This window comes from Simochromis diagramma, unplaced genomic scaffold (assembly GCF_900408965.1).
Source record: "Simochromis diagramma unplaced genomic scaffold, fSimDia1.1 OVJJ01000571.1, whole genome shotgun sequence".
In the NCBI taxonomy this organism is placed as follows: Eukaryota; Metazoa; Chordata; class Actinopteri; order Cichliformes; family Cichlidae; genus Simochromis; species Simochromis diagramma.
In genome coordinates, this window is record NW_024386885.1 from 73,299 (window position 1) to 350,500 (window position 277,202).

Sequence of the window (277,202 nt, forward strand, 5' to 3'; positions counted from 1 at the left end):
TCTGATCTAAACCGGCATGTAAGGCTGTATCAAGGCAGGGTGACTGTGCATTTGCATGCAGCGACACATTCAAAGAGTTACTGAACTTCCAGGATGGAAGGGGGAAGACTCGTAAAGGCACAGTGTCACCTCAGACATGCACAGCTGGTCTTTGTTGATTTGAATCCAAGAGTGACAAAGCAAAGAAGGACAAAAAACGTAGTTTTACTGAAACCGTCCTGTAGTAAAAAATGAGATTTATTTTTCGCTTCCTCAATGAGGAAGGTTTTTTTTTCTCTTTTCATTAGGTGTGAAAAAATGATGCTATTTTGTAGTTTAACAATCTATGCTCATACAGACATCTTCATTAGGCTGTAATGGCACAGTTGTGATTTTAAAAAGTTCATATTCATGTGAGGGAGGTTTCCACATAATATATTTGTTTACTCTGGAGAACGATGACTAGCTGCCATCACCCTTTCTGCAGAGTTCCTGTAAAACAGGGGTGGGGAACTCCAGGCCTTAAGGGCCGGTGTCCTGCAAGTTTTAGATCTCACCCTGGGTCAACACATCTGAATCAAACAGTTAGTTCATTACCAGGCCTCTGGAGAACTTCAAGACATGTTGAGGACTTAATTTAGCCATTTGAGTCAGCTGTGTTGGATCAAGGACACATCTAAAACCTGTAGGACACCAGCCCTTGAGGCCTGGAGTTCCCCCACCCCTGCTGTAAAACATGACAAGAATCCAGACATATATCAGGTTTATTGAATGTGAAATCGTTTCTGCTTCCACCACTGATGTGAGAATATGTGAAAGCAGTCTGAAAACACACCAGCATTTTTTTTTTACTAATTACTTGATACACTAAAACATATGGGACAGAACAAGCACTACTTTATGAAAGTACTGGGCACACATTAGCACACCAATGAAACCAAAGAGAGAGGGAAAAACAGCACACAGACAGAGGTTATATTTGTCTTCATGTTGAAGGACAGAGAGGATCCTGGTACTGCATCCATCAAGCTGGGTGCACAGCTGCCTTGGCTGCAGGTAGGTGGCAGACAGATACAGTTAGAGACAGAAAAGGAGAAGTGGATGGGAGATGATAAAGTTTTTGAGAAGGGTTGGGGGGGTAGTCAGTGAGGGGTAAAGGGGGGTGGTGGGGGGGTTAATAAGCCATAATGAGCATCTGGATGTGGCAGTGCCAACCCACACCCAAAACCATCCTCATGTGGGCCAAAGCTAAGGAGGGGTCTGCTCTGCCCCTAGATTCTGAGCACTACTAATTGGCTGCAGACAGAACCAGGGGGCCAAGTCGCCAATCAGGTAGCACTAGCGGCAGCTTCCCTCTCCTGTGTGTTGTGCCTAACCCCTCCCACCCCGTGAGCTTTAAAATCAGGGGAAGTCTGGCTGCAGATTCTAGACTTCCATCCTTCTGCGGTGGCCCTAGCCTCTCTTTGAACATCATCTCTGACTCACCTCTTTCTTCTCAGCTTCTTTTTTTCAAATAGATTTTTGTTTACTTTCATTTAAAAGAACTTTCGTTACATTTTCTGGTAGTCTCTCATTCCCTCAGCACTGTGGACTAGTGTCATCCTGGACTGAGTTTAACACCTGGTCTGTGAGAAACGCCTCTGTTCCCTCTTCATCACTATAACTGAGTCGTACTGTGCACTTCAGGTATGTATTCAGTCACTGAATATGCTCGCATGTGTATTTGTTTTTCTTTGTTGCCACCTTGTGTTACTTTCTAAAGACTTTTTGACATCCCCTAAAATTCCACATGTTATTGTGTCCGTGTCCAGTCCGCGTGCAGACTTTTTGTAAAGTTGTTCAAACTCAGTCAAGTTGGGACACACTTAGTGGAGTGCATGCCGGTGCCTAGAAATAGCACCGAGGACCTCCGCTGCAGAGCCAAATTGGCTCTCTGGTTTGTTTTGTGTGACTGATGAAGCATATCTCTAAGCTGCAATTTTCTCTTGTGTTTAATCGCGAAATAGAGAAGTGGCAGAAACTGGGACGATGCCGGGTTCTAGTGTAGTGTCAGAGTGTGATGACTTTGAATTAATTTTTAATGCTGATGTGGTGTTTCATAGAAGAAAGTGTTATGGGGATTTATACTGTAATAACGATGTGTGTGGGCTGCTTTAATAGGCAGTCCGCATTACGTGCAATTTTACTTATTTGGTCTTCCCTGTCTTCTCTTCCTCTAAGCCTTTAATCATCCAAGTTGTTCCTAATTAGTTCAGTCAAAGTTGTCCTCGCTGGATTGACTCTTGAGCCTCATGCCACGTCTGTGTTCTGATATTACTTTGCAGCTGCATACTAAGCGCTGTATCCGCTTTTAAGATAAATAATTTTACGCCGGTAATATCCGTAAGCACTCTCTCGCTCAGCATCACAAAGTCACACGGGGGTGGGGACGTAGGAGCGAAAGGCTGCAAACCCAGAGCGCGCTGGAGAGCCAGTGTGACGGAAAAGTACTGAGAGGCTGACAAATTAGATGCGTTTTATTGGTGTCTGCGATGGGGGCGGAAGGCGGAGGCATGCGAAAAATGCCACTGTGACAGGCGTCTGCACATGAGAATGTAAAACAATGTTGGACCAAAAAAAAAAAAAACCCAAACAAAACATAAAAACAGAAAGAAAAAAAAAGGCAGCAACAGGTCTGCTCTGTGTCAGCTGAACCCGCTGCATTTAGCTCACGGCAAAGCGCTGATGTATCGTGAGATGCCCGACCTGCAGTAAATCTGCTGTGAGTGTTAAATGTTTGTTGTTGTTGTTTTCTGCTGTGTGACAACTAAATTTAAAAAGTTGTGTCATTTTAATTTAGTTGAAATGAGACATAAAATAACGTTGAACGGAAATTTGTGTTTTTAAAACGCAACAGGTTTTTCAGGTTTGGTTGCTGTTTGCTTGGAAAGATGAGTGTCGACATATCAAACGGCTGTTCAGCAGCACAGCAGTTCATCTGTTTAACGCTTCTTTCTGTATTTCTGTAAGCTGACACTAATCAAATGGGAATTTTTGGTGACTTGTAAGTGGATTTCTTTTCTGCTTTTGGTTTGCACCATAAAGAAGAGAAAACACGACTACAAAGTATATCCAACTTTGAAGATGTGATTGTGTTGTATGTAAACTAATAACAGATTAATGTGTGTATAGATACACTGCACTGACAGCTACAGGCCCTAATAATAATAATAATAATAATAATAATAATAATAATAATACATTTTATTTATAGGCGCCTTTCAGACCCTCAAGGTCACCTTACAGTAACACTCATGTCTGCGTTGTATTCACACTTAGACCAGGTAGCAACAGTAATGGAAAATTACCAGTGATGAGTCGGCAGCCTGCTGACGTTACATTTATAGCAGAAGGGCTCGATGCCGATATAAAATGATGAATGCCGTTCATTGTGTGAAAAGGGTCATTAGAGTGGTTTCTCAATGAGGCATGAAAGTAATAGGCTTCTCTATAGACCTTGCCTTGAAAGTATTCAAGCCAATAATAAATGAATGTTTAGCCTATGTAATACGATAATAGTGACAGAGAGACCAGTTTGCAGTCTGAAGGATTTAATATCCATCCATCCATCCATCCATTCGCTTCTGCTTATCCTTTTCAGGGTGGCAGGGAGTGAGAGGCAGGGTGCACCCTGGACAGATCACCAGTCTGTCACATTAAAAAAAAACAACCATTCACACTCATGGGCAATTTAGTCCCCACTATGGGAGGAAACAGTAGTACCCGGAGAGTACCCACACAAACACGAGGAGAACATGCAAACTCCACACAGAAAGTCCCTGGCCTGATGGTGGAATTGAACTCAGGACCTTCTGGCTGTGGGGCAACAATGCTGATCCCCCCCAACCCCCTTTGTAGTCATACATATGAATTAGTTTAGCTTTAACAGCAAAGGCCAGTTTTAGCCTTGTATGGCTTTTAGCTCTATATATAGCAAACATCTGATGATAAAAGTTGATTATAGGTTGCTTTGGCGAGAGGACTCTCAAAATCTTAGTATAAATAAACTTACTTACAGCTGCCTAATAAATTTATTCTCATATCAAGACATCTTTTTTGAAACACACGGTTTTAACATTAAGTGTCATTTGTGTACCAAGAAAGGTCACACGCAACTTCACAAATATCAGATGGAAATCCTGTTGGCAGACCATTTGTTTAGCAAAAGGTTTCTTCATCTCAGGCCTCTAGCATGTTCTAACATGTTCCTCTAGTACTTTTCCTATAGTAATAATTTCCTGGTTCTAGTAATCGTTGGAGGTGGTACCGCTTTTTTTTTTCTTTATCTGCACCAGAGGATCTAAGGACCAATGTGGTTCCTAAAAGTTTTAGAGGTTTTTACTTTATCTTCTGCAGATTAGGTACTCTAAAGTCCAGGCTTTCGTGAGCTTGGACTTCAGTGCAAGGAAATGCAACAATTTCCTACAGCTTGTTTGAAGGGAATTGCTGTGGTTGGAATAGTTTTGCATTTCCAACTATTAGACAGCTATTACTTCACTCCAGAGCTCCTGGAAGATGTACAAATAGGAATAAGTAGTCCCTCTTTGCACCAAAAGTGGCGCATTGCACTTAAACCATGCTCCAAGTCCACTGCTTAAGCAAAGCGGACTGGGAACACATGTCAAGTTAATGTGAAGTTAAATTAAGCCAGCAAATGAATTGCAGACCAACAGTATCTATTGGTCCATGTATGGATACAGACCCTAAACATGCAAGTAGCATCCGACATATGGGCACTGGATGCTGCTCAGCAGCTATTATTAGAGCTTTAGTTACATATTATGACAGCAAAATGAAAGAAATGCATGTGACTGTGTGCTGCGTAAGCTGACCTGTCAGGAGTTATTAAAAGAAAGCCAGCTGGTTTTTTGTTGCCTCTTACTTAACAGAGTTTAGTTTCCTGGTTGGGAGTTGCCTACAGCACACATATCTTGGCATCCTTTCAGTTGGACATCATTTTAGTGTGATCCAGGATCAAATACGAGCTAAAGTCAGCTGGTGTTGTGTCCATGCTTTCAACAGTGAACAAAAAAAAGGAAACAGAGTGAATGATGTCAATGTGAAAAGTGTAAATATGTGAAATAATGAATTTTTGCTTTTGCATTTGGACCAGAGAGGTCTGTAACATGAGAGTGGCCGGTCTTGCTAAGAAAAGGCAGACGATCCACGTCACTGGCCAAGTCCGCAGGGGCACGATATTCAGAGGGCAACGAAAGTCTGTGTAGTAAGCAAGGCAGACATACTGGGATGCTTTTCAACTCTAAAGTAGGTCAGTAAACATATATTCGGAAAGAGGGACTCCAAACCTCTCACCGGTCTGTGAAATGTCTTGCATGCTCTGATTGAGAGGAAAAGAGCCGGTTGAGAAAATAGTCTGGTCAGTTAAAATTGGCTTTTTAAGGAAAAAGATTAACTAGTATAAATCTTCCCAAATTCCATTTCACCCAATATGAAAACAGTCATATAAAACCCCATACATGTCCAAGGACAGAATTCTAAGCAAACTGAGATGCTGCTCAGTACCTAAAAACAAACTTCACTAGTTATGGTGCAGATGTTTTAGGTTTATTGCATGCTGAATGTTAGTCATACAATATGAGGGGCCGTACAAGCCAAAATTCATTCTTTCACTCTCACACACATACATTCTTCATTCACACACATATACTTTCACTCTCACATAGTTTTATTTTAATTTTTATATTTAGATATTTTCATTCTCATGTTTACACATATTTAACACACACATTGCAATATTGTGCTCTCTTATACATGTATTTTAATGTACATGTTTACAAATTTGCACTCTAACATACATGCATTTTCATTTATGCATTCCTACATTTTGCTCTCATTTACATGCATTCAATATGCATTTAATCTCACAAATAATATATGTATGTAAGAAGAGAATGCATACATGTCTGAAGAAAATATATGTATGCAAGAGAATAATGTATGTGAATGAAAGAGTATAGTGGAAACAGAATGAGTTTAATGGAAACGGAAGGTTGCACGGTGGTTAGCACTGTTGCCGCACAGCAAGAAGGTCCTGAGTTCAATTCCACCATCAGGCCGGGGTCTTTCTGTGTGGAGTTTGCATGTTCTCCCCGTGTTTGCGTGGGTTCCCTCCGGGTACTCCGGCTTCCTCCCACCATCCAAAGACATGCAGCTTGTGGGGATAGGTTAATTGGATAATCCAAATTGCCACTAGGTGTGAATGTGCGAGTGAATGTGAATGGTTGTCTGTCCCTGTGTGTTGGCCCTGCGACAGACTGGCGACCTGTCCAGGGTGTACCCTGCCTCTCGCCCTATGACAGCTGGGATAGGCTCCAGCACCCCCCGCGACCCTGAAAAGGATAAGCGGAAGCAAATGGATGGAAGGCTGGGTGTCTGTACCACTGTGATTGGCTGAGAAGCACGCGCGGGTCACTTTCAAGTGTCTGACAGCATGGAGGGGAGAGAAGAAACTCGAGTTCTTCAGCAAGCTATCGGGGTGTTAAGAAATATTTTATCATCTCCTGAAACGGTCACATCGTTGTCCTCGTCACTTGATCGAGATGGGACGGACTCAACTGCACCCACTCTAACATACATGCACAGCATGGTGGAAAGTGAGATGAGGGAACTTTTTAGACCAGCTAACACCCGGGTAGCTTCAACGAGCCATGTAGCTACACGGAGTTCGACTGGAGTGGGGCAGTCTTTTATGGCGTTATTTTTGTGCCACTATTCTGAGCGCACATAAAAAAAAATATTTGCAGGTGCAAGTGTTGCATTTTGAGCAGAAATTTATATTGAGCGAAGAAAAGCTGAATTTGAGTGAACAAAATTCATTGCTGCGTGCAAAAAATGTATTTCAGTTTTTGCTATTATCCACACAGACACACACACACAATAGCAGCCCCTCTCGCTCAGTTTTTGTATTTGCGCTCTCAACATTCCTGCCCATGCGCGCTCAACTCTTTGTGTACACTTATCGGGAGTGAAAGTATATGTGTGTGAAAGAAGAATGTATGTGTGTGAGAGTGAAAGAATGAATTTTGGCTTGTACGGCCCCTCATAAGAACTCATGAGACATTTGTTATGCCAGAAAGAGTTGTATTTCTAGCCTGGTGTTCCTCACACAGTACAGAGGCACCGACTCAGATTATTCAGGGTTGTGTTTGCAGCCCTCTGTTCTCTTTAAACCTTTACAGCTTTGCATAGAAAATATGAGCACTTTAATGTAGCAATGATGAAGTTTGAACCCAGCTATGTTTGCTATGTATAGGCAATAACAGTGTGTACAAACGCGCACACTCGAACAACAGGAGGAATAAAACACATGGGCTGTGTCAGTGCGCTTTTGAGCCTTTAGTGGACTCTGGCAGCGAGCCAGTAGCCCGCACAGCCCGTCTCCACCTCGCTCATTCCTTCCATGCTTCCATGTAAACACATTTTCCTAAAAGAAATTATTTTTTTCAGCTTTAACTCGCACCAAAATTCTTTGTTTTTCCTCTTACATATTCTCTCATGTGTGTATGTAGGCTTCTTTCTTTTTTTTAAACCAATTATTTATGAATGAAAAACTTTTAACCAATGAACTGGCTGTGTTTAAAACAAAGGAGTTGGTTTATAATAAGAAACATTACTGCTTTACTGTGATGTGTTCAATAATAAAACTTTAGCGCGTCTATGAGTGAGAGTCAGTTTTTAATTTTTTTCAAAGAAGGCTTCGGTGCAATGCCCTCTCACAGTAACTGCACACACACACACACAGACACACACACACACACGTATTAATGTGGCTCTCAGATGTGTTCACTTCCCAATGTTTGGGGTTGAAATTCAGGCTACTCAACCACTGAAGACGGGGGACAACATCTGTCCACCATCTTCATCAGTGCTGCCGAGTGTTATGGTGAGACCCCTTTCACCTCTTTGACTCTTCATCCTTCATGCCCCTTGCCTCTTATTACCCCCCCCCCCCCCCCCCCCCTTTTGCACCAAGAGCCAGGCCCTCAGACGCTACTGCTCCTTTCTTATGTTTTTGTTTTGTTTGTTTTAAACTCTAACTTTTTTTTTTTTTTGGCTTTTTTAAAGAGGCACATAGTTTCTTTGCACTTTGCTCAGGTTTCATTAATACAAACATATCCTTCTGTTTTCTTTTCATTGTGCTTAATTTCTTCCTGCACATTATGAATGCACGTTTTTATCAGATTCTTCTCAGGTGACCTTTAAATGTATGCAAACGTGGCTCCTCCCCCATCTTCCTTGCGCTACAGTCCTGCAAATATTTATTTATACAAAAAAAGAGAATTAGATGTGATTTATTTGTATTTTACAATTAAAAGACCTGCAAGCAGCATCTGCATGTTTCCTTTTGAAGCAGTTGGCGACTCAGTTTTTCACCAGCCTCTGATGTCTCTCTACAGGACACAAAAGTAGTTCAAGATGGCTCTCAATATACCAGGCCTGGTGGTGATGGCGCTGTTTTACCTGCTCATCTTGGGCACGGGCATCTGGGCATCCTTGCGTTCCAAAAAGGAGGAGAAAAAATGCACAGGAGACGGCATGGAGATAACTCTACTGGCTGGACGCAATATCAACTTACTAGTTGGTATCTTCACACTTACTGGTAAGGCAGTCAGATGGTGTGAATATATATACACTGAGTCTTTTGTATAGTGCACTAAATTTTGATCTTTGAAAGTGGTACATGAATAAGACAAGTGAGTTGTTTTTCTTCGTCCGCAGCTACATGGGTTGGTGGAGGCTTCATCCTGGGTATAGCTGAAGCAACATACAACCCAACACTAGGCGCAGTTTGGGCACTCATGCCTGTGCCCTATGTCCTGACCTTCTTCTTAGGTGAGTGGAACCCACTTATGAAACAAGAACAAAGAGAGCCACAGCAGGACGTGTGCAATGCAAGTACAAAGCACTCAAAGCACGCTCTGGGTCGATTAGAATAGAAGCGTGTCCGTTTGGTCATGCAGGTATTTTTTACATGATTTTAGTTCAGGCTTCATTTGATTGGATGCAACTGTGCAGGTCGGATTGGTGCTTGTTATCCTCACATTCCAGGGGTGGACTTTTAAATAGAAACAAAAAGTTGATGTCAGCTTTAATGAGCCTAACAACACAGCTTAGCCCCCTCCAGTGTTTGGAAGAAGAAAGTTTAACATTTGTATGCTTCATTTTACACCCAGGAGGAGCTAATGAAGGTCCTGTGGTACAATGACCTTTGGGTACGAGAGGTGCTATTGTTAGAGGAAGTCAGTCTAAACTGAAATCTATGAGAGAACTATGGAAATATGATAGAGATGTGAGCAGCTATAGGTTTAGTATTTTAACCATAATCACCTTAAGTTATCCACAGTGTGTAAAATGCATTAATAAAATGAGTGTCTGTCTGCAGCAGAAGTGTTACTGACCGCCGTCCGTGCAACTCCCTTTCCCGCAGACCCCGTTTGACTGCACCAATAAAAGTGTTGCTCGTGTTAAAAATAGTACTGTAGTAAATCAGTTTAGTATTTTAACTGGAGGCAACAGGTGCAAACAGATGAGTTTACCCCTAAGCTTGGGTTGCCTTCTTGTGAATTCACCAAATTGACAAACTCAGCAGGGCATCCGGCATCCATACACATTTGTGACATGTTCAGTCATCGGCACTCGGGCACCTCTTTCACAATAGCCCACAGATCGTGAGAGTAATGTGAACTGGAGCCTCTTATCAGGAAATACAACATGCCTCATTGTTGGCCTTATGGTCCCATGGGTTTGTCTGAAGGTGTTTATTATGCTATCTGGAGGGAGAACTTGTTTTTTTCTATTGTTCAAAAGCGTTCATTCTTTCACTCGGCCACTAAATCGCTTCCTTTCTCTCTCGTTAATGAAAGATATATGTAAACGATGTATCCTAAACTTGACAACATTTTCAAGGAGGTAATCAGATGTGTTGCTAAATCCCTTTCCTCCTCCTGCAGGTGGCTTTTTCTTTGCCAAGCCAATGAGAGAGAACAAGTATGTGACAATGATGGATCCTTTCCAAAAGAAGTATGGGAATGTCCTTGCAAGTGCACTGATCTTTCCTGCACTGGTTGCAGACGTGCTGTGGGTGGCACGCACACTTGTCAGCCTGGGTAAGTTACTTCACACTTTATAAAAGGTCTGGCAACATAATGTGTACGCACATAATTGTGCAACCAATAGAGTACATGGTAAAAAAAAGAAAAAACAGCAGGATACTGATAGTGGATGCTTTTTTGGCAAACAGCTTGAATGCTGTAAATAATTCAGAGGAAGGAAGCAGGTGAAGAAAACAATGCTATAAGAAAACTGCAAACAAAAGTTATCAGTGAACAGCCGACTTTGTAAACAGTCGCTGGCTTGTAACTTCTTCACCAGGTGTTAACGTAGCTTAAAGAAGTTTAAAGAATGGGTGAAAAACACAAAAAACACACAACAAATAGAATTATAAGGTACGCTACTTTGGGTAGAGTAATCTTATCACTTTGTCCTGCTCTTGGTTCGATTTTGAGGTTCGCAATCGTTTTAAAGTTAACAGAAGACGATACGTTAGCATCTCAAAAGTCAAACAAGTAGATAAGCTTTACATTTTTAAAACAACTATGCCTTTTTTAGAAGGACCAGCTATTTATAACCTGCAATATCTGAACAGAACCTTTCTCAGTTTATTTATGCTACTTTAGCACCAGCATGCATGCTAGTTATAATCTAGTTAGCTATACAACTCAGTTTAAAGTCAGACTAACTCATTTAGCTTGAATAATTAGCTACAACAGGTATCTGCTAGCAACATTTGTAAACATCTTGATTGCTGGCTGTAAATAAAGCCTTGTCTAAAATGAAGGATTAATAGCCTAAAAAATGTAAACACCAGTGTTGCTAATAGTCCGTGTCAAAAAGACGAAAAAAACGAAACGATGTAGAGCGAACCAAGCACGCTGCTCTCGTGCACGGCTGTGAGGTCATCCTAGCGGCTCTGCAAAGACAAATGTTGTCCCTTATTATAGGAACAATGAGGATGAGTGACTAAAAATAATTGCAGCTCTGGGTTATTGTTGTTACATAGTGTTCACCTGACTTATTTGAAGATTAATGTGGATCTTTGTATTATCACTCATGTTTAGGTAACAATTCTATTTCTATCAGTCATATGATCTAAAATCTCACCACTCCTGCTGGTAGGGTCTCTTTGTTTGTTTGTTTGTTTTTTAAAGAGTAAAAGTTCACATACAAGGTTTGATGATGGATTGAATTTACTTTGAAATGTTCGTAAAGTAATGGGAATGGTGTGACTTATTTAACCTGCTTGTTTGGTAACATTGTTAATACTGTTTTGATGGTGTCGTGTGTATGTGTGTGTGGTACGTGCTGAGATGGTGAACGCAAGTGTGTATGTGCACGGGTGTTTGCGAAGAGGCAAAAGTGTGTGTGTGTTTGCGCGCTTTTGTGTGTGTATAATGTTTTCCTTTGTGTTTTTTAACGTTGTTTTCTTTTCCAGTGTTATTTGAAAAGGGGGTTAGACATCGAGCAGCCTTTTAATTGTGAAAGGTGATCAATTATTCCAATCAGACTGCTGTTTCATTAGAGACATTTTCCAAAGTTTGTGCCAGTTGTGACTAACGGGTAAATGTTACATGCTGAATTAAGGTTTAATGCCTGTGTGTAGTTTAAAGATTTAAAGAGAAGCAGTGAAATCTAATGAGATTTGTTTGAGTCACTTTAAGCTGTGCCAGTGCTCCATAAAAGGACTGGTGGGGAGGCGGGAATGCTCCTGGGACTTTTTATTTTTTTCTGTCCAAAGCTACAAACTGATATTGAATCAGGGGACACCCCTCCTTAACATGTCAGTGTAACAACGTCCACCAGTGTTTTTTTTGGAAATGTTATGCAAACCTCCCTGATGTGCACGCATCACATGTGCACGCATCACATGCGCACACACAAACACCTGATACTCCAGAGAGTGCTTGACCCACCGGGGCGATGTTGCTGAGTGACTGTATGTGTGTATGTATAGCATAAACCGAGCTGCTTTATGCTTGAGTGTGTGCCTCTGTGTGTGTGTGTGTGTGTGTGTGTGTGGGTGCTTAACTAAAAGAAAATGCTTTCGATGTGCTGTCACTTAGCAGTGGAGTATCAACGGCACTGTCACGGTGCAATTTCTGCCAAGAAGAAATGTGGAACAGGACAGTTTGGAAGGGGGGGTGCCTGTGTGTGTGTGTGTGTGTGTGCGTGCGTGCGTGTGTGCATGCACACATGTTTGAGGTTTGTAAGTGGGACAAGGATCTAATAACAACCTGGGGGGTGTTTGGGATGCTCTTTGCCCCTGTCCATCCCTGGTGCTGTTCATTAAGCCCCAGAGGCCCCTGGTTCTCATTCCACCTTTCCTATTCCTAAATTTAGCATTGAGGGGAAAGGCACAGTTCAGTACAGAACGCATAAGAGCTCTGATACTATATCTGGAAAACAGGCCATCCGGGAATTATTTACGATGCGGTGACTGTGCTGCATCATATCCCACCCATCGCAGAAGTGTCAGACAGTTTCAGAGTTAACGCCAAAACGTTAAATGAAGCCTAAGTGCAAAATAAAATGAACACCTGTATAACAAACCTTCCTTTGCAGGGCCACAAAGTCTTAGATAGCTGACACCTAGTCCAGTCGTTTACATTTTCCAATAAGAACCTGATAAAGTCAGAGAAATGGATCATATTACAAAAAAATACACAAACAGGGTTAAAGGTCAATCTAAAGCGTTCATGTCTCAGTTCATAATGATGCAAAGCTAGTGGGGAAGTTGAGACGGGGTGGTCAGGTAGCTGTAATGTGGGTGGGGTGAAAGGTCAGCGGGGTGGATGGTGCCGATCTGACACTTCTCTGTTTAAGGGCATTGTTGTGGTGTGGCTGCAGGCTGCGGCTGGGGGGACCCTGGCAATGTGGCAGAAGAGACGGTGAAGGTAGTGATGTTTTTGCTTGTCTTGTTTGAGTAACAAGATCTCTCTCTTTTTTTTTTTTACTCACCTATTTAAATGTAGTTGTTTCATTCTTTTTTTTACACTTGTTTCACACTAGAACACACTTCTCCACACCTCTGTCTTTAATGTTTTTCTTTTAAACATCAATATTACAAAGGGTGCTAACTCGCCCAAACAAGAGGGTGAACCTGAACATAGTGGAGTCACAATCAATAGGCTGCTTTCTTTTGTGTTCCTCTATGGTTTTTGTTAGTTTTGTCATCATCACTTTTATGTTGTAGCGTTGCTTAACATAAGGTTTAAACCAAAGTCACCCATGCTTAAGCCTAACTGAGTTAAACGGCTACACATGTAATGTTGCTCTTATGAGTAATGTGTTAATACTGCATCTCTATATGTGAACAGTATAACCAGACAATGTTTCTCATTAGAACTTAAAATAAGAGTGGATGTGGTGTGTGAGAGAGCGTATTTAAAGAGAGACTGAGAACCTAAAACCATCTAATTAAACAACGAAAGTGAGAAGCTGCATGTAAACATAGATACACTCGTCTGCACCCGAGTGTCCGTCAGTCCTCCGATGCTCATCGCTCTGCTCTGTTGTTCCAGGTGGAACCATGAGCGTGATCCTGGACCTGCCCTATGTCTACTCCATCATCATCTCCTCAGTGGTGGCCATAATCTACACACTGCTGGGGGGGCTCTACTCTGTGGCTTACACAGACGTCATCCAGCTGATCCTCATCTTCATCAGCCTGGTGCGTAACCGTCTACTGATATGGCAACGCAGGGGCTCCCGCTGAGAGACAAATATTATTCAAGCATGTATCCTATCAGGTTACTCGCTCTGCTGCATGAAAGAATATAGAAGGATAAGATTTCAGTATAGAGTCAACAGGTAGCTTATTAACAATGCAAACTGGTGCTATTAAACCAGGCTCTGGTTTCAGTAGCTTATTTGAAATTTCCATCACTCAGTTTTCAAAATGGCTGCCATCCAGATAAGCAAATAAGATTGTTGATGTTACAGCTGTCAACTGCTAAAAGGCTGCTATGTAGGCGCGTTCATGTACCACCGTTGGGAAGCCCCATGTTTGTCAAGGCTCTGTCTGCACGCTAAGACTCCACGTTACACCCCCAAAAGTTGTTATTCTCTACCTTTGCAATGGTAGATCTCCACATTTGTTCAACGGCAACTTAAGGACAACCGGCAGCCCTCGTGGCACCGGCATGCTAGTTGTTAGTCGAGCAATTCTACAGCTGTAAATGAGCAAAAAATGGACCTGAAACCTTTTCCCTAAATGCTGATTAAGCTTAAAAGTTTAGAAACTGATGAGTAGGCTTCCGTCACGAGCCATTTAATATCTGTTCTTTGATCTTAATATCACATAATCTTCTGCTGCCAGTGGTGTTTTCAGAGGTTACAGAATTTTCCATTCTACAAAGAACTGTGTTGACTTAGACGTTAAACCATTTAAGTCTGCAGACAGAGAAGATTTTATGTGATTAAGAATGTCCAGAACAGCAAATGAATTGACTGTTTTTAGTTGACTGCATTTCACTCAGAATAAAAAACCCCGGGGGAATAAAAAGTGTTGACGTCCTCAGTGTCTGATGAAAAATATCCCCTGCTGAGCTAATAATCAGATCATCTGTGTTCTTGCTTGTGTAAACAGTGGGTGTGCGTCCCTTTCATGATGACCAACCCTCACTCTGTGGACATCTCGCTGACTGCATACAACGCAACTTTCCAGGCTCCTTGGGTCGGCACCGTGGAGCTCGATGAGGCGGGCAAGTGGTTCGATGACTTCATGCTGCTGGTGAGTGTGAATGTTATAAAAGCCACACGTGGAAGTGGTACTCAACATTGTTTTTCAGCGAAGCAAACGAGTTAAATTAAACTTGGCCAAGAATAACAGCAGTGGCTTCACTGCAGGATTGATCTTGTCCTGTTTCACACTCCAAGCCGATTCCTGTCATCGTGTCTGACCTGTGTGTGTGTTTGTGCCAGGCTCTGGGCGGTTTGGCCTACCAGGCATTCTACCAAAGGATCCTGTCCTCCTCATCTTACACCCAGGCTCAAGTGACCTGCTTCGCCTCTTCGGCCTGCTGCCTGGTGCTCGGTATCCCCTCAGTCCTGATCGGGGCCGTGGCTGCATCTACAGGTAAAGCCTCTAAACTTGCACCTGTGGAAAATTCCTTCATCAGCTTTTCGCCTTAGCACAAATTTCTTACTGATATGATTGTGTCCATCCCCTTAATGTGGAAATTTGATCTCGCCTGCTTCCTGCTAGATTGGAACTCAACCTCTTATGGATTGCCCACCCCATACGAGCGCGACCAGGCAGGATCCATCCTCCCCATCGCTCTGCAGTACCTCACACCCCCCTACATCTCTGTCATTGGCATTGGGGCTGTAGCTGCCGCTGTCATGTCCTCCATGGACTCGGCCTTGCTATCCTCTGCCTCGTTGTTCTCCTCAAATATCTACAAGAACATCATCAGGAAGCAGGTGAGTGTTTTTAGCAGCACTAATCGGATTGTAAAAGCAGCAGTGTGTTCTGCTCTGTTGCATTGAGGCAGCATTATAATGTCTGTGCATCCTTTTCTTTTAACTACCTATCTTAACTCCAGGTCATTGCAAATGGAGCCATCGTAGCATCATATCAACCGTGGACGGTTTACCAAACAAGCATGTGGTTTTGTACTATGCAGGAAACCTCACCCTTGCACAGAGGTGGTGGGGATATTTAAACTTAGAACCTTCTTACTGTGAGACGACACCACAGCACCAGTTTGCAGTGTCCTGTTACTACTTGATCCTGGTCTGAAGGTCCATTGTGCTGCCACCTTCAGGTGTAATGCAATGCCATTTTTGTTTATGTGAAGGAAAAGTTCCATTAGGGATCAAATATGATCTTCCAGAAAAGGCGTGTCAGCGTCTGCTGCTCAAGAACACTTTGTTCCTAAATGAATCATCCCAGTGGTATGGACAACTGCGGTAATGCTGATGAATCATCCAATAAGGAGGCTTCATTAATTCAACTGACAATGCCATCTTGTTAGTCATAGATCAGCAGCTGTAGTGCTCACCATCTTTTGGTTTTGCTGAATTTGCTGACTTTAATTCAGCAAACTGTCTTCATTTATGCTTCTCAGATGTTAAAAACATCCCCCCATCTTGCACTGTCATCACCATAACGGTCAGCGTAGATAAAACACTGTTACTGGTTGACGTAAAACATTGTTTTTCATGTGCAAGTGGCAATTTCACTTCATAAGAGATTTAATTTTCTGGCATACTGTGGAGATACAAATGATGATTCACCAGGATTAACAGTGGCTTAGATATACAGCATCTCTTCACCTTGGAGGGCTCAACAAGCTGCATGTTTATGTAATGTATTATTTAACTCTGTTTGTCTGTCTTGTCATTTCCTCTGCTCCTTCAGGCTTCAGACTGTGAGATGCAGTGGGTCATCCGTATCTCCGTGGTGGTCGTGGGTCTGGCTGGCACCGGCCTCACCTTCCTGGACAGTAGCGTCCTGGTGTTCTGGCTTGTCGGCGTGGACATGTCCTACACCATAATGTTCCCTCAGCTGGTCTGCATCCTCTTCTTCAAGGTCTCCAACGGTTACGGCGCCATCGTGGGCTACATAATGGGGCTCGTCATGAGGATCCTGAGCGGCGAGCCCCTCATTGGCCTCCCACCAGCCATCCAGTTCCCCGGCTGCCGGCTGGACAAGGAGGGAAAGCTAACCCAGTACTTTCCCTTCCGTACCGCCATCATGCTCATCTCTCTAATGTCTATTCTCCTTGTTTCATTGTTGGCGTCCATCATTTTCAACAAGGGCCTGCTGCCGGAGAAGTGGGATGTGTTTAATGTCAAACGCAGGCAGAGAGCAACATCCAAGGTCGCACACGTTAAGAGGACCAACTCAGAAAAGGAAGGGGCTGCCGTGGCCAAGCAGCTGCTGGACACCACCAGCTGCTGAGAAGTCTCACGACGAGGGGGAGAAAGGGTGGGCGCCGGCTGGAGGCATGTTTGTCTGCCGGCTGGGCACGATTTCACAGAGGGGGAACAGCAGCAAAGGCTGGATGCTTTTTACAGTTTGTACAGCACTGCTGACACAACAGCAGCAGATATGAGCTGAGCTCTCTGGTACCCGACCTATGAGCTGTTGTCTTCTAAAGAAAATACAGTAAAAAAAAAATAGGCTTCCTGGCTAAAAGCCATAAGCCTGTGTCGTATAACTAGCCACAATAATAACATTCACACAGACCCAGAATAAAATGTTGCAGTTTGTGCTGCATTCTATTTAAATCATTAGTCATTACTTAAAATGGAAACAAATTACATACAGTTCATTAAAACCATTTCATTTTTTCTGTTTTTGCTACAAGCTTACAGTAGTTCACTTTCACAAGCACACTTTGACAGGTTGAGCTGCTGCCCAGACCTGAATTTTCCTTTCCTAACGACCACCAGCACTGTGGTAAAAAGACACTTGCACAAAAAAGAGACTTTGCACAAAAGGAATAATCAGTCCTCCAGAACGTTGACGATTATAACAACACACAAATAGTATGTTGTTATTTATTAACATTTCACATAGTCATATGATCTGCATCGCAGCGCTGTGCAGCGGGTGCCGCTACCTTTCCTCTGATTGTCAGCAGGACGCGGCTCTTTCACATAGAACAAAGAAGCGTCACCCTGAGAACAAAGAACGAGTGAACGTTTTGCACGGCTTCATATGAGAAAGATGTTTAGACAGTTCATTTCATCATCATCTCCTTCCTTTATTCACTAAGGCTGCCTCGAGTCCAATAATGCAGCAACAGCAACTCTCCTCATCTTGCTAGTTAGGTTAATTTTAAGTCAGCTGATAAGCTCGGCTGCAGTGCAATGCTGGAGGTGCTGAGAAATAATAAAACTCATGAAATGGCAACAGAAACACTGATGGAAGTGACACCGGCACTATCTCGTGCTTTTTAAACCTCCCATTTTTTCCTCCCCCCTCCTTGTCTGCTGAATGATGAGTTTTGCTGTAAAGAAAAACAGGGGGAGATGAAACTGTACACCCGCTTCGCTCAAATGCATTTCACAAAACAACTGAGTGTAGCAGTTTATTCCACGACTGCGCAGAGAGGTCGCCCAACATCTCCCTCGTTTTCCTCCTCGCTCATTCCTCTTTCTCACGTTTTTATTTTTTCTCCAAGAGTACGGGAGAAGTGCCTTTCCCATTTTTTGTTTTTAACGTACTGTCGTTTTTTTTGTAACTGTATGCAAAGCTGTAGTTTACTGTGGGATCATTTTTTTCTCTGAGGCAGTGCAAATGTTTGCAGCTAAGATTCAGAGAATTGAAAGTTTTACAGCAGTACAAATTCTACTCCCTTTTGTTGATGATTTGATTTTTAAGACTGTGTAATGTTTTTCGTTGTGTGTTTTATGTGCACTAGATGCCTGGTAGTAGCAGGAAGCCTTCCTCTGCCATGCTGTTGCCTTTGATGTCACTGGAAACCTGTTTTACTAAATTGTTGATTGTGTAATTCACAGACTAAAACTTTCATATACGCTAGTCACTGCTCTTATAGCTCATAGTGGTATTGTTGTTTTTCAAGTATACAAAACGTTACATTTTTTGGCTTCTATCCAACAGTGTGAATGTGAACGAGCCGTCAAAAAGAAGAAAAAAAGCAAAGACAGATAAGGACATGCAGGATATGATGCATGTGTCTTTTTATACGTGCGATTGTGATTCCTACTTGTATTATTACTCTTGTGCTGTAAATTCTGATCATAATTTGTATTTCTACACTTTCTATTTTTTATCAGCTGTTCGCTTATGTGCAGAGTAGAAAACTTTATCTCAAGTTAGCAAAATAATATATAAATTCACCTTTGATTTTGCAGAACGTGAATATAAATATAGAATTTCAACAGGTGTTGATGAACTTTCGAGAGCAGTGATTGTGAACACGTGTGGAGAAACTGTACGTGCCTACATGAGCACTCCTGTCCCGACAGCCTCAGATTACGTCCACATGACGTGATCTGAAAGGAAACTCAGCAGCCGTCCTCGGGAGGCTGTCTCCGGTCCAGTGAAGGGTGGCACAGCCTTACAAAAAGAACGTTTTAAAAATGCTGCGTACGTTTGTCGTGGCTTTCATTTCAGTTGCGTGTTGGTCAAACAGCTCTAAAAGTGCTGGACAGTGGTGTTTGTATTACAGTGTGAGTTCTATATTGTATTTTGTCCCCTAAACATGTATTTGGTTTTATACTATCATGCATGTCATTTACTGAGTTGTTTGTATACTGAACTTTTGTGAAGACTGTTCTCTTCTTGCCATTTGGCAAGGTCCTACTTTGTCATCAGTTAATGTAAATCCCCATGGGCTGGTGTTCTGTCAGAATAAAGGATGAAACCAAATTACTGTCTGAATCGTCTTTGTGCCAGAAGCAACACACACACACACACACACACACGCCGCTCTCCAACACATGTCCTGAACGGTTAAGCCCTCCCAGCAAGTAAATATCACTTAGATTTTGCAAACACTTAGACAACTGCACTGTTTAATGATGTGAAAGCACACAGGCGGTAAAATCAGAATACAACAGGTCCACAGTTAAAAGAAACATGAGTGCATGTGTGTAGATGTTCACTGTGACTCTTAATAAGAGTTTGTACACCATGAATTCTGTCCAACCATTCAGAGCCATTACACTGAATGTCTTCCCTGAACTGCTCGCACAGTTACAACCCAAACATGCAATGTTATCTCACAATTTCAGAAGTTATGCCTCAATATTAGAAAATGAACAGCTCTTATTTTTTTCAGTTGTTTTGTCAAAGAATTTCTGCGTCTGAGCTTTAGATTGAATTTGACTCCAGTCCTCTTTTCATACTTGACAATATAATCTGGATTGTTTGGAATGGGGGGCTCAGTTTTGTAGATTTCAGTTGCTTTTTTTTTTTTATTATTATAATGGATTTAAATTTCCCTTTTCTTATGCTTTATTTCATAATTGTTTTATGAACATAATAATATGGCTTAAACTGTGCCTTGTGGTGATCAAAGCAGCCTTGTTTCAGCAGCAGTGTCTAACATGCCATGTGTGATGCTATCGTGTAAATATGGACCAAAACCAGCAACTTGCTGAATCTCTGCCATGAAGATTTAAAGCAGTTCTGAAGGTGAAAAGGGATTCAACCCATTTTGCAACGTGTACTTAATATAGTGGCTAGTGAGTGTATATTAAATGACATCTGTTCCATTTATGTTGCAGTTTAAGTCAATGGTGTCTTCTATCCTTTCTCTTGTTTCCCAGACAGTTATTTATTTTCATCATTCTTCATTCATGCACTCTTTTATCCACTCATGCATTTTTACTGGATGCTGAACTTCCTGTCAGACAGACTGCAGTCAGCCAGAGTTAGAAACCAGACATCAAGAACCAGAACTGTCTGGCCTCTTCTGACTGTCTGACCTCCCAGACCAACACCAGCATTATAAAGTTTGCAGAGGATACTACAGAGATTGGGCTGATCACTGACAAACAGATGACACACAGAAGAGAACTGGCAGGACTGTGGCCTGGTTTCATGAAAATAATCTTTTCATAAATGTAGATAAGACCAGGAGATGATTATAATCCAAGAAAGAATCAACACCCAGCAGCTTCTATATGCATCAGTGAAGAAGAAATCACAGCAAAGACTTTCTTTTTCTTTGTATTATTGTAGGATCTTTACCTTACAACATAAAGCATCCCGAGGCAGCTGTTGTTGTGATTTCACGCTATACAGTGGTCCCTTGTTTATCGCGGGAGTTTTGCAGCAACAGTGACACTGACTGAAGAGAGGCCGAATGTTCTACAGCTGATATTTCCATTACTGGGCAACTTACAACAAATAATCTAGATGTATGAATAGCACCGCAGGCCAGAGGGGGAAAAAATTGCCGATAAGATTTTGAAGTAAATCATCTCTGTCGGTGGCAGGATTTGTCATCTTAAGGCTTTTGATACCTTTAGTTGTGCTCTGCTTCCTGGTAATAAAAGTCATTTTGTGGTGGAGTCCTGGACCACGATATCCAGCAACACCCTGGTGTATGTTTTGATAGAAGGAAAACGCAGGACTCTCAGAGAATCTCTGCACAAAACTGTGCAAACGCCACAAAAAAGGTCATTCATCCTCGTTGTTGCCAGTTATTGGGATCAAATCAAATCAAAGTGGTAAAGCACATCTAAGAAAAGAATAGCATCATTGTTTAAGATGCAAAAGTCTGCCCAGAAAGTTTGTTTCAGTGTTTTGATGTAGGAAAAATAAATTGCTTCAGCAGAGGAGTTTATTTAAGTTTCCAAAATCATCCTCTCAACCATCTGTGCTTCTCAGACTCAGCACCACACATACGTTTACATCTACTTATGTTGGTAAATTTACTGGTACTTATAAAGTGCTTTTCTACATAATTTTGAGCACTCAGAGTGACTTTTTGTACAAGCTCACCATGCAGTCACACGCACATCCATAGTGCTTTTGTCTATACCTTCACACACGCCCTCACACGTCCATCGATGCATCAGGGGCAACTCAGGGCCCAAGGATACTTTCGTTGGGTTTTGTTATTCGTACCTGTGTTGGAAGTAAGGAGGATCAAAAAGATAAGATTTGAATATAGATGATGGTTTGAAAATGTTTAGTTATGAGATGCTGGGTACACCAGGAAAATGGTGTTGATGGTGAAACTGCCAGCAGAGGGGGAAGAGGACAGAAAAAGTGGTTTAAAGATGAGGTAAGAGAGGATGTACAGGAGGCTAGCATGACAGAGGAAGATGAAGATGAAAATGATAGAAGGAGATGAAAACCACCCAAGAGGAGCAAGTTGAAAGAAGAGGTTATGACATGAATGTAAAATAATAATTTCGTTAAGGCCTCGGCACAGAGAGCTGTGATTATTGTTAGCTCAGTGGTTAGCATTAAACAGTCATTTGACAACACTGAGCGAATAGCTTTGAAAAAGATGAAATAGTAACAGAAAAGGGAAAGAAAGTTGAAACACACAAACAGTTTGTGCATTCCTCTTATACACAAACAGTGCATCAGCAGGATCAGGCACTAAGCCCTACAGCCTCTGGGGTCTTGTCTTAAAGCATGAAAAGCACAGGTACTTTTTTACCCAAAAAAGATGAAAAGGAACATTTTTTTTAAAGGTCGCTGCACAGACAAGTGCAACTTGTATGTGCATGCACTCGTGAAGACATGCACGTGTATGACACTTCCTGAAAAGGAGTTACAGGTGTGACGGGTAGCTGCAGCTGATTGACATCTGGGAGGCCTCACCTCTGCTAGTTCTAATCCCTGAACTGAGCCTCTCGGTCATGTCTGTGCTTTTTGGGGTTTTTTGATGCAATTATGTGAGAAGCAGCTTCTGTGTTTAATTTTTGCTGAGTGAACCTTGATTTTATTAGCACCAATTATCAGATCTGCACGTCTGCTTTGCATACGTTCAGTTTATGAATGCAGCTTACTAACCAAGCTAGCTTGTTACCTGCTAATATAATACTCCAGCCTCTCGTGCAAATATGGTTATGTTTGGCTCTGAAAACATACAGCCATGGCCAAATCCTAACGTTGAGGTTTTAAATACAGAGAGTCGTTTTTACTGAATGACTTTCTGTGTGTTGTTTAGAAAAATTCTCTTTAGTGTCAGTGTCAGAGGAATATTTGCTAATTTCTAGTTGTGTGAATACTTCTGTTAAATAAATAAACTTCAGTTTATTTTACCTTTTGTTTGGTAAAAGTCAGACCAGATGCCTTAAGGGAAGAACAGTAAAGGTCTTAAAGGACTGAAGCCTCATAAGCTTTACACGTCACACTGCCACCAACTGCCTGAAAGTGTCTGTTTGACTTGTTGTTATAAGATTGAATGATGAATTAGCTGGAAACATGGTCAGAGTTGTTGTTTCAAGAACCAATTATGGTTCAGTGAAACTGGTACTTTTAGGGCTTTAACCCAAGAGCCATGTAAATCTACTGGAGCAGACTGCTTGTTACATGGAAGTATGCCTCAGTCATACACACAGCTACTCTTATAGATCAATTCGAAAACATTAATAGCTCTTTTATGATAGCACATATTCTGTCTCCCCATGCCAGCATTAAATTGCCCTAGACCCCACATGTGAGAGTTATTCTGCATAGCTATGGCTGGTTAAACGTTCCTTTGAAATCCAAAAATGGATCCATTCAACAGTTCAAGTGGTAGTTTGGGGATTTCTATTAAATCCAGTAAATTCAGGCTATATTTAAAATAAACAGCTGTATATATGTAAACACACAGAAAGATCCTGATCATTTTGAACAAGACCCATCACGTTTGCACTGCTAGAAAACTGTCTATGTTGTAACTTCCCTGACACAAAGTCCTGCACTTTGACTTGTGGCCACCAGCACCCCAACCAGAACTATTAATACAGACTGCACAAGTGCAAACGCTCTCATGTGACCAAGTTTCATTTCATCGCTTCTGCTCCAACAGTTTGCCACTCAAACGCCATTTGAGCTTGCAGCTACACCACCAGCTATGATGAGTGACTTCCACACACATCGCCTTCATGACTTCTCTAAGGACTGGAAAGTTGAAGGGAGCTCTTTGATAGGCCGAGCGTCAAGTCTCAGATATCGCTTCCTCACTCATGCAGTGCCTGTGCCCAATCTAAACCCAGTTCCATTCATTTGAACCAAAAACAAATGAAGATAAGTGCCCTTGCCAAAAGCCTGGCAGCAGAATGACACCACGAAATTGCTGGAAGCATTATGGGATGGGGCTATACAAAGAAATCAGCAGTGACTGACGGACACTGCAGGCAAATTCTGCCCACCGTGATATTGTTGCTTAAAAGAGTGGAAGCTTCTGGCACAACGTCCATGCACGGAGAAATAAAGTGAGTGAAAGGTTCCAGCAGCACAACTTTGATAGTTTCACAGACACATTTTTGGCTTCTGTTCTTCATCCTTGTAGACACGATTGGAATAGAGTCTAAAAAAATAAAAAACAATCAACCATATACATTCACATATATATCTACCAAAGATGGGGCAAGATGGGGTTAAAACGAATCACTAAAGAGGGAGTGCCCATAAGAATACGTGGGTTGCATTATATTTAGTCCATATAAACAGGAGAAGGGGTGATGTTTGAGTTTAGCTCCACCCAGTGTCGCACAACTCCATTGATTTTTTTTTTTAAAAAGGCAAGTCAAAATGGATTACTAAGACGTGAAAGTTGTGCTTTATAGCAAAATCCTCTTTGCCACAGAAATAAGCTTCAGGTTCAGCTGAGGTCTTGGTTCAGTGTCACTCTCTATAACAGGTGGATGCAATCAACACACTCCTCTAATTAGGACAAAGGAGCTCAGGTTTCAGAGCAAAGGATGCTGTAGATGTTAATAATAGCTGTTTTCCTGCTAGCTGGGGAATCATTGCAGACAATTTTTCCTGGAAAAAATTATCTTCCTTCTAGGGACATGAAAGATTGAACATGAAACATCATAAAAATTAGACCTTTAACTTTAAAACCCAACAAAGTAAGACCTAGAACTGCAAGATCTAATGAAAGTTATTTATGCTGCTTTAGTGTCACAGCCTGCCAAAAGGCCCACTTCGTGTAGTTAGTAGTAGTTAGTCAGTGTCAAGTAGCTTTTCTGTGTTAACTGGTTTCTGCTTTTATCCAAATTTCATTACTTCAGAGTAAAGTTCTGGTCTTCAACAGTGGGTCTGAAAAATCTCCCACTGCAGCCATGCAAGAACTGGCACTCAGCTCCTGAAGCCAGTGTGAAAACATCTTCACAGATTACAGAGAAACACACTGATGCCATCTTCATGTTGGGGAGAAAATCCTTCTTGCAACAGCTCCAACAAAAAAAAATGTTTTAGCCTCGATGGATAGTTTTTCCCTTCATAACAACTCAGAGTAGTGTGAATTTTTTATAACTCGTCCACATGGACATATATATAAGAGCATGGCCTCTTTGATAAGAAGGTGTCTAAACACATGCCGTCTGGCAGGTCCCACCTCCACTGCTTCATGTCATTAAACTGCAGCACTTCACTGCATGTGGAGTTTGTGCTTCATTCCTCCCAAACTGGTTAAGTCTGATCCATGATGATCATCTCTGGAAAAAGGAAACTCCAGCTCTAAACAACATTTTTCTTTGAATGTGTTAAAATGACTCACTGGGAGTTTATATCAACAAGTTTTAATAGAAATTTTTAGATATGACTTTTTTTTTTTACCATGCAAACACACTGGTGTGTGAGCAGAGACTCATTTGCAAACTTGCAAAAAGGTGCTTCTAATTTGCATTTGTTTTAAAGTCAGTACAGCATTTCCCATCAGAAATGTTAATATCAACTAAGAGTAAAAGGTGCAGTGATGGTGAATAATATGTAAATTTGGTTTCCCCAGCTTTTGTTTTCAAGGCAGCAGCACTCAACAAATGTTATGCAAAACCTGATAACCCAGCACGAACTTCCCAAGAGCTACTTGTGATGACAGGAATGTTTGGCTAAACCAGTCTTCAAGTGCCCCCATAAATGGATTTGTTATGTGGCTGTGAAGGAAAGTAAATGACAGTCGGCCATTCTTGGTCCTCTCAGGTCTTCTTGGGAAGCTTTGAGATGTGTTTGGGCTCCTCATCATACTGTATGAATCCTTCTCCACAAAAAGATGAAAAAGACCAAATTTTCTGAAAAATCTTCAAAGTGGGTTCACCTTTAAATATGGTATGTCTCAGCTTACCCTGCATGAAGTCATTTAAAGGCACTACTCTACAAAAACACAGCTGAAGCATATGTGAAGGTGTTGGTGCCTGTACTCCAAGTGCACACAATCATTGGCAACCACCAATGGTCCCTCTAAGCTGCGCGCGTGCGCAATTGCGCACTCCTGGCACGGTCTCTGCGCACAGAAAATCTGCGTTTCGCACAAAAACAAATCTAACCTGAATTGAAATTAAAGTAAATACGTTAACAATTCAGTTTTGCAGTGTTAGTCAGTAAGTGACTGGCTGCTTCCCGTATGGGATTAGAACGATGTACTATGTGGACCAATCAAAAAATGATATGGCAACATGGCATTTATTGTTTAGGAAGGAAGGAAGTTTTAGGAGTGACGGCGGTGTTTTGAGATGTGAGAGATTTGCCACGTTTAGCGCAAATCTTGTGTAGTCAGTGTGTAGTGTAGTCAATAGTTCTGTTGTGTGTGTCAGAACAATGAGGCGACTGCTGAATGTTACAGGTGTTACAGCAGTGATACATCTCCTGTTGTCAGGCCTGCAGGTATCAGGCTGTTGTTCTCCTTTTGTTGTTCTCCTTTATCTCATAGTGGACATAAATTATTTTTTGGAGTGGCACAAACAATTTGTGTGGCATCAGATTTGATGCAAAACAGCTGATTGTTCTGTAAATAGTTTGAAATGTTTCTTTTAAAAAAAACGCCTTGGCTGCATTTTTAGGTAAACAGCTGCAAAAAACGTTGTTGTTTGCATAACTCAGTTACTTTTTTGAAGAAGTAACTATATAATTAATTGCCCAACATTGGTCATTATATACTGTATTTTGCAGACAGAGAGTTACAGGACTCTCTCCTAGACCTCAGACTCATAATACAAGTCAGAGCAAAAAATAATAATAAAAAAAATAAAGTTGTGTTTTCAAAATTGGAGTATTTTTACTTCCAATAGCGTTAACATACTACACAGGTCATGAACAAGATTTGTTTTTTAAAATTTTCATTGTAAGTGGGTTAAAGCAGTTAATTAAAAGTCATCTAACATAAATGTAAATGCTGTAATTTAATAAACCATGTAACTTGGATGGATTTGATGCTGGCGTGACCACAGTGCACACGCCTAATGTTGCTCACAGTGGTCCAAGTGTCCGCTCAGGGAGTTTGTGTGTTCGCTCAGACACATAAAAAATTAGCGGGAGCATTGGTTACCACCATCCCTACCTGCCATATTTGTCCCACCTGTAACTTTGTCTTGTTCCCCAACATGAAATTAAGTTCAAAAGTTTCAAAATTCTGGAAAAGTTCTTTAATGTAATGAAAGTTATCAGAACAGGACTTCCACAGATCCAGAAATGGAAGCTTCAGTGGAAGAGTTGCAGTATTGCCCAAGCTGACAACTTAAAATGGGAGCTTTATACTCCATATCGTTATGCTTAGAATAGCTTTGCATTATTCACAGTCCAAAATAATCCTTATTTACCCTACACTGGGTCTTGATGCAGCTCCACGTAGCGCCTCTACTTTTAAACAACTTTCTTCCTATTGGCTTGCCCTTGTAAACAGAATGACCAAACAGCAGGTAGGTGGGGCTTCTGCGCTCACGGCCAGAACTGTGTGCCTGCGATGGCCATACTTAGTATCTCTGCTCTCACTGACATCATGCAGAGCCAATAGCAGAAGAGTCAACTTTGCATCTTTTTTATGTATATTTAAAAAGCTGCAAAGAGAGTGAGCTCAGGTACACTTATCCCTGTGGTAAATCTAGCCAAGTTAAGAGACTTAACCTGTTCCAGCACTGTAACACAATATTGGCTATTAAATAATCTGGTGGAGTGTCTGCTATTGGAGTAATATAGACCCTGCTTGTGCACTGAGTGGTCACATTACGAGTTTGATTTAACACAGTATCCCTGTGTGTCACTGAATACACCCACTAGGCCACCTTGGCTTGTGTGTCAGACCACTGATGGCAGCGATGAGGGGTGGTGAGCATTCACAGTCATTGCTTTGTTCAGTACTTTTCCACTGACTGAGACACCAGGCCGTGCACGTGTATTTGTTTGTAAGCCTTGTGTGTCTGCCAGGGGAAAGAAAGACAGGAACCGTTGCTGTATCTTATCAGCCAACCAGAAGAAAAAAGACATAAAAAACTGAGTAGGCTTTAATGAAGAACTGAGGAAGAATGTAATTAGAGGATTACACAGTCATACAGGACTTTACCAGAGCAAATCTGACAGAGTTACATAGCAGTTAATCATGTGTTTCTGTTTGAGGAAATAACTTTGGAAACACAGACATCTGAAGTGAAAGCAGAGGTGTGGCTCTGCGATGGGTTTTAGATCCTTCATCACCATGTACTGGTGCACTAGGGAACAAGTCCCGAGCTGCTTCACAATCCTGACCTCTGATTCATCAAACTAGTACACAAAGGATGCTGCACAGGTGATCAAGCCGATATGGGTAAAAGCATGCAGACGCACAAGAAAAGAGAATTTGAGTCATGTGAGTATTTGCATCAGGTGCCAAGAGGCTTCCAGGAACAGCACGTCTGATTTACAGGGGCTTAAAAGACTTTTTTTTGTTTTTCTAGTGATTACATATCACTCCATCAGTAAGCAAACAGGATTGGTGACTTTGTTAAGATAAATACATACAGATACATCGTTATATAATCTTCTATGCACATGCGGAATTGATCAGACGTAACCTTAAAACTACCTGCCTAATGTTGATTAGGCGACCTTGCACAGCCAAAATTGCTCTGATTCCCAGAGCTTGGGTACCGGACCTCTGGGTGTGTCCGCTTTGACGTTTGTAACGGATCCTTTGTGGATCTTTTAGGTTACAAGCGTATTTAGGCTGTAGGCTGTATTTAAAAGGTGGACATAACTACTGCATTGTTGCCTTTTGAACTCCATATTCTGTGGTCTGAGAGCAACTATTTTGTTATATTGTTGTTTATGCCTTTGATGCCAGGTCGTTCGAAGCCGCTTACATAATCTTACCTCTCTGAAAATGTTGGCTGTGATCTATCCCAATTAGAAGCCCTAGGCACACAATGTACCAGTTACTCAAAGAGAAAAGAATCCCGCCCCACTAATTACATAATAAGTGGACTTGCCATATTTCGTTTTGTCAGATGTCAGCTGCAAGCTTCATAAATGTATTACATCATCTTTAAAAAGTAAATAAAATCATATTTTAGATTTAAACCTCACACCTCGCCAGTTATCCTTTTCTAGGATCTGTGCAATTTCCTTACTGATTTAAACTATGTATGTCCCATTGTTGTCTGTGCTTATTATCTGAGGTTTGCTGTTCATGTCTACTTTTTTTCATTGCACAAACAAATGTGTTATACCAGTTTCATATCTGTTTAATTCAGTTTTATGAGTGTTTTCATGAGCAGGATTTGCAGGAGGTTATGCAGTGAGGATTAGAAGAGCAGAGGAAGTGAAGATGGATGGATGGAAAAGTAAAAGGTAAGTTTGGCAAGATGGTAGTGAGACCTGCTATGATGTATGGATTGGAGACGATGGCACTGACAGTAGACAGGAAGTTGAGGTGTAGGTGAGGATGCTAAGTTTTTCATTGGGAGTGACCAGGAAGTGACAAGTAGAGGAGATGTAGAGGGCTAGTGTGACAGAGGAGGACAAGGTGAGATGGGGAGCAGATGACCTGTGGTGACCCCTAATGGGAGCAACTGGAAGCAGAAGAACAGGAGCATATGACGCTTTAAACGGTTTAAAGGTTTGATAATCTTTAATGAAGCAAATAACCAAAAATCTGTATTCAGTACAGTTAGAAACAGCATGTTAATGTTTTGTTAATGAGTTGCAGTCTCATTTAAATCCAGCTCAGTGTTTATAATCAAACCTTTTGACGTTTTGGAACAAATCCCCATCTGCAGCCTTTCCTCATTTTCTCTGCCGTTTCTTGGATGCTGCTGCCCCCTTCTGGTGAGACTTGGGGCCTGTATTTCTGAGAGCAATAAAAAATGAATTAAGAGCAACCACATCAATATGTGCGTAGCCCTTTGTCTGATGACTGTATTCATTTGAAAATAACAGCTTTGCTTACTTTGGTTTTTCTGACACCTCTGGGTTTAGTATGACCACCTCCTCCTCTTCAATGTCTGATATCTCAACCACATCTCCCAGTTCAAACCTGACTTTTACATTAAACTGTCCAAATAAATAAATAATGAACCACCTTCGCCCACGTCCATCTTTGTCACTTCTTCCACTTGCTCGTCACCACTGTTGTCATTTTTTTCCTCTTCATAGTCATCTTCATCATCATCCTCCAGTCCCCAGCTGTTCTGCAACCCCTGCCCCACCTGTCCAACACCAGGGACTGGCACCACGGGGGATGGCACCCTAGCATGTGTGGTTAAGGAGACTAAGAACAAGGACGTGAAACACATTTTCTTTGTTGCTATCAATTTTTTTCTCAGCATTAGCATAGCCTAGCCTAAAAATCAAACACAAGAACAAAATGCCTATAGCTTGCTTAGCTTCTGATTGGCTGCTCCTTGTAAACAAAAGATTTAAACAGAAGGTATTGAGGGATATCTTTCTAAATTTATATGGCATGGGAAGAAATCTAGACTAAAGATACAGATTTTACAACTGCCTACAGATGAGGGGGGCCAGGAACTTCCTAACCTTTTATATTATTACTGGGCTTGCCATGCACAAATAATCTCAGGGTGGTTACATTCCTTTCTATTCTTCTTGGAGGTTGAAAGAGGAGTTAATAAATAACTTCATTGTGTTCAGCTTTACCTCAAGGAGATAAATATGATCGTCTGTCTGCTGTGAAACATTTATATACAGTATACTGTCTTCTCTGCCCATTATAACAGTTGGTGCACAATTAAGAAGTGTTTAATATGTAAATGAGCGTTCAACTATTCCACTGTTAGTGTAACATGATATATGGATGTTGACAGAAAGCAGAAAGGCAGCTTGGCGTTCTGCAAGCTACCCTCTCATTATCCGACAATTAAAAGTTTGGAAGTGTCCGTCTCGTGAAAGTGAATCTCCAGACGGGCAAACAGTTGGTTATACAGGAACTACCACATCCCAGGCCCCCTGTACCCCGAGCTTTAGTTGGCTGTTGGCTCTTTAAATAATGTCTGAGCGAGACAGAAAAGGTCTCACTCAGACACATGGTGTCGTCTTCTTCTCCGGTCTCACTAATAGTTAGTCTAGAGACACAAACACCCACTTTCCATGATTACAGGCTTTCCCCGACCCTGACGTGGGTGTGTCTGAGAACCATTAGACCAGTGCTTCCAAAAGTGAAGGGCGCTTGGACAATACTCACAAGGCATCTAATTTTGTGTTGCTTTTCAATTGCCTTCATCATTTCAAATGTTGATAACTAAAAACAGTATTTTGGATTTTGTCTCACTGGTTCCCTTGGCCAGAGTTTATTCAATAAAGAAAGAAACTGCAAATTTTACATTAGTCTGAGTGATTCATATATTTGGCTGGTGAAGACTCACAACTTAGGAATGGACAAAATGCATACAGCCAGGAGTGGTCCTAGCCTGTTTGGTGCCCACACACTCCCTCTGTTGTCCCCTGCCCCCCTGCCCCCCGACACACACACACACACACACACACACACACACACACACACACACACACACACACACACAAAACATATTAAGGATTGTACATTGACATATTTTATTGTGAAAACTGTTGTCGAAACCATACTGGATTTAACCAGATAAATATTTTACATAGTGAGAGATAGAGAGTATCCAAATGGAATCTTTTCTCTTTTTTTCTAAACCGAGGACCTGATGGCTTTGACCTTTTCTTGTCCATCTTCCATCAGTAATTTTGCACTCCAGTATCAACACCCAACCCCACAACATAACCTAACAGACCTACACTTCAGTGCACAGATTAGGTTTGTAGAGGTTTTTTGTTTTTGTTTTTTTGAGATTTCACACAACTCAGGAAAAATAGTTAACACATAATGGGCTTGCACTGACAATATTATGAATGAAATGTGCACTATTTGGAAGCAGCATGCCCCCTCCCCTTTCGACAGGTTCAGTTTGAGCAGCAGCAGCAAGGGGGCGCACCGAGGGCCCTCGCGCTCACTTTTTGCATATATGTGTGTGATAAAATTTAGTGAGCAACTCTTATTTTTAACTGGAGAGTTAAGCAAGGTTTATTAGCTTTTACAAGAAAACTACAATGTTTTGGTGATTTGGTGAAAGGTTTTCTTATTTGTGTGTAGAGTTTTGCAAAAATAGCCAATAGTTACAAAAAATGTGCTTAAGCCATCAGAAAAAACTGTAAATGGTTTAAAGCTTTCAGCACATAACCAAAAATCTGTAGTCAGTACTCAACAGCCTACATTTAAGTGTGAACACCAGGGTGTAGGACCAAAAGTGATTTAAAAACTGATTTAAATGTGATTTCGCATTAGCGGTTTGAGTGGTGTTCTAACATCCGCCACAGAGGTGCTATGTAGCTGCCATTTGTTATGAAACGTGTGAGTTATTTAAGTATGACTGATGGGCAGGTTCAACGTGGCCGGTTAGCTCAGTTGGTTAGAGCGTGGTGCTAATAACGCCAAGGTCGCGGGTTCGATCCCCGTACGGGCCAACTTTATTTTCTTTTACGTTGTTTCAAGCAATTCGCTAATGCAAACATCTGGTCATCCGGCAGTTTTCTTCCATTTATCGAGGTTTTGTTCGCATGCTAGTCCATATCGGGGCTATCTCGTCACAAGTATGCTAACTAACTTCAGCTAACTTGCTTAATGAAGCAAGAATATTTTTCTTTTCTTTTTCAGAAAATCTGTATCGTTCTCAGTGAGGAAAAGTAGTTTTATAGACTTTAACGAAATGCCATCATGTTGTCTATATCGATCAAACCTTCTCATTGTGTCACAACGGTGGTTCCATGGTGTAATGGTTAGCACTCTGGACTCTGAATCCAGCGATCCGAGTTCAAATCTCGGTGGAACCTAAACTTTTACTTCTCTCCAGCTGCTACTCCTGATCATTATCATAATTGTAAATGTCTTCCATTGACAACACGTGCTTACTTTAATTAGTTTACACATTGAAACGATGTTAGGATATTTACAGATTCTCAGTTTGCATTTATCATTCATAAAACCCATTAGATGAAGCCAGAAACGCTGTTAGAAAAAAAGCTATTTAATTTTATTTGAAATCGACGTAGGAAATACATCCTTGCAAACAAACTGAAATATAAAAGTCTGGTGTGCACAGATGAACTATCTTTTAACATTTTCACTTTCTGTACATTTGTTTGAAACAGTTACAAACATCAAGTTAATGTTTTATTTCTGAGCTGCAGTCACTTCAGGTGGGACTCGTTGAAATCCAGCTCAGTGTTTATAATAAAACGTTTTGACGTTTTGGAACAAATCCCCATCTGCAGTCGTTCCTCATTTTTTCTGCCGTTTCTTGGATGCTGCTGCCCCCTTCTGGTGAGACTTGGAGCCTGTATTTCTGAGAGCAATAAAAAATGAATTAAGAACAACCACATCAATATAAAAATAATATTTATCTGTTAATTACATTCATTAGAAAAGAACAGCTGTGCTTACTTTAGTTTTTCTGGCACCTCAGGATTTAGTATGACCACATCCTCCTCTTCACTGTCTGATATCTCAACCACATCTCCTGTAAGACAACAAACTCTCAGTTCAAGCACATTTTTATTCTTTTCCTCTAATCAGCAAACCTGACTTTTACATCAAACTGTCCAAATAAATAAATAAATAATAAACCACCTTCGCCCACGTCCATCTTTGTCACTTCTTCCACTTGCTCGTCACCACTGTTGTCATTTTTTCCCTCTTCATAGTCATCTTCATCATCCTCCTCCAGTCCCCAGCTGTTCTGCAGCCCCTGCCCCACCTGTCCAACACCAGGGACTGGCACCACTGGGGATGGCACCCTAGCATGTGTAGTTAAGGAGACTAAGAACAAGGAAGTGAACACATTTTCTTTGTTGCTATCACAGACTGTATATAAAATCTGGATGCAGTCATTCAGTTATAAACCTTAAAAATAAACTTCATGTTGTTGACTTAAAACTGCCATTTAAGACCACTAACTCATTACAAAAGCATTTATAGACGTAACAAATCCAGTGAAAAGTGGCATCTGTTTTTGGCAATCGCCCCCTGCTGGCCATTTGAAAGAATGCCATGACACCGTGTCCCATTTTTCATATGCTTTATATCCAAGCTTGTAATTCGGTTCAGGATACGTCTGAGGTGCAGCTTCGCCCTTCTGGATGATGCCATTGGCTGTTTCTGTCACATCTGTCATCTCAACCGGAGTCTCGTCCTTTTTCAGAGCTGTGATTCGGTCCTGTGGCATGGACTCTGCAAATCCACACTTTCCACCGGCCTTCCTGTATTTAAAATACACATTTTAAATACAGGAACACAGGAAAATACACTGTTTTTAATTTAGCTTCGAAAATGATTCTAGTTTAAGACTGAAGTTTGGCAGTGAGACTAAGTCTCTGCTCACCTGGCTTTCCTGTCATTCAGCAGGGCTTCACTGATGAGCTCTGTGATCTCAGACACTTTGACACCAGCTATCTTACTGCACCTCATCACCTTCAACAAAACATAGAAAAAGATCTATTGCTCTGATAAAGAATTATTATACTGAACAGTTATTTCACCAACATATCAGCCAAGTATCTGTTAATTTTAGAGTAAGCAAAAAAAAAAAAATCATTCGGGCCTTGTAATATTTCACTGGCAGAGGGATGAACTGATTCAATTATATTCCAGCAGATTCTGGGAGCAGCCTGTTTCAAACAAAGCTGAAGATCAGACAACTGGACAAAGATCTTAATTAAACCTCATGAGGTTCTGCCATGATGTCTACAGACCTCTGTGGCCTAATCACAGAAAACCTGTGGACAGACCTCAGCGGGGAGTGTATGCAACAACATTTGCAGGACAAATAGTTGGAAAACTCCAAACAAGAAAGACTCTCTGCTGCTGCAGATACCTTCAGCACATGTCATATCTCCCATTCATAAGTCCTCATGAAACTTTGCATTTTGTGAAAAACAAAATAGAATTAATTTCTTAATTTATGCCTTTTGGAAATCAGCCCATTTTCACTCACTCACAGTAACAAAGAGCTTTTAAGGAGCTCACCTGCTCTTTAAGCAGCATAATGCCTCCGCTGGACTGGATGGAGCAGATCTCCCTGTGTTTGTTCATGGCGATTACCAACAGGCCATCCATCACTCGCTCCTCCCGCTCACACGGGTCCACCAGCAGGTAAGTGCTGCAGAGAAACAATGAGGAAGGTTAATGTTCAAACAAGTGGTCACCTGCAGGGACTCAGAAGGTCAGCAGAAAATAAGAGGACTGTTTTAAGAAAACAGCCCGAGATCAGTTAAGTTACTCTCCTGATCGCCTGCATGTTACTACAGTTAAATGCTGAGGCTGGATCAGGTGACCCTGAACTCGCACTCAGTTGTGCCGCTAAAGTCAAATTTATATTCACTCTCACTGGCAAATTTATTAGGTACACCTCGCCAGTACCTGAGTTTTATCATGTGTGCACTGATCATAAACATGTTGAGCAACAACCCTCAGGCAGGCTGTGGAGTTGAAACAATGCACATTTGTTCCTGAGGAACCCAGAGTTTCCCAAAAAAAGGTCCCTCATAATATCACACCATCACAGGCAGGGTGGATTCATGCTTTCACATCGTTTACCCCAAATTCAGTTGCTATCATGCTGTCAGACCAGGTGATGTTTTTGCATGTGGGAAAAGAAGATCAGCAGTTTCTGAAATACCCTGGCCCGTGTAACATCAGCAACCACGGCACTGTCTTCATGCCTCAATGCACTGAGCTTCCCCTCACTCCCCAGCTGGTCGTGGCAGGCTGATGAGGGCTGCCCCTCCACGAGTTTTGTTCTGGTGGAGGTCTGAAGTGACTCTCTATAAACACTACTGAATATACTGAGTTAACTAAAACCTGCTGCACCTGTAAACATGACATTAACATTTTGATACAGAGGAGAAGAAATCTTGTGAGAAGCAGTGTTTTACCCTTGTTGGAAGAAGGCGAAGCTGACGCTGATGGGCATGTGGTAGATACTCAGAGGAATGGGGTCTCTCTCCTCTGGACTGTACTGAAGACAGAAATTTAAAAAAAAAAAAAAAATACAGCTAACATAAAGCAGAATTCTCATAAAAACAATAACATCATCAATTTTCTCCCAGCAGGTGCAGGGAAGCTCAGACACCACCTGCTGTGGTGCTGCTGACTCACCACTGTGACTTCCTGTCCCTGGGTGCTGACGTCAGGGCGCCTGAAGTGGCACAGAGCGGTGATGGCGGCGATGCTGGCGGCATCCATCAGGTTTCCATCATTATTCAGTGTGTGAACATCCACCCTGATCTTCCACACCTAGAGACCCGCAAGCAGGCACCACCACCATCATCATCATCATCATCATCAATAGATAAAGCTTCTCTCTGTCTGTCGTGTCTGTCTTGTGTGTATGTGTTACCTTTTCTCCAGACACCACACACAGAGACTCCGTATCGATGCACTTGGAGTTCCTCAGGCATCTCTCCAGCTGTCTGTTTAGCTTCACTGACAGCTCAGACTGTCTGGAAACACAGAAAACCCCACAGATGATTTACACTCTCTGCACCAGCAGTCTGTCTAAATGAACCAGACAGCCCCAGGGGACGACCACTACTCGGAAACTTGTGATTAACAATAACTGCACAGGTCATCTATAATTCACCAGCTATCATTCTCCAAACACAGAGGTCCTCTTACATATTATTTCCATGTAAACCAGAATTGTTGGTAAGCTAAGGTAGCTACTGTAGATCAAGTCTTAATTACCTCACTTCGAAGCCAGGAGCAGGAGACACATAGATCAGATGCCCAAGCCACCTCAGCTAGTTCCTTACGCTATGAAGGAGTAGCAGCTGTACTCTATGCGCCTCCTGAAAGAACGAGCTCCACACCCTGGCTCTACGACTGAGCACAGACTGCCTTTGGAGGAGCTCATGTCTGTCGCTGGCATCCACAATCTCAGTCACTAACGTGGTGACATAGATGAACAGCTGTTGTTTCATGGTAACCTTTCTCCTCACCAAAACAAAAGTGCCACCAGTCCTTTTATCAGTCTCCCGCTGCATACATCCCCAACCCAATCGGTACTCCACCCTCATCCAACTGGGAACCACGGCCTCAGAACATGGAAGCTTATTATGGATGCTTTCCAGTCACCAGATCTAATTAAATTCAGGAACAATGTCCCTACACTCCATAGAAAAAAAAACCCCAAGCTTATTTCTTTATATTCCAGCGAACATAAATGAATGAGCTGAATTCAAAGAGTGAGGTTCGTCCTTACCTTCCCTGCTCAAATCCCGGTGAGGCCATCGGGGACAGCTCGATGTTGAAGAACATGATTCCTTCATTCGGTCGGTTTTCTTTAGGAGCCACCAGCTCGCACGACACCTGCGCCATGACCCTGCGGGGAGCCGTACAGTGAATACAGATGCTCAGTTTGGCACACGATTGCAAACATGTGGCTGCAGCTTCACCTGGTTTGTCCCAGATCCACAAAGCAGCACCCATAGTCAGTCCCAAAGCTGATCTTAATCTTCCTGTAGTCATAGGTCTGCCGTCCATCCAGGCGCTGAAGGAAGAGAACAGAAACAGGACACATGAGTGCGGATGAAAGCCTGTAGGTGTGCTATGGTAAGGCACTATAATACACATAAATCCTCTCTAAAACAGAGCAACGATGCCAGGATAGGACACTGATATATGTCCATCATGTTAAATCCTCAGGCTGCGCGCGCGCGCGCACACACACACATAACAGCGCGTGCTGATTATCGCACCCACCTTTTTCTCTTCGATGGCTTTAAGCAAGAAGTCCCGCTCGCAGTTGGACAGCGGTGTGTCCTTCATTCTGTTTTTGTTATAATATACTGATCTAATTCACCGTTCCAAAAAGCATGTGGCCGCCATCGATGTTTTTTTTAACTCTAACCCGGAAGTGCAGAAGACACGTGAACGTAAAAGCGGCTAGATGATATATTTTTTAAAAATAATTGGCGTATCTAAAATTATTAATATTAAGTATTTTATTAAACTCGTTTAAATTCATTTAGAATCTTTATTTGTGTCGTATTTCATTATTTTGATATGTTGGGCGTAGAATTTATTGATACGGGTCTTTTATTTTGAAATCCCAGCGCGGTGTGATGGTTTGATGCCTTTAGTGACATATTGAAAGCTTGTCCTTTATAGCTCTCAGTAGCTGCTTTTTATTGTTTTGGAGGAATTTGGAAATTTTGGAAAACACATCACAAAGCAATAAAAAAGATGGGCAAAATGTATTTAGTATGAGGATATTCCATTCTTTAAATGTTGTTTTATGTTATGCATGAAAAATAATAATAAATTCATGTTTTGTCACTCAGTTACACTGAAATATATTTGATAGAAATGTCTGTGAAGGTTCTCAGTCATCCAGGTGAGAGTCCTCTTTTCCTCATGCCTGGCAGCTCCATCTTCAATGCCCTCCTCTGCACAAGTCCAAACTATCCCAGCCTGCCCCTTTAGCTTTGTCTGTTAACTGCTCCAAAACTAACTTCTCCCTCTGATGTACTCATTTCTGATCTTGTCCATCCTAGAGGCTCACAATGAAAATTTTAGCATGTTTAACTCCACCTCCAGCTCAGCTTCCTGTCTTTTTATCAGGACCACCTTCACAGCAGGTGTCATACTATCATGAAAGCCTTCACTTTCATTCTTGCTACTGTCTTTCTACCACAAATCATCACTAACACGTGTCTAAATCCCCTCTACCTGCACTTTCTTCTTCATGTGTTGCTTTGGATGGTTGACTCCAGGAATCAAAATACTTTATTCATTCAAGAGGAAATTATGTTATATGTCATATTTAAAATAATCTACCTTCACTAGCTTTGGTTTCTTCTGTCTTCACCATTAGGTCTGCCTCCCTGTTCTAGTCTTGGTTTTTCCGATTTTCATTCTTCTTCACTCCAGAGAATACCTACACCCTTTCAGACTCTCTTCTAACTCCTCCCTACTCTCAGGTCACAGGTTAATCTGCAAATCATAGTTCATGGAGACTCCTCCTTCACATCATCTGTTAGCTTGACCTTTACCCTGACAGACAAGAAAGAGCTCTGAACTTGTTTATTTTACTTTTTTCTCTAAATTTTGTATTAATAAATGTATTATTTAGAGAAATGTATTTTTTCTCTAAATAATGTCATTGAGCTTTTTCATTTGTGTAATTTGTAAGCTATTTTTATTTATATATGTATTCATTTACTTTTTTTTTTTTAAATATTCAATATTCAAGATTTGTTTAGTTATGTGTTTAATGCTGAGTGTTCCTTTTCAGTCATTTCATACTTATGAATACCGCTATGCTCTTAATTTCTGCGGTGCCTGAATGCACCCTTTACGCTTCCAGCCACCCTGGTGCGCATGCTCAGTCGCAAAGGAACCTGTCCTCAGCGGCGCACCGTTATCCGGGCCGAGCTGTCATCCACGGTCCATCTCCTCCAGCAGATAACCGTGCTCTCCTCGACTGTATCCCAGTAGTATTCAGCGGGCTCACCCCACATAACTCTTCCCGTGTTTTTGCGTGGAGAAGCAGTTTTCATCGACGGAGTTTTATTTTTCTTTTCTCCGTGATATCCAAAAGGCGCAAAGGTTTGTTTGCGCTCATTCAATCTCTCTCCATCCTCCCTGTGCGACATCACTGCTAATGTAGCCAGCTAACCGTTGCTGTTCATTCATTTCTGCAACCGAAGAATGCGATATTCGGCGGCCTTTTGCTTTCAAATTAATCATTAGCATCTTTTAATTTAAACACCAGTGTGTGTTGAATTACCGGGCTCCTGGTACGAGCCCGTTAGTTTATTTCTGGCTGAGCTTATCTTGTGCTAACGTTTGCCGTTTGTGACTGGCGCGCTAACATCAGCTAGCCGAGCAGCTCCTGCAGCCAGAGCCGCTCTCTGAAAGAGCCTGGACGTTGCTGTGTTTGGTGGCAGCCATGTTAGCGCCTCTGACCTTTATTTTTTTAGTTTTTTTATTCCTATTGTGTAAACGTGTGTTATGACAATGGTTATAAATGGAAAAATGTCACATTGGCGCTGTTTAGAGTCAACCAGATGCTGATAAGGCATATAGCCCCTGCACACTTCAGCAGGAGGACTGAAGCGTGACTGTGGGGTAAAGATAATGACAGCTGTTGAGTACTAGATTATGTCCAGTAATAAATCTGTTTGCTAAAGGGGGAGTTACCTGCATAACTGATAGACTGACACCAGGTAAGATATGGTCGATGTGTCCTTGCAGAGTATTAGCATGACAGGCCAAGTTGAGACATCTGAAGCCTAAAACCCCAAACCATAGACAGAATAAAAGATGGGTGTAGCTCCTTGGTTTGAAAAGGGAAGCCAGTGGGGAAGTGGCTTACCTAGTGGTGCTCCAATCCAAATTTTTCCAGTTCCAAGATAAATAACTAGACCTCACATGTCTGCAGATAGGGTTTGATCTAATTGAGCGTTGATCTAATGCCAGTATTTGATTAAGCTGTATTTCTCATTGTGTGAAGGAAACTAGGAATCATTCTCTCGGTGCTAAGGCAACATCAAGCTCAACTTAACTCTGATATACTGACGTTTTAAAACAAACTTAGGCACATTCATACAAGATTTTATAATTTGCTAATAAAAGCTGATAATTTAGTTTAGAAATTGACTTTTTTTATTTCAATGAGAAGAATAATGCATGACATCAGGCGCAACACAAACAATATATATTTTTTAAAATGTATTGGTAGTTTTCCATTTCCTTTCTGTCTGAGACCTTTTACTGTTCAGCTGAAATTGTGCATCGAGTGTTTCACAACAAGTCACAACAGTGGAACCAGTGTCCTCCTAGCTTCTACCAAATATAATGTCTCTCTGAACAAATGTACAGAGGTATAGTAAACAAATGAGTCTTTGCTGAGCTTCTTGATCCTGGTACCACAGTTTCTAGTTGAATAAAAAAATATATTCAAACATGAAGAAAATCAGTTGATGTTGAAGGTGTGAAATACCTCCAGACTGCTGAACCTTTGCTGTTAACTTCCCCCAGTCTAAATTAGCTCTTCAGCATAAATACAGGACATAGAACTGGGCTGTTTATGGGCTGTTTGTTGCGGATATCCCATCCAGCTTTTTGAGTGAGGATCTGGGCCATATCTTTGGTGCATTCCTATTCAGTTTAATTATTTTTACCATAAGCCTGATCAGTTGCTCAGGCAGAATCAACGAATTTATTCTGCTATATTTTCAGTTTACTCGTTAACTCAACGTTCATTAAACATCACACCTTTAACCAGACTAGCGCACTTCAACCAGGCATTAGCATCTCCACATGGCTGTCACAACAGGGGAAGATGAAACCGTGATAAAACAGAATGGTTACACCCCATCAAACTTACCTGATTTTTAAATGTTGAGCTCTCTTTCAAACTGAGCTTCGCTTTCAGTCCAAAGATGCAGACACATGAGCAACAGCACAATGCCTTTAAAGATAAGACAGCTTTTTCATTATGCTGCTCTTTCATCATCTCTCCCTTATGTTCATCACAATCCTTTTGATCCTCCTGCACTCTGTTGTTAGCAAACAGAACAACACCAGTTTGGGAATTAAACTTAATTAGGAATTAAGGGAAAGCATGCCGCTGTGCTGTCTCCAGTGATGCTTTTCATTTCCTGCTGCTCGCAACAAGAGCGAGCGGGTGTGGGCTGATCAATGGGAGGTTATTGAAGCTGATGTTCAGCATGCTAAATCGCCACCGTTTAGATTTCAAATGCGTATTCATACTGTGCATGTGCTGCAAAAAATAAGAAAGATATTAAAAGATGTGTAGTGAAGTAGAGGTGTTGCTCCTAAGGCGTTTCTTCTGGTGGAAAAACGCAGCAGAAAATGTGCAGATTTTTTATTTTAAGAGTCATGATCTGAGGATACACGTCCCTGATCTTGTAGGATTGTGTCCTAATGTAACCTCCATGTCTGTAGTTTTTTTTTTTTTTCCCCTCTAACCCTCACCCACTTGTCTCTCCTCTATTTTTATCCCTGACACGACACACACACTCCCCGTTGTTCTCCATAAATAAAATCCATCTCACTCACACCTGCCTCTTCTTCCCATCCCCCTCCCGCGCCCTTTTTTACTCTGGCTCTAACACCATGCACATCCCTTATCTCACACTTCTGTAACCCTCCTGCTACAGATGAAACTGGAAAAAGGTTGGACGTGGCTCCTGCTGCTGCTTCTATCCGCCCTGGCTGTGGCAGCTGTGGCGGCCCACGAGAAGCAGTCGGAGGCCGATGTTTCAGATGTCGTCGTTGACGACGACGATGATGACATGGGCTTAGATGAGGAAGAGTTAAAGGTCCTGATGGCGGAGGATGAGAGCGAGCAGGTTAAAGAGACGCACAGCAAGAGCACAGCCAGCGAGAAGGACACTGACTCCAATGTCTCCTTCCAGGTCTGGAGCAGAGCAAAAAAATCAGGAAATCTAGTAAAATAAATTGAATCAGAAGATTATTTGATGGCTGCAAAGCCTCTTATTGTATCCTTTATTATATCACCAGGTAACATACAAGACTCCTGTTCCCACTGGAGATGTGTACTTTGCAGAGACATTTGATGATGGTTCACTGGACAGGTATTGTTTAACACACAAACTTCCAAAATACAGCCCAAACTTATTATATGGTCTCCCACAGAGATTTAGCGGATCAAAGAGTGTGTGTGTGTGTGTGTGTGTGTGTGTGTGTGTGTGTGTGTGTGTGTGTGTTTGATGATGTTGATCTCCACAGATGGCAGCTGTCAAAAACAGTGAAGGAGGACGCGGATGGTGACATCGCCAAATATGACGGTTTGTTGCTGTTCTCTTCCTCCTATTCAAGATGCGTGTGGGCGTTTTCTTCACATCACGTATTCCTCATGCATGATTCCATTGTTTGAAAGGTCTGAAAATCGTATTTTAAGTTGCATTAAATTCAAAGTAACGCAAGTGTATTGAAAGTACTAAACAAAACTATCAATTAAGCCTATAACAATCAAAGCAAACCATGCTTTAAGTCAGGCTCATTGTAACATATGTAAGCGCTCAAATTAGTACCTAAACCAGCCTTTTTTCTCATAGCCAACAGGGGGCGACTTCAGTGGTTCCAAAAGGAAATCAGACTCCTCTGGGTTCTGCGTTTAGTTCTACTTCGATCTTGTCATATCGGCAAAATGGCAAAAATGCTTGATTCTTCACAACAAATTTTCTAACCAATGGGACTGGTTGGCAGTTTTTAATAACTGACTGAAAATTCGCTCAGTCAGTTATTAAATGTAACTTCTTAAAACCTGCAGAAATTATGCTTTTAAATGATGATGATATTTATAATAGTTGGTCTAACTTGTATAGTATTGGCCACCTTTTCTTTTTGGTGCTAATTGTACTTCATTTGGCAACATAACTGCTGCAGCATGAGGTTACAATACCTGAGCCAGAAACTGGTCCTCTTAAAGCTGTCTGACACACAGTGAGCACCACCACACATCCCAAAAAGTAGGCTTTTATGAAAAACGTTACCATATAACCCACAGGACTAAAAGCTGTGGCAGTAAAAATAAAACTCAGACTTGTTCAAAAGAGAGAATCGTCCATAATAATAAGTGTTACTGTCCATTTACCGTGTCTGTGGCTGCAGGGAAGTGGGCTGTGGAGCAGCTGAAGGAGAACAAGGTTCCAGGAGACCAGGGCCTGGTGCTGAAGTCCCGGGCTAAACACCACGCCATTTCTGCAATGCTGGACAAACCCTTTGTGTTCAAGGATGAACCTCTGGTCATTCAGTGAGTTCACACTTTGTCCCTCGTTATGTAGAGAAGTCGCAACCTGGACCCATTAAACAGTTTTTGTTATGTGGCGTCGTAGGTATGAAGTGAATTTCCAAGATGGTATCGACTGTGGTGGAGCATACATCAAACTGCTTTCCGACACTGGCAGTCTCAACCTGGTTTGTATACATGTTTTATAATCCACCATAATTAGCAAAACCTCCAGATTTCTGTGCTGTAATCTGATATTTGTGGTAGAATTGGGTGAATTGCTCTAATCCACCAAATGCTTAAGTATTTTTTTTTTTCTGTTCTGCACTACAGGAGCAGTTCCATGACCGTACACCCTACACCATCATGTTTGGACCGGACAAATGTGGCGAGGACTACAAGCTGCACTTCATCTTCCGCCACAAGAATCCTCTGAACAGAGACATGGAGGAGAAGCACGCAAAGAGAGCCGACGTCGACCTCAAGAAATTCTACACTGACAAGAAGACTCACCTCTACACGCTGCGTATGTAGCTAATTTGAAGACATTTAGCACTCAGTGTTGTTTTGTAGTATGATCTCATTTTGGAGTAAGACTCAGATTTCATCAGATGACATTAAAATCCACTCTGCTCTTCTACTTTGGTCACTCCTGTCTGGCATCAGTCCTGAACCCGGACAACAGCTACGAGCTGTTCATCGATCAGTCGAGCGTGAGCCGTGGCAACCTGTTGGAGGACATGGTGCCTCCGGTCAACCCACCCAAAGAGATAGACGACCCAAATGACTCCAAGCCAGACGACTGGGACGAGAGGGCCAAGATTCCCGACCCAGAGGCTGTGAAGCCCGATGACTGGTGACTATAGTCTCCATACTAGTGTACAGAATGACACACAAGTTGAGGCTAGAACTGATGAGCGAAAATGTTCAGTTATTCTCAGTCTGGCTATCTGTCAGAACAACACCATCTACACTTGACAGGCAGAAAACTCTTCCTTGCTCTTATTTTGAAAGTTCAGTTCTGTCCATTTTGTTCATTGGTCTCTGTCTTTGCAGCTAAGCTTGGACAAATCCAGAAACTATTTTGTTGTTCTTTAAACCACATCTTTATTGATATATATTGTGAGTCAACATTAGGAGTACAGCGGAGGTCGTCAGATGGGGTCTTTATGGGTAAAAGAGCTGAAATGTAAAAGCATATTAGCAAATAACAAACCCTGCTGTATGTGTGTAACAAAGGGATGAGGATGCACCTGCAAAGATCGAAGACCCTGATGCACTGAAGCCTGAGGGCTGGTTGGATGATGAGTCGGAGTTTGTCCCTGACCCCAATGCAGAGAAACCAGAAGATTGGTAAACAAACTCTTTCACCGTGGTCTTACAGTCATGCTAACTGGAATGAGGAATGGTTCAGGGTGACAGCTTGTCGCTGTGTTTCCTTAGGGACGAGGAGATGGATGGAGAATGGGAGGCGCCGCAGATCCCTAACCCAGCCTGTGAGACGGCTCCTGGCTGCGGGGTGTGGAAGCGTCCCATGATCAACAATCCTCAGTACAAGGGCAAGTGGAAAGCCCCCCTGGTGGACAATCCTAACTATCAGGTAACTATTGTTCTGTGGTTTTATACACATAACTTAAATTTATGTCACAGTGTCCACCAAGTTGCCCCTGCACGGCTGGTACTTTACGATTTTCATAGTTTTTTTTAAATTAATTTATTATTTTTTATCTCTAGACAAAAGCTAAAACCGTGATGTTTGCTAATGTGTATTATTAGTACATCTTATCAGCAAAACAGCATTGGCCAGTATATTTGTATTTGTGGGTCCTTCTGACTGTATCCTCCATGCTTTGTGTTGTCTCCTAAGGGAGTGTGGAAGCCTCGTAAGATCCTTAACCCGGACTATTTTGAGGACCTGCAGCCGTTCAGGATGACACCATTCAAGGCTCTGGGACTGGAGCTGTGGTCCATGACCTCAGATATCTACTTTGACAACTTTATTATCACCTCTCACAAGGAGGTTGCTGACCGCTGGGCGTCTGACAGTTGGGGGCTGAAGAAACTGGTGGCCAGTGCTAACGAGGTCAGCAGCACGTGTGCGGGGTTGCTGTGTGCGTGTGACGTACCACAGAGCTGTCACGTTTCTGTGCAGAAGTTCTCACGGTTTACTCTTTGTCTCTCCCTCCATCTCAACAGCCAGGGATTTTCGCTCAGCTGATGATGGCAGCAGAGGAGCGGCCGTGGCTCTGGGTGATCTACATACTGACAGTAGGCCTGCCTGTGGGACTGCTCGTGCTCTTCTGCTGGCCAAAGGTACTAAGACCCTGCTAAACATTAATTTAGACTTCAGATCATAGGCGCAGCTTCCTGACTTTTGCTGTGATGTCTCGTATTTGCATCCCAGAAATCGGATGATGACTACGTGTACAAAAAGGTGGATCCGCCCAAGGCTGATGTGGAAGAGGAAGAAGAGGAGGAGGAGGAAGAGGAGGAAGACAAAGGAGCTGAAGCTACAGAAGCAGCACCAGCTGCAGGTGACACACATTCACCTATTGATACATTTATACTGCACTGTTCTGGATCATATTTTCTCCCCTTACTGTCCTCTTTGTTTTTTTTTCCCTAATGCAACAGAAGAAGCCGAGGAGGATGCAGAAGCAGGAGGGGACAATGTAGAGGGTGACGATGAAGAAGAAGAGGAGGAGGAGGAGGAAGAGGAGGAGGAGGAGGAGGAAGGAGAAGAGGAAAGCAAAGCTCCAGGGAGAACATTAGAAGATGAGGTTGGTGTCATCTGTTCAACAGGGGGAAATGATAAAAAATTAACAGCTGTGCAGTCAGGGAACTTCAAGTCTTTGACATATTTTCTTTCTATTTACCACCAGAAGAGGATAAAATGAAACTATCAAGATGTGACTTAAGTTTAGCTTTAATTTAAGGGGTTGAACAGAAACAGTTGCTTAAATTGTGGAGGTATTACAGCCATTAATGCAGTGACTGTTTGGATTTGTCTCACTGTGCTGCTAAAAGCCCAAACTCACTCTCTGTTTACAAGATGACTGAAATGAGATCAAAATATGTTTTTAGAGAAAGTAGATCCAACAGATTTTCCGTAGCTGAACTGGTGGAAGCTTGCCTCTGGATCACTCAGGGTCTCTCAGCCCGTCTCCACGTTTGTTATCGGCACACTCGAGTCTGCTGCTGTCTGGGGCTCTCTTTGCCCTTATAGATATCCTGCAGTAGAGGTGGGCCGGTAGTCCAAAGCATCCCTTAATGAGGGGCTAATGTCCTCGCTCAGAGCGGTGCAAGCAGCAGTAACCCTAAGGGGGCAAAATATGAAAATCCAAACAGCCTCAAACTCCAAACTTCACTTCAGCTGACAGCGATACATCTGACAGGTTTTTTATTTTTTAGCTACACAAAGAACAGAGATTTTGATACAGTACACATCACCTGTTTCTTCACCTTTTAACCAAATCTGGACCATAAAACTCGACATTGCTGCAGAATTGTAACACAGCCACTAGAATAAAACTTTAATCTTACAGGTCACTTGGGAACTGTCGTTTGCGTTTGCAAGACGGGCTTTATGGTCAAAACTGCCCAATAACTCTCAACCTGACATGTCCCCAACACCTCATAAAGCTTTTAACATTTTAATAACGTGTCAGCTGCACGAGTGCTGTGGTACAGCTCCATCATCAAAGCTGACGCTTCGCTTTCTGTCCCGCAGATGAAGGATGAAGGAGACGCTGCCGAAGAGAGCCACAAACAAGCAGTGAGAAAGAGGAGGGTACGGAAAGACTGAGGAGGCAAACGTCATGCCCGCTGTCTCCTTTCTGCCCCAACGGGGAAGAGGTGGAAGGGTCGTCTCTGCCGCCGCCGCTGCTCCCTCCTCCCTGAGCGGAGCAGCATGCATTTCCTTTAACTGGTAGCCTGCTCTCACCCCACCGGCTGCCCCATCCACTCCTCCTCCTCATCCACCCACCCCCACCACATCCTGTACCATCCCCTCGTCTTGTTTCTCCCTCTTCCCGTCTACTCAGATAAGCTCCCCAGAGAGTCTGTGCATTTAGCTGTTTACCCTCCTCCTCCTCCTCCTCCATCCACTTTTCTTCATCCTTCTCTCCTTCTATAAGCCATCGCTGTCGAAACGCCTGTCAGCCCTAAAACGAAAAAGGCCCCGCCCCTCCTCCACCACAGTTCCTGCTCACCGTGTTTCTTCTGCCATCATATCCTCTCCTCTCGGAGCAGCAGAGAGCGCCTGTGCGTTGTTCGTCCCATTTTTACCGCATATCGTAGGGGCTACTTCTCTCAAGTTAGACTCCATTCTCTCAGTGTCCTTTTTCTTTTTTTTAAGAACGTGTTCAAGGACACCGTTTGGCAGATTTTCTAAATGTTCGGGTTTCAAGAGCAGGAGAGGATGCCGGGCTGTGAGGAAGGCTGTGTGAGATGTTACTACAGCTTCAGGACAGACAAATTCTTCTCAGCTTAGGGTTAAAGATTACCTCTTCTAAAAAATAAAAAAAATGATATGTTTAGATTTCAGCTAGTTTGTAATGAGCATTAGTTCCTTTCATGTGTGTTTTATACTAAGTTATAGCATTTAAGAACTGAGGATTAGCACTGGTTACCATATTTATTGTTTTTGGTTGTAATTTCTTTTGCAGTACAGATAAATTTAATATTGCAGTGTTTTAAATGACTCGAGGCAGATTTCCTGAAACTAAATGCCTCTGACGTGCTTACTTTGAGCCAAGGTCTGAAATCAAAGTGAAACCGTCGGCGCTTTGAGCAAAAACAAGTACAGTTAAAGTCTCGGCCATCAGTTGGAAGACAGAACAAAAAGCCGTGAGGACGTGTCTCATTCAGCAGTGCTTTCCCAGAATCTATCCCGGCTAGCCGGAGGTCAGATCTAGTTTGCAGCCTGGGGAAGACGTTGACGCTCGTTTGTTTTCTATTACTGTCTCAAGCTTTTTGTAGTTCACCTTCTCGCCACACACTGGCAGATATCCCTGTTTACATTTGTTTGCAAATTGTACATTGCTCTTGAAAATAAACTTATTTAATAAGAAAACTTATTCTGGGATTTATTCAGACTGGACAAAGATGCACACACCCTCTGTAAACACTTTTATGATGACTTTATGGACTTCAACAGTTTAGAAATGAATGGTCCCCATTAAAGTCAAAAATAATGATAAAGCAGGGTATGCTTTAGAGGAGGCCTCACTCATCATCTCTGGTTTAAAGCTGTCAATGAATATTAGGAATTTGATTATACAATTTGCGTAAATAATTGATTATGGAGACAGAGGAGCACAGAATGCAAGGCTGGATTTTTCAGACGTGCTGTTGGGGTCGATGGAGTGCTGCGTATACAGTGTGTTAAAGTCAGAACAGCTGATGGGCGGGGGACTAGGTGAAGCTCTCAAAGCTCAAACAAATGCTGATGGTGGACACGCTCATTTTGTGGCTTTAATATCCCTGTGGTTCCCTTTTTTTTTTATCTAAATGGCAAACCAAAGAAAAATCATACCCCACCAGTTTTAATCGCTGGACAGGTTAGAATCCAGCTGGAGGCCTGTGGAAAATGTGGAGTGCAGAGATTTAGAACTTTTAACTGTATTCTTATAAACTTTATAAATTTCATAAACCTAATAGTTGTTCTTGTCTTTCTGTGAAATAACAAAAACATTGTTTTATAAATGCACAACAGTCGAACGAGTATCAGGGTCACTTCAGGAAAAACAATCATTTTGAGAATAAAGTTGAGATTAAAGCCTTCTATAAAATGCCTGTGTAGATGAGTCAGTGAAATTTTACTTCAGAATCTGTTTTAATTACAAGGAAACGATTTCTCTTTTAGAACGCGAACGCAATGCGGCGATAAGGACGTCGAAGAGATGGTGCAGAAAGCTGCATCTGCTCAGACGGGAAAGAGAAAACACAAACTTGGAGTCCCGTCAGTCTGAGCCATGAACTAAGTTGTTCCTTTTTCTTATATTAAGACGTCTCAGGGGTTAAATCTTTAGTTAAGTGTGTAGCTCATGATGTCAAATGATTTTTACATCCCTGCTCTACAGTCTGAGAAACACAGCACCAACCAACGGGGGATGCCACAGTGGGTATGTCCAGCTTTCATATACAGACTTCAGGTTGTACAGGTGACAAAATAACCAGCGAGAGGCTCGATCTCAGGATTTTATTAAAACAGAATTTAAAGGCAAAGGTGCAGAACGTCTACATACAGGATGACACGAGGACGTGTGCAGGCAGGGCACAGGCAGCATGCTGGAAACAAATTAAAATCCTACTGTACAACTGTACAAAATAACATCAATAAATTACACCATGTACAGCACTCACTGCCTCCCTTCGCCTTCCTAATTCCTTACTTTACAAAAAGCACATTACTGTTTGGGATAATTGGGAAAATTCATTTTAAAAGCGAATTAAATCCTTGCTCAAAGTAAATTTCACCTGGCCCCTCCCCTCCACGTCCCTTTTTATCTGAAGAAGACGACAATGTGCACACCCTCCCCCCTCCGAGTACATCAACTCATCTTACGATCAAACCCATCTTGCAGGCCTGGATTAATGGATCGATAACACTCCAGGCCTCTTTGCAGCTTTTTGCTCCTGCAGTTAAAGGGGAAGGCAGGGAACAGATGCAACTTTTAGAGTATTTATCCCGTGGCTTTTGGAATTATTTGGACCAAACACGCACTATTAAGTTCACAGGTCTGCAGAAACACAGAAAATCAGACTTGAGTGATGTTAATAAAGACAAAATCTGGTACAGAGTGCAAGTTTACAAGACTTTTAGTATCTGTGCTTTTATTTATATTGCTAACAAGCTTTCAAAGGTATCTGCACATCCTGGATCCACCTACTCTTGATTTAAAAAAAGTTCTTGGTAACTTTATACAGTCTGTTTTTCAGTGATTATTGATTTATTGACATCTCAGTAGATATGCTAATCGGCCAAACAAACAAACAAAAAAACATACATAAACAAATATCACTCAAACATGCCAAATACACTCTGCATAATACTGTTCAGCTTGCCAGCTTTTAAGTGGAGGAACACAGTCGTGCTTTACAGAGACAAGGTGACATCCAAGACCTGAACAGATCCAGCTGTTGTACAAAATACTTTACCAAAAATAAATAAATTAAACCGGTGCTGATAATGAGGTTCATGGTCAAAGAGGATCTGTAATATCTGTGGTTTGTTTTGGGGTCGCCTTTAAACAGAACACGTCAAAGGCGGGACATTCGCAGGAAATCAGAACCGGCCTCAAACAGAAACACAGCTTTGTTTTGTTTTGTTTTTTTACACATATCGGATTGACAGCGAGCATTAGGGACAAACTTGAGGTAAGAAGACCCTCAACCTCTTAATTTACTGTTATTGAGTTAAAGGGGTGACATCTACTTTGTCTGTAGTGTTTAGAGGAAGCTGATGAAAAACAGCCCTGGTCCAAATGAAATTATATACACATATTTCTTACATCTATAAGTCCGTTTATGGGGTTATTTGATATTTATTTTGTTAGTTTTGACTCGGGTAAGTGGTTAAAGAAACTCCCATATCTGCTGATATGGGAAACAAACCCCTCTCCACGTCTCCATGATGGGTTTCCTCTCCCAGCTGCTGGCCCAGGACTCCAGCTTTTTACTGTAGGAAGTAACTCACTTCCTCTTGCTCTTGGTGTCGGTGGTCTGGAAGACGCTCGAGGCCGACATGAGGTTCTCAATGTACTGACCGAGGACCTGGTTCTCAGACTTTAGCTTCAGGTTCTCCTCTTTGACTGCATCGACTCGTGCTGACAGGTCTGGGACAAAAAAGGAAACGGGCAGCTAAAAGGCATACTCTTCCCCATTAGGTCCCCTTTCTTAGCATTTACTGACCCCCTGTACAATTTTTGTCACACAAATTATCACTTAATTATTAGTATTTTGTAGATTCGCATTTATCCATCCATGTTGTAAATGGGCCTGGGTCACTCGGGAAGCTGTCTAAGCAGACATGCCCAGACCCATCTTAAAGCTTTAGATGTAGAAATTTACCAGAATACACACTGAAAGATCAACATGTGACTTATGTAAATTATTTCTGTATTTTTTCCTCTACGAGGATTTTTTTTTAAAAACCCAAACCAGTTTTTTACTTATCAAAATCTGAATTTAAAGCTTTACAGCTCATGCAGTAAGAAAGAATACGTAAAAGGAGAAAAGGCAGCTGCACAGAGAGAAACGTCCAGCGTGTTAAATCAGAAACATGTGATTTTTGGGGGTTTTATTGAATCTGTTTTAGGGAACAAATGCAGGATGTACATACAAAAAAAGGCCCTCGGATATCAGAGGAAGTTTCCAGATATAAAACCAGAAAATGTGCAGCGTGTTGTATCATTTTAGAGTCTTTCATCCATGAGGTCATTGTTCCCGGCTGGTAAAATTTAATTTGTGTGTTAAGAGGGTTTGTTTTTGTTTTTTTTACCTTCCAGTGTGTGCTGAAGTTCCAAAACCTGATTTATCAACCTCGTCTTCTCCTCAACCTCCACCTGATTCTCCATGTCTCCTGAAATAACAACAATACACGTCAGCATCATTATTATCATATTATTATTAGTAGTAGTAGTAGTAGTAGTATTTCTACACAAGCTAACCCTGAGGGAGACTGTTTCACCCACACGTACCATCTATGTCGCAGTTCATGGTGATAAGCTCGTTCTCCTGTTTGGTATACAGGGCTGCAGATCCACCATCCACTGTGAGACAAAGAAAAGCGCCGTTATAGCTGTGAGTTGTAACATGGAGTTTATATTTAAGAGGCACTGTACAATCTATCTCTCTTTTCATAAACAACAGTAAATATGGTGCCATCAGGTGTTTACATTTTCATGTCAGCAGAGTTGGTGTGTCAGGCAGGGTGGCCTACTTACATTACAGAACACGCGGACAAGATTCATATGGGGAGGATATAATGGAAAGTCTATATAAGACAGTGATTTTAATTATTAGCAGAATCACTGAACATTAAATTTTAGGTTGATTATTATATGCTCTACAGATGACACACTTCCAGCTGTAATGAGTCCCCCTTTTGTTTACTCTCAGTCTTACTGCTGGGCAATATGTCCAAAAACTTGAATTTCATATCAGTAGATATCAGTGATCATTACAATATAAGACAAATTCCCTTCAAGTTTAAAGTCACAGTGCTGAAGAATATTGAAACTGCTTCTGGGTAGTTTTCTATATTGTCATAAATATCATTATCATAAATTTTCTTGAATTACTGTGACATAACTTTGAAGCTCTACTGCTCAGCTCCCTGGCACTTTGTTAGTTCATGTCTCCTGACAACACGAGCTGAGGTATGAACCAGACCGAGACCTGTTCCATCCTGCAGTGTAAAGCCAGGTTTATTCCAATCCTAAAGCACTGAAACTGGGTTACCACAGTAGATCATCTGTCTCTATCTCTCCCTATCCCTTTGTTTTTGGCCAGTAGTAGCAGAGAATCCACCAGCACCCTGTTGTCCAACAACACAGGAAGCTGCGTTTGTTGATTTGGCCAAGATTTTACGCGGGATGTCCTTCCTGTCACAATCCTCCCCATTTATCCAGGCTTGAGACCAACACTAGGAGCACTGGCTTGTGACCGGGTTGTATTCTTGTCAAGATGCCTTTGTCTTAATAAACCTATTAATTTACTTATTACATAATTATAAAGAGCTCACTCATTTACTGATAGTCTGCAGAGATTAAGTGTCTTAACTGTTACAGTAATTCATGACTAATTCTAGACCAAACAGTGACACAAAAAGGATTTTTCTGAATAAGGATGACAGCATTTTTAACCTTCCTACACACTGAGTATGTACTCAGCTCATCCCTAAAATTATAATGAGTGCACCAGCAGCTGAAATAACAGTTACAGTTATTTTAATGCGGAGAATGCTTTATAAAGACTATCATAAGACATTTATTACTATTATTCTACTGTTATTATAAACTATAGAGAATTTGGGAAATTTTGATTCAAATTAAATGCACTGTATCAGTGATTTAACTGATCAACAAAGTAACTTTGATCGTTTGTGTGAATAGTGTAATTTTGTTTGGCTTGTTTGGATTTGGTAACCGTTACCGTGTCTGAGTGAGTGATGATAGCATGATGGGAGCACACACCGCACCCAGGCTGAGAGTGCTGTGGTCATACTGCATCAATAAAACGCGTGTTAGGAGCCAAATGCTGCTTTGGATAAAGGCGCTCATTAGTTCGCCGGTCTGCCGTCCAATAATCGAATCGATGCTGACACTGAAGCAACGATTAAGCAGCAATGAGCGCCAAAACATAGCATTTAGCTAAAAAACACATACAGATACACAAAGCTCCACCTCCTAGCACATCACGATTCCCACTCGAAGCCACGGCCGAAACATCGGACAAGGTGCTGGAGGCAGTTTTCCCCGACAACACAAGCCAAAACAGCACAAACGTGTCCGATAATGGGCGTAGATAGATTAGCTCCATAAGCTAACTAGCTCAGTGGCCAACCAAGCCAACGATTCTGAAACTTAATTTACTTTCAACACCAAAAACGTTTAAACGCGTCATAAGAAGAAACCAAACAAAACCACCTGGTCTGTCTGATATTTAAATTTTCGCTGACAAATAAAATTTACACCGTGGCACCGAGCGAAGAGCAGCTAACTGCTACAAGCAAATTGTTGGCTAGTTTTAAGTTCAGACAGAAATACGTCCCGAATTTTTATACTTCGAATTTAGGAACACAGCAGATGTAGGAGTATGAACTCACCTAAAGCAACAAAAAAAGTCTTCTCCGATTAGCGGAGTTACCCTTGCAAACAGACACACAGCTGTGATGATGATGACGAGGAGGAGGAGGAGGATGACGATGACGGCTACATCGCTGTGTGTTACCACACCAACCGACAGGGGGAGCAACATACCACATGCATTACGCACCACCGGAGACTTTCTCTAAACTTCCGGTTTCGTGATGTAACAGAAATGTTGGATTTCGTGGGTTTTTTATCATATTTTCATTTTTATTAAATATGTTGGAATTAGTTCTATTTTAGACTCGCAAAATACCTTTATGTGGGTTTGCCACAAGGCTACTAATCCACTTTACGGCACCTGCCATTTTGATTTCAGGCATGAAGCCAGCAGCAGCTGAGACTGTGCCCTTAACCAACCCAATCAGCATGCAGTCTAAGTATAATAAAATAAATTAATGAATAAAAAAGAAGACTCGCCCAACCAAAGTGTGGGGTTTTATATGTAGAACAAGATGTAATATATTTTAGCCGTTTAGCTCTATTCAATAAGTGTTATGTCACGTGAGTCCCCTGAATTATACCGTTTCTTAACAATGAGATATGTCAGCTCTGAACACACACACACAAACACACACAGCTTTCCTAACGGATGCTCGTGCTTTTCCGTCTGGTAGAAACCCCAGCGCGCACACACACACACACACACACACACACATCTATGCACATCTATAGTTTTCTATGTGAATGCATGAATGAAGTGTTATCTGACCTGTGTGAGCATTATTACATGCCTGCATGTCTGTCTGTCTGTGTGTGGCACCCCTGTGGCCTCAGCTCCATATGCTGCTGCTTGTTAGCCAAACCCAAACCCTGTGGGGGCACTGCTGCCTCAGCCAACAGTTGTCTGAGGCCAGTTTACCCTGTATCCATCCTCCTGTGCGTTCCTTTCTGCTCTGTGGAGTGTGTGTGGCTTCCAAGGTCTTTATGAGTAGCATTCTAGGATTATTAGGTAATAGGAAACTGAGTCTTTAGAGGGGATTTGTAAGAGGAAACACAACACAACTAAGGTTTCCAGTTTGCATAATTGAGGGTGTATCTGCTTTCACTGGCAAGTGGGTAAAGACCACACAGACCACAGATTAAATTTAGGAAGCCCTGAGATTCTTGGTGTTTCAGAACTGAATGTGAAAAGCAAGGGATGGATCTCACTGTGAAATTGCACACTCAGTGGCTAATGGCTTGTGATTACAAAATTTTCCATAACCAGAAGCTACAGACATCTTATATATTGTCTGTGATCTGACACAGGCAGCTGAGCAGCATCTAACAGGCTAAACTGTGTAACTGAACTGTAAGACAGCTGCTGATGTTGGTACCTTAATAGTAACACATATATTAACAAGACAATAACTGTTCAAATTAATTTAGTTTAATTAATGCATCAACTTCCACAATAAGTGTTCCGGGCATTTCAAAGTCCGGGCTTCATAGCAGGAATTCACAAACCTGTTGGTGATTCTGAAGGTGACTGCAGCCATCTTTATTTACAGTCTGTGGCGTCTACTCTTTTCTCTTTGCTTACATGCTGTTCTCCAGCTACTTACTTCAACTCTAAATAAAATATTATAGTTTGAGATTCATGTGTACATAGTGAAGATTAGTAACAATCGGAGAGTGTGAAATCCGAGAAGTAAAAAGGAGCCACACCCCAGCCAGTAATGCCACACACCCATATAAACACTGTGGTATTGTTTCTACCTTATTGCCCTTTGTGCAGTCACATGCTTGTAACATTAAAAACAACGGTCTCTGACCGTTTGCTCCAGGTAAAATAAATAAATAAATAACAATAATAATCAGAACATAACCTCAGCTGTAACCCAAAGAGCGCATGCTTTTGAACAATGAGCTGTTTTTTAAAGCAACTTTTTAGTTTTAAAACATAGAGCTGCACACTGGAATCAGTTTAATAGAGGGGGGTTAGCTCCTGTCTTAGTCTTGAGGCGACTATCTGTGTAAAACTGTGACTGACAGACCGACGTTTACAATCTGGTCGACTGGCTGCAGGCTAAAAGCTGTTTGTGCAAATAGAAATAAAGGACAGGTTAGGGCTAAATCTGAAGAAGTGGATTACCTGTATCGTCTGCCAGAGAGATGTTAGTGAACGTCCCATCATCCTCGTCCACTGTGGCCTCCATGGCCTGAGTTTGCTTTTCGTCCTCCACTTTTATTCCTTTCTTTCTTTGATTATCTCACAGAGTCGTGAATGTGTGTTGATCTTTCCGGGTTTTGTTAGTCTCCGTTTCTTCTTTCTGTTTGTCTGTTCTCCCCCTCTGGCTCTGCCTTCTCTCACACACACCTGCTGCCTTGAATTGCTTGCCACGGTTACCTGCTCTACCTGCCTGGCAGCTCCGGTTACGTGGCTGTCGTGGGAATGGGTCACCATGGCGACCACTTGACCAAAACACGAGACAGACTGCTCAAGCAATAAAGCTATCGGGGGTCAAAGTTTAAGCTCCTGTGAAATGGAGTAATGGCGAAGAGGCACATTTAAAGTATCTTCAAATTAGGATCGTGAGCCATGTGAGCACACTGCAGTCCCCAGCTCGGTGACTCGGGACAGTATGCTCCTCAGTTTTTATTTATTCATTCATTTATTTATTTATTTACATGAGGTTTGAATTTGAAGGCTTCAGCTGACTTAAAATGACCGGAGAAATCTTTAACGACAAAGAGCAGTTTCCTCAAATCTGCGGTGCATCCTGCACTCTGGTGGCTGAAGCTTTGCACTGCAGCTCACTATCCACTGTCTGTGGACTAGAACAGGGGGTCAAACTCATTTTAGTTCTTAGGAGACTTCCTGCGGGCCAGAGCCTGGATGAATTATCCTGTAGGCATTCAAGGCATGTTCCCAGGGGTCCATGTACAGTTAGAGGCCCATCCAGAAAACCGTGAAAAATAACTTGTCTTCTCTTAAATGTTAATCTTAAAACTATATCTTATCAAAACATAACTAAATATATTCTTGAAATGACAAAAGCGATATAACTGATAGCCTGTATTTTACCTGGCTCTTTCTCCCCAACACTGCTGAGGCTAGTAGTTTCTCAAAGTCCCCCAGCTAGTGGAAAGAGTACGTCTGAAATGAATGAATCAGAGAAACAAGAACGTCGATCTTTTATTAAAATGGCTATTTTTACTTCAGTTTAACATTCTAACATCTCTGCTCTGAGTAGCCCCTTGAAAACGTATTACCATATAACACTAAAGGGATGTTTTATAAAAACAAATGTTTTAAAAATGATCTGATACCCCCACAAAATATTGTCTCTTATTTAAACTTTTACATGGATGATATTTGAAATGATAAAGATCAAAATGCTTTCTTAAAGATGTCATTCGGATGGATAGCTGACGTTTGCAAATGTTGTAGGAATGCTCGCTGTTAGCTGGGTTATTTGGGTAACAGATTAAAAAGGGTTTGTCTTATGAAAGATTCCTACAGTGGTGTATGTCCTGAAAACATTTTTATTTTTTATCTCAATAATGATAAAGCCTGCTGTGTGGCACAGACCAGCCAAGACATTTGCAGTTCATTCTTAATGGCCAAGGTTCTAATATTTGATTCATCTGTTAGGAACCTTTAAACAGCCGGTTCCTGTGTTTGTGTTTTGCCCTTATACAACCAAGCTTGGTTGTGTGATCATTTCACCCTCTGCTTTGGCAGCGGCCAACGCTCTAATGGTCAGGCTTTACAATGCAGTCCCCAGAAATAATGTTTAATGTCACATCGGTGTCTTTTGTGTGCAATTTATGGTGCAGACACAGGGAACACCATTAATGCAGATACCCACTGCAGCTGCATTAATCCAGTATGAACAATGGTCAGAAACCTAAGGCTCCAGAGCTGCATGTAGTCTCCATCTCTGCTGGCTCCCTGTGGCTTTGAGAAAGAAAAAAAACCCACATGAATATGAATATTTTTTTTAACATTCCAGTTTTTATTTATGGTTTCTATAAGTGATTCTTTATGTTCTACAGTTGTATAAATGTGTATCATATGCACCAAATGAAAATAATAGTATGTGAACCAGAGCCAACATCTTTCACCTGGTGCCTTATTAAAGTGGCTGGCACACAAATGTCTAGTCCTGAGCTTTAGACTCCAAATCCCCCCTAAAAATGACAGGAAAACTGAGAATGCAACAGGACCTGGGCACATTTATTTGCCTTTTACTGTTGTGATGGCTGAAGTTACAGCCACACATATTGGGTAACATCTATCAAACATCACAGCGCTACAACAGACTTATACATAACACTACACATAGTTGTTTTTCCTTTAAATATAGGATGGAATTTGTTATGTTGGTTTGGTTTTAGTGAGTTGTACCCCTTTTTGTGTCCTTGTGGGCTGATCAGCTACTATTTAAGTTTTCCCTTTGTCTCATTTCGGTAGGTCCGATTGTTTGAGTTACTAGTATTGGGGCACGCTGGTTTTTGAGTTATGTTCTCTTACCTTGCCCTTATTTATGATTTAGATTTTTGTATAATTTAACCAAGTTTTTTTTTTTAACGGGGTAAATAAATAAGGTAACAAACCTTTTTCAGACTTTAACCTGTGCCTGACTTTCCTCAGTCCATCACTACTGTCAATGCTGCTGGCTTACTGATATACTTGATCTGCAGCTGGACTTTAATCAAACTCATATTGAAATTGTCAAGAGCTGTTAAGCTGCTATGTGTTTTAAATATTACCAGACTGGTGTATTTTAAATTTGATTCATATACACAAACACAGCTAGGACCTGCACAGCCTTGTAGATACACAGAGATGCTAAACATCCTGATATGAGTATGAATATGTTCTTTTACTTTTCGTTTGTTTGTTTGCTTCAAATGCAAAGTTATGGAGTCAAAGTTGAAAGTTAAAACTTCCATATTTTAGGCTTTTATTTAATCGAGTCTGTTTTTGTTTCTAAAAGCGTTTTCTGTGTGAATGTTCAGTTTGCACTAAAAAATGAAGTTTTTAAAAAAAAAGAACAAAAAAAGCGAAACACAACATCAAGGACCTGAAGACTTAAAACTTTCTGAAGTTTGCAATTAGCATTTTGAATAGGAATCACTGATTAACCTGACATTTGCCTCTTCGAACTGTGGTAAGAGGCTGGAGCCCACATTAAATGTAATTACTGAGGGCAGAGCACCATCTTGTGGTCAGATCACTCACAGTGCAGCTAAAACGATATTATACATCAGGTCTGTCCAACAGGAAGCCAGGATCTACTCCGGCTCACTGGATGGATTTCTAAATGTGAAAAGTGAGGTCATTAATTGTTCCAATTTTCATTGTAATGCTGGTGTGATAATACCATCTTAAATGTGGAAAGCATTTTTCTCAGTGAGTTGTCTGATTAATAAAGACTGAAATGCTGAGTTTGATTACCAAAACTCAACATGTGAAGCTCCTGTCCCTTTTTGGTGATCTGTAAATTGTGGTGTGCTCTAGTAAACTCAATGCATGTGGAAAAACTAAGAAATGTTGAAATCAGTAGCATGTTGAAATCTGGTGCTAACGAAGGGATTTGAACAGTTAAGCTCAAACAGACAATAATCTGTCTTCTTGACCAACTGAGGGCCGTGGGGTCCTGGAGCCTATTGCAGGATTAACACAGATGTGACAAATGTGTCCCATTTAGACCTCGGGACTCCCGGGCCGTACTAGGCACAGATGTTCTTGTATACTGTGCCGGCCACTTCGTTATGGCACTCGATGTTTGCCCTGCTTGCTGTTGGATTGTCTCAGGGTCATCTTTACACGTTTTGTCTGGTGTGGATCCAGCCTCTACAGATCTTGTGCTGAGAACTTGTTCCTGTGCTGCCATGATTAGTGCCTCTGTGCTGTCTTTCAGTCCACCAGTGTCCGGATTTCTGGATATCAGCTACTTCTTCTATCTGCCGATGGTGCATGCCGTGCAGGGGCCTGTCCTTCCATGATGGTTCCTCTCCTTGCTCCTCTTCGTTCTCAGATGTCTGTTGCTTGAGGAATTTACTGACCACACTATCAGTCTTCCTCACTACTGACTCACCATTTCTTGACCACCTTCATTGCACTTATATATAACATATATATTTAGATAGATAATAGAAAATGTTAGTATTATTAAGTAGAAATAAAACAGTGCGTAGCTTTAGAAAAAAATCAGCCATCCCTGGACCTTGACAGTTGTGTTAAAGGGAAACCTGGAGAGAGGAGCCAAATGCAGGATGATGAAACAGCAAAATGAACAGAAAGCAAAGTTTTTTCATGGTTGAGCAAAGAACCAAAAACTTCACAAAGTCAAGGACTTACACACAAAAGGAATCCACAGAAGAAGCACAAACGCATAAAACGCATGTTCAGTGCAGGTGAAAGGAAGGAAAAAACAAAAGCATGAAGTAAAACCAAAATAAGACACATGATCGTCCTGATCTTTAAAGTAAAACAGGAAATAATCAAAATACAGAATTACCATTACTGTTAAAGATGTGACAGCACTAAGCAAGAGACGGATTACTGAGAAAGCAAGAGAAACTAGATAACGAATGCAGCAGGGACCTTGACAAACACTGATCAGAGGATAAATGTGGGACAAATGAATGTAAATAAAACTGTGAAGTGCCTGAATCATCCACAGGGGATCATCGCTGCCCTGCAGACTCTGAAATGTTTCACCACTGATCGGGGAAACATTTCAGAGGCAGTGCCAGGTTTGGAGTTGAACTCCTGTTCTTGGTGTGCGCAGTTTTTAGTTGCCCCCACAAAGCTGCAAAGAAAGCGACATTTATATGAACATTTTCACAGGAAGGGGAGAGTCGTTAACAGGAAAAAGTTTGGTAATAATCCAAACTTGCCCTTCAGAGTGCTGCCTCATCAGCTCTCTCCGAGGGCTGCTTCTGCTGATTTCAGATCTGTTTTATTATCACTCACAGAGTATAAAGGACGACACTGCCAGCTAAACTTGGCTGGTGACAGTAAAGCTGCTGTTCCTCACAAAACCCTCGATGAATAGTAGAAGGCAGACGCAGCACGACATTTCAAAGTTTACAGGAGGGTGGTAGACGATGTCGAGTAGGATGGTAAGTGGCCGGTGATGGCTTCTAGCACCTGTAGCACAGCAGGCCCCAGATACAGTTTGACCCTTACGCAACCTGGAAGTATACGACTTCAAACACACACACACGCACACACACACACACACACACACACACACACACACACACACACACCACAGCTTGATTCTGGGAACAAATGAAGGCACTGAGGAACAAACCGTATTTGACATTTCTTTAGTCTTAAAATGTATTCACTGTGTTTCTTATCTTTTTCTCCTTTTGTGCACTTAATTATTGTAACGTAGTGCCTCCCAACAACCAGAGCAGTAGCTGTGGTGGGATCAGCGCCATTTACAACTTTAGCGAGAGAGTAAAGTGTGTGTTCTGTTCTCTCTCTTTCTCTTGTGATAGTCCACAGACCAGATGCCCACTTTGGCACCAACACCCAATCAGTGTTATACCAGGCATGGGTATACACACACACACACACACACACACACACACGTACACGCACTCTAACAGAAACACAAGAGGCAGTGAAAGAGCACTCATCCATCTGTCCATCTCCCAGCTGATGGTGCAGAGAACACATCAGCATGCTTGTGTCTGCTGCAGCCTCTTCAGCGTTATGTGTGAGCATGTCTGTGAATGAGCCTATAGCTGTTTTCACCTTTTTTGAGACTGTTAAACAGTCTTTAACCTGCCAGCTCTCAAGTACAAAGTCCATACAATGTTAGATTGCACTGATGTGCAAATAGCCCGGCCCGGTCTAAGGGCAAAATGTCAAATAGACATGAAAAAGCAATCAGTTTTTTCATTCACACAAGTTTTCTTCTTTTTTGCTGCAGTCAGCAGGACTTTGAATGTATTTCTACATGTTATGTGACCTCTCTGTGAGTGAGGTGGCTCATAGGTGTACATGGTAACGAAGCATTTTTGACTCTTTGTTTTGTCATCTGATCTGAGGATGTTTAGAAGGGAGGAGCAGGACTGTCAGATATTTCCGTTCAATTCAGTTCTATTTATACAGCGCCAAATCACAACAACAGTCGCCTCAAGGTGCTTTATATGGTAAGATAAAGACCGAACAAGAATACAGTGAAAACAGAGAAAACCCCAAGAATCAGATAACGCCCTGTGAGCAAGCACTATGGCAACAGGGGGAAGGAAAAACTCCCTTTTAACACGAAGAAACCATCGGCCGAACAATCCCAAGGAGGGCCAGCCATCTGCCGCGACTGGTTGGGGGGGGAGAGGAGGAAGACAGGAAGAATTGATCTGCCTGACAGATCTGGTGAAAGCAAACAGGTGGTGAGGATGAAGTAGGAACTCCTATTCAAGGCCTCTGCCAGTGGAGTCCTTAACAATTTCTCTTGCAAGATCAGGGAAGTTGGAGTCCAAATGGAAAATATTCACAGATACCATTGCAGAGCTGGCTGTGAGGAGCTGGACATGGCAGCAACAGAGGACCTGCTGGAGGACTCCAGCGGCGAAGGCTTTCTGGGCCTGGTTGGTCCAGGAGTCTTCTTTTTTTTATATGTTTATTTATAAGATTTTAAGGTCAAAATTACATAAAATCACACTACACAAAGGAAACAAAATTCAAAAACAATAACATCCAAACACAGAAAGAAAGAGAAAAAAGAGAAAAAAACAGAACAGAAAAACAAGAAAAGAAAAGAAAGAATAAACCAGTTAGTCAGTCCAAATCAAAAGTTCAAGAGAAATGCTAGTGTCCGAGGAAGATGATCTTCTGTGTGAGGTTAGACAGGGCAACAGAGAGTTCACCGAGTCAAGAAGATGTGGGGAACAAGTCCAGGAAGAAATTGGGGTCACGTAAACTCAAAGCGCAGTCACATGGGTTAAAGTTTATGTTGAATCCCCCTTAATATGATTGAGAAAAGGACCCCAGATTTTGACAAATTTAGTGTGAGCGTCAGCCAGACGATAACGAACCTCTTCAATATACAAACATGCAATCGTCTCACGTGGTCCAGGAGTCTTCTGAAGCAGCTCATGTCTATTGAAGGACCAGAGGCTGCAGCCAATGCAGCTGCAGAATACGAAGCTCAAGAGTGGGAGGAATTCGGGGAGGATGACTTACAGGTGGCATAGGGAACAAGTTGAAGTTTCACCAATTTATTCAGGCCATGTAGCAAATATATGAATATTTTGGCTCTTCGGCCTTATACATATATATATATATATATCTGTGTGTGTGTGTGTGTGTGTGTGTGTGTGTGTTTTCGATCATATGACACTAATCTCAAGTTTTTCATTCATCCACAAACTAGTAAAACTTCACTATCATATAATTCGTTATTGCAAAACCCCATCAGTACTTTATATTAATGCCCTTAGTGTTTGTCCATAGAATGGATTTCATTTTAGTTAGTTAAATAGTTTATTCAGTTAATTTTATTCAATTTTATATTATTAAAAAGAAATATATAAGATCAGGAATTGAGTTACCATGTGACTCTTAAGGCCAATCACCTGCTGCCATTTCCAGCTGCTCTTTTATGCACAATTCACCACAGCAGGTAGCTCCACATGTTTGATTCAGCACAAGTCAGGAAAATGAATCTGCCCAGTTAGGAAGTACCAAGTATTGTGAATCCAGTGTTTTAGTGTCAGAGAAGGTGACAACCCACAAAAAGGTAAATATGTATATATTTGCAGGTGGTAGCTGCAGACCATTTCTCTTCTTATCCATCCTGACTGATTTTTCTCTAGTTTTGTTCTTAGTTTTCTGACGTTATTTACATTAAGATGTAAGAAACGTCCCCTCTGCTGCAACCGCCTCGCACATTCATCCCATTATGTGTCCTTAGATTACCCACAGCTACAGAAAGGGTCAGCGGCCTCAGACTAATAAAAGATAATCAGCTGTGCTGTTCTGTGTGCAAATAAGTGTGTATGCACGAGCCATTATAGAAGAATAACAAATACCATCTGTGATGCTCAGTGTGTGTGTGTGTGTGTGTGTGTGTCCTTCTTTGGAGCTTTATCTGTGGAGTAATTTAATCACTCTAAAATATTTAAGAGCTTGTGGGCAAATGAGGCACTTGACTGAGGATCTACATTTTCCCTTATCTATCTATCTATGGTAAAAGTCCATTCCAGGATTTGCAGGCAGCCACAGGCTTCAGTGTTACTTTAAGGTCTTCAGCATTCATGTCCCCCACACTCACATTTCTCTATCCCCCCCTCTTCTCATTCACCCTACTCACTCTCATCCCACTCACACACACTCTGCAGGGGGAACACACACACACATATGCGCGCGAGCACACACACACTCCTGAAGGAGGACTTGAGGTAAGAGGGAAGTCGCCTGCACTGTGAACTGCCGTTTCTTTAAACCACTGGACAGGAGAACAGTGGAGGATTGTATCAGCAGTCTTCCCCACACTAGAATACAATGCACTTACACTGTGGCTGTAAACTAAAGCAGCGTTTAGTCGACACAGGCAGAGCGTTAATTAAACACACAGAGGCTGCTTGAATTAATTTGATTACCAATTAACAGCATATATACCGTTATATTGCATTAGTGACTGCTCCATCCATTCATCAGTTTTCTGCTTCTTATCTGTGTCTGAGCAGCAGCCTAAGCAGGAATGCCCAGACTTCTCCCTCTCTGCCCGGCCACCTTTTTTAGCTCGTCAGAGACATCTCAGGCCAGAGGAGAACAGCATAATCTCACTAGAGGCTGTACGGGCTTTGCTCCTGGCTGGACATCAGCCCACTGAGAAGGAGGCATCCTCGTCAGATGCAAATGACCACATGACTTGTTGATTTTAAATCTTCTTCTTCTGGTCATTAATCGCAGTTCGTGACCATAGGTGAGAGTAGGAATGTAGACTAACTGGTAAGACCTGTTTCACCTTTACCCTTATCTCTCTCTTTGCTACAACAAACCAGCACAGTGTCAACACAGTCTCAGGATGTTCCACAAATACCATACTTCTAACTCATGAAGACGTCTGTGAAGGTTCTCAGTCATCCAGGTCAGAGTAATCCAAGGAGCTTGGAAATAAAAGCGACTGGACTTCTTTATGTTGAGGACCCTGAGATATAAGCTCTAAACAGACTCAGTGGCAAAAGGCAGCTGCAGTCCAGTGAATGCTTATTGTTAGCATTGGAAACTAAACGCTTGCTGCAATGCTGGTCTCCACCAATAAAATTTACGGCTTAAAAACATCCCACATAAAATAAATTGCTCTTATACAGTCGTTACGAAGGTAGAAGTGAGCTATCGAGGTCAAAATTGCTCATTGCATCTCAACTTGTTTGGAGTTTTAACATGCGAGTCTGGGAGATTGATTCATTTTTTGAAAGCAAGCCTCAAGTGGCCAGTGGTGGAAGTGCAAGTGTATTCACTTTCTTTTTAGCTTCTTTTTAGCTTCTTTTTAGCGCTTGAGCCTCATTTTTGAGATACATAAAATCCAGCACAGTATTCTGTGAAAAAAAATACTACTTAAAGTATAAGTCAATAAGGAAAGTTTGATACCATCATCCTCTCAAACCACTCACTCACTCACAGTTTCTGATGTTAAACATTAATCTGATTTTGGTCATTTTCATAGAAGAATTTCATAAAAGAGCTCTCTTTTGGATCAAACTGATTTTTAATAACTCTTTGGCTCATTTAAGTCCCTCAGAAGCAAAGGATAAGCTTAATGAGACATGTTAGATGAGCTTTTAAAAAAGGCTACTTATCTCATTTCTTGAAAAGTTGGCATTTTGAAAGTACAAAGGTTTCTACCCCCAGTACTGAGACACAGATGCATTTAGGGCCCCCTGTGAGTTGGGGGCCTGGGGCTTAATCCACCCACCATCATCAGTTGCATGGTGTACAGTGACTTTAATTTTAAAAAGAAAAGTTTATCTCCTATAGCGTGACTGACTTTTAGGTAATGGAAGTTCAGTCCTCCAAACAAATATGTGCTCCGACATGCACACTCCAATAGACAGTGACATTTCCTGCATCTCTTCCAGAGCTTCGTCTCCCCAGAAACAATGGATGGGTCGTCTGGATGGCTGCTGGTATGAGATGTTGATGTATGGAAGACAAAGACAACCAGAAAGACACAACTATGTGTGTGAATGTGTCAAAGACAGAGATAACCCAAATTACCTCCAGAGATGGTCTGTTTTGCACGTCACGTAGAAGCAGAAATACTCACATCTATTTCCCTAAAACTAAATCAAACATGCAGCTGGATCAAATATACGCCAAAATAGTTTCTTAAAGAGGCAATCACAATCCATCCATTTTTTCCCACTTATCCATATCAGGGTCTCAGGGGAGCTGGAGCCTATCCCAGCTGTCATAGGCCGAGACAGGGGCGGTCGCCAATCTGTCTCAGGGCTAACAGAGAGACAGATAAACATTTGCACTCGCACTGATACTTACGGCCAATTTAGAATCACATATTAACCTAGCATGCATGCCTTTGGACTGTGGAGGGAAGGCCAAGTATCCAGAGAAAACCCACACAGGCCCACTTATTGCCAGCACTACAGTGAGAATAAGCAGATTTCTCCAGTTGGCCGCTAGATTCAAACACAGGATCTTCTTGCTGCGAGGCGACACTGCTAACCACTGTGCTGCCACCATACGCTGCAGCTATACAGTACAGAACAAAATAAATCCTGACATCTTGAGTGAACTTGATTAAACACCGTGGGTGGCTGAAGGAATATTTTCCCATTTCAGCATCAGAGAATAGTTTTAATGTCAAATCCAGTTAAAACGACTTCTAAAATTCCATTCAGTGGATTTAAAAACGATAAACTGAATTCTATTCAGTTTTATTTTTGTAGCGCCCAATCACAACAACAGTGTCCACAAGGTGCTTTACATTGTAAGGTAAAAATGCTACAATAATAGAGAGAAATCCCCAACAATTAAACAACCCCCTATGGGCAGCCACTTGGCAACTGTGGAAAGGAAAAACTCCCTTTTAACAGGAAGTAACCTCCAGGCAGAACCAGGAAGAGCATGCACTCTGGTGTTCAATAGTATCTTCTTTCTTTTTAGCTCTGTTTTGGTCTCCGCCATATCCTGTTAAGCGTTACCTTACATTCAGCAGCAGCTTCAGCCTGTCTGCTGTTTGTGGATGCGCAGTTAGACTGCAGCATGTCTTGAACTTCTTTCTTAAAACAGAGCAGAAGAAAACAATGCAATGAAGAGACACCAAGTAGGACTAAAAGGAGCTGACATCCGATCTACTGTCACTCCAAAATTACTGACCATAGCTGCTTTTTTGAGGAGTGAAATTTTTGCTGTGAAAATTTTGCTTTTAAATCAGAAATACTAAAAAAATTAAATTCTAGATAAAATTTAGGGATGGCGCTGCCTTTTTGTTTTTCTGTTTTTGCTCAGACGACAGTCAGATTTAATTGTTCTTTCTGCCTTGCGTCACCATGACATGACAAGAAAGTGTGAAATAACAGTGATTAGAGGATATTCAGTGAGTGTTTGGTGAGTCAGTGTGTGTGTGTGTGTGTGTGTGTGTGTGTGTGTGTGTGTGTGTGTGTGTGTGTGTGTGTGTGTGTGTGTGTGTGTGTGTGTGGTTATTGACATCGGCTGGTGCTTCTCCATCTCCCTCGTGCTGTTACGTCATGATGGTGTCATGAAGTCAAAAACATATATTATAGCTTAAATTTAGAAGTCTGTCACATTGTTATGTGTCAGCTGTTTGGAGGTGGTCATGGAGGATTTAAGCAGATTTTGTTTATTAAAATCATTTTCACTTGTCCTTTTTGTCTAAATTGATTTTATATTTTTTATGCTTTTCCTGTATTACACACATGTCATTACCACCTGAGCCATCCCCGACTCTGCCCTTTCCTCTAACAGCCTGCAGACTCATTTACATGTGAAGAACTTGGATTTTCCATTAAATTCAGTGGATAAAATATAAACTGAGATACTGTATTTAGTACTTGAAAGTGATGACATGGGAAGCCACACAGGTTTAGCCACTGAGCTGCTACAATTTAGCATTTTCCAAAATGTAAATCTGGACTCCTGACTTTTGGAAATTCACAGTTTTCTGCTCATTTGGTCAAACGGGAATGTGACTGAAAGCTGTGAGAGGTTTAGGGCTAACATCAGTTTATCTTTGCTTGGTTTGCTAGTTCTGGATAATGTTAGCTTTGTAATGTATGCACAGTACTGTGCAAAAGTCTTGAGCCACCCTTCATTTCTTTATATTTTGAAAAGAAAATATGAAACAGGTGCAGCAAATTAACTTAAACATGCAAACTAAATGTAAATACTCTATACAAGTATTTTCATACAAACAGAGATTATAATAATGGAATGATCTTGAAGGTCAATATTTGGTACAACCGCCTTTATTCTTCAACACAGCCTGAACTCTCTCTTTAAGTAGTGTTCAGGAATGGTTCTCCAGGCTTCCTGAAGGACATTCAAAGCTTTTCTTTGGATGTTGGCTGCCTCCCCCATGTTTTACAGATAGCTGTAAACCAGCGGTGTCAGACATAAGGCCTGGGGACCAGAATCAGCCTGGCAAAGACTCCAATCCGGCCCACTGGGTGGCTTTGGAAAATATGAAGGAGGTTGAAGTTATTCATTTTTGGACTTTTAACTGTATTTTTACAAGTTTTACAGCTTTTCCTGCTCATAAAGCTGAGTTGAGATTCTACTTTATTGCATATAAACATATGTCAGGTATTAAATGTGTAGTGAAACATCTTTACACTGTCAGAAAGTAGAGCTTCACTCGTCCGGCCCACTTTAGATCAAAGTGGGGTGAATGTAGCGCTCGATGTAAAATGAGTTCGACGTCCCTGCTGTAAACCTTCACTAACCTGACCTCCTCCACATTCAGCAATACAACAATATGAACCGAAAATTTCAAATTTTGCTCCATCACCATGAGAATTGTTGATGCTTTTTCACTCCAGTAGTTGAGAACTATTGCTCCATTTTCAGCTAACAGTATGAATTAAGCGTTGGTAGAATTATAAAGCTATGTCGCCTACGCTGTGAAATTAAGACTTTATTTATAATCTTGTTTGTGTGGTGGTCTAGTATTGCACACACTTGCTAATATGCTCACTCACCAGTTGTTCCATAAGAGTCCACCAACACCCTGTGGCTGGTTTCTCCTTCCTTGGCCCGCTGTTAGTAGATCCCCACTAAAACACATTTGCCCTTTTCCATTAATTTCCCTCTTCACATCTGCACATTTTCCCTCCACTGAACACATGAGAACTGCAGGTTAACGTCTTGTCTATGCCAGACCTTAACATGCAGCATTGTTACAACATAATCGACATGATTCGCTTCATCTCTGAGTCATCATTATGTCTCGTTCACAGACACGAGTGTGTGCACATGATTGTCTTCCATAAAATCCAGTGTCACAGTATTGTTTATGGCAGCCATGTAATCCCCATGGTTTCAATACGATCATCACTATATCATTCTCATATGTAAATAGAGCCTCGTGTCTGTGTGTTTATAACATTTATTTGTGAGGACAAACATAGAGCAAGTCCTCCTCCTGTTACTCATTAGATTTTACAGCGATGACTTGGTTTAAGGTGAGCATAAAGTTAGATTTAGGTCAGGAAAGCAGTGCTCATGTGGTAAATCTAAAGGAAATGAATGAAAGTCCATGTAATGTCCCCTGAAGTGATGGAAGTATGTGTATTTTTGTGTGTTTGAAGGCCTGTGTGTCTGTTTTTGTGTATGCATACAGGGTTAAGATGCACTCCACTATTAACCGCAGCGGTGTGTCAGTTATAATTGTGTGTGTGCGCCTCTGTGTGCGAGTCCTCGTACGACTCGGTAGCGTGTAGTGTACTTAAGAAATTAACATATTTTGAAAGGAAAGAAGATGTCGTTCCTTAATGAGAGAGGGCATGTGCATCTCATTACAGCATCATTAGCATAATTACCCAGCATCCTTTGTGATCATGACACGCACACGTGGGTGTGCTGCATGAGAGTGTGTGTGTGTGTGTTTGCATTGTTTACACCAAAGATTATTTTTCTCTGCCTTTTTATTGTCATTAACAGTCCACCCCCACATTCTCTTACCTTTGTCACTCTAATTTGTTTTATCCACTCATGCTCATTTATCTTTTTTTCCCTCCACCTCCTGAAAATCTAGTCCAGCAGCAGCAATAAGAAAAAAAAAAAGATCTCCGTCCCATATTTTTTAAAATAAGTCTTTCTTCAGTGGAAGTCTGGTTTCAAACCCATTTTTTCTCTTTAGCTTTTTAAACAGCTGATCCTGCAAAAAAACATGTGATTCTCCTCTGCAGCCTTCATGGCGAGTGCGGTCACTGCTTCTTGTTACCCAGCCAGAGGTTTTTAAGGCTGTCGCAGCGCTGTGCACAGAGAGTAAACACTGTGGTAATGTGTGTGCATGTGTGGGTAACAATAACATTCCTGTAAGAAAAGCAGCCGTTATTGCAGCACATCTGAGCCTTAGGACGGGCCACCACAGGGAGAGAATATTCACACACACACACACACACACACACACACACACACACACACACACACACACACACACACACACACACACACGCACACACACACACAGTCCATGTGCAACATGAAGTGAGGCATCAAACCTAAACAAAAAAAAGAAAGAAAGAAAAAAAGAAAGCTAAGCATAATCTTAGCAGTCTAGTCTGGATGGACAGCGTGCATCTATTCCACGCGATAGAGAACAGAGTAGATTGTTAACTAAACACTTTCTCTGGTGCAAAACATGAGCGATTACTGTCATAAAGAGGTGTGATAATGCTTCAAATCCAAAGTCCTTCATCACACCGCCGGTTTTTGTAAACTTTTCTGCAGCCTGACCTGATATCAGTCACATTCTCCTTTCAATCCTGCATTGCTCCATCCTTGGACCTGATCTCTGTCAAGACTTCTTGATGAGGTTGTGGGCTCAGTCATTAATTAAATAAACAATGGGTGACATCACGTGTTTTATACCACCTGTTGCTGTATTACACTCTCAGAAAAGGACTTTATTATGCCTTGATGATGGCTTGTCAGCTACTTATTTCTACTTTTGTGGTTAACACTTATAAAAAGAAAAAAAAAAATTTTTAGTAAATAGTAAATTTAGTAAATCCATCCATCTATTCTCTTCTTCTTATCCAGTTCAGGGTCACGTGGGGCTGGAGCCTAATCCAGCAATTCCCCCTTTTTAAATTTGCTTGGAAATGGACTGGCAGATGAAAATACCATAGTTTGCTTTGTTTTTTTAGTTACACTTGGAGTAAACTTACTGACCACTCTGAGTTTGATCTCCCTGACATCTGCTTCTAGCACAGGAACAGCACAGGCTCAAACCCAGAACTCCTTTGAAGGAATAATGTATGCTGCTGGTAAACAAGGCGGACTGAAAAGGAAACCTGTCAAAAGGTAATAAATGCTTCATTTATTACATTTATCATGCTTGTGATTTACTTACAGGAACCTTAAAGTATATGAGTAAAATGAATATTTTAACTGATTAATTTTTAATTAGACTGAATTCAGACTCTCTCATGTTACTGCAGCTTAAACTCTAGAGGAAGGAGTTCAAATCTGTACTTTTACTGCTTGGGAACTAATGTGTACATTTTCAACCCTCTAATCGGTATGCATGGCTATGTAGAAGTTCCCTTTTACTGCACCTCTGTTTGTGAGAATGAAGTTTACAGCACCAAAAGGTGTGTCTGCGGGGACATTCTGCCATGATTGCACACACAGACAATACCAGCTGCTGGTAAACATCTGGATGTGGACAGTGAACAAGCATCAGTGTGCTCTTAAGTAAGGTTGTCTTTCTATTTTTTCTGGCCATCCTTGTCCTTTTATTCCTCAGTTTCTCACCACCACCACCACCTCCTTCCTTCCATCCCCTCCTCTGCTCTCCCTGTGGCTCATCAATATATCAACCAGTGTGATTCTCTCTTTATCTCGCTCTTGGAGGCAGTGCCGCGTACATTAAATATTCAAAGGAAGACCGTCTAGTGCAACAACCCAGCAACCTCTGCACAAAGAGAGAGAGAGAGACAGAGGCTCGGTGTTCTCCATCTCTCTGCCACCCTGGGGATGGGAGTCTCCGGAAGAGCCCAAAGGGAAGGAGAACCCCTTTCTCCCTCTGGTTATCACTGAGCGCGTGCCGAGGGTCATCTCTGGGTGAACAGTGTGGCCTGAATGTCAAAAAGCTGCAGAAGCTGATGTGTGGAGCTCAGAGGAAAACAGAAAAGACCACAGCAGGAGGAGGAGGAGTTATGTGGTGTCAGTGTGGGAGGAAATGTTCAAATTAGGTTTAGCACATTTCCCTTTGTGGATGTTTGTGCTTGAATCCCTTTGATTGGTTTTTAATTTAACATAGAGAGCCACAACGATGCAGCAGATACACGGGCATCCCAGTTCGCCCTGCTGATTTTCACGACAGTTCTCAACCCTGAGTGAGTGTGTGTGGGTGTGCATGTGTGTGTTTGTGTGTCAATGTGTGTGCCTTTTGTGTAAACTCATTCTTTGCCACCCACACTTGAAGTCGTGAGCAGACAAACCGGCATGACAGTGAGAAGAGAAATACGTCTCTGCCTCGTTAAGGAGTGAACAACAAATGATCTTTTGTGCTTCTGTGTAAGTGGAAAAGTCAGAGGCAAATCCAGTGAAAACAGCTATTAACATGTCTTAATAATCACTTTAGCTCTGTCTCTCAAAAGCAACTGCCTCCTTTAATGGCAAAGCCTGGCTAACTGTGTGTGTGAAGCACCATCTCCAGCAGCATTATACCTTTACATGTTGAGGCATAAATGATCTGAATGCTGAGAGCTCGGGCCGGAGCTTTTTCCTTTTCTTTTTTTTTTCCTATGGTGAGAAACCCATATTTTAACTTAACAATGGCTGCCTCAGAGACCAAATGCAGCTGGACACTCCCCCGCTCAAAAATCCTGCAAACATCCACACACAACCACCCACTCCCACAGTGTCAGTGCTGACAACTGAAATGGATGGAAAATAAAATCGCCTCACTTTAAAAAAAAAAAAAAAAAAGGCCGTGAGTGTATGTACGCATGTGTGTGTGTGTGTGTGTCTTCCTATGTTTGTAACTGGTTCTGCTGCCCATTCTGGATGTCTTAGTCCTTCAGGAATGAATGGAATGTTATTTTACACACACACACACACAGACACACACACACACACACACACACAGCACTGACTGTCTTTATCAAACTGCTTGCTTCTAGTAGTAGTAGTCATGTGTTAGGTGCACAGGGGAATAAAGGAGGAAGTTACACTGATACGTCAGGCCAAGGTCAAATATTTGCAAGCCTTGTTTTGATTTGGTCTTAAATGATTTTGTTTTTTCCTGTTTTTGTTGCTGTTGTTGTTGTTGTTCGCTTTGTTTTTCCCTTTTTTTTTTTTATGCCAAAACTGTAAAAAGGAAGCAATGTCAGTCTATGGGACAATTTGTGATTGTTATTTGTGCTTCACAATAAAAATATTTAAAGAGATTTGGTCTTAAATGTGCGCTGAATTAAAAATGAAAACACTGCAATAAATCCTCAGAAATGAAGTTCAAGAAAAAGTCTTTGTTACATTTCCCAGAAAGTCCAGAGGATCTACACAAATATTCACTCTAAAGCTAAATACTACACCTCAAGATAACCTTTCAATGGACAAAAATGACATTTTTAAGTGTAAATTTTAAGTTTAACGATACAGTTCTACCAATGAAAAAAGCAAACTGGGTGAATTTTACTGAATTTTTACTCTTACATTTTATTTCACTCGTAGATTTTATAGTTTTATTTTATTTACAGTGTACCGTATCAGTTTCATTCAGTGCCAGTATGGCGCCTCACATGAAGAAAGTTCTGTTTTCAAACTAGGGATGTTCTTGGTGACTAATACACTAGTCATTTAAACGAGAGGAAAAAAACCTGTCTAGACTAAGAGGAGGAAAAGCGTTTCAAACTGAGTCGAAAGGCTCAGTCATGTGACACTAACCTCCTCACGACCAGATTAGATTAGATTAGATTAGATTACTCAAAGTAGCCGCCCTTTGCTTTGTTAATGTCAATGAGCTTCATGATGTAGTTACCTGAGATGGTTTTCACTTCACAGGTGTGCCTTGTCAGGGTTTATTTGTGGATTTTCTTGCCTTCTTAATGGGGTTGGGACCATCAGGTGTGTTGTGCAGAAGTCAGGTTGGTACACAGCTGACAGCCCTGTTTGACAACTGCTAGAATTCATATTATGGCAAGAACCAATCAGCTGAGTAACAACAGTCCATCATTACTTTAAGAACTGAAGGTCAGTCAGTCTGGAAAATTGCTAAAACTTTGAACATGTCCCCAAGTGCAGTCGCAAAAAACATCAAGCACTACAACAAAACTGGCTCACATAAGGACCGTCCCAGGAAAGGAAGCCCAAGAGTCACCTCTGCTGCTGAGGATAAATTTATCAGAGTCACCAGCCTCAGAAATCACAAGTTAACAGCACCTCAGATTAGAGCCCAGATAAATGCCACACAGAGTTGCAGTAGCAGACGCATCTCTACATCAACTGTTCAGAGGAGACTGTGCGAATCAGGCCACATTAGCACTGTGTATTCTCTCCGGGCACCCCAGCTTCCTCCCACAGACATGCCGTTAGCACGGTTAGGTTAGTTGGGTTAATCCACCAGAGTAGAAGCCTTCCACCTCTTGGCTCCACCTAGAAATTCTGTAAATAAAAATTATGAATAGAATCAGTGACAAAGGACAGCTGTGGTGAAATCCAACACCCAGCAAGTACGGTATATTGCCTGCATGGCAGACCAATGGCTTGTAGCAATGGGCCACACCACCCAGCTGATGGTAATCTGGTTACCCTGCAAACATGCAAGAATGCTTCTGCTGTTTATATTATGTTTATAGTGATTAAAATAAAGAAAAATATACAAAATTTTAAAGGTTTCTTAATTAAAAGAATGAGAAAGGACAGAAAAAAACCATTATGTGAAGTGTGACTGAAACCCACAACCAAAAAAAGGTAAAACTAATCTGTGTAGGTGGAGAAGAAGCTCTGCCGACATCTGTTCACGACCGTGTGCCAACCATAGTAGTTGTAGCTGTTTAAAAAAAACACAAAGATAAATGTCTTTAATTCTTTCTTTGCAATAATCTGATCTATATTTCTGAATTTGTAAGAGACAGTCGTGACCTCCTCTATGTGGAAACTTCAACATTCGTCCGTCTAGTTTTCTGCTGCTGTTTTCCTTCGTGAGACGATAGCCTTATTAAACACCGTATAAATATTGCACGAGCTATTTGAAACCACTAATCAGATTTCTCTATAGTCCACTATAATTTAAAAGTCACTGAAATGGGTGGATAAAACTCTTGATATCAGATTAGTTTGAGTGTGGCTAACCTTGTCAGTGCTGGCACCAGCACCCTTCCTTTGTTGCACATTGATGTCCACATGCCTGTGTGAAATGTGCCCACACCAATAAGCTGAAATTTATTTCTGCTCAATATTAATTTTTATCTCTTTAAAAGCTTATAGTGTGACTCCGTTTCTCTTGTGGCCCTGTTTGCTCGCTCAGTCCAAAAGCAGTACGGTCAGTAAGCCTAGAAAGATGCCGTAGATCTGCCAGTCACTTCCCCAGTGTTTGAATAGTAATCTAAGTTCATCTAATCTTAGCGTCAATTTTTTTTGCAGCTTTTTTAAATGGTCAGTGTTTGTAGCATCACATTAAGGTAGGAAACTGTTATTTGAGGTTCAAGATTTGTCTCTGAAACACACGAGTACAAATAAGTATCCCCTGTTAAGGGTACATTAGCAGACCTTAGAAGCTGTCATCCCATAGTCAGTGCACACTCAAAATTTAAATACTTTACTTTCTGAGCGTATAACTCATACAAGTTATAATGCTGGCTTTAAAGTCCAAACTGTAGAACACAACTCACATATTTTTGGTGTAATTCCCATGAGTTACACTTCCCAGCAATTACAGACAATAAATCCCATTATTTAATAAGACTGGAAGCTAATTTGGAAAACATGATGTTAGTTGGTGAAAAAATTAAGCCATGTTATTTTGTTTACTGGAGAATTGAATTATGTTCATTTGGCCAAAGCGATAAATAATAATTGCAATAAATCTTCACAAGCAATACAAACTATATGCCAACTAAAAGATGAAATATTCATGTTTAGCTGTTAGAGATGTCACTGTTACTCTGTTGGTTGGTTTTATCCCCACTTTGAATGAAAACACAGCTATTTAATATTTTGCTGTTAATTCTGGTACAGACATTCAAGTACCAAGGACTGAGTCGCATTAGCTTTGCTGATCTTCAAATTGAAATATATGTGGTGGTTTCTCTAGGTGTGGAGAACAATATAACATGAACATGTTGACTGAATAGGAGATTTTTTTTCTTTTTATCTGAACAGGTGTATGCCTGAATGAGAATTGTTGCTTTAAACAATGGTGGTAATAGTTGGGTTTATCAGCTAATAGGCTGTTGTGATTCAGGTGTATTAATGACTTCATCAAATTACTTATTTAATAAAGGCTCCTTTGTCTGGTCGAAGATTAAAAGCTGTAGTTCTGCAACCTGCGATTAGTCTGACTGCCAGAAACAGTTTAGACTTTAGGTCTTCCTTTTTTTATAAAAAAATGAACTATCCATAACTAAAGAGTTGACTTTTTTTTTTTTTAATTTAACCCCTTCTTTAATGTTACAGTTAAAAGCAACACAACAACTTTTGCTGAACTAGTCCAACACTCGTTCACCCAAAGTGATGCGCAAAGTTTTCACAGAGCTTGGGCCCCATCAGCTGTTGAAGAACACGCTCACATGTCAGTTCACATTTGCATTTACATAAGGAGTGTTGTGGTTATTGGTGAAATAGGAGCCCAAAGGAGACACGCGAGCAGGCAAGGATCAAAATAAATATGAACCTTTGTAGCAGTAGCCCAAAAGGCAACTAACTAACACGTCCATGGATGAGCAGAGGAAGCACTAGGGAAAATACCAGGAACTCGGGAACCACAGGGGATAGCAGAAAACCCACAGTAAACAGTATGACGTGACAACAAGCAGAAACAGACTGAGGGTAAAAATACACACAGAGACACTCAGGGAAGGTGAACACAGCTGAGGCAAACACTCAGGTGCAAGCAATCAGGGAAACGAGTCTGGGTAAAGTAAGCCTGAATACTAACACCCGAAAAAAGGGTTACCAAAATAAAACAGGAAATGGGGAACACCTAACGCAGACACGAAGGTACAAGGGCAAGCAGAGAACCGTAACTGTGAAAATATAAGACCAATCAGAGAGCAACGCAACTAATACCTATAATGGAAGGAGCATATTAAGGAAATACACAAAGTTGAAAAGCTAAACAGTGAGTTAAAAATCAAAATGAACACAGTAAATAATAAACAGAACTTAATATCATAAATACCCCCCAAAAACAATCATTTCTCATGATATTACTTCTAAAAGACTCAAACATTTGGAAATGAATTGCATTTCATGGCCCATAACATGTTGTTCAATCAGGAAACTGCAACACAACACTGCACATCCTGTTCAGATCGAATGTGCCGTACTCCCTTCTTTCCTCTATGTGCCTGCCAGTGTGTGAGCTAAGCTTCCCATTTTGTTCTCTTTAACTTTACTAAATTAGCAGCTTTATTCCATTCATTAGTTTTGACCACTGCTTGTTATTGTTTCCATTTTCCTTGAAGGTAACAATGATGTGTAACACCTGAGTGGAAATTCCTCAAAGTCAGTCAGCTGTTTAATGGCGATACTCTGTTCCTCGTACTTGGACTGGACTGTGAGTGCAAATAGTACTCAGCTTATTTAAAGTAGAGACATGCAATCTAAGTCTTCCTTCTTGACCTTTGCTCTTATGTATTTTATAAATTTATATTAAATGCTATCTGTCAGCGATTGTCTCTAAACTACAGACACGCAGCAGTTCGCTTCATAATGAGCACAAAACTGAGATTAATCACACTCCTGACACGTATACTACAAAATAGCTGTGTGGTGCAGTTGTTAGCAGTCACCGTTTCATTGCTTTGTGATCAAAAAACAATGTGTGCTAATTTAACTCTGGCAGCCACTCTTCATTGGCTCCCTGTTAAATCCAGTTTTAACTTAAAATCCTTGTCCTCACATGAAAACGCCCTGAAGGATCAGACCTCGTTATTCCTAAAGCCCTCACAGGGTGATATTTCCTAATAGAGCACTTTGCTCATACACTGCAGGCTTACCCGTGGTTCCTCGAGTTTCTAAAAGCATAACCAGAGGCAGAGCCTTCAGCTATCAGGCCCCTCTCCTGTGGAACCAGCTCCCAGTTTGAATTGAGGAGGCAGAAACCTCTCTGCTTTTAAGGTTAGGCTTCACTTTTCTTTTCGCTAAAGCTTGTAGTCAGGGCTGGATCAGGTGACCCTCAACCCTCCATTAGTTTCGCTGCTATAGGCTCAGGCTGCTGGGGGAACTTCCTATGATGCTGAGTATTTTTTCTCTTGTTTTCACTCCACATCTCTCACTTCTCTTTCCATTGTTTTCCCTTTTTTGACAAATTGTCATAGAAGGCGCCCGCTCTTCCCCGACCCCGTTTCTGTTGGAGGCCTCTTTGGCCTTAAAATGGAGTTCTTCCTCCCCGCTGTCACCAAGCGCTTGCTCGTAGGCAGTGGTGTTCTCCAGCCCTCCGTGATCCTGAATTGGAAAAGTTGTCAAGAAAATGGATGAATGAGTGAATTTAACATAGCACAATCTGTTATGTTTATGTCTACGCACTGTTCAGGTGTGCTGTCATTGTCAGTAGCTGTAGTAACAGTCTTCCCAGCATTTCTGTTTGTGCTCTGTTACCTCTCTGGTCTCTCGTTAAGTTTTAACATTCATCAAAATCTTTTTTTGCCTTTTTTATCTTTTATTTTGATGGTTAGTTTTTCATCAAATGACCTAAAGCTAATCTTTTGTTAGATATTTTTGCATCAATTCTGCATTTGGGGCCTCAAATGCTCAATGTGAAAAGGGCCTAGAGAGTGATCACAATAGAGCAGCAGGAATAACACAGGAGCATCCGTGGAAGAATAAATATGAGAACACAGCCCATCCATCGTGTGTGCTTTGCTTCCTGAATGATTAATTGAACATTTTTAGGTAGTCTAAGTAATTACCTCATCATTTTGGATGGATAGATGGCTGCCAGCTTGTTAATATCTGAGTTTAAATGAGCACCAGTTGGAGGATAATGATCCGTAGCCTAAATGTTCCAGGTAAACTTTTTATCTCTGTAAAAACCGAGTCCTCTATAATTTAGTCACAATGTTAGGTGCTATCAGTTTTTAAGATAGATACAGGAATGGACAGTGCGCAAGAGAGATGAAGAGGAGAGAGGGTGGAGCAGGTGGGCATGAGTGTCAGGGGTGATTTGTTAGCATAGCAGCAAGAGTGAAAGGAAAAAGGTTTACAAGATGGATGTGAGACCTGCTATGATGTATGGTAGCAATGACAACAAGACAGGAGGCCGAGCTGAGGGCGGCAGAGCTGAAGACGTTAAGATTTTTGTGACCAAGGTGGACAGGATTAGAAATGAGTATGCCAGAGGGACAGTTCATTTTCAGCAGTTTGGAGACAACTCTTTAGTTATTATTAATCTCTGTCTCTTCACCCCCAACTGGTCGCTGCAGATGGCCCCGCCCCTCCCTGAGCCTGGTTCTGCTGGAGATTTCTTCCGGTTAAAAGGGAGTTTTTCCTTCCCACTGTCGCCAAAGTGCTTGCTCATAGAAGACTATCTGATTGTTGGGGGATTCTCTGTTTTCTCTATATTATTGTGGGGTCTTCATCTTACAATATAAAGCAGCTTGAGGCAACTGCTGTTGTGGCTTTGTGCTATATATAAAAAAATAAAACTGAATTGAAAATAAGGTTAAAATGGTTGAGACTGTGGAAATGATGTTGAATTTGAGACTGCCGGGCAGAAGGCAGAGAGACGGTTGGTGTGACTTTTTTTACTCTCCCCGAGCACAACATGCCACATTCACCTAAGCACTTTTTTTTCTATGCTTTTAAGAGCTTTCTAACTGACATTCACATTCTGGTGGATACATCAGAGAGTAACTAGGGGTTAGTATCTTACCCAAGGATATTTCACATGCGGACTGGGGGAGCCAGGGATCGAACCACCAACCTCAGGAGGCTCAGGAGGCCGAGCAGGTCATCTGCTGATGACCTGCTCGGCCTCCTGAGCTACAGCCACCTGTGATGCTGAATGTATGAAAAGTAGGAGATATTTCAAGATCTTGACAAACTGTTTTGATAAAGAGTATCAAAGAGTATATAGAGATCCAAAAAGCTTACATGAAATCTGAATTATAAAGCGCATGCCAGAGGACATATTGTATGCTAATTTTTTATGGCAAAATTCATCTGCTTTGAAAGTGGTTCATTAAATGTGAATTTTGTATCTACTATGAAAGGCAGGCATTTTTGCAGTAAGTTTAACTGTCCAGTGGGCTTGAGATCAAATTGCGCTGCAGATATCTCATGAGCTAACATGAGTTTGGCACCGATGATATCAACAGATAAAATTTGCAACTGCACATCAAGATACTGTCACCGAGGAAAGTTCAGTCACTGGGGATGTGTGCTTATTTACACTGTGATGAATCCTTCTTTAGTTTCTTGGATTGATTTATCTCAGATTGACAGATATGAACATAGTTGTTCAGCTGATGAGGTGACTGTAATCCCACGTACTGGATTCCAGTGTTTACCATGAAGCCACTCATCCTACGAGCTTATATAGGATGAGTGCATAACCAGGGCTTTGATCCAGCTGCTATGCCAATTGAATGATATTTCATAGCCTTATAGACCAGAAGTACAACCAGAGGAAATGATGATTGATCTTACTTACTGATACAGTTTGGACCAAACATAACATTAATTATTCCAAGGGGGAAGGATCCACAGTAGAATTTCATATCCACAGACGCTGACTCGAATCTAAAAAGGAACTCTCTCAGTCGGGGGATCGCGCTCTTCTGAGGTGTAGAGCAGTATAAGCACGTAAAAAAGAGCACCGGATAAGTTATTTGAGCCAATATTTCGCCCAGGGCTAGTGGAGACATCTCCTTGCTCAACCCAGAACAACGAGGAGTGAACCAAAGCCTTTCGTCTGTCTACAAAGCAAAGCGAAAGCCAAGATGTTCCAAGAAAATCCTCGTGGCTTCGGGTCTAGCAGATCGGGGATGATGAAACACAGGGAAACAGTGTAGTAAGAATTTGCTTCTGCCACTATATTTCTTTCCATAACATTGGCATGTCAACGAAGATGTGGGGTCCCTGTTTTTACATTTCAGGGTTAGAGCTGCTGCTGTTTGACACCAAACTCCACGCAGATTACTCGGCCATTAAATGTTCTTTCAGGACTCTGAATATTTTTTCCTGTGTGACAGTCAGTTGATGCAGTTGAGTTCTCTGTCTGTCCATTTAGTTATAACTGCTCTTTTAACTAGTTCCTATTTTATTTAAAGTAATCACTGTTATTGGTGAGCCCTTCCTGTGGGCTGCAGGGCTTTCTCACAAAAACACAGCTTATTATTATTATTATTATTATTATTATTATTATTATGAGGGACTTCTTTACTGAAGATGCTGGTTGGCAACCTGGAGGCTCGTAAGACAATTTTGTTCCAGGTAGGAAACTGTATTACAGATAGAGAAATCATAACAGCTGTTCATAGATGATAAGAGATTGCACAGATAAGAAGCTAGTTTACCCAGCATGGCTTTGTAAATACAGATACACCAATGCTGTTGTCTCCTTTGGCATAATGAAAGCCAAGATAAATAGATTTGATATTAAATGTAAACAACAGTAATACACAGATTTCAGACACATTATCAGGATAATATGCAAGAAGGTCCTGAGTTTGACTCCATCGTCCGTCCGGGGATGTCAGTGTGGAGTTGGGTGGGTTCTTTCCGGATACTCCAGCTTCCTCGGATGATACTTTTTTAATTACATCCTCTCCCAAAGTACAGATGTCATCATTACTGTAACCACAACTGCTGTCGTTTCTTAACTCTGAAGCTAACCACCGCCACACCGCCGCGCGGTGTCATACGACGTGTGTCAAGTGTCATTACTAGTTCCGGAAGTGGTGTGCTCCAACACGTCACAAGCAAGACCATACGCAGCGCTCGGTGAAGAAATGTCATGACTTTCTCTTTAAAATTTGAATCTGACAATCTCCACAGCTTTTCATACGCTCTAGTTTTTGCTATGGTTTGGGAAAGATGGCTCACAGAGGTCAGAATATTTCTAAGCCTCAATAAACGGTTTCTCCTCATCTCTTACGCTCCGCACAAACGAGACACCAACAGCAGTAAGCCGCTAAAGCGGAGCTAAGAACGGAGCGAGTGGAGGAAAAAACTGTTTTCTCCTTCACTTTTTTCAGGAATGGTGTGTCTGTTGTCACATAGCAGCACGTCAACAATCACCAACACACTGAGGGTTGCATAGGAAAAATCACAGCACCAGCCATTTATAACAGATGGATGCAACAGCCATGACATCTCCCAGTGGTTTTGGTTTTGTCAGTATTTTGGCTGCACCATGTTGGGTTTTTGTGACCATATTTGTTGGACGGGCTGCACCACGTAGTGGAGTGAATTAGTTGTCATATTAATCAAAAAAACTCAGTTTCAGGACGTTTTTTCTACTCCTGGTTCTGTATGATGTCAGTAAGAGAACATATCACTAATGCTGATATCTCAGCAGCACTGCTTATCCCTGAGCCGCTGGCTGTGAACACAGAAGTCCTGACCAACTCATTTTGATTGCGATGGGCAGCCAATCAAAAGAAAGTTGGCTTAAAGGGGCGAGAGCTAAAATCTGGGGTCTGCACCAGCATTCAATGAAAGACAAATAAGGATTATTTTCACCTGTATATCGCGTAGCCTTCATCTCAGTCATCAGTTAAAATAGCATGTGCCTTTCTTTAGATTTTTGCTTAGTAGAAAAAAATGAATACACTCAGTCATGTACATCTAGGATCCACCAATGAAGCACCAGCAAGGATGGGCTGGGCTAAAGTTGTTCTTCATACTGCAAGTGTTGCTGCAGCATCATCCTCTTTAGACTTTTGCTCTTCTTTGTGCACACCGTGAGTCGGTGAGGATGTGCCCGAAACCTTTCTGAGTTTCTACAACTGTGAATCATGCAAAGCTACTCCAAAGTCCAAAATAAACACATGGAAATTTGCATATTAGGTCTTAAGATATTAGACATCTTTTGTCTTTCTTTTTTTTTTTCCTAACAAATCTTAACGCATTCTTTGCCTGAATCTAACAATATAAAATAGACAAATATTTTTCACCAGTTTTTGAAGTCACAGACATGCAATGTTTTTCTGCTAACTGGACTCTCAGATCAGAAAACACCTCTATGTTTAGCTCAAAAGCACAGCTGCAAAAACATATTGCGTCATTCAATTAAAATGAATTGCAACAAAAAAGGTTGGGAAACCGTGGTCTGTGGTATCGGTGTGGAAGAGTCCTCACGGAATAATCTTAACACAAATGACTTTTAGCTTCAAAACACTCCAAGAGGATGTTTTGAAACTAAGACCATCAAATATGGTGAACTTCCTGTAGACGAAGAGAAAGCTAAATCTGCCCTCTGCGAGCGAAGCAATCGTGATCACTGGTGCTCGTGCAGGAACCAAATAACCTTTTAACACTGAGACAGGAAACAGAAATGAATAACATGCAATGGAGTGGAAGCAGAGACACATGCTGCCCATGTTTAATTGCCAAGCAGAGAGTGCGATTGTGTGCGTGCGTATGTCTCTGTTGGTGTACAGTATGTGAGGGGGTGAAGGACTGTGCGTGTGAGTACATGCGTGTGTGTTGGTGGGATGGTTAGAAAGAGACAAGGGAGCACATATGGCCCGAACAGTCGGGGATGGAGCTCAGAACTCCCACATGACATGGCAGATAAAAATAAAAATGGGAGAGAGAAGTGCACAGACAGTGACGGAGAGAGAGATAACTGGGCTCTGCTGCGACGTAACAGAAAAAAACCACATGTGTTTGTCTGGGTAACATTCACATTGCTGTCCATTTGTGTGTGTGTGTGTATGTGTGTCCAAGTCTGTGGTGCTCTTTGGTGAAATGAGAAGAAGAACAGAGTGTGCAGACTGTATATAAAAGATGGATGTCACCCACTGGTTGGTCAAGTCCTGTTTGAAAGTCTTAATTTTAGCATTCTGGCTGCCAAAATGTTTTTTTTTCTGGTGCCAGATGTGACCATATTTGGACAAAAGGTTGGAGTGCCAAACTATTTAATTCAGTTTTATTTTTTATTCACAACAACAGTTGCCTCAAGGTGCTTTATATTGTGAGATAAAGACCCTACAACAATACAGCGAAAGCAGAGAATACCCCATCGATCACGTGACACCCTATGAGCAAGCGCTTTGGAGACGGTGGGAAGGAAAACCTCCTTTTTAACAGGAAGAAACCTTCAGCAGAACCAGGCTCAGGGAGGGACGGCCATCTGCCGTGACCGTTTGGGGTTAGGGGAGGAAGACACAACACAGACACGCTGTGGAAGAGAGCCACAGATTAACAGTAACTACCAGCTAATGTTAGCAGCTTGGTTAACAAGGTAAATCCACAGACCACATGGGTGCATCTCACAGACCCAGATACCGCTTCAATCATCATCCTCATCCGGTTTGTTCCAGTGCATACACACAGCTGATTCTCCAGCTGTTGTCACTGGAGCAACTGCAAGATCTACCCAAGGTTCTTCATGAGTGACGGCGTCAGTGTATCCGGTGCGTGGAGCACCACACAGTCGCTTCCATCCTGCAACACTTGCATCAGACTGTGGGCCTGCCTGGATCGGAGAAGTGCGAGGTAGCTGCTGAAGATGTGCAAGCCACCGCTCTTGCCACTGTGCAGGCAAAACAGGTGTGGGAGGTTTCTGTGTTGTCAGTCTGACCATAGCAGCTCCATATTATCTAATTCATCCCTTATCCCTCTTCTCCACATGTCCAAACCAGCTCAACCTTGCCTCTCCAAATGGTCTCCAAACAGCTCAACCTGAGCTGTCCATCTGATGACTAAAGTCCAGCTGTGGATCAAGCATACAGATGAAGCTACAAATAAGCTGCACGGACCCCCGGTTTAGCCAGTAAAACACTCTTAGGTTAGAAAAGCATCATGCAGGTCAAAATGTAGTCGCGAATGCAGAAAAGTGACAAAAAAGTGGGACACACACCAAAGGACATGCTGTGTGTCAAAACTGCACTAATTGAGGCTCCAGAGATGAAAATGTGCTGATAAATTGTTTTGATGAAGCAAATTAGCCTTGGAGCATAAACCTTTTCATATGTACAAGACTATGAATATGTTTAATTCTTTGTTATTTTTTTTTATTTATTTATTTTTTGGAGCCACCTTTAAGTGGCCATCATGGGACCTGTCGTTTTTTCAGTGTTGGGTTCATAATTTGGTGATTATAACTTGGATGGTCATGTGTCAGTGAAACATGCAAAATATCTGTGATTCATGACATGCACTGAGCATGAGAAGTCAGATACTGGAAAGTGATAAGAAGACATGAATTACATGGTCACCAGTTCAGTGGATCAGCACTTGTTATTAATACTAAAGGTCTTTAAATTTAATTGGATACACTTTCACTCTCATACTCTTTCTCATATTATAACATATTATAACATAAAGAACATCTGAATGTTTAAGAAGAAGCACACCAGCAAACATCTTAATGAAAGAGAGGCCTGAGAATAAAACGGCTATGTCATCATTATCACTTCCTGCTTAAATTCTTTCAGCGGTGATTCACCAGCCCCTGAAAAGATCTCACTTTGCACATTTAAAAGTCATTTTTTTACACCTTTTTAAATAAGTGCAGCCAGGATTTGTGATTAGTGCGTGTCATATTCAACAATAATGGCTTCCTGTAGTGGACATTAATACAAATATTTGCATTTAGTGTTTAAAAATTGGCGTTAAACCTTCCAAACTCCCATCTTCTGTTTTCAGCTAACAATCTGTATGTTGAACTCAATTTAAAAAATGTTCATTATAAAATAACATGTTCAGTCCTCTTCAAAAATGCTCCAGCGATGGATAATTACAAGTTATAGTCATGGACTTCAGTCTGAGGAGGAACTCATTTCCACCCGTTTACCTGGCACTCTATTTTTGTGTGAAATGGGTGTAACCTGCAGTGGGCCTGCAGAGCTCAACACACCACGACTTGAGTAAATAGGCAAAACAAGCAAATCAAGAAAACACCATCATCTGTTTGGCAACACAAGTGGAGCTTCTTCTTTCTGTTTTTTTAAAGGAAGCTGCAACTGCTGAGCCATCAATCAAAGAGGGGCCTTTGTGTAATCCATACATTTGGCTGCTGTCTCTGTTTTTGTTTGTTGTCTGTATGTGAAGAGTATTTCTGTACCTGCGCCTTGCTTCCATATCTTCTGGAGAGATTTCTGTATTTGTGAAAACTAAACTTAAACTGGTATGAAGTGTGTAAATATTTAAAAGGCCTTAACTATCTGCCGCAATAGAGGACAGATGCTACATTTAAACTTTTGCCCTCCAACGAGCTGCCTTGCTTTGTTGTGTTGTGCATTTATAGTTTGTTTTTTGTTGTCGTTTTTTGCACACTTTTCACTCATTTTTGCATTTTGTTGTTTTAAAGTTTGTATGTTTGAGCTCATTTTTTAAATTCTTGGATTGTTTTATGAAGTTTCAAAAAAACTGAGTAACTGCTTAATTTGGTATGATGCCATCTTATGCGCAAGAATCAAATGATAATAATTTATTTATAAATCTCCAAACAGTAAAGCCCAACCACCCCTGCAAGTTTAAACTATGGCTGACTTTAATGACATTTTGAAACTACCTCTTGTGTTTGGGCTTTTTTCCCTACTCGTTTCTGCTGAGTTTTAGTTTTTCAAAGACATTTAACATTTTGATTCTTCATCTATATTTGCGGCTCATTTTTAGTGTTGTATAGTCTTGCGCTTCTTTTTACCCCCTAAACGCAGTTTCTGTCTCTTTGCGTGCTTCTCCCTTGAGTTCCAATATGTTAACCTTTCTCTTAACCCTTTATTAACCCGTTAAAACAGCTCAGGACAGGTCACACGTCCCCTGGTGGATTCCACTCCGTGTTTTCCTGGTTTCCACCATCGGGCTCTTCGCACAGCCTTTAGCTGGTTTTTACTAAACTCCTGATATCACTCCGCTGGCATGGTGGAGAAGCGGACCTGATTATTGTGATGGTGGCAGGCAGTGACTAGAGACTTCCGCCACTGCTTCCCATATCCGCGTTTTGCGCCGTCTGTCCTACTATCTGGTTGCTTCACAATCGGACTACCGAAGGCGCTTGTGCGCTTTCCCCCCAACTCAACAACATCTTACCCGGGATTTCTTTCAAACCAAAACCAGATGAGATGCAAGTTCACTGGGAAACTCTGGAGCCCGTTCGGTTTAGGCAGCAAAACTTTTTCTCAGAGGACGGCACGGTGAACCGGAGAGTGGACTGTTGCTGTAGCCGCCGCTGCTCCTCTGCGGGACGGTTTGTGCGCATATGAGCGCTGGGTGCCCACTCGCACCGTCGCTGTACCGCTGTGTGTTTTTGCTCTTATCAGCGTGGCAGCGGCTTTATTGTTGAATTCAGTTTGGGGGCTTTGTGTTGTTTGTGTTCAGCACTTGGAAAGAAAAGAAGAGACGCTCAGCCGCATGACCGAGAGCCTCGCAGCCCTTTAAACCTTCCACTCCCGGTTGTTGCCCTCTTCTTCAGCGGCCGTATCTTCCGCCCGCTGCTCGGGACCTTTCGCCGGCGGAGGACGCGCAGAGAAAGCGGACTCTAGGTGGTGGAGTGGAGGTGGAGGTGGAAGGAGGAGGAGGTGGCGGCGGTGGCGCTGAGCTTAACTGGGAGAAAAGTTCTTCCAAAATAGCCGCCGCTCGGCCCCGTGATGGGGGACTTCGCCTCCCCCGCTGCCGGACCCAACGGCAGTATCTGCATCAACAACAGCATGAACCCGGCCGCCGCGAGCATGGGGCCCGCCGCGAGCGTGGTGGGAATACCTAAGCACAGCACGGTGGTGGAGAGGCTGAGGCAGCGGATAGAGGGCTGCAGGAAACACCACATAACCTGCGAGAACAGGTACCAGCAAGCCCACGCCGAGCAGATGGAGATAGACCGCAGGGACACGGTCAACCTGTACCAGCGGACTCTGGAGCAAAGGGCCAAAAAGTCCGCCAGCGGCAGCAGCACCAAGCAGCCCCAGAGCAAGCAGCTGGACCCGGACTCTGCGTCCTCCGCGGAGCAGAGGAATAACACGCTCATAGCGGTAAGGACGAGCTGACTGCGACGGCCACCTACAACTCACACACAAACACGACACACTTTCGCTCATTTCCCCTCCATCTCTGCTCCCCAGTCTCTCTCTCCCCCGCAACCCCAAGCAAGCTGCACAGCTTCTTCTTGTTCATCACTCAGAAAACTTGTTGAAAACATGCTCGCTAATCGCTGCTTTCTTTCTCAGCGCTCGCTTCACTTTCTTTCCTCCAAGTTCTTTTGTTTACAAAGAAGTCCGGCCCCTCGTTGGAGCCAACAGGCTGCAGTTTGGGGCTTGGATTGTGCTCTGTGTGGAAATTAGAAGCCTGGCAACTGATATGTGATCTTATTCTGCGAGATCAGTGTTTTTTGTTTTGTTTTTTGGGAGGGGGCACTTTCAGGTGTCAGGTTCTAAAACTAGTCAGTAACTTCTGGAGGATGGCTCGCGGTGTGTTTGCATCTAAAAAATAACTTCTGCTTTCTTGTTCTTGGGTGGAAATTGTTCTGCAACACAGGGGAGCATTAGCATTGCAACACTGCTTCCTTGCTCTCGGCAGCAGCAGCAGTTAATGCTCCAGCCTGCACTGTAACCTTTGTCACATACTCTCAAAATCTGCAGTCTGTCCCCAGTGTCACACACACACACACACACCCAATCAAAGCCACCCACGGACTTAAAGCAACCTGCCAGCTGACTTCAGATGAATGCCACAGTAGTTTGTGAACATTTGTTACACTGTCATTAACTCCTAGCTCTTCAGGTTCGCTCGTGAATGCAGCGATCGCATAACATGCCTCAATAGCTGCATGCCCTTGTGAAGATATTGCACTTGTCATTTGTCATTACAGTCAGAGTGGGTTTTATAGGAGTGCTAGGGTGTTTTCCTGTTGGTAGGGGGCAGTGGTAACATATGGAGGGCTGGTGAGTTGCTCGTGGCTGTCCAGGCTGTGAGAGATCTTCACTCCCGGTGTTTGGCTGTTTGTGTGAGAGAGGTTGTAGGCAGACACTGGCAAACTGTGTGCTGTCCCTGCCTGCTCCCCGTCTCCCGTGGGCTCTACTTTCCTTTAGAAAAGACCAAAGGATGCATGTGGGGAATGTCAACATTGTTATCCCTTTTGTTGCTGCAATGAGCCCAGTTCCCCCCCCTTTTGAAATGCAAAATACGGAGCGTCTTTTAATTTCTGAGGCAGCCTCGCTTGTTATTTAAGAGCAAACCAGAGCAGCTCCAGCATGAGACGAGCGGCAGGGATTTTAATAGTGCAGGAGCTCCCAGCGGCCCTTGTGGACATTAAACCGAACCGCCCATTAGATGGCCGGCAACAAATGCTCCGAGAATGGAAGGATTACTGCTTAAAGGCACAGTGGCATCCCTCTCCGTCTCTCTCTCTGCTCCTTTCCCATTCACTGATGGCGACAGCTTGTACGCAAACACAGCATTCAATAGCTGAAACACACAGAGCTGTGTGTTAGCACCCTCTTTATGTTACATTGTAAGTTCTTGGCAGTGTGCAGTCGCGGAGATTAAAAGGAAAGTCTCCCATCCCTCGCCGTTTTACCCCTCAGAAGAAGGGAGCTGCAGCTAGATGGCTGTATGTAGTCACTTCACAAGCAGGCATTCGAGGAAAGCCAAGTATTCCGATGATGGGATTATGCAGATGTGCATGCACAATTTCAACAGAGGCCGTAATGTGTAGCGTGTATGTTGCAGACCGTATGGGGAGGGTGTGCTGTGAACATAGTGTTGGCTGAAAAAGCACAATCATTTCACGATTTAGTTAAAAAGACGAAAAGCTGACATCATGAGACTAAATTCACACACACTTCAGCTGTGAAACGTTTGTGCTCTACTACAGGTTGGCTTTGAGTGCCAGTATAGTAATCACCACTTTGAAGAATGTCAGGAATGCCTACAGTGTGCAAAAAAAACCCAAACCCCAACATCAGCCAGTTTAAAGTGCAAAAGCAGCAATACAGTTAAATACCTTCAAATGCAAATAATGTCTTTCTGAACCAAATCCAAACTGTGTCAGTGTAATCTTTTATATTTGGTATTGTGATGCTCCTCTCAGCACACTGTGCTTTGGTCTAATGGTTCTCAGACACACCCACGTCAGGGTCGGGGAAAGCCTGTAATCATGGAAAGTGGGTGTTTGTGTCTCTAGACTAACTATTAGTGAGACCGGAGAAGAAGACGACACCATGTGTCTGAGTGAGACCTTTTCTGTCTCGCTCAGACATTATTTAAAGAGCCAACAGCCAACTAAAGCTCGGGGTACAGGGGGCCTGGGATGTGGTAGTTCCTGTATAACCAACTGTTTGCCCGCCTGGAGATTCACTTTCACGAGACGGACACTTCCAAACTTTTAATTGTCGGATAATGAGAGGGTAGCTTGCAGAACGCCAAGCTGCCTTTCTGCTTTCTGTCAACATCCATATATCATGTTACACTAACAGTGGAATAGTTGAACGCTCATTTACATATTAAACACTTCTTAATTGTGCACCAACTGTTATAATGGGCAGAGAAGACAGTATACTGTATATTAATGTTTCTCAGCAGACAGACGATCATATTTATCTCCTTGAGGTAAAGCTGAACACAATGAAGTTATTTATTAACTCCTCTTTCAACCTCCAAGAAGAATGAATAAAGTTTTGATTTTGTCACTTACCATGGCTATCAGTACAACATATTCATGCTTAGTTAATATTAAACTGGACCTGTTACACATTTCCTTGTTAATACAGGATACTTGCTTTAAACATGGTCAAGATTTCAAATAAAACCAGAATCTCAGGTTTAATACTGCTCTGAATACTTTTTTCTGCTTTTGGCTTTTGCATGATGTCGCTGAAGGCAGAGATCCCTAATATGGTCGTCTTTGGGATCAGATGACCATATGCCCCACCCACCTTCGGTTTAAATCTTTTGTTTACAAGGAGCAGCCAATCAGAAGCAAGAAGCAAGCTATAGGCATTTTTTCTTGTGTTTGATTTTTAGGCTAGGCTATGCTAATGCTGAGGAAAAAAGATGGCCCAATAATTTATGATAAAAATAAATGTTTATTAGCAAACAGAAGCTAAATTTACTGAGTGTCTGAGGAGGCGTTTTCACCCCTCCTGTGAGCATGTACGATCAGCGCTTTCAGCCCGCAAGCCATCATAGATAAAATCTGGACCGTCATAGCGTAAACACACATAAAGCTAAATTTGAGCTCTAACCGTGTCAAGTGGGATGCAAGTACAGCAGAAATACAGAGGCTAGTAGCAACATTGTTACTGTGGGTTACTAAGTAGGTGAGGCACAGTTCCATAAAATGTGCTGCTGTAGTTGTACGATCAACAAACAAGACCATTTTACAACAGAATGAGACCTGCTGCAAGGTCAGGTGCACACCTGTAAAGCTTTGGGACTGCATCCTGCACATGGTGACAAAATATGCCAAGAGAGATGGACAGATATGCAAATTGTGTTAGGTCAAAGGTCAAAGTTCAGCTCACACTTGCTGCACAATTAAGAATTTTGAATACGTTCTACAATTCTATAAGTGTTTTTTGGATTTTTTGACTAACTGCCCTACCTCCTACCCTACTACCACACACTCTCATGGCACTTCATGACATTGTCATCACCTCTAATCTACTTATTTGGGTTTTTGGAGCCAAATTTTCCAGCATTTTGTGTCACTGGACTCATCTTTATCAGTCTGCCTGGTCTTAAATGTGCAAATAGTCTCCGTATACAGATGTAATATTTTCTACTTTTAAAAAAACGACCACATTTGAAGGTAAATCATTTCACTGCTCACTCCAAAGCCTGCGCTTAAAGTTATACTCGTGGCAGATTTTTGTACTTCATGTGTCTGAAGCGCTTATCCAATTCAGGGTCACAGAGCCAGGCTGAACCCAACCCAGCTGTCGTAGGGTGAGAGACACGGTGCAACCTGGACAGGTCACGAGTCCATCACAGGGAGACACGAACCGTTCATCTTCACACCTACAGGTGATTTAGAATCAGCGGCTAACCACACCTGCATGTCTTTGGACTGCGGGAGGAGAAACTACACAAACTCCAAACAGAGAAACGCCAGGCAGCCGATCGAATTGCGCTGCGTTCCTTCGCCTCAGAAGTTGGATGATGACATCATACTCAAGTTGACCACATCTTAGTAGCAGTACTCTATTTAAGAAATCATTTGTTTTTCTCCCTGCCAAATTAGCACCCTCACAAGCAATACCACTTACTGATTTCTGCTGTTTAGGGCGAGTCATCGCTGTGTTGTTTTGACAACATATATGCTGCAGACACGAGATGTACTTCCTGTTGAAATACAGTTAAAAACATGAACATTTTTATCCATGAAACCAAACAAATACGCTTCTGAGATTTAAAATCTTTGCACCTGGTTGGTGATTTTGTTTCCGTATCCCGTTCAGCATGAAATAAAACTTGTGTTTGTGTTATGATTGTTTTAAATGATCTGCCTTTAGGCCGTTGAGCAAGGGGTCGAAAGTTTGTCACCGTGTACGCCCATTTCTTTGCTTTATTTTAATGAGATGGGGGTGTTTTTGATTAGGGTTTGGGCAGCTCTGCTCCTCCTTTAAGATTAAATAGTGTCAGAAACGTTAACACCGACAGCTCAGTCACTGGATAACAGATGAATTTTTTGTCAATATCCTTCCACTGCTGAATATTAAAGTCCATGATGTCAGTATGATCCCCTATATTTATCCATTTGATGCGTTCATCTTCCCAGAATGACATTTGACAGCCCACAGGGAGCAGGTGTGAAGCTGTTCATTACATCTGTTGGTGGGGAGAGAATTAGTGATGGCAGCTCGGGCCTTTGAGACCACAGTCAGGAGAGAAATTAGTGTGTAATCTCGCTTTTTTCCACCCCTTCTATGACAACTGAATTCGAAAGTCTAAAAGTGAAAATTGCATGTTGATAATGAGGGAGTGACACACAAATCTGATTCGGGTGTATCTAATGTCTTAACACGACGAGACGTTACCTCCAACAGAACACGTTCACGAGTGGCTGCCGTGTTTTAGCGTTTTTGCTGACGTCGTGATGGAAGCACGGGGGAGGAGGGGGAATGTTGCGAGGATCCAGCCCGTGACCTTTCAGTCAGAGGCACGTGTCTCTGATCCAATGGGCCGTGATGTTGCTTAAAAGCAGAATCGTGACCCGTACTTTTTTCTGACAAAACATCCAGTCAGATCTGATTACCTCGTCGCTAACAAGTTTGCAGCTGCGAGGCCGAGGTGCACAGCAAGGGGCTCGTTAGTTCCACTAAAACACAGTAGCTCAGGACAGTCTGTCTTCGGCTCTGCTCGCTCCTTGGCATTCACCTCGCAGAGGAATGTCTCTCTCTCTCTCACACACACACACACACACACACACACACACACACACACACACACACACACACACACACACACACACACACACTGTTGTCCTGCTCGACTCTTGGCAGCAGAGGCCTGAGTGTGGGCGGCTGAGTTTTCATGAATCTGAGGCCATCCCTCCCTTCCTCTCTCCCTCCCTCTGTTCAACACTTCTCTGGTTTCAGCGTTAGTAAAGCACTAATGTAGCGTACATGGTCCTGGTAGCTATAGCATTGTTAAAGTCAGCTGGGACCGTTGCCCATTTGCTATATTTAAACCAGCGTGCTGGCGAGGAGCTTACACTCACCAGTACGCGCAGGCACACACGCAGAGCGTGACGTCGGCGAACACCCGTGACATCACAGTCATGCTGTTTTCAACTCATTACACGCTAATTTGACTGACTCCCTCTGCTTTTTTTCTGACTGTTCCTTTTTAACTCCCTCTCTTCTGCTCTCACGTGCTCCGCGTTAACATTTTTGTCACTCTCCAAAAAGTTGATTCTGTTCATGTGGACGTAGCGTTTTGTGGGAGAAACGTTTCGTCACTCATCCAGGTGACTTCGTCAGTCTCAGCTGACTGCAGGTTTCAATCTTATAAACAGCACATTTGCATAATGACTGAAAGCAGCCCACTGAAGGAACAATGGGCTGGGAGGTCAGCTCCTTAATCTTAATTATGCAAATTCTCATGACCGTTGAGAAGCATCAAGACATTTTTGTCACTCTTTTTTTTTTCTTGCTCCTTCTCACCCTCGGCCCTGAGTCCCCGCACACACACACACATGCACACAGCTCTGGATGTTTTTGATTTGGGGCGGCTGCGACCACATTCCCTTCCTCCCACGCTTGTTCACATGTTCTACAGGAACACACACACAATCTGCAGAGACCCTTGAATATTCAGAGGACTCTTGGCTCTTTAGAAAGTTTTAACTAGCTGAAACAAAAAGGATTTCAAAATAAAATTTAAAGCTAATTCGAGGTAATAAATCGTTCTCGATGAGAGTTCTTCCTCTTTGATGCCCGTACAGGGATCCAGAGGGTCGTCACGTTCGCGTTTCAGGCCTCACAGGATTTACAACTTTGTGTTGTTTTCACCTGCTGAAAGAAATCATTTAAATTTCAAATTTATGACTTTTAGAAAACCTTCATCCCTTAATCGTCGATTCCATATCAAAGGCGTTCGCACGTGTTCACAGTCTGCAGCTGCCTTGTAAAGTCACTGTTTTCTACTCTGTGCACAGACTTCTCAGCTTGACTGTAGTTGATTTTTTAGGGCATTTTTGTTCCAGTTTTGGATGGATGACAGAAAGTGAGGTGACATGTGACAAGAGGCATTAAAACCCACACTGCTGTTTCCTCTTCAGTCGACCCACCTGCTTGTAGGTAGCTGCTGAAGGGAAAAAAAGCGAAGAGCTACAGGATTATCTCCCTGTTTTTACATTTTTTATTTGCTCTTTACCGTGTGTTAATATGCTGTATACACAGCAGAACATGTTTGAGAATCAAATCCAGGTGAATTAAATATTTTTTATTGTCATAATGAAGGCTTGGCGACTGTCTGCTGTAATTTTCAATTGTGGAAGACTTAAAATGGCCAAGCTTTGATTTTATAGCCTATAATTTTCTGCACTTACTGTATGAACCAGAAACCATCAGCTGACATATTATTTAATCACAGACAGGCAGGTAATTTGCAATTTTGATGATCACGTGTTCATTATAGGCACCGGTAGTACGTTTGTGAAATTTCTTCCCTCCTGGTTATAACAACTGTAAGTGGGATTATTACAAAGTGGGAGCGTTTAAGGACCACAGCAACTCATCCATGAAGTGGCAGACCACGTAAAGATACAGAGCGAGGTCTGAGGAGTGTAGTGTGCAGAAGTCACCAACTCTCTGCTGACTCAGGAACCGCAGAGCTGCAAACCTCCTCTGGCATTAACATCAGCACAAAACATGTGAGCTGGGAGCTTCATGACACGGGTTTCCATGTTAGGTGTCATGTGTAGGTGAGCCAGTACTTTTGTAGGGTTTTACCTTACCTTACAATAAATAAAATTGAATTGAATTAAATAGTCTTTTCCTATTTTAGTAACTTTCAGAGGGAAATATTGTAATTCTTTAGCTGAAGTCGTCACCTTACATATTATTAATTGGCATGAATGTCAACTGGATAGATGGGTAAATGTTAAAATATTAGTTCCCAATGTTTTTAGCTACCAACCCATTACATAAAAGAAGTGATATTTCTCTGATTTGTTTGCTATATAAGATATACAGAGCATAAAGATCAGCAAAAGCATAAGATCAGGTAAGATGTACTGTAATCATCCCAAAAGTTAAGAAATTGTTGTGTCAATGGGGCCAGAACATGAAAAATAATCCAGCTCCGTGAGATAAATACGACATCATGGAACAAAATAACTCAGAAAGTGTGGACCCGTCATGCAGTTTAGAATAAAAAGTGATGAAACTTTAACAGGTTTTGTGTTGGAGTGTTTGTGTAATCCTGCTAACAGACAGACAAATGTTGCTGTATTCACACTTAGTCTATATGACCAATAGCTCATGGTGTCTAAGGTTAGCCAAAGTTCAGTTCTGACCCCGCCGCAGTGTTCTCTGTAACATTAACTATTATCCTCTCACAGTAAAAATGGCGCAGTCTCACTAAGTAAACAGCAAACCTCTGGAAAGAGTCGAGTATCTGTTGTCTTATCTCTCTGGCCTATGCGCTGCCTTTTGTTTGGATTGTGCCAGAAGGCTGCTCGCTTTCTCCACTGTATTCACGTCAGTAAGTGTAGTATTAAAGGAGCAATACTCAGCGGCAGTTTAGATTTTGCATTATTGATAGCAGGATGGTGGGAAGCCATCTTTGTTGCTTTCACCCCTGGTGTACTCACACAAACGCTGAGTTGGTAAAATATGGATGAGGTGGTTATCGGAGATGCCCGGGTCCCCTCCGATCCTCTGCGAGTAAATGCGCTTTACTTAGAAACGTCAGAATGAAGGAATGGTGACGGCTACAACTCTCTCTGTGAAGACCGAAGGAACAATTTGCTGTTTTAACATGTAGCGTCTGACTTGGTAGTTTGATCTGTACACACCACACACACCAAATTAAAAACATTTTGGCTGTGGCTTTTTTTCCTCAAACACCAGCACTCTGCGAGGTAAGCATCATCCACACAGAAACCATTCTACAGCTAAACAGGGTTTCTAAAACAATGGCCTTAGTAAGGGAGTCCTGTCATAAAGATGTAATTCCCTCTGCCTATTAAACTGGGACACAGAACAGGAACATTGCCACATATGGATTCATACATGTGTGTGCACAGGAGAGGGTGCAGAGATACTGTGAGAGTTTGTTTTTAGGGAAATACTGTAACAACACACTTTGTCTGCAGCAGATGGGACCACATTTGTGTTTGCTAAAGGTTGCAGTCCAGTAGTAAGAAGAGGTAGAGTCGACTCCTCCACATAACCGTAGAAATTGCAACGAGGCCCGGGCAGCAGTTTAAAAATATTTTCTTATTACTAAGAAAGAAAAGAACCACTGTATTTGGGAATTTAATACCAAATGTGGCCACAATACAAACTCAACCAAAAACTCCTCAGTGTGCCTGGTTGTCAGTATTTCTTCCAACATTTTCCCCTAAATAGGCCCCACTCCTACTACAACTTCGAAGGGAAACGTACTGTGACAACCTTCTAACAAGATCTTGGTGTAATTGTTTTGTTCTCTTGCAGGGAAATTGGCAGAGTATTAAAATGACTTGTTATTTTTAAACCGAGTCTTGCCGGTGTTGATCTTTGGAATTGTTACGAACTCGCTTATCTGCCTCGTGCTTTGTGAATTCAAGTATTGTACTATGATTCCAGCATTTCTGCCGGAGCTGTTAGCCACCAGATAACGCCACATGACATTTTCATCATATGCAAATGCTGCTGTCTTTATAGCAGCAGTGGAAAAGAAAAAAAAACCTATTGTATTCAAAATTTGTCTTCATTAAGAGTGCAGAAGAATGTGTTATATTCTTATTAGATTTAAATATCCTGCTACATCTGCACGTATGCACCTTTTTTCTGTTGCTTATGGTGGAGACTTGAAAGTTAGTTTAGTCCACTGGTTCCCAATGAGCGGCGTAACCCTTCTGAAAGGTCACACGATAAATCTGTGGAGTCATGACATGATTAATGGGAGATGACAGAAGAAAACTTCATGCGTAACTCCACTGTTTACACGAGATCCCGATAATTTAACCTCCTTTGGCCCTAGCGTGGCTTACAGCATGCTGGTATGTTAACAGACCTTAAACTAGAACATTAACTAGACTCTTGCTCCTCCTGTGGGCTCTGTTTTAGGCTTTAGATAATCTAGTCAGATTAGACAGAACAGAAGACTTTGGCCAATCACACGTGTTTTCAGAGCACATCTGTGAAGGAAGACACAGACGACTGTCACCTGGGAGAGCGGGTATGGAATCTCATGTGAAACTAGTGTTGACTTCCTTATAGTTTGTGTCAATGTGACGTTTGTAAGGTGGGAGGAGCTTACAGCAGAGAAGAGACGTCTAAAAACACTGCAGCCAGATCTTCAAGTCTACGTGCTTAAATATAAACATGCAAAGTAACAAGTTTCAACATCTCGCCCTGAAATGTAAATGAAATAAACAACATAAGGTGTCAGAATGTAGAAATAATGTGAAATTATGTCGAGCTGACGTTGAAACACTTTTCTGTTCAAGGCTAAAGCTCTTATTTTTTTGGCATTTTTGAAGCTTATTTGAATGACACACATTAATTTCATGTTAGTCTGACTTGCTGTGCATTTACAGTGAAACACTTGAGGGTAGCTACAGAGGAAATATCACCTAATCTTTGACAACCAGTTTTCAGTTTCCTGTTGGTGGCGGGCGGCAACCCTCTGACCTTCCTCTTACTGATTTGTCAAACTCAGGGACAGTTTCCATCACTTTTTCACTCTCCCCGCCAAAAAACAAACAAAAAAGAAAAACAGTATCGTGGCACTTTTAAATCATTTGTTTGTCCTCCAGTTTTCCTCCTGTTACTCATTTGTGCCCATCGCACAGTGACTGCTTCTAATTCCCACGCAATTTGGTCCTTTGTTGATCGTCTCTCTCCTCCTACCTTCTTTTGACCTTTCTTTGTCGTTCTTACACTCTGTCCTCCCTTCTTTCCTTTCAGTCATTCAAATCCACCCTTTTCTTTTTTCCCCTCCACCTTGCCACCCCTCCCTCCATCCATCACTGCGCTCCATGCCTCCGGTGATCTCCGGTTCAGTCTCAGGTAGCAGGCTTAGCCCTCTAAAGCTTTCTCCACGTAGGCCGGTGTCAGGGAGAAATCCTGTGCTAAGAGGGAATTACCCACCACATGTGCTCCTGCAGCACACACAGGCACGTAGACACAGGATTTTACTGCACGCTGGACTTAACCCATCGGCTCTTCGTGCTAACGTTGTTCATATGAACATCATCTGCATTTTTCTGTGTTGCTGAATGTTAAAGCTGGTATCGTGTGCCGCTTACCTCCTTTGTTAGATGACATTTGTTGTTCTTTCCAGTGCCGGCCAGATCCCCCGCACCTTCCTATCGAGCCAGCGTCATGAATTTTTTATGAATGTTTGCGTGTGCAACTGTGTGCAGGGGGCCCTCAGCTGCATCAATAGCCATTAGTGGAGCAGCTGGGGTAATTGTGCCACAGTGGCTGCAGTGCAGGAGGAAAAACACACACACACACATTATCTGATAATACTGCAGAGGGCAATAAGGAGGAAGAGGGGGAGCGAGGCGCAGTGGGGAAGAGCGGGATGGTGTGAGCGAGGATATTAACTGTGTGGTGGAACAGTTAGCGGCGTGCTACGACGCTGACTGATAGCTGATTTTTACCTGGTGATTGCAGCCTGGAAGTCTTTAGAATGTGCAGCAGCGCGACCGACATGCTGCCTATGACAGTGATTGTCTGGAGACCGTCAGGGCTGCACAGAAGCACACACATCTGGCTGAAAACGAGGGCCCAGGGGCAGATGTTGTCAGTGCTGGCTGGTTTATTTCGCCTCACGCGGCACTGGAACAAATTTCACTGTTAAATTTCAGCAAATTATCGGCAGCTGGATTTTCCTGCATCTAAAGCCGTGTCTGACCTTTTTTTTTTTCCACACGTTACTTGTGCAAATAGTGTAAACTCACCAAATATTGCCCCACAGCAGCCAACGTGAGAAGGACGAGCCGATAGCTGGAATCAAGTTTCACAAATATATTTTCAGAACTTTCCAGGAAGTCCTGTGATTTTGTTCACTTTTCTTCTTTCCTTTTCTTTTTTTTTGGTTCTGTCTCTATATGAGAGAAAGTTCAATCACACCGCTACAGCTGCCCAAAACTAGCAAACAATAATCTTGTCCCCTATTTCTGATACCTCTATTCTCCCGGCACGGATCTTTGCAGATTTAATCAACAGCTTTGAGTTTATTTCACAGTGTAATCTAACCTCACAGCTTCTTACTTTAGAAAACGTTGCAGTTTCATGCTGTAGCTGAGAGGTTAGCACGGTGGCCTCACAGACAGAGGGACCTGGGTTTAAACTTGGTGTTTGCCTGTTTCCTGTGTGGGTTTTCTCGTCGTGGAGCTCCATTTCTCACGGTTTAGTTAATTAAAAAGGTTTCCTATTTTAAGGCAAATAAGCTACATGCTGTTTGTTTACCATAGTACTGTCCTTTTAATATTCCTGCTGTGTTCAGTACAAGTAAAAGATTATTATGAGCTTTTTTCTTTTATTACGCTGTAACTTTACTTATTATTGCTTCTCATTTGGGCAGCGGGAGCGCCGTGGTTAGCACTGTCTCCTCATCGAAAGAAGGTCCTCAGTTGAAGTCCCAGCTGAGGCCTTGCTGTGTAGAGTTTGCATGTTCTTCATCAGGCTTGCATGAGTACTCCAGCTTCCTCTCACAGCCTAAAGATGTGTGGGTTAGGTTAATTGGTGATTCATAATCGGCTGTACGTGTGAATAGTTGTGAACGCCTCTCTGTGTCAGCCTAGCAGCCTGTCCAGGGTGTCGGCCTGTGACAGCTGAGATAGGCTTCAGCTCCCCCGCGACGCTGGACAGGATAAGTGTAAGAAGATGGATGGATGGGTATCTCTTCTGAGCAGGATCTCAGCTTGCATGGCTTCACCTGTATGCCATGAATTTAATTTCTTGCAGCTGCATTCAACATTATAACACAGTGAAGATGATTATGACCAGATTATGGATCTTCCTGGTGAATCATTTCTTAGTACATTAAATGGTTTGAGACTAATTTGCGAGTCTCAAAGTTGAAAAACACTCAGGAGCACTGATGGTTGAGCAAAATCTGACAGAGCCACAGTTAAACATTGGCCACGAAAATATTGTGCGTGTGTTTAAGAGCTATTTTAAGCCGTTAATCACATTATTCAATGACTAAATCGCATTTTGAACGACTCTGAAATGCTTGACTCTTGCACTCTTGCACATCACGTCACATTAGTGTGCAGTGTGAGGCTAACGTTAGCATTGTTAGCACCAGCAGCCTCCTGCTACTAATGCTTAGCTGCGAAAATTTTAGGAACTAGAGTAAACTGGTACATGTGTATGAATAAAATATGAATAATTCGTCTAACCACCAAACATTTCTGGTACCGCCTGCAGGTTCACCAGCGCTTAATTGCTTGGTTTACTAATCAGACATATCCACAGGCCAGATGTGATTAATTTCTACTGCAGTCTCTGTCACGTGGCCTTTGTTAGTGAAACCTTATAACCTCATGCGTGGACTCGTACACACACTGACACACTGTAAAGAGAAAACAATACTTTAGTATGCTATAAAAACGCACAGCAGCTCACTGTTGTGCTTTTTCCCTCGAGGGATCAGCATTTACAGGAATTAACTTCAAAGAATGGTATTTTGGTATATTTTTATAGCAATTTGTTAAATTAATTGACTTGTGGGGATCCGTGAACTGCTATTTGAGACAAAAACGTCTTGTGGTTTGAGCAGCACAGCAGCTCTGAGAGTCATGTAGTCCATATTTGCCCTCAGATGCAGCTGAGAGCTTCGGAAAAGTAGACGTATTTATTTTTTTTGTTTCAATTAAGCTCTAAGAAAGGGTTTCCCAAGGTTATGGCATTTACACAAGCCTTCCTCGCAGATCCTTGTTCGTTTTTAGCCTTTTTTAGCAAAGAAAGCCAGTACAGCATGGAGGTCTTGAGCTGTGTACTTAAAGAGGATTTGGCTATCCCGAATCTGGGTAAAAATCTGTTGCGATCGTGCAAATTGTGGCTCCTTTAAGCCGTTTTCTAACTGAACTTGACTCATCCCTTTAATTTCCTCCAACGCTGAGAATGAACTACCCACCCCTGTGATAGTGAAGGGTAACAGGCATCAGTATCCAGTGGCTGAAACATGCTGTACGGTGCTACAAGACTTGTCAAATGCAATCTTAGAGAAATTGATTTTTACAAAATGTGTTGGAGAGAAAAGGTCAAGTCTGTCAAGATTTAATCCAGCAAGAGATAATACATCTGAACAGTCATGATGAAACTGGATCAAATGCACCGCGTAGCACACTGGTGCTACAGCGCCTAACGCATTTCCCAGAAGTAAATGAAACAGTAGATATATACACAGAAAGATCCAGATGTGCTGCTCCCTCCTCGTTATTCCGCCCTCTTTTTCTCTGCTACGTTCACTTGTGCTTGTTTTGGTTCGCGATGAGTTGAGCGTTGTTTGGTTGAGCTGAATTACTCCGTCAGCAGCCTGTCTCTAGATCACTTCCTGGATGGTTCCTAAAATAGAAGCAACAACGATCACAACCAAGGAAACATGCCAGCTGCTCTTTTCAAAAGCACTCTCACTTTCTGCCCCCTCTCTCTCTCACCGTGTGGTATTAACTGTATTCATCAAATACAGTTGTCAGAATCACAAACTGTCAGCCAAGACTTTTGACCGCTATTCACTGCGCTTCTTTAGGTTATGCAAAATTTCAAATTATTTATTTATTAGAAAATAGAAGAATTCAACTGTTTATATTGTTTATTACTGAAAGCGTTTAGAATGAATAAAACTGTGAGAGTTTGTGCAGACCTGGAGGAGGGTGAACGAGAGTTTAGACATCGTCTGACAAAGAGTCAACAGCTACAAAGTAATCTCACACGAAATGCTCAACCTCCGTTTGGGAAACAAACCACAAGAAGAGTGCAGCACACGTGCAGTCGGCTCGTCCACAGGTGCCACTTCTTTCTGCTGTTCCCTCAACAGTAGACTCGGAGAAAAGTCACGAAATTTAATGGCGACGTTGCCAGACGGTAACGGTAACATAAACTCAAGTATGATGATCACAGCTGTGAGTGAGAGGGATGCCTGGTTTATATTTTCCACATTAAATTAAAAAAAAAAAAAAAAAAAATCTGAATCTCTAAATTGAGAAAACAGATACTTTAAATATAGGTTCAAGTGGGCCAAAAGGTACCTTACTTTTTCATTAGTCACACAGTTGATTATTGTTATGATCATCCCTTTGTTTGGATGAGTTTTGCACTTCCCTGTTCGCCTCTCTGTTACAGAGATTTTAATCTGAAGGGACTTTCTGGAAAACTACAGGTGCAGCACAAAGATTCATTAATAAACAGGGGATGATATTTAAAGAATGACGACCTGAGATTAAGGCAAGTTGCACCACTTTTATCATAAATGTGAAGCCATAAAGAGCGGAAGCTTCCAGTCCTACCCGCTCACTTTATTTTTCCAAGAAAGGGTAAAAACTTTTTTCCTTTAATACCTTTAATACCTCTGGTGCCTAAATTTCTTTCTTGTACAGTGAGTGCAAGGATAGCTAAGCTAAGCTAATCTAACAAGGAGGCATATAATGACAGAAAAGATGTCATAAATATTCCTACAGAAACCGAAATTTTTTAAATATTAAACCGTTCCTTGAAAATTTAAGTGCATGCTAATGCAAAACACTGCGTTCTATTTTCTGGGGACCTTGAAACTCTGTCAGCGGGGTGTCACGACCGCCACGCAGAGAATGTAAACAGGCATTCCTGCTATAAACGGCGGCCCTGCTGGACGGAGTGCTGGAGATTCCCAAGATACCGTTGTGCAGTTTGATAGTAGTGGATATGACACTTGGCTGGTAGTATTGTTTCTCCAGAAAGTTTTACTGCCTTTTGCAAGAATGCGTATCTACAGTATGTCATTTCGTCTGTCTCTGTGTGCGTCTTAGTGTGTCTGTTACACGCTCTGTGACCCGACTTCACTTCTTTCTTGTCGACACTCTCGGCAGTGCGTCTTTTTTCAGTTTTTTTCTGCCTTCACCTTTCAGGCTCATCGCCCGCTCCCCCTCTCCCGTCTCAGGCTTTCTGCCTGTCAGCCTTTGCGGATCCCACCATCTTCTCATCGTCTGCTATCTGTACCTCCCTCTCCTCCTCTCTGTGCCTTCTAGTCTGCTCTGGCAGAGACTGAGGACTCTACTGAGGAGACGAGATCGGCAGATGTTTACCCGGCTCTCTGCTGTCACAAACCGTTCACTTCAGTGTATCAGCAAAGCACTGGAACTCACAGGATGATTGCAGAGTAGTAAAAATAGCCAAGAAAAAACTACATTTCCCTGAAGATTTTGAGCAGATTTGGGTCAGACGTGGTTTGATTTTTGTCAAGCAAGCTTTGTGGAGTTAGAGGCTTAAAGCTCAGCTGAAACTCTTTAGTGATAATGCCCTCAAAGTCTGTGAGAAGTTGTAGCAGTTTTAAAATGCGACTGAACGCAGGGGAAAGCAGTGATTATGCTCTTTTTAAAGCTTTGTAATTGACACTTTTCCCGATTCGTGAAAACAGCGAGTCTGGGATTCTTGCTTTATTTTCGGCTTGTTGACAGTTAAGGAGCCATTGGGTTTTTTTTAATGGATACTTAATGACTCCAGCTCGAAACATAACAAAGAAAGCCCCCCTCGAGGATCCTAACTGTCAGCCAGCGGAAGTCCCCGGAGAGAAGGAAAAGTCCTAATCTTTGTTTTGCACATACGCTAAATATTTTTGGAACATTAACAGTATATTTTCCACATCATTGCTTTTCCAGTTCATTACACCTGTGTGCAGAAGAAAATGGGTTGGGGAAATAAAAACAATGTGGTATTTTAAAATGCCGACTCCTTTCAGCGCGCAGACAGCAAGAGAGCGAGATCCTTTTACTTTTAATGTCTTAAATCAGACTGGAATCACTCTGGGAGCGGACCTTATCCCTCATAACTTTTAGACATACTAAAGACGTCTAAAGCTCTCTTCATATCTCAGATGTAGAATCACAGAGGTGCATGTAACCTAGGCCTATTGTAAAATTCTCATACTTGTGTTTAGCAGTTTGGCAGACATGCAATCTATATTTTGTGCAAAATAATAAAAAAAATCTCATTATGACAAATAACTCTTCTTTCAGATCTTAGTTTGCTCTTGAAGTTAACACGAGAAAAAGAAGCACTTGTTTCATTCTTTAAGGCCTCATTTCCTCGCTGTATGAGAAGAAACCCCATCAAGCTGGAGGTCCACTCTAAATAGCATCATGTGGGTGAACCAGTACTGGTTAGGCTGAACCTCCAGTTTGCAGCTGATTTCACTAGACGAACGAGGCCTACTGTCACCGGGGTCTTAGATTGCAGCTGGTAGCTGCAGTTCTTCTGCTCCTGATAGCTGCTGCAAGCTGGAGGGCCACTCTAAGCAGAACCTGCAGCAGGTGGAGAACTGGTTCATTCGTGTGATGATATGCAGAGCTCAGTAAATATGGAGTTCATTCCCTGGATGGGAGACAAAGCTGATCATGGCGCTCAGTCATTCATTTGTCACAAACTACCTAAATAACAATATAAATCACTAATGTGCAAACACACACGCGCGCCAGGTTAGTCAATGTGCGCTGTAATCGCATTGCACCTGAAGTGGCTTTGTTAGATAGCATTAATGAAAAGAAGATGAAGGTGGAAGACTGAACATTTATACAATTTTGAACAACGGTGTATGAATGCATCTGCACTGTTGCCCTTTATGTACCCACAGGGACAGCGAAGACTCCCATGGGGTAAGTCCTGCATGGTGACACAGATAATCACTCTCTTAAAACAGGAAGCCCGGCTGTAGTGTGCCTGGTGACAGCACGCACATCTCAAAACGAGTCTCAGTGGCTGCTTTGGATGTGAGTGGTCAGAATCCGAATGATCCAGCTGTGGGGACTGTGACGCAACCCCACAGCGGGCCAGTATTTGCATTTATTTCTCTGAGCGTGACTCTGTGTAACTCTCACACTCACAAAGGCACAAAGAAGGGGAACCGCGCTCGTGGCACATGAAACGCAGCCCTCCCGTTGGCGAGGAGGCGCTTTCTGCCCTGAAGGGGAAGCAGAGTTGAGAAGCTGGTAAAAGAAATGGCACGCAGCCCGAGCTGGTACAGCTACAGTCCACATGAGCGCTCTGTCTCTCTCTTTGTCTGTCTGTCTCTCTCCCCCCCTCGCTCCTCCCACCAAGTGGCTGTTTTTGTGGATTGTTCTCCTGCCGTTGTCATAGCGACTGTGATGCAGACATCCCGAACAGGCTGCCTGTCTGCTTGGATATGTCAAGTGTGTGTGTGTGTGTGTGTGTATGTGTGTGTGCGTGTGATAAAACGCCAGAGTGCTCTTGGCTTAGAGAGGAAGTGTTTTGAGAATTATGTAATGTCCTCTTTTTTAAAAGGGGGGCAAACGTCAAGAAGAAGAAAAAACATCCTATCTGTCCGTATCTATGTTGCCGTCTGCTTTATTTCTCACTAAAACGGAGAGTGTGGTGTATTAGCGCCATGGAGGTTGTGTTATTTTTCTCCATGTGTAGGTAGACGTTTATATCCTTACCGTCTCTTTTTGTAAGTAAGATGCCGTTTTTTAAAAATGTGCACGCACTGTCAGGCTGTCAGGGTGACATGAGGCTCTTTCCTGTGCGTAAAGTTTCCACTGTAACTGTGGGCTCGGTGCCAGTTTCCACCATGGATAGACGGAGGGGTGGAAGGGGGCGGCTGAAAAAGGAGGAGGAGGAGGAGGAGAACATAGGGATGGGATGGGAGGACCGAGCAAAACAGGAGAGAGAGAGAGTGAGAGAGCTCAGTGCCAAGTGGGAGGTGTGTGAATCCTTGTGATGCTGCCATTCTCCTGCAGAGAGCCCTGTTATTGGACATCATAAGGGGGTCTATAAATAGACCCCTAATCTGTGAAAGAGAGAGCTAAAAATAGAGACAGAGCAATGCAAACACGGAAAGAGGGGGACGAGGGAGTTTGCAGGCAGCAGTTTGATGATAACGACTTGGAAAGAGTTGCGAACGGAGCAAGAAAGTTCAGAAAAGTCTGGAAACACAAAGCAGCCGCCGTTGTGGAAAAGTTTGATTAAGAAAAAGGGTCGTGGGTACCTGTAGCTGTAGGCCTGCTGTTGCTTTAAGGGACCGAACTTTTGTCAGCTCACTGACATTTTGAAAACAGGTTTTCCTCAAGCAGCTACAATCTGGAGTTAATCCAGCACTTTGCTTTTAGTTCAATCCACTCCTAATGGAGCGTTCACCATCAGAGAAAACGCTTTCTTGGTGGCGCATTCAAGAAAGCTTGGCTGTCCAAAGGCTGCTAAAGAGTTCAATTCAAAAATCTATATTTCGAGTTTTAGCACAGAAACATAAGTTCTTTTTACAGCTCTGTAAATTGTGCAACCTCAACAACCTCTGACCCACTAAATCCAACCCTAGCCTAAAAAGAAAATCTAAACATGCCAACACGCTACTAAAGGTTCCAGCACCTGTGCTGAACATCTGACAGAAGCACATTTGTATTTCAAACTCATCATGACGTCATGACTTTAATGGCTGTCTAAATTCAAAACACACAAGCTCCTTCTCATGGGTTAGCTACTGTCACACGAGTAAAACGAGGAAAAAGGAATAAATAATATTCATGTAGAAAATGAGTTCTTTGTGTTTGACACAAGCTTCAGTGTGTGGATCTCTGAATGCTTGCCTGACCTTCTGATGAAAAAAACACGGCTGAGCTAAATGGTTCCAGTGAGAGATAGTTAGTTAAGGCCGGGATCGTACTCGTGGACGAGCAGTTGTCAGTCTTGTGCGTTTCTCTTATTGGATATTGGAGTGAAGGGTATTCAGACATGAGCACAGAGCCATTGGACTACACTCTGAAGACTGTTTCAAACCAGCGAACCTCCACATTATCGTGCAGACATCATAGCAGTGGGCGGCACTTCAGGCGATTAGTATTATGTGTTTAGCCTGTGATGGATGGACGACCTCTTCACATTCACACACACTGACCCTGACCCTAAAATGGATAAGCAGTTAAGATGGATGAATGGATGTTTTGGAGACATTTTTATATTCTGTTAACTGCTACAACCAGTTTTTCAAGGCTACAGGTAGCACACATGCATCTACAGGAAATGTGCTGCACTGTGATTTAGGGCGCATTCATGAATGAAATGATCACTCGGATTACCACATGACACATGGACCATACGGGGTCCTCATGCCTAACACGTTTCTGTTATGAACACTGATTTCTTTTTCTTTCTTTTTACTGAAAACATGGAGCATAAGTGTGACTGCTTCAAAAAACAAAACAAACAAAAAAGCATATCTTAATTAAAAACCTGAAAAACCGGATATCAAAATAGCCAATTATTCTGGCACAGCTGTAAACATGTCACAGTAGGTTTTTGCAAATCTGTGAAATCTGAAATCAGTTTACAAACAGAGAGCAGATTTGTGTGGGGTTTTTGTTCCTCGGTTGAAACCTGGGGTTTGACTAGTCTTACTGCATTTTTTTAAAGCTTGTATTAATAACTGTGCTCAAAATGTGGTGTTAGCTGCAACTAGCTTAATAAACTTTAGCCAATCTAGAAGCTAGAGAAAGAAAAATGGATGCAAAACACAGTGAATGGAACTTTTTACTACAATCACACACACTTTTTTGTATTCCCATCATCTAATGGATGCATCATGGACATCAGGGGTTCGGTATCTTGCCCAAGCATGCTTTGACAAGATGACCCTCCTAAGCCACAGTCGCCAACATCCAACATGAGGGCGTGTTCCTCCTCCCTCAAGTTTAAGAGCATTAAAAATAACCTTGACATCGCCGGTTGCATCTGAAAGATTCAGGGTGAAATGATCTCATACACTATTAGAAAGCCTTCATCCAAACTGCGCATTCTTCTAATAGAACACACAGGTGTAATTACATCAGATCTACCTGGGCTTTAATCACGGGGCAGCGGGAACACACACAGTCAGCATTTTTACCGGCTTTACAAGCCTTTGTTTTTCCCACTTTTGCACTTACTGAACACCACTTTTCCTGCAACACGCAACTGTGTTGCTTTGAGTCTGTATTACGTGTAGTTTTCTCATTGCTTGTAAAATCAGCCACTAAACCTATCCATGTTTGCGATTGTTCACCATCTCTTTCATGCAAACAAGCTGATAGCTAGACTGGAAAATGCTGGGTTTGATTTGCCGAGTTGATAACCACCTTTGTGTGGCCACTTAGTCTGACTGACGTTAGGGTAAGTGAAGCCAGATAAGGAAAAGATATATATGATGAACTTGCCGTACAGTACAGTCATCTGGCTTTCTGTATCACTGCCTGAATTAGTGCAACTTCCTGTTTTTTCCCCCCCCCACTTACTTTTTCAAGAATGCACAGAATGAACACTTTTAGACTCGTGGCAGTAATGATACGAATAATCGAATCACTTTTGTCTGTCCTTGATAAACAGACGTAGATGTTGTGAAAGAGATAATGTCAGGTTAGCGATTGCTTGCATTAAATGGCTGCAAATCGGCTCCTGTCACACAAGAAGGAGTTGCTTGATAAAATGCTTCTGACAACATTAAAGGCAATTAAAGGTTTATGATGATGGATCACCTGTGTCAAGCAGGATTCCTGTGTCTACAAGTCATGTGGAAATCAGTGGCTGCAGAGCGGCGTGCGGGTTTATTAAATCATGTCGAACGCTAAGGTGCAAAAGTGAGAACTACGGGGACTCAGTGTGAAGTTTCCTCCTGAATTTCAACTCCTAAGATAAACTTTGCAAACTTCGACTCTCCTCCAACCTCTCCCCCTCCTTCTCTCATTCATAGCGAGTCTTTAATTATGTTCGCTTGCTGAGTGAGTGGGGAGGCTGGGGGTGCATGTGTGTACTCTACAGTCGCCCGCATGTTTAAGCCTGTAATTAGTGTTCTTTAAGACGACAAAAATTCTGAGAAAATGTTAAAAAGAGCAGGCCGAGGCGCGCGCGCGCGATCGCGCGAGGGGCAGGCGGCGAGAAGTGAACGGAAGAAAAGAAGGAGGCTGCGCCACAGTCCTCCTTAAAAATAATCTTTGCCTCTGCTCTCAGAACTTTGAGAAAAAGGTCACCGAAATGTTGCAGTGGAGAAGAAAAGGTAATAATTTGTCATGACTGAGCACATGTCGGTGTGTTCATCAGGACTTAAAAGGGAAAGTTACAGAGAGAGTGGTGGACTTGCTGTGAATTTGAGTATAATGAGGCTATATTTAAAGCTGTATGTCTGCGTGTGTGTGTGCGCGCGCGTGTGTGCTCTTCACAAAGTGACTCATCTTTTGTATTTGTGCACACAGAGTAACCCAACCCAACCCAGCGAAGCAGCAGAGCAGCACTCTCGCTGGGCCTGCCGTTTCTTTCCTGTTATTTTCTTCATTTTTTCTCTTCCTTCTCTGAGACCCGCGTTGCCCTTTCTGCCATTTTTTCTTCCCTTCTTTCTACGTTAGCTTTTTGTCCTCTCATTCCTCTCACGTTTCTTGCTGACTTTGCTGACTTTGTGGCTCTGTAGCTTTTTCTTGCAGTCAAAAACTCTCACCAGGGTTGTGTCTCTGGTTTGTCACAGGCAGAGTGAAACCACTTCGTCACTTCCCCCCTTGAGCTTCAGGTTGCGTGAGGTCTTCCTGCCCTCCACTGGGGTTCCAACACTGCACTGAGTTTCTAGGGTGCAGCTGCAGTCCATGCACAGCTTGAAACTCATTTAACAGACTTTAATGTGAAAACAAGCAACCAGTGCAGCTGACTGATGATATAAATGCTGAAAAAAAAAACCTGTGAAATGTATGTGATAGGTCCCTGTTGTCCAACCGGGGGTGATTTCAGTGCATTTCACGATGTAGCACAAACAGCACATGCAGGTGCAGTCACTAGGTCTTTGCCTCAATCCATATTGCTCCTTTGGGTGTGCATGTGTTTGCTGGGTTCATTGTGTCAGCACTAACTAGGTGACTGGGACCAGAAAAAGTCCCACAATCAGGACTCCTCAAAGAAAAATGTAAGCTGTGAACTGGATCAGAGCTTTTGTAGATCTTCTGTAGTCTTTCTTTTTTGCTTTGCAACTTTGGCTCAAGTTACCGTAGGGTGGGGGATTCCTGAACAGTTCACAGACGAAGACAACAAAGAAAGTAATATTTGTCTGTCACCTTTTCTCTTTTCTCTCGGTTTATAGCTGTCAGCACCATCTGTAAAGATTTGGTGCCTGCATCACGTGATTGAAGTATGGGAAAGACGAGCAGCACAGCTTCTGTGCGCGACCACCGCGCCTGGTCATGTAGTATCCTCAAAGGTTATTTTTGTCCAAGATGAAGTAGCAGACATGGTTGCTGTTGTCGTCTTTTGCTACGTGTGTGTTTGTCCCGTTTGTACCGCAGCATCTCACTGCGCCAGCCACGCTTTATCGGTCTGACGCTCAGTAGTAGCGCGTTACATCCTAGTGGGCGCCAGTGAAAACGAGGGGAACGTATTTCAAAGCAAGAAAGGGATGACAGTCTCTTCATGCTTGAATGAACGACAGGTACGTTGGAGGAATAACTGCACAAACCCAATCAAATATAACTCAGACGTCCTGTCTCGCTTTCTGCTGGAATATTTACTTACACTACATCATTTAGTCCCCCTGGCCTTCATCGGGAATGTGGCTAACATCCTTGCATTCCCATATAGTATTTGCACACGAAGGAAATGCCTTAATCGTTCCAACATTCAATAAAAGAACTACTGGGAGTAATCTGAGTAATGAGTCTGCCCCTTGCCTGTATATGTGCCAGCAGCCAGCCAATAGCATTAACAGGACCATCAATGTGACCATATTAATCTCAGATTACATCTATATACATTCAAAGTGCTTTAGATTCAGAGAAAAACACAGTGGGGTCTAATCCAAACACTGGTACGTCAAAACAGAGCGTTATTGACCACCAGCCACTCATACTGTACACAATGAACGGAGTAAAATTGGAAGTATCATTAAGTATTCATAGGTTTGTCCAATCACAGCCCTATAGGGGTTAGATATTACAGCTCCAACTGAACCAATGACTATTTGGTCCATCTTTTTTTGCAGTCCTCTGATTGGATGATGAGATGACTGGGACATTTCCTATGTGTTTGTATGCATACACAGTATATAAGAATGTAGGGAGCAGACTCCATGGAAGACCGCTCAGCTGGCTGGGAGATGGTCTGCGTAGACTTAGACTGGAGGAGTCAAAAATCATGACCATCGCTACTATTAAAGAGGTCCAGAACTAAATATATTAATTATTGGCTCTTGGTGAGAGCATTTATTAAGGCACAAATGTGTGGGCAAAATGTTAACTAAGGTGTCGAAGAAAATCGCACATCTTTATTGGTAGGTAAAGATGTGGTTGTGCCAAGATGTCCAGCCCTTCTTTTCTATTTATTCACGCATCTCAAAGAAACGGTCTGTGAGTGTCTCTGCCTCTGGTCAGTCTTCCTGCCCACCCTTCTGCTTCCCTCTCTCCTCTTCCTCTCTCTGCTTTTCGTCTCTGACTGTCATTCCACATTTATGACCGGCCTGTGATGTGTACCCAAGACCAACGGGGCACGGCAAGATGGCCACTGTTGCCCTGGAAACAGAGTGGAGAGCAGGAGGAGAGAGTGAGAGATGTTTTTTCCTCCCTTTTCCTTTCCTTTTTGGTTGGATGTTCAGGTTAGAGGGGAAAGATGGAGACTGTGAGAAAAGGGCAGCAGCGACACAAGAAGAGAAGCTAAAGCCTGTGCTCGTAATCGATATCCTTACACTCTCACTTCTTGGTTTTTGGAGTGAGGATAGTTTTACTTTGTTCATCGGTTATTTGACAGAGACCCCTAGTCTGTGGGCGTCTGGGACTGTAAGAGCGAGTGTGTGCTGCTGTGTTTGTGTGTAAGTAAGGGAGCACTGGTTGTGGTCTTTCGCTGTCTTTCTTGATGCGGTGCTGGATTAGAGGGGTTACATAATGCGCTCTGAGCTTCAAGCAGCATACGCTAAGAGGATTACCACAAGTCTACTAAAGACACTGGTCCACAGACACACTTGCACGCGCACACACACACACACACCGCGTGCAGCCGTGCTCTAAAATGCAGTGTCCACCAGCGTGTACAAATATACTCACATGTACAACGCGGTGCACATCTTGTGTCATTTGTTTTGGCTACTCGCAGGCTAACTATACAGGTACTAATGGACACACACACTCAGTATATCTCTGACTGGGGATATGCTAACGTGAGCTTCTAATCTCACTCGTCTGTCACCAGCCACAAACACAAAATAGAATTTTCTAATCTACATCTGACATCTAATAGGAAGTTCTAGAAAGTAATAAAATGATGGTTGTGTACCCAAAAAGAAGTGCGACCACGCTCCGGCCACGCTTAAAGCTGAGTTCCCTCTGTGGTTTTCCAGCCTGCTTCAGTTTTATTCATATAGAGCTACTTCACAACAGCAATCATCACAAGGTGCTATATATTGTGAGGAAAAGTTCCTGCAACCCCAGTGGTCTGGCACTCCCCTATGAGCAAACGCTTGTAGACGGTGGCGTGGAAGAGATCTCCGGAGAAAACACCAAATGAGGGGGTAGTCGTCAGCGAGCGGGGTTGAATGGAAAGAAATCTATAGGAGAGATCGTAGACAAAAGTTAACCACCTGAAACGGTGGTATATAAACAGCCGGAGAGTGAAAGTTTCATCATTATAAATCATTATATGCACACTTTTCTTTACAACAGATAAAGTTAAAAAAAACTAAACTAAGCAAATCATTGAGAGAGAAGAAGAAGAGCGAAGCAAAGAAAACAAACTTAGAAAAATGAAAAGCAGTAGATTGAATATGAGCACCTTCTCTGTATGTAACTGCTCAGATTCAGGTGTAATTATCAAGTTAAAGCACGAATTAACTACTATATTAAATAAATATGGTGTAGGGATGGCTTTAAATTGTAGAATTTGCTTCACTAAGTTATTTGAAGCAGCGAATTTGTTTGTTTGGAGGCAGTGTTTGTTTGATTGATATGTGACAGCGGGATCGTTGGGAGATTTGCATGTAAAACACTGCCGTAGCCACCGGGTTGGAAAAGTGAGGCCAGCGGGGAAGTGTCTTAACGTGCAGAGACCTGCTGAGGGTCGCTACACGCTGGTTCCAAAACAAATCTGCATCACTCAGAATATAAAACTTCATATATTTTTCCATGAGTCATCGTGGTTTGGAGGGTAAGATGAGATCAGATGGGTAGGGATGTTTTTATTGATCCCTTTAGGGAAACCCATTCAGCCATCCTGAGCAGTAGGGGCGTTGAGGAGCCACCATGCAGAGCCTGTGAAGGAGCTCTAGATATGTAAACTTGTGCCTTGATTAAAGGTAAAATGCAGGAGAATTTATCTGTAGCGTGTAACCTTCCTCCTGTGAGGCAACAGTGAACCATGTGCTGCTGAACGTCACGAGCTAAATTCACTCTTTCTGATCTCGTGGTCCTCTTTCAGTCTAAATGAGCAGATGTGATGCCTTAAAGAAAAGTCCAAAGAGAAGTTTCAAGCGTGACCTGTCACCGTCCTCTCACCCAAATATGGTTACTTCTCACTCCAGAAAACAAGGCCAGAATGCTAAGGACTTCCCAATAATAGTTGACGACCGACATCACGGTGGCTACTTCCGCTTGTGTGGTTACGATCTCTTGCGTCGTACGGTTTGAATTCCATTCAGAAAATTTCCATTATAAATGAGTTTTAAAGTCAACACTCTTTTGTTGCTGTAAAAAGGAAGAGGTCTATCTCGTGTTTGCTGTTACTTTAAAGGGAAGTGGTCGAGGCCAAAGCCCTGTGGCACCGAGTGATTCAAATCAGAGTGTGTCGCATGAATCAGTGTAGCAGACCGTTAAATGTCTTCATACTTTAGCATAAATCTTTACTATGATGTATGTTCTGCATGAAAAAAATTGGCAAAAAAAATTAATCAGAGGCTTTAAAATCTTTAGCTTTTTAGTTGCGAGGGAAGCTAACGGGAGATCAGCTCTGAGCATGCTGTAAGTATGCAAAACACAGAAGCTCGGGGAAGCTGCTGCAAACACGGCAGAAAAACCTGGATATTATTTGGCAAAAGTGATTAAATTCGATCAGGCACCGTCTTTGACGTCTTTGAGTTCTTCTCTGTCGTCGGTGAAATAAATCTGCTGTTTACAGGCGACACAAACGTGTCTCCTCCTGGACTTCATGTGGGTCCTGTTTTTGGAGTTAACTGATGCAGGATGTCTGTTGTTATTGATCGATACCCACATTTATACGTGCACATAGGTGCATGCAGACAGGTGTAAGTACTTGGTGTGGTTGTTGTCACTGCGACTGCTAGACCTCTGACCTCGCCTAATTGGAGTCATCCTGCCCTCCTCTGGCCTTGGCCTTCAGGGAACAGGTTGCCTTGAAAGGAGGCAGAGGATCTGCTGGGTGTGTGTGTGTGTGTGTTTGTGTGCGTCTGCAGGCTGAAGTACATTTGCCAACAAGATCAGTGTCTAATCTTGTTGTGAGAGGACGTGAGTGTGTTTACTGGCTGCCACCCACTTGCCCTCGCTAAGGCACGATTGCCAGGTATCTACTCAACGTGAGCTCGTCTGGTTCAGGTTTTCAGGTTTTAATTTTAGGGGTTTTTTTTCTGGACATTTCTTCAGTGTTTGTACAGTTGTGAGTCAAGAACTGATGCTAAAGCTAAGGTGAGAGTGAATGCATGTTAAAGGCAGGGGTTTGATTATTGGTGTAAATCTGTAAGTCTGCATCTGCAGTTAATGGACACATTCAAACAACAAGCCAGGTGAGAGGTCAGCAGGAGTGCACCAACCACAGTTTTAGAAGCTCGCACATAAATAGCAGCCATGCGTGTGGTTATCTGCCTAACTCAGACAGGGAAAGAAAGAAGCTAGCTTTGGGGAGGGCTAGTGAAGTGGCGGGGGGGGGGGGCTTGGAGCAGTTGGAGATTTTATAGGTACGTAAAAAAACAATAGGAACCCTGGAGGAAGGAAGTAATGACAGACCAAACCCTTCCCCCCACATCTACACTCGTGCACATACCTGCTCTTCATTTCCTGCAGTAATTGACCCATCTCTCCTCTCTCCTTTATCCCTACAATTAAACCATCTTTACCTACTCACACACACACACACACACACATAACAATCGATGACCAGTCTCTGACCTGTCACCACATGCAAACTGAAGACATGCAGAGTGAGTGCAAGAGGAGAAGGTGAGGGTGCAGGGCAATGGGTAGAGATAAGAGACTTGCTTTTCTTATTACGTGAAGAATCTGAGGCAGGCATGGAGCATCACATTATTGATCAGGTGACACACGTGCATGCATTAAGTCTGACGGACTTAGAGAACTGGAAAATTCTGCAACTGAAAAGACGGTGGTAAAAGTACATCTTTTTAAACAATTTAAGCTTATTTTTCAGCACGTTTTACTTGACACGATTCTTCACAGCAGTTTTTAGTTAAGATGGTTCTGAATCGAAGTTAAATAAAATTATTCTTCAAAAAAATTGCCCAGATGCATGTTTTGGGTGTACAGCTGAATCTGTGCCTTTTCTTTAACAAATGCACCACATTGCTGCACTTTTCTCCACATCGCCTGGCAGAATTGTGTGCTTCTCAGACATTAAGCAGTCTTCACCCTGCCGGCTCCTTCGTGATGTCTGAGGACTTTGTCCGGGGAAGTTATAGGCGCGAGTGGTCCTCCTGTGGCTGGCAGCTCCCTCGCCTAAACCGAGTGCACACGAGCATGCATCTAAAGGACACCGTCTCCTGCCATGTGTTATATGCGAGGAAGGGCAACTGCAGATAATATCCCGACTGAATAAAAACACTGTTTACGTCTGAACATTTTTCATTACCAGCTGTGACAGCCTGGCCTTGTGGGTCTGCCTCTCTGTGTTGTTATGCAGTGTTTTGTTGGATCTGGTCATGTGCACGGATTGTTAAAAGCCCTCCAACCCATGCGGATATAAACCTGAAGGAAAGAAGGCTGCGGGTGCTGGCACTGCAGATGCTAGCCACACCATGCATCACGCAAGGGGCTCAAACATTTCAGCAGCAGATTATAAAGGATTGTGACGAACAGTCTCAAATGACCCTCAAAAATGATATTTGTCGTGGATGATTTTGTTTTCTGGGAATTTTCTTGATTTTAGTCTCTTCAGCTAGTCAGATATTAACTGGTAACTACCAAAGAGAAGGTCTGCAAGTTTTTAATGACAGCTTCAAAGCCATGAAATATACAGCGAAAAACAAAAGTTCGGTTCAGCAGTTAGTCTCATTCTTCAGATGTTTTAGAAACAAGTAATATTTCTGGTTACAAAACTCTTGGTTGGTCTGATTCCATCTTCAAATCACATCACTGTCAATGTATGATTAACAAACACAGTAAAACATCATAAAGCTGCATTACTGGCACTATTTCTGGTTTAGTGATCCACCAGAGTAACAGGATATAACGATAGATCAGGGTTTTTCCCGGCTCGAGGTGAGTCTTTGGAGGGTAACCAAACAAAAACACGCAAGTTCAGTCTATGTGTCGTAAAGGTAACGAGCCTCTCCTGATATTTCTTACCACCTGATGAACAAATGTCTTATTTGCATGTATATTAGTCTCTAGTTTTATCTTTTGGGTCTGACTAAAACTTCAGGAGGAACCAAATTTTGATTTATGCAGAAAAAGTGAAAGCCTCCAGATGACTTCACAGCCCCGCAGTATCTGCAACAGGTGTCGTCACTGACGCTGACACGAGGACTGAGCAATCAGATTCAGATGTGGGTTTGTTTTGCCATCAGGCTGGGAGGGTGCACACAGGTATTGTTCAGATGAAGCCTCACTTGTTGTGTTTTTAATTAAGCTGCATGCAGATTAGCCTGCGAGTTCCGACAAAGTCTCGGCAGCTTGCGTTGCTGCAAAACTATGAGGCAAAAAAAAAGTGAGTCACAGACACAAATGTATACTTGTAATTGATGGGTTACCCACACTCACTTAACAGTGACCTGTTCCATTTATGGTTGAGTGGAAATACTGTTATTGCTGCCTTAGAAACATTTCTTTTTAAACAGAACAATAACTACGACCTTCTGTGAATAGATAGAAGGTCGTGGTTATTTACACAAAGCTGTTATTTACTTCGTCACCTGCATTTTTGAGCAATTATGCAGCTATGAAGAGAAAACATTAGCTGTCTTTTGAGGCGGGGAAATATTTGCTTACCACTATTTAAACTTATCTCGCTGCAGTCACAGCTTTAAATGTTATATGTTTGAAAAAGCTAACAGATTCCTGACCTGTTAACCCTGAGACTGCAAATTGCGCAGTCACCCGTCAACAAAGGCAATCATGCGTGAAAGGTTTGTTGCGTGGTTGCAGATTTGCTTCATCTTCCCCACACGAGCAGCACAAAGTGTATTTAAAGTAGTTCTCTGAGACGGCTGCATCTCTCTTTGGTCACCGACACCCCGGGCTGTCTGATCGAAGCTTCCAGTGACCTCGCCTGACATGTTCTGCTCGAAGCACACAAACGCTACTCAGCAGTGAACGATTATTACTAATATTGCAGGCGTGCCTTTCAGTTAACTTCTTTAATGCATGTCTGACACTTATCTTTTTGCCATTTCGGCCTAAATCTTGGCCAGAAGTACCAATAACAGCCAAGTGTGAAATGAAAGTTTTACATGGAAATCTTTGATTGTTTCTGGAGTCGGATGCTTCATGTTTCATGAGTCAGATGATATAGCAGTGTATAGCATGATCACGTGATCTCGGTGTTAACGAAATCCTTCACATCCACAGAGAAAACTGAGAAACATGTTTAAAGGAATTACTGCAGTTTGCTCATTTCCATCCCAATATTTTTATTCTTGGGTTTTAATAGCGTATAGCTTCAGAGCTGGGAAGTAAGTGGGGTATAAATACTTACAGTACTTAAGTAGAATTTTCAGGTATCTGTACTTTACTTGAGTAGTTACTTTTATTTACACTTTTTAATTTTACTCCCTACATTTCTAAACAAATATCTGTGCTTTTTACTCCTTACACTCTTCTTTCTTTTGAAAGTCTTTTTATTAGACAAAGGTTTCAATGCAATGTATAATACAAAGTGCTTCAAAATGTTCACATTCTTGTTCCCACCCTGATCATTAAGCAACAAATAAATGGCAGCCTGCTGCCCAACTAAAGCAAACACACACACAAAAAAACAAAACAATACAAAACCAACAAAAAACAAAAAACCATCAGTCAACTGAACAAACAGACTCATTAAAAAAAAGGGGGAAAGAACTGTATATCTAATTTTTTCCAAGTCCATACAGGACATCATATTATTTAGCCATTGTGTGTGTGTGAGGGGGGAGAAGAGTCTTTCCACTTAAGCAAAATAGCTCGCCTGGCCAGCAGTAATAAAAAGTCTCCTTACACTCTTAACACACACTCGTTACTTTTGTTTTGAAGCATTTGGGGGGGGAGTCATTATTTCACGTCACTGCAGGCCTTCAAAGTTCAAACCCATTTAAACCTAAACAGTAACACGCGAAAGGCGATTCTGTTCATGTATTAATCACCTGGGTGCATAAAAGAGATGAAAGATGCAAAACCGTGTGTCAAAGTCAGGGGTTAAGGTGTGCCTGTGTTTTTATTCATCTGTTTTTTTGCACACCAGAACGACTGCAGGTGTCCATAAGTTGCAGTCGCAGTACTTCAGTATCTAGCTAGCCCTACAGAAGGAGGGAGTGACGTTTTGTCACTGCGGCAGGTAATTTCAAATGCAACGTTTCTATCAGCTCGCCAAACATCAGCAAACACACAAACTGTTTGTGTGCAGTTTGTCACAAAGTGTGTTGCTAGCTAAAGGTCCAGCTGCTGTTTTTCACAGAAAGAGCTAACTTCGCTCAGAGATGGAGAAAGATAAGAAAGACAGGACAGGAGAGGAAGAAGAGAGGTTAGATTTAAAGGCAAGGACTGCTCAGTGGGGTTTGATAAACTGGGTCTGTACATGTGAATGTTGTGTTATCATATTGTGAAACATGCTGTGTACTGTGAGTGTAGAGGATGGAAATCAGCCAGGACAGCTCATGAAACATCTGCTGACATGTTGTTTAATTCAGGTGTATAAATCCACAAAGAGCAGGAGGTCAGCTGATCAAACGTTAGCTCATAAAACGATTATTGTGTTGAATCCCACTTCAACCTCTCCCCTACTCATTTTCCTGTTTAACTTTAAAAAAAGAACTAAAAATTGATCCTCTAAAAATTATCCTTTAATGGGCCTCCGTTCCGCCTTTGAATTCACCCTCCTCTTCCTCTAAGCCCACTTTCTGATTGGCTGTCCTGCTCAAAACGATGTCTTGACCAGCAAGCAGGTGGTTTCCACCCCCGCCAGTAGGTGAGGGTTTGTTTGGGTTCGAGTTACAGAAATTTCATCCTCCAGAGATTCGATATAGACAGCCAAGAAGGGTCTTTGGTCTTTTTTGTGACCCCGTGAACTCGACACCTTCACTCCAGCGTAAGAACTATTCATGTGTCCTGGACCTGAAAAAGAACATGAATGACTGTTTTTGCATCAAGTCAGCAAACAGGTAACTTTCCTGTATGTGTGGACTTTATTAGACCAGCTTTGCATGATTCACGGTTCAGAATAATCTTTTTTTTATCTGAGGCCGCAGTCACCCTGGTCCAGAGACCACTCAGCCATCTGCTATTAACCAGCGGTTGCTACGGAAACATGAATATTCTCCAACTTTTTGATGTGTTTGCGGAAGTTTTACTCCTACTCGGCAAGTAGTTGGAGAGTGTTTGTGACAAGGCAACATGTTCCATGCAAATCCGCTGGTGACCAAAGCAATCACGGGGGGGGGGGGTTACACCAACCTCTTTTTGACCAATTTTACCCGACAACAGCCAGAAACCTTCAGCAACCACTTACCAATAGATAAGGAAATACACCTTTTTCCTAAAGACAGGTGGTTGCCAGGGGGCGGGTCCATAGGCATGTGTGACAGAGCTCATATTCTGTCAGTTCATCCATTGTCTGAAACAAGCTGTTTCCTATACCTTTAAGGTCATTCCTTTTTCAAGTCACCTTTCTTCTGATTGGCTGCCATTTGTAATTAGAAGGTTTAAAAATAAAAATAAAATGGTAATACATACAGAGAAAAACCCAACAGTTATATGACCCCCTATGAGCAAGTTCTTTGGCGACAGTGGGAAGGAAGAACTCCCTTTTAACAGGAAGAAACCTCCAGCAGAACCAGGCTCAGGGAGGGGCGGGGCCATCTGCTGCGACTGGTTGGAGTGAGAGAAGGAAGACAGGACAAAAGACATGCTGTGGAAGAGAGCCAGAGATTAATAACAAGTATGATTCAGTGCAGAGAGGTCTATTAACACACATTGACACACTGACTTCATTACTTAAAGCTTAGGTCATGTTCAGCTATTATTAAATATGTTTTATTGTTAGTGTTTAATATGAATCCACGTCTTTAACATTATATATATGCTAGAAAAGGAGAGAGAGTAGTTCTATTGTCATGGCTAACTCTTCTGATAGAAATGATGGGATGCTGTTTCTGTGGTGGAGACACTTTCCAGAGTTTGAAACATGGTAGAAAAGCGCTTCAGTTCCTCCTCCTTGCCGTTCTGCTTCTGTCTTGTTCTCGCCACCACTTTAACTTTTCTCTTTCTCTTTCATCTTCTCCCTGCCTAACTGAAGTGCTCGGGTTTCCTCGGGTAGAAAGACACAAAAAAGGGAAAGCGGGTGGGTGGTTTGGAGGGTTGAACTTCAGCAGCAGGTAACGTTTGGCACTTAGGAAACTTTTTGCTGTGGCTTGAATATATTTCCTCTCTCTTGGTTTCTCTCTGCGTGTCGCTTTCTTCTCTTTTAATTTCCTCTGGTTGATCTCCATCTTACTTTTGCTTTTCTAGCAAATTACCTACAAGCTTCTCCCTGCGCCTGTCTCTCGGTTTCTCAATCTCTCTGCTGGTCTCACCCTCTCTCTTTCTCTCTCTCTCTCCCTTGCTCACTATCTCCCTCTGTCTCTCACTCGATCTGCACACAGCCAGCCACAGGAATGTATCTCGAGGAACGCCTGGCGAGACGAACTGGATCAAACGAGTTCAGAGCAGTGCTGGAGCCCGGCTGTCTCTCTCAGCTTCCATCTCTTCGCCCTCTCCCTCCTCATCCTCTTCCTCAGCACTCCCCCTCCTGTTCCTAAGTCTCCTGTTCCACGTTTTCTCTGTCTCCCCCTCCTCCTCCTCCTTCAGGTCTCCCTCTTTTCCTCCTTGCTTTCCTGCAAAATCCTTTTGCTGCTCTTTTTCTCCTCTTTGCCCTCCCTCCCGCCTTCCCCTCTCACTCTCTCTCTCTCCTCTATTTCTCTGGCACGATAGAGAGACAAAGAGATCTTTTGAATGCCTTTGCGTGTAGGAGGTGGACCTCAAGGGAGGGGATCGTGTGGATGTTTGCCCTGTGTGTGTTAGACTGTGTTTATGTGCACATATTAGAGCCCTTTAGCCCAAAGCTTTAGCTTTAAGAGTGAGGAATTCAATTTGATACAAAGGCGCGCACACACACACCTTCTCCACATCAGACAGCCAGCCGTGTCGTGCTCTCCACCCTGTCTGTCAGTCACTCAGGCGGCACTCATAATTGGCTTATAATGTCCTTGTTACCATACAGGGACCCCTTTGCCCCAACCCCCACTTCTGTCTGCTAGCCGGTTTGTAACTCTTCAAAACAGGCCGTCAAGCATGGGGGTGGGTTAATGTCTCTGTGTGTTTGTGTGTGTGTGTGTGCATTCATGTGGAGGTTAAGGGGTGGGTGCAGAATCAGGTCTCCCCCTGGGGCACTTGCACAGGGATGCACTCCCATCTTTGTCTGGGGGACAATGGAGATCTGTGGGTGTGTGGGTGAGAGTGCGTGTTCGTAGACATCCATGCGTTCATCGCTTTGATCGGGCTTGTTTTTGTGCTTCGGCTTGTGTGTCAGCGCGCGCGCGTGTGTGTGTGTGTGTGTGTGTGTGTGTGTGTGTGTGTGTGTGTGTGTGTGTGTGTGTGTGTGTGTGCATAGATAATTAGTCCCATTTGTGTATGAGACTGGTGACTCCTAACAGATTCCAAGGTCAAAGATGTTCCTGTCTTGACTTGAGTCCTGCTAGCTGGAGCTAAATGCTAGCAGACTTTATGTAATTCTGTTGGATAAACAGGTTTTTGCATTAGTACTGTTTAATGGGGTTACTGGAAATATTGTTTTTTACACCAGAACGGGGGTTGTTATCTTTACTGTCGAAGTGACAGTCAATCACATCATATTATGGGATGGCCTTGCAGAAGGCCTTGCGGTTACAACTTACCTGTGAAGTAAATTTAACTGAGAAGTATAAATCCACTGTTGGGGGTGAAAGCAGGGCCACAGGGATCCCCTGGAGATGGACGAAAGCGCTGCGTGTGGCACAGGTTTGAGACCCCTGTACAAGAGGAACACGCTGGAACATGTTAATAATCTCAATTTAGTCTTTTTACATCTCAAGTCAACATTAGTCTGAGGTTTGTGGAGGACCAAAACTGTTTATATTATAATTTATATTTTCTGTTTTATTTATTTATTGTTAAACGTATTTATTTATGTATGTATTTGACTGAAGTTATTTCTGCATATTTTAATAGTTACATTGTAGCTTTTTGCCTTATAATGCAGATAATGGGGTGTCATTCAGAGTCATGGGGATTTTAGACGCCAGGCTTGCAAAAAGCTGGCTCCAGCTGGGGTGTTTAGCCCATCGGGCTGATAATTAAATGAGTAAAAACTAAAACACTAAGCTGAGGAGAACGAATTCAGGTGTTAATTCTCCCTGTAAAGGACCCCTTCGTTCATATTTTACATTAAGCTGTGAATCGGAGCTGGAAGTAAGTGTGGTAGGTCCCCTTTAAATAAAGACATTGTGGCAAGTGGTTGCACGTTATAGTAGTTTTCTTAGTCATATGCAGGGTTGCACAACTATCAAATTCTAGTAACTGCTATTTTATAGAAAAATTCTTTGCATATACTGAAAATGTCTCTTCTATCTGTTTCTCTGCTTCTCTGTCTTGCTCTGTGTGGATGTGTGTGTCTGTGTGTAATTGTCCAATGCCTCTTTAAACCACATGTCTTTTGAAATAAGGAAGTGGCTTCTGATTGGCTGCTTTGTTGGGCTGTGGGCGTGTTAGAGCCGCTGCAACTGAGCTGGGGATAAAAGCCGAAGCGGCTTCTGAGCCGAGGCAGACTGCGAGTTTCTAGATGATCTCCCAATGGCGCGCACACACACACGCGCACACACTCACGCAAAAGAAAATCAGTGTGACAGAGATGAGTGATCTGTGTGGGTGAACAGGAAGAAAGACAACACAGATGAAGTAAAAGTGGAATAGAAAAGGAGGGAGGGGCGGGATTGAATGAGGAGCTTGAGGGCAGCTTATGAGGGACAAAATCAGAAGCAAAAATGATGAAAGATGAAAAGGAGTCAGGAGAGAGGGAAATTGGAGATGTGAAGGAGCGCGGCGGAGATGGGAAATTAGAGCAAAAGGGCTGACACGGTGAACAAAACGCTAGGAAAACAAGGGTGGTTGGAGGAGAGAGGTGCATGTTACAGCTGGGATGCACAAGAGCGGGGATAGAGGAGTAGAAGAGGAGGAGAGGAAAAGGTACATGTGACTGGGAGCGAAGGATAGACGAGGGGGGAGGTGAGGAGGGAGGAGAAGAGTGGCGTATGTCAGCTGGAGAACAATAAGAGGCGTTCATGACACGTCTCCAGGGGTATCGACTCAACGTGTTCCTCCTAATAGGAGCTAAAATAATTAATAACTTCCTCCGCGGTTTCGGTTTCTCCGTCTCCCTCTGTTGCTCACACACAGAGCCGTTCAGATGCTGCACATATGTAGGCGCGCACACACTGGCGAGTAAACGACAAGTTCCCCTTCCTCCGAAAAACACACACATTGTAGTGAGACGGGGGAGAGGGAGACTCCTGTTCTAATGTTCTCTCACATGAATAAGTGATGGTGTTAGGAAGTGACAGTACGGGCGGGAGGGTGGTCATGTACGTGAGCGCGTGTGTGTGTGTGCGTGTATGCAAACACACTTCCTTTTCTTTTTTGCATGGCTGGTTCCTCGGGACCCCAGAACCATTGCTCTGGAACAAAGCCTACCACTGGTGTTCATCAGTTTTGTTGGTGTGTGTCTGTGTGTGTGTGTTCATTGTGTTTCATGGCCATGTGTGTGACATGCTGATGTTTATGGCCTGAGGGCACGAGGGGAGAGCGTGAGTAGGAGGAGGAGGAGAAAAAGGCAGAACTACAGATAGAGAGGGAGGAGAGAGAGACGAGTGTGTGTAGTCATTGAGATGTTGAAAGCGAGCCGCAGGCAGTCTGTGTGCTCTCTCTCTCTTTAATTCCCCCCCACCCCTCTCTCTCTTTCTCTCTCGTCTTTGTGAGCTTGGAGAGCAGATAAAAGCCGTCCTAGTCTTGAGGACAATAACGGCCATCACAGCTTTGCAGCAGTCGCCGTCGCCTACCTGCCTCCTCTTGTCTTTGTAGCATGAGTGTCTCCGGTGCCGGTTTAATGTGTGTATGCTGCAGACAGCGACACAGACAAACACTGACTGCCTGTATAGATGTAGAGTGCTTCAGCCTGAGCTCCGTCTGGTGTCACATTAAGCCCTTCCACCCCCTTGTTTTCAGCCTGTGAGCTCCTCGCTCATGCAGCTGCAAAGTTATAGGCTGCTTTATCTGCTGTAGCTCCTCTATAGAGGATGAATTTCTTAGTAGGGATGCAACTTTTCATCTTTTTCACATCTGACGCTCACGACGACACCGTGACTTGTGGTAGCCGTCGATCCACAGTAGAATTATTTTACACATAAAGTGGAGTTTGTGGTTGCTTGTGTAGTTACTTGATAATAACTATGCATCCTATGCAGATGAGCTTGTGTTCAGTCAGGCCTGACCGAGAAGAGGCCACGCATAGGTAGAATGCTGATTGGTTGAGAAGTTTGCTTGAACAGGAAGGGAAGTGACAGCGGAGCTCACCACAAGGGGGAGAAGTGCGAAAAATCATCAGATGTCAACGAAGCAGCATGAGAAGCACAGATGTTGGCTGTAGAGGACAGTTTGATTGTTGTTAACAGTCGTGTTTACATGTTATCTTAACTAACATGCACAAAGCTGTTCGTCTTTAACACTGCCCCCTAGTGACAGGAAACAGCTGCAACATGTTGACAATGATCTACAAAGTGCAGAGTAGGACCAGCGCACAACCATGCATGTCCCTGAAGGCAACATCAGGCTTAACTTTAATCAAATGCAACAAATAAATACATCTATTAATACAAATGTACAGAAATTCTTTTATTAGTAACATCGCAAGTTTGCATTTATATTTTTAGGATTTATTTTTGATAAAATAATGAAGATTAGACACGAAAGTCAGGGGAGAGAGTGAAAGAAGCCATATAGGGTGAACCCGGGTTAATGCATTAAACCTTGCAGCATATGATCACATGCAGAATCTTGTGCACTCATTTTCACAAAAACCTCCTCACACATGGAGCAAAACCAGAACGAGATGGGTGAAGGGAAGAGCTCGACTGACGACAAATCATTATGTTAGCCTTAGGGTCTACTTATGTAAGATAACCGTAGAGACGCTGAGTGAGCCCTTAAAGGAGGACTGAACTACAGCACCTCAAATAAACAAGGAAAACTCGGAGAAAGGAGAAATGAAATACCTCCAACCTGCTGACCCTACGCTCTTAGCTTTCTTCCCCATGCCTCCAGCACCCAGCATGCTGTTTGTAGAGTGTGCCATAGCAAAGACAGCACAACATAGAATTAAGCACAGAATGAAATTATAGCCTGCTGTCGCAAATACTCAGTATAGCTTTTTGGGTCAGGATATTTGATCCAAATTTTAAAGCAGTGCATCCCTAATTGATAGTATTAGTCTGGATAAATAACTCATCAGGATAAATATTTTCTGGTTACCTAAAGCCAAAGTCACACAGGTGTACAGACTCTCAGATTTCATCCAGCGACAGCAAACAACCTCCAGCAACCACTCACCAACTGGTTGGGGAATATACACCCTAGTGACCAGATGTTGCCAGGGGGGTCTCCAGCTGGTCTCTAGGCTTGTGTTACTGGAGCCTAAAATGCCCCTGCCGTACCCCTTTGACAACACAAACAACCCAAAATTAGAAAAACAAAGAGCGCTGCTGTAGCTTAAAGACGACATTTCAGTGGAAGTGATTATTAGTAGATATATCTGAGCCACTCTGAGCCGCTTCAATCTTTTTACACTCAAAGTCTTGACTGTGTATCGGAGCAGAACTCTTAAAGAGTCTGTATACTTTCACTCAACCTTGACCTCGTAAATAAACGTCTCTCCACATCAGCAAGCATCCAGTAAGCAACAGTCACCTGTCAGTGTTTGTGCTGCATTTGCTGCACCGCGTTGGCAGCCATTTTTTCCCCATACATCAGGGTCGGATTAAACGCCATCAGAACCAGCAGCGCGAGTCTATTTTTAAAAGCTGTGTGTGAGTTTTTGGATTGCGTGTGTGTGTTTGTTTGTGTGTGATGCGCTGAAATTATGTGTAACCAATATCACATTTACTGCTGTGTGTGTGTGTGTGGCTACATTAGCAGATGTGTTTGGCTGGAAGTCATTTATATGGTAATGATGTCATTTACCTCTGAAATGCATCTTCCTCAACACTGCCAAATAGGGCTTATCCATATTGGCAAAGCTGCTGTGTGTGTGTGTGTGTGTGTGTGTGTGTGTGTGTGTGTGTGTGTGTGTGTGTGTGTGTGTGTGTATTTGCTTTCTGGAAGCATAGCATGGGGTTGCAACATCTGCATCCTGTAATATATCAAGATAAATTGTATTTGCAAGTGTTTGTTTGTGTGTGCGTGCATAGTGGTTTGTTTACCTTATGTTGATAGGAATGTGAAATTTCCAAGGTTTTGCGGGGCAAATGCAGAAGTCATTTGACCAGAGTGCCTGCAGCTACACAGCCTCACTTCCCTTTTGCTGATGGGCAACAGCACATGTGCACACACACAACACACAAACATACCACTTACGTTTGATCAGGCGACATGCAATCTAAGAGCGCTCCGGGGCGCATATGACGTCACCTTTCCTCAGCCACCGCGCACACATACATACCGCAGTCCCGGGGAAATAACGAAGACGTTGGCGAGCTCTGAGGGTGACAGACAGACAGCAGGAAGTGATCCTGCCTGAAGATTTGACCCAACGAGCCCCAGCGCACCCTCATTAGAACACCAGCCCGCCCCCGACCCAACCTCGCGTGTGCATGTTTGTATTTGTGTGCTGGGTCTGCCAGCCTCTCACTGGTATCCACAGGCCTTAAATAACCACGCAGAGCCTGTTGCTTTTGCGATAACTATCATTAACATGCTGATTACAGGTCTGGGCATCTTAAAATAACACATACACACTGGGGCCGTGGATCAATACTTGCATGCTGGGGTAATGATGGGTCTGCCTGGCCTGCACAGATGAGAGAGATGATGCATTACGCGGGATGGGCTCGACGGAGGGAGATGCAGTGAGAGGAGAGCAGAGGAGGAGGGGCGAACAGCTGAAAACGAGTGAGGCAGAGAGGTGAAGACGGATGAATGAAGAGTGATGACGACGGCGATTTACAGGCAGGCTAAAAGTCTGTTTAGTACGGTATAAAAGTGCAGTTTACACGTGGCCAGCGACAGTGACCACACACACACATGTATGAACAAAGCAAACACATGGAAACAAAAAGCCACAGCACAAAGTTGTTGTTGCATTAAATGAAAATCAGTCTGCCATAAGATGGGATCAATGGGATGAAAGAGGATGAGAGAGAGAGAGGCAGGGAAAGAGGAGAGATGTATTGTAGAGGTCTTGATAGATTAGTATATCTGTCTTTTGTCATCCCTCATGATTTCTGCCCAGAGGCAGCCAGCCGTAGACAAAGATGTCCATTTACAATGTACAGTGGCAGAACAATTGGTCGGGTGCTTTAGTAAGTCAAATAACATCGGAAAATAACGCGTGACCGTGCAGTTTGTGCTGGATTTATATAGCGCTGTCCATCTGCTGCAACCATAGTACAAAACATGGACGCAGCTTTTGCATCTGGCCTGCTTTTAACCTCCATTTTCTTTATGGCCAGCAGGGGGCGACTTCTATGGTTGCAACAGCTACCAGTTGCATAGAAAGCTATGAGAAAAAGGACTCTGGCTGCCTTTGCTTTGACCTCAGTAAATATAGTTTATGGTCACTCATTATGCTTCGTACTGAATAAAGCACAACGTCTATATTGGCAGTAATAAGTGAGACGTAACTGCACTCACACATTTCAGGATAATGTGAATGCCTGCAAACAGTGAAGCCCTACCAACATATTACTTCCCACATAGACTGTATATAGTAGATGGACTAATGTTAGCACTCAGCAGCGACAATAACAAGGGCCTGTTAGCTGCAGAGTTTGTGAGTTGCTAAAGCTGTTAAGCTGAAGTTTAGATCTCATTTATTACCATATTTTGAGCTTATTTTAACTGATGCTTTTTTTTTTATTTTGGAAAATAACTACCACAGACCCGTGCAGGTGTTTGCTGATTCGCCTACTTCTCAAGTCGAGCGAAAGACTGTATATAAAAGAGGGATCTGATAAGTAATGCGCCACAAACATGCATTGTTCCTATCTGCCTGCAGGGGGCGGCCTCTGTGACTGTAAAAAGAAAGCCAGTTGTGTCCTTGAGTTTCGACTCTTTCTTAATAAAACGTTTAAATTTAGTCCGTTTTTTTCCCATGTGGAGTAAAAAGGATGACAGGGCAGGGTATTCTGTAGAGGAGGCCCACTTTATGATTGGTAAATCGCCAGAGTGCAGCATCCTCGGTTTCTCGGGTCGGTCCATCAGATGGTGATGGCTGAAAAACATCAACTTGAGGCTTTAAAACAAGAATTCACAAACCAGTGTCACAGTGTTGTGATGTCTCCTTCCATTTTTTTTTACACCTAACATGAATGTGGCCTTTACCTGTAAGAAACCTTGTTTTTTTTGTACTATGATAACAGGCTAGGCTGCACTGTCAGTGCTTTTTTTTTTTACTCAGGTACAGCTGTAAACAAAAACAAGAGCAGAAAACACTGTTTTGAGGTATACTAATTCCTCCACTCGGTAACCTATGATAAAGTAAGTAAATGATCTCTTTGCTGAAGTGCGAGCGCGTGTTTGTGTTTTCTCACACACGCTTGGATCTTGCATTTGTTTCCTACGTGCTGCACGCAGCACACCGGATTGGACTTTGTTCTTTCCAGGTCTGGTAGAGATGTGTGTTTAAGCAGTGTAAACACACGCGTGTACGCTCAGACGCAGTCAAAGAATCACAGCAGCGAGACAACAGCCGTCTACTACTGCATGACCTAGTTATGCACACGGGAAAATTAGACAGGGGATGGAAACGGCAGCCTTTCATCCAGACACCATCCTGCTCGTGTCTCAACAGGTGATATTATAAAGGCCAGCTGATCAATTGTTTGATGAGTGCACAGGGAAGCTGGTGCATATTGCCTCCTCTAAATAAATTGTAGAGAATGATCTGATCTGGTTTCTTGACCTTTATTTAGCCTAAAGGACACGATAATATTGGTATATTTGTATTTATAAAGACTTAAGAGCTGCTATTTGTACCCGAGACCTTTTATAGACCTCAGTCAGGCTCCAACCTTCAAATCTCGCTAAAGCTTAATGATTTGTCTTGTGTTTGGGAGAGTTCAAAGACTGTAAAACACTGTATTTGATATTCCTAATGCTTGGTTGTTTGGCCTTACTTTTGTAGCCATTGTCTGTTTTTGTTATGCTCGAGTTTATGTCACAAAAACAATTCAATTTGTTGGTTTGGTAAAATAAAGTTTAAATAAATGAAAAGGTCGAGTTTAAGTAGAAGAGCAAGTGGAGCTTGGATGTGAGAGACTCCATTCCACCCAGAAAGGCGCACGCGCGCACACACACACACACACACACACACACACACACACACACACACACACACACACACACCATTCAGCATGTCCTCTGGTCAACACATACTCCTTCAAACCGATGCAGCCAGTGAGATTCTGGTGTCACTGCCAAGTAGCCATCAGGGCCCCTCCACTCGCTGCCACAGTGATCTGTTACCATAGCAGCCTCTCTCTCTCGCTGTAGTCCATGCTCGCTCTACCCCTCTCGCTCTCGCTCTCCGTCTCCCCCCCCCTCAGCTCAGAGGCACCACTGTAGAGAGCAAAAACTGGTGAAAAAGAGAGGGGAGAAAGCTGTCGTTCCTGCTACGAGAGCATCCATAAATCTGTGCGCGCGTGCACGTGCACCAGTCTGCCCTCACGACAGGCTCTGGCGGCGGCAGAAGCCGACTGGGTTTTGACACAGCCAATCGTACTCTCGCCTTCTGTGGCACATCGCCCGGCCGAGCCAATCAGAGAAGATCGCATGTAGCGCACGCAGATACACACATAGCGCGCACTCGGGTACAGACAAACACTGACACTACATACTTTGTTTTTTGGGCTGCGGATGTCATCCTCAACACGAAACATAGGTGGAAACTTGCCACCTGTGTCTTTGATCTTTCTCAATCTGTTCTTACGTGTCAGTGTCTTTCTTTTCTCCTCACTTGCTCTCCTTCTTCCACTGCATCCCTGTCTTTCGTTTCTCGCCTCCTTTCTGCTTCTCACTCGGCCTGTTTGATGTTGCCCATGTTGCCTCGCTCGCTCTTTTGTTGTCGGGCCCACAGAGGACAGGTGTTGGACACAATCTGTCCCTATCTTATGCTCTTTCTCCTGCACATATACACACTGAAGCCTGGACACACACACGCACACAGCTGTCAGGCCCCTCCTGGTGACCATCTGGCCACGAAGCCAAGAGTCCCCCCCTTCACTCCTTCTTTCACTTCTCTTTTTTGCTCTTGTACTAATCTTTTTCATATAGCTGCAGGCTGGACTCCTATTGGATTTGCTCCCCCATGTAGCATGATAATAACAATGTAATAGACAATGACAATCCACCTTACAAGGTGACCAACAGATCAGAGAAATTAGCAGCCGCAGGCAGAAATGTAACAACAGAAGTGTCCATCTCAAACTGAGTCTCTGTCAATATGGACTTCCAGTGTGATATTTCTGCTTCCCTACATTAAGACAGCTGCACGGTGCACAGAGTAGTGAACCCCGGTCAGATTGTATATTTGTGTATTTCTCCATTACAGATGGAGACAGAAGTATTGGTCCAAGTCTCCTGTCTTGAGAAACTTTGTGCAGGCTTTCATCAACATCAGCACTGACAGCTGACAGTTTTTTAGGCTTTAATCCTGGACTAACTAATAAGCCAGTTTGGTGACCAGGATGAGAGTACAAGCAGGTTTTACTGCCAATAAAGATCACAAAAGTAATTTGGACAAACTCTGTGCTACAGTTACACTTTATCAACACACCTGAATCAAATGATTAGTTCATTACCAGGCCTCTGAAGAACTTCAAGACATGTTGAGGAGGTCATTTGGCATTTTAAATCAGCTGTGTTGGATCAAGGACACATGTAAAACCCTGCAGGACACCGGCCCTCGAGGCCTGGAGTTCGACACTCCTGGTCTAGATCAGAACTGGCTTCTTAATCTTAGATTACAGCCTAGACATTCAATAATCATTTTATGACCCTTTTCACCTAGCTAATGTTCCAGTTATATCTATGTATTAGCTTTTTTTTTAGTAATACATGATAAAAACATTCATTAGAACATTTATATTTAATAAAACCCACTTTTTCCTTTTAATTTTTACACTGTGAAACAATGCAAACCACAGTTTCTCTATAGCTTTATGCATGAATCTACAGAAAGTTTCAAACCAAAGCAGGTTTTTTGTTTTTCTTTGTTTTGTTGAAATATGAGGTAGAGGAGTTCATTTTCACTTATCATTTCACTTATTTGGAGTCAGAAGAGACTCAAAAATAATTTTATGTGAAACTATGCTGCTTATACTAGACCTTCAAAATATCATTAAAACTGTTGCCACTATACCTCTTTGAGCTGGCAGCCCATATACTAGAGTCTCCACAGCATGATCCTACATTCAGACCACCTCACACTCTCCTCATGTTTTATGTCTAATCCCTGCACTGTCCTGGGCCAAACATGGCCCAAAAGTCATGAGCTGGTCGGCATGGGTTACAGCCAGATGTGTCCCAAATGTCACCACACACCTAATATCTGGTCTTGGTAAAGTCGGCCTGTTGTTTCTGTGTTAAATCTACGCTGTAGGTACATAATAGCAAACCCTTCTGAAACCCACCATCACCTGACGTGCACCTCTGTAGAAATGTAGCTACGTCGTGCCAACCGATCCCCCATCACAGGCTTGACATGAACTCAGTGCAGAAGTATAAATAAAGCTTGAGTCAGTGCTGTCATCAACATTCATCTATCTAGGAATTTACTAGCTTTAAATTTAGCTAATTTGCCAAACTCTGATCAAAATCTGGTGCTGTAGTATATCCGCAGTCTTATTCTTTCAGTCTCTACCCAGAGCTCGTGAGCACAGGTCAGGGTTGGAACGTAGATCAACCTGTAATGTACGTGCAGCTCTCTCCTCGCCACAGCAGACAAGTACCATCCTTCTCAGTGTCCCGCTCGACTAAGAACAAGACCCCGACATAAAAGCTGCTTGACTTGGGGCGGCAGCTCATCCCTGACCTGCAGTGGTCACTCTGCACTTCTCTGGATGATCACAGACTTTACGATCGTCGATCTTCTGCTTCACACGCAGTTGACAACCAATCCAGTGCAAGCTGGAGGTCAATGTCTGATAAAGGGAAGAGAATTACATCATCTGCAAAAATGCTGAGATGATATCCTGAAACCTGCGCTGGCAGAGACCACCCTCACCGTGAACGACTCTGACGTTGTGCCGTCAGTGTGAACCCGACTCCTGCTACGGCAGTAGCAGAACTAAAAACCATCTAAAGTTAAATACACACCGCAGGCAGTTAGAGCAAATTTGCCTCATGCTAGGCTCAGGGCATGCTGGCGTGTGACGGGAGGAGCAAACAGTTTCTAGCTTCCTGCCTGTGTTTCAGGAGCAAACGCCTTTTTCAAGTCGATTTCCCAGCGTAGCGGAGCGCGGTCACATCAGCAGGTGGGGGGTCATTCTCAGGAGGGTCGTTGCTCGTCGGATTAGGGCTCGCAGTGTAGCAGGACCAGCTCTACTTTTCATGTGCTGCATGAGCAGAGCACACAGCCGTCTCAGATAGACGGCTGGTGACGTCTCCAACATCCAGATAACGAGGCTGGAAAGTATAATAGTTTTTTTTTAATTTTTTATTAAAACTGCATATGCTGAATTTGGTGCTCTTGACATGAGTTTTTAAAAAGCAATAATCCAAACAGAAATGGAAAACGATGATGTAACGTCATTAGGAAAAGTAAGAAAACCCACCTGTGAGATACGGTAAAAACTGTACCTCTGGGGTCTGCGTGGACCCCGGCCGGTAGGATGAGAATTAAAGATGATATTTATAAAGGTAATTGTTCAACAGTTGGTGCTTATAAACTATAAACTGTAATTTCATGTGAGCAATCATCTCAACAGTTTTGTTTTTTGGTTTGTTTTTTTTTAATCGTCAGTGTCCCACTGAGCTGCACAACAATAATTTCATCATCAGATGCAAAAATATCTCCCTAATTATGCCGTTATGCTCTGTGTATTTTGTCTGTTTCTTTCTCCTGTTCCTCCTCTGTTGTTCGTCGCTGCTGGTTGGACCCATGTTGTTGAGTAAGAGAGGGGAGGGGAGGAAGAAGGGAGGGGGACAGAGAGCGAGAGAGAGGGGGTGGATCTGTTGATTTACTAAAGACTCAAACACGACCAGTCTCCCCTCCCACACACCCACACTTCCTCCCTCTCCTCACCTCTCCTGTTCCCTCTCTCTCTCTCTCTCTCTCTCCCTCGCTCTCTGGGTCTCTCTCTCGGCCCCCACCCCCTCCTGGCGCGATGGTACAGCTCCAGAAACAGGAAGGAGCCGCAGCTCTATAAATAGAGAGGAGCAGCTCAGCCAGGAACCACACACACACACACACACACACACACACACACACACACACACACACACACACACACACACACACACACACACACACACAGTTTCCCCTCTCTTGTCCCCTCATTTTCTCTCTCTCTCCCTCTCAGTGTTGCTTCTCTGCTCTCCCTCTTTGCCCTCTTTTTTACTTACTTTATCTTGAAAATGTAAACACACACACACAGACACACACTTGTAGCGATGCACACAGTCCTTGACTCGGAAGATAATTAGTTGTGCGTTCAATGCTAATGGTTTGTAAAAGTGTTTGTTAGCACACGTGACTCCTTAGCCTTCCTCATTTGTATTTTTACCCCCCGCCCCCCCTCCTGTCACTGCTCTCTCACACTCACACATATCAGGGTCTCTGTTATTGAGTCAGTGGGGTTGGAGGTGGAGGGGGGAAGATGGGGAAGGAAAAAATGATGGGTTTCTCTGGCCTCTAGGTTTTTATGTCAGGTCAGCAGGTTTGAAAGTGCTGATGACACATGTGCACGCACACTCTCTTGTTTCTTTCTGCGCACTAACACAACATGCAACATGCTCAGTGACAAACACCTGCTATAAGCTACACCACAGTTGTGTTTTTGGCGAGTGCTCTTATTGTTGTGATCCTTATTTAGGATGTGAGAGTTTGTCCTGAAACGTGGCACGTTTGAGTTGGATACATTTGAGTGGATGTAGCTTCCTCTTCTGTAGGGTGAAGACAACGCGAAAGAGCCTTAAATTTAAATTCTTTTTAATGGCCACAAGGGGGCGATAGCTGTGGTTTGCGGTCCTATAGAAGTCTATGGGAAAAAGGCCCTCTGCCCTGAAGTCTGTAAACACTTTCCTGGTGATTTTATAGGCTCAGTCACACATTTCAGGTCACACTGAATAAAATAAGTCCATTTTGTAAATTCTGAGGGTTACTGAGGGAACTGTTAGTCATTCTTCCACAGGTTCATCTCTGGAAACCTTGTGAGTTTTACTTCCTCAGACTCTCGTTGTTTAAAGGTTCCTTTTTAGTGATCTTGGCTCAAGCTGAATAACACACGAGTTAGTTTTATGTAGTCAGCAGAAGCCAAAATCATAGTTAGCCCAGCCCTAGGTAGTGCTCCTGTAACCATCCCTGAGGCAGTAGCATGCTTGTCCAGCAACAGGAAGTAAGTGGTTTTAAAGTTTTGGTTGATCCTTTTTAAATGTACAACTTCCAAAGGCAAGTTTTTCTTCAGTTCAAAGACTTTTGAGTTTCTGCACGAAACAGCAAAGGCTAGACTGACGTCGTTGCACATAATCTTGTTATTTTTTTCTAGCTGAAAAATAGGAATTACATCTGTGAACGTGTGCAGAATATTGAATCTAGGGGTGGAAAAAGTGGATTGATTTAAAAAAAAAAATACTAAAAAGAAAAAAAAAGGTGTTTGGAGGATTAGAAGTGTGTGTGTGTGTCTGTGTGTGAGTGTGTGTGTGTGAGTGTATTGAAATCAGGGGTGTAGAGGTCCCCCGTGTACAGGAGGCAGACTGGCAGGCGCTTTCTCACACATACACCCTTTTCTGGGACGGCAGCCAAATGTTTCTTTTGTTTGTACCTTCCTCTTGTCACTTGGAGTTTTCTGTCCTTCACTCACACAGACGCTTTGTTTTTGTCCATTTAATGCTCCGATTTTTGGGATCTGGTCAGTAAAAAGCCAACGACCGTGTGTCTAAAAAGATTCACATATAAAACGAGTGTAAAGGATTAGAAGGTGAGAACTGTACAGGCCAGTGTTTCACACACAAAACTTGACTTTTCCCCTGAATGTGAGAAGAAATCAAAGTCGGTGGTTTGTTCCATACATTTCCGGTCCATGTACACGTTTTGCATGTCAGCATGAGAGTGGTCGCAGTTTGAAACCAAACCCTTACACTGCTCATTTAAGGATCAAAGTTTCCTTCTGGTCCAGATCCAAGCTCAAGTCTCTTATTATCGACAGGTGTTTCCAGCCAAGCAAAGCCCCCGTATGTCAGGAACATTCATGTTAAAGCTGTCCTGAAGGCTTTCGGTGTCTTGCTCAAGGACACTCCAGCAGGATGGATGCTTGCTGACGTGTGCTTGAACCAGTGTCATTGACTGGAAGGACATACTGTCACGTACTCCTGCCTGCTTTCACACGCTCCCGTTGTTTTCACTGAAATTCAACAGGAAGACTGCGTATCATAAAAGTTAACGCCACGTCTAAAATCCCTCCATCTGTATGTGGAGTGTCAGCCTCTCAGTCTTGCAGCGAGCCAAAATCAGACCCTCTTTTCACTTTGCCTCTGGTCACATATAGAAAATGCATAGAGGGGGATTGTGAGATATCACAGCAAACACTAACTTCTCCTTGGCAGCTGCTCCCGGTTTCTTTTAAAAAGAGCCAGCCAGGAAACCACTGAAGTCATCTGTCACTTTTCTATAGAGGATATGAGGATCAATAGAAGTGTAGCCGTGCTGCAGCTTGTGTGAAAAACTTAACATACATCTCACAAACAAGTGCGGTAACAAATGTTTTTTCTCTCTGTACGCCTTTGTGTCTCCTTGACAATGTTCGTGGTGAAGTAATACCAACAAATACATTTAAATAAGTTTTTTTCCACATAATATTTACATGCAGTAAATATTATACGAAGAGAACATAGAGAACAGTCTGTGTTGCTCCAGATGTGTTTACCTTACATTATCATTGCAATATAGAACCGCACAAAAACACGTGAATAAAATCCACTATTTCAACAGAATAGGCATAAAACTGGGATATAGATAGTGACTTTACCCACTGGTTAGGGCAGTTGGGCTATAAAGTCTACAATGATGTTGGATGTGAAGAGGGGGTTGGATGAACCGCATGCTCATTGACTTGTGAGTGAACTAAGTAGCTCCTTAGATTGCCATGACCTGGATGACTGAGAACCTTCACAGACGACCTTTGAGTGAAAACTCCAAAAGTTGATTCGGTTCATCTGGACGTAGCATTTTCTCCCAATGGGAGAAAACGCTACGTCCAGATGAACAGAATCAACTTTTGCAGATTTACTTACCTGGATGATTGAGGATGCATCAAGACCCTTTGAGTGAAAAGTTATTAGCCAGTGCCCATTCCTGGATAATCCTCCTTTCATTTATAGAGTAATTATTTTATTTACTGTCTTAAAACTAACAACTGAGCCAATAAAGTTTTAAACTGCTCACTGAGGTCACAGTGGAGCAGAGGGTTTTTTGGGACTTTTATGTTTTCAACCTTATTTTTTTGTAACTCGAGCAGTCGCCCCCTGCTGGTTATGAAAATAAGTGCAGATTTCACTCATTCTGGTTTTGGTATTACATTTCAGACAAAGAATCTACATCCGTCTTTCATAGTGTCTATGTTTAGCCGTAGATGCTATGGAAACATCTACAGTAGGAGAACCACAGGAGTCGCCCCCTGCTGGCCATTAAATAGAATGCAGGTTCAAGGCACTTTTGCACTGGCTTTGCGGTTCAGATCTAGAAGCTCCATCTTTTATTTTGTCTGTGGTAGGCACCCAGTTAGCATTTACAGAGTCAAATTTATACAACAAAACTGAGATTTTACTGGTGATTTATTATCTTGTCAATTAAATGGGAGAAAGAAATATCACACTATTCAGCTCGTCTAAAAGCCAGAAACACTAAAACTTGAAACTGCAATCAAAGCACAAAACAACAGGGAAGCTGTCATCAGTTTATCAGGAGACGCTGACAAACATGGTGCCAAATCAGCTGAAGAGTACCTTGGAACTTCAAAAGAGCACTGAATCTCTAAAATGGTCATTTCAAATTAAAACCCTGATCAGTGTTCACTTGGAACTGTTCAGCTATTCTTTGGATGTGACCACTCACCCCATACAGGTTTCTGATGTGCTAGCTTTACATGGCAGAGTTTACAGTGAACCTTAATATAGTTTATTTTTTAAAGTGCTTAAAAAGTCTGATAGGTAGACGAAAGCAAGGCTGACAGTAAAGTACGTTTTATATGAGGTGGTGCCATCGGAGAATATTATCAAAAGAGGAATTAAGGACACATGTAATAAAGACTGTTCCAAGCAGGAGTGAATGCAGATCTACTTTGAAATTTTTGCACTGACCCTTGATTTTTGTCGGCCGCAGAATGTTTGAAAACCGCCGTATAACAGCCTGTTAGACAGGTGATGGTTTGAAATTTGGTGGTTACAAGCCTTTAGCCATCCGCCCATTATTACCACACCACACACACACACGCACACACACAAACACATTTCCTTATTAAAGACCTGTTTGATTTAATTGACTCATTTCACAGTCTAGTGGGCCAGACCAGGAACAACCACACTCTCACAAACACACTCAAAGCGTGGCACACACAGGCCCGCACCAGGGAAAACAAGTGAAATTTAAATTATGGCTGATACTCATGCGTCTGTTTGTTTCAGTGGGTGCAGAAATGTAACTACTTGAACACACTCGATCCACAGGGTGTAATTCCTCTCTGCAGCCTCACTTTACAGAGCCTTCGTCTCTCCTCATAGACAGGTGTGCAGGTGTACTCGCTTTTTGGACGGGCTCGCTAAATCTTCACCGCTGTGGTTTTAGCGTCAGTTTAAAAAAAAAAAAGTAAAGCTCTGCTGGTTCCTTTGTGCTGTGGACTCGGCTGCTGAGTTCATGGATCAGAGATACTGACAAGAAAATCATTAGGTGTGCTAGAGGTAGCTTTGAGTTGCTCAAATACTGTAATTTTTACTATAAAATAATCTAAGTGCTAGCAAAAATAAAGGTTATTCTTTTACTTTCTGTCTAACCAGCCAAGTGTTAAATCAGTGTGCAGCTTGGTGTGTTTGTGTCTCTGGGAGTTGGACTGTAAAGCGCCTCAGAAGCCAAAAAAAATCTCTTAAATGTGGCCTGCCATGTCATTTGCAACCAGAGTTGAATCAAAGTCCTTCCTCTTGCCTAACCTTCAATACCACAACCAGCATCCTGGGGGGGAAAGTGAGAACCAGATTTTCGGTAGTTAGCGCTGGTCTCTTACAGCCCAAAATGTTCTGGCTGGGCATAAATAAATAAAGTGCTGGATAAACACATGACAAAACAAAGAGTCTGTTTCTATACACCTCATTGAGACCCATTCAGCCTACCAGAGCGGAATCTCAACTAGCATGTGGTTACATGTTATTCCCATTACAATGCTTTAAACCTGCATTCTTCCTAATGGCCAGCAGGGGGCGACCCGTGTGGTTGCCAAAAGAAGTCCGGTCGTATAGAAGTCTATGAGAAAATGACGCTGCTGCACACTTGATTTATGACCTTATTAAACATTTTCCTGATGGGTTTTTGGTCTCAGTTGCTTTTTCAACTCTTATTAAATACCGCAGGGTCTTCATTTTCTTATGTGTGGCCAGATTTATAGTGAAATATCCAGCAAGTCTTAGCTATTTCTGAGCCAGATTCAGATAAGTAGTGCCAGTGTGGACTGGGTTTTGGCTTTAAAAAAGCACTACTGTCACTATTTACAAATTTACTGATCTACTAACGTTTGCAACATGCCATTTACTGCTATTTAATGATGTTTAACCCTGAAAACATGTCTTAATTCATTTTGACATTGAAATAAACTGACTGTGCCTGTGTTTAGAAATCAGTGCAGCTTTTGTAAGTCACCTGTAAAACCGAGCACGCCTATGAGCACTATTTGCGGATTGTTATCACACGCTTAGTTTCCAGAACTAAGATGGCCAAAATGGTCAAGTTGAAGTTTACAAACCAGTGGGTGACGTCACGGGGAGTACGTCCATCTCTCGTGTGCAGGGACAGGTAAGAAAAGCGGGAGTGGAGGAAGAACTGACTTGCAAAGGAAGGTGTGATGAACAGCTTCGTGGCATTGATGAAATGTGTTGCAGTTATTTTTCACAGAAGATGCCACTGTTATATGTCTTTTGGTTAGGTGTATCTTCAGTGATGTCGTCGTAGTAGCAATAAATGGGAGTCTCATTTTAGAGACAAATGATTTCACGTTTTTTTCCACCCTTAGATTAAGAAACATGAAGCTAGCTACCTTCACATATAGTTTGTAATTTGAAATAAATACCCCGAACCGTCTCGACGCGGAGTCGTTCCTTTAATGCTGGGACTCGAATTTGATGCAACGCTTAAGTTTCCAGAAGAGCGAGCCAAAGAAAGGAAGGAGGGAAGAGAGAGAGGAGGAGAGGGAGGGAGAGAAGGCAGGGTGTCGGAGAGTGAGTAAGTGAGCGAGAGGAGGAGAAGGAAAAAGGAGGAAGACGAAGAAGACGGAGGACGCTGCGCACAAAGCACCAGAGCAGCAGGTTGCTATAACAACAGCACCTTAGTGGCTCCATCTCTGTCTCTCTTCTCTGCCTCCCTCTCCTTCTCTGATCACCCTCTCATCGTTTGCTCCCCGCTGTCATTTGGAGCGCTATGCCTTTCCATCAAGCCACCTATCTAGCCCCCCCCCCTCCACACCTCTTTTCCTGCTTCACCCTTTCTCCTCCTCTTTCTCCTCTTCTTCATCTTCATGTTCTGGTAGCTCCTCCGCTCAAAGGAGAAAGACCATCTGCCTGACAAATAAATCCCTTCTTCCTCCTCGCGAGCGTGCGTGTCTCTCTCTTTCACCTTTGTCTCTCCTCGCTTTTGTCGTTCTCCCTCTGTCTGTTGTGGGAGCAGGCAGAGGAGCAGTCAGCAGGTGTTTATGTCAAAGAATACACGGAGAGACGCAGGAGGCAAAACAAGCAGCGCTCTCCTCCTTTTTTTTCCCTCTCCTGTCTTTAGTCTTTTATATTTTTTTTTATTTTTTGAACTCCAATGCTCTTTTCTTCCCTCTAGCTCTCGCTAACCACTCCAGCTTGATTAAACTACTTCAAAAATCTTTGTCTATGAGTCTCGATGTCATCTCTCTTCTCGCGGCCTGGATTCTTTCTCTTACACATGCAAACGCTCCTCCATTCCTCTCGATTCCGTCGGCTTCAAAGGTATTTCATTGCTGTGATTGTCAGAAAGAAACGCTGCTAGGTTCAGTGTGATTCACAGGTTTAATTAGGTTGTTAATTGTGCTAAAATAAAAGAAATTTGCTACAGCGAATACATAAAGTATTTTGCACCAGCACCGGATCCTTTCACGTTCCCTCGGGCAGCAGCATGCTGACTCCCCGAGCAGGCAGGACCACAGTGCTTTGGTCTGGTCTCCTCTTTTTTTGTTTTCTTTGTTTCTTTCTCCAGATTCACGATCCTATTAAGAAGGTTAAATGGTTTTTTGTGTGTGTTTTTTTTTTTTTTTTAAGTGGGTGTGTATTTAAAACCTGTACGTGTGTGTGTGCGTGTGTGGGAGGGTGCGACAGTTCACACCACCTGGATAATTATGGGAGTTTTTATAGGTGGGCTTTGAAAGACGAGTCTGTTATTACCAACATGAGTCACTGGCATTTAGGGAAAGCCTGTAACACACACACACTCAGACACACAAACACACACAGACAGAGGAGGCCTGAATTATTTAAACCCATTGATTGCAGGACCACACACACAAACACACACACACACACACACACACACACACACTGAAATCGTGTCGTGACAGTGGAAACGCGTGTTTTCCTTTTTTTTGTTCCTTAGTTGTTGCTTTAATGGCTAAGAGATCAACACACACACACACACACACACACACACAGATGCATACACTGTAGTTTCTTTTTTGGTTGCCAATACTAATACTGTTTATCATGTCATGAAGATAATTATGCTGACTGTCAGTCAATGTGGAGAGCAGAAGAGGAACCTCTAGCACACACACACACACACACACACACACACACACACACACACACACACACACACACACACACACACACACACACACACTGCAACATGAAGCACACATCATCCTTTTTTTTTTGACTTTCTTGGTTTACTGGAGTGTGAATGTGTGTGTGTGTGTGTGTGTGTGTGTGTGTGTGTGTGTGTGTGTGTGTGTGTGTGTGTGTGTGTGTGTGTGTGTGAGTGTTTTCCTGCCAGCTTGAATGGGTCCACCTCCGGGTCAGAATACAATCTGAATATATTTTGTCTGTTGTTCCATCTGAATAACAAAGAGCTAAGTGCGCATTTGCACACATACACGTATCGGTGGTGCTTCCATTGTGTACGTGTGTGTGTCTGCGTGTGTGTTTGACTCTTTCACATGCGACAGTGGAGAGTGTGGATTTTACAAAATATTTTGCGGCTTCTGAGCTGAGGAGGCTGTTTGAAATGTAGATGTGCAGGCGGCACGTGCTGTATAAAAGACTTGTAAAAGGCTCCCATCCACGCGTGTTGGTGAGTCTTTGCATCTTTGTTCAAGCAGCTTTTCTACACGTTGATAACAACCACTATATAAAACCATTAATGCAATATAAGGTTACAGCTGTTTTCTATACAAACCATGGGTGAGGTCACCATCCTGAACTCCAATCCTACGCCATCAGAAGTTGTATTTATTAGAAATTGTTCTCTCAAATCAGGTGACAAATAACAATCAAGACAGGAAGTGATTAGGTGTGATTTTGCAACCAGAGAATGCAGAAAGTCAATGATATTTAGCAACTTGAGCCAACAGCAGGTGAAATAAGCGCTGATGATGTGAAGTGAGGCAGGTTGGTCTCGATTTGAACTCTTCTCAAGTTCAAAGCTGATTCCAAATTCAAGAGAAGCAGACATCTCCAAAACAGTCTCGAACAGAGGTCAGAGGAAGAACAGGTACATTCGATTTGAGGGTGACCTGTCCCTTTACGATTGTAAAGATGGAAGTATTTATAGCATCCGGTCTTTGGACATGAAATTGAAAGTGAAGCCATGACTAAAAATGATAATCTTTTTGATTGAATCCTGCACTATTTCTAAGGTTCGTGTGGGAGCATCAAATTTGTACCCTGGGAACCTTTCATAAATGAGGTCCCCGCTTCCCATTCGTCATTTTAATAGCATCAGCTATTTTTCTGCCAACTTCATTAGGGTTTGAAATTAACAGGAGTTGGGGGTAAAATTGAGATTGAGAGTTTATTAAATTGCACAGAAATTGCACAGGAACCTAACTTGTTATTCTCTTTGCCTCTTTTTTTTTTCATGGCAATTTGATTCTTGCACATTTCTTAGCGTTTACTTGCGTCTGCGTTGCGCCCGCTTCTTTGTTTAATCTCGCACGGGCAGTGAATGCATTCAGCTTTGATTTAAACATGTGGCCATCATCTTTGTTGTTTCTTAACAACTCAATCTCGGGTGTTGTAGAAAATACATTCCTACTAAAATAGATCCACGTTCAGAGTTTTTTTTATCTTCGGGAAAGCAATGATAAAAGTATCACTGCTGCACTGAGCTGAAAGCCCTCTATCATCAGTCACACTCAGTTGTTAGCTAACTGTAAAACTCCCCCCTGCTGACAATTATACAGCAGAGTCTTCCCCGTCACCACTGCTCCGTAAGACTGTCGATTTTTAACTGTATCCACTTGAAAAGCTCATTTTTGCTTTTATAAAAAAAAAAAAGGCCAAACTGGTGGGATTTTTTTTTAGATTTTCTGCCTCTTTCTTTGTCTCGGGTGTCTCCTGCCATTACTCGGGTTATGTCACATGCCTCCGTACATCCTGTCCTCTCCCACACAGGTCTATGACAGTGATTACCTTAACTGCCAGCCAGCGTTTGTTAGCACCCCGTCGTTATCTTATGCTGTGAGACACGGAGCGGCGGAGGCTTCCTACAGTAAGATGTGGGGCCGATGTTAATAATGGGCCAAATACTCCAGATGTTCCTTTGACGTTTCTTTACCTCCTCGGAAAAACAAATGCCGGTATTGTTCATCAGGAGGGCTGCTAGCCTTCTCTTGTCTTTCCTCCTGTTTTAGTTACTTTGTTTGGGATTAAAACTTTATTCAGGTTAGCTGTCATGAATGTTTTTACTGGCAGAGGGCTCTGATGTGTCTGAGATAGATCAGATTCTGCAGATCAGCAGGTTTATCGAACTAAAACTAGCTGTGCAAAAACAAAATAAAAATGCGACTTTTATAAGAAAGAGAATTAACTGATATTGTGTTCTTACAAAACTGAAAAAATAAACATATACAGGAAATGTCTTTTTCAGTTTGTTCCACTATGTCATCACATCCTTGACTATCAGGGTTTTCTCTATTATTCTAAGAGAATTTTGGTTTTTGTGTGCTGATAAAAGCTGGTCAGTTCTTTCCTCACGGACACCAGCCATGATTTCTTAAAAGAAATGCAGATTTTATTGTTCACTTTTGTGCTTCACCTCAGTTCACCATCTTTGGCCCACTGAAGCTTTTCTGAATCATGTTCATATGATCATTTTCTTTATACGATTTTAACTTTTGTGGATGCAGTGTGAAATGATGCTCACTGACACTGGTTTTAAGAAGTGTTCACGAGCCCCTGCAGTTACTTCCACTACAAAATCCTGTCTCTTTTTATCGCAGTTTGGCCCGGGGCAGCTCAGTATTGTTTTCCAGCCTAGTCCCTCACATGCAGAGATTTCTCTGAATCATTTATTGATATTATTTATTCTTTCCTGTTTTGCGTTCGTCTTAAATCGTGAACTATTTGCCCACAGTCTTTCGCAGAGCGTTGAACCCATCTCCACCTTTGCTTCTGGAAAAGTTTGCTGTGGCTTCCCCAACTCATTGTTGCAACGCAAAATTGGCATTTATATTTTTTTACAGCAAGTAATTTGACAGTTTTGCCATTTGATATGGTGTTTTTTTTTAAATACAGGCTTTAACTCTTTTCCAAATTGCTCACTTTTAGTAGCGTCTGAACATTTTTGGAAAAACACTTGTTGTGAAATCAATTTCTAAGCATAATATCTTCGCCCTGTCTTCCACTTGACCAAAGAGCAGTTGCAGAGAGCAAACACCACATTAATTTTCGCTTACAGACTCATCACCACCACTGTGTATATAGCACTGTCATCATGACAAATTGTGTGAGTAAATGCGGCAACGCTGTGATAATTTACTTAACTTTAATTTTTTCATGTAAACTGAATGTTCGAATGTTCATTATCCTGTTCCATTTCAGAACGAGCACTTTAATGTAATTTTGGACACCACTTTGCACTCTCCTGTTTTTTTTCCTTTTTTTTGTCATTTTAAGTGCTCTGAACTGTTGTCTCACTTACATGATTTTTTGTGCAGAAAGATTACTCTTAATTCTCGGGTGGGTTTCTACCATTAATCGTCACGATAAAGATTAAAATATATCCACAGTGTAAAGTTGATATTTAAAAGAATTTCTCCCGAGGCGAGTGTTGGGAAACATGCCCTGAAACCCTCCTACAGGATTTACATCTTTTTCTGTGTTTTTTTCTTTCTTTCTTTCTTTTTTTTATTGCATCCGTGAAGAAATAGGGAATGTGGACTGAGAAAAATCCCTGGCCTGCACGCCTAATTTCAGAGAATGAATCCGAGCTTAACATCTAATTGATTTGTCTTGGTGATATTTTGATCTTCAGTACACTTACTTCCTTCCCTCCTTCTCATGACAGTTCTCTGTGTGTGGAGAGGAAGAAGCCTGTTGTTATATTGATTTGTATCTCATGTTGTGTTCATGATTAGCCCCCTGAAGACCACAGAAAAGTTCCTGTTACTAACACGTTCCATCTCTGGTGGCCTCCAGCTTTAAAGGACACTCATTGGGGTTTTTTTTTCTTCTTGTGTTCTGCTTTGAGTGGCTTTGCATAAATCATAGTTTCTTAAACTAGGCCGCGGTACAGCCATCCATTCTCTGAAATAAGCTACCTTAGCTCTGCTGTATTGCTAGCATGCTGTAGCGATGAGCACAATCATAAGGTGATTATGGGGTTGCTTTCTGAATGTGAATTGATCCAAATGAGACCATCCTTCCAAACAGAAGATAAGACACACAAGATAACTTCTTAAAGTGGTCGTGTTGAGCTTATTTCCAGGGTCACATTAGCATCCTTTGCAGGATTCACAGTTCAACATAATCCTTATTTATCTTATTCTGTCCTATAGTCCCTCAGTCGATCCAGTGACTGAAATAAGCCACTGTATCTCTTCCCTTTTAAAGCCAACTTTCTTCTAATTGGCTAGCTCTCAGAAACAGAAGGCTTGACAAGCACTAGGTTGGAGCGTCTGTGCTTGAGATGGCTCTGTTGTGGACACCTCTTTCTGATAGCAAACAGTTCCAAGAGTAGAAAAACTTTTGGCTCACAGGGATTACTTGCACATACAGTTTGTGAGTATATCTAGACAACTGTAAATAACAAAAGTGTAATTCGGCCTCTTTACCGTCTTTTATTTCTGTTTCAGCTCCAGGAGACTGTAAAGAGAAAACTGGACAGCGCACGATCGCCCCTCAACGGAGACCAGAATGGGATCTGTGATGGAGGCAACTACTCGCCGACCACCAAACGGGTACGGAAGGAAGGCTCCAGCGGCATGGACTCACTAACAGGACTCCCTAATAACAATAATAACAACAATGTGCCGCCCATCTCTCCACTGCATCACCAAATGGACATTAAGCCCTTACACTGCGGGCCTAACACTTCTGCCGGTAACAACACTACAAACAGCAATGGGAACCATGTAGGCCGGACATCGGATGAGCTGGGGAAGAACGGTGGCAGCCACCTTCCAGACATGAAGCTAAATGGCTCACTGGACTTGGAGGACAGCTTCGGCCTCCTCAAAGACTTGAAACAGGAGCCCCTGGATGACGGGGGTGGAATGGAGTCGTCTGATCCCCAGTCTCTGTCCAATCAGAACAAGCTGTTCTCTGACATTAACCTCAACGACCAGGAGTGGCAGGAGCTGATCGATGAGCTGGCCAATACTGTGCCAGAGGACGATATGCACGACCTCTTCAACGAGGACTTTGACGAAAAGAAAGAGGCTGAGTTTGGCAGGCCGGCAAACAATCAGACGCCGGGCCCACAGGAAGCAGCCGGGAATACGACAACAGCGGGAGGGGGGGCAGCGCCAGCAGCACTGCCTCCTCCTCCACCTCAGCCTCCACAGGGAGGCCCACAGGTTCCCATGGGTTCACCACAGGTCAGTATCAAGAAAGTCAACATGATGTCCACTGGAAGGGGTATTTAACCCAAACTCATAATCTAAGTCATGACCACCTCAGGTGAATCAGACTTCTGTATTTATTTATATGATATATGTCTCTCACTGTTATTTCTGAAGATATAATTATAGCTCTTAGAGCGCAGTCGCTGCTCTTTTAAGATTTCTTCACTGATTCAACTTTTTGATCCGATTGATTTAAGTCCAAACTGGTTTTAAACGACTAATACGTGAATTATGTGATCAACAAGAAACAAACCTGAAGTGGTTTCTAAGTGTATGAGAGTATTGATGTGTTTCATAAGCTACCTGTGAAGCATTTTGGTCTTACACAAGCAGCTTTTAGCAAAACACAAAAATGAATAAAGGAAAAAAATCTCTAAAGTAAGCAAAACTTCTACTTAGGAATTTGCTGCATTTCTGCAGTTCATTAATCCTCGATTGTATTCTCCGCATCCATCCAAGTGATGTAAATTGTGTCATCAGCTTGAGACCTGATTCCTGAGAGTCATTCCTGTTATGCTTCTTTGAGGTTAGATTGATGCACAGTTCAGTACAGAAATGATATATACTGCCCAACGGAATATAATCAGCCCGGAATGCAGGCCAACACAGAAAATGTCCAACTATCTGGACATTTCTCAGCTGTTCTAACTGCATTAAAGTGAAGTTGGTAACACATTTGCCTAACATGTGGAAGACCTCCAGTTTGAAACTTGGGAGGAAACATAGGTCCCTGGGAGTGTTGTGTCAGTACGGGCATCTGGCATAAAAATCTGTGCCATATGAAAATATGAAAATTCATCCTCTGTGACGACCTGTTGTGAATAAGGCTGCAGCTGAAAGAAGCTTCTAAGTAAAATGACAACTGCCTTGCCAGCTAAAGTTATTGGGCCTAGATGCTCTGTAGGCTCTGTGGTGGTCGCACAAGATAGATTAACTCTCTGTGGCGTTATTATGAAATACAGCAAGCAGTTTATCCTAGCCATTGTTGTTTTTGCACGGGGGTTGGCAGTCTTCATTGCTACAAGCGTCTCTGTGAAGCTTAAATTCAGAAGCACAGAGGTTTCCAAATAGCACAGAGAGAGAAACAGCTGCTTCTATTTCATTTTTTCAGTTTTCTAGCGACACCTAGCACCTCAAAGACTCCAGAAAATCAAGCTTTGTTGACCTGTTGATGCCATTTCATGCAAGCAATGAGCAATGCAGCAACCACAGCTGTGGCTTCCTGGTCTTGCTGTAATTGGGGCAAACTTACAGTTACAAAGTAAACCTTACAAATGGAACAAATGCACTATCATAAGTTAACTTCATCGGAAGGTAAAGGCGACTTCCTTTTCAAGCCAAATAGCATTCAGCAGTAAACTGCTTGTTAGTTTAGCTTAGTTATTATGGCTATACACAAATTGTTTGGTATTTAAAATGTTTGGTACTCAAAATGTTACCAAACCCCATCCGTATAAAATTTATGGTGGCAATGGCCCATAAAGTCTCGAATGATCATTTTCAGTTTGCTTTTCGTATTCTGATTAAAAAATATGTTAAGTAGAAAAATTGCAAGGCGCGAGCCTGAGCTAATGTCCTTTTGGTTTCTCCTCAGGTGCGACCATCTTCATCAGGCCCTCAGTTTGCCACCACTGCCAATGGGACGCCTCCTCAGCAACCTTTGCAGCAGTCTCCAGCCGTTGCTATGGCATCAGGTTCGCCATTGCACAACTGCGTGGCTCGCTCCCCTCAGACTCCAACCCAAGCTCAGACACAAGCAGTCTCTAGGCCTGGGAATGGATACATGATGAACCCGGGGCCAGGAGTCAGTCAGGCGGGCACTGGACCTGGAGCAGCGGGGATACCGCCTGGAAGTCAGTCTGTAGGACCAGTAACGCCTGAGCTTTCCCATGCAGAGCAGCTGAAAGCATTTGCTCAGCAGCGTAATAAAATGATGCAGAAGCAGCAGCAGCAAGCAGCTAACTGGTCACCTGCAGCCGCTCCAACCAGTCCCTATAACTCCGCTCACTTTAACCACGACAAACCCAACAGCCCCATGATGTATCCACCGCAAGCCTTTAATACACCACAGGGCCCTCTAGTGGGTGGCATGGCCCCCAACAACGGTCCCAAAGCCCCCATGAACAACTACCTCCCTCACAACCACATGGGCATGATGGGCCAGCAGCAGCCAAACAGCATAAACCAGAACGCCCTGTCCAAACAGCAGCAACAGCAGCAGCAAACAGCAGGCATGTTGTCCTACAGCAACACCAAACCGCTGAGTCACTTCAGTGGCAGCGGGGTGGATCACATAGGTCAGAGAATGACCCCGCCCATGCCAGGGAACAGTCAGGTCAAGAACCCCATGATGCCACCTTATATGGGCGGTGCGGGAGGTGGTGGCCAGGGTCCGGGGCCGGGTCAGACGCAAGGGCCAATCCCAGGACAGACAGCTCACCTGAGTGAAGAGCAGAAGAGGATGTTACTGATGAAACAGAAAGTGTTGAACCAGAACATGCCCTACAACACCATGCAGCCTCACGGACAGGTAAGGGGACAGCTTGGCGTTGTTGGTCTTAAGAACATGGAGGTTGAATTATTTCCAAAGCAGTTCATGTGCAGTCAGTACTGTTGCTTAAACTTAAGTCCAGAGTGTTTCCATCATCTGCAGGTTGTGTGGTTTGGAGAGTGGATGAATATTTGGACTGTCAGTGAATATCTGAGTCCAGTGTTTCTGGTTCTGTTTTCTGCCTTTATAATAATTCAGTTCTGTAAATAATGAACTTTATACACCGCCTCCCTCATTATTCTTGTGTTGAACTGCAGTTGAGAGTCTTACCATATATGACTAGCAAATGTACCACCAAGGAGACCTGGCATTGACTGGTTGATATTAAGTACTGTATATAAGTCAATGAGAAGTTTCTGACCCAATGCAAGACCCCGGAGTCCAGGCTAGGTAAGCTAGTTGAAGAGCTATTGGACTGGTCTGTTAAAGTGTTTGTGGCTTTGATTATGAGAGCATGTTAGGGAGAGAGGGAGGTTACATTAGACTGCATAAGAAAGATTTACATCGTCACCCATCGCTTTGGAAAGTCATGTTTTTGAGTACTGAGCTGAGGCATTTCATGAATGCGGGCAGATCTGACTGTGACACTCCAGCTCATTTGATAGCGACTTACATATCAGTTATCAGTTAAGCGTTTTCCCAAGTGAGTTGTGGAATTTTATTCTTTAATACAGCACACTTTTTTTTGCAAGCAGACAAATCGCCCCCTGCTGGTCATTAGAAACGTGCTTCTGCATTGGCTACCATACCTGGAAGCTACAGCCATCTTTTTCATACAGTCTGTGTGTCTGGGAAAATTCAACCTATGACCTTCTGCTCATCCTTTGAATAAGAGCTAAATAAACTCCCCGTGCACTGGAGGTTTCCTATAAAATTCATTTGGACCCCATTTTTAAGCAGAATGCCCAAAAAATGCCCCCCAAAATAGAGGAGCTAAGAGTGTTTGACCAGTTGCTTGGGACGTACTGCAGAACGTGGATTGCTGTTTTAAAAAAAGGCTTCCAGAGGTGCAGCCAGGGAAGGTAAAATGGCGGTAGTTGCCCCAGCAACAAGCCAGGGCTGGGAATAGGCATAGGAAAATGGCCTGTCGAGAGTGTATTGATGCCTCTGCAACACTAGCAGCACTGATAGCCTCCCCCCACCTCCTCCCCTCAGACACACAAGCGCGCGCACACCACAGCAAGCACCACAGCTAAACGGCTCCTTAGCTCATATCCCCAATCTGTCACAGCTGACTGATGGCTGAGATTGGACCACTAAGCCAAGCTAGCTGCTGTCATTACCGAAAGCCCACCTCGGGCAGTTTGTTTCCTGAGCCCGGCGATCAGCACAGCCCACTCTGAATGCTCCAGCGGTTCAGCCAGGTGTCAGGTGTCCTTAATAATCCACCGGACGGAGGACGTTTGAGTGTGGGTGGACTCTATCTTAACAAACGTTCACATACTCGAGTGAAACCTCACACTTGTGTGGCTCTGGCGCTCCTCATTATCTCAGGGCTGATGTGCGGTTATCAATAGAAATTGCGTATGCGAGTGCTTGTTGATGGCGCACTTTACGTCTCTGTCTGTCTCCTTCTGCTCGCCATGTCCTGATGATACAGCTACAGTCAGTCAGTCACCTCCTCCTCCCCTCTGGTGATCTCTGCGTCTCCTGTCCTGCTCCTCCTCCTTCCTCCCCCTCTCCTCCCTCGTTCTCTGCCAGAGACACTCAGCACCAATAAAGGAGCAGATTTATTAATATGAGGCCTTTGTGGCTGCTGCCTGGAGCGCTGTGTGTTTGTGTGCGTGAGTGGGTCAGTGCACATGTATGTTTGAGTGTGTTGCATGGATTTTTTTGAGGGGGGACGGGTGTAAGGGGAGGGTGGAGAGATTTATTTGAGTGAGCAGAGGAGAGTTGGAGACCAGGAAGAGAGAGGGAGAGAGAGAGGAGAAAGGCAAATGCAGAAAGCAAAAGATTTATTATGGAGGGAGGATGGAGCATATTACAAAGAAAGTCAAGGGCCTGGAAAGAGAGAAATAAGTGAGCAATGCCGAGTGGAGTGTCTGAAATGCAAAATATTCACTTATCTACACGCGTGCAGCCCGACTGCATTGACTGTAATTAGCGAGTTTTATTTTTAGTGACACGTCTCAAATAAAATCAGCAAAATCAACTATAAAACGTTAAAACGTGGGACAAATATGTCATTTATTCTTTTTTTTTTTTACTAGGTGTAGCACTTGAAGGGAAATTTCACAGATTTCAGACACCGAGATCACTTCTTAGGTCATTTATAACGCTGCTCAGCCTGTGAAAGCAACATATAATTGGTCTCTCATGATTTCTCCAAACCTATCAAAGTGCAAAACAAAATCTCAAGAATAGCTTAACTGTAATCAGTGTTACTGAGGTGGGTCGTATTAGATTTAATGCCAATTGGCAATATTGTTGTGCCAGTTAAAAAAAATGTCTAGTAATCTCAGTTTCTTAGTTTTGGACTTTCCAACCATCTGTGCCCAAACTGTAGGCCCAGTGGATAAAAAGCTGCAAAATTCCTTCAGCATGTCATGGTGAGAACTCTTGAAAATAATTACAGCATATGCCAAAAACAACAAATTAATAGTCCTGGAAAAAAGATCGCAGCTTATCTCCCCTACTATGAATCTGAACGGGGTATTAAATGCACATGCTCTTTATGGGAAAGACAGATAATAAGCGGTGTTTATTATAATTATTGCTTTCAGGTGTATTCGGTAGTTTTCCCACTGCAAAGCCTGCATATTGCTGAGTAACCAGTTGCAGTATTAGTAGCAGCTTCATCGCTGCTTATCCTTTATTTGTCCCGCGCAGCTAATGCAGAGATCACGTGATGATTAGCTACTTGTTTCTTTGCACCAGTATTAGTATTTACTCTGTGTTAAATGCAAAATATCATCCTGTTCTTGGAGCTCTTTAAAGATGATTGTGTCTGACGTATTCAGATAAACCACAGTGTGTTAAATCTGCTGATGACTGTCAAAGCTTGATAAGGAAGAGGTTAAGGAGAGCTGAAGTGAAACCAAAACATCTGGGTTCTGCTCCAGAAGAAAAGCTCTTTTAAAATCCCACTGACACTTACAGCAAGGCTACAGAGCAGGGCCGAAAGGACCGAATACGCAGAAGACTTCTGAGTTCAGATCCAGAAAGATGGAAAAACCAAAACAAGTAACCAACACTGAAGTGTCCGTCAGTCTTAGCTGATGATAGCTGAGTCGTAGCTCAGTTTTTAACTGTAATCTGTAACTTTTTTCAAATTATGATGTGAAGTAAAGAGGTTTGGCTTAGAATTTGAGGAGAAATCTATAATAAAAGACCATTGAAAGAAATGCTAAATAGGATCTTATGACTTCATCAATCGACAAACTTATGATCCGAAACGCTTGGGGTAAATCGGGCAGTGTGTGTATCAGCTTGGATGAAGTATGAAGCTTCTTGCGGTCGACTTCTCGGTGCTGGAGAAATCGGCTGGTGAAAGCACGGATGGATGATCGGTTAAGAGAAGCTCAAAAAACTGCAAGGCTTGTGGAGTAAGGCCACGGTCTCGTGTTTGTGTTTGTGTAGCTCTATGGCCACGTAGGGAGAGCGATTTTAACCCGTTCAGAGAATCCCGTGAGTTCTCCAAAAAGGCAACAACACATTTTGCGGCCTGGTGGCCATGACAATAAGCGTAAGTTGAATGCTGATTGGTTGAAAGTTCACTTGCACAGGAAAGGTAGCCACAGCGGAGTTCACCGCAAAGAGGAAGAAGCACCAAAATACACCAAAGATCAAAAAAGCTCAGACAGTGACTCTGCTTCTCATCCATGGACCGTTTTCAGTTTTCTTACTTTTAGTTCTTTACTAAGAAGTTCTTAGCCTCAATGAGAGAACGTTTTTTTTAATGCTTCCCCCATGTGAGAGTACCTAGGTACAACAGCATGCAAGGCCTGGGTAGCAACTTTTCTTTGCCTTTTACCATTGCGGTTGTCTGATCATTCCTCTGACGAGCCAATCATCTGCTTTATAAGAGCAACATGGGACACAGACCAGCAGACGTTCAGTTTTTGACACAACCTTGTTTGTTAGCGTTCTTGATCGAGTTGTTACCAATGACCTTATTTTAAGGCTAAGCCACCAAATTATTTTAAGCTTTTTGTTTAAATGCTCTGACTGGATGCACGTTGTTCGTTATAGTGTTCCCCTGCTTTGCAAATATTGCTTGAGCTTCATTTTCATATCCTCTCTCAGTTGCTGAATTAGAGGTGCCGGTGGTTGTTGACTTAAATTAGGCCCAGTTAATGAAGTTCTGTTACTTTACAAGTATAAGTGTGCTCGAGTGTTCAAATACTTTAATTATGTTTAATTGGTAGAAATACTCCTTCTTAATGTCTGTTTGTATTCACTTGAAAAATCGGTAAAAATGTGCGTTTGTATTTGTGATGGGAGTCTCTCTTTTTTCCGTTCCTAGCCGTTATTCTCTTTGTCTGCGTTGGTGTGGATGCTAGCCTTTAGCTTGGTGTGTGTTTGTGTGTCTGTGTTGGCTCACAGGTGGTGCTTAAGCATCACCGTCTCCCTGCTCCGTCCTCCCTCTCTCCCTCTCTCTGTTTCTGTGTGTAGGCTAATCCAGTTAGCAGCTGCTCGGGGAAACTTCAGCCTCGCTCCTCAAAAGCTCGTTAGTCAAGCTTTAATTGTTGCTCCCTCGCTTTGCATATCGCCATGACACTAATTTATGCCCGTTGTCGCGGTTACCGTCGCCACGGTGGCGGATCTCTCAGTGGAAGCAGCAAGTGGGGGGAAGCAAAGGCGTGTGCTTGATGCTTGTGTGGATGTCTGCATGTGGTGGATGACGCGGCTGTCTCAGTGTGTGTGTGTGTGTGTGTGAGAGAGAGAGAGGCGGATGTGGCTTGTTGCACAGAAGTGTGTGCAGCTGTGTGAAGCCAGCAGCTCGTGGGCGGATCTCTGGGGTTATCTGAGTAATGATTGGATGAGAGTGGATTGACAGGCGTTGGCCTCAGAGGAGAGCTTCTACTGATGAATTTGAGCGGGAGGTTTGACTGTGTGTATGTGTGAACGAGTGTAGGAGATCACGGCGTCACACACCATCCGAGGTGCACGAAGGAGCCTGCTGATGGCCCCGTGAGTCACGACAGCAACCCACTCTCAGATGCACACACGTATGCACGCACTCAGCAGCGTACACAGGGTTTGAAAAACACCCACAGGCATGCACACTCTGATAAATCCTTTCCTGCTTCTTACTTTCTCCACCCCTCTATTTCCAGAGGTAAAGCCTCTCTGTCTTCTTTTTTCATCCCTTTCTTCATCCTCCTACGGAGGACATCCACAAAGCTGCAAACTTAAAACACACACACACACGTTTTTAAGTACACCCAACTAGAGCCCAGAATTTCAGGGACTGGGTCCTAAGTGTCGATTCCAAGGACAATGCACGAAATGCATCTCCACCCTTATTTACAGCTCATGGTTTTGATAATAAGTGATAAGCAGGGAGTTCACTTAAATGAAAGAGAATTTATTCACCGTAACCTAACCAAGAGACAAATATCACCAGTACGTTGATGCAACGTGGAGTGAATTAGAGAGACTGAGCAGCTCACCTGGGATAGCTTTTATAGCCTGGAAGATTCAGGTGAGCTGCGTTAGGTGAGGATCCTTCCATGCCAGTCAATTATCAGTCACAGCAGGACAGCACTTTCTTGACACACCCTCATCTGTCTCATCTAGGGTTAGAAAACCTGCAGCATTAGTGGAAATGACATTTATATAAAAGTTTTCTAGTCTTATTGACCCTTCATTCATACAGTGCTTTCATCTACACACATTCAGCACTTGATCTAACTCACATCCGCGGCTAATTCACAGCCACTCGTGGATATCGTTGGACCGGGGAAGAAGCTAGAGTCTTGGTTTTGAACATTAGCATGGGATTGCTTAAACTTTAAATCTTCCTGAAAATTATCAGCAGTTAAAGGTAAGGAGCAGATAAATTAAAATGGACGGATTTATCACTGACTTCACTGGGTGATACGTGCACATTTAAGCAGGAGAAATTATCCCAGAATTGTCTGAATCCAGACAAACACAAAATAGGACAGAAATCGTGCCTGTATGTGTGCTGACTTATGTGCATGGGTAATATTAAATGAGAAAACCTGAAAGTAATTATTTGAAATAATAAGCCTTGGTGGATTATATTCCACCCTATTTTCAACTGTTTTCTGGTACCTAAAAGTGAAATGACATTTTCACTATGCGCCGAAGCAGGAGAGGCATAAAGTGCTGCAAAAACATTTACCATAATTAAATATCTGAAGCTCCCCAAAACCTCCCACTCAGTGTGTCTACACACCCTCCACCGCTCAGTCAAGACTCAAGCCCATGCACTGTAAATATTATCAGCTGATTTTATGACAGTCAGCTTCTATGTTCAGTCACTCTGAGAGCATTTTTCCTCAAACATGTGTCACAGAAACAAGAACAGCTGTGTCTTTGAAATTCAAATCTGAGCATGAAAAAAATGTTCTGAATTCAGAAATCAGAGTACTAATGTGCAGTAGACTGTGGCTCCAGCAGGGGATGTTTGCAGAATCACTTGTGTATTTCAGTGGGTGCCAAAGTGGGTAATGCACCATGATGGGATGCCTCAAGGATGCCCAAAGATTTGTTCCTGTGCATGAAATTTAACGTGAACAAAACAAATAAAAAGCCACATGATCATTTTGCAAACATGTTTTTTTTAATTCTTTGACTATTATAGGTTTTAATAATTAATAATAACAGCATAAAACGAAGAATTATACATTTTTTTCCTTTTACAACAGTAGGGTTTGTTTCCAGAGAGGAGTTTCTCTGTGTGTTCACATAGTGAGGCATAGTGCATAGGGAGTGCTAAAAATAAAAGCACATATATGTCTCTCACACACACACACACACACACACACACACACACACACACACACACACACACACACACACACACACACACACACACACACACACAAATACATTCATGTCCCAGCTACACTTAAGAAGAAAATTCTAAATGACAGTTAAAATGGCAAATAAAAATATCAAAGAAACAAGCACAGAAGTTGTGTATGATCTCCAAAAAATTGAAAATAAAGCGAATATTTTTTGTAAGTAAGATCAGTAAAAACAAGTCATTTTAACTGCCTTTCCCTGCAAAAGCTCAGTTTAAGTCAGTAATTTTCAGCAATATTTTTTTTTCTCTATACGGGCTCAGTGAGAGTGGATACCTGTGGATACATTTTGCACACATAGAAGCCCTGCCCATTTTCTGTTCTAACCCTCCGTTTGAAGCGGACAGCCAATCAGAAGTAATTTAGCTTGAAGTGTCAGAAAGGGAGCTGAAAAGGCTTCTTTTAGACAGAAAACAAACTCAGCATCAAGTCACACGACGCCACTCGAGTAGAGTCCATAAACAAATACCGAGCTGGAAATGAGCAAAATTCAGAATGTATCGTATATTAGTATATATTGGAACTGTTTTTTAAATAATTATCAGCAATGCTCAAAAACTAAGAAATGCATTAGGGGATATATCTGTGTTAACGTTTTTTATTGTCAATCCATATCAAATATCAAATATCCGCTGGGCTCTGCTGCAAACCTCATGTTGAAACATGGAGGAAAGGACAGCACAACCCCGGACCAAGTAATTTCTCTCCATTTATTCCCAGGAGCAGCAGATATTACCTTCCCTCCGCCCCTCCCTCCTTCTCTCACATACACACATCTCCTGCTCGCTCTGTAACCCCCCCACTTCCACACACACACACACACACACACGTTGTCTGAGTCGCCACACACATGCACACCCCTCCATCTCCCTCTCTGTCTCTCAGGCACACGTGTCAGGGCTTGAGTTGAGCTGCTCTCAGATCCTGTAGAGAGAAGATGGGTGGAGGGGTGGAGGTTGTGAAGAGGTGTTTGGGTGAAGCAGAGGGGTGGGTGGGTGGAGACTGTTCTGGTGTGTATTTGCTCTCTCTGTCTCCTCTGAGATGCTTCTTGTTAAGACAAACACCAGACAAACAGCTCTCTCTGTGTTGCCACTGTCCATTTCCCCCCCTCCTATTTTCTGACTTTGCTTCCTCTCTCCTGCTGTCACCTCTCCTCTTCCTCCTCCTCCCTCCCTTCGCCTCTCCTTGCTCGCCTCCTTAACCACTCCACCTCTCCTGTGCTTAGAGAGGGCTGTTAGCGCCGAGCTCCACTTCACTACTCCCGATCAATATTGTGTGTGCGTTTGTGTGTCACTGCTTGTGTATATTCCTGATGTATACTGTATGTATGTGGCTTGCTGTGTTTGCGACTTTAATTTAAAATTGTGTGTGTGTGATACAGAGTAAATATGCATGAAAGCGAGTTTATTATGCAAATTCCCGGAGATAAGAGAGGCCGTGTGTGTGTGTGTGTGTGTGTGTGTGTGTGTGTGTGTGTGTGTGTGTGTGTGTGTGTGTGTGTGTGTGTGTGTGTGTGTGAGGGAGCAGCATCTGTAGCAGCAGGAGAGAAAACGATTCCCAGGGACCTCCCCCCTCCCCAAACACACACCACCAATGCCAAAAGTGTTTGGTTCAGTTTGTCAGCGCCAGAGAAAACACAGTGAGACAGACCATCTCCACCCATTCGACACGCCCTGGGGGTGTGAATACAGGGTTGGAGAGGAAATATCAATACTCACCTCCACCAACAGGCTTTTTAAGGGGATGTGACTCCATAGAGTTCCTATGTGTGTGTCTGTAATCAAGCACTCTCTAATATTAACCTCATCTGCAATATTGACCTGCAGGCCTCACCTTGGAGCAAACAGGTCATGACACAATGAGTCTGTGTGCTGTCTGAGTGTGTGTGTGTGTGTGTGTGCGTGCTTGCGCCCGTGCATATGTGGAAGAGCAGTCGCAGCCGAGCATGTGCACATGTGTTCATGGGACGGCGGAGAGTGAGGGGTAGTAGTGATGGTGGGGGTCATTCTTATGCAGTGTCTGTGGGCCAAAGAGAGGGAGATGCAGTCAGAAGGCTGCATACTAAACAGACTGCTGTCACCCCGCCAGGACCTCACACACACACACACACACACAGAAGTCAATGCATGCTTGGGTGCCCTACCTCTTATATGCACACGCTCATAAACAGCACACACACACACACTCCCCTCATGCCAGCTCAAACTTTGGCTGCCTTGCTCGGCTGCCGGTTGCCACGGCAACCGTTGCCCACAGCACTTTGCAGCCCAAATCAATGGCAGCTCCGAGACGAGGGTAGGCTCGCTTGTGCGTCTGTGCGTTCGCACATGCGACAGTCTGTCTCCGTCCAAATGTTTGCGGCTATAAGCAGGTTGTACTTGTTGTATAGTTTGTGATAAATACGGCATAAGGCTCAGCTGCAGATTGCATTAACAGTGCGCTATCAGTGTTGCACAAACTGGATTTGAGCCCAGAATAAACAGAATGCCTTTTTTTCCCCCCCCCAGACATGTTGAGAGAGGTTGGTGGGAAAACTGCTGGCTCTTAGGGGGAGAGCGAGCGGGTCAGCGGTTTAGTTTAGAGCAATAATAATGTGTTTGTCCCAACTTGCTAATCACCTTGTTTGTGTGTTGATGGCTCCAAATGTGGCCGCCATGCCAAGTGACACATACACACCAAGACAAATGTGAGGGGACGACACAGATGTGACCCCGCCCTTGTCCCTAAAATGCACTCCATCCGCCCCATCTGCTCAGTCAGATGCTAACACACACACTCACACACACACGCGCACACACACACACACGTTGCCACTTACCATCAACAGCACTGTTTGATGACATGCTCGAGCAGGTATACGCTTTCACGCACACACAACAAAAGCAGACAGTCTTGTAAAGTCATACGGTTCGCCCACGTGTGTCTATCCCCCCCCTCCACGCGCACACACACACACACACACACCAGCCTCCGCCTCCTCCCACAGGTATCTCGCTCCTCGGTGTGGGCTGACAGAATCGAGAAGGGAAAAGTGAAACAGAAAGGGGAAAGCAGACAGGGGGAGGTGCAGTAAGGCTCTTTGAGGATTAGGTTGAGAATTTTGACTCTGTTTTACAGAGGAGGGAGGAGGAGGAGGTAGCGATGGTGGTGGAAGCGGCGGAAGGGGGTAGATCGACTCCTCGGAGCAATTTACCTCAAACGGCTCCGACACAGCTAATCCGCTCTTAAAGGAGCCTAATCCAACAGACTTGTACCTGATACTGAGAAGAGAGAGAAAGGAGAGTGGCAGAAGGAAGACAGGAAAACTGAGAGAAAAAGGCGGGAGGCTGTGGGAGAAGCATAAGTACAGAGAGAGAGCTGTGTGTGCTGCTTGTATACTCCAGACAAAATCACATTTACTGTCTTTAGATGGACAAAATGGCTAATTTCTAATTAAAAAATAAAACAATGTTGAACTCAATTACTCCTAGAGTGGGTAGTATCTTTCACCTCAGGGGTCTTAAGCCTCATGATTTAGTTTTACTTCAGTTTTTTGAGGAACTTCCAAGTCTGCCTGCTAATAGAAGTATAACCTGGATTATGCTTTGTTGCATTCCTGTTATTCCTTTGAAGTCTACCACTTGGTGTAGTTGGTACATTTATAATGCAAATGCTTCGCGGTTGAGTCCACTCTTCACAAAACACAGATACGCAGGCATCCGCTCAAACTCTCGCGCTCACCGTCTGATGACGAAAGTACAATCCAGGGTTTAGTTTTTCAAACATTAGCATCATTAAAGGCGAGCTAACCAGCAGGTATGACTCTTGAGATTAAGACTGTCCTGTCAGATAAGCAGGATTAAGTTTTCAGATGGTCGAGAAAACCAAGCGAAAAACATGAAAATCCAAGAATAAGGATGCACCCATCTGATATTGGTATCGGATATCAGTCTCCAAAACCTGGATCGGATATCACTCACAATGTGCCAGTGTATGGCACTGTGTGCTAGCAGCAGAGCTGTAGTAGCATGGATCAAGCTAACAGCATAGCTTCAGCAGTTTTAGAGTTTATTTTAGAGAGTCTGACCAATTCTACCCAATATTATTTGCCAGAATCAGGTATTTGCCGATCTATTGGTGTCTGCGCTTATAACGGCAGGTTAATACCAAGTTAAAAAGTAAAGAAGAGCTGCAAGGAACACCTGCTAACCATGGTATGCTTGTTGATGTTGCACAGTTTGTCCACCAGAGTGATGTTTGCAGCTTCCTGTTTTGCTACACGTATATTTGGATCGCAGCAAAGGCAAAACCAGCCGATCTGCGCTGTCGGCCATTGTTGTAAGCTTAGCAATACAGATGCTAGATTTAAGACTGTTTATTCATCTATAGCAATTTTTTGTCTCAAAAAAAGCCCACCTAAGGCTGTTGGTTAACCGGGACGCAGTTCTGTCTGTTTGTCGCTATCAGAAGAAACTGAAATCAAACTACATCAAAATGCAGCACATCTGTCTATTTATGGACAGATGTGATCCAGAACTCGATGTTTTTCTCGCTTTCTTACTCACTCTGTGCTCCTCTGTGAGCTGCAGCACTCTGACTCAGCCTCAGAGAAAGGTTGGAGACACCTGCTGCTTCTAATTTTCTCTCTTACTGACAATTTTATTCAAAAATGTGGTCAAAACCAAGCTGAAACATCTGGGGCTTTGAAATAAAGCCAAAAGTACAAAAAACTGCAGTTCCTCTGATGGCCTCTTGAGGCTGGCTTGAGTCAGTCACCCCAGACTGAACTTTAAGCTTTAAAAAGCACACAATTAAAGTCAGTTTTGGTCTTGTAGTGAATTTCTCCCTGCATCACGACTGCACAGGTTTGAAATCACTCCTGCAAACTTAATAAAGTTCACAGGAGCGATTTCAGAGTTAGGGAGCTGTAGCTGAAGGCTGTCAGCTAATTCATGTCACCTCTCAGCGTTGGGAGCATTTTCAGTCCAAATTTCTGACAAATAATTTGGCTTGCTGTGAGGTTAATTGTGACAACAGACCCGTGCTGCAGCTTTGGTGGTAAAATTAAACATTTTATTTCTATGTTATTTAGCACTGATTAGCAGGTGTGTGTGTGTGTGTGTTTGTGTGTGATGAACAATTTGTGGATGAATCTCGCTAACCAAGCTTGCAAGCATACACTGGTAACTTCACCACTTTATCCAAATATTCTTTATGGTGCTAATACAGAGCTAATCAGCTGTAATTGTTTGCACTATTTGGGGCTTTTCAGCTCTCGGTTGAGCTGCAGACAGTGCCATAGTGTCACTGAAAGGTAGAAAAACGCAGAGTTCTGGATGATAAACAGGTAAAAAAAAAAAAAGAAGAGTTTAATAGCAAGGAGGAATAGTGAGTCACGTAGTCATAGGACAGTATGACACAGAGAAATGGGCTGCACTGGAAAAAGTAAACTGGATGGGAACTTGGGCAGATAGACTCATGGATTATATGCTTTCACAGGTCAGAGAAGGAATATGGCAGAGTACTGGAAGCTGATTATAGCATGAGATGCTCATACAAGAGAGTGGGGGGAAAGAGGCGGACACAGTGAGAGTAACCTACATACAGATGTCCAAATTGTTATGAAGTGCGACGGAAGCACAGGCGGAGAGCAGCAGGGACGGAGTAGTGATTGAGGGGGACGGAGATGGAGGAAGCCCTGGTCTCTCATTAGAGCTCTGAGACGGGCTGCGGGCTCAGAAGCACACACACACACACACACACATATATAAAACACACATCGATATGTGCACTTTTTCTTTCTTTCGAGAGGTTTGTTCCTCTTGTGAGGAGGGAGTATCTGCTTCCAAGGTTAGTTTACGTTTCCTGTACTGGTTTGGTCAATACAACAGTAGTGCGCCCTGGTGCACGCTGCATGCTGATGCTTACATTAATGCCTGTGCACAGTTACTCCACATATTCATCGTCTTATAGATGCATTTTTACCTCATGTCTTCCCCTCTCTTCTGCTTCTCCTCATCCTCTCCCTCCCAGGTACCGCCTCCCTCCCCGTGCTGTTTTCTCCTATGTCTTCCTCCTTTCCTCTCCATCCCCCAGCTCCTCTCCCTCTGCTGTGTATATCAAAGAAAAATGAAGCCAAATAAACTTGAACCCCAAGAAGGTGATTGATGGTTGCACAAAGCTCCCTCTCTCCATCTCTTTCCTTTCCACCCTGTCTTTATTCCCACACTCCCTGCCGCCTCCTACTCCTCGCTCCCACTGGTGCTGCGGCTCCTTCTCATTCACACACAGTTTGTATAGTTTGATTAATTATTTGGGTCTGCAGGGTACAGCTACGCTCATGTAAGTCATTTTTATATACTGGAGTGTTTACTGCAAGATGCACGATGATTTCAGATGCTACTGATAATAAAAAAAACTTGCTTACTTGGTTAAAGCAGTCATCGGCAATGTTTGCACATAAATAAATGCTCATTTTGAGGCTCTCTGTCACCCACTTACTCAGTCATTAAGGTGGAAATACCCAACATGGATTAACTGAACAGTCAAGAGCGCCACCTACAGCTGTTGCCTGCATAACAAATATGAATTTATTTGAGTTGTACTTGAAATATTCTTTCCAACTCTCTTCATGAAGCATTCAGCTTCCACAGGTCTACGGGCTGATTTGCTTAAAGTGCAGGATTTTTTTTTTTTCTACAGTAACCTGCAGAAAAAAAGTTCTGTTACTGCGACACAAGCTTTAAGATCAGAGATACCTGCAGCACCTCAGGGTTTTTTTATGAGGAACAAAAAGAACTGTAGTGATTGTAGTTCATGTTTAAAAAAAAAAAAGCTGCATTATTAATTTGTGACTTGGACTGGAAATATGTGCATTTAAAAAAACAAACAAACATTGATATCAGCCCCAAATTAATTATCAGTGTTGTGATAGTTTAACACATCCATGGCGCACCTACGGAGGCTTTGCCACTGTGATGCTGCACATTGATTTGTGACGTCCTGCTGTGAAGCCTCAAGCTGTCGGCATCTCGGTGTTTTGATGTGACGAGCGAGGGGTGGATCTGACGGAGAAACCGAGGGATGCTGCACGCAGACTTGTCAGTCACAGAGCGGGCCCACCCTAATCTGTACCATAATTTACCAAAAGAATACCGTGCTGGATTCAGTGAGACTTTAAGCTAATAATTTACAGCATAATCTCATCACCAAAGTGTTCTCTGAGGTCAGAGAGCAAGGGAGCCGGGGGATGCTCTCTTCCTCGTCTTCTATACAATCAGACTTCATTCTGCAACCAGAACCTCCTCATTGAAAGAATGAAGGTTTAAGTGCATTGATAGTAGCTTCATTTGTCAGACCCAGAATCTGCATCATTCTTCTTTTATAAACACAGTTTGAGCACGAACACCGGCACCCATGTGCAGAACGTGGACCTTAAACTGTTATCCATGATCATTATCATAGGTACTGTGGATGTTCCTGGGCACTAATTTACTAGCAAGCAAGAGAATAAAAATTTGACCAGCTGACTAGTCTAAAAGTCAGAAAACACTCTGAGCATACTCTAATGGGTGAGATAGACATTGTAAATTTGGCGTTGTGTTTAAAGTGTAAAATGTTGTGTATATTAAACACAGAGTGTCAGATTAGGCCTGTGGATCTGGCTAATGTTAGGAGTACTCTTCCTTTCTTTCTTGCAGGCTAGCATCCACACGCCTGTGCAGGATGTGGTTACACATCTTTGTAGTTGTGTGGTTATACGCCAGTTTGCTCTGACACATAAAACCGCCCATTTTCTACATCAAAGTACTGCAGGACTGTGAACACCTTAGCACACCTGTCACCTGCCTCGCTTCCTCCTGCCTCCTTTACACCTTCACATCACAGAGAGACAGAGAGAAAGAAGTGACGGGTGGCATCATAACATCAAACAGGTAACTGCTGTTTGTACATTAATAAAATAAAAATAATTTATTTAACCAACTAGTCTTTCTGGTTCCGACTACCAAGAGCACCAACTTTAAAAGATCTAGTCGCACACATCGCCAACAGGGAGCAGATTTAATTTGGAAGTATACAAAAGAAATAAAAAAAATTAGTGCTCCTCTGGCCCTATTGGATCAATCAGGCGCTGTATGCTGTGATTGGCTGCTCTCAAATAACTGGCATCTGTCTGGGCATTTGAAAGTTAAATGGGCCGCTCATGGGTTTGGATACGTTTCCTCTTTAATGGTTTTTCTAAATTAGTTTCAAAAACCTCAGAATTGTGACTTTGCACTGATGACTGAGAGCATAAACGTGTTTCAGCAGGTCTCTGTACCAACCCTAAATTGTTAGTAAAAACTAAGAACACGGCCTCACAGGTCGAAGTGACACCATCACAGTGTTCCCTTTGTCCAAGCAACACCTCAGACTTCTACGCTATCACGATTACTGCAAAGCAAACGGCAAATTCACACATTTGAAAAGCTGAAAGTTTTTTAAATTAGAGTTTCATCTCTACTTTACGTTTCGTGCCCGACTCTGAGCTCTGAAGGGATTTGTCTTAAAACGCCAGCGTAATCGCAATGAGTGAGTCACACTGAGTCAAAGAGTCCAAATTGTCTGTATTTGAATGTATAAAATGTGCAACGTGAGGGGAGTATGTATGTTTTTGACCTTTCTTTGTCCACTCAACCAATCACAGCACAGCGTCCCTCCCACCGAACCAATCAAAACCACTGTTTATTTAACCTTTTTTTTTCCATTTATAAATTTCTTTGACAAGAGATATGTTACAGGTAGACACAGAACTTTTCATCTCACTTACAACGAATGAATAAAATTATCATCTTAACTGCTCAGCTTATATTATCAAAGGAAAAAAAATATAACAAATGATTGCAAATAATCAATATTTAATTCCAGGCTAATGCGTCAGCAGATCCTCTGTTTGTGTGTGCGAGTGTAATGCATCAGTCCACAGGTTTGTGTGTGTGTGACTGTACTGGCCGAGCCCATCTATCAGTCAGCGTGACAGCTGTGGTGGAGGGAGGCAGCGTTATCAGGCATGGCACAGGACACCTATCAGGGGTCCTATTGTCTCATCCGCCATGATAAGTCACACCGAGAGAAAGATGGAAGAGGTCTGTTGTGGGAAACGGACTACTGTTCTGTTTGCGTAACACAAATGTCTAACACACAGACACACACTAATGGTGAAAACAGGAAGGGACACATGTTTTATTAGAACTGTTTTAGGAAAACATCTGATTTAAAGCCTTTTCTTTGAACGGGGTGAAGAAAAAAAACAACATTTTTGTGTCAAATAAGTGTTTGCCTGTTCACTGCCTGTTCACGCCGTCCTTGTGAAAGCAGTACTCAAACAAGTGGTGTGCGCACGCGCGAGTTTCATGAGTATGTGTGTATTTGGTCTGCCCCCCCCCCTGTTATTTCTCAATGTTATATCGCTATTTCCCAAGCTTCCTTGCCAGCTTCATTTCCATCTGCACAAATAAACACACACACCCTTACCCAGAAAGATGTGCTGTCACAGTCATTCCAGGATACACACCCACATATTATAACTTTAGGGGGTGACACGGAGACGCAGAGACAGGCAGCTCCAGCGAGCCAGAGATAATTCACTTTAGACAGAGAGTTGTAATTTTGACAGCGTCAGTCTCAAAGTCTTCACGTTACTCTCCGCTGTGAAAATCCATTCGCCTGTTGTGGGAGGGTTAAAGGTTTAGGATTTCTGCTCTCCTTTCTGCATGTTTAGATTGTTTGTGATTGTTGGATGTATGCGCTCCATTTCAACACGGGCTCGTCCCAGGGCGTCAAATTCTGACGCCGTGTCAGACGACGCAGCACAGGTCCTTTTGATGCCGATTGAGGCTGGTTAAGAAGCATATCTGTGGATAGTTTCCTCCATTATAAGAATTTTACTGTGAGTGCTTTTTTTTAAGCTACAAACCCCCAGAAACTGGAGTCCATCAGTATCTGTTAGACTCCAGCTCCACAACTTTGTTTGTGCGTGAATATTTTACCGGTTTCTAGATTAATCTTTGACATTTGTGCCTAACTTGTTTCTTTTTGTCTGGTATTTAGCACTAATTAGTAATTTTGTATGTCTGTGTGTTGCACCCACAATTGTGAATGCAGATTTCTAACCAATCTTACCATCATTAGATGAAAACGTCACACTTTAGTCTTTCATACATTAAAAGTAACCTCTGGCCCCAAAAAATCCAATATGGCGGTGACCAGTCCAAAACCCGTTGGTGATGCCATGGTGGCAAAATCCTTCTTTTATATACAGTCTATAATTACGGTCTGGGGAAAAGGCTGGGTTTGTGTTAAAATACTCTCAACTTTAGCGTGGGCATCCGTACGTGCTGAGTTGGGAGTAAAAGCGCTGTTGCCGGCAGCGTCAAACACTGACACCAAATTACACTGTGAGATTCCAGTGGCTTTGACAAAAACAAACACAAAAAAGGCTGTCCTGGAAACTAGAACACAGTGTGTGTTTCTATAGATAGTTTCACCCTTATCAGTAGTTCCCGTTAAGTTTCTCTGGTTTCCTGGTCTCTTGCACACACACCATCCAACTACCACTTACACGTGATCAGCCAGCCACTGACGAGCGGACATGTGTGAGCAACAATTTAACAAAATTTGGCTTGCGTAGGAGATGTGGAGATGAGTCCCAAATAGTACTAACGTTTCAGTTTATCCAGCACTCATACTTCCAAAAAGTCCCGTGGATGGGGACTGCATCGACGAGCACACAGTTAGTCGCCGATGTAATGAGAACTTTTACAGATTAAGCGGCAGGTAACTTTCATTTTATTTTGAAATTTGGGATTTCGGTTAATGTCTTATTTATCAGTCAGCAACACAGATCCAGATATCAGGTCGATATACAGCATCCCTGCTTTAAAGGCCTGGCGTTTATCTGGGGACTCCATAAAGGCCTTTCTGTGCTCATATACAGATACCGTATGCCGATAAGCTGAGTGGTGTTAGTCATTACCTTCTTTGCGCCTTTTCTCAGCTCGTGGCAGAGCAGAAACTGCGTTCATGTCTTGGTGCAGGCATGCGGTCACATTATTTAGCTCTACCTGCGAGCGTGCCCTGTGCTGCTGCCACGCTAGAGACATTGAGACGGGCAAAGCAAAGAGTCCTCCCCTTTCTCTGTGCATTTTCTGACCTTCTTCCCTCATCTACCGTCATTTTGTTGAAGGTAAGCACTAAAACACATTGTCATTCTCCTGAGCCCTCCCTCCCCTGCCTCTCCTCCCCCTCTTCCCTCCATCCTCCCTCCTCCCTCCATCCTACTATCCTTTATTGTAGTTTTTGTGCAAGAAAGCAGAAAATCTGCTTACCCCACACACGGGGATGTTTGCCAGTCTCACACAAAGTTCAAACTGCTTGGGAAAGCACAGCATTACCTGCACCATCAACAGCAAACGTGTGTGTGTACAGTAAACAATACCTGTTCATATTTTGGTGAGGTTGTGTCTCTGCCTCTGTGTAAATAGGGACAGATTTTTCTTCCTTGAGGGCACGCACCTTCAAATGGGAACAAGGTGATGTTCTATTAGCACCTTTTACTGAAGAGCTAATTTGTTAATTGACAGTTTAGTGCGGTTCATTTCCTTCGGAAACCCTGCGCAGAGCTCGGTGTTACATAAAGTGCTGCTGAGTCATCTTACCTGCTTCTTTATATTCTATAAAGTTGAGACAAGGAACAGGTTGAACAGGCTCTGAGAACCAGCATGAAACACAGAGTCTGTACAGAGTGTATTTTATGAGGCAATATTGATGTGAAGGAAAAAAGAATCAAACTTTCAAAACTCCTTGGGGTGTATTTTTGTTTATTACACATTCTGCAGCACCTATCAGCAGTGAAAAGGCCAAGAGGGATGGAAAGTAGAAGAGAGCGGTACCCTGAAAAGAAAAGCCACAATAGGCGAACAGCAGCAGAATTTAACGCCAAGCTTCCTAAAATAATCTCAGTGTGTAGAACAGCAAATTCCTCAGCGGTAGAGATTGTATTCTGTCATTGTTAGCAGCGGGAATCCTGCCTGTCAGCACATCGGCAATGGCGAGAGCACCGGACAGCTCCCGTTTCCCCCCGTGGTCCCAGAATCAGCACCTCGGAGAGCAGCGGCGACGCACACGGGCACGCGCACACAATATTATAAGCTGCACAGAAAAGCGTGTTGGCGTGGTGCTGCTTGCAAAGAAAAAAAAAACCATATTCTCTTATTTTTTAAAAAAAAAAAAAAAGGCCGACATGCTGTAATGGCTCAAAATTGGAAAATTAGCTCATTAGTGGCGTTTTGTTTCCATCCATCTCCGTCGAACAACTTTTACCTTACTGAAGTGGCGATAATTAACTCTGAAACCGCTTCCTGGTCGACTGTAGTTCTGGTGTGAAAGCAGCTGGCGTGTTAATGCGGCATAATCACGTAGTGGATTCATGCTCAGGTAGCAAAACAGCAATTATGATCACAGTGTACACTGTCCTGTAGGGGATACAAAGTGTTAGAGTGTGTGCGTCTGTGTGAGTGTGTGCGCTGCTAAAGCCATGCTGCAGGGGAAGGGTCGAATGGAAATGCAATAACATACCATGGTGCATGATTGGAAGCGTTAATATCCTGCGGTCTGCCTCGCAAACAAGTCAGACGTCATTTATAATTTTTTTTCCAAGATATCGAGTCATGTTTGGCGAGGGCACCGTGTTCCTTTTTAAAAGTAGAGAGCCAGAGCAAAACCAGTGAAAGTTATCATTCCCGTGTCTCCACAATGTGGACAAAATGTTAAAATCACAGGAGAAAAGCTGGAAATGTGTCAAAAGGTGTTTTTCATGGTGATTATTGAAACAGAAGTCCTAAAGGAAAGATGTCCCCAAAATTTGGGCCCTGAACATACCAGCTACCATGGGATGAATCTGACGCAGGGCTAACACAGAGAGACGGATAACCATCCGCATTCATAGTAGGATCACCAATTACACCAACTCCAGTACCTACGTATCTTTGGACTGTGGGAAGAAGCTGGAGAACCCACGCAGACGCTGGGAGAACATGCGAACAGAAAGACTCAGCTCCCCAGTAGATTCAAACCTGCTTCCTGCTGTGTGATGACACTGTGAGATGGCCGGGTGCCATTTAGGAGAAAATCATATGTCATTTTCAGTTTTGTAATTTAAATGATCATTTTATTTACATTTGTTGACAACAAACCAATGAAACAAAGCCCCTGGATTTTTTATTTGTGATGTAACAAAGTCAAACTTTTGCCACCCTTTGTGCTCCCCCCTGACTGACGGCACAAAACCAGGGTCAGCTTCAAATCCAGAAAATCTAAATACCTGCATTACATCCTTTAATACATGTGTGGTTATGTAGGCTAATCCTCAGCAGCACAGTTCACTGTTACAGAGCCTAATTCTGCTCCGCAGTAGCCAACATGCTGTTTGGACCATAATAGACTATGGATCATGCTGACAGTACCAGTCAGAAGACTATTTCTGGGCATTAGAGGTTGTATGTTTCTGTTTAGAGAGCAAGCCGACGCGCGCACACACACACACACACACACACACACACACACAGAGGCATGCAGAGCCACCATCAGTCTTCAGTAACCGTTTGACACCTGGGCTCTTGGCTGACTGCTATATTTTGCGTCACAGAGGTCATTTGGGTCTCTTTTGGCCCGTTTTGGACAGTGTCGCATGACAGAAATATATACATCACACACATACACCCCTCAGTGCGTGGATCACAATGTCATCCTTGAAGACCTGAAATAGAAATTTTGCAGCAGCGCCTGCTGACCAGGTGTCACACGGCTGATAAGCACACACGGTGAAGTCAGCAAAAATATACCAAATGTGATCTCGCTTCATTTGGCTTCACATCTCCGCCATTATTCATGGACCAGAAACCACAATATGAATAAAAATGTGGATGCGGTTCCTTTGTTTCCCAATCTGGGAATCCAGCAGATATCATCTGATGTTCTAGCCTCTGGAGACAGAAGCCATTTTTTCACGGCTTCTAGTGGGAATCCAGGCCAAGAATTCCTGTTCCATCCATCAGTCAGTGGTTAGAAATGCAGATAATTGTTTTCCCCTCTTTTGCTCCTGCTACGCCGGGCTTTCATGCCAAAAAGAAAAAAAAACTGCCACATTAACAAGTATTTATTTCTGCTTTTAGGAATAAACATGAGATTTGGTCAGTAAAATGTTGAAAGCATAGACGGTATGAAAGATGGGTGTGGCTTCCAGGTATGAAAAGTAAAGCCAATGCAGAAGGGCCAGCAGGGGGCGACTCCTCTGGAGGTTCTAGGTGCATAGAAGTCTATCCGATTGTTCAGTCTGACGTCACTAGCCGTGTCTGGACCTAAACTCCGCTGCAGGTCCATATATCAAACGATCACTATGGCATTACTGAGAGTTGAAAAACTGTCTAAAGTCTTTCATCTTTAATAAAATGATCAGCGTTCTGCTCTACCAGGTGTAACAATTGAGTTTAACATCCAGGCATCCATGAAAACAGAATTTATGACATTTAACGGAGTTAGAAGTTAGCAGGGAGTTAGCTCGCTAGCTTCTATCTAAATACAATATAGCATGTCCTGACTGCGGGGTTTTGGAAACAAATTAAAACGTACAGCTCTGATATCACTTCCAACATAAATGAAGACAGAAAACTAAACAGCAGTGACGTTTGTAGGGTTACTGAAGTTTGGCTAGCTGGTATATAATGATGTGCTACGTGACCGCTAGCGACACAGCTATGTTAGCATAATATAAACAAGCTAACTTTTTTTTCCACTCGATAAAAGTTAACGTGAGTGTTCTCGGTGGTCAGGAACAAATGTAATCGCATGGCAGGATGCTGTAAAAGGACCAGACTTCAGCCAGGAGAACAACTGAGATAATCCATCCACAATACGAGGTTAGTCATTCATATACTGCTGCATGGGCTGGGCTGTAGTTACATCCTAAGGTTTTAAAAACTGAGCTTAAATAAATGATTAGCGCTAATAAAAGCCGAGGGAGGTCAACAGTGATCACTGACTGTTTTAGGAGCTTTTTGAGATTAAATAGAAGAAAATACATAACATTAAACATGTTAACAACACAAAAGCCATATTAAACGCAGACTACTTTAGGCCCGGAAGTAGGATTCGTCGCGTCATCACTGAACAACCGGATAGAAAAACAGCCCATGGCTGCCTTTACTCGGTGACCTCTAGTTAACACTTTCCAGTAAATCAGTTTTGTAAATTTGGGTCATTCTCACAGTGAGAAAGGACGATTATACATATATACAAAGTGTGGCCATTGGCTGAGGACTTGTCAGCCAGGTGAGTTTCTTAGTGAGATCGGCACCTCGCTCAACGCATGCAAAACACCCAAGATGGCGAAATGATGGAAATTCTCAGTTTCAAGCTTCACTAACCAACGCGTGAAATCGCTACATTTGTCCTTTATTCTGTCTGTGGTGGAAAGTCCAAAACAAAACTAAAGCTTATCACATACAAAGGAAAAACTGTGTTCGTGAGGTGGAGTAGAGACTTTAAAATAGCCATACAGTGCAGAAATGGCCAATGGCGACACAGTAAAGACACAGCAAGAGCGCTTTGACCAAAAGCTGCTCAAACATGAATCATAAAGACTGTAAATGGAAACCAGGAAGTTTTCTGTAGCAAAAATCAGGGCTACAGTCTTTTAACCCAAGTATATTCCACCTCATCTCCACGCTGGGAGTGGGCGAGATAACCACCTGCTTGCTACACAATCCTTACATTAAGAAAAAGGCTTTAATGGTTGCAGCTCAGAGATGTGGAGCTGGTATGATTCAAAAGAAGCCCGACACTGAAATGGTGGGGTAGAGTTCAAAATGGTAACCAAATGAAAAAGTGACGCCATGCGACATCTTTGGCTCGTGTGCAATCTGCAGACCTGCACATCTCCACGTCGTTATTGTGCCGCTGATTGCCGAAGGTAGATGGAAAAAATAAATCATCCTGTGTCCGACAGTTATTCCAGAGTCACTGCTCGCCGGACCAGTGGTTCGCTACGAGCACATCTATTTGTTTTCCTACTCCATTTCACCTTGACGTGGACGGCGGGCTCGGGTTTATGACATTGTGCGTGCGTGTATGTGTGTGTGTTTGTCTTTCAAAAGGCGGGCTGGTGTATGTTTTCCTCTTGTGGAAAGCAATCTCCCAGGTTGAGCTCATAAATCAAGGTGGGGGATGGGAGCAAACGCAAACGAGAGCCTTTTCACCGAGCTCATACCTGTCCTTAGTGTGCGCATCTCCTCGGATGCTCTATTTTCTTTGCTCGTCCATGACACGATCGAACTCTCTCATGGCTTCCTGTTTCGTGCTCGTGGTGGGATTAGACCACAGGGCGCCCCATTGAAAATGAAGAGCGATTTAGGAAACTAATGAGCTGTAATGGACAATGTGCCCTCAGAACAACCGTATTGCAGTCGCTCATAAGGCTCGCTCCTCCCCGTCCCCTTCCAAAGTGTGAGATGAGAGAAACCTGTGGTGTGTGTACGTGTGAGGGAAAGAGTGAGAGACAAGCTCAGTGAGGTGACCTGCCCGTTTCATCTCGCATCTCTGTCTTTGTGTGTGTCTCTCTGTGTCTCCCAGCTCTCCTCTTGTCCCGTTGACTTTCTGCAACATGCGGTTTGACAATTGGAGGTGAAAAGATGCTCTGATGTAAAGCTCAATGGACTAAATTAATAATTTTGTGCTAAAAACTCAAAGGTTTGCTTACAGAGCATCTAAAACAGCAGTATGGGAGTCGACGACATCATTCAGACTGTGCATTTGAGTGCAATGATGAGACCCCTCGTTGTTCGACTGTTCGCATCCAAATGGACATTTTCTGCTTAACGTCCTTCCAAGCAGAACGTACCAACTTGGCTCAGGGTTTTAGCCTTAAGTACCAGTTGAGCTATAAGGGCACCCCATCGCTGAGCCCATTATGCTCATTTCCAGCTCCTATATTTGTATTCCTGGACTCGACCGCGTGGTTCAGAATTCAAAATGATCCTTATTTATCCCGTTTTAGGCGGTTTTAGATCCTCTCCCTTTAAAACAGTTGTCTTCTAACTGGGTGCCCTTTGCAAACTGAAGGTTTGCAGTGCAGACCATGTTAAAGAGATTCAACCTGCAGCAGCAGACCTGTGCAAAAGATTTCTGGAGGGAATAAAATGCACCGTGCCAATATCTGGTTTGTTAAATAACGACTTGCAACTGTGAAGCAGTGAAAGACTTTATATCATTAAAGTCCTTCACTAAATTCCTGTTAAGAAAATTTTATGTAATCGTTTGGAGACACTAAGATGGCATTGAGTCTTTCTGATACGTGCCATTTAAAAGTCAGGAATATGAACCTTTGTTTTACAGGGTCTTTGCTTCAGTGGTAGGGAGGCAGCACACCTCCTCCGGTACTCAGAGTACCCACAGAAGTACAAGTACCCCTTATCTTAGAGCGACTGTTGTAGATAATGATCGTTGGCTGTCTAATAATGCATGGCATGCTCGTCATCTTAAGTTACATAAAGCCTTACGTGAGTGCAAATACCGTAACATCAGATGGCATGCTTGGCCCATGCTACATTTTAAGCCTGTTTTGTGCATGGTGTGTGTTCTGGAAACACACACACAAATGAAAGGGGTAAAAACAGTGTGCATACCAACCAATTTTAGACATTTTGAATTACATGCTGATATTTTTTTCCAACGCTGCAATGAACAAACAGAGAATATGTGAATATACACTCAGTATTCATCTTCTACTAAATGCTTCAATAGAGGTTTTCCATTTTCATACTTTTTCCTCAGATATTTTTTTGTCTTTCTCCTTAAACAACAGCTTTACAGTCATTTATGACCCACCCGTCTTTATCTGGATGGTTTCTTTCCTTTCTCTCGGTGCCTTTTTTACTGTCTCCTCTGTCGCATCAGCATTACAAATCCAGTATTTCACCTTTATAAGTTCAAGCTGCAGATATATTCTGAGCCAATTAGGCTGAAACGCCTTGGACTGCTGCTTCACCATAGTAACGTTGATGTTACCTATAAGAGCATCCGGAGGATTCACATTGTTAACATTGACTTCACTCGGGCTTCTGTTTGGGATGGCATTTTTGGTTTTAGGTGGTGGATTTTTCTGAGTGAGTTTCCCATCAGTTCATGGGGAGTCATGCATCATTGTTAGCTCGTGGTCCACATTTCGATGCCTTCATGTTTACATCTGCCCAGGTCAGTCCACCTCTGCAGCGCTTCTGGAAAGTTGCTCTGCACCTGTGCAAAGTTTGGATTGCTCAAATTGTGTAATTATTAAATATGCTAGAGTTAGAGGAATCCTGCATGGATTCTGCTCAAGAACAGCGATGCCATAAGGAACCTGAGCGATGTTGAGTATGCACCACATCAATCCTATGACTCAAAATTGAGGCGAATATAAAACATGAACTTGAGCGGGATTTCAATGCAACACACAGCAGCTACGCTGTGAACCAGTGCGTCATCTAGCGCACATCAACTAATGGGTGTATCACACGTTCACCGTGGCTTAGCTGGGATGTGTCAAACCAAGAGCACGTGTGATAAAGTACTTTTTCCAAAGAGTTGACATGTGTTAACACCCGGAAATAGGGAAGTTGCATCCTGCAGAGCTGATATACAGATCTGAGAAAACGTTTTAGGAACTGCGAGGGATACCATCAAGGAGGCGTTTGATAAGTCCTCTATTCTTTCTCCGGCATTACAGCAACCTTGAGCATACAGTCATAAGAATAAAGCGTCCTGCAGCAGATGTTACGGCCCCCACGGGTCTCAGCATCCTGTAGTGAATTGGGATCACATAAAGATAAAGAAAAACAATGAGACAAACATGTTCTGCAACCCTGAACTCTTCTAGGCATCACCCAGCAGAGGTGAAGTGAAAACACAAATATCCGATTCACTCGGTTCTGAAAGTAAACAGACGCCCAGCAGAAGGTCCGTGTGATGTCAGATTGAGGCAGTGTCTGAATAGATCAGGGAATCGTCAATAGAAATAACAGCAAGAGGATGGAAGTCATGTGACCTGCCTTCGCCTAAATGGCTTATTTCAAGTAATGAGGATGCGTCAGACTTGGAGAAGACTTGGTTGTGTGTCGCTGTGAAAAAGAACGTGTCTGGACCTGATCCGTCTGAAATCGTCTGGAAATCCTGCATGAAAACATCCACAGGAAAACTCCGGCAGATTACTTGACACTAAATATGAAGTCTTTTTTTTCTGTTTGCATCCCATTTCATTGATTTCAATCCTAAATTAAAGTTGTTCATGACATTATTTTAGGAAAAAAATGCAAAAATATGAAAATGTTTTGCTCTGTTCTGTAAATGAGATACATGTGGGTGTTTTCATACATACCAGATGTTGGGATTGTGTAATTCTACTAGCTTCACTTTGATTTAAAACTTACCAGTAAAGTGAACAGTTTTTTTTAGCTCTGTGTTATATTCAATGAATGTACCGCCTTACACACTTAAAGCGTAACTTCCAGAAAACCACTGTTATTAATGACACCAGAGGCCACTGTGGGATTTACAGACAGTACTTTGTTGCTTGGACTCCAAAAGCAGTGGTTGGGGAAATGTGTTGCATAAAAAGTTGAGTGGTTGTTGGAGGTTACTGGAGATCTCTTAGATCAAGTTATAGACACCAGAAAAAGTCCTTGCAATTACTTTGGTTGCGTCAGTCACCAAAAGTTTGTATGGAAGACGCCAACTTGTCTGCAAGCATTTGCTAACTACTCGCTGAACAGTAGTGAAACTGTAAAAAAGTTTCCTGGATAGTTGCACCTTTTTAAATGAGTTTGTTGCAGCAGTAAGGCAGGTTGTATCTGACCGCCCGATGTTTCCCATTTGCATCACACTTTTTTGAGTTTTAATGGTGAATGACCAGCGTGTGCAGATAAGTCGACATCTTTCGTGCAACCACAGCAATCACAGAGGATTTTGGTGCAGCATCTCATTTCACCAGCCACCAGCTGATTTTTCCCCTAGACATCTGGTAGTCGCCAGACCATCATTGACTCATTATTAAGCACATCAGGTAATCACTGCATAATCTAACCTGTAATCTGCCGGGGGTTTTTCCTGATTTGCTGCTGCAGTTTAATATCTTCTTCTATCCAAATCAGCAGGTAAGCGATAAAAAGAAATATTCTCTTTCTGCCCTTGATGATTACTGGAGCCAACAGCACAGCAGGATTTAGGCGTTGTGATAAAAACGGTATGTAAACAGCGCACGAGTACAGCGTCAAAGGTCGCCTCGGTAGGTTATGGCACGCCCAATATGGCAGACAACAATAAAACAGGATCTAATAGACGAAAGAGTTGCATGGAGCACATTTAAGATGAACTTCTTTTAGCTGTTTGTAGCTTAGCTAAAACCACTGCCTTGCTTCTTCTCCGTGCTGTGTTTTTCATAGTTTTGTATCTTTAAATCAGGTGGGGGTGAGCTGAAGAGGTTTATGAAATTCGATGAGCTAATCTGACTTGATTGAATGGAAACCAGCTCTTATTGGCCCGGGCCTCTGTTGGGCTTTCTTTTCTCTGTGCTGCCGTGTTCTTCAGACGGCAGGTTAGCAGCAGTGCTTAGCTTGAAGGATGCTTGTGTACGGTTTGTCTGGTTTAATACAATGTAAGCTCTCCTGTCTCACCATTGTCAAGGAGTCTTAGGAGCGCTTCTTATCCAAATGCTACACCACTGAGCTGATTAGGGAGGAAGTCTGTACGAGTGTGCGTGCGCATGTGTTTGTGTGTGTATTTGTATGTTTGCGTGTGATTTGTGTGAATTCTGTCAATCTGCCTGTACATCATGTTAGTGCTGCGTGCAGGCGTTTGTGCACGTGTGTGTGTGTGTGTGAAAAGCATGATTCCTGTAACAACTGCAAGCCCTTGTGCCTCAGTGAGCTCGTGCACGTGTGGGTGTGTGTGTGTGTGTGTGTGGGTCTTTTGAGGGCTTCTCAAAAGCTGCCTTTTCCCTCTCATGTGGCTTCTCTGGTATGTTTGGTATTTCACAAAGCCTCAGATCCTCCTCTCCTCAGCGGCTGGGGGAGGTGTGTGTGCGTGTGTGTGCGTGTGTGTGTGTGTGTGTGTGTGTGTGTGTGTGTGTGTGTGGAAGTAAGAGAAATGCTGGGTAACACACATGCACAGACACTCGTAGATCTTAAGTGTCATTTCTCTGCCTTGTGTTGGGGGGGTGGGGTTGTAAGGGAGTGTGCATGACACTGTGATTAACACACACACGCACACAGACACTGTGTTTGCGTCGCTCCAAGTTCCTCCCCTTGTTAGTCTGCATGGTAGGGATTTCTTGGTTGGCTGGAGAGGCAGCGTTTGTGTGTTCGTATGCACATATGCTGTGTATGTGCGTGTGTCTAAGGAGACCAGGATGTAATTAGACACAATGGCAGTAGCTAATGGAACAGCTGCCTCTTTGTAAATGTTGCTTGCCGCTGCCATGTGGACGCACACACACACACACACACACACACTTTTCTTGACCCACCATTCGCCCGGAGGGCACCTCGTCGGGTCCTTTTTGTTTCTTTTCTTTTCTTTTCCTCAACTCTCTGCCACCTCTGCATTCTTCTTCTTCCACTTGCCTGTATTTTACTCTTTCTTCTGAACTCTCTGATCTTTTTTTTCCACACAAAGAAATCTCTCTCTTTTCAATCTCCCTGCCATTTTTTTTTCTCCACCTCTTTTCACTTTCTCTCCCTTGCCCTGTTTTTCCTCCGTCCGTCTCTCTCTCTTTGTGTCTGCTCGGCTCCTTTGTGTGGCACTATGTCTCTATCTCTGCCTCACTCTTCCTTTCCCTCCCTCCCTTTTTTCTTGGCTATCAGACCATTTTTCCAGCAATGAGAATCGTCACCCCTCCCCCTTTTCTGTCCTCTCCCTCCTCCCTCTCCTCTTGTGGCAGAGCTCCTATCAGAGAAATGATAACACTACGTCACTCTGTAATCTGGCAGAGGAAGGCTGCGGCGCACGCACACACACACACACACAGACACACACACACACACACACACACACAGACACACACACAGACACACACACACTCCGTCACTGCTGTAGCAAAGAACCAATGCGTCTTGTTTTCCCTCTGTCACTCTCCCCCTCTTCTCTGCTTTTTCTTTTTTTACTCCTGTCCCACCTCCTTCCTGTCTTTCACCCTCTGCACTCGAGACCTTGTTGCGTGCGTTCGTGTCACACAGTCACAGCGGTCGCCTCTGATGTCACACCGCTATAAAATCTCCATAGAAACGTGACCTTGTCCATCGCAGACCTCCATCTCATCCCCGTTTCCATCTTTCATCTCTCCGCGTCTGTCCGTCTCGCTTTCCTCTGACGGGCAGCTGTCTGCTCGTGTTGATAAGGAAGTAAATCTCTCGCTGACCTCGATGTGGGCGGGCTCTGCTGCAGCTCTGCCTCATGAGACGAAGCGAGCGGGAGAGCCTGGAGATAGCAGGGGTGCAGTTGTTTGTATTCATGTATCTTAGAGGTCAACAAGCCTCCAATCATCTCTGCCATCTAACTACCGAGAACGAGTGTACTGAGAAAAAGGTTAAACTTTTTCATGGTGACGTCCTGGCGAAGCTGATAGTTTAATGTCAGCCGCTGCCGTGTCATCCTGATCCGGGACAGCACAGACAGTTCCTGCTGAAGCTGTACAAACTCTGTTCCCCCGCTATCAGCCTTGATCGTGGCCTCTCTTTTTATCGCCCTCTCTTTCTTCCTTTTGACGCCTCACACGCTCACTCGAAGAGTTGGAACCACATATGGCTGTTTATATTTCTGACGACCAACCTCTCCGGTTCAATCAGGGTCTTTTAACCTTATGTGTGGCTGTAAACAGTGTTTCCCACATGCAGGCCTCACTTGGGTGGGCTATGTGTATTTCTTTCATTGGACAGTCTCCTATGGGCAGGCTTTCATTCATCTATATCGAGTCTGTCATCCTGCAGTCAGACACTCTAACGCAGGGGTGTCGAACTCCAGGCCTCGAGTGCCGGTGTCCTGCAGGTTTTAGATCTCACCCTGGCTCAACACACCTGAATCAAATGATGAGTTCATTTTCAGGCCTCTGGAGAACTTCAAGACATGTTGGGGAGTAATTTAGCCATTTGAATCAGCTGTGTTGGATCAAGGACACATCTAAAACCTGCGGGACACAGTCCCGCGAGGCCTAACGCAGACGTATTGGACTGCATCTGCCTTCCGATTGGTGGACGACCCGCTCTACCTCCACATTGGCCCCGGTGTGTCTGCACTCCTCTGAATGACACTGAGCTTATCATGCTGGACGTGAAGCAAATAAATACTGAACAAAAGTTACTTTTAAGTAAGGAAATTAAGACCTTAGAAGTGATTGAGTTCATAGTACTATGTTTACATGGAAGAATAAGTTGTGCTAATATGTTCTTTTCACACATTATACATTAAAAATCGATCTAATTGCATTGTTGCGGTTCATTTTGCCGCAGCATGTAGTTTCTTATCCTGGAAGGTTTGATGTAAACACTAACTCACTAATGTGAGTTAACCTAATGTCCAAACAGAGGCAGGATTTTAATTTGCTGAATTTTCAGCCAGCTTTCAAATGGTTTGGTCCTTATTTCAGATTTTCCATCACCCTCCCTCACTGGTTATTGGTGCTCCCTTGTGCCAGCCCATTTAAAAACAAAGCGCCACTCATCCCGACACCTTATATGGACTTTGTCGCTCTTTATAACAGAAGGTTTTCTCTCAGCATCCAATAATACCGTGGCCGGTGAAAACGAAGCGAGCCAAAGCTCCAGTTTTAGAAACCCGGAAACGAGAAGTGGTCGGTGTGTTTATGTGCAGTCGGCTAATTTCACTGCATATGTTTCAGTTCTTGGAGTGTAAACAGTTTTACGTGTTTGTTTGAAGGAACCATTCATCATTTTCAGTGCCTCTGCAATGTTTCCTGCACTCATTTGGAAGGAGAAACAAACGACCATGGAAAAAGTAGTGACATATAAAGGTCATGTGAAACACTCCTCGCCACACCTGTAGCAGCTGTTCTGATATGAACAGATACCTGGTGGGTCACACACCCCAAGCTGTGTGACTAGTCATGTGAGACGTGAGTCGGAAGAACACGCGCACACAGTGTACTCATTTCTGTGTACTCATGTGTGGGGTGGGGGATGTTTTCATCCCAGTTACCTTGTATTTTTCCTTTCCTTATCCTTCCTCCCTCCCCCTCATGCTTCCTTCCTTCTGTCTCTCCTCTCCCTCCGTGGAAGGTCAGGGATATGAGGACAAACACAGAATCACATGACTGTTTCTCTGAGCACTCGGACTCCAAAAACTTCCACATTCACCAGCGAGTGGAAACTTTTTGCACCACAGCTTAGGAGAGGATATCTGAGACTCTTTGGCCTCACATTGTCTCCAGTTTTTCTGTCCTCTCTGGCTGTTGTGTAATGTCTGTAAACTTCATGGGATGATTGTGGTCTCTCCATTTATGTTTCCCCATTCCTGATTCCTCCCTGTCTCCGTCTTCCTCCACCAGCAGCAGAAGAAGCGGCGGCAGCAGGAGGAGGAGGAGGAAACAGTATTATTCTTCTCTGGAATGTCGCATCGGGCTAAATTTAGAGCCTTAGTTTCCGTTCTTCCTTCTCCTCCCCTCCCACTCCTCTACTCATGCTCCTCCTGTTCCCCCTCCATGCAGATGAGACTGAAATAGCAGGCGTTGTGTCTTGAATCTCACCTGGGAGTAGGGGCCCTAAACGCTAAATCCCCATCAACTTCTGTATCCTTTAGGCGCAGATAGTGACCTCGGCATGGGGTCGTAGCCAGCATCTCACTCTAGTTCCTTGAGTAAAGTAATGCGATTACAATATATTTTGTATATTTTTATGTAGAACATCAGATTAGTATCTAAAATTAGCTGTCACCTAATTTGCCGGGTCTCTTAGAGTTTGGATATCCGTTATAAGTTTGGCTGGATGTCCTGAAAGTGACACACCCAGGGGTTTGTGGATATGATAGAAAAACTGAGGGATTGTGAACCTCATGTAATAGTGATGCACTATAAAGCAGTTACTCTTTACGTCATATTACATTGCACACCAAATTACCTACAAACTGAACATCGTGCTGGATTGAAACCAGCCTTTAGAGACTCATTTTCTCGTAGGTCTGTTGTTTGGCCATTAGAAATAATCCAGGTTTTGAAGCACCTCTGCATTGACTTCACTTTTTCATATAAACAGTACCTGCAGTTGGGGCAATTTTAATCAACATTTCTCTCAACCAGAGAGAAAAATCAGAAGAATCCTGAATCTGAATTTCTGGGAGAACAGCAAAGGCAGTGGCAGAGCTGTAACGAAGTCTACAAGTTTTTTAAAGAGATTTTATTGGTGAGTTGGAATTAGCGTTTATTTAGCTAATGCTTCAAATACAAACAGCAATGCGTGCCTCTAGATGGACTTTTAAGTCCCGTTCTCCTCGTGACAGGGAGAATCGTTCTCCTCAGTTCTCTGTGACTTCAAACACTGCGTGAAAGCTGCAGCCCTCTCGCTCAGTGCTGTGAGGAAGCTGCAGTGCAGGTGCAGATGCTTTTATGACAAGAATATGGCAAATGCAAAATTGAGCTCGGCTCAACTTTTGTGCGCTGTGATGAAATTGGGTGTGACATTAGTTTGGAACGTGGCCTCTGTACTAATTTTTGAACTAACTTTGATGAAAATGATCAGAAAACGCTTCAAACTGCTGCAGTGTTTGATCTGGACATTTTTCATAGGTTGTTAAATGAGCAGAAAGGGGGCAGAGAGGTACGAAACTGTCATCAGCTGCTAATTGTCCTGTTAGCACATCTGGTTTTTTTTTCTCCTTCATGATCAGCTGATCAGCTGTGACTCTGATTGGATGTTCCCGCCATGCTATTTTATGTGTGTATCTCTGCCTAGATGCTTCAACACGTGTTACCATTTATCAATACCGGCCACTCTTGTAGCCATTACCACTGATTCATGCCTTGGCCCTAATGGTTGAATCATTAACATTATTTAGACCACAGGCTGTTTGTGGACGTGAGTCATTCGCTCCTTGCATGTTAGCCCACTGAGGAATGTTAGCATGCTTATATCACGTATGTGTGTGTGTGACTGTCCTCAGGCCACTCTTAAGTATTGATCTCCATATGGTCAATGAGCAAGGCTAACGACGCTACATTATGCCGCTCTCCCCCACCCTTAATCAATCTCAGCAGCCGTGGCACAAACAGGCCTCTGTGGTCGGTCAGAGGACCTCACGCATTAGCCCACCACAGCCGACATTAGCCGGCGCTAATGGACGCCTCCAGGTTTAAACAACAGCGTCGCTGGTGAGGATTAGCTGATAAGTAAGCATATTTTAGCTTAAACTTAGCTACAAGTTTGTGTGTTGTGTGTGCAAATATAAACATTCGTAAACACACGTGTGCTGCTGCCCAACCCTTCATTGGATTTCTAAGGTGGAAGGGTTGTGTTGTCATTGATTTCTCTGCAGTAGAAACTAGAGGCATACCATTAGTCCCCCAGGACAAACACACACACACACACACAGATATGTGGAAGATGTCAATACAGCGGGTCAATAATCTGGGATATCTCATCTGTTTAAAGAAGCAGCTGTTTGTGCTGTTGGATGGAAAGGAGGATAAAAAGTCAGAGCTGAGGAGGAGAGAAACGATACGCAGGGATATCCCTCCTTCCTTCCGCAGCATGTTCCTCTCTTCCTGCATCTCCTGAGGCTCAGCGAGAGGCAGAAAAGCATAAAACAGAAAGCGAAATCAAGAGAAGGAGCGACGTTACAGGCGCACTGGTAGCATTACCTTCACTGCTGCTCCCTGTAGAGTTCCCTATCACTCACTAACACCAGTACGGCGCAGTTAAACACTTACACGCTCGGTGAGTCATTCATTGCACTCCTTTACTCCCCCTCCCCCTCTTCCTCCCCCCTTCTCTCTTTCCCTAACTGTTTGAGGTCTAAATCCCTCCATACTCAGCGACTTAACCCCTCTCTTTCATTTCGCCCCTTCACTCATGCTTGGATCTACCGGTAACCATTAGCTGGAGTGTGCCTGTGTGTGCGCGCATATGTGTGTGTGTATGTGATCAGTAAACTAATGCTTTGTCGAGCGCCACGTTCCTGGCACGTGGCAAACCTCACTGCCAGAAGAAAACTTCAAATGAGCCTCTCAGCATAGGCTGAAACACACACAGGTACTCTTCCTCTTTAACATTTAACATCTTGTTTATCCCCGGGAGAATACACCAGCATGAAGCCATACAGTATGTATGTTATATGTACCTGTCAGCAGGCATATATAAGTCTAGATGCACACCATATATTAGCCTTTGGTTCATATTTCAGGAATTTTACTCTATCTTCTTGACAGAATCTGCTTACCTATCTGAGGAAAAATGTACCCGAGTATGTCTTCATTAATGTTTCTTAGAGCTCATTTTTTTTGACTGCAGCTTTTCTTCTTGTGTTCAGATGGTATCAGGATGTGTTTGCTTCATTCAGTGTTTTTAAAATGCAAACATTCAGTGCCGATTCAGTGATACCAGTGCCTCATTGTCCAAAACAAGGCTTTCCTGCATCACACTGAGAGAAATGTGTTAAAGTGGGTTTGGCACATGTTCCCCTGCAGCCAGTGCATGAACGTGGTACGAACAATAAAAGTAGTAAACGAAAAACTGGACTGCTTTTAAAGCATGGAAGAAATTATCCATAGTAAGCCTGTTAAAATTTCAGTTTTTCCATGTTTCCATGCAGGGAAACAGACTCTGTGGTCACTGTGGGTTTCTACCCAAACGAGAAACCCACACAGTATGCTAACGTTTGGCTTCGGCTGTATTGTTATGCTAGCTACCAAATTAAAGCATAAATAATTTATCTACACATGCTAACATTTCAGCTTTCGCAATGTTGGTTTGAGAAAGTCTTTGTGTCGTTCTTGCACCAGGACTGCGGTAATAAGAGCGGAAATGCTGGATGTAAAATAAAAGAGTGTGACTTCACTGCAATGCACCCACCTGGGCTCAACATAGACTACATATACATATACAAAAGAGGCGCCTTTTAACCAGCCCAGATTATTTTTGAAAGCCGACTGTTCATGCACTTCTTTGTTTTTATTTAAATATTTCCAGTGTTTAATGTTGAAATGAGCCAAAAGTAAATACTTCATATTTACCGACATGACTTAACCATAATTTTCAATTCTTTTTCTCATATAAATAAACAAAACACACATGTTGGTGCCACCGTACCCCCACCTGGATGAGCATACACCGAGCGATTTCTTACATTTATCCGCCTTCACTCTTTCCCTACTTTCCTGTCACTTTCTGCATTTTCCTGTAGATAAAGGCACAACTTGTCATATAAATGTTTGAACAATAAAAAGAAAGCAGAAGACATCTACTGCTCTTTATATTTATAGAAAAAAAAAACTACAAAAAAAGAGCAAAAACAAGTTGTTGTTTTTTTTGTGTTTTTTGGAACAAATCACCAGAAAAAAACCGCTCAGTTTTCATCTGGACCTGTTTTTTCTGCACAGTTGCTTCTGGGAGAGCATCAGCAATGCTTGTTTGGTATTGAGCTTAAAAATTCTTCGTCTTCCTGTTTCTGAGAACGCCCCTGTCTTGTCTCAGCAGCGGTTATTAGACCACAGTCAGTGTTTAAAGATGACTTCCCCTCATTGACATGCCAGTGTGTGCATTATCCTCAACACTAAATGAGGCTTTTTAATTGTTAGTTTATGTAAAAGCTGCTCAACGCATGGGTAAACAGACGTCACAACTTCGTCCCCTGGGGTTTAGCTCCTTTTTTCCCTTCCTCTCTTACTTTGATGGAGTCATTTCAGATAACTTCAGACCCACCTCGCTGCCGCCTCCCTCCCTTCCACCTCCTCCTCTACTCTCTCATCCGTCCATTTTGTTCATGTCAACCCCCACCCTCCTTCTCCCCCCAGCTCACCTTCCCTCCATCTTTTTTTCTTTTCCTCCCTCTCTCCTCGGTCTCTCCCACCCGAGTAGTGCGGATCCTTTGGTAAACGTCTGGTGCCTTGCAGAGCTTGTCAGTAAAGCCAGAGCTAATTAGAGGAATCACAGAATAATTAGTTTTTCTTCTTGTCGTTTAATTCCCACCATCCTTTCATCACCCCCATCCCTCTCCCCCCATCTAGTTTTTTTTCGCTGTCAACAATCAACACAGCCACTAAGCTATAGGACGTTTCCACACCTTCTATCACCCTCTAAACGTTCCACTTTGTCTTGATTTTCATTTCAATCGCTCATCTGTTTTTTTTTTTCTCTACATCTCTCTTAATCTCTAGGCATCTCCCTCCTTCTCCTCTCCGTCTCTTTCTACATCTCTGTGCCTGGCTCCTTTCTACATCTGTCTCCTCTCTCCCCGTGGAGTGTTTTCCCGCCCACACCTTTTTCTCTATTGAGGTTTCTCTTGCCGCTGTTGACTTAAACACATGGTCGAGCTTGTTTTCTCACTCTGTGCCTTCCTCCCACTCTGCTCCCACCCTCCCCTCCCTCTTTTCTCTCTCTCGCGCTCTCTTTTCTTTCTCCCTGGCTCACTCTTGTTTATCCGTATAGCCACTGTTTGTTTACACATCTATTTCTCCCTCCAGGTTGGCCGACAGTCCGCTCCTTCAAAAACGATTTCCCCTATACATCCCTCCATCCTCTGCTACTTGTCTTCATCTCCTCCGAGTGCCTGTTTACTCCCTTCCTTTATCAACATCTTTCCTTCCACTCCTCCTTATAAGTTATGCCTCCTTCTATTGGCCCCCCTCCCTTCTTTTTTTCCTCTTAACCACCCCTCGATTGCTCTTGTTTTGTAAAAATGATAAGGCGGCTGGGAGGAGGAAGGGTCTCTGGTCACAGCCGAGGTAATTGCCACTTTATGGCTCATGTTTTGTGTTGAGAGTGCTTCGGTTTAGTCTGACTTTGCAGCCTTAACGCCAGAGCCCCATGACGTCGTGTCAGCTAAACTAACAGTAAAGGTCTGCAATTATCTGCACAGGCCGACTTTCAAAGACGTAATACGTCCACGAAAACAAGCAGATGGAGGATATTTGATGAGTAAGTCCTCTCATGCTTTGTCATCACAGTCACAAATCCATCTCATGAGCTACAGTCATGAGGAAAATAAGTACATCCCGAGGACTGCTGACTTTTTGGGACGTGTTTGGACGAGAAAACGTGAGATGTAAAAATATAAACACGTCATGTTCTCCAGTGGAAAAATGTTCACTAGTTATTTTTGCCCCCTTTGGAAGAAATTATTTCAAGTAGAAAAGCTTAATTTATTATTCTTTTAAAAAGTCCTCCAGTTCCAAGATGTTTGAGGGTCTTCATGACCCTTTTAAATCCTCCCACTCCATTTCAGTCAGGTTCAGATGTGGGCATGGCTTCATTAAACTCGGTTTTTTTCTTGTTGAGCAGTTCTTTGGTAGGATGGTTAATGTGCCTTAGCATAACTGTTGCGTTGAAAGGCCAACCTTTGGTTCAGCTTTCAGACAGATGGCCCCACATTATCTTCAATCACTCTTTGATTGCAAACATTTACAGAGACATGAGAGTTGAGGAATCCTTGAGCATGTTTATGAGGTTTGAGGTCCTATGAGCGGGATCATTGATGTTTTAGTAAAAATGTGTACTTCGTTTTTACGATAGTTTTTCTTTTCTTGGCTCTTAAATTGAGCTGTGAAGAAGCTGTGATGTGTTTTTGCTTATATTTAGAAGTATAGCTTTCAAGTTAAAGAAACCCTTATTAAAGACAGCTTTTTTTATTTATCAGATTTGACCTATGACTCCTAACACCCACATTTTGTGCCGTGATGGCCGTCGACACAACCACTGAAACGGTCCGTACCGCCGCCAGGCTTTTAAAAAATCTCTCCTCAGCAGGCAGGAACTGAGTCTCTGGACAAAGAAGGAAATCTGGCTTTTGATTTATTTGTGATATTTTCCTGAGAACATCAAGAAGACATCTCCCTATTTTTCTCATTTCAATTTGAGATGCATTTCCAAAGATAAGACCCCAAATATCCAATATCGCGCTCTCACATTGGTGAATGATTCTTCCAAAAAGCCCCGACTATTATAAATTTTAATTCAGAGCTGTCCGTAACTTTATGAGTAGTTCTGCTAACAAACAAAAGAAAATGACAGAAGCAGTGTGGCAGATGTGATTGCAGTTATAGTTGTGGGCCTTAGTGACATGGCTGCTGAATGGCAAGGCCTGCTTCTAAAAGGACTCCACAGAGACAGTGAAACATTTCCACCTTAATTACATATCTGCATATAACATATCTACCGTCATATGAGCAAAAAGCTGTCTTTCATTCATTTGATCCATATTGATAGGGATCAGGCCGTCGGGAACGTCCCCTGCTACAGTGTTTGAAGAAGACATCCTACCAAGCAGGTGTATACACATGCACACTTTGGTTCTTGGCTTTAAGGATGACTAAAAACAGCATATTAGCTCTCCACATCGTCTTCAGTCTGCACACACATCGCATCACCCTTTTGTTCTGTCTACTACAGTATACCTCTAACTCTTTCTGTCCTTCTCTCCCTCTCTCTGTCCATCTGTTCTGCTGAGTCGTGCGATCATGAGAGGGTCTATACATCACCTCTCCACCTCCCGTGGGACAACGCAGTGGAGGAGGGGAGAAAAAGAAAAGGGGGAGAGAGTGGACTGGTTCTGTCTCTCTTTCTCTTTTTTTCTTCTTCTCTGCACACACACACACACACACACACACACACACACACACTCACTCAAACCGCCTTCACAGCAGCAGCAGCAGCTGTTAGCAATGACTGCAAATTGTTTTCCCTGCACCTATTTGTGGCACGCTACTGATTGCAAGGTCCTTTCTCTTCTGCATTTGCGTGCATGAGCGGTCACGTCCACGCCGGTCCGTCCGCATGCGTGCGCGAGCCGGATTAGCGTTTTAGCTGCATTAGGAAGAGACTGAGACCAACACTTAGTTTAATGGAATTTCCATTTTCTACTTTTTTGAGAGCACGGTGTTATCTGATGACGGATCAACGCGCTCTCGTGGAGAGCCGCATAGAGAGCCGAGAGAGCGAGCGATGAAGAGACGGACGGGGGGAGAAAGCAAGAGACAGGGAAAGCAATTGATGGGAAGAGACAGAGTTGTGTGACTGATGAAGGGAGGGGTTTTACTAAACACGCAGCGAGAAAGAGACAAACTGAGTGAAATGAAGAGAATTTAGAGAAAGACACAGTAATGCTCTGAATGTGGGAGGGAGGGCGGCGGCAGAGGGAGATGAGTAGAATGCAATAATGTGATAAAGCAGCTGAGGAATGGAGGTTTTTCTACACTCTGACGCTTTTAGTCCCATTTCTACTTTTTACGGCAGATTTCATCATATTACCAAAGGCCATTTTGGCTCTATTGTGGATAATAGGCTGCTGTGGAATTATTGGAGATGCTGCCTTAGATAATGGTCACTCTCCCTCGCTCTCTGTCTCCCCTGCATGTGAGAGGGAGAGGTAAAGCAGAGGAAGCAAAGGGAGGAGGAGAGAGATTAATAGCATACAAAGATGGGCAGAGTTGGGGGCGATGAAGATAGCAGAAGGTGCAGCATGTAGAAAGGCAGCTAAATGTGTAAGACAAAGTGAGGGGGAGATGGGTTGTGCTCCGTAGTTTGTGTGTTTATGTGCACGCTCAGACAGATTTGTGAATGTTTCCTTCTAATACAATAAGTGGATCAGAAAATTGGATTTATTCGTCATTATAGCCCTTCTCCAGAGCAAGGAAAGCACCAGAATTCATATATTAAAGGCTCACACTATCTTAAATATCTGGCTTTTTTGGCTATCTTATCCACAGATTGCTTGCATCTCTGAAACATACTGAAAAAGTATGTTTTTGAGGAAAGCTGCAGCATTTAATGGGATTGAAATCACCAAGAAGACAAATAACATCGGTTGCTAGTTTGGTTAGGGATGTGCACAGTTGCTAAAATAGTGGATTCAACATTGACACCCTCACTAGCTGTAACCAAAAACAGTAGTCATTTAAACAAATGATTCTGAATTTGCTCATGCTAAAAAGGTTGGTAATGTACTGTTAGACAGCAGCCCGCTCCCTTCATATGGAGCAAGAGGGAAAAGTGAGACAGACGGCATCTCATAAGGTTGGTTCTTCAGTGTTTTGATGTAGGGAACGAAAAACTGTGGTTGTCTAGGCTGTAAAATGATTTAAAACTGCTCGACATTGATATACAGGCGAGAAACAAAGGCTGCTAATGCTAGCAGCTAAGCCAAACTCTCCACACCAGCACACAGTGCATCCTTTTGTCTAACCGTAAATGGTGTAAAAAGGGGCATGGCTTCCAGTTCTGAAACATAAAACCAAACAGTTACGTAAATCTGCATTCTTTTTAATCACCACCAGGGGGCAAACCTGTGGTTTTACAGCATAAAAAGGAAAACGCCCCTTAGCCCTTTTCTCTGTTACCTCAGCCGACACTTTCTTGATGACTTCATGGGGTCGTTCACTAGTTTTAGGTTCAAACATTAAGTTTTAGGAAACTGCGATCGTTCTAAGGCATTAGCTAATGAAAGTGCTGTTTCACAATTGGATCCACCCCTCACTCGTCACACTTTTAAAATGCCAAAACTGCAGATTGGGGCATAGTGGGACTTGAGTTTAACAAGTCATTAGCCAGTGAAATTTATATCATTGACTCAAAGTTGTACTTAATGTGACCCAAACTGAGTGAATTTATCTGAAAAGTGTTTACTGAGGTCAGGGCCGAGGCCTCTTTTATCATAGATTTAAACAGGGCTGCAATCTTTCCACAGCGACTGGGTTCGCCCCCTGGTGGCCATTAAAAAGCACGCAGGTTTGCGGCACTTCTGTGTTTTTCACACAGTTTTTCACATTCTGTGTGTTTTCACTTTTAAAAGGGAAAATGGAAGCTTCGTCCATCTTTTATAGAGTCTATGGCTGTAATTATTCTCAAATTCCTCACAGCTTCCACTAGACTAGCATGCTTTAACGAGGCATTAACCACAGCTCCACATGGCACATCACCGAAGCCATTTCTCTAAATATATTTAAAAAGCGTGCCTTTCACACCAATAAATCACGTAAACAGACTCTCGTTTAAACTGTTTATTTCACCGCATGGTTGGCTAACATCCTTTCAGTTTGCTGTCACAGTAGTCCCATAATCCAGTATCTCAGTTTGCATTTTTACACTGAGCTTAAACAGGAAGATGGAACAGCAGCTACAGACCTCTGAATTTACACCCATGTTTATGAGCTTGTAATCTTCTCCTTCACAATCAAACATTATAGTTTTCCTTCTTACTTTGCATATTACTCCTCCCCAGCTGTTCAGATACAGTAAAATATGACACGGTCATATAAACAGGGTACATATATGTGTTGGTTTGGACTCTTGGTTGGCTGCAACAGTGGATTTGAAGACATCATTATAAGATCTCCGTTATTAGAGGAAGTAATATTTAGTTGTTGGCCTGATTCGTCGCTTCTTCGGTGTTGCAGCTGATTCCTACGATAGAAATATATGCTAAGAATTGAACCGATGGAGAGATTTAGTGCACGTACATAACTGTAGGTGTAAGCGTAGCAGCCACAGACAGCACAGTATAGATTGCCTATAAGCCCACAGCTATAGAAGACGATCTCACTGGAATATGGTAGGATAGAAGGTGGGGGCAGTTAAAGGGGTGGAGGAATCAAGATGGAGGGAAGGTGAAGTGGATTGAAGCAGAAGGAAGGATGTGAAGTCGAGAGGAGGAGAGAAAAAAAGCGCCTGAAGAAACACAGGAAGGGAGAGAGAAGGAGAAACTGAGGAAGAATGACAGAGGGAAGGAGGGAAGGGGAACCCATTGCCCTGAGACTAAAGCAGAGTGAAAAAGAGTGAAAAGAGAAGGAGAGCGCAGAAGAGTGATAGCCTTACAGCAGCACCTAATGGCTTCTCTGGAGAGAGGGAGAAAGAGAGAGGGATGGGAGGAGAAGGCATAATGAGGGGGCTATGACAGAGGCAGAGATAGATTTAGAGAGGTAGATGGAGAGAGAGACAAAGAGAGGTGGAGGTTACACGGCCGCTCAGTAAAGATGGAGTCAAAGAAAACAGGAGAAGAGAGTGAAAAGCGGTAAATGGTGAAAGGGAGGAGAGGGTGGAGACGAGGGAGGTGAATGATGGCCGCTGAGGTGGGGGGGAGGGATGGATACAGCCGCTAAATGAGCAACAGTGGGAATAAAGATGGATGAGCGTGGACGAAGAAAAACAAATGTGAAACAGGTAGAAAAACAAATGAAAGCGTGAAAGAATGAGGCGGGCGAGAAGGGTGCAAACAAAGCAGGGCGGAGGAATAAATGGGAAGATGGATGGAGCTGAAGGGGTGGATGGAGAACAAGGGGGAGGGAGGAAATGGTGGCATGGGGTGGAGGAGTGAAGAAAAAAAGTGGAAAAGCAATCAGATGAAGAAGAGATTGAGAGAATGGAAGACAGAGCTGGTGTGACAGCAGAGGAGGAAATTGAAGAGGAGGCTGTTGAGTGAGAGATGGAGGATGCTGTACGGATAAAAAGGCAGTTTACTGTCACAACGAGGGGGAGGAGAGGGGAGGGGAGGTAGACGGAGAAGGGAGGATGGACGGATGCGTGGAACGTATCTTCACCTCCGTTAACAGCCGTGTAATAGCACTGATCACAGCTGTGAATAATTCAAAACCTCTAGTTGGGAATTCTCTCAGGGAAGAGACGGAGCAGTCGCCGTGGCGATATCACACGTACCCGCACGCCTTTGAGACGCACGCTCGTGTTTGTGTGCGTGCACAACGCATGTCGTGATATAGACGAGTGAAGAGAAGAGACAGAGCGGTCCGCCTGCTGCAGCTCAAAGTCGTCCCTCAGATGTTCCATTCTCAGCCGCCATGATTAGATTACACAGGAACACATCAGTCTTCTCTCTCATAACACACACGCGCTGACATCGCTCAATCACTCACACACACACCGTCAGATCCCAGCTTCCCTCTCGTCTGCCTCCCCGTTTTGTCTTTAAGGTCTCCATGGCGACCGTTTCCAAGGTGATTTACTGTAGCACCTGGTCCCTCTCAGGGTGGTACACTCGCCTGCTCGCCTCAATCACTCCCCGGCCACCAATGATCTCATCCCTCCGCTCTCCTCCTCTTCTTCTTCCTCTCCTCCTGCCGTGTTGTCGCAGACGTGATTTACACCCGTCTTCTGTCCTCCCGCCGCTCGTCATGTTCAGCCGTCCGTGACCGTTTATTCACCTTATATAAAGCATCAGGATGATATAGAGGTGGTAATAAAGGTATTCATAAGAAGGAGGTCATTAGATTAGCTTATGAAATGCTTTACAAGGTTCAACAAACATTGGTGATTAATAGTGTTGAACCAGACGCTTAATTGATTAGGGATGATTAACAGAAAATTTATAATCACCCTAAGCTCAGCGAGGAAGATGTGAGGGAGTCCTGGCCTGGGTTTGAACCGACACTGTCTAACCGCGGAGCCACGAGCAGCAGGAACTCCTTCGCGTCGATGGTTTTAGCTGTTTAGGTCCTTTTTAAAGGTACATCAGTCAGCCACAACACTAAAACCACCTGCCAAATACTATGTAGGCCTCGTTTGTGTCACCACAGCAGCTCTGAGCTACATCAGTGTCCTCTGTTGTCTGACACCAGGGCCTTAGCTGGAGAGCAGTGCAGATGTGTTCGGTGGGTCGGGTTTCTTCTGGTCCTCCAGGCACTCCGTGAGATTGGGCTGATGGGACTCTATGGGCTCTTTGTCACATTCTTTTCCACATTTTTGTGACGCTGGGGGAGGACTCTGCCATCTGAGAGTGTTTTTGCAATGAGGGGTGTGCTCAGTGACAGCCTCTCTACCTGTAAGATGGATGGATTTGGAACCCCAAACTGTCCCTAGTTACGCTTCTATTGGTCTGGCTGCTGAGGGACTTCCCATGATGCACTGAGCATTTCGCCTTTACTCCTGTCTTTGTACTCCTGCTTCATCTTTGTCTTTTCTCTCCTACTTTGTCCTTGTCTCTCTATGCTCATCGTTTTGTCTCTCCTCTCTTTCCCCTCAGCTCCTGCTGGTCACAGTAGATGGCTGCCCCTCCTCTGGTCCGACTGGAGGTCTTTTTCTGTTAAAAGGGAGTTCTTCTTCCCTGTTGTCACCATAAAGTGATGGTCACAGCGGGTCATCTGATTTTCTGTGCTCTATCTCTAATATTGCAGGGCTTTTACCTTGCAGTATAAAGCGCCTTGATGCATTTGTTGTTGTGAATTAGCTCTGTGTAAATAAAACTGAATTGAAAGTGTGTGCAATCCGGTCTGCTGTCCTAGCCTCAGGGGGCAGTGAGGAATACTTTGAGGGCTTACAGTGTAGGTGCTGGATATTTGTGTGTTTGGTTTGGACTGTATGATTAGATTAAAAACGCTTATGCATGGAAGTTTATCTGGGACCAGACTCAGATTCCCGCCTTTGTACATTTTGGGTTGCACGTGCTGCCTGTTTTAAATCCCCACACAGGATTTACAGTTGTGCAGTCTGAGGAAAAAACTGTAATTAATTCAATAACCTGGTTCTTTCGTATTTTTTCAACCTGTTCTTCCTTTAACAGGCAGTTTTTAGACGACATTTTAAGGTAACAGTAAGCTAAACTCACACACTGGCTAACCTGACAGTAGCTTAAAGAAACATCTTAAAATGTGCTACATTTAAAAGGAAAAAAACCTTCATTTTTAGAGGTTTTCCAACACTCTAGTGGAAACCCTGGCATCCAAACTTCATGGGAATAAGAGTTTCAGTCTAAAGTGTTCATATAATGCATATAATGTTCTCATTTTTAACTGTAATAATAAATGTGAATCAATACAGTTTTTTGTTGTTGTTTTTTTTTCTGCAGAGATCATAGTTTAAAGAATTTCACGCTACACGACTGCAAACGAGCGTGAAGTGACATTCCAGGCTTGCTGCTGTCTGTGGGTGGCATCCTGTGTCTGCACAGAAATCCCTCGGTTAAACACAGAGCCTCCAAACAGCGTTCATGCTGCAGGGACTCATTTAGTCAAACTGATCCACTCCTGCATGCCTCCATGCATTTCACAGCGTCGCTGCATGGCATCATGTCGCTTCAGTTATGGTTAAAGGATGATCCCCAAGAAACCCTGTTAACCCAGTCGATTGTTTTTGAGCCTGTGAGGTGAATTTTATGAAGGGGAAAAAAAGGAAAGTGGAAGGTTGAGTGTGTTTCACTTTGACATTGATCTGTAAATTATGTGTGCGTGAGGGTGAGTGTGCGTAGATTCAAAAGATTCCGAAATAGGCCAGTTAGGGTTTAAAGTAGAGAGATGTTAGAGATTAAACAGACCTCTGTGGGGAGCAAAACTCCTCTCCAGCAGTTTAAATATAACTCTCTTCTGGGAGAAACTGAGTAAGTCTACAAGTGTGTGTGCCTGTGTGTGTTTGAGGGGGCCGGGCTGGGTTAGTGGGTTTATGTGTTGTTCTACATGTGAAAAATATGTGGCTAAGAAACTTTGATCTGTCCTTATTGCTCCGTGCATATTTGTATTTGGGGGGCAAATGTGTTTACATATTCGGTTTTATTTTTCCCTGTGGGAGCAAACCTTCATGTTTTAGGATGAAGACTTGTTTTTGGGCCAGTTTAAGCTTCCAGGAAATTCATGTAAAGCGATGTAATGCCCTCTGAAGCGATGGAAACGTGACTGTGTGTGTGTGTGATTCTTGAAGTGATGTCTTCTTTACCTTGGAAGCTGTGGGGATAGTTCAACACTGTAAGGTCTGCCTTCAGTGTTAGTGTGTATGTGTGATTATGTATATGCATGTGAATCACTCAGCAGGAGCTGCATAACATGCATAAAGCTTGCGTTTAACCATAAGATGAAGTGCTCCATCTTTTATTTTTAATCAAATACTTTCTTCACCAAGTTACTGACTTCATATCTTTGTGTTAAACACATATTTAAGAGCATAGCAAGCTGTCTGTTTGACGACAAGCTAAAGACGACCTTTATAGAAGATTTTATTGATGCAGAAATCGATGTACAGGTGTCAAAAAGTGCAGTTCCACTAATGGCCACACGAGGCTACATGCAAACACAGTCACTCCCTACAGATTCATGTGTTGACATGCCTAACTTTACAACAGAATTAAACGTGTTTATAGCCTGAAATCAAAAAACTGTTTAAGCTTCTGAAGCTAATTCGCTCCTTCAGAACAATTCAAGAGGTTTGGGAGGCTGGAACGTGGAATATTTGAAAAACTCGCATCGAATTAGAGCACAGAGGCCAAAGGAAATCTTTTCTCTGAACAAGCCACAGCAGCTTTGAGAATCAGCTGGAACCAGAGCTTTCTGCCTTGGTTGTGCTGTCAGTGCCTTTTGGAGCATTTTTAAAGGGTTCCTGAGAAATAGTTTGGCCTGTGGTACGGTACAGCCCTTCCAAGAGGTTTTTCTTTTAGTTGAATTCGATTCTAGTATTTTAATAGTTTACTGCTTAGCGCTAATTAGCAGAAATTCTTGTATACCGAGCATTAGCTGATACAGCAGCTTAGCATTCCCACCTGTTGTCCAAATATGGTGACTTCTGGCTCCAAAAAAAAATAAACACTGCAGTTATTAAAAACAGTGAGGTTTCAACATGCAGGGTCCAGAAACTATCGGGTCATGTCATGGTTGCTATGTCCAGTTTTATATGCAGTAATCATCCTCTGTCCAATTCTGTTTCCATCTTTATCTTTTCCTGTTGTTTATTAGTGTCATATGTGGCTTTCCTCACTCGGCATTGGATTCATTAGACTTAATTGCACTTAATTAGAGTTAATTACTCTTAATTATGTTTGAATTACATAAAAAGTAACAATGTTTTAGTACTGATGAATGGAAATTGATGATGGGTAATAAAAAGCCAAATGACAGTCAAGTTTAAGACAAAGAGTGGGAAAATGAAAACAGTGGATTATAGACTAAATAACATAATTATTGCTTTTATCCTCAAAAACAAACTCTGGCTTTCAAATTAAAGGAAAATTCTGTCTTCTGTCCCCATGTTTTCGCATATTGTGGGAATTTGGGGGTTGACAACACAAAGGAAATTGTGTGCTATAGCCTGTATGTGAGCATACGGTGTCTTCTGCCATCCATTTCACAGCTTTTGAAATATAATCCCTCATGCGTCTGTAGCTGCTGTCTACATCTCCATTCATTCAGGCTGAAACCTTTGAAAATAACAAACTCCACTCCAGCAAACAGGCACATTTGGCAGTCACATTGCCACCTCATTCTTCACGATGCAGTGCTTTTGATTTGCATATTTTGCCACACCTCTCATGCGTCACGGGAGGGGGTCACAGTTTAAGGTCAGCCAGCATGAATCCCAAGGACATTCAGGCATGGATGAGCCCTGGCTGCGAAGGCGCCTTCTGTGACCTTCAGCTGGCTACGGTAACCAGGGACACGGCTTGGATTTGCCCATAAACCTTCACCTGCTGCAGATCTTCTGCTCATCTGAATAGAGACTTGGGGAAAAAACCCGATACATTTCCTGCTCACTGTCTCAGTCTGATTGCAGCTGTAGCCTCTGTAACAGACTAATGAAGCATCTCCTTATCCACCCAACCCTCGCTTTGCATCTCCTCTCTCCTCTTCACACCCTCCCCCTCCTCCTCTTACACAAGCGGGTGACAGATGTGAGCCACTCTGGAGAGCATGCAGACACCCAGCGCTCGGCTGCCAGGCGCCGATGCTCTTATAGGTTGTGTGTGAGTGTGTGTGTGTTTCTTTTGCATAAACTTGTAGTAGTGCTGTAGTAATCTGTCCCTTTTTCTTTGCTTTTCCAGTGTGGGTGCATGTGTTTAGGTGTGTGTGTTATTTCAGTGTAGCAAGTGCAGCCTTTAATCTCACTGCTGTGTGGTTGCAGATGGGATTTTCATCTCAGCTGGATAGTGGATGTTCATGCCAACAGGGGTATTTCCAGTATTTTCTAAATGGTGTAGAATTGAGGGGGGGGCTAGTCCTGTTAGCTCATGAGCAAATTTCCTGCATTCGGAGGCATGGCTGCCGCTTAACAGTATGGCAGCAGATGTTTCAGTAATGAAGCTGAGAAAATGCAGAATTGTTACAACTGTCAATGTGTTTTATTCTACTCAGTGGTAGAAGTAGTTGTTTAGCTTAGCTTACTTTAGCTAAATAAAGGGTTTAGAGAATTACAGGAAGTGGACCAAGCCACTGCGGCGCATTTAAGGGGGAGTCCATTTTTGTCTAGGATGGACCGTCTCCTAGGCTAGGCGCTTCGCTCATGTCCTATCGGGAGGAGTCCCTGGGGCAGACCAGTGCTCACTGAGTGGAACAGATCTCTCGGTCAGCTTGGGAACACCTTGGTATCCCCCCCGGAAGAGGTCGCCAGGGTGAAGAAAGTCTGAGCTTCTCTGCTTAGACTCCTGCCCTCCTGTGAGCTGAACCTAGATAAGAGATAGAAAATGGATGGATCCCTTATCTTCTACTTATCCAAAGTCAGGTCATGGTTGTAGCAAGGCAAACAGGGTATTCCAGATGTCCTTTTTCACAGCAACACTTTGGGATCCCCGGGAAGAACTGCAAAGTGTTCCAGGCCAGATGAAATATATAATCTGTCCCGCAGGTTCTGGGTCTTCCCTTCCCCTCCAAGTTGTATGTACCCAGAAACTCCACAGAGACCCATCCAGGCAACACTCTGATCAAATGCCTGAACCACCTCACCTGTCTCCCAGGAAGGAAACTCTATCCTGAGCCCTTCCAGCTCTCAGAGCTTTTCACCTTATCACTAAAGCCTCAGTTATACTTTTCATGTCCACTCGGGTCCAAGTGGGGTAAATTTCATGAACAGTGAACATGAGGGTCCATGCGGATGTCCACCTGCTTGCCTGTTTCAATGATTGCGCAAACTCTTCTGTAGAGAATTTATAGTACAATGCACCGACTAGGCATGCGCCCCAGGCAGTTGACTTTAAAGAAATATAACAGGAATAACTACTTAGCCATTGGATCTCCAGCCATCCGTGTCCGTAACAGAGTATGATCAAGGCCTAAGGCTGAGCCCAGCCACCCTGTGGAGAAAACCCATTTTAGCTGCTTGTATGCCCAACCTTATTTTTGCGGGCATATCTCACATTTCATGACCACAGGCCAGGGTTGGAGGGTTGATCAGCTGATAAATTGAAAGCTTTGCCTGCCTTCCTTCAGCTTCTGCTGTCACAGTGTCCAATTTTCCCCAATGTGGGGGGTCGTTGCTCAAGATAATGCAGTACACATCGATTACTTTTAGAAAATATCATGCTTAACATTACTTAAGTACTCTGTCAAGAAGGTAATTTTTCACTACTGCTTCTGTAACATGGCCTGAAATACGCTGTCACATTATCATACCAGTGAACAATACAAACATGTTAGCACACCAATGCAAATCCCAGTCCTAATGATGACACGCAAAGCCGACAGCAAAGTCGGTAAAAAAATCAAATAAAAAGCCCAAGAGGTTACCTGTTTTGTTACCTTTTGGAGATGATTCAATTCAAGTTTATTTAAATAGCGCCAAATCACAACAACAGTCGCCTCAAGGCGCTTTATATTGTAAGGTAGACCCTGCAGGCTCTGGCTGCTTGGCTGGAGTCTGCATGCGCTCAGCGTTAAAGTCATTTTGAATTCTTTATCAGCTTTTATGCAGATGCTCACAAAGAGTTGGTTTTGTGTTAGCAGCAGTGATCTTTAGACAGGATACAGTTTGCTATTGTGTTCTTTCCCTTTTCGTGCAATTACAGTTAAGCTACTGTTCATATCTAAATTCCTTAAAAACTGTTGACTGTGACGCCATTTCCCTCCAACCTGCACACAAACTGAAGTCGGATGATTGCAGCACGAGGAAAGAAAATTGCATGTTTGGAGGGGTTTTGTATCTACTTGTCTTGTAGGTGACTGAGGAGCCATAATTGCATCAGATTATTGAATTTAGGGCAGAAATATCTTACATTACTGCCATATAGAAAAATGTAATGTGATTACCGTAATGTGTTACACACAGTGCTGACTTTTTGTTAAGGGTCAAGTAACTAATGGTAATAGAAAATTAAAAAAAAAAAATCAACTTTTTTTATTTTACTGTAATCATCAGGTCACATGGCAGCAACTGAGTGAATTAGACATGGACAAGATGAAAAGTTGGGGGTGAAAAGGTGATTTAAGTGACATGCATGGTTGTTGGTTGTACTTCAGACTGCTGATCTACTGGGATTTTCCTGCATATCTAGCATTAGGGTTAATAGAGAATGGTAAAACTAAGAAAAAAAAACAATCAGCTGCAGTTCTCTGGGTGAAAATGACTTGTTGATGTCCGAGGTCAGACTTTTTGATAGAAAGACAACAGTAACTCCACTCTTTACAACAAAGGTATGCAGGAGAGCATCCATCAAACCTTGAAGGAGATGGGCTACGGCAGCAGAACACTACACCAGGTGCCAATAACAGGAAACTTTGGCTAAAAGATTTGGACAGTAGAAGATTGGGCTCATTAGTACCAAGTGATCATCATTTAAACAGCCAAGGTCTCTCTGGGATGATTTTTGCTGACCCATCTTCTGATGGCTGCTTCCAGCGGGGAAAAAACAGGCCATGTCACAAAGTTCAGAACATCTCAAACAGCTTTCTTGAACACTCATTGTTCTGTCTACCTCGTCTCACACACAACCAGTTGGGAAAGATGGCCGCCCCCCTGAGCCTGGTTCTCCCGAAGCTTTCTTCCTTTCAAAAGGGAGTTTTTCCTCCACACTATCGCCAAGTGCTTGTTCAATAGGGAATCATCTGATTGTTGGGTTTTTCTCTCTGTTATTGTAAGGTCAATAAGGGACTGCTGTTTATGAATTGGCGCTATATAAATAAAACTGAATTGAATCGAACTAAATTTTACTCGATGCCCTCCACAGTTACCAGATCTCAATCCAATAGAGCACCTATGGGATGTCGTGGAACGGGAGGTTTGCATCATGGATGCACGGAAGACAAATCTACAGCAACAGAGACCAAAATCTCTGAGGAATATTTCTGGCAACTTGTTGAATCGAAGTCTCAAACAGTTAAGGCAGTTCTGAAGCTAAATAGGGGTCCGACCCAGTACAGCTTTACCGAATGAAGTAGCCCAAAGTGTATTTACCTAAACTAATTAATGCATTATTATCTCTTATAAGTAAAGAGACAAATAAACAATGAAGTGACTAAACCAATGTGAACAGATGCCACTGATATATGGTGTACTCACTCTGTGCACAGAAAATCATGACCCTGAAATAGAGCACCAGACTGCAGTGACTCAATCAGACCCGAACAAACTGGGTGCCAGTCCCTGCATACCAATGCATTCACATAAACACAAATACAGTTAATGCAGCAGACGCATATTTCAGTCTCTCTTATACACGCACACACACACACACACATGCACACACACATATTTCCGCTCACTTCATGTGTAATGTAATCACCTAGGCTCTCCATGCCTGCTAACCCAATAAAGCTGACAGTCTCCAACACACACAGTTACATACACACAAACAAACACACACATGCTCCAGAATACATTCAACTCTCTCTTGGTTTCTTCTCCTTTCCGCCTCAGTTTTTCTGCCACTAACCGTCCGACTTACAGGAACTGTTTCAGTTACAAACTTCAGCCTCTGACTGAGCTCTTATTCGTTAGCAGCTAAGCTTCAAGTCACTTTATCCACTGACCCATTTCTGCTGAACAGCTCAGAGTTTGGGGCTGACTCGAGCCGGTCCGAGGTGCCAAAACGAAGCGTCTGGGGGAGAGAGAGTTGGATCGACGGGGCTGACAGAGAAAACAGACACAGAGCGTGCTCTTTCTTACATTATTAACAACGCTCACACGAGAGGACAAAGAGAGTGGAAGATTGGTCGAACATATTAATGCTGCACGGGAGACTCGTTTGTACCCGTGTGTACTGTCTGCTGTTTGTTCGGGTCTGCCCGGTTGTTGCGGAGGGTGACCAGGCGCGGCGGCCATAACCGCTCCTCCGAGCGCCATCTGCTCCACGCTGCAGCAACTGTTGCCAGGGTACCTGCTCTCCTCTCCTCCCCTCCAGCCCACCTTTTACTCCTCCTCCTCTTTTGGCTCATCACCTCCATCGCATCCTCTCGATTTTTCTCCCCAAACAAGATCTACGCTCAAATCCTCCTCCTGTGGTTGTCCTTCTGCTCTCATGCCTCGTTTCTCTCCACACACATGCTCTTTTCTCTTCCCTCCAATTAATTTAATTTGCCTTTTCATTCTGAAGAGGATACCTGCTTTTGATTTAATGAGCTTTATTGGCGTGAGATTTAATTCTTTGTATATTAGCGACGCTCCAGTGAAGTATTAACAGCGCTGAAATAGTACTAATTCTAATTCATTTACTGTGTTTCCATTATTTTACTCTTCGTGTCTGTCTTCTCCGTGTGTCTTTATTTAACTAGAAGATGTGTCGGAGCTGTGCTTTCTTTAGGAAGATGCCACTGTGCTGCTTTTTCACCACCTCCAGGAAAATCTTTAAGACTTTTTCCTCTCCTCTTTCCTCTCTAACCCGTCTTTCTTCCGTTTTTTCACTCCTTTGCAGTTGTGTGGACATGACTCAGGGCCCCTTCTCTTCAGAGAAGAGATGGAACCAAAGAAAGAGTCGAGAAAAGAGGACTTTGATGGGGCGGGGGGTGTTTAGAGAGAAGGAAAGAAAAGCGGTAGAGTGAGAGAGGGAGAGATCGTAGATCAGAGCCGTCATGATTGAGCCATCTGCTGAGAGGAGGCCAGTGAGACCCGCACACACACGCCTGTGCTTAAAGATCACCACTGCCACCCGTTGGTCATTTCCAAACACTACAGCTCGCCGTCTCTTCCCCGCTCTCATGCATCGTCTAACTGCTGCGCTGCCATCCGGGCACAAACATGCCATCCGAAGATGAGACACGTAGCTCTGAACATCGATCAGTCTGGTCTGGCTGTCTGGTGAGCCAGTCCTAAGCAGCCGATTCTGTTTGCTCCACAGGGCTTTTTGTGCTCTAATATATGAGGTTTATCTACACGTAACTCCTTTCTAAGAAGAGCCGAGCCTCAATGCGGATTATGAGGCTTTGGCTCTTTCAAAACATATTGAGTATACTGGTGTGTTACTGACGCGAGCCAGCGCTGTGATTTGGTGCTGTAATCCCGCGTTCGCTGTTTCATTCTTGCCCTGCAGTTAAATGTGATTTGTTGTACACTCTTTGTTCCTGTGTGCTGGTGCATTTTTATGCGAGCAAACACTCTTTACTGGCCTGAATCATTCTTTCCTTTCCTCTCAGTCCTCCCCCTTTCTATTGCTGGCAGGCCTAAACAATGTCCACTCTCGTTCAGCTGTCTAACCTTTAATAGATCCATAAACACTCCACTCCCATTGGCCAGAGCAGGCCATTTCATCCTATTAGAGATTAGCATACGCCTGAGTGGAGGAGGAAGTGCTCTTTATATGCTAATGAGGAGATAATGTATGCAGCACAGCGAGGACAAGCCGGTGCCCCCGTTGGGAGGACTCAGGGTGGCCCAGCGTGCTGAATCTTGAGGCAGTCTTGTCTTTATCTTGTTTTTCACTGTCATTCACAGACAGCTGGACTGTGTCTTTGTGAGTTAAAATACATCACAAGGCTCGACTGCAGCGTTATGCCAAAAAAGGACCATGCAAAGCCGGCAGTCTAAATGCCTCCATCTCTGATAGTGTATAAAATATGCCTTCCTTATGTATCTGATCTTATTGTGTGGCATTCACTTGTGATAAAGAGCGATAACAATGACTCGTTGGAGAGGAGATTTTCAGAGTCTGAAATGGTTTTGTTAGATGCCGAGAAGCTCCTTTTTGTTTGGTTTTACGCCTTTAACCGAGCATACATGATTAAAAATGGCTTCAGTGGAATATTTAAACATCTTGGAAAATACATATACTTTGCTTTCTTGCAAAGAGAGTGTTAGCGCTGAGAGTTTTGACCTGTATGGTTTACAATTACACCTTCGCGTGTATTCTTTTGACTCACTTGGCATTGCTAAAGAGAAATTCTTAACAGAAAAACTGTAAGAGTTTGTTTACCATGTGGCTAAATGCTACCTAGCTATACAGCATGTAGTGATTCACTGGTGACCTCGTGGAAGTTCTTTCTTTGCCTTCCCGTCATCGAGTTTCGTGTAATTTCTCCTGATATACTGACAGACAAATAGACAACATACATACAACCTGGTTAGGAATAATATTATTGCAGCTGTAGCTTTATAGAGCTTTAGGGGGCGATCGTGGCTCAAGAGTTGGGCGTTCGCCTTGTAATCGGAAGGTTGCCGGCTCGAGCCCCGGCTTGGACAGTCTCGGTCGTTGTGTCCTTGGGCAAGACACTTCACCCGTTGCCTACTGGTGGTGGTCAGAGGGCCCGGTGGCGCCAGTGTCCGGCAGCCTCGCCTCTGTCAGTGCGCCCCAGGGTGGCTGTGGCTACAATGTAGCTGCCATCACCAATGGGTGGATGACTGGATATGTAAAGCGCTATATAAATACAGGCCATTTATAGATGCTAGTTGGCTGATTTTTTTTTAGCTTTTCACACAGAAGGTGGAGCTACAGCCTACTGTTTCCTGTCTTTATTCTATAGACTGTATATAAAAAGTTGCCATAGCTTCTGGATATGAGAAGGTTTATGATGCAGAACCATCATCAACCTGCATTCTTTCTAATGGTCAGCAGGGGTCAAGTCCTCTGACTACCCACTTTACTCTGTGACCTCATTAAATTCATTGTATTTTGTTAATTGTTGTCATTATTAAACTCAAGAAGGGTGACAGAGAAGGGCCTGCTTTAGGGAGGAGCCAACTGATGACATCATAGTGGCTACCTTCACCTCTTATATACAGTCCATGCTTTATCCTAGGCTAAGCCATCTGGCTGCTAGCGTCATATTTAAATGACAGCTGTGCAAGTGTGCTGTGATGTCTTATTAGCGATAGCCCACCTGACCTGCTGCCTTCTTCTTTCTAGGAGCAAGGTGTGGTGGGGATGTCACGACCACCTGGCGCCATACCACCTCCTCACCCCGCTGGCGGCGTTGCCTCTGGGGTGGGCCCCAACCAGGGATCAGGTCCGCCTCCGGTCTACCGGCAGGACGTGATGAAGCAGATGATGGTGATGGAGCAGGAGAAGAGGGCGCAGATGCACATGATGGAGCAGCAGAAACAGCAGCTCTTAAGAGAGCAGAGACAGCAGCAGCAACTCTTGGCTGAACAGGTGAGTTTATGTTCATGTCATTCAGTGGGGTGATGATTAAACAGGAAGGAAGGCCTCTGTGACTCATCTGTCACCCATTAAATTATAATTTGTGCGTGTGCGTGTGTGTGTTTGCCTTGTTTGTTCATACATCCATGTAGATTTGTCAGCATCTTCAGCTCAAACAAGAGCAGCTCATCCTCTCTTCTTCCTTACTGTTGTCTGGTTGCATGTATAATTACCCTCAACCAGCCCCCTCTTCACTACTTCCTTTTCATCTCTTCAGTGTGTGTCTGTGTGTGTGTAGATGTGTTTTTGTCACATGCCGCCTGCTGTGATAATATGGTGTTTTCTTTTTATTTCTCTCTCTGTGAGGGAATCAAGTGTTAAAAGAGTTCTGAACTCTGAAGTCACCACCCACTACGAAGGGTTTTAATTGGATCTGCAAAAACATACACAGACACGCAAATATGGGTGCCCAAAAGGAACGCCATCCTGCTGGGATTTAGTGCATGTTGTTAACTGAGTATAAAATGAGCAACCTGTCCATGCATACATTCAGGACCCGCTTTAAAACGTGCAGACTGCTTATTAATGACCAGACCTTTCAGGTTTCTCTTTATACCTGCAGAACAAACTGTGGCTACGCCATTATACTAATCAGTTATGATGCTGTTAATGCAAACGAGCGTCACACAGGTTATGTACGCAAATCTAATCCCGTCAGCACACATCTTCCTCTCTTCTTCTATACCAAAACATCTGTTTTAGTACAGTTATACCCAACATCTGCCTAAACTCAACAGTAAAAACATCTGCCTAAATTCAATTACACCAACATCTGTCGTAACTCAGCTGTATCAGCATCTGTCAGAACCTGTCTTGACTTAGCTGTGCCAACATCTGCCTGAACTGGCTGTACCAACATCTATTTTAACTCCACTGTATCAGGTGGCCAACATATAACAAACTCTAGCAACATCTGTCTTAACTTCATTATACCAGCATCTGTGTTAATGCAATTATATCATCCATCTTAACTCAATTGTACCAGTGCCTGTCTTAACTCAGCTGTACCAACATCTGGCTAAACTCAGCTGTAACAACATCTGGCTAAACTCAGCTGTAACAACATCTGTGTTAATGCAATTATACCATCTATCTTAACTCAGATATATATACATATATATATATATATATATATATATATATATATATATATATATATATATATATATATATATCTGTCTGAACTCAACTGTTCTGATATCTTCTTCTGCTGTGCCCAATGCTGTTTACCCAACACATCTTCCCAAAGCACCAAATCACAAAAGCAGTTGCCTTAAGAGGCTTTATGTTGTAAGGTAAAGACCCTACAATAATGGGGCGAAAACCCCAACAATCAAAGGACCTTTGAGCAAGCACTTGGCAACAGTGGGAAGGAAAAACTTCCTTTTAACAGGAAGAAACCTAGGATCAGGGAGGGGCGGCCTCTCTCAGGGAGGGGCGGCCTCTCCTGAGCCTGGGTGACTTTGTTTAGGATGAGGGGAGGAAGAGAGGACAAAGACACGCTGTGGAAGAGAACCAGAGATTAATATTAACTAATGATGAAATGCAGAGTAGGGCTGGAGCTTAAACAGATTATTTTGGTAGTTGACTAATCTGCCAATTTTCTTTGATTAGTCGATTAGTCAATGATTACTTGTCTCTTATCTCCGCTTCCTGTGGGCAAACTTCCTGTTCTAGGCTCCAGTGACTCACCTGCTTAAGTCTGCCCACCTGTGATTAGCACCCTGTTGTCTCGTCCCACAGCAAATGAAAATAATGACCTAGGAAACACATGAATTTGAAAATAATCAAATGTATTTTTAACATTACATTAAAAATAAAATAAATAAAAATATTGGGTAAAACAAGTTAAAATGCTAGTATTTAAACAAAAAAATAACGTGCAAATAGGAAACAAAAAATGGCTTCTGCCCATAAGTTTAAATAAAGCTTCAAATTAAATCAGAAAGATTTTGTGCCCCGATATTGCAGTATAACAGAGAGTGGGTTCAGGGTCACCTGATCTGGACCTAACTATATGTTTTATCAAAAAAGAAAGTTTTAAGCCTAATCTTGAAAGTACAGAGGGTGTCTGTCTCAAATCCAAACTGGGAGCTGGTTCCACAGAGAGGGGGCCTGAAAGCTGAAGGCTCTGCCTCCCATTCTGCTTTTAAATACTCGAGGAATGCTGCAGTCTCAGAGCGAAGTGCCTTGTTAGGGGGATATAGTAATATGAACTCTTTAAGATAAGATGGAGCCTGATTATTCGAGACCTTGTATGTGAGGTCGCCGCTGTTCCCGGCATCTATAGAACTTCATCAAACTTTAACTGTATCAGTATTGTGGAATATCGGTGCCTGATCTTGACAGTATGAACAACTGTCTCAAGTCTCACTGCCTCACTGTACCGGAACCCTTATTGTACCTGGACTTAACTAACATCTACTGTAACAAGCATCTGTCTGTTCTCAGCTACATCTGTCTCTACCTTAAAATCTCCTTCATCAAACATTTGTGTACCTACATCTTTATATTATTTACTTTTGGCTGTTATTGGCTCTTTAAGGGCAGGCATGGGTCCAGCTCAAGTGGCCATTAGAGGAAGTGCAGCTTTTAGCACTTTACCACATTGGCTTCAATCCGGCTATAGAGGAGCAAAAGAAAGGTTCTTCTGCTAAACTATTCGTACTGTCAACTGTGATTCTGTTCTTCTGTGTATCTCACGCCCTAATGATACAAAATTCATGAAATAGGTATGAGCAGCTGTAACACGCTTTCAGCATACTTGCTTAACAACTTCCATCTGTCTGTGTCTGCAGCTCCAGCAGCAGCAACATCTCCCCAGACAAATCGGCCAGGGCCAGAGGAATCCATATCCCCAAGTCAATCAGTACCAAGGTGAGACACATGAGCACGTGCGTTCATGTCACCTGTGCAGCAATGCACACACGGCATGCGCCTGCGCAAGAATGGCTGCACCCCACAAGATTTTCTCACACATTATTATTTATTGGAAAATTAGAAAATGGATTTAGCACCCAGATGGTTATGTGTGTGTGTGTGTGTGGGGGATGGCTACAATTACACACGCATGTTTTGTCAGCAACAAGTATGGTATACATGGTGGCGCTCCAAGACATTTAGGGACGTAACAGATTTTGCAGTTCATTCGGTGCCACGTTCACAGACAGATATGTATGCAAACAACAGCACTGACCAAACATCACCCTGAAACCAAGCCTCGTCCTTTCTGTCTGTCTCTGTCAGATACATCAGTTGGCGCTCAGATGCTCTCCAGCCTCTCTCTCTCTCCTCCTCTCTCCGGGAAAAAAAATACAAAATAAAAAAATAAAAAATTCTGCTCTGCCTGTTACCACGGCAACTTGTCTGTCCTGGATCCCCCAGAGTTCCGGTGAAGTCGGAGAGATGGATGAGAGCAGGGGAAGTGGGAGAGAATGGGAGGAGGAGTGAGAGCGGGGTGGCTGGCAAGTAGAGGAAAAGGTAGATGGTTCGGTGGGTAGAAGGAGAGGTTGAACGGAGAGATGAGATGATGGAGAGACAAAGAAAATACAGAGGAAGCGACAGAGAGAGGAGGAGAATGAGGAAGAGAGTCAGGCTGAAAAACCATTTATAGCCATCAGTGTCTGCAAATGAAAGAGATAATATGGAGAGGAAGAGGAAGCTCCGGTGTGAAACTCCGGCCTACAGATATACACATTAACTCAGCTGTCCTGCAGTGTATCTGTGATTGTGCTCATATCACCTACAAATCTCACAGTCGATATATTTGTGATCTGTGAAGTATATAGACAGTTACCTGCAACTCTACTCACTTCCTACTTACTGGAGTGAGTGATCCTCTTCATTCTCGCTCCTCTGTTACATTTTCAGCCTGAGCTGTGAGGTGGGGGATTAGTGGAATGATGTCAGAAGTGGGTTTATTATAGGATTTAAAGCCATTTCCACGCTAGCAGACCTCCTCAGCTCAGCTGCTTCTGAGCATCTAATAGCAAAAAGTAGAGGAGTGAGATGCTTCAGTGTGTTTAGTTTTATTTTGGTGGGGTAGGATTTGGGCCAAATTGGATGGGAAGCATTCGTTTCCAGAGTAAAGGGGCTGTCCTGCAACATAAATCTTTGCCTCAGCAATGACTTATTAGAGCCGTCTTATGGCCTTTGGTTCATTTAAGTGGCTCTACTGTGTAAGCTCTCAGATTTTCCCCTACAACTATTTCCTCATCTGTTTGCTAACTCCTCTTATTTTCCACTCCTAGGTACCCCTCAGGCTCTCCAGAACATTCGGGCTACCCGCCTCCTGCAGCAGCCGCAAACTCAGCAGCAGATGGTCCAGATGAGTTCTGTTCAGGCCCAGGGTGGTTCTGTGGGGCCCCAAACTGACATGGGACTACCCTACAGCAACCAGGGATCCAACCAGGGTTCCCTGTATGGGCTCAACCCCTCCATGAGCCAAATGATCCACCAGCAGCAGCACCAGAGCCAAAGCGTCCAAGCCTCCATGGGTCTTCCGCCACAGCACAACCCCTACCGGAGGGCCACCCCGGCAGGCAGGTGCGGGTCCTGGAGTCGGAGGTATGCCTGGAGGACCCGGAGGTGGTGGAGCTGGAGGTTATGGAGGGCAAGGGATGTTAATGAACTCCATGACCCAACAACCTCTTAAAGGACCTCCTAATGCCAAAGCTCAAACACAGAGACTGCAGAGCATGCTGGGAGGAGGCGGTGGGGGAATGGCAGCAAGTGGCTGGCCGCAGCAGCAAGGACAGAGTCTGCAGGCCATGGGGGGTGGAGTTGGAAGGACTACAGGAGGAGGGGGAGGAGATATGGTGGGGTTCAGCTCTGCCCAGGGTTATGGGATGCAGCCGGGTCAACCCCCACGCATGGCTAAACAACACTTTCAGGGCCCAGGACAAGGGATGGGCCAGGGGATGGACCCCAGGTTGGGCAACCCAGCTGCGGGTATGGCTGGCCCAATGATGGGCCCTCACATGGGTGGTCAACCAAGGACCAACCAACCCCGCCCTATGGTTATGAACCAGGGAATGAACCAGGGGGTGATGGGCCAGGGAATAACTGGGATGGGGGGTTTCGTGCCAGGCCCTGGGGGGCCAGGATTAGGGGCAAGTGGAGGTGGAGGAGGTGGATCTTACGGACCAGGGGCGGTCGGGGTTGGAGGTCAGCCGCAGGGCTACCAGAGGACAGCCAATCAGGACATGTCATCCTATGGATACGGGGGCGGGCCCTCAGGCGGAGGAGCCTTCGGATTGGGCGACGGCTCGGGGGCAGAGCTGGACTCAAGTGACGGTTGGATGGAGGAGTTTTTCTCGAGCTAATAGCCAACGGGGAAAGTTGTTACTGGATGAAATAAAAACGTTTAAAGTTGGACAAATTTTAAAATCTGAGAAAGTAAAACAAAAACGATAACATGACGTGGACTGGCATGTTTTTGTTTTGTAAAACATGAGCAAGATTATAAATGAGTTCCTGTGTTACGTTTTGTGCGTATGTATGTGTGTGTGTGTGTGTGATGGAGAGAGCTATCATTTTGTCTTGTGCATATTAATGAAAAACCAATATAGAGATTAAGAAGTGTGTTTCCTAATTTTCCCTTTTTTCTCTATGGAATAAATTTTCTTCAGTGTTTGAAAGCGAGGCCCATTCACGCAGCAGCGCTTTGAGCCCGAGCTTCAGCAGGAGCTGATTGGAAACTGTAGACTGATGAAGGGGAAGCAAGACTTGTTCTCAAGACAGCAATTTATTTGTGTTTGTGTGTTTGTGCCACCCTGATCAGCGCTTCAGATCTCTCAACTACGCGAGGAGCTGAAGGGAGTAGAAAGCACTCTCAACGCTCCCATTCCTCCTCTTAGATTTGAGCCCCCCCTCGTACAGACACACAAACACACGCACTCACAAATCTGATTCCCTCACGCTCCTTCACTCTGTTCCTTTCACTTGATTTCCCTCTCATCCTCCATTCCTCTCTCCTCCCGTCTTTCCCACCCTCTCTCCAGAGACTCGTTCCTCGCTCTCAACGCTCCTTTCTCTGTTTAAACTGTGCACATCACAACAGAACAAATGATGCTCCTCTATTGTGCCACGCAGGCTCGCTCTGCCCTCTAGTGCTTTTGCTAGGCAACCGACCTGAGTGGCATTTTTATTTAATTTTTTTAAAGGGGGGTTGTGGTTCATTTCCTGTGTTGTGTCGCTGTGGTTGCACATGTAGACAAAGACAAAGGCAGTAAAAAGCTGAGAAAAGGAGGAGAGATTAGGCAGCTAAAGCAAGCACACGTAGACAACAACAAACAGACAAACAAGCGTCAGCCCGGGAGGATGTGCAGATGTGTGAGAGGCAGCAAACAGAACTAATATTAGGCTACACATTAAACCTTCTGTCTGCGTGACACAAACCACATCACATGCATCAGGCAGACAGAAACAATCGCTGGGCACTGAATGTATTCAAGCACCACAAGTGACTTCTTCTTCTTAAAGAGACGAGAAAAAAGAGCTCATTGAAAAGCCGCCCGCGGTGTTTTATTTTGTTGCTGTGTTTTTCTTTTACAGTGAATCTGGTAGTTTGTCAATTACACACGGAAAAGAAAGTTTAAATTAGTTTTTGCTGAGCTTTGTTTCTTAGTTCGTCATCTTTTGAAAATCTGTTTGGTAAAAAAATCTGTGGCTCAGCTTGTCGTCACTCACCGTAGCCCTGCTTTACATCGTGGCTTCTCTCAGCTGTAAAACGCCCTCGTTTCAAACTATAACTGTGCTATACTGTAACACTACTGTGAAGAAATACAAATCGGGCCCTTCTGGCGCTTTACAAGGAAAATGAACCACTGCTAAGCCTTGAGTTTGTTTTAAAGAGAGAGAGAGAAGCTTCAGATAGCCTTTAAGGGACAGCTCACCCCAAAGATAAAATTCTCATACTTTTCATCAGGTGTGCAGTTTTATTTGTCCTTCGTCCGGTCAGCTGCAGAGATTTCAACCTTCACTTAAGTGTAATGGAAATAAATTGCATTGCAGAAATCATGATCTGGTTACTCAGAAAACATCCACAAACCATGTGCTTTACCAAACTACAGCCACCAACAACATCAATGTGCAGAAGTAAGAGTGTAACTACCAATGATGAGAAGCTTGTACAATAGTAGTGATGGAGTTGAGTGTCAGTGCTAACTACACACTTCTATTGGCTGTAATTCAGTATAAAGAAAGAAAATCTGTTGGTTTTGAAGTCCTAATCTTGGCTTGTGGCCACGACTCTGAAGGTTTTTCTGACCCAAATATGACTCTATTTGTATGAGACAGTGGACTGCTAAGCTATGAGCTCACACTTGCATGCTTGGTTAGGAAACCGCATCATTAAACTGTACAGGTGCACTGCACATCCACAGGTACCTGCTAGTTAGTGCCAACTAACAGATTTAACATGCGAGAATTTTACTCATCAAAACTGAAGCACGGGTTGCTCCAAAAGACACCGAATGGTGAGAGGTCCAGTTCAGTGACCCCCAAATTGGCATTTCTGAGGCTTATCAGCCAGCCATCATCTGTTGCTATCAAAGTTACCATGGGATGGGTGTAACATATAACAAAACTATACCCACTGCACAGGTGATATAAAGGGGTAAGTTATCTCTAGAGATCAATGCCATATTTGTTTAGCACCAGGGTGTAAACATGTTTAATTCTGCTGTAAAGCTGGGCATTTTAACATGGGAGTCTATGGGGACTGGATCATATTTGAAGGCAGCCTCAAGTGGCCACTAGAGGAACTGCAACTTTAATTATCATTATTATTATTTATTTTACACACGATTTATGTGATGTTTGGAGTAACCGTTTCATGATTCGTAGAATAAAAATATTTGCAAAAAGTGCTGTTTCATAGAGATGAATAAAGAAAACTGGAGGCTGAAGGAAAAACATATAAAATGAAGGCTGGGGTGATCAGTCCCTCTAAAGTGTGACAGCAGTTAGTATCGAGATAATCAGTGCTTCCACTGAAGTTAGTGTCTCCCTTCCCTCTCGACTTCCTCTGCCCTGATGTGTGCATAATGAATATGTGTCAAAAAGTTTTTATTACTGTACTTGTTGGTAACATCTTACATCGCTAACGCTTTAAAAGATGAATGAAAGCGTGTCTGCATTACTTTGTATTTAGCTCATCAGAGTGAAAGTGTGGAGGACGATGCTGTAATCAACAAAACCAAAAAAGCCTTCTTCTCTGTAAACTAACTCCTTGTCATCATCTGTTCTCATGGTTGTTGGTGTTGTATAATCCAACCCTTTAAATACGAACTTTAACCACCACGCCCGTCGTCCTGTAAGCGCCGCTGTGTTTGGCAGCACCCGCGAATGAATTTCTCTACTTTTTTGGGGGGTTTCTGTCACCTTTGGGGAGTCCTCCATCTCACTGTATGGAGACTGAATGTCAAGAATGGGCGGATATGTAGGGTTTTTATAGCATTCCCGGGTTTTACCAGGGGGAGCACGGTCACAAATTTAAAACCCTCTCGGTCGTTGAGCCTGCCTCGTGTAGGAAAAGCAGCGGGGCGCCCAAACCTGCGGGGGCTCCGATGCTCATGCTTCCAAAAGTTTGATGCCAGTCCAGGTAGGCTCATAAATCACACGTTAGAGGCAGTTTGTGGGAAAACACCCAAGGATTACGAGTCCAACGCGGAGGCAGGAAGCTATAGAAACATGTGTGGGTCAGTGTTAAGGTCACAGCCAAAGTGAGGCTGCGTGACCTGGTTTGAAATCCCTTCAGGAAGAGAAAGGAAGCTTCCTCCAAATATCATTATGTACCGGGACCAAGTCTGTAGACAACATTTTAACGAAAACTGTTGTTATTGATGTTCTTTGTTTTATTTTATTTTTTTTTACTGGTGCTGACATATATGTGATTATGAGAAAAAAAAACTATATAAAAGATAATGGCTATTTGTAAATATGTTTTTACAGGTTTAAATACATCAGATAATACAGTCTCTACTCTGTAAAGAATTTACTGTTTGTTGGAAAATAGAGAAGTATTTTTATTTTGAAGTTTTTTGGTTTCACTTTTAACCCATCTGAGCTATGCCATTGCACTTCAGACAATGTCTTACTACTAATTTGTATTGTAAACCTCCTCTCTTTTTTGGTATTTTTTTCAGTTGTTTTTTCTAGTTTGAGATTTGACTCGGTTCTTAAGCAGTGCTTATTTCTTTTTATCCTGTACAGAATTCTGAAAATGTTAACAAAAGATAATTACAAGAGACTTTTTTTTTGTTTGTTTTTTCAAAAAGATAAAATAAAGAGAGACTATTCTCGCTGATCATATTACATGAAAGCTTCTGTTTACACCTGGTTCATTTACATCATTTACACAGCAGCTGTCAACACGTGAAACGTGCACTCACTGGACACTGTTAGGTACACCTGGTTAGTAATGGGATGGACCCACTTTTTTTTACCTTAGTTCTTAATTGCATTGATTCAGCAAGGTGCTGGACAACTTCCTCCGAGGTTTTTGTCCATATTGATATGATGGCGTCTGCAAGCACATCCGTGAGGTTTCTGAACGTCAGCGGGTCGCCTTGACCGTGTTAGTATTAGCGTTAACGAGCAGTTGAACAGGTGGCTGGTGAGTGTTTATAAACATTTACTTGGATTTCACTCAGTATTGCTCCAATCACGTCCAGACTGACCCATTAGGCTAAATTAACTGAACATAAAGGCTCAACTAAACTTTGGGCAACCTTTAGAATCACGTTATCTGAATACAGCTTCACTCTCAGACTGCAGAGATACATACCATCGCTACTTTTAAGGTTAGTCTTCAAACTTGTAGCCTAACCTTGATGGCATGATAAAGTAACCCTGAACCATCCTTTATTTATGCTGCTTTGGCCTCAGGCTCCTGTGAGATTTACCATCATTCACCGAGTCATCCCCATGCATTTATATGCCAGTATTTCTTTGCCATAATTTTGTCTGCTCTCCCTATAGTTGGTGTATGGGTACACTCATATACTCATCTTATCTGTTGTCTCCTCTCTCTCACCTCCACAGCAGTGGGAGCTGATTGGAGAACAAGCCTGGTTCTGCTGAGGTCTCTTCCTGTTAAAAAGGAGTTCTTCATTCCCACCTTTTGCTATGACTCACTCATAGGGAACTTTCTGATCATTGGGATTCTCTTTGTAGCATTGTATGGCAAGTTTATATTGTAAGCTTTACCTTGCAATATAAAACGCTTGTGCTTGTTATAGATGCAAAATAATACATGTTCATGCTTTAAAAGACGATAGGAGGTGGTTGGATCGGCTGCACCTATTCCCAAAATTCCAGGAATTATCTTGGAATTATTATAATATAGGTTAACTCCATCCATCCATTGTAATATGACACTATGCTTTTTTTTAACCCTGATATTTTTACATTACTTTTTTTTTTTCTTCCACAGATGGGTGAGGACCTGTTGGGTTCTTTGTGTCCTCTTTTGCAATAAAAATTGAAACATCCGGTCACAGGATGATGGTGAAAAACTAGCTCATGCATTTATTACTTCTCAGATGTTATATGATTTATATTTATTATAATTTAAATCTACTACATATATTCTTCTCACATTGGCTTCACTTGATTTCTTTCCCTGTTAAATTCAGAATTACATTTAAAATCCTTTTCCTCAGATACAATGTGTTGAATATTCAGGTCCGATCTTATCTTAAAGAACTCACAGCACTGTTTCACCCCAACAGAGCACTTTGCTCTCAGACTGCTGGCTAACTTAGAGTTCCTAGGGCATTTAAAGTAAAATGGCAGGCAGAGCCTTTAGCTTTCAATCAATCTTATTTTATTTTGATACTGCGCCCCTTCATACATTAGTGCACTTCAGAGTGCTTTTCTTTGAACTGACAGTTATAAGCTGGTAATAAGAAAGAGCAAACTTGGCAAAACAAAACAATTAAAGATTAAAAGCCAACATGAAATAAGAAAATATATAAGAAAATCTGCAATCATCAATAAACTAAAAGTAATTTAATAATGTGTTGCTGGAAAAAATAAAAGACGAAAGGATTAAACAAGTGGTAAAATTAAGAAATCCTGCAAATGGATTAAGAAGAGAAATCGTTAAAAAAAAATCTGCAAAAATTAAAAAATTAAAAATAATTGGAAAAAAATGAGTTAAAAATATGAAACAAAGTTGAAAATATTTTAATATAGTGATGCTGGATAAAATTGATTCAGACTGACAAAAAGCCAGAAAATAATAATTTAAATATAAACCTGACGGAAATGAGAAGGTAAAAGTGATATATATAACAGGGGTGTCAAACATCTGGCCCAGATGTTCAAACCAGCCCACCAAAGGCTCCAAAAAATGAAAACTGCAAAAGAGGGCATAAAGACTGGACTGTACAGTGCATTCTCATTTTTTTGCATGTCCGCTGCCACACCAAAATAAGGAATACGACATTAAATGACAGAAATAAAGACATAAAGGTGGTTTTCAATATTATTAATGCTACATAAAATAACAGAACCTACTTCCTGTTTTTCACTTTTTACCATAGAATTTCCTGTTTTGTAAACAGTACAACAGTACAATACATTTTTTTATGAATTCACAGAAAATGTATTAGTCGGGGTAAAGAGCTGCCAGTACCTTTTCTGTAATAGTTTGCATTTATTCACAAAGTCCTTTTTCTTACATTGTAAGCGCAGGGAGCTGTGTTGGAGAGTTTCTCTGAATCAGCTTCTTTGCTACAGCAGCATTTCTTTCTAAGGTAGAAAACTGGACATTTTTCTCAAGACATCTCAGAGCTTAAACATGTAGTTAAACTTCTTTACACTGTAGGAAAGGGGAACAATCTGGAGGTGGTTTCTTTTTCCATGGGTAATTAGGCCAAAATTTTACTTGTCCATCTCACTAAACACGAAACTCGGTCGTGCAAAACCACGGTGTAAAATTAATTTGAGCCAGGGTGACGATGAAGGTTTTCTGTTTATACATCTATAGATTTCAACACGTTCAGGTTCTCCTGCAGGCTGGTCCGTGGCTGGTGGTAGTTGGTGGTTGCATACAATGACTGTGTGTGTGTGTGTGCACAGGGAACATTCACACTTACTCTGTTAAGTAGACAAGCTCATTTCATTCCAAGGTTGCAAGACTGACAGAGACAAATGCACACACAATCATGTGGCGCCTAAAAGCAGACTGACTAACTGCTTCAGTAATGTTTTGTCTAACACACCCAATTTACATAATTAGACTGGAATATGCTAAAGAGCAGAGCCTTAATGCTGTCTGCTTGTAACTGTGACAATGAATAAGGGACACCCTGTTGGTGTCAGGCAGACAGAGAGACAGACAGACCACATGCAGGGCCACGACCTTTTCGTCAAAATACATCTTTTCCATCCCTTTCAAACTCTTCCTTATTCCTCTTTGTGCCACTCCTCTTCGTCTTCATCCCTTTTCTTTGCCATGGCCACCATACTCTTCTTCTTCCTCCTATATTTCTGCCACATCTTTCCCGTCTCTCCCATGCTGCTTTGGTTCTTATCCACTCACTATCCCCCACCCAACATCACCACCCCCGCACACACATACACAGATATCCACCAAACACTCCGGCTTTCCCTTCTGACATTGATAAATGGAGACTTGCAGAGATGACAGCATCATTACTCATGTTCAGCAGCGACACCACCTAGGACAGAAAAAAAAACCGAGCGTAAGAGGGAGGATGAAGGACAGGATGGGAGGGAGATGGTGAGTGAAGGTTGCAGTTGGAGGTGTTTGCTACAAATGTTAACATCTCCAGAGAGCACGATGTTGAGCTGTTCATTACTGATGTGAAAAGCAGAATAACTGTGAACTGTAGCATCTGAGTGGTTGAAAGTAATCAGTTACAGACATCAATCAAATAAAGCTGCAAGAAACTAATATGTTCTTTGTCAAGAACTCTTTTAATTGGTCACTTAGTGTATAAATCTCAACAGTAAAGCATCTGTCAGATATCAACAGACATCAAAACAAACTTTTTAATATGAATTTTTAATAAGAACTATGTCTAAAAGCTGGATTTTTTATAAGTAGACCTTATCATCTTCAGCTCTAGTAGAGTGGCTTTGCATGATTTGCAGTTCAAAGTAATGCAGTTTATTTCAAACTCGTCCTTGGTGTGGCCTCACGTCCTACTTTGTATGAAAGAAGCTGATTTTCTCCTCCTTTATTAGGCTAACTTGCTGATTGGCTGCCCGTTATAGAAGTATAAACAGCAAGTAGGCGGAGCTTCACAGTTAGAGTTGTATGCCTGAAATGACCATATTAGGGATTTCCCCTATGGATTTGTGTACAAATCCACTCACCAGCCAGGGCCTGTCTGTGTCGAGTCTTGGTGTTCTTCCTGTGTGGTTTTCTCTCCTGATATTCTGCTTTACTTTTTGCTAGTGTCCTTGCAGCATGAAATGATACCTGCAGCCCTTTGAGTTGGAACAGGTAGTCCAGCTCTTCCAGGATAGCACATCCATACTTACCAGGAAGGTCCCCGGTAGGTGGAGCTAAGATGTAAGGAGAGGAATTTAGAATCTGGAAAATACAAATGGTGGTAGGGCTTCCCCATCATGTTTTTTATAAGTGTCTCTTTTTATTGTGTTATTCTCATTAATCCACCTTTCTCATATCACACTGTGCACATGCCCGATTCCTTTTATTGCATCTCAGTCACTCCCACCTGAGACGAGGAGGAGGAGCTGAGGAGGCGAGGAAGGAGCACGAGGAAGAAGCACGAGGAGAGAAGCGAAGGCAGCAGACGTTCAACAAGATGAGACATCCTCATTTTAAAGTGATGTCATTTAACTTTGACTAGTGCTGGATTTTATGATGTAACAGTGCTCAGTGCACTATATTTAAATTTATAGCCATCTTAATTAAATTCACAAAAAGATTGTGCAACATGGAAAAATATTATGATTTGTTTGTTTTGTGAAAAGAAATTTAAGAGTCGTCCTCCTTCGGTGGGTTGTACATTCCAGCTGTGCGCTTTACATCTTTTTCTCACTGAAGGTAAAAATACTTTTGCAAAGGATACACCAGAGCATCCTCAATTAATCTCCTCCTGCACCCATCTTTCCTCTTTCATCTATGGGCATTTTAGGAGTTGAGACAACCGTCAGCACAACACACTGAGATTGATTTCTGGGTCACAGGCAGGAGGAGGAAGGACAAAGGAGACGAGGAGGCCAACTCAGAGAAATGAGAAAAGCCTTTTGTCTCTTATTTTTTGATTCTACACACTTGCAATAGAGCAAAAAGTTCTCATGCCAGCACAAAATACCAAAGAAAGTGCCCACTTATTCGCAGGTCACACAAAAACAAAGAAGAAATAAAGAAATCATTTAAATGCCTCACTTTTTGTGGGAAAGTGTGGGGGTGTCAGCTTTGTTTTTGTGTTCAATGTCCATCAAAAAAACCAAAACAAACCAACTATATTTCAGATGGGTTCATTTCACCGAGCAGAATTACTCAGCCAGTAACCTCTGAATGAGCTTGCAACAGCTTCTCTAAACATTTACAGATTCATCCTCAGGCTGAGATTCAGGAAGTTTATTCATGTTGAAATTGTTGCTGCCCACCCTTTTGATACAAAAAGCACACAAAGGTCGACAGTGAGTTTGTGGCTGGCTGATTGAATGCATTGTCTGGATGGGTTTTTTCACAGCATCAGGATAAAGACAAAAACAGGTCAGGGGAGTCAAAGTGAGCTCAATAACAGTAGAAGAGCAACAGTAAGATAAATACTATCACATGTTTTCTTTTATGGCCAGTTAAGCATCCGAAATATGTCAGAAAAATAACTGAACTGCATGATTCAAGTAACAGCTAACTACATTTTAAAATATACTTTTATACTAACAGGACATTATACAATAAATCTTTCCCCCCCCCAGAGCTGTTTCACCGTCACCCACATTTTAGTTTCACAGATAATCTTCTATTACACATTTAATATGTATGCCATCTAGTTCAAGTGGATTTAACTCATACTTAATTTAGTCATTTTTCCATCCTCAACACACATACTTAAAGCCTGCTTAGAATAAGTATGTACTATGGATTAGAGGCGCACTGTTAATTTAAGGTCTTCACACAATAAGAAGTGAAAAGAAGTGTCTGTATTGTGGGGTCCATTTTCCAAAAAGCTAAGACGCTGGGTCAGATACAAAGAAGACTTCAATAATGTGCAAAACCCATCAAAAAGACATCTAAATGGCGCGTACCAGTCAAGGTTAACATCTGTTTAAAAAGCAGCATATACCTTTTTAAAAATACTTTTTATTTGGCTGTGAAATGGTAAATAATTCTATATTTTGGTTTCTGTTTGTTTTTCATTGAAGTTCTAGTTTTTTAATTTTTGTTGTACTGACTTTTGGAGTTCTGTTTTGGCCGCCCCTCCCCGACCCTGGTTCTGCCGGAGATTTCTTCCTGTTAAAAGGGCATTTTTCCTTCCCACTGTCGCCAAAGTGCTTGCTCATAGGGCAGGGGTGGGCAACTCCAGGCCCCGAGGGCCGGTGTCCTGCAGGTTTTAGATCTCACCTTGGGTCAACACACCTGAATCACATGGTTAGTTTGTTACCAGGCCTCTGGAGAACTGCAGGAGCTAATTTAGCCATTTAAATCAGCTGTGTTGGTTCAAGGACACATCTAAAACCTGCAGGGACACCGGCCCTCAAGGCCTGGAGTTGCCCACCCCTGTCATAGGGGGTCATAAGATTGTTGGGTTCTTCTTATTGTTGTAGGGTCTACCTTAAAATATAAAGTGCCTTGAGGTGACCGTTGTTGTGATTTGGCGCTGTATAAATAAAACTGAATTGAAGTATCATGGGAGTAATGTTTGACTTTAGCTCTTGCTGTATTATTCAAGTCCTGGTTCCTGTCATAAGATATCTTCGAGTCCAAAAAGAACCTTTTAAAGCTTGATGTCATGAGCAATAATGACCGCACCCCAAATACAGCTCAAAACTTAGAAGATACCGCCATGTTTGAGCAATTGTCTCGTAAATATTTGGACAGGGACACAGTTTTTGTGACTTTGTCTCTGCACATCACCGCAGTAGATTTTAAAACAAACAATCAAGCTGTGATTGAAGTGCAGACTTTCAGCTTTAATTCAAGGGCTTTGAATAAAGTATTGTGTTAACTGTTTAGGAATTACAGCCCTCTTTATATGTAGTCCCTCATTTTCAGAGGTTCCACAGCAGACATGGAGACATAAGTAGATAAGTGAGTGATAAACACTTTGATGGCCAGTTGAGACCTGCTCCCTTGTTATTCTATGACAAATCAAGCAGATTAAAGATCTAGAGTTAATTCCAAGTGTCTAACTTGCATTTGGTAGCTTGTTTGGTAGATTTGGTTGATTTAAAATGCTCTGTGGTTGTGTACAGAGGCAAAATTACAACAACAACAAAAGTAAGATTAAGTTACAAAGTGTTTTGGGTGTTTGGAGGAGGTTATTCATCACAAAGTTAGAGTCACGTTATTTCTTCTTGCATTTGAAGTTTATTCAGTGTTGCTTCCCCCTGCCTCAGCTATCTGTTCGTGTCTGTTTCCTGCCTCTGCTGTCATGTTCAGTGTGAAGTCTTCTTGTTTCTGCCCTCTTTACTTCGGAGGTTGCTTTTTGCTGTTTGTTTTTCTTGTTCCAGTTTGAGTAATGAAAATGCTGATTACAGCATTTAGGTGTGTACTGCAAATGGTGGAAATACTTCAGTTTTTCGGTGCATGGTCTTTTGCTTACTGTGTCTAAGTTAGTTTGGGCCTGTATACCTTTAGTGTAGTGGAGAAATCCAAGGATTAAAAAATTAAAATTCTTTATGAGATGATGGGAGATGAGATAGCCTTTATTTGTCAGTTGCAGGTCTTTTGCCCAGGGAGTATAAATGTCTGCACTTCTTTTTATGTTATATTTCTAAAAATGTAGGTAAAAAGCACCTAATCTCTTTCTCGGTTAGATTAACAAAGTGCAATTTCATTATTGCGCAGGGGAGGTGGTAAAAGGCCTCATGAACTCTCACAAATGTCTTCATCGGTCCTCAAAAATCGTCAGCGGCGCAGACAGCGAGTTAATTACAGCGCGTTTCCTCCTGTAGCCAAACGCTTCCAGACACACACAGTCAGCCTTGTGCACACTCCAGAGGCACTGTTATGGGCTCTAATCACAACGACAAATGAAGTGTCACAAAGAGTGGGAGATGAGTTAGAAGAATCATTCACTCTCTCCCCTCTCTGAGAGTAATAAGATGAAGAAATGTAGCCGGAGAAGTGTGGAGTGGAAAGACATATGGAGGGGAAGAAGGGAACAGGGGAAGGGATGGTGCAGAGCGAGAGAGAGAAAAGTGTGCGTGTCAAGTTGATAAATGTGGTAGCAGAAGACATTGTGGCGGTGGAGGAGTAGGAGGCCACCAGATAACAGCAGAGCAAGGCCTAAGCTGTCTCACACCGTGAATAAAGCACCCCTCTGTCGCACACGCAAACACACACAGATTTCTAATTACCTTCAGATGACTTTATCACTGTTTCATTGAGTTATTTAAATGAAAAACGTCGCACTGTGCAAAAGTGTTCTGTACGCCGCCCCAGCATGTTCAGGATGTATAAATATATACGTGTACTTAATCACGCGCTTAGTGAAGTGTCCACTCGCTCAGCTTTAAAGTTGTGCAGAAGTAGTCTGCTTGTTGGCAAATAGGCAACAAATTACGTGGCGGTGAGCGATGATAGGGCAATGATAGGTTTCGCCTCTTTTATATTCATTTGGTGTCCTCTAGTGGCTGAAATGGGAAGTGGCTCCCTTGTACGTTTGTCCACTTTGCCAACCTTTTGCACAGGACATTTATGTCACATCAGATTTTATCTGAAGCTTATCGCTGGAATGTTGCTGCCTTTCATGCTGTGCTGAGAAATTTTACGCACAAACATGTATTTACGTGTTGTTTAACCGTGTTTTTTTTTAAACAAACAAACAAACAAACAAACACTGTTTTGGTGGCTTTTACTGAATCTCCTTATAGCATATTGCACTTACTTCCGGTAACATAAGAAAAAAAAATGTGGTTTGGTGCTGTACTCAATGATGACTGGATATTTATGTTGTCTTTGTGTTTATGTAAATAATTGTCCTTCTTTACTGTGTCTGAACTAAATTTATTTTATTAAAAACAACTTCAGACCTAAAAAAATATGGATGAGTTTATTTGTATTGCACTTTTTAAAAAACAGACAGTTACAACTTGTTTGGATAAAACGTGTGTTAATAAGTGCACATATCCCAATGTACAAACACACAGGCCAACACACTTATGTTCCTTCATACATATCAGGGGTAGGCAACTCCAGGCCTCGAGTGCTGGTGTCCTGCAGGTTTTAGATGTGTACTTGAGCCAACACAGCTGATTCAAATAGCTAAATTACCTCCTGAACATGTCTTGAATTTCTCCAGCGGCCTGGTAATCAACTAATCATCTGATTCAGGTGTGTTGACCCAGGGTGTTATCTAAAACATGCAGGACACCGGCACTTTAGGCCTGGAGTTGCCTACCCATACAACAACATAAGCCAGGTGAGGGCTTTGCAGCCTATAAATGATGAAAAGAGTGGGGTAAACATGCACAAGGTGTGGCGGTGACAGAGAACAGATAGCAATATGTGATTCATTTAACTCTGGAAGAGCTTTGTAGGTCACAAGTGCTTTTGCCTTTGCTCTAAAGCAGGGGTGTCCACCTCCAAGGCTCAAGGTCAGCTGTGTTGGATCAAGGACACATCTAAAACCTGCAGGATACTGGCCCTTGAGGCCTGGAGTTGGACACCCCTGATCTAAAGCATTAACTATGCGACACACCAGCCAACATACGTGACAAAAATGTTAAACTGCCAAAGCAAAAACAGGAAGGAAGCAACACTTTGTGTACCATTCAGCAACTGCCTTCTACAGGTTGAGTCAAATCCTCAAAGAGACAAAAATCAGAACTCAAAATCACAAAAAAGTTTTTATTGATCTAAAAACAACAACAAACACCAGTCAAGGACTTGGGCTTGCCAAGAGCTAACATACTAGTTCAATTTCCCAGCTCTGTTGCATACTGTACTTTTTGTCTTGTAAGTTGCCAAAACATTTGGAAAATATTTACATTTTCGTTACATATCTCAGTTTTGGGTGGTGGAGAAGATCATCTATATATTGTAAAGTCACTGGATCAATCCCTGACTCCTCTTTCTGTATCAAAGTCTCCTCGGGCAATATTCTGAACCCCAAGGTACCTGTGATATGTGTGCTGAGGTCTAGATAAAAGCCCTGCATGAATCTGTGTGTGAATGGGTGAATGAAAACTTGTACTAGAAAGTGCTTTGGGGGCTTTTGGGGGGTAATTTTAGCACATGTTTTAAATGACTGTGAAAGTCAAGGATAAATGTAGTTACAGAAACAAAAGAAGGAAACTTTTTAATTAATTTGTCTTCTTTCGGTAACATGGGATACAGGGTTGCTCTTTAGAGTGACACCTTCAATCTAATTGGGCAAGAATGGAAAAATACAAAATATATAAAAGAGCGCTGACTTTTGGTGTAGCCGTCACGCTACTCTTCCTTTTCCAGACTAAATATGTTTTGGTAACAGGGTTGCACATGTGGTGTGGGACACAACTTGCAGTATAATTTCCGTTCTTTAAAATATGTTGATGTTAAACAACAGTTTAATAGCTATCAGAGACATGCCAACAAAATCAAAACAAAAAAAATTGGATTTATAAATGTTATATTCGAATACTGCAACCATTTGAACTACTGTCAAACCTGTTGGCCATCAGTGTTGGTCAAGTTACTTGAAAAAAGTAATCAGTAACTAATTACTGATTACTTTCCCCCAAAAGTAATCCCATTACTTTACTGATTACTTATTTTCAAAAGTAATTAATTACTTAGTTACTTAGTTACTTTTTAAAAACACGATTTACAAACTGAATAGGTGATAAAGCGATAGATCTGTCAGCCCAATTCTACTTTTTCTGCATAATACAAAATGTAATCAAATGGAAAAGTCTCTTTTTAAAACTTGTTTTATTAGTTTGAATCTTTTAACTTTATGCATCAAGCAAAAATTTAATTATATGTAACATTCTCTGACTGGAAGAAATTTGTTTAACATTTAAACCTATTTTCTGCACATTCCAGCACATAAAATAAAATATTTTTTTGTGTTTACACTCAGTCTTTCAAATAGATGCAAGTAAAACACAGCAGAAACACAGCATGCTCATACTCTCTCCCGCACTTAATATATTATCCATTGTTGACACAGCACACAGCTGTTGTCACGAACATTGCACTGGCTTACTTCACTGTCATGAGACATTCTTGCAAAAAAAAATAAAAAAATCACGGTTTTAGTAACCCAGCGTTCCTACGGGAAAGTAACGGTAATCTAATTACCGTTTTTGCAATAGTAATCCCTTACTTTACTCGTCACCTGAAAAAAGTAATCGGATTACAGTAACGCTTTACTGCCCATCTCTGTTGGCCATTGCACTACATCTCACAAGCAGCTCTGTTTATAGATTTAAATATTTGTCCTATCTTATTATTTTATTCCCTTGTCCTTTATCTTTCTTAATTCTTCTTTATAATAAGGTGCTCAGCGGTATTTGGATTTTTCTCTATGTTCTTTACGTGAAGCTGTAGAATGGCCCAAGTACTGTTATCTGTCTTATGCATTAAAGGATACTTAAACGACACTTTTCATTTTATTTATCTCAAATATGTCATGATCAGTCCACCTGAACTCTCTTTCCCCGCCATTTTGGAAGCTGTCGGAGCTTCCGTCAATGTGAGGAGGAAGTGAGTGAAAAGAGAAAACGGAGCAATCGAGCGGAGCGGCCGAAGCGGGCGAGCCAGGGCTAAAAAACATCACTCAACTCGTCTTGACTACCCGGGCTAACTTTAGCTACATGTGCTGAGGTCGAGGGGGGAAACTGATCTCACCTGCAACCATGCCGACAGTTACTTTACCGCCGAAAGAGAACGCTCTCTTCAAGAGGATCCTGGTGAGTTGGTTTTTAAGGTGCTGCACAACGACGGCAGCCGAGTTTGGAGCTCTGTTGGCGGCAGTCCGGCTCTTACCGGAGCTCTCCGGCTGGTAGCGCTTAGCCTGTTAGCAAAATGGCATCATTGAATGGGGTTAGCTCGGCTAGCCCGGCCCCTGATGTGCGCTGTCACTGCGGTACAAAGCCAAAATGGTTGTTCATGATTTTGATGTTATTCCGATATATGCTTCCAGTGTGGTTAAATTGCACTACAAACATTTGGATTTTGGATTAAATAGTCGGTATTTGTGGTTCATTTGCGACAGGCCTTAGCACTGGGAAAAGCACGTTAATGCTCCTTTCAGCGGCAGCTAGCCCGTTAGCCGTGTGTGCTGCTGAATTAGCTTGCACTTACTTAGCTTCTCACTCAGTTTTGTGAATGTTGTGGCATTTTAGTTCCTGGCTGCGTGCATAGCTGCTGTCTTCTTAGCCGGATTGTGTTTAGTTGGTCAGATGTGTGCCATCTGACAAAGTAACGTGCTTGCAGGCCACCTGGCGTTACTTAATCGGCTAACTCTACCGAGCTAGATATCTTGGTATGTGAGGCACTAAACAAATGTCAGTAGCACTCTCTGAGTTGTGGGGGCCTGCAGGCTCCGTCATGATGAACCTTAGAGGCTCGCATAGGCCGACGTAGATGTGTATGATGTGTGAAAGCCACTGGAAGTCCGGGGAGTACCGGTGTGGCCGTGTCAGCAAATCTGTAGCCGCCCCAGGCCTGCTGAGCTACTGATCCATCCCTCCCTTTCTCCCGTGTTGCTGGGTTGTTCATGTCCTATCTGCGGGCAGTTTTACGTGGGCCACACGTGTAGCTGAACAAGCGTGAGTTAAGGCTTGTCACAGTATTTTTCAGGAAGTGCGGTTAACTTTCTGTGCGCTGCATGCCAAACTAGCCCCCCCCCCCCGCCACCATGCCTGGTGCTTTGGCAGTGTGTACCACTAAACAGTGCTGCATGGGCATCTAGCAACGCACTTTCCAGGAACTGTGGGGACTTGTGGGCAGTGAGCACTTCAGCGTCACAAACTGGATCTGATAAACATCATTGTTTTAAAAGGCAGGGGCTCAGCTGGGACTTAGCGGCTCTTTATCTGAGTATTGGCAGTCCCTATAGCTCTGGCACAGAAAACAAACCTGTGTGACCTGCACCTGAACTTGAGACGTTAGTGGCTGTACGTGTTGCATTCCTCAGTGGGAGTTTAGCCTTTCATGGAACTGGTGATAATCGGTTGACATTACATACTTTCCATATTTTAAAAAAATGTAGAAGTTGTGCAAAAACTCTTAATTTAGGTAACTAGTAGTATAAATACTTGGATCTTTCTTAAGGTAGGAAATAGTTAACAGAAAATCTTCCACCAACAGACTCAGTGTTTGCTTGTTAACTTTGATGTCATGAGCCAGGTCCAAATTCACCTTCATTACCCAAAAGAAAACAAACACTCAGGCACTGCAGAGAGTTACAGACAATCCGGTTTCTTTCTTCTCCAATAAAAATATCAGTGCGTCTTTAACACTCTGACCTCCATAAAAAGAGGATTGTGTTTAGGTTAAATACAATGTTCTGACTTAATTATTTGCAGAAGAAAAGAATGCATAGCTCCGCTATAACACTTGGATTTAATTTAAGACTGAAACTGACCAAACTTCAGCCAAGAGACTGAAGTTTGGTGAGATGATCCCATCCGCCAGACGAGGTTCAGTCATTGATATTGTGTGATCTGGATAACTTGCTATGAAAAAGTCCTGCTCCCCAACGGAAGTCTTAGTTGGTCCAACATTGATTCTATTCTGAAATGTTCAAATGTTTGCTTTTTAAATGATGCTAATAAAAGGCAGAAGAGGCCTAAAACGAGGAGCTCAGCCTGATTTTTAAAAGGGAGATAGCGAGACAGTAAGAGCCTCATCCAGCACAGTAGAAGCTTGATTTAGCAACAGCAGTTACGTCATCACATAACAAGTAGAAACATTCTTGTTATACTTTGCGCAGTCCTGAATTGCTTTTCAGTTTGAGTGGTCTTTAATTTTGTACAATCTCTGTAAACATTTCACATACTGCGAACGTCATTTTAACAAAAACTCTATAATAGAACCAGGTGAACTTTACGTCTTCTTCAGAGTTAACAAGGACTTTGAAATCATTTGGTGGAGTTGTAGAAAATGAAATTACTATTATTACTCTTCCTGCCGCAGAGATGTGATGCAAGCTTTGTCCCCCTCTGGCTATAGCCAGGAGCAGACCACACCTCTCTTTATTATTGCTTTCCCAGAGTGAATTCCCAAGTGCATTATTGGAAGTTGGCAGTCGTCTGCTTTTGATTGACAGTTGAGGTGGATACGTTTCCATTTTGTGGTTTCAGGATTCACAAACACGCTGCTCTCCTCCTGCCTCACCTAACAGTGGGCCCTGTACCGGTAATCTTAATGTAATGGTGGTTTTCATCAGCTGTCCTGTTAATGCTTTTGAATTTGCAGGGCAGTGTAATCCATCTAACAAGTGCATCACAGGAAGGAGAAAAAAGCAGCGGCAAGCACATGTATTTGTTGTACTATCTATGCTGTTATAACTTATCTGCATTTTTCAGGTTTATAAACTGCTGTGTGTGTTGTTCTGTGATGCATTCAGCCACGAGACATGTGGATAAAAGGGTTTCTAGGGTTGTCAAACTAAGGGGAGATGCTCTTACAGCTCTTCTTGCTCTGTCCTCCAATTACATGATATGTAGGTCACAAATCAAGTATATATTTAGATTAATGCCCCATTAATTAAGTTTATATTGTTCTGTGAGATTCATAGTAGGGCTGGGCCATATCATATCGTTCACGGTAATACCGGTATAATGTTGGGCAACGATAAGAAAATGAAATATCACGATAGAATATGGGTAAAGCGCGCATGCGCAGTGCCTTTGTTTTCATACGCACATGGCGGAAAAAGCATGGCGGTGGCGGAGAATGAGAAGGGCAAAAGCGATCGTTAAATGAAACGGATGAACCAGAACTGGTTTGTAAAAATGCTGCAACTTCAGTGGTGTGGAACTGGTTTGGCTTTCGTCCGTCAGAAACGCAACAAAGCACTATTTTTGGTAGCGCATGCTAGCGGGCCGTCGTTATTACAGTGTTGTTTTTTTTGTTTTTTTGGAAAATACGGCACACTTAAAATCAGTCCTTTTGATTTTTCTGAAAATCGACAGTGCCCTTTATAATCCCGTGTGCCTTATGTATGAATTCTGGTTGTGTTTACTGACCTCAAAATGATTTTATGTGCACGACGCTCGAGAATTTGTCAAATGTTTTAGTACGACTTTGCTAATGTCGCACCGCTTGATGGATTGTCGGAGCATTACGGCTATCGTAGGCGGGATCCTCGCGGAGTGATACGTACTGTGCTTCAACATAATATTACCGTATTGTGTGTGTATAAACTCTTTAAGTTTTGCGGTTATTATACATGGTTATGCTGAGGATATGTCGGCCAATTTCCACTGGAAATGCCTTTTGGTTAAACTGTCAGCAAGGAATTTGCATTTGCACTGTTACATTTTTATATAACTTTAATGCACATAGAAAACAGCTGCTTGATGGTTTTTTTGTTTGGTTTTTTTTGCACTAATGAAGTTGTGGAGTTGTAAAGTATTATCGTTATCGCAAATTTTCAAATGTATATGGTGATAAATATTTTTGGTCATATTGCTCTAATTCATAGTAAAATCTCCCTCAAATCTTTGCCCTATATGAAATAAAAGCGTGTGGTGACCAGCTTCATCCATCATCTTTAAACGAGCGAAAACAGAAGGAGGGCGTTTATGTCTGCTGATTTGATTTGAAATTGGAGCAGAGACGTTTGTATATCTCCACCGGGCATTTGTGAAAGACATGGCTGTGTGTGGTGAAGAGCTGAGTTAAAAACCTGGGAGACATTTCACATGTATTTTAAAAAAAAAAAAAAAAAAAAAAGACTGAACAATTAGAGCATGAAGAAAGTAAAGAGCCAGGCAAGTTGTTTCAGCTGTTCAGCTGATATCATCCTCTAATTTTTCACTAATTACATCAGGCTAAATTAATAAGTTGTTTGTGAGCAACATGGAGTTCAACCAACTGCTGAACTTTAAACTTTGTCTAAGCCTCTTTGGCTTTATTATAGGTAATATTTTGAGTTTAAAGGAAAGATTAAGTTTTAGCGGGATTACTAATGATTGGTGTTTTTTCTGAGGGCTCTGTCTGTGATGATAAAGTGAGTTCACACCCCAGCACTGAGTGAGAAGTCACTACTGACATGAACTCCTGTGAGTTGGGCCTTCATTTTCACGTCCTCCGTTCCACCATGATTTTGATCTGAAATAATCAAACTATGCATTGAAATGTCTAATCGAAATCCAGCATTGGTACTGGGGATTTCTTGCAGCGATCTGTGCAGCTTAGAGCTGAGACTGACTGACTTCTCTGGTGGTGGCAGAGAGTATTCTTGATAAGCACAGCTGATGGTCTTAATGCTTCTAAATTTATATGAAGCACACACGGTATTATCTCAGAGGACTGATTACTTATTGTCTGTGTCAACGGATCATAATTATTTAAAAATGAATCATTTAAAATGTAGTTTTATATAGAAAGGACTGAGAGAACCAGCAGACACAGTTTAACAGTGACTTAGTGTACTTTACTTTTTACCGGTGTGCACTGCTCATTGATTAATACCCACTTGAGTCTGGCATTGACCTAATGCATTCTTGATATTATTTCTCTAAATACATACCAAACATTGTGTTCTTCACTCTGGCTTGTGTTACATGCCTCTTCCTTCTCTTTTGGGTTTCCAGGGAAGAGAAATCATAACTTCCACTCCAGTTTCACTTGGAGGAAACTTTGGGAAATATTCCTAGAGGGACAGTTAGCTCTTATGAAAAGACAATGTAGAGCACAAGACGCTGTCATTTGGATTTGTTGTTCTACAATTAAACCAGCATTGCTGATTATTAGTAATTGACAAGACAATATTTAGCATCTCATTTAGACTTGCAGTAAAAACACAACATATGTTCGAATATTGAATTAAATGAAGCTTGGCTTCAGGTTTTTGCATTGTACGCGTGTGTTGTGGCAGGAAAGCGGTCATTCAGAACTCAGACTGCAGACCAGATCTGCCTCTTTTACATGACCTGATAATGAGGGATGGTGCACTGTTGATCCTTAAATAAAAGTGCAGTAAAACAAATGAAGGCAGGATCCACACGGGTGTGTTTCAGGCTTCAGTGCTCTCGCTTACTGTTCACTTTAAGTAGGGTTGTGTCATGTATTGGCAAACTGAATTTCGGATCCTGTGCTCGGACAACGAAAGTCAACAGAATTTCAACTTTGAGTGCCAGTGGAAGCACGAGCATTTCATATCATGTTCATTTAAAGTCCCCTGTGCCTTTATCTTAAATCAAGAGAGTGATGTTGGGTAATCGTCACGTTGATCATTGCAGTGAATAAACAGATTGTTAAAGAACAAAGTTACTCACAGGCAGCGAGCTCAGTAATTGGGCCTGCTGCATGTTCTTCAAATGGATTTATTAAACAAAGGACTGACAATGTGTTTAGCACTGGGATATGAGGTGGCACAGAGGTGCACTACATGGAGGCACCTAAAGAAAGCTCCAGGAGAGAAAAAGGACAACTGGTGCCTAAAGGAAAACCCTCTGAATGTGTCAGGAGTATCGGAACAGCTGAGACGCATTTTCTCTAAACAGTCTCTGTGGCTTTCAAACCCAAAAACGCGGTGCACCAAAATTGGTCCACCAAAAGTATCGGGTCCCCTAACACAAAAAGAGTAATATAGTAAAAGCTGTTAAGTGCCAGAAGGATTGCCGTGCTTTATACATCAGCGAAACCAAACAACCTCTGGCTAAGCCGATGGCACAACACAGAAGAGCTACCTCGTCAGGCCAGGACTCTGCAGTCTATTTACACCTACAGGCCAGTGGACACTCTTTCAATGATGAGGACGTGCACATCCTGGACAGGGAGGAACGTTGGTTTGAGCGCGGAGTCAAGGAGGCCTAGTTTCACTCATTATGCAAATGTACCGTTTATTAGGTTGAGGAAACCTGCAGTCAGCGGAGACTGAAGAGTCACTTGGATGAGCAATGAAACGTTTCTCCCTCTGCTACGTCCAGATGAACAGAATCAACTTTTGGGATTTCCTTACCTGAGTGATTGAGCATGCATCAGGACAGATGCATGACATTCTGTAACCTTGAACACAGTTTGTGTCCTTTGTGTGGCAGCACAGACAAAAAAGTGGAGCTGCATATGTGCACATCTGCACACGGGTGAAGAGAGTATCGAGACATCAGGTGGTTTATTTAATTTCCACTTCCAGCACGAAGAGCAAGTAATGCATACAGATCCACAACAAGCACGCTGCCATATATGGGCTCATTTACATGGTCTCAGTATACCTTAATGAAAACAAACCTGAACTCATATTTATGCAGGATTACCTTGAAGACTGTCTTACAGCCATGAACAGCTATTCTTTTGTTCCAGAGTACAATAAGAAGACGGAGCCTTACGCTCCAGCCGCAGGCAGGACCTGAGCCTCTTTCTTTCTGTCCTCCAGCTCCACATCTCAGCTGGTGGTGTAACTGTCCCCATAGTTCAACAGTGGATTGCTTAATTTCGTAACCAACCTTGGCACCCATATGTGATGTTGACGTCATCTCTGGGGTTTTGTTTTGTTTTTTTCACTGTTGGTGGAGCTGCTGGTGGTACAACGCAATGCCATCTGCCAGCTTAACTCTTCCTGCCTCCCTCACAAACACACAGTCTCCTCTGACCACCAGCTTAAAAACAGAGGGGGTTTATTGCTGACTGAGCATCTGCTTGCTTATTGGAAATGTAGAACCAGCGTAGCTAGTTTTTAATATTTTTGGAAGGAAATCGTAGATGCTCAGAACTATGTCTGATATGTTTCGCTGCAGTAATACAGGGAGACTGTGGTAGTTTATGACTACAACTTTTAAGTGTTGACTGACCAAAAATCTGTTGTTCAAGGTGTTTAAATGCGCAGTGCACACAGTGATGGGCAGCATGACCACACATTTGTATCTTTTCAGGCTTTTTCTGGCTCAGACGGGTAGTATGTAGTAGATGGCAGTAAATGCAAATTGGACTGCAATGAGCTTGTGTTATTTATCACTATTATTCAACTGATTAAAGTCAATTCCTACATTATGAAGCACTGAAAGCATCGCTGTCAGTATTAAACGGGTGTTACAGGGTAAAGATAAACAGCTGTACAGTTGGATTTGTGAATTAAAAAGTAAATTTTTTTAGAGTCCTTGTTGATTTTTCTTATCTGAAAGGAATTTTTAAATGTATGGCAACTGGTGAACCGTCCTTTTGAAGTTTGCATGCTATGATATAATCTTTGTACTGAATAGTGCTGCAGCAGCTATGTTTTTGGCCCCTGTTTTCTATTTCCAGAAGGTTGGCTTTTTTTTTTCTTCTTTTTTTTAAATAATAAAAGACCATCAGTATACCCACTAAATAGAAGCTTTAGCCTCATGTGACTTCAAACTTTCTCTCCGATTGGTCATTTAACTTGTGCTTATAGTCAAACTCAGACAGTTTTATTGTGTGGACTTTATCAGCGAAGAGAAGCAGGCTAGCAGTGTCTTTGAAGTAAAGACTGGTTTACTTTAGTTGTAACAGCCTTTACAACGGTTTTTTTTTTTTTTTTTTTTAAATTAGATGAATTAAAATGCGTGCAAAGAAAACAGGAGAGAAAAGTTTTGCTGTGGACTAGAAAAGCATACTGGTTTTCCTGTTGTTGTGGGGACTGTTTGTTTTCTCTGATACTTGGAATGGGTGATACGGACCTGCACCGGTGCTTGAACAACGCAAAGGCACGTGTCACGAGTATCGGCAGGCCTGTAATGTACTACTGATAAAGCCACCGGGAGAATCTGGGCTGTAACTGACAGCGTTTCCTGACGAGTGTTCGGACTGCGGGCGATAAAAGTCTAAAACACTGCAGCTTAGCCAGCTGAGCCGGCGTGTGTGTAAAATATAGCAGCTGTAGATAAGAGGAGAGTTGAGTGCTGGAAGTTGGACACTATACTTCATGTTTATGTGCTGCATGTTCAATCGCTGTCTGTGATTAAGCACATTTGCATTTTAAATTACTCAAAATTCTCATGATTTTTCTTTGGCGTTGATTAAAACTGCTTTGGGGACGGCGCCAGAAGTTTCTGTTTAGGGGGGAAAAGGAACGTGCATATGATTGGGTCCAAGAATCTTAATCACGATTATTTTGGGCGACACTGATTACTTGCAGACTTTGGAAAAAATGTGTTATTATACTTTAATAAAACTGAACGTGTCTTAGCAATGTTGAAAAATCCATTTCCTGGATGAAGGCAGTTGGTAGTAAATAGATGCAAAAGCAGAACGAGCAGAGACCCAGAACACGGGCTCGACCCGCTGACCTGTTTAAAAGTCACTTTGGCCTAAAGCGATTTCTCTGTCCTCCCTCTCGCAGCGATGTTACGAACACAAACAATACAGAAATGGGCTCAAGTTCTGCAAACAAATCCTGTCCAACCCCAAGTTTGCTGAGCATGGAGGTAAGCAGCAAAAATGTAGCTGTACGGAGAATTTTTCTTTTTCTCTTAAATGTATTTTTCACCATCTACTGCATCCTTTTCTTGCTGCAGAGACCCTGGCAATGAAGGGCTTGACCCTGAACTGTTTGGGGAAGAAAGAGGAGGCATACGACCTGGTGAGGAGAGGCCTGCGCAATGACCTCAAGAGCCACGTCTGTATCCTTATAGACAGCACTGCACCCTCTGGGTTAAGCAGCTGTCGCTTTGAACTATTAGCAGTGTCTTTTTGCAGGATGGTTGAAGTGTGTGTCTGTGTTTGTGGGATGCTAAAAGGACCTTGAGGTGCCTCACATTGTGTAGAAGAGCTCTGCTCTCGGTGGAGCACTGTCAGCACATTCTCTCTGTGATTCTCTTGCAGAGAGTGAAGTCTGTGCACGTTGCTGGTGGATGAGGTCTATCTGAACCTAAACCCTGCCTAAAGTCAAGACAGAGCAGCTCTCTGCAGATACACTGCTATCTCTTTAGCTTCCACAGTAAGTCAGTATCCAGGGCATGTTTCCGTCCCTCAGAGGGCGTGCTTTGGTGCACGTATGCAAAAAAGAATGTGTGTTCTTTTAAACTAGCTGAGGCTTTGCAACACATCAGGATTTTAAATCACGGAGTTATGCGTTGCATAAGCTCATAATTATGATTGGTAGTTCATTTAGATCATTGCTTTGTCATTAATCAGTTTTTAGAATAATCATGTTCAGCCACATTGGAGATGAAGCCTGAACAGCCTGAGAAACAGTATCCTGTTTTATGGATTTATCTCTTACTAGCCTTTTAGATTTGCCTCTCCCTGCTTTAGTTTCTGTGGCGCCGGATAAAAACTTCATCAAAACACTGTTTACACAGGATTTGGACTTGGCAGCACAGCAGCTAGTGCTAGTAGTTTTTACTTTGTGTTCGACCCACGTTGAACACAGCGTTGAGATGATTTTTGAACAGCATGAACAGCTTCATAGTTGGCTACTGTTGGAGGTAATAGCCTCTTTTCCCCCCCTTTGTTTGCGCAGGAGGAACTGTAGAAGCCATAATTGTTACAACTCTATTTAAGGATCTTTTTTTAGCTCCTGCAGAAGGATAGGAAATGTCCCAGTATTCAGAGACCTTTGAGTGTAGGTTACAGTTACTGGTCCAGCTCCTAATGTTCGTGGATTGTTGGGACACATGAATACAGCACCAGAAGCAGCCATTAAAAACACAGCTTTTAAATGAATCATACGAAATGAAACATGGTGGCATCACAGTGGCTCCCACCACGCAGCAACACAATGAAGAGGATGACACAGGGCTGCAAGTAAAGGAAAGACCACATGATGCATAACTAGTGTTTAGCTATTACAAGGCTTCAGAGTTCATATAACAGAAAATGCAGGAAGGTGCCTCGTTCCTGAGAAGTGAGCACTTCTGAGATCCTTTCGCTCTGAAAGCAGCTTTTTAAAAGATCACATCACTTCAGTTCAACCACAAGAGAAGAGGCTCATTGAACCCCTCTCCCCTTTTCTGTACTTCATTTGATAGCATCATACAAATTGTGCATCTTCCTTAACTGGCCTTGCGTACCAGGCTGGCATGTGTACGGTTTACTCCAGCGCTCGGACAAGAAGTACGATGAGGCCATCAAGTGTTACCGCAACGCTCTCAAGTGGGACAAGGACAACCTGCAGATCCTCCGAGACCTGTCCCTGCTGCAGATCCAGATGAGGGACCTGGAGGGCTACAGGGTGAGTCAGAGGGGGATTGTGTCTCTTTAAATAGTAATTGAGAGATGTTGCATGTTCTTAATCAAAAGCTGGGAGGTTTTGATGAAAAGTTTGGCCACAGGAGATAAACCCTGTTGGCAGAGGCATGTTTTAAAAAACCAGTAAACTTTTTATAAAGGAAAACAAAAACAGTCCTCAGTTAGTGGGGAAAGAACTTTCCTGAAGGGAAGCACACACTTCCATCTGTCGCCCTGCCTCGTCCAGGACGCAGTATGGCTCTGAATTAGAGAGGACTGGGCGAATCAGCATCCAGATATCAGGTTGCAGTCAGTCTTCACAATGTAGAACAGCTCTCCTGGGATTTAGATGCTTTTATAGTGAGAGGTATGAAATGGCAAGAGGAAAGTCTGGCTGAAAGGATTAAAAAATGTGGATGAGAGGACAGGGAGGGGCTCCCACTCGGAGTGTATTAGGTGTTAATTTTAGTTCTCCCTGAGCCAGCTAGCAACATCCTGGTGTCACTACCATGAGTCAGCACAATCACTTTCTCTTTGTTTATCTTCCCAGCACTGCCTCAGGTTTGAGATAATGTGGGTTTATAGGGAACGTAGAATTTTTCCACCTGATATCAAATGAACTCAATGCTGGCACATTGTCTTTCTCCAGGAGACACGGTACCAGCTGCTGCAGCTGCGTCCAGCCCAGCGGGCCTCCTGGATCGGCTATGCCATCGCCTATCACCTCCTGGAAGACTATGAGATGGCAGCAAAGATCATTGAGGAATTCAGGAAAACACAACAGGTTAGACACAGCGACAGTTTCGCATTTCTCTTACCCGAACCAGGAGATGACTTTCAGTTGTTGTCAGTTTTGTTGTCACCCTGTCGTGCAGCTGGCCTGAATTTCAGTTTGAATTTCAGCGATCTCAGCGCCAAGGTCAGAGGTCACACTTTCTGACAGTATTGTGAATGCAAGAACTGGAGAAGGAAGTCACCTTGGACTTTGACATTCATACCATACGTGCATCTGCTAGGAGGCTGAGGGGGATGCACTGGAGGCCGCTGATGTTGCAGTTTTAAATAGAGTGGCCACTTGCTCACATCAGTAGCACCTTCTGCCAGTGGGATACAGCGTAAATGATACAAACACAGACTATTCAGTCGAGACTCTGCAGCTGTGCAGAGGCCAGTACTGCAGACACAGACCAGGCACCTATTTTAGAGAGTGTTTCAGAGCTGCCACAGCTGGAGTCGGTGCGTTAGATTTCAGTACAAGCTCTGGCCAAGAAGCCAAGATAAATCTTAACAGCTTACCTTAAGCAAAATTTGTAGGTTTTTCTCTTAATTTTTTTTGTCCAAAAATATCTTTGACTGGAATTTTAAAAAAAATAAATAAATAAAAATTAAAAAGTTGCACTTTCACTGATAGAGACCATCTTACCTATTCTTAAAAGTAGGGGTACAAGTAGCTGTTACAGCCAACTCGTCCTTACAATCCTTCTGTCTAAAAACCTGTGATTGTGCTGAAAGTTGCTGGCGGAGTGTGGGCTGATCTTATTTGCTTGTGGCGTTGTTGATGCCTTAGCTTTCCACCTGCTGCGGCGAAAACAGAACACAAAGAACTTTAACGCTGTTCACTGCAGCTGCTGTTTGTGCTGCTCATTTGCACTTTTTTTTTCTCCTCCTTTGTGGTGAACCTTCCTGTCATTCAATCAGCACACACTGATTTGGCTACACCCTGTTGGCTTTTTAAAGCACTGCACCGGAGTCGTCGCCATAGTTTCTGCGTTGGCCACATTCCTGCAGTGTTTGTTTCTACGCAGCAGGGGCGGTACGCAGACGCGCACCAGTGTGGACCAATAGCTCCTGCTGCATGGAAGGTTTGTGCAAGGGAGAACCCCTGCCACTAAAGAAGCTTGAATATGAACTATTTTGTGTACTACAGGCACCATGCACTGCTCCACGCTTTGATGAATAACAGGCTTACTCGTATTCGTGACGCTGTAGGTGTCTGACTCGCTGATTTACAGTGAGCGCTTTGTAGCTTTGCAGCCGGTGGGTGTTTTTTCTGTCGTCTCTGCATTGGTCACAACAGCAGTAGAGCTCACTCGCTTTCACTCTGGCGTGCTCCTGATAAGACCAGCCTGCTTCCTGTCTTTGTGCCATCTGTGTAATACAGTGAGCTGGTGTGACCGTGCACACACACACTGAATAATTCAGAGTTTCCTGAAAAGCACAGCGGCTCCTGGAGGTTTTCAGTCATGCGTGCCTGGTACAAAATGTTACTGACACTCAGAGTGGTCTGTTCTTTTTCTGGTCTGTTCAGACGTCTCCGGACAAAGTGGACTACGAGTACAGCGAGCTGCTGCTCTACCAGAACCAGGTGCTGAGAGAAGCAGGTTTGCACAAGGAGGCCCTCGAGCATCTGTCCAACTACGAGAAGCAGATCTGCGATAAACTGGCAGTGGAGGAGACGCGAGGTGGGTGACTGCAGAGTCTCTCTGTTAATCTTCGGAAGTGCAAACATCTTTACCAAAGTAACACCAAACAAGCAAAACTTTATTGAAAGAGCACATTTCATTCACAGTGGCGGAATGGTGTTAATGGTGTGATAAAACCTGCTGCCACTAGGGGGAGCAGTGATGCCAGCAGTAATCTGGCATAATGCAGGTGCTGCAGGAGAGAAAGGCAAACAAGCTTCAATAAGTCATCTAGAAAACTTTTCTGAGGCTGATTTAATTTTTCCGTCTCTGACACTCCTGTGAGCAGAAGTTTGTTGGGTTTTTGTTTTGTTTTTGCTGGCAGCCATGATTTTTCTTGGCTTGTTATCTCGATTTAACAGTGTTTGCGCTCATGTTTCTGTAGGAGAGTTACTGTTGAAGTTGGAGCGCCTGGATGAAGCAACAGAAGTCTACCGCCGTCTGCTGGAGAGGAACCCAGAGAACTGGTCCTATTATCACGGCCTGGAGAAGGCCCTCAAACCAAGTATGACACGAGTCTTGTCACCGCTGACTTCCAAAACATCCAAATCGGCGGTGAAGCTAAATCCTGAATTCCTCTGGATTTTTATTTATTTTATTTTCAGGTACTGTAGAGGAGAGATACAAAATCTTTGAAGAAGCCTGGGAGAAATTTCCCAAAGGGCTGGTGCCTCGCCGCCTACCCCTCAACTTCCTTTCTGGTATGCAGCTCATTTCTCCGCTAAATCAAACAGAATAAAGCCAGTGTTCACTTATATTTCTAAAACACCCTTTAGCTCTAGTCATAATTTAGGCCTGTAATTAGTTTAGTTTTAGTTTATATTTAGTTGACTAAGTATCATAAGATTATCGTAGACTAAATCTGAAGTTGATTCAGTGACTAAAATATAAAGAGGTTGGTTGTTTTGTTCCAAAATAGTTTGCAAAGCTTCGTATTTTCATCTCATTTTTAGTGATGAAAGTGTAAGTACATTTCATCATAGCTTTTGTCCTCGTATGTTAGTTTTTGTTTAGTTATCGGCTTTTTCCATCACGGGAAAAAAAGTTTGTTAATGAAAACTGACCAAAATTATTAGTCAATGAAAGTAACAATCAAACTACAGAGTAAAGATTAATTTTCTTTTGCTTTGTCTTTTTGTTTTTCTCTGAAGGTGACAAGTTCAGAGAGTGTCTGGACAGGTATCTGAGGATGAACTTCAGTAAAGGCTGCCCGCCCGTCTTCACCACGCTCAAATCGCTGTACAACGACAAAGAAAAGGTGACGGCACACCTGCTGACTGATCTAAAATTAAATCGCAGTCACAGCCTCGGACCAAAAGTCTCAAAGAGGCTCAATTCCAACTCATTCCAACATTTAAAATAAATAAATAAAAAAATTGGAATAGCTTTGCATGAGTTAAAAATTATCCCTTATCTTATCCTGGGCCTCAGTGAAGCCCCTCAGCTCATCCTCTGTATAAAACGTATGAAATTAGCTTCCACTGTTGTAAGAAATATTTATGAACAATAAGTCACTGTATTAACTGCACGATTCTGAAAATCCCCTTTGCGTCACGCTTCATATTTACTTTGTCCTCCTTTCCTTTTAGGTGGCAATTATAGAGGAACTGGTGGTCGGCTATGAAACCTCATTAAAAAGCTACCGAATGTTCAACCAGAACGGTGAGAGAAACATTTCAGCATCCTAACAAACCAGACGAAGTTAAACCTGCTGTAAGTTTTTGTGTAGCTGTTGCAGTCGTTTGGTTCCAACCCTAACGAGCGTCTGCTGTTCCAGATGACGGTAAGGAGGAGCCTCCAACCACGTTGCTCTGGGTGCAGTACTTCCTGGCACAGCACTATGACATGATCGGCCAGCAGACGCTGGCTCTAGAATATATCAACACGGCCATCGAGAGCACGCCTACGCTCATCGAGCTCTTCCTCATCAAAGCCAAGATTTACAAGGTGGCGCGCGTGTCTGATTTGTACGATTGTTTACTATTTTAGACGCGTAGTTCTGCTGCGGTGGTGTTCTCGACTGACCTTTTTCGCTCCTGCAGCATGCTGGCAACATCAAAGAGGCTGCCCAGTGGATGGATGAGGCCCAGGCTCTGGACACCGCTGACAGATTCATCAACTCCAAGTGTGCCAAGTACATGCTGAAGGCGACCATGATCAAAGAGGCCGAGGAAATGTGCTCCAAGTTCACCCGGGTGAGAGAAATTGTGCAAAGTGACAGCTGATCAACTGATGAGGACTTTTAAAAATGTCAAAACAAAATGTTGGCAAATGATGAGTACAATCAGTACTCATCATAATGAGTACTTTCTATCTTTAGATCTCTGATAGACTGATGCAGAGATAGATTCCCACTTTTCGTACAAGTTCTAGTGATTAATGACAAAGTAATTGACTGTGATCAATCGCAGCGGCCTATTTCCCAACATTGTTTTAAAGTGGAGGGTGAGCCATAAACAAAAACATCTCCATAGTCAAGCACACGCAGAATTGTGGACTTTAAAATAATCCTACATTAGCAGGATTCTAGCTATTCTAATGTTCTTGACCAGTTAAGTCGATAACCCTCTTTAAAGTATCTCTGGTAAGCATTTATAAGACTCATGGAGGGTTTTAATGCAGACTATAGGCTCAACACTGTTAGTTCACCTCATCAATAGCATTCAGTTAAGAATGGATCCCCATGGAACACGTACAGTAATGGTCAGACTGCCAGTGCTCATGTGTATATGTCTCATGTTTCTGCAGGAGGGAGCATCAGCAGTGGAGAACCTGAACGAGATGCAGTGTATGTGGTTCCAGACTGAGTGCGCGCTCGCCTACAAAGCCATGAACAAGTTTGGAGAAGCCCTGAAGAAGTGCCACGAGATCGAGAGGGTGAGGCTTTTCTGACGGGATTTTAAACTCTGTGCGAAAGTACACGCTCCCTAACCGCCCACAAAGTCTTTCTGGGTGTTAAAATTGTTCCTTTTTTTACTCTTTAATCTCATCAGCATTTTGTGGAGATCACGGACGATCAGTTTGATTTCCACACTTACTGCATGAGGAAGATGACGCTACGCTCATATGTGGACCTGCTGAAGCTGGAGGATGTGCTCCGGATGCACCCGTTCTACTACAAGGCCGCAATCACGGCCATCCAGATCTACCTGAGCCTCCACGACAATCCGCTGACGGATGACAGCAAAGAGCTGCAGGCGGACACTGGTGAGAGACGCACAGTGAAGATCCAGCTCTGAGTCAACGAGGCTCTTATCAAGGGAAGGCCTCCACTGACCGTCCTTTTTGTCTTCATTTCTCTAGCAAACCTATCGGACAAAGAGCTGAAAAAGCTGAGGAACAAGCAGCGAAGAGCCCAGAAGAAGGCCCAGCTGGAGGAAGAGAAGAAGAACGCGGAGAAGGAGAAGCAACTCAAGAACCAGAAAAAGAAGAAGGAGGATGACGACGAGGAGATCGGAGGGCCCAAAGAAGAGCTCATTCCTGACAAGCTGGTGAAGGTCAGTGGCTGATACGTGAAGTATTAAGGTCTGGTTATCAGTTTTTAGGACTCGAGTTTTACTTTGTTTTGCACATTTGCTTTTACAGGTAGAAAATCCACTGGAAGAAGCCATCAAGTTCCTGACGCCTCTCAAGCACCTGGTCAAAGACAAGATTGACACCCACCTACTGGCCTTTGAGATCTACTTCAGGAAAGGTTGGCGCGCACATGTTATGTGTTTTTTACTCCGCCAGTACCGTCTTCGTCCCCATTTCTGCCTCACACGTTTACTGTGTTCTCCTTTCAGAAAAATACCTGTTGATGCTCCAGTCAGTGAAGAGAGCTTTGGCAATCGACCCCGACCATCCGTGGCTGCACCAGTGTCTCGTACGCTTCTTTAAAGGAGGTATGAGAGGATCCATTATTTAACTACCAGCACATGCTCCTAAGCGCTCGGTTTTAATTGCCTCTCTATGCTGTTGCTCTTCTTCGTTCCTCTGCCTCCACCTCATCCTTACATAATCCTTTTTCTCTGTTCTCTCTTTGCAGTTTCAGAGAGCAAGGAGCTTCCAGAGGTGGTCAGGACGGTGCTGAAGCAGGAGATCACCCGGCTGTTCGGAGACAGCAACGCTAAGAGCTTCAACCAGGCCTACCTCACCAAGCACTCCAGCTCCATACCACACAGACTGGCTGGTAAGTCTCTTTGACCCTCACTTCTAATACTTTGGTACTTAATGCAACAACAGTTCAATTGACACTGAAGAGCAGTACTCATGAAAACATTTAAGGTTATTTGACATGACCTGGGGGCCGTTTCTTCCATTGTTGCAAATGTTTTTTGCTTGAATGTCACTCCGTTTGTTTGTTTTCCCCCCTTCTTAGTTCATCTTTGCACCCAACGATCCCTTAAAATGTAATTTTTCAAGCCCTGTCCACAGGGCTTTGTAGCTGCTGGGTGGTCTCTAGCAGACATTTCAGGTTTCAGGGGTTTTTTTGGGGGGGGGGGTTGCTGCTCGTTGGTCTCATTGGTCCCATTGTGGAAACTTTGCACCTAAAGACTGATAGATGAGCACAGACGTTGGGCAACCTGTTCTTCCTTAGTGAAGGCACTGATTCACATCATGCATGCCCTTGCCTCTTACCTTAATATTAATCACCTTACTAAACTCCCGACTCCAACCTCGGTCCTAACATGAAACCCAAAACAGAGACTTACCCCTGGAACATGCCTTTAAAGGTTTGTGGACCAGCCTCACGCTGCAGAAACATTTCTGCGATGGATTGATCTTAAAATGTAGAATTATTAAAAACACACTTTCTCTCAGACTCACCTTCTCTCTCCCGCCCGTAGCTGCGAAGATGATGGTGTATCTGGACTCCTCGATGCAAACGAAAGCAGCAGAACTGGCCGGTGCACTGGATGAGTCCCTGAACAACAGAACCATACAGGTACGTATTGGCATCATGTAAGAAGACGGGAGGGAAGCAAAGAAACAGTTACGACTATTCTTATGCTAAACACACACTGGAGTCTCTGCTGTTGTGCAAATATCAAAAGTGGAATAAAAGTTAGTCTATCAGGTCCTCATGGCTCAGATGCTCAGAGTATCCATCTCTCTTGGATCAACCTGAAAAAGGGCTGGAGCAGAACAAACGAGTTTCTTCAGTGAAGTGAAACCAGCCAGACAGGTTTTCCTAAAAAGTCGGTCAAAGGACCGACCGCAATCGAGAAGTTGCGACAAAAACTGTGGTAACCAATAACATCAGGAAGTACAGCAGTTCCTTTTGAGTTGGGATTGTGACTGTGATAAACTGTCCACTCCTCCCTGCCTGAACGTAGCTTCTTTTAACCTTTGTCCTCTCGTCTTCAGATCTGCACGGAGGTCCTCGACTGTCTTCGCAGCGGCGCCCTGGGCGACTGTAAGGAGCACGCAGAGTCGTACCGCGCCGAGTGCCACAAGCTTTATCCCTACACGTTAGCTTTCATGCCCCCCGGATACGAGGAGAACACCAAGATTGCCAACGGAGACGTTTCCACGGAAACGGAGGAGCTAGCCAACGAGATGTGAGCACGGCGGTACAGCAGCGGATGAGAAAAGGAACTGGGCCGAGCACGGAGCCTTGTGGTACGCCTGTGGCAGCCATTTTTGTAGAGCCGGACACAGGAAGCGAAAAATGGGTGTTTCGTCCTCAGGCTCAGCTCAGCTCTGACCTGGCTCGGCTCGGCTCGGCTCTCTCCCACATGGGTGAAAATCAGGACTCTGTGTGTGCGTGCGTGTGTGCGTGCGTGTGTGTGTGCGTGGAGGGCGTGTTTGTGTGCGTGCGTGTGTGCGGTTGTGTATTTGTTGGAAACAGAAGGAGGAGGGAGGGGAAGAAGAAGATAAGTGTCCATTTTACTTTTTTAAAACAGAGCTGGCAATGCTGAACATGAAAATAAAGAATCGGGAGAAACTGAGCGCTGGTTTTCCTCTGATTAATAACAATAACGCCAACCACTCGGGCGTGACTCCCAACACGTTGCATACTCTGCTCCTCTTATTTTAAAATAAAAGCTAATCTAAATGAATATGGGACACGGCTGTGGGTGAGGGGCGGGGGATGGGGGGGACTGAGCGGAGCGGATCTGATCTCTGACATGTCCGCAGGAAGCCGAGCGGGAAGAGTTACCTGAAACGGACACTGAGGACGACCACAGGTGTTTCTGTATCTGCTGTGACGCTCACTCAAGTAAAATGCCAGAGAAAGCCACCTCGCACGTCGAACAGCTTCCCCCCCCCCCCATAAAAAAGTGCTTCCCTCGCAGTTCCAGGTCCAACATGGGAACACGTAACCCTCTGTCCTCGTGGAGCACCTCGTAGCACAGAATAAAAACTGTAAAGATTGTGTGATGCGTTCTGTTTCAACTACACAGCTACTCTTAACTTTTCTATATAGCTCTGAGAGAGATGGATAGACCTAAGCAATACCACAGACACTCTTACCGATGATAATCATTTCAGGATCTGGTTGAAGCGGTTACACGGAGCCTCCGGGCGGTCACTTTTATTTATGCAGCACATTTAGTAACAGGAGTTTGGCCCCGGGTGCTTTCCAGACGAGGCAGAGTCACTTGTGTTGTTGCTCTTTAGAAATGGTTTTATCTGCATGATGTACAGAGACTCTTTCGGTGAAGGCGTTTATGAGCCTGTAGTGCTTTCAGAGGGATCTTCTTCTCTGCTAACTTTGAAAGTCTGAAGTCAACATCCACTGCCCCCCCCCCTTTGCCAAAATGATAAGACACGAACAAAGGCGAGTAAACGTACAAACATCTGGAAGCTGTTTTACTTCTTCTGTACCACCCCCACATCTTGTTTTTCTTCCCCTTCTTCCTCTGATTTTGGTTCTAATGTGAAAGATGAAATCTGAGATGGTGATGTATGATATCTCTGGATTTTTGTATTAAAACCAACAGGAAAAAAAATGCTTGTTAGCCTCCCTGAGCTGCCCGTGTTTTCTTTGCAGGGGTTAGGTAAAGCTTTCGCGAGGACCAGGTTTTACCTGCTGTTTCAAACAAACTAACCTTGAGTGGAAGTGGGTTACGAAGCCCTCTGACACCGATGCGGGCTTAGTAACCAAACGTCAAGAATGTGCAGCACCTGTTTTGTGTGAGCTGGAGGAAAATCCACACGCCTGCAAAAAATTTTGTTCTGTGTGATTATTTCAGGAGGACTGTTTCACCAATAAAATAAAATGAAATGGCTTTCACGATTTTTCAAATGGTGCTTCATAGTGTCAAGTGTTAAAAATCCCAATAATAATAAAAAAAAAAGACGAGTGGGAACATTTCAAATCGGAGTAGGAAGAGTTTCCTGTCGGTGATCTTAATGCAGCAGCCTTTATGAGAAAGGACAGGGCATCTCAGTCTCTACCTTAGACAGAATAATGGACGAATACAATATAAACATTTCATTCACAGAAAATTCAAGCACAAACTCGACCGTGAATAAGTCTGTGTGGACTCATGTGGCCTTTAGAAAAACTGCAGTTGTTGTTACTGCTGTGTTGGCTTGATTATCCGACACCAGGGGTTTCCCTTTTGTGTCAGCACTACCTCTTTATTTAGAGACAGTTCAGTGGTAACAAAGGTGATTTCGTACCTGTCACAAAGTAGGAAGGTGCAGGGTTTTTCCTGCACTTTAACCAAACTGGTTTGGCCTCGTACCAAATGGAATTCACCAGGACTGTGGTTTAAAAAAAACTGTTTGGCCAGTTCTTATTTTTTAAAAGCTGGTTTTAAGTTACTGAGTTTAAAGTACTTCTTTATCAAATGGCCAAAAATAACAGAACAACACACAGACTTCTGTCAGATAACAGACTTTTATACTTCCTCTCTGTGCTGATCAGTGCTTACGTGTTGTAGGGAAAATCCCAGAATTAGGTCCCGGTACTTTATATCGGAGCCTTTCCCTGCTCACACAGGCATGATCACACTGTGTGCTTTAAAGGCTTTGCCCCTGTATTTGACAGAAATTTGTGCGTTCACTTATTTTCAGCAAATCCTGCCTAACAAAACGGGATAAATCATTTTATAGCCACGCTGGTGACTTCCCTTACTTGGGTAGTCTAAAATGTTTTATTTTGAAACCGCTTGTGAAGTTCAGGGTCAGTGGAACCCACTCCAACTGTCAGAGGGCAGGCGGCGCAGGCCAGTACAGAGAGAACGTTAATTTAAAATCACCAAATAGCCTAATATCCTTCACGAGCACACAGAGAACATTGAAAACCTGAGATCCTCTTGGTGTGCGATGGCAGTGCTCCTACTGTAACAATAAAGATGATGGTAAAAGTATATCTGGTTACTAAGAGCTGAAAACCTTATTTTAGGGGAGGAAAAAAAAATCAGTATTTTTATTTATTTTTTTAATCATGTTTGATTGTTAATCTAAGCATGCAGTTTTTGGTTATTTATGAGTGAAAACCTGGTGTGGATGCTACCAGGAAAAAGTCCTTTGAAAACACCTTTTTTTTCCCCAAACACAAAAGTAGACCTTCTCTCTAATCCATCACGTTGGCACTGAAAACTTCCAAAGCACCAATTTAACTTAAAGCTGTGATTTTAATAAAGTTTTAATGTTTGTGCCCTTGTCAGTTACAACCAGGAAACCTGTGATTCTCACTAACCAGTGTTTGTTTTTCCTCTGCCATCCTAAAATTCCTATAAAATCTAGTAGTTTTTAAAATGTAGCCGTCTCCTGTCACAGAGTGAGGCTTCATCTCTGCACTCAGGTGGCACCACGGTTCATGCTGACCAAATCATCATGTACAATATAAAGTATAATTAAGCAGAAAAGAAGAAACAGAGCATTAAAGGGAACCACCAAACTTGATATATGAGTGGGAAGCAGGATGCGGAGTCACTTGGCGCCCCCACCAGGAGGGGGCAACATCGTCAGCTGCAGTGAACGTGCGCGTCTTTATGTTCTGACCCCCCCCCCAAAAAAAGATGACCTGTTATTTCTAGGAGAAGGTACCACCATGTCCCGCGCTGTTGTGGATTAAAAACACTTAAAAGGGAAAGGAACTAAAATCAGCCAATCACGTTAATGTGCCAGGAAGCTGAGACCCTGGATTCTCCACCCTCATCACCACAGTGAAACGCCGGGTCCTCCTCCTCACACCCACGCTGGGCAGCACTGTGAATAGTCTGCACGGAGTTGCTGGAAAAGTTTTCGAAACCAGCAGAAGATTTTGTGTTTGCAGAAGTTTTGGTCAGGGGAGGCTGCATCTTTGGAGACGCCGTTTGAAGCCAAGTGCGCATTTTTTGCGCTTTGTTATTACCTTGAAGGACTCTGGCTACATGGATTCGTCTCTCGAGTTTTCCAGTTCTTTGGGTAGTGTTTCCTCACTGCTAACCCGCTGTCGAACATTTAAGGTGCTTGTGATTGGAGACTCCGGGGTGGGTAAAACCTGCCTCACCCACCGACTGTGCGCCGGGGAGTTTCCCTGCAGATCGGAGGCTACCATCGGCGTGGACTTCCGCGAAAGAGCGCTTGAAATCGATGGAGAGAAAATCAAGGTAACTGGTGATTATCATCCACCACTAAAAAGCTAGCATTAATGAACCCAGCTGGAGATATTTGCCCTAATAAGGGTTCTGAACGACAACTTTTACGCATAGCTAAAACTCTTATTTTGAAAATCCCCAAACAATTAAGTAACTTTTGGTTTGTTGAAGTTTTGGAAATAATTTCTGTGAGTTCATTTGTTTGTTTGTTTTTCAAATTACCCTCATGATAAAAAGAAAAACAGATAAGCACGTGTGAGCCGGGCTTCGATTCCTCGTGTTTATGTGTTGTTAAAACGTTTTTATCTCCTCTGTCCTGCTGTTCTCGGGATCGCTGTTAATTAAGTGTCTACACTGCAGTGTGGCTCTGCTGCATTAATACACACTTATTTGTCCCAGACTGAACAACTGAAAAATTCTCTGGATGGCAGAAAATCAGCAGACCCGCTTGCGTTTGCAGACCTGTGTCAGCCTCTAAATCACTGCGAGCTTCCACAGCCACAAAAACACACATTAGATTTTTAGGCTGTAGTTAGGATGTGAAGAAAGTTTGTTTGTTTTGTTGAAATGAAAATCGAATCCGGTATTAACTAAAAATGTGAGTCTCAGTTGGTCTTTTGAAATGACCACATGATAGAGGAAGTGTGTCTGAGTGGTGACACAGGATTTGTAACCTTAGGTTATTTTTTCCCTTTTGCTTAGCGGTGCATTTAGTTACCAATGTCTGACACAGTTTAACAACAGCCCAGGATCTTAAACCGTAAGTTCGTGATCAAGTCAGTCGACAGAAGTTTTCTAGGTCCATCCAGTGCAGTCAAACCGTAAAATGGACATTCTTTCTAATGACCAGCGGGTGGCGACTCCTAAGATTCAATTGAACTGAAATTCGGTGATAATGAAAACCAGATAATCAGGATGAATCATTTATGTTTTAGTAATGTTTCTATAAGCAGCTCCAAAATAATTCAGAAGTGTTTCAGAGCTGTAGAGGCAGTTACTTCAGGTCCTGCCTCAAGCAGGTCTGTTCAGACTCCCAGGTCTATGGTAACAAGTAAAGACTAGATCCTGGTGGTGTGGGTAGTAAGCATATTTTAAATGTTGCCTTTGGAGTTTCAGAGCATAGATCTAATTACCTAAAATACTGAACTTCTGTAAACGAGAGGCTTCCAAAGTGGTGTCAAAGTTTCTGCAAAATAATTCTTTAGAAATATTAAAATTGTGCTGTAGCGTTAGAAAGCATATATCCACACAGGATGCCAACATATATTCCTCACATTCACAATATCAGTGGGTCACTAGAAAAACTCAGATGTGATTTTGACACATCAAGTCAAATATTTATCAAAAAGTTTCAGGAAGTAAACACTTTCATATAGTTTATAAGAATATGCTTTAACGCCACCTGCTAATGCTGATTTGATCCAACAGTATCGTTCCTGGGATGCTTGCTTCTGTTTCAGGGGTCACTGGGATCAGGAGTGGCCAGAGTCCTCACCCCAAACTGACTCACTGACTGAGGCTAATGTGCTGACAACTGAATCAAAAAAGATTAGAAGATAAAAATATCACTGAACTCAAAATGTAATTTGGCATACATCAGGTCTAAAGTCTGATATGCACCACTGCTTAGGTTGCTGATGAAGCATCCATCTACTTTCATGTCACTGGGTCCAGGTCTTTGCGGCAGGAGTTTAAGCAGAGATGTCCAGAACTCGTTCACCTCCTTCCGCTCCTCTAGGTAGACCCTGACGTGCTTTTGAGCAATCCAAGAAGCAGAATCTCTCCATCGCGTCCTGGATCTCCTCCAGTTCGACATGCCTGAAATACCTCGTGTAGCAGTTGGGAGGCATCTGGAGGCGCCCCTGTAGAAGCTGAGCTCCTCGCCCTGTCTCTAAGAGAAAACCAGCACTCCTCAGAGTGTCACTAACCACCCCTTATCGGTTATAGGTGTGGGCAAGAATATATTGACTGTAGCCAGATTGAGAAGGTCTGGTCCACAGGCCACGTCTAACCTTTGGGCCCTGTTTGGTTTTGTCCGTTTGCAGCTCAGCCGCCATCTTGGTCCGAATCCAGACAGTTATTTGAAGCCCCTAAATGACTGAATGGGAAGACAACACATGCACACAGGTTTGCACCGTTATGGCTGCATCCCACAGGAGAACCGAACAAACAGCATGTTTTGTTTCCGGTTTAAAACTCTCGAAGAGCTGCGCATCCAATAAGTTACATTAATAAACTCACCACCATCTTTACTAAGATCACATGTAGAGGCGTGCAGTGCAATGGGATGATTGGCTAATGCATTTCCTGCTTCAGCTGTTGATTGGCTTTTAAAGGCCAAGGCCACCAACTTTGGCATTTCAGAGCTCCTCCACAGATTTCTGTTCGGGATTGTTTTTGGGTGCCATGTCTCCTGGTCTGCGTGCCCCTCTTTGTCAAGTTTCTTCCCTATTTTTGCATTAATGTAGTTATTTTTAATGTCTTTTCTGCAGACATGAGGACTGTATTTCTGAGGGGTCGGGGGGGGTCTGTTTTGAAACTTTGAATAAACGTTGACAAAGCCTTGAAGAGAAATCGTTGGTTAAAAAAAAACAAAACAGGATCGGCTTGTTTATTCCTTTTTTTGGTTCCCTCTCAGAAATGACTCATGTCTCTGTGCATGTCACTGAGTTTAACGAATATCAACACTTCCTCACTGTTCCTTCCGTCCTTTTCCTCGTGCTTGTGCCACCACCAGCCTTCAAGAAGAATCAACCTCTCACTTTCTTTCCTTTCTTACTTCCCCTCCTCACCATCAGCTCCAGCTGTGGGACACAGCCGGACAGGAGCGCTTTCGTAAATCCATGGTGCAACACTACTACCGTAACGTCCACGCGGTGCTCTTCATTTATGATGTCACCTCTCCTGCCAGCTTTAGCAGCCTGACTTCCTGGGTAGAAGAATGCCGGCAGCACTCCCTCGGCCAGGACATACCCAGGTACCTGCATCACTTCTCTGTGTGCAAAAGTGTTTGTTTAACTTGGACCAGACTCTTTGTGACCTTTCATTTCCTCGTCTCCTCTCAGATTCCTGGTGGGGAATAAGAGCGACCTCCGTGACCCCAAAAAGACTGACAGCCAGGTGAGCCAGGAGCGGGCAATGAGCTTTTCCAAAGCCCACGGCATGATCTTCTTTGAGACATCTGCCAAGGATCCTCCAAAGAAAGACACAAGTGGACAACAAGGTAGCAGGCAGGCACTGTATCAGCAGGATAATGTGGAGGACATCGTCACCGCTGTTAGCCTCAAGCTGAAGAGACAGAAGAAACTCCCGACAGCGAATTCCCTGGCGTACAGCGGCTCGTTTAAACTCGCTAACAAGAAGGCCGAGAAGGAGCCGGTGACCTGCTGCTGAGAGCGAGGAGGACGAGGACATGCCAATCCAGTCACTCTCACACAGAACTTTAATATTTAAACTCTTAAAAATGCAAAACGTGCCACTCAGAAATTTAGTGTATATTTGTGATCTCAGTGTTTATAAAAGCTGCAAAATAAAATACTGTGAATGTAAACATGCAAGTGAGCCTTCGATGCAGTGACGCTGTTTGTTTTCAGCGTGTGTGGTCTCACTGGCTGAGCTCAGGGTTTTCTCATTTCCCTGTTTTGTGCCTCCTTGTCTCCTCTTTCCTTCTTGTATGTCAGTGCCTACAGTGCGTCTCGAGGAGAGAGGAGGCTTTGCAGGAGCAGCTATGAGTGAGGAAGCACGGGTGTGTAATCTCCATCTGTGACGTATGCACAAATATGCAAACCACGGCAGGATGAGGACTCTATAAAAAGGTGTTTTATTTCTGTTTTTACGATGAATAAAATAATAAAAATGCATTATATTCACACATTGTTGTGACATTGTGCCCACTCTGCAAGTTGATTTAAAGCTAGAGAGATAATTTATCAGGAACTCTGATACACTCGTGTGACAGATCGCGAACTATAACGGTCTGCTTTCCCACATCACGTTTAAAGTGGGTCCATAAGAAATTTTCTGTAACTTAAAAAAAGAATTCAGGTTTTAATTATATGACCAAGTCCAGGTAATGAGCTTTTGTGTATTTATTACTCAAAGTGTAAACCCAAGGAGCGGTGCAGGTGTGGTTATTTGAGGCAGTACTGTGGTTTCAGTGGCCAAACTGGGCTGTAAGTTTGACACCGCTGGTCTGGATGCTCTTTCTGTGAGTTTCCTCGTTTTGGAAATGTCAGCTGCAAAGATGTGAGCCGTCTCTGGGATGTGATGGCACCAAAATATAACTCCAGGCTTTTGGAAAAACTGACTCTTAGTGTGATATTGTGCAACGTCTTTTCTTCCTACTGTCACGCCCACCAACCCTGGCACTGTGCCTCCATCTACCATAATGAGTCACCGTGTCATTTGGTTCAATAATATTCAAAAGAAAGCAAACATCTCGGCTTCTGATTTCTCCAGTGCTTAAAAACTTTGAGTCAAAGTTAAAATTTACTCAAATAGTTCCAATGAGATGAGAAGAAGAAGGAGGCGTGAAAGCATTTGGACACTTTACTGGAAAAACAAAGACATTAAACGTGGCGGTTTTTGCCTTTCCTCTGAATCTGATTTGTGGTAAACATGTACAGACTCACTGAATGTGGAAAATAATACATATTTTTCTCAAGATATTTCAGGCTGTTTATAAACAGATGCTTCATTAAATGTTTTCAGAATATACTTCTTTATCACAGAAAGGTCAAATTAATTTTTATTGTTTTATCTAAACGGCTCTTTTCTGATAGATTAATTAGTTAGAGGTTCTGGGGTAAAACTTCTTAAATGTAATCTTGTGGTGAGCTGGTCCTTTTCTATGGAGGATAAAACATATTTAACACATATATGATTCACTAAGTGTGCAATATGAGCTGGTGCTGTTTTGATGCATCACCATCTCATCCTGGCTGCCCGCGGACTCGGCAGCAGTCATGCTCGGGTCTTGTGCGTGATGTGGGCGTTGGAAAAGTGCATCACATGTGGTTTCACGACTTTGTGTCTAATCGATGATTCAGAGCTTGTCACATGATTAAAGTCGAACGGCCAGACTTCTGCAGATCCTACAGCCAAACAACAGCCAGCGTCTGGTGTTTAAGGACGTGTGCACACACGAAAGTATCACAGCTGTGCAACATTCAACAGCTCAGAAGTAGGCGTGTCTCTCTGAATGTAGAGGAGGAGTGGAACCAGAGGAGAGGCTGCTTTCTTTACTCTGAGATTTTTAAGTAAAATCTTAATTGCTGTTTTTGTACGTTTACTGCACCTGTAAACTTACCAAAAGAAGCTCTATGAAGCTCCTGCAGGTGGTTCAAGAGAGGAAAGGCCTCCTGATAATTTCATAGTGGGGGTTTAGCTTGGAGCATGTAAACTGTGAACAGTTTTTAATGAGTTTTAAACTGGGGACTAAAAAATGACTTGGGAACTCAGTATGAAGCGAGTGTAGGGTCTGATGTTTTGAGGTTTAAAGCCCTACTACAACCTGTCTTTTCTAAGTCTTATAACACAATGTCCATTATATCAGAAAATGCTAAGTCTGACTTTAATGAGATAATATTTTGGCACTTCTTGGTCTGACCTAACCAGCAATGTATGATTGTTGAACAGGAAACATCTCCGAGTAAAATTACTCACTTTATCTCAAATTTCCACTTCAGCTACAGGTTTAAGGCTTTGCCGCGACCCTGCACACTGTAAAGATTCAATCATTTTATTTTACTTACAAAAATAATACAAAGTAATTGCCACAAAAAGGCCAAGTGCTATTAACTATAAGCTATTCCTATTTTTTTTTTAATTAAAAGCCTTTTTACGAAGTTTTTAATTATTGTAAATATTTTATGATTGCAAAGTTGTGACCTGTTTTTGATTCGTGTGTATTGTGCTTCAATGTTATTGATATATGCATACTTATATTTTTACAATTGTAAAACCTTACAATGGATGGAACAGCCAAATTATGTGGACTTTTTTTGCATCTACGTTCTTGTGTAATGTTTCATTAGATATTATACTTGATGTCTTGGGCTCCAGGAACACTAGCAGCCACTATTGTGCAAGCTAATGGGGTTCATTATATAGAAATAATTAAATAAATAAAAATAAACCTCAAAAGGGGGGACTTACTACTTGTACAGTATTCAGTGGTAATTAATTAGTATTTATTTTTGAATTAAATTGAGGTGCAATTTATTTTATTCAACTTCAGCTGAACTCAGAAAAAAATATTTATTATTTATTATCAAACATATATTTGTTTTTGAAAGTTCGGAGTACTTATGCACATCAGTTACCTCAGTTTTTGTCGAACTTTTTGAGAACCACTGTATTAGTCCATGTCATTAACTTTTGTCTTCTCTCTTCTGTGCTTAGTGTTTTGTATTTATGTCATCTGTCTTCCTTCACGTCCTAACTGCTCACAGCAGATGGCCTTGCTGAATCTGCCTCTGCTGGAGGTCGCTTCCTACTAAAAGGGACTTCTTCCTCCCCGCCATCGCCAAGTGCTCATGGAGGATCAACTGGACACTGATGAGTTTTTCGCTTTAATACTGTGGTTTTTGTGATTTACACCTTTGAATATAAAGCACCTGTTGTTTTTGTGAGGTGGTACTAAATGAATACAACCGAACATATTATGGGATGTTACACAAACCTTGCATATAAGTGATTACTGTCAGTAGATTTAGGAGAAGTCAAACTTTGATAAAGTCTCACGTCCGCGTTGTGTTTTTATGGATGTCCAGATCTGATCTACAGGCCAGTCTTTTGTCCTTGACTCTGTCACTCCGTGCACACTCTGACAGAGATCGCATTACGCAACCAGAGCTGACGTTGTCATGCAACTGAACTAGAATGTGATGCGCTTAAAACCAGCCTGCGGCATCTCTCCTTCTCACAGTCACAGCTGAGAGAGAGGGCAGAATGATTTAATGAAGGAAGAGAGGGGATTATATGATATATGGAGGTCAACATCTGCCTCAGAAGGATCCAAACACGAGGAGAAAATACAAATCACAGCTCTGCTCATTCTTTGGTGCTTCAGTTCCTGCTATTTGTGTTCTGTTAGATTCTCGTCTGCAGGGGGCGTGCTGGTGGAGCTGTCTGCTTTTGAATGGGGGTGTGCTCTGTTCCTATCAGTACTGGTGAGCAGCAGCTGAGCGCTTCCCATCATTTCGCTGTAAAACCTGCCGGAGAAAAACTCGCTTAGCTGCAGCTGATACCCGAGCAATCATGTTCTGCAGACGGGCATGGCAGAGAGTCGGGCCGCTGGCACGGAGATCTTTCAAGCCGACACCCAGATACGGTGAGTCAGGACATTTAATGGGACTTTCCAGGAATTATTACTGTGGCGTTAATTAGAGTAATTAAGTAGAGTTGATAGAATAGTTGCGCTCGTTTATTTTCTGCTGCTGCCAGTTCAGTTTATTAGTTTTTTAATGATTTTGTGGGTTGAGAAAGGGAAAAGTAAAAGTCCCATAAAGAGACGCACTTGCGGGCTTTCCAGTCGAGCTGCAGCAGTCTGATAAAGAAGGCGTGTGCTCTGGGAACACACAGAAGTGTACCACTTGAAATATTACATATTTCAACTTTGTTACAATAAATAATAACTAATCCAATATTTGAACAGAAATAACAATTACAGGCGATTCTTTATGATGCATCTAAGGAGTGTAGACGATGAAATCACGTCCTAAATCCAGTTTATCTGGATAACAACGTTTATAACCTATTAGTGAACAAAACATCTGTTTTTCAGAATAATTATTTTTAAAATCTGAATCTGGAGAGCGTGCAATGACGGAGATTTCAAACTGGCTCTATTTTCACGCATGCCTGCCTGCCTGGCCCGGATCATCCTTTAGTTTGGGATCAGAGCTTTGTGGAATTCAGCCCGAGGCAAAGCTGCTGCTTCTGCTGCTGCTGCTTTAATTTCCTGCTGAGAAATCTGTGGCAAAATGCTGCAAACCAAGCTACATCTGGCCACGATAGAAGGTTTTTGTGTTTTTGAACTTACAAGCAGGCAAAAAAAAAACAAAAAACTAAACCCCAGAAGATGTGACGTGAAAGAAAGGAGGTGAATACTGCTACTGCTTTCTAACTACACACCAGCTCGACACACTGCATCCTAAGTATGCAGCAGGTCCCTTCCTGTTTGACCATCATGTCCTCAGACATGTCTATCTTGTCTGCTGTTCCCTGACATGCGTGTCTATGTTTACAGGCTTGAACCCAGCAGCCAGGATTAAGTGATTACCTGTATAAATAACCTGTATAAGTAACCTGTCCCTGCACTGTGCTGCTGTGTCATTGGTATTAGAGCAGGAGGGAGGACAAACCTCAGCTCTGTTTTGGGTTTGTAATTCAGCGGAGCTGCAGTGAAACTTTGCACAGTGCTCTTAAATATAAAGTCAAAAACAGGGACAGCGAGTCGGCTTCGATAAAAGGTTGATGGGACGGTAAAAGCTGCAGCTTAGCACAAAGAGTGGGAAGAGGAGGGAAATGGTTCTGCCCAAAGATAAAAATAATCTAAAAGCATCTCTAAAGCTCACTGAAGCCATTTTTACAGCTCACGCATGAACTCCAGACGATGCTGAAGGGTCACTTTAGGAAACAGATGTAGCATATAAATGGAAAAGGTCTGTATGATGACCAGACATACTAGCAATGCTAGAAGAACCCTGGTTTAGTCAGACAGTTGCCTGCAGTCATGCAGGTTTAACAGGACATGACACAGACTTTGTGTTATATGCATATATCCTGTTGGGACTTTTATGTGTTTTCTCACTGTTTACTTTCACTCAAAACTACCATCATAGGTTTAAGCTCTGAAAGCTCATTGGTTAAGTTTAGGCACTGAAGGAAAAGCATGTTTGGTTAGGTTCCGGCAGAACAGCTAAACAATTACATCAATTCAGTTTAAAGCTTTTTGAAGCCAATGAATGAGGCTGTAGATAGATTTAAGCCTTAGTGCTTTCTGGGTTCACGGTGTCATTTCAGCTACTTTAAAGGGAACACATTATGCTTTTATTTTTTATCTCTAGTGCTCTACAAGAGTAGCTTTGCTTGATCCACGGTTCAAAACAATCCTTCCTTCCAGAGCTGTGTGCCTGATGTAAGCGATGTCCGCTTTCACTGACATCATCCAGAGCCAACAGTAGAAAATAGTTTGAAGCAGGCTGAAGCTTGAACTTTTGGTTCACAGGGATTGTTTTCACCTCATAATTTAAAACCTTAGTAAATAGTAATATGCACATCCACCGTTCTAACAGTTAATATATGACAGAAAATGTGCAAAAGCATAATGGATCTCATTTAAGATTTCAAAATGTGCCTAGGCCATTTGGCGCAGTTCTTCTGAACCTGTGAGAACAAAGTGACGTTTATAAGAGAAGCCTTTTTCTTGTATTATTATTAAACCAGTTTCAACCTTGTGAAAAGCAGTGGCTGGCGAGGTATGTGCTGGATGGCAAAGAACAATCGATAAAGTTTAAATGTCAGTCAGTGGAAAAGTCAAAAGTGACAGGATGGGTTAGGATTTGCATGAACACACACAAACAAAGAGGGGCGAGATGTGCTGCACCCTGTGTTCTGTGACTGCACACTCTCACAGTGTGTGAGAGTGAGAGGTCCAGATAGGAAGAGATTAGATTGAGGCTGTGTGATTTTTATTTATGCCAACCTGCTTGCACCACCTTTAAACACCAGCTGATCTTTTTGCAGCAGCACTCGTCACCAACACCACAGCGGCAGTCCTGATTTGTGCTAAATGACTATTCCATATGAATTTGAACCCATTGCTTTATGTTGTTTGTTTTGATGCAAATCTGAGATCATCATTCAGGAAGTCTTAGTGTTTGTGTAGAGTGTGTGTGCGTGTGTGCCGGGGGTTTAATTTAAGCAAAGATTCAGTGTTTGGCTTGGCTGCTGCTAAATCTTTCCATCTCCTCTGCTACAAATGACCGGGCTGTATTGTGTAACTGGATTAAGGGATGGAGACATGTTGACGCTGTTGATGCACTGTTCTTCGTGCCCGTCGTGCTTCTGATGGAGCGACAGTTTTCTGAACAAAATAAACTCACAAAGTATCAGAGCTGTAGTGGTTTCTATCCATGACTCTCCAGTATTAGTACCGATTCTCATTTTAAACGCACTTACGTGTGTTTATATAAATAAATGTCTTTATTACAAGCTCGGCGGATAACTGTACCCGTGTGTGTCTCTCCACAGCTCCGGTGCGACACATGGCCTTCGGTGTTCCTGGAGGCTCCACCAACATGACGTACTTTGTTTTATGTGGCGGCGGCCTCACTGCTGCAGTTGTTTATGTGAGTATCAGATCAGGTTATAGGCGGTGGTTTGTAAGTCCACATTTTCACCGTGTGTGTACTGTTTTTGACTGCTGTAAGCAGGTGTTACACATGGATTTTTCAGGTGAGGAACCTCAACTTGTGCTACAGCGTGGGCAAAAGAAAATCTTTGCGATCATTTGTATTAATATTTATTATTTGTGTTGTTTTCCTTTATATGAGCCGTGATCAGCTGCCCTGTGGTGCTGCTGCTCTGAGGTTTACTTCTCTTTCTTGATTTAGACAACGTAATTCAGTAATAAGCAGGTGTTATACACTGATTTTGCACTTTCTACTCCAGATGCCCATCCTGCTGCCACCACAAAGGGATTCATGTCTAAATTGAACACTGATGACTGCTAACATCAATCTAACCCAGTTTTTTTCAAACTTTTTCTCACATTTCATTTCAAAAGCTGAAAAAGTTCATGCCTCACAGCCTGTATTTTTTTTAATCAGTAGTTAAACATAAACAAATCCATGTTAAATTTCACATAAATAGAGGTGCAGTAGCATCATTAAATTAATTTATTTCCCCTTCGAAGAAAATCATTTTCACCTGGTTGTTCATGTCCGATCAGAGGTGCCCATCCCAGAGTATGAGAACCTATAAGAACCACTGCGTGCTCTGCACCTGGCCTACCTCATCACTGCAAAATGAGGTTAACCTGCACAAGACCACCTAGTACTACAGATTCACTGTAGTTAACATGAATTACAACATTACAAGTAACCTTTAAATTTAAGATGATCAAATAACACTTGTTGACCAATCCTTACCTTTTTCTGTTTCACACAGTTTTTTTCTATTCTTGGCTCTGTGTGATGTCACTGGGAGAGGATATCCCTAATATGGTCATCTCTGGCACACAAGTCACCTGCTGCTTAAACACGTGGTTTACAGGAGACAGAATAATTAAATATTACTGCTGCACACATTCCCAATGAGAATAAATGTATTAAGTCACAAAGTTTAGCTAAACGTGCAGCAGTTATATTCAGTTATTTCGTTAAAGACTTGTCATGTGTTCAGGTGTGCAGAGATTTTGAACTAGTTGTTTACGTAAAGAAAGTTTTCCAAAAGGGAGGGGGTGGTGGGGTTAAGATAGAGGATGAACGGAGAGGTTCAAGGTCCAATACAAGATGACTGAGGATTATTTTGAAGTGTTAGTCATGCAAAGCTAGTGCAAGAATAGAAACACAGAGCTGGAAATGAAAGTAACTCATCCCCCTTTTTCTACTTTTCAATAAATTCGTGTTTTTCAGTGTTATACAGGAGTGTAAAAAAGGTCTGCTCTCTTTTTGCATCTTCAAAGAAACAAAATCCTCTAGTGCGTTTTTTTTTAATACTCATTCAAAACCAGAACAACAAGCTGCTGTACTGGATATATGCAGTTACCTGGTAGTTTTACAGGCTTCTGTCCTTGCTGGTGCAAACTGGGAGCGATGCAGTCTGAAGCCAGCCTGGTCTGCAGACGTTACCACAGCTCAGACGCTGGTCGGGACAAAAGAGGCTCTTTGTGCTTTTTGACAATCTCTCCCTTTTTGCTGCCATTGTTCGGTCAAATTTGTCACCCATTCACCGTCAGGCTCTTGGCAAAGCAAACAAGTGTGTCTGACTGTGTTGGTCCATGTTGGACAAAATGTCAGCTTGAGGTTGGATTTTGTTTCGTGCCGTTATCATTAGCTGTGTGCTGGAATGTAATGAGTGCATGTCTGCTGTGTTTCTCTCAGGCATACAAGACGGTCAACGATGATACCGAGCGTTACGAGGAAAGACTCGCCAACATGGGCTCCATGGCGAAGGGTTAGCTACTTTCTCACACACAAACACACACACACACTCAAAAACAAACACTGTCACCCACAACTCAGCTTTGTGAACATGACATTGTGCAAGCCGTACACGCTGCACAGACAAGACACACCGATTTCAACTCATGTGATCGCAGCTAAAGCAAGAGAAGGTCTGATATGCAACTTAAAACACTAATTTCTTGTAAATTAAATGATTTTCAAACCTTCTATTTAACCAGTATGTGAAACTCAAGGATAGGCAGCACCAGCCTAGCTTGTTTTTGATAGTAGAAAAGCTGGAGATCCTACAGGAAACTCACACAGTCACAGTGAGAGAGTGCAAACTCCCCACAGAGCTCCCGTGTGTGGGTTCAAACACAGCGATGAATGAAGAGCCCCGAAACACCATCCATGACTGTAAAAGGACCGGTTTTATCAAAGAAATCCCTCACTGTGAGCCTCCTCTCTACAACAGATTAAAATGGTGCCATTAAGATTAAAATTCCCCAAGGTGTGACAGCCTGTCGGAGTCTGTAACTGTTTAATCGAAGACAGAGAAAGCAGGAAGGAAGAAGCGAATGTATTTCAGGGCTGATTCCAGCTTCACCAGCTGCACGGTAGACTGATCACTCTGAATGGCTTCATCGTGCCTGTCTGTTTTGATTTCTGTCTGCGCAATTTTTGTCTACTCAGCCCGGAAAGGCCATGGCGCTGTGCCCAGAGCCGTTAACCGTGCTGTAATGGTGCTAAGCAGCAGCTGTCAGTGGGTTAGTTGTGATCATGCAGCATTGAAGTGTTGTTTTCACTCCGAAATAAGAAGTCAAAGTGCTGCTGCTTACAGCGATGGAGAGGAAACCACCGCTGGTCTTTAAGGAGCTGAATGCACACATTAACCTGACGTGTTTTGCATCTATAACAAAGATGGGAAAGCTTTCCATAACATTTAGTGTGTTTAGGGGAGTTTTGACCATTCTTCCAGAAGTGCATTTCTGAGGTCAGACACCAATGATGGACGAGAAGGCCGACATCACTGTGTTCGTCCCAAAGGTGTTCTATCAAGTTGAGGTCAGGACTCTGTGCAGACCAGTCAAGTTCTTCCACGCCAAACTCATCCATGTCTTTATGGACCCTGCCTCGTGCACTGCAGTGCAGTCATGTTGGAACAGGAAGGAGCCATCCCCAGACTGTTGCCACACAGTTAAACGTCTTACTGTGCTGAAGCATTAAGTTCCTTTCACTGGAGCTAAGGGGCCGAGCCCAGTTCCTGAAAACAAGCCGTGCACCATAAACCCCCCTACACCAAACCTTACACTTGGCACAATGCAGTCAGACAAGTCAGACAGTTGGCAACTCGCTCTGTGATTTTTCTTGGCCTACCACTTCAATGCTGAGTTTGTCATTCCCAATCACTTCCACTTTGTTATAATGCCCCCATAGTATATAGTGCTTGATTTTATACACCTGTGGCCATGGAAGTGAGTGGAACACCTGAGCTCCGTGAGTAAATACGTTTGGCAAAATAGTCCAAGTTCCTTGAAAGGAACAGTATAGACTGAAAGATTGACGTAGTTTACAGGTTTGAAAGGTGGGAGTTAAACCTGCATTCTTTCTAATGGCCAGTAGGGGGTGAATTGTGTCGCTGTAAAAACCAGTACAGTAAACAAAAATGCGAGAAAAACAAACCTACGGCTCACGTGATGTAAAACCTCAGAAAAAGCTTTCCTGCTGGGTTTATGTCATTATAGTACGATTGGTCTGTTAGAGGAAAATAAAAAATAAAAAAAAAAGTGTATGATGTAAGGCCAGTCTAACTTATGAGTGACAACTCAGTACTCTACGCATGTGCTCTGTTTCCCAGTTAATGATACTGGTTTCAGAAATCTAATATGGCAACAGCCAAAAATGTCTATAATATTAGCTCAGATTTGGAGACTGAGACGTTAAACTTTATCTCTAAAGTGCTGACTGAAGTCGTGCTGAGCTTTGATTCTGACTTTTTCACTCCACAATCTTCAATAAGCAGTTATAGGAGTGGTAATAATATATTTCTGTCTTTCACTGACATGTTAGGATAAGATTATCCTTCACTTTGCTCATGTTTACAGTTTTAACAGCAGCTATGTCACCTTTTAGTCCTCAAAGACCTAAAGTCTTGACCTTTAAGCCTCCTTTATCTGCTACTGGAAGTCTCATATCAAATAGCTTTTAATGCACAGATGAGCAACCCGCTGGAAAAATGAAACCTACATTAATAAAAGTGCACAGTTGCTTTCATCTTTAATCTCCAGAGGTTAACACTTTATTCAGGCACAGATAAAACAAGCGTCACATAGCTAACATGTACTAGAGAGAAATCTTTCACGTGTTTCTCTTTCTGGCCTCTTACGCTGCAGCTTCTTCAGCAAAGGCAGCACCAGAGGCAGCTCCACCTGCAGTTGAGCCTGCACCGGTGGAGGAGGAAGCCCCTGCTGCTGAGGTCATCGCTGAGTCGGCCCCGGCTACTGCTGCTGCAGAACCTGTAGGAGAGACAGCTGCTGAACCTGTTGTGGAAGCTGCGTCTGAAGAAGCAGAAGCCGCCGCCGCCGTCTCTGAGGCGGTCGTTCCAGAGGCAGCAGCTGAGACGGCAGCTGAGTCAGCAGAGACGGAGGACGCCGCTCCACCTGTGGAGGCAGAGGTGGTTGCTGAAGTGGCTGTGGAGGCCCCAGCAGAGGAACCTGTGGCAGAAAACGCTGGTACGGCAGCAGTAGATCTCACTCCACCTGCTGAAGCCGAGGTGGCCCCTGCTGCAGAGGTGGCTGCTTAAACCTGTGATGGCTCGATAGTTCACCCAGTTGGATGTGCTCTGTCCCTCCTCCCTGCCCCAGAAAAACGGACTCATTAACCCCATTTTTTTTGATAATGAGGGGGGAAAAAAAGTAGTTTCAGTCTTTTTAAAAAATCTGTTGGGGGTTCATCAGTCCAGTTTTCAGCTCCCCTCCCTCCCTTAGCTCTCCTAATGCTTCACATCCAAAAACATCTGGAATTAGTCTGTGTGATTAGAGCCACTGTGGAAAATTATGTCTGTATAGAAAATCTATCACAAAAAGGAAGAAATCCAAATTATAATTTGGATACTGTACAGTACACGGGGTAAATATAATGGACAGAACTAAGTTGGTAATTAATGCTTTTGAAAAATCTGATTTTAAGTGCTCTTAAAACAGGACAGCCCTGTTTCTTGTTCCTTTCCAGCAGGTTTAGATGGTATTTTATGTGTTCAGCCATGTTTTCTTTCAACCTCTAAACTCACCGTGAAGAGTTACCTGAACCAGTTAGCTCTTTGTTAGCAGACTGCAGTGCTGGTCTTGTGTTCTCAAACTATAAAACAGTTTTTGCACAGAGTGAGACGTGGTTAAAACTTCATTTCCTACTTTGTCTTCTTTTTTAAAAATCTCGTGCAGTAAGATGCTTTCTCATATTCATCATTACCACATATCCATCTTATTCTTCTACAGCTACACCGGCCTGCACTCACTTTATTTGCCTGGCACACATTTCTATTTCGTTGCCAATTTGTTCCCTAAAAAAATCAAAGTCCTCTTTTTGTTGCTGCTGTCTCTTTCCTCTTTTACAGAAAAATGCATTCACCCTTATGTCCGTGCATTGAAAATGGTCTTTGGTACAGCTGTAATAAAGATTTTCTTTAGTCTCTCAGATGTTTTTGCTTGTCGCTCCACACCATTAATATTGTATTTGGAGTAGAAACACCTACTTCCTGTAGAAAAGCTCCTTATCCTGAAGAATCCCTGTGCTGTGTTCATGCTCCTGTCTGGCTTCAGCTCGACTGCCATCAAACTAAGAAGTTTTTCCAGCCTTCATAATTGATTTCACAGTATTTCCCACTCACAGAATAATGAGCAGAAAGAAACCTCTGTTTAAAAAAATGCTGAAAAATAAACATAAATGCAAAAATAAACACATGGTTGCAAGTGCACAGAGGGGATATGACTAATACTTGTTTAAACACTTGATTGTTTAAAAAGAAATTCATCTGGAGAACAATATAAGAATGTGAATAAGGAATTAGTCAGTGTCTACAAAACCAGAAAAGAGTATATTGCATTAAACCTGGGATTTGTAGTCTTCTGTAGAGTGCCTGAACCTGTGGTGACTGTAAAAGATCCAGTTATAGATTCCTGGTCAAGGTAAGTTGAATTAATAGAAGATGTAAGAAATTATGTTTTTTATTCATAAAAATTAGTGAGAAGGGTTTAAATTCCATTTAAAGGTCTTAAATAAGCACAACGCGAGTTTAGAACACACTCTAGTCACACTTGTGATGTAGCGCAGAACTAAAGTAGATTTTAAAATGTTGGCTTTGAAGTAAATCTGTTGATTTTTAACAGCTAGAAGGTTTTTCATCAAAACCTGTTTCTCAGCCATTACCTCGTGTCTTTTTCCCTCCATCAGAGTCCGCACCAGAGCTGCTCACAGATGTTAAGCTCTTGACCGGCTCAACAGCTGAAATTGCCGCAGCTTCTGTTGGTGAGAAGGATCCGATGGAGACTGTCCAACAAACTGAAGGTGAAGGAAAGGGACACGAGGTGCTTGAAACAGAAGCTTTGGAAGAAGCCTCAGAGGAAGTGGCCAAGGAAGCATCTGAAGAGGGAGCAGTTGTAGAAGGTGAGGAGGAGGTGAAGTCTGGAGAGGGTGAGAAAAGTGCAGAAGATGCTCAGACTCCAGCTGCTGAAGAAGTGATAACGGAGGTGACATCTGCTCTGGCTGCAGCTGTGGACGAGGAGGCAGCGGCTGGATCTCATCCTGAAGAAACAACATCTCCAATGCCCACTGTGGACGAGGCAGAGGTTGAAGTTCGACCTGCTCCTGAGGAGGCCATCGCTGCTGAAGATGCTGCTTCTGATGAGGCCACAGTCACCAGTGAAGCTGCCCCACTGGATGAGATTTCACCAGCTGACCAGGCAGCAGCTGAAACACCTGCAGAGGAGACAGCTGAAGCTGCTGTCAGCACGACTCAGCTAGCAGCAGCCTCCGCTGGAGCGGACCTAAAGGTTCTTTCAGTTGCAGAAGCAGAGCCTACATCAGGAGCTCCTGTGCATGAGGAGAAACCCTGCCACTCCTGCCACTCTGCTCCCTCAGCAGGAGAGGAGGTGGCGCCACCTGCTGCTGTAGGAGAGGAGCTGATCACTGATGGTGCTGTGGATACTTCACAAGAAGCCAAGGATGCAGCCTCAGCACAAAGTAAGAATAAAAACCCTCCACTTAAACACTGTTTCGGCTGACATTCTGGATCATCTGTAGTATGTCCCAACCCGGTCTGAGAAGCAAGGGATCAACAGTGTAGTGAAACTGTGAAGTGAGAATTATTTACCACTTCACATAAAGTTAAAACAGTATTGAAAGTATTAATATCAAATTGTAGTTTTGAAACAAATAGGTTTTAGTTTTACCTCAAAAATGCAAAAATCAGACAAAAACTAAAATCCTAGGTTTTAGTTTAGTTTAGTTCTGCTCGAACAAAACTGCACAAACAAAAGACAAAGAGGAACCTGGAGTGCAGGATCTGTTGCTTTTAGCCTACTTTATCTTGTCAGGCAGCTTCTATTTTTGGGATTTCTCGGTAAAGCAGGTCTGCCAGCAGTCAGTCCTGGGCATGCACACAGTGAATCGGTTAATTCATGATTTAACAAGAGGGGGCAATTACTTTGTCAGGTAATGTCAGGTTGGTTTGGATACCATTTTTCCTTAATAAATGTAAAAATATAAAATCTGTATTTCATTGGGTGAAATGATCTGAAACAAAACAAATCAAACAAAAACAAACAAACAAAAAAAAAACTAAGAAATCAAAAAGAGGACAAATACTTTTTCACAGCATTGTAAATATTGGCTGATCACACGGCACAATAATAATAATTGCAAAGACACAAAAACAGCAGTGATGATATATGAAATCAATGGTGATGTCATCATTTTTATTTGTATGTTTATGTAATATGTACATAAAAATAAGGATAAGTTGGTATGTTGACTTCATAGCTTGCGTGACTTGAAGTGCAGCCACAGTGACACGGGGAGGAATTCAGTAGACTTACAGCTCTGTCTGGTGATATTTCTGTAGCACTTCCCTATCAAGTTGAACAAACAAGTTTTATCTTTTAGTATAAAAAGGTCTTGAACTTAGTTTGTAGTGTGTATTAATGTATTTGCACTTTACTGCTGTTTAAGGATCAGGGAAAAAGAGGAATTGTGACTATATGAAGAATAAAATATTGGGAAGTGAAACCCAAAACATCACACAAAAGAAAACAATTATCAAATTGTTAAAGTAAAACAGGAAACGGCCAAAAGGAAAGAACACTGAGACTAACACCAAACGAGATGGCATAAAAAAGGAAACACAAGAGATCAGAGGAGCTCGTGCAGAAACAAAGAGAGAGGGAAACAATGAGGGCGCTAGAAACACGAGAACCAAAGCAGAGCTCCAAGGAATGAAGATCAAAAAATCAAAACAGGAATCCAAAAATTCAACAAACACAAAAATCAAATCTCAAAGAAAAAAAGAAACTAACAACACAATCATTGGACAAATACAGGGAGTTATACTACGTTTAGATAAAGCTAAGATAAAAATAAAAAGAATCACCACAGGAAGGCAAAACCTCGGGTCCTCAGAGGTGAACAAGACCAAAGTTATGGCCATCAAAGCTGATGAACCTTCCCAGATGACCAAATACAACACATTATCAGTAAATAAATAAAGTAGTAGGTCACTCACTGGCTCCCTAACGGCCTCCTTCCCACTCATTCGTGAAAACTTTGTGAACTCCCCCAAACGCTAAATGTATCCCTGTTCGAGTTTGCCCTCAAAAACAAGCAAGCAAAGACAGCAGTAAAGCCTTTCCTGTATTTGGCTCTGACCAGATGTATTTCTGCCTGTATCCACAGAGACAAAGGAGTCTAACTGGACTGTAAAACGCTGCTCAGTCATGTAATTTTACAGTTAAGAAGGTAAAGCAGCACAGCTGTACACAGACCTAAAGAGAGCTAAATGGACAAATATGCACACATTTTAGCAGCTCACATTGTAACAGCTCCAGTGGGTCTCATAAACATTCACAGACACTTTTCTCTGCTTCAAATGTTAGAAGATAGTTCAAGCTGCACAGCTGTGAATTCAATATTTAAAGTCCTACTTTTTAAACTCTAGAAAATGTGCACTGCAAAATCCTACAGTCATGTACACCGAGTGAATGCGTTTCTGTCTCCTTTAAGTTGAAGTTGTGCTTGTTTTCTTGCAGCCATGGAGGCGACGGTGGTGGTGATAGCCCAGTCGTGACGGGACAGACAGTGTGCCTTCCACAACACTCGCCTATCTGTCAACTAAGCCAGAGCGACCGGCAGAAAACAAAAAACATGAATAGAGGTAGTCGCAGGTGTAACCGACTCAAACGTCCTTTCTGAAATGTTATCAGAGTTGTCTTCTGTATTAGTGCTTGTGAGGTGATTCCTATCATGTCCTCTAGATGCCACTGTTGCAAAACCTTTCATGATCAGCTGAGGCTTCTTTAAATCTTTCAGTAGGCAGTGGAAGTGGGTTACTGTAATACTGTGGTGTATTTTAGCACTGTGATAGACCACTTTTATAGACAATAAGTTTGCCAATGTGGACAAGAATTTTTAATGGGAGTGTCACCTCAGTGTGATTTACCTGCTCATATCAGCTCACATACATATGATAACTTTATTTCAGAACCAGAGTTACAGAGTTCTTCAAAATATTTACAAAAACCAATCTTAAAACAGGAGAAAGTTTATAAAATGAGAACTGCACAAATAGATTTATAAAGGTGAGGAAAAGCATCAGATTCAATAACAGATAACAAAATCCAAAAGAGCAAATACACAGAGAACTAAAGAGGAAAACCACAGACAATGAAGTGAAGAGTAGGGGCACCTTCAGAATTTTTTTTCCATAGGGGTGGCCATGTGGGGGCCACTAAAAATATTGGGAATTTCCAGTTTTATTATGCTGTTGTCAAATATTGGTTACTTAAAAAAATGAGAAGAGAAGAGAAGGGCAGGACTATTTATACACCTGGGGCTAACCAGTTTTGTGTTACTCTAACGAAATGGTACTAAAACAGGAGAATGAGACACAGGTGAAAGTAATCAGGATATTCAGACAGATGAGTAAAACCCAAAACAAACTAACAAAATAAAATAAAAAACAATCCACAAGACAGGAAGAAACACTGAGCATGTGAGAAATCCATCTATCGATCCATTCAAGTATGAGTTATTGTGCTTGTTGTTACAGGCTGTTCAGTTCTTTTGCAACACAGTGAGAGCTTGGTCCATATTGCCAATAATACGGTATGTTGTTTTTTTTTTTTTTTTGCCTGTCCCATTTGGTTCTTTAGCCGTCAGAATTGTTGTCTGAAAACCAACAAGGATACCCAATGGATTTACTTTGCCAAATGGATCATCGTGGCATTGCCGTATTGGTCCATTTGATCGACCTTTGTTTTTATTATTTATTTTATTTTATTTTCAGTTGTTACAGACGGGACAGACATGAGTGAGGGATAGGAAAGGGAGAAAGAAAGAGGAAGGAAAAGAAAAACAGAAGAGGAGAGGGAAAGTGAGAAAGGGGGGGGGGGGGAATCTCCTGGATCACCTGTTGAGAGAGAAAGAATAGAAAACAAGCAAAAAAAACCAAAGCAACATACTAAACACAACACCATCGCATTAATCTAGCTAAGTGTAAACAGCAGTAAATACTAAATATTCAATGTTGTTGTGCAGCACGCAGGACAGACAGCGCACAATGTGCTTTGAAGTAGCAGCCAAGAAAGGTGTAATTTAAGTCTACGAACAGTGAACACGCGTGTGCACACCTGTGTGGATCAGCGCGCTTGTATTCAAATGGTTTCCACATGTAATGGTCTGCAAGAGGATGTAGAGAGCCATAGCCCCGTCCCCCAGGGCATGAAGCAGGCATGGAGGAGATCCAGGCCCCAGACATCCAGAGGTCCCAGAGTGCGAGAGCCCAAGGAGGACCACCGGAGGGGCATCCGTGCCACCCTCATGGGAAGGGCTGAGGATCCCCAGACGAGGCGTCACCCAGTAGCCACCGAGCAGAAGCTAGAGGGGGCTGCAGCGGCGTGCCCGCCGGCTCTGCCGGCAGCCAGCTGTGCCAGAGTGAACCGAGCCGCAGGCCCAGAGGCCGGAGGCCCGAGGGCCCCCTGCACCCGGGGTATGTTGGATTTAGTCCTGATCGCAGTTTGACAGCCAGTGCTGTCCTCTGTCTGGGATTCCTAATTTTTATGGACAGGATTTCTGTGTGTAGGCAAGCACTGGGAAGTCTCCAGTTTTGTGGCCGCTTGATCTCAAGTGCTTTGAGTGCTCAAGCAGAGTAGAAAAGTGCTATATAAGAATCAGTCTATTTACCATCTCATATCTGTTTTTATGGATGCTGTGGTTCTGTTGGCTTCATCAGGTGACGACCTCCAGCTCGCACTGGGGTGGTTCGCAGCTGAGTTTGAAGCAATGAGAATGAAAATGATCTCCTCTGAGCCTGGGTGGAGTGCTCACTCTGGGTGAGAGATGAGTTGTTGTGCCAAGTGAAAGAGTTTAAGTATCTCGGGGTCTCGTTCACAAGTGAAACGAACAGGAGACTGACAAACAGATCAGTGTTGCATCTGCAGTGTGGACACTGTACCGGTCTGTTGTGGTGAAGAAAGAGCTGAGCATGAAAATAAAGCTGTCCATTTACCAGTTACCAACCTTACCTATGGTCACAAGCTCAAGGTAGTGAATACAATGATGTAATTTCAGATACAAGTAATGGAAATTCCTCTAACTTAGAAATAGGGTGAGGAGCTCAGTCATTTATGAGTGTCTTAGATTAGAGCCGCTACCCCTCAGCATCGAAAGGAGCCAGCTGAAGTGATTCAAGCATCTGACTATGATACTTCCTGGGTGCCCTCTGGGTGAGGGCAGACCCAGCACACGCTGGAGAGATTATATTGCTCAGCTGGCTTGGACACATCTTGCTGTCGCCATAAATAAGGTGGAGGAGGTGCCTGGGTAGAGGGAGGTCTGGGCTTCTCTGCGTAAGCTGCTCCCCCACGATCCAAACCCAGATAAGTGGCAGAGGATGGATGGATGGATGGATGACAATCTTTTTCTCATAATACAAAGGCAGGTACTTACATGACTGTCTTATTATCCATACATATTAGAATTTTCTAGGTTTTAGTCTTCCTCTACAACTGCAATAAAATAAATAAGTGGGGTTTAATTTACTCAAAGGAAAAAAGAATTTTGTTTGTCAAATGGCAGAAAAATATTGTTGTTGTTTATATTTTAGCTTCTGCAACAAAAGTTTGCTTTAAGTGGTTTAAATGTTAAGTATGTGAACATCAGTGCTTCCAGTTATGTAAGAGTGACACAAAAGCTTTATTTTACATACAGAAATAAACGTGTTATTGATGCACTTTTCCTTCTTTTCTGATACCACTAGCACCTAAAATAGTTTAGAAAAAAGTGTTGAAAGGTCAAACACAGACACATATACACACATACGGAGGTGAAAAATACCTGCAGCAAGAAAATATCCGGTAAACACACTTCCACATCCATACCAACACCTGTCTATACTTACACAAATCTCCATTTATGTGCAGACTGGGTAAGAGAATAAGAGAAAATGATTGTAGATATATAGATTGAAACTTTGTTTAATATATCTGCATATTAAACAGTAACTTTAATTAGCTTGTAATTAGCAAATTGCTCTGCAAATGACTTCTCTGTTGTCTGATAATGTACTCAAGTTTTAAATAAAGTGAATTAATAACTAATGAGATTACATGTTTTTGAGCATTTGTCTGTTCTTTTTGATCTTTTTGGAATAACTTGGTCAAAAGCAAACAGAAGAAGGATAAATATGTGCCCCTTTTGCTCAAGTTTGTGGTGCAGAACAGGTCGATCTGTTGTCAGATAATTGCATTTCTCTAATAAAAACACTTAAAATAATAATTTAGAGACTAGACAATTTACTGACAAGCAGTTTCATGGCCAGGTGAGACCTGTTACCTCATTATTTCATGAAAAATAAGCAGATACAAGATCTGGAGTTGCTTCCATGTTGTGTTGTTGAACTTAGTAGCTGTTCACTGGAATTCCCATCAGCCACCATTAAGTTGAATACCAAAAAACCTAAAAACTTTAGAAGTGCCTAAATCTACAGTCCACTATATTCTTAGAAAAGGAGGATTATTGTTATTGCTGATCACTGGCCAGTTCAACAATAACAAAAGGCCATGAAGACCACAGAAGACATCTAAGGTGGGTGATTGCTGAATTCTTTCCTTGGTTAAGAAAGAATTGTTGATTCTTTCCTTGGTTAAGAAAAACATATAGAGTCAAAGTCTACAATCAAGAGATACATTAATGTACCTGAGACAAAATTAGACTTCAATTAGACTTCAATATTCAATGGCGCCGGTGAGGTCGGCTGCCGTCACGACTGCTCCGACCACTTTTTCTTTGTCTTTGTTTTTTAAGTTAGTTTTCAGCGTTTCTAAATCGGCAAAATCATCACCATTGGGTACATTAGGTATGACAGTGACACTCTTGTTTCTATTGGTATACAATGTACTCACAATTCGAAGTTTTTAACTCCGGATCCGAGCTGGCCGAGTGAGATCTCGAGGGAGAACAAAGGGAAGCGGAGGCGGCCTAGAGGGAAGCGAGCCGGCGTCAGGAACAGGCTGAGAGCTCGTGCACACCGCACACCTCTGCCTAGCATCCTGCTCGCCAACGTCCAGTCACTGGAGAACAAGCTTGACGACCTCAGGGCCAGGATAAAGTTCCAGAGAGACATTCGGGACTGCAATCTCCTCTGCTTCACCGAGACATGGCTGAACCCAGCGGTGCCGGACCACGCCATCCAGCCGGCCGAGTTCTTCTCGGTTCACCGCATGGACAGGACACGGGACTCGGGGAAGTCAAGGGGAGGCGGCGTGTGTTTAATGGTGAACAACAACTGGTGCAACAGTGCGAACGTTGTTCCTCTCACACGCTCCTGCACACCAAATCTGGAACTACTGTCCATCATGTGTCGTCCTTTTTATCTACCTCGGGAATTTACATCGGTCATTGTAAGTGCCGTTTATATTCCACCACAAGCGGACACGGTCACCGCCTTATGCGAGCTGCATGAGGCACTCACACAGCACCAGACACAACACCGGGACGCTGCGCTTATTGTGACGGGGGACTTTAATAGCGCCAACCTCAAACGCGCAGCGCCGAACTTTTATCAACACATCACCTGCCCCACCAGAGGTGAAAGGACACTGGACCACTGCTACACTACGGTCAAGGACGGCTACAAGGCACAATCCCGCCCCCCGTTTGGCAAATCTGATCACGCCGCCATTTTCCTCATGCCAAAATACAAACAAAGGCTGAAACAGGAAGTTCCGGTTCAGAGGAAGGTCGCGCGCTGGACGGACCAATCGGTGGCCGCGTTACAGGACGCACTCGATGACGCAGACTGGGACATGTTCAGGAACAGCTCCGACGATGACGTCAACGTGTTTACGGAAGCGGTTGTGGGATTCATCGGGAAACTAGCGGATGATACCGTGGAGACAAAGACTATCACAACGTTTCCCAACCAGAAGCCGTGGGTGGATAAAACCATCCGCGACGCTCTGAGATCCCGCACCGCTGCCTACAACACGGGACTCATGACGGGGGACATGGACCCGTACAAAGCCGCGTCATATAACGTGCGGAGGGCGGTGAAAGAGGCGAAGCAGCGCTACGGGAGGAAACTAGAGTCACAACTCCAACAGAGTGACTCTAGGAGCCTGTGGCGGGGACTAAGGACAATAACGGACTATAAAGCACCAACAACCGGTATGACGAACGCGGCCGTGACTCTGGCAGACGAGCTGAACACTTTCTATGCTCGCTTCGAGGCTGCAGCCAAGGTCTCCAACAATGCTAGTGTTAGCGGCGCTAACGGCTGCAGACAGGAAGATACTGCCAGCACCGGAAACGTGCTCGTCATCTCCGAGCATGAAGTAAGGAGAGCCTTCAAGAGAGTGAACACCAGGAAAGCAGCAGGACCAGACGGCATCCCAGGTCGTATCCTAAGAGACTGCGCATACCAGCTAGCTCCTGTGTTCACTGAGATATTCAACATCTCTTTATCTCAGTCGGTGATCCCCACATGCTTCAAAGAGTCCATCATTGTTCCTGTCCCGAAGAAACCCCACCCTGCTTCTCTCAATGACTATCGCCCTGTAGCCCTCACCTCAGTAGTGATGAAGTGCTTTGAACGCCTGGTCAGAGACTTCATCATTTCTTCACTACCAGACACACTGGACCCACTACAGTTCGCTTACCGTCCAAATCGTTCCACAGACGATGCCATCTCTCATCTCCTCCACACATCACTCACTCACTTGGACACTAGAAGGGGGAATTATGTTAAAATGCTCTTCATAGACTACAGCTCTGCATTTAACACCATAATTCCCTCCACACTCACCACCAAGCTGGAGCATCTGGGACTCAGCTCATCTATGTGTCAGTGGATCTCCAACTTCCTAACTGGCAGACCACAGGCAGTAAGGATGGGCGGACATGTCTCAGCCTCCACCACTCTCAGCACTGGAGCACCCCAGGGGTGTGTTCTGAGCCCCCTGCTGTACTCTTTGTACACATATGACTGTGTGGCCACTACCAGCTCCACCACCATCATCAAGTTTGCTGACGACACCGTCGTGGTGGGCCTGATCTCTGATAACAACGAGACGGCCTACCTGAAGGAGATTAGGAATCTGGAGAACTGGTGCCAGAGGAACAACCTCCTTCTAAACGTCAGTAAGACAAAGGAGCTGATAGTGGACTTCAGCACTAAGCAGGAGAGGAACTACCAGACCCCCGTCATCAACGAGTGCCCAGTGGAGAGAGTGGACAGCTTCAAATACCTCGGAGTTCACATCACGCAGGACCTGTCATGGTCCTGTCACATCAACACCGTGGTGAAAAAGGCCCGACAGCGTCTCTACCACCTCAGACGCTTGAGAGACTTCCAACTGCCCTCCAAGGTGCTCAGGAACTTTTACTCGTGCACCATAGAGAGCATCCTGGCGGGAAACATCTTAACCTGGTTCGGGAACAGCACCATGCAGGACAGACGAGCTCTACAGAGGGTTGTGCGGTCAGCTGAGCGCACCATCCGTTCCGAGCTCCCTGACCTGCACTCAATCTACAGCAGGCGGTGCTGGACCAAGGCCAGGAAGATCGTGAAGGACCTCAGCCATCCCAACAACAGACTGTT

At 42.9% G+C, this 277,202-nt stretch overlaps 8 protein-coding genes, 3 long non-coding RNA genes and 2 other non-coding genes across 18 annotated transcripts; 8 read left to right on the forward strand and 5 right to left on the reverse strand.

The window, feature by feature from the left end:
• Positions 1–1,400: 1,400 nt before the first annotated feature.
• On the forward strand, positions 1,401–19,441 carry LOC120734523 (high affinity choline transporter 1-like). 4 transcript variants are annotated; one of them, XM_040033349.1, is made up of 10 exons: positions 1,401–1,665; positions 7,853–7,921; positions 8,436–8,638; positions 8,758–8,871; positions 9,990–10,145; positions 13,617–13,765; positions 14,684–14,827; positions 15,019–15,172; positions 15,302–15,519; positions 16,460–19,441. In XM_040033349.1, exons 3-10 carry the CDS (start codon positions 8,455–8,457, stop codon positions 17,000–17,002), a joined length of 1,662 nt encoding a protein of 553 aa, XP_039889283.1. In that variant the 5' UTR covers positions 1,401–1,665; positions 7,853–7,921; positions 8,436–8,454; the 3' UTR covers positions 17,003–19,441. The 4 variants fall into 4 exon arrangements, with proteins under 4 accessions (XP_039889283.1, XP_039889280.1, XP_039889281.1 ...); XM_040033347.1 differs by having other exon boundaries at positions 1,654–2,740; XM_040033346.1 differs by lacking the exon at positions 7,853–7,921.
• Positions 19,442–29,733: 10,292 nt separating this feature from the next.
• Positions 29,734–29,964, reverse strand: LOC120734525. The gene is made up of 2 exons (XR_005696025.1): positions 29,889–29,964; positions 29,734–29,789 (listed from the first exon to the last, which is right to left on the reverse strand). It is a non-coding gene; the product is annotated as an uncharacterized LOC120734525 (long non-coding RNA).
• Positions 29,965–32,369: 2,405 nt separating this feature from the next.
• trnai-aau lies at positions 32,370–32,443 on the forward strand. Its single transcript has one exon. It is a non-coding gene; the product is annotated as a tRNA-Ile (tRNA).
• Positions 32,444–32,737: 294 nt separating this feature from the next.
• Positions 32,738–32,809, forward strand: trnaq-cug. The gene has a single exon. It is a non-coding gene; the product is annotated as a tRNA-Gln (tRNA).
• A 173-nt stretch (positions 32,810–32,982) lies between these two features.
• Positions 32,983–37,885, reverse strand: exosc9 (exosome component 9). Its single transcript, XM_040033351.1, has 12 exons — positions 37,737–37,885; positions 37,430–37,524; positions 37,237–37,356; positions 36,373–36,475; positions 36,132–36,269; positions 35,909–35,991; positions 35,001–35,133; positions 34,357–34,445; positions 34,088–34,234; positions 33,606–33,772; positions 33,420–33,495; positions 32,983–33,321 (listed from the first exon to the last, which is right to left on the reverse strand). Exons 1-12 carry the CDS (start codon positions 37,800–37,802, stop codon positions 33,258–33,260), a joined length of 1,281 nt encoding a protein of 426 aa, XP_039889285.1. The 5' UTR covers positions 37,803–37,885; the 3' UTR covers positions 32,983–33,257.
• A 1,469-nt stretch (positions 37,886–39,354) lies between these two features.
• clgn (calmegin) lies at positions 39,355–48,832 on the forward strand. The gene is made up of 15 exons (XM_040033352.1): positions 39,355–39,584; positions 42,164–42,421; positions 42,528–42,601; positions 42,756–42,814; positions 43,641–43,782; positions 43,865–43,946; positions 44,092–44,284; positions 44,425–44,614; positions 44,998–45,111; positions 45,202–45,358; positions 45,626–45,841; positions 45,955–46,071; positions 46,163–46,292; positions 46,393–46,538; positions 47,489–48,832. Exons 2-15 carry the CDS (start codon positions 42,164–42,166, stop codon positions 47,561–47,563), a joined length of 1,953 nt encoding a protein of 650 aa, XP_039889286.1. The 5' UTR covers positions 39,355–39,584; the 3' UTR covers positions 47,564–48,832.
• A 1,114-nt stretch (positions 48,833–49,946) lies between these two features.
• scoca (short coiled-coil protein a) lies at positions 49,947–56,950 on the reverse strand. 2 transcript variants are annotated; one of them, XM_040033353.1, is made up of 4 exons: positions 56,710–56,950; positions 52,461–52,532; positions 52,262–52,342; positions 49,947–51,596 (listed from the first exon to the last, which is right to left on the reverse strand). In XM_040033353.1, exons 1-4 carry the CDS (start codon positions 56,771–56,773, stop codon positions 51,454–51,456), a joined length of 360 nt encoding a protein of 119 aa, XP_039889287.1. In that variant the 5' UTR covers positions 56,774–56,950; the 3' UTR covers positions 49,947–51,453. The 2 variants fall into 2 exon arrangements, with proteins under 2 accessions (XP_039889287.1, XP_039889288.1); XM_040033354.1 differs by lacking the exon at positions 56,710–56,950 and adding an exon at positions 54,590–54,735.
• Positions 56,951–79,707: 22,757 nt separating this feature from the next.
• On the reverse strand, positions 79,708–95,654 carry LOC120734529. The gene is made up of 4 exons (XR_005696026.1): positions 95,558–95,654; positions 83,142–83,150; positions 80,707–80,716; positions 79,708–79,718 (listed from the first exon to the last, which is right to left on the reverse strand). It is a non-coding gene; the product is annotated as an uncharacterized LOC120734529 (long non-coding RNA).
• maml3 (mastermind-like transcriptional coactivator 3) lies at positions 87,703–213,699 on the forward strand. Its single transcript, XM_040033355.1, has 6 exons — positions 87,703–89,105; positions 148,375–149,118; positions 150,740–151,675; positions 206,917–207,162; positions 210,009–210,087; positions 211,461–213,699. The coding sequence occupies exons 1-6, from the start codon at positions 88,728–88,730 to the stop codon at positions 211,862–211,864; spliced, it is 2,787 nt and encodes a 928-aa protein (XP_039889289.1). The 5' UTR covers positions 87,703–88,727; the 3' UTR covers positions 211,865–213,699.
• Positions 213,700–228,058: 14,359 nt separating this feature from the next.
• Positions 228,059–246,797, forward strand: naa15b (N-alpha-acetyltransferase 15, NatA auxiliary subunit b). Its single transcript, XM_040033357.1, has 20 exons — positions 228,059–228,288; positions 236,853–236,937; positions 237,028–237,132; positions 238,528–238,685; positions 239,331–239,465; positions 240,990–241,143; positions 241,529–241,648; positions 241,749–241,844; positions 242,295–242,401; positions 242,733–242,805; positions 242,921–243,090; positions 243,186–243,338; positions 243,892–244,020; positions 244,137–244,350; positions 244,447–244,640; positions 244,729–244,837; positions 244,929–245,027; positions 245,171–245,314; positions 245,973–246,070; positions 246,493–246,797. Exons 1-20 carry the CDS (start codon positions 228,235–228,237, stop codon positions 246,688–246,690), a joined length of 2,595 nt encoding a protein of 864 aa, XP_039889291.1. The 5' UTR covers positions 228,059–228,234; the 3' UTR covers positions 246,691–246,797.
• Positions 246,798–250,015: 3,218 nt separating this feature from the next.
• LOC120734538 (ras-related protein Rab-33B-like) lies at positions 250,016–254,535 on the forward strand. 2 transcript variants are annotated; one of them, XM_040033377.1, is made up of 4 exons: positions 250,562–250,676; positions 252,710–252,791; positions 253,463–253,641; positions 253,730–254,535. In XM_040033377.1, the coding sequence occupies exons 2-4, from the start codon at positions 252,759–252,761 to the stop codon at positions 254,055–254,057; spliced, it is 540 nt and encodes a 179-aa protein (XP_039889311.1). In that variant the 5' UTR covers positions 250,562–250,676; positions 252,710–252,758; the 3' UTR covers positions 254,058–254,535. The 2 variants fall into 2 exon arrangements, with proteins under 2 accessions (XP_039889310.1, XP_039889311.1); XM_040033376.1 differs by lacking the exon at positions 252,710–252,791 and having other exon boundaries at positions 250,016–250,676.
• On the reverse strand, positions 251,553–253,012 carry LOC120734539. Its single transcript, XR_005696028.1, has 2 exons — positions 252,906–253,012; positions 251,553–252,762 (listed from the first exon to the last, which is right to left on the reverse strand). It is a non-coding gene; the product is annotated as an uncharacterized LOC120734539 (long non-coding RNA).
• LOC120734535 (fibrous sheath CABYR-binding protein-like) lies at positions 254,396–270,200 on the forward strand. Its single transcript, XM_040033367.1, has 7 exons — positions 254,396–254,479; positions 257,117–257,997; positions 260,922–261,019; positions 262,775–262,847; positions 265,231–265,569; positions 267,287–268,075; positions 270,136–270,200. The coding sequence occupies exons 2-7, from the start codon at positions 257,925–257,927 to the stop codon at positions 270,171–270,173; spliced, it is 1,410 nt and encodes a 469-aa protein (XP_039889301.1). The 5' UTR covers positions 254,396–254,479; positions 257,117–257,924; the 3' UTR covers positions 270,174–270,200.
• The last annotated feature ends 7,002 nt before the right edge of the window (positions 270,201–277,202 follow it).

Coding starts and splice junctions, on each gene's coding strand:
- scoca (XM_040033353.1), bottom strand. CDS start 56,773: ATGGAGGCCACAGTGGACGAGGATGATGGGACGTTCACTAACATCTCT. Junction 52,343..52,460: donor CATGAACTGCGACATAGATG/GTACGTGTGGGT, acceptor TTGTTATTTCAG/GAGACATGGAGAATCAGGTG. Junction 51,597..52,261: donor ACTTCAGCACACACTGGAAG/GTAAAAAAAACA, acceptor TTTTTGTCCCAG/ACCTGTCAGCACGAGTCGAT.
- LOC120734538 (XM_040033376.1), top strand. CDS start 250,458: ATGGATTCGTCTCTCGAGTTTTCCAGTTCTTTGGGTAGTGTTTCCTCA. Junction 250,677..253,462: donor TCGATGGAGAGAAAATCAAG/GTAACTGGTGAT, acceptor CCTCACCATCAG/CTCCAGCTGTGGGACACAGC. Junction 253,642..253,729: donor CTCGGCCAGGACATACCCAG/GTACCTGCATCA, acceptor GTCTCCTCTCAG/ATTCCTGGTGGGGAATAAGA.
- LOC120734523 (XM_040033349.1), top strand. CDS start 8,455: ATGGCTCTCAATATACCAGGCCTGGTGGTGATGGCGCTGTTTTACCTG. Junction 8,639..8,757: donor TGGTATCTTCACACTTACTG/GTAAGGCAGTCA, acceptor CTTCGTCCGCAG/CTACATGGGTTGGTGGAGGC. Junction 8,872..9,989: donor TGTCCTGACCTTCTTCTTAG/GTGAGTGGAACC, acceptor CTCCTCCTGCAG/GTGGCTTTTTCTTTGCCAAG.
- clgn (XM_040033352.1), top strand. CDS start 42,164: ATGAAACTGGAAAAAGGTTGGACGTGGCTCCTGCTGCTGCTTCTATCC. Junction 43,947..44,091: donor ACACTGGCAGTCTCAACCTG/GTTTGTATACAT, acceptor TCTGCACTACAG/GAGCAGTTCCATGACCGTAC. Junction 46,072..46,162: donor TGCTCTTCTGCTGGCCAAAG/GTACTAAGACCC, acceptor TTTGCATCCCAG/AAATCGGATGATGACTACGT.
- LOC120734535 (XM_040033367.1), top strand. CDS start 257,925: ATGTTCTGCAGACGGGCATGGCAGAGAGTCGGGCCGCTGGCACGGAGA. Junction 261,020..262,774: donor TCACTGCTGCAGTTGTTTAT/GTGAGTATCAGA, acceptor TGTTTCTCTCAG/GCATACAAGACGGTCAACGA. Junction 265,570..267,286: donor ACCTGTGGCAGAAAACGCTG/GTACGGCAGCAG, acceptor TCCCTCCATCAG/AGTCCGCACCAGAGCTGCTC.
- maml3 (XM_040033355.1), top strand. CDS start 88,728: ATGGGGGACTTCGCCTCCCCCGCTGCCGGACCCAACGGCAGTATCTGC. Junction 151,676..206,916: donor CCATGCAGCCTCACGGACAG/GTAAGGGGACAG, acceptor TCTTCTTTCTAG/GAGCAAGGTGTGGTGGGGAT. Junction 207,163..210,008: donor AGCAACTCTTGGCTGAACAG/GTGAGTTTATGT, acceptor CTGTGTCTGCAG/CTCCAGCAGCAGCAACATCT.
- exosc9 (XM_040033351.1), bottom strand. CDS start 37,802: ATGAAGGACACACCGCTGTCCAACTGCGAGCGGGACTTCTTGCTTAAA. Junction 36,476..37,236: donor CCGGGATTTGAGCAGGGAAG/GTAAGGACGAAC, acceptor CTGTGTTTCCAG/ACAGTCTGAGCTGTCAGTGA. Junction 34,235..34,356: donor CTGAATGACAGGAAAGCCAG/GTGAGCAGAGAC, acceptor TTTTAAATACAG/GAAGGCCGGTGGAAAGTGTG.
- naa15b (XM_040033357.1), top strand. CDS start 228,235: ATGCCGACAGTTACTTTACCGCCGAAAGAGAACGCTCTCTTCAAGAGG. Junction 244,021..244,136: donor AGTGCCACGAGATCGAGAGG/GTGAGGCTTTTC, acceptor TAATCTCATCAG/CATTTTGTGGAGATCACGGA. Junction 245,315..245,972: donor CATACCACACAGACTGGCTG/GTAAGTCTCTTT, acceptor TCCCGCCCGTAG/CTGCGAAGATGATGGTGTAT.